Source organism: Urocitellus parryii, chromosome 14, assembly GCF_045843805.1.
Source record: "Urocitellus parryii isolate mUroPar1 chromosome 14, mUroPar1.hap1, whole genome shotgun sequence".
Taxonomy (NCBI): domain Eukaryota; kingdom Metazoa; phylum Chordata; class Mammalia; order Rodentia; family Sciuridae; genus Urocitellus; species Urocitellus parryii.
In genome coordinates, this window is record NC_135544.1 from 21,882,369 (window position 1) to 22,170,726 (window position 288,358).

The 288,358-nt window shown below is 33.3% G+C and overlaps 1 protein-coding gene across 1 annotated transcript; it reads left to right on the plus strand.

Moving 5' to 3' along the window:
• Positions 1 to 10,152: 10,152 nt before the first annotated feature.
• On the plus strand, positions 10,153 to 222,945 carry Tusc3 (tumor suppressor candidate 3). Its single transcript, XM_077792602.1, has 10 exons — positions 10,153 to 10,431; positions 71,951 to 72,120; positions 101,634 to 101,751; positions 110,262 to 110,402; positions 112,685 to 112,825; positions 131,338 to 131,427; positions 184,175 to 184,238; positions 197,321 to 197,395; positions 201,016 to 201,106; positions 222,569 to 222,945. Exons 1-10 carry the CDS (start codon positions 10,294 to 10,296, stop codon positions 222,582 to 222,584), a joined length of 1,044 nt encoding a protein of 347 aa, XP_077648728.1. The 5' UTR covers positions 10,153 to 10,293; the 3' UTR covers positions 222,585 to 222,945.
• Positions 222,946 to 288,358: the final 65,413 nt, after the last annotated feature.

A 288,358-nucleotide genomic window follows, 5' to 3' on the forward strand; every position in this document is an offset into this window, starting at 1 on the left:
ATTCAAGATACAGGACTGTAAAATAGTAATGAGAAACAAATCATTTTGTGCGACTCTGGTTTCGCCCTTTTATTGATATCTCTAGGCAAGAGGAAGCTTCTTTCCTCTAGCAAGGGGATTTTCTCTATCAACCTCAAGCATTTCAGTGACTTAAGATTTTCAAGCTTGTACACATAATGCCCAGTTTCAGGGATGAAATGCAGGTTGTTTAAATGAGAAGAAAAGAGGGGCAATGATAAAAAAATGGAAATAGCAATTCAAAGATATACAATCACCAAAGGAGACTGATGCAATATGACATTTTGAGAAGTTTTGTGAAAGGCTTAGAAATATCTGATAGTGCAAAGACATTGGGAAGCATCTATCCACCGGCTCTCATATCCCAGTGGTCAGGAGTTGCTCCACAGTGTGAGTTCTTCAATACTGATGGGTGTCCCTGAGGTAGGAGGTAAAAAGAATGTGAGACAGTCTTAGTTGAAGTACTGCCCCTTGTATCTTTGTAAAGCCTGGACAAAGTGGTGATCTTCAGCATGGCTTAGATAAGAAATTGGTGGGGAAGGGGACAGCAAGAGAAGATTTGAAAAAGGCACACATAGAATTTTAAGGATGCTATACTAGATGTAGTACAGTTTACACTATATATTTTTTCTTTATCCTTTACAGCTTATATACTCTTTAAGAGTACTTTTTCCCCAAAAACATGTCAGCTCTTTGAAGACCAAATCTATTTATTATTTACTAATTACATATTTTTATTTGTGCATTATAAATATATGTAATAGTAGCATTCTTTGCTATATACTTGTTCATGTATACATTTATACATTATAATTTTGTCAATATTGTTTCCCCATATTTCCCCTTTTTCTTCCTTCCTCCCTCTCTCAATCCCTTATCTCTATTCAACTGGTCTCTTTTGAGTACCATATCTATTTATATTACTTATTTCTAAAATATTTTTTCAGTTGTAGATGGATACAATACTTTTGTTTTATTTGTTTATTTTTATGTGGTGGTGGGGATTGAACCCAGTGCATCACACATGCTAAGCAAGTGCTCTACCACTGAGCTACAACCCCATCCCCTATATTACTTATTTTAAATTCTAAGATGATCCATCAATGTATGGTGTTCCATGATAATAGCATGTTAAATGATTGATTAAATAATAAATTTATTTTCAGCTTCCCAAATATCTGACTTTCTAAATAACTGGCTTAAATAAAATAATAAGTATAGTTACTAGTAGAGGAGATAAGATAAAGTCAAAATAGTGATGAGAGTTTATTTTACATTTTATTAAGGTACATATATTTTAAATTTTAAACTAGCCTGCAATCCTAATGTTTTAATGGAATATACTTTTCTTTCCTTACATGAACTGCTATGATTACATTATATGTTTAATTTTGTATTCCTTGAAGTAAAGATATTAAAAAGGAGTTAATTAGCACTTTTAAAAAAATAGTAAGCCTATGTAGTCAAATAGTATCCTTCAATAATTCTACCATCATCAAGACATAAGAATATGGGAGAATTAACAGACTTAATTCTCAGTTATCACATCTAAAGAGAAGAAGTTGTGACCTAAATAATCTTAAGACTATTTACCTTTGAGTTTAGAATTGTAGGGATTTATAACAATAGTAATTTCTTAAACTCACCTAAAAACCAGGGCTTTGCTTGAGGTGATATTAAGACCTACATATTTTGTTCTTAGACAGGATAGACTGAGTGGAAATGATACCCAATATTAGTATTGGGAAGGAGTTACTTAGGTTGAAAATCTTAAATAAGGTAATCTACACTTGAATATTTGTGAACCCATGTGATTTCCTTATTCCTTCTATATTTTGCAAGTAGATAGAGGAGTAGAGTACTGATAGACTAATTTTTAAATATTCAAACGTGTCTCTCACAAGGATATATTGTGGAGGATATATTGTGATGTATACTTAAATAGGAGAATTCAGCTGTCTTTTATTAAGTTAGAAATTAAGAATATTGGTAAAAAAATTGCAACAATCAGACCATTCTGATTTTTTGATAAAAATATGCTATTTATGTCAACAAGGATTAGGCTTACTATTATTTTTAAATAGTTTATTTTTGTTTTATTTTATAATATGGCAAATAGCAACAACTATAGGCAACAAAAATTAAAGTCTTTGGATCCTCAATATTTTTCGGGAGTGCAAAGAGGTCTCCTTATATTGAGATTCGCTGCAATATATCACTAATTGTCCAGTGACAGGACTAGGCAAAGAATTCAGAAATAGAGCCAATGGTGACTGGAAGATTCTGTGAAGACTTCTTGGAGAAATAGAAATTTGCATGGGGTCTTAAGTGACAAGCGGGATTTAAGTATTGTAGAATGGAAAGGATTTCTATGCAATGAAGCTGGTGAGGGCAAAAACACAGGTACAAAACACTGAATGTAGGGGTAGGGAGACCGGATCAGTTTGGCTGCAATGGGAAATAAAGTAGTAGCAAAACACATAGAAAACAAATGAATGGTGGGAAAGACAAAGGCTGGAACACAGGACTAGAGATTTAAATTTGATCATATTAGCTATTGGAAATCATTGTACATTTTCAAGGTGTTGGGGGGAGTGACATGAATATAAGTGGATTCAACTTTATAGAGAGGGAAACTAGTAGAAATCTTATCACATTAGTACATATGTAAATCTATAAGAACCAATGTTGAGGGTTTATGGTTTGAAGCATGAATGATGTGGGAGAATAGAACATGAAGGGAAACAGTACTCAGTAGGGATTTGAAGAAAGGATAAACTATTTACAATAATGCTAAATCACTATTTGGTGTTAAAGATGCTCCTGAATCATAAATGCAAAATGATATTTGATACAACTTAAGTATTTTTTTATTTTTATATTATTAGGATTTTAAATTATGTGAATATATAAACAAAGTATATGAAAGATTTAAAAATTAATTTGAATAACTGGTTAATTAGAATCCCTTATATTTTTTAACCATGCCAGGTTTACTATAATTTGCACATGGACACACATTATCGAACTGTCTCATTTATTATGAATAAAGTATAGTTCTTGTTGATTTAAAATAGTCACTTCATATATAATTAACCCCTTTCAATGTGAAGCTTGAATGCTTCTGAAACTTACTTTATTCTCAGTTGGAAAAGCACTATATGCAAGAACTAAACCACTACTGAAAAACAGTTTCTAAGACTTTGGAATAAATAGATTCCTTGCTTAAAATAATGTGGTTGGTTTGCTTGTTGCACTCCAACATTGTGCACACATTCTCCTTTTCTGTCCTACACACACACACACACACACACACACACACACATATCCATTAAAAAAATGAGCAAATTATTTTTTGGAATACAGCCAATATAGATTAAGCCCATTAACTAATAAATTGGTACCCTTAAAATTAGAGCTTCCTGGTCAGTCCTGATTTTAGTACAAAGAAATATATTTAACATATTTCTTCATAACCAATCTAGCCCCTGAAACAGATGATGATGAAATCTTGCAGGAAACCAAATGGATTTGTCATAATATTCTACCAATAAAACTTAATGACTGGTTATAATTTCAATTAAATATTTCATTTTGTTAATATGAAAAAAAACCCTCATCCACAGCTCAGCATTTGTGGTGTTAAGGAAAAAACCTATTCATCATTTCTTTCCTTGAAAATGACAAGGTTAAAATGAACATTTATTCGGTGAAATAGAATTATTGGCATGTAAGTTATTACCTTATTTGATGAGTGTAGAAAATAAATTGAGAAGAAAGCCATGTACTTGGAGATTCAGCATATGTTTTACTCATTAATTTTAAAAGTTCAATTCAAACTTTTATATATAATTCAAAAGAAAGGGATAATTGAAAGGAAGTCAGAATATGTTGAATTGGTCATTTGTACACAAACAAATTACAGCATTTTAAATCCAGGAGAACCACAAATCAAAGTACTCTGTTAAGTATTCTGTAGCAAACTCACATCTATCCGAGCCCAGACAATTTGTTTGGCATAATAAGGATAGCAAAATTATCTCTGTTGCTCACCTGGCTTCATAGTTTCCTTTCCAATGTTTCCCTGGCTCTGTAGAACCCTTTTTCAATTATTTCCAGAATCTTAGAGATACTCTCTAAATACTCCTGTGACCCTCTTGGATTCTTTTCTCTTTTTAAAAAATTTCTACAGATGGCTTAAATTAACGAGCTTCAATCATTTGTCCATATTCCTACCCTCTCTCTGTATAATTTCATTAAGATAAAGTGAATCTTCCTAGTAAGTCTTGGAAAGCTCTGAATGCACAAAAAAAGTAGCCACCATTGGACTTTGACCTAAGAATATCTGATATACTAGAATTTAAGAAAATAATTCCTTCCCTTTTTTCCCCTTATTATTCTTCCCTCCTTCGAGTTACTAACCAATTTACAGTTCTTTGGAATTATATTTCTTGGCCCTTATGTATACTCTACGGGCCTCTTTAGATACATGGAACAGGCTTGAACAAATAAGTGAGATACTGTTTGAGATAACCAAATGCTCAACATAACTACTGCATGCTGGGGGTTGTTTCTGAAAACATGTCAACCACAAATACTGGTTAAAATCCAATTGCACAGGTGCTTGCTCTTTGTATGATCATCTCAGTTAGAAAATACTTTATTGGACTATTCCTTAATACAATGTTTTAAAGATAAATTTATATTGGCCTTGGCAGAAATCCTAGGGCAGAAATCAAACTATATAAAAAAATCAAAGCATTTTATAAATGTTACTATTATATAAAAATGAGAATATTTTAATTTAATAGTATGGAACGTGGCATTAGGTTGAAAATAATTTAATTGCTGTTTATTGTATGAACATATTACTTTGAAATTTCAGTTACACAGTTTAAAAATAATTGAATGAATTCATCATAATGTACAAAATCACTTTTATGTTAGAATATTTGTAGAAAAACAGTATGGAAACTTAATCAACTGTTTGAAAACCACTATTATTACTAACCTATTATTATGTTTAGGGAAATGAAAAAAGGCAGGTAAGTTTAAATATGAATGATTGATATTTCCAATTGTTGGTTTTTAAGCTATATTTTTTTTGGAGTTAAGAGGTTTTTCCTTTAAAAATGCATTCGTATGTACATGTTGACATCTGTGTGATAGTTCTGGAGACAAAAAGGTGTCTGCTCTGCTATGGTGTCACAGACAGTATCAGGAACTTGGAGCTGAATTCCACTTCCATCTTTGTTCCTGGTATTTGATTGTTTACCCATCAGTTAAAGAGACACTTTGACAGCACTGTTCTGCTTGTTTCTCTAATGGGAACATGCTGAAACTTCTGTGTATGCTTTTCAGAGATGGACATTTCGTTTTTGCCCCTTCTCTTGTATTCACCCAGTATCTCACATAATGGAGGAATTATTGTCTGGAATTCAGTCAAATATTTATTGAGTACCTACTACCATAATGGAAATTAATACATAGCATTTACCAGGTTTTAGATGCTGTTCTAAATACTTTGCATGTATAGACTGATTCCGTCTTCATGGTACATTATTATCGTCATTTTACAAGAAAATAAATGATACAGAGATGGGAAGAAATCTGTCTAAAGTCATACAACTAGAAAGAGTTAGAACATGGACTTTAGCAAACACTCTACTGTGATTGGCGCGGGGAGAACAAAGATGAACACAACACAGTCCTGGTACTCAAAGTATTTACTATTCAGCAAGAGGGAAACTAACATACTTTTAATGTAACTGTAAATCTAGTAATAATAACCTAGCAAATACTTATGAATTTTATATCTCTTCTGAACCCTGTAATCATCCTTTTTTGGGGGGTATTGTTTCACTCTCACAAGAATCTTATGATTTTCTTTTTTTAGGAAATAAAGATAATTTTGCCCCATGTGGGAAAGAACAAACCACTCTTTGATTGTCAGTTTGAAGCTGGTCTGGCTCTGAAAACAGTCCCCTGAAAAACCAGAACACTGAAGAGTTCTTTTGGATATCAAATATCTCACAGAATGTTATTTTCATGGTGACTGTGACAGAGCAAGATAAAATTGAGTACTCTCCACCATCTTGTCAGAGCATAGATAAAAACAACACTGACCAAACAACAAAAATGACCCATCATCCACCTTTCTTGGATAATATAATGTGACTGCTCCCCTTTGATCAATTGTAGCTTTAGATCTACTTTGTTCTTTCCATTTTCTAGACAAGAATCAGTAATATACCCTACATAAAATCTTTCATTTCTGCCAGATTCAAATCAAGCAAAATCACACTCTTTGAATCCTCTTGAAAGCATACAAAGAAAGTCTATATGAAGCCCCATCTAACATCCTCTTTTGGGACTTCTCACAGTTCCTGTAGGGTTGCCTTCCTTGCTGCAATGAACCAATAAATCCAAATCCAAATTGGTTTGATCCCAAGTGTGTTCCTATGGTCTTTTGCTTGAGGGTATTAACAGAAATGAAGGTATTTCAGCAAGGATGTGCTGTTGGAGCAAGACCCTAGACATAGTTTACAATGTGTGTATTGGAGGCCCCTGGAGAGCTTCTCATGTTCAGGTATTCCAGTTGACTCTGGCATATGTTCTCATGGGACTTTTCTGGCTTTAGGATCAGAATTTTATTGTTCCTCATTGAGATTGTTCTCTGGCCTTGAAGTTCTACTTCTATGGTCTACTGTTTAGTGTTTTGTCTACATAAGGAAACACCATAAGGAGAAAATGGATATAGACCTGCATTGTCTATTTTTGAGACAATGCCAGGGAAGGAGGAGTTAAGAAAATATCATTAGATTGGTGTTCTTCAGATAAAAGTTGCCAGGGTCACCATTTTAGAATCTTAAAAGGACTTTTCTCTTAGTTTTATGAGAAATGATTTATTTAATTTCATCTCTCCAGAGTCCAGGGTTTATTTTATCATGTCTCTGATCACTATACATTAGCTTTTGCCCAAATTCCAGATACACATAATTACACAATTATCAACCTTATGGACCCCTTGAGTTCCCATGTGGTCCTCTTAATCTAAAATTGCACCTTTTAAACCAAACACTTGTTTCTTCTCTGTTTTCTGAATATAAGCAATACTTAGGCTCTGACTGGTAAAATTTCCCAGAGCAATTCAGAATTGTAGTGACAACTGGGGGAACTCTGACATCAGCAAAACATAAAGTATTTACAGAGTGTGCATAAAATATCCCTGTCTCATGGCATTTGTATACTAAAGTAATGTGTTAGGCTAGAAACAAAATGAATATAAATGGTATGATGTCAAGCAGTGAAAGGCCAGTACTATAAAAAGTTTGGGTGTGTGTAAAGAGAAAGGTGTTTATTTTTTAGACACGGTCATTTGAGGGTCTATAGAGAGATATAATTTTAAGAGAGGTAGACCTTGGCCTGAATAAAGTGATGAAGTACACCAGGTGAACATCTATCTAGGTGAAAAGGGTTACAACAAAGAGAAAAGCAGTGCAAAACATAGAATAGAGTGTGCATGGCATTTTTTTTTAGGGAAAACAAAACAGCTGGTCTGGCTGGAATACTTTGAAAAAGCAGAAGAAAAATAGAAGATGAATTTGGAAAGGTAGCTGGGAACAAGGTAATGTGAGATTCTGAGGGCATGGGAGATTTTGTTATTTCTAGTGTAGACAGAGAAGATACTTTGCACTGATTTATGTATTGAAGGAGTCACCCTGGCTGCTCTACTAACAATAGAAATCAGGAAGGCATCATTAAGGACTCTTGGATTATGCTGGTCGAGGTTGTAGTTAAGATTGTAAGAAAAGGAGGATCAACAAATAAAGCTGTCTGGTGTGGTTCTAAAGAATGCTAGAGTTACAAAATGGGAAAAGGAAGGTAAATTCCTAAGACATTGTAGAGGTAGGGTAAATTGGAAAGTGAATGTGGATGGCAGCAAGATTAGAGGGAATAAAAAAAAGGAACACAGATGTGAGGCTCTGAAAATCCACAATTGGGACAGTGGTACCAATAATTACACAAAGGGATTTAAAACAAGTTTGGGAAAAGGGGAGATAATGGATTTTATGTTCACTATATTTAGAAGTAGGGGTAGAAATGATAAAATCATAAGTTCATTCAAATACCAAAAGTTGAGGCTAGTTTCACAGGTCTCAAGGAAAGAACAAGGGGCTATACTTTGGGAGTGTTTTAGCAAAATAGGCAGGAGGCTATTAGCCAGGAGTTGTTTCTATACCAGAACTCTAATGTAAGCATATTCTGAGTTGCCTTGAAAACATTTCTTGTAACCAATTAGGGAAACAACTACTATAAACGAAACCTCAGCCAATCACAAGCACCCAACAAGATGACTGGATACAATCATCCACCCCAAAACATATCTATCTAGGGGGAATGCCTAGCTGTGGATAATCAGGCAATTTCCTCACTTTGCTATTATAATAAGCCTTGCAAGTTGTCTGCTAATATTGCTGGAGCTGAGCTCTCTGAACCTCTTCTGGTTTTGAGTGCTGCCAGATTTATGAATTGTTCTTTGTTCAAATAAACTGTTCAGTTTAACTTTTTCTTTTAACAGAGTGATAGCTAATACAAGCAAAATGTTCACATAATAATGGGAAATGAAAAACCTGGGAAATAGGAAAGAGGGATTTATTTGTAAACGCCTTTTAAAAACGTGATGTAGCATAAACATGACTGTAGAGCTAGACTGCCAAAGTTCAAATTTCTGCATCAACCTTTTCTAGCTGTACTACATAACCTTGGATAAGATCATCTGGGCCTTAGTTTTTGCATTGGAAAATTATTATACTAGAACTTCCCTGATAAAAGTGTTGTGGTGCAAACATTCTTCATCTGGAGGCTTTGAAATTTCATAACATCTGCAAACATTGTAATGGAAAAAATTATGATCCTATTTCTATTAACCATTCACAAAATTTGATTCCTTCCTTTACAAAAACCCTATATAGTGTTAGTATCTATGACTTTGTTTCCTATAGAAAGTATAGATATTTTCATATTGCAACACAGTGGTTGCAGACATCATGAAATATTGTGATCACTGTTACTTCAAAATTACCAAATTTATTGCAACCGTCTGTTAGATCGCATGTGATGACTGAACTTATCTATATCCTCATAACATTTAGTTGGCCAAATCTCCTGTAATTTTATGCCTCTTGGTCAAACACAATCATTTTGGGTTGCCTGAATGTTTATAGAGTCACACATCTATATTGCTGTCCAATATCCACAAAATACAAATATTTGTTCATCAATATGAGGAAGTAGGAGAATAGTTTTAATTGGATATTTCCATTGTGATGGATTCTTTGGAAATCTTATATATATATAATTTCATACATTTAAAATATTATTTTCAGATTAGGTCCATAGGGTCAATCCCATTATCAGACATGTTCATGGTACAAGAAATCTTGAGGTAGAAGGATAAAATGAGTACACATGACAACACCTGGCCCTTATCAAAAGTTCAATAAAATGTCTGCTACTATTGTTCTTAAAATTTTAGAGAACAGAAATCGAGTTAAGTTCTATTCATTCTTGCATTCAAATCAGCTAGAACACTGCTGTGTCCATTGGCAGTCAATAAACACTGAAAGAATGAAGCCAAGTCTATGTTGGCTTCTCAGGATCTTCAGTTGGGGTTGGAAAACAGGTGTCAAGTTGTGGGGCCACTTCTTATGCATCCAGAAAACCCCAGAGTATGTTAGAGAGCTTGAGAGTTTAGACGGAGACACATATGTGTCCCTAAACTTATCCCAATAAGAATATGAATACCAGTAGCTTAGAGGGGCCAGATCCTTAATTCTTCAAAGCTCTCCATCACCCAAGAAGGCAACCAGGTAAAGTATTGGACTGAGAGGTCCCTTGCTTATTCCTGGGACCTAGTTTCAAAAGGACAGTTTCTGATTGAGCAAGATAGACAACAGCTTCTCTTCCCTAGGTGGGGCTCAGGGTACAGTCGTGGTGAGAACTCCGCGCCGCGCGCACCGAGCCCTCTCTTCCTCGCCACGCCCACTTCCTGCCCCATCCAGCGCCTTTCCAGGTCTCTCTCCCGGTGAACCGGATGCGCTGTCAGTCTCCTCCTCTGTGTGTCCTCGGCCTCCACCCAGCTCCTTCGCTGAGCCGTTGCCACCCCGAGGCCCCAGCCAGGAGGCTCCTGGCGGCTGGCCTGGCAGGTGTGGGGCGCAGTAGGAGCTGGGCGCTCACGGTTACCGCGCGTGGAGGAGACACTGCCCTGCGGCGATGGGTGCCCGGGCCTCTCCTTCACGCCGGAGACAGGCGGGGCGGCGGCTGCGGTACCTGCCCACCGGGAGCTTTCCCTTTCTCCTGCTGCTGCTGCTTCTCTGCATCCAGCTCGGGGGAGGACAGAAGAAAAAAGAGGTAGAATGAATCCTGTTGGCTTTCTCGAGTGGGCCTGGGCGGGCTGGGGCGGGACACGTTGCCAGGAAGCCCCGCATCGTTGCTAGGCAGCAGGGCCGCGGGGCGTGGGCGGTGGCGGCCGCGTGGGTGGAGGCCTAGGGGCGGGTGCTTTGCGGTCCGCCGCCTTTTAGCCCAGTACTGTCCCCTGAAGGGGAAAGGACGCGTCCGCTTGGCTGCCCTGGGCTGCTCCTGGGAATGTCACTTAGGACCACTGAGAGTCCCTGTGTGTGCAGGCCGAGCTTTGGTCGCTGGTGTCGCTGAAAGGGGTGTGGTGGATGTGAAAATACCCTTGAGAAGTATTTATAAAGCTCCAGGAACTCTTTAACTCTTTATTTTCCTCCTTTTCTGGATTAAACAGAATATTGAGAGTGTTTTAAGTTTTTCTCTATTCTGAATTATACCTTCTAAAAGTGTACGTTTATTTTTATTTTAAACTCAATGTGTAATTGTGAAATAACCTCACATTATTTACGTTATGCACATTTTTTGGGTGAAGTTCAGGTCACCCGATTTTAATCTTAGTCTTTAACTTTGGCCAGCGTGAGATTTGAAACGACTGTGTTTAAAGTAATTGCAGAGTTATTTGTAAATTCGGTGATGCATCATTACTATGGATGATTGATCTAGAAGTTTCAGAAGAAAAATTCAGTGTTTCTAATTGTGGATCATTTTGGTTAATATACTGTTTATATAATCCAAGATGGTTTTTCTTTGGTGGAATTACACAACTACACGTGTCTCATAATTTGAATCAAGGTATTGACAGAAATTCCTTAATAGCTGGATAGAGAGTGATAAAATAGATAACTTTCGAAGTAATCATTTTGTCTTTTCTCATTAATCATTGCAGAAAAAACTGTGGTCAATATTAACTGTTTTTTTTTTTTTTTTCCTTTTGGGTCCTGGGGATTAAACTCAGTGGCACTTAACCACTGAGCCACATCCTCAGCCCTATTTGGTATTTTATTTAGGGACAGAGGCTCACACTGAATTGCTTAGGGCTGCTTTTGCTGAGGCTGGCTTTGAACTTGAGATCCTCCTGCTTCAGCCTTCTTAGCCACTGGGAATACAAGCGTGCACCACCTTACCTGGCAATATTAATGACTGTTAGTTTTTTGTTTTGAATTTTAGCATGAAATTAGGCCATACAAAATTCCTTGTGGAGTTTTGACAACAACATTTAGAGAATCACTAGTTTTGTTACAGTTGTATTTAGAAATATAAATTGAAGATATATTTTTAATATTTGGTATTTATATGCTATATTTCGAGAGTTTTAGGTTTTATAGTTGTTGATGAGAAAAGTAGAAGATTGAGTAGTAGACTTTTTTTTCTTTTTCTTTTATTTTTCTTTTTTTTGTGAGTTACCAAAGCAGAGAGCAATAAAATATGATGAGGAATTCCATGGAAATTCTGATGTTTTACCTCCTGGGATTGTCACTTAGGACTACTCTTTAAACTGCAGAGGGAAAAAATGCAAAAAGGGTACATGTTCATGGCATCTTAGTGTCTCCATTTGTAATATTACTTGAATATGTAAAGATGATACCAGTGTAATTAATTAAATCTAAAAGTCAGTAGTATATTTCCATTAAGATATATTTTATAGAAGGTATTTTTAAAATGAAAAACTGGGGAGAACAATGCTGAAGATTGAAAATGAGCATCTTCCAAAATTATTCTTTTTCTCATAAAAAGTAGAAGCTAATACTAATATATGGTGGTGTTACAGTAACCATGTATTTTTCTTTATGGAAAAAAAAGGCATATTAAAAAACATTTGAAGTTTTGATACTTAGGTCTCTGAAGTATTGTAGGCCAGTTCTGTATATCGTACTCTTTTAGCAAACTGTGATATCTTCCATTATTGGAATAAAAACATTATACATTGGAAATAATGAGAAATGATTGTTCACCAGTATGATGCTTTTTCAGGGGTACCTCTTTTTTTTTTTTTTCCTGTATGTGGTTTCTTTCTTTGCTGACATTAGAATCTGATGCCCAGAGTAAGATTTGCCATTGAACCAGAAAGTATAGCAGCTGAAATGTAGTTTACTGCAATGAATATGACTACCATTATATATCAGAATAGTTGACATGGCATGAAGAGCTTTTCTTTCTTGTGAATCCAAATTGAACCCTAAAATTGAGTCTGGAGTCAAGAATGTATATTATTTGCTTTTAAGGAAGTAATAATTGTGGTGGTAATATTTACAACATGTTTTCTTGAGTCAGACAAATGATACAGTTATAACTCAGTCCTTGATTGTATGACACCAGGCAAACCATTTAATGTTGCTGAATTCTGGTTCCTTTTTTTTAAAAAAAAATACAGACATAATACCTATATCTTGGGATCATTGTTGGGATTAAATAAGTTTATGTAGTATCTAGTGTGATGAGTAGAACATAACTGATGATCAATAAGTGGTAAGTATCTATTATGTGTTTCTTATTTAAATAAACATGTTAGTATGGTGAAATTCTAAAATGTAAGATTTTTTAAAAATTATTTTTAAGCTTTATGATGATAATAAATTATATGGCTTCTAAAATAGGTTATCTATTACTTATGATGAAACACTGAGAATTCTAGACTTTTATGTTGAGAATTTTGCACATAGAGATTTTGCGTCAGAATTAGTGATACTCCATGCATTTGTGTATATGTATGTGCATGTACACGTGTATGTATTATGTATATGTTTATATACACGTTTCTTCATGATGACATTTTCATTCCTTAAAAATAGTTTTGTTATGTATTCTCTTTAAGAATATATGTAGGAATAGTTAAGTGGATAGAAAAAAGTGAGGATTCTTAAGCCACATCTCTTAATTATATTAAATACAGTCATTAAAAAGTAATTTTTAATTCTCAAATTAAAATGATGTGATGTGAGTGTGGAAGACTTTGGCCTCTTAGTAGTTTTCATTTGTATATTAATGCATTTTGCTTTTCTTTTGATAGTTTTTCTATTTCATAGATTATTATATCAGTTAATCAGCTTCATTTGGAATTGTTGTAATTTATAATGACCTCTTCTGATTATGTAAATAGAGCTCAAATTGTATAATAAATTACAGTAGAAGTATTGATTTGTTAGTCATCAAAAACAGCCTTTATAATAATTTATTATATTTGCAAGGGATGTAATTAGTTAATAGGCTAGGATATGTAGGTATAATGAATATGCAATATGAAAAATTGATTTGCTCATAAATGCTTTCTGGGAGATTAGTAAAATATTTGCTTAAAATTGTTCAGCTGCCTTTGACATAATTCTGTATGCCATTAATGTTTTTAAACATGTTTTACACTGGATGCATGATATCTAATTTCTAGTGTCCCAACTGTGAAATAGAAATTTTACTTAGAAAATGATAACAAGGGAGAAGATGGAGGTAAGCAATAGAAGTTCCCTTTAAGCAAAGAGCTTAAGTGGAAGAAGTATGCAAACAGTACAACTTTTAGAAATGCATAACAATTTTACATTGATCTGCATACATATAAAAAACAGATGATGCTGATGTCAGGCAGTTGTTTCATTTAGGTTAGATTATGTGTGTGATAATCTTTGAAGAATGATTGAAAATGACAGGTCTTACTCAGAATAGCCAAATGTACCTGTCCAAGAGCTCCAGTTTCTTGGATGATGGCAGAAGGTATGGTATTCCTGTATCACGGCATTCCATGAGGAATGTGTCACAGAATTCCATAACTTTTAGGTACATGAATATATTACAGCACTAGAGTTGCCAGAGTATCAACATATGCATTGGTTCCTTGAGCTTTAATTGGTTCAGGGCAGTGTAAGAGGGCCAGGTGATCCTCAGGTATGTAGTAGTTGAATTACAGGAGAGCAACCTTGACTGCAGGGAACCCACATATTTTAAAATGCACAAGCTTTTTATTATTTTTCTTTTTTTGGTACCAGTGATTGAACCCAGGGGCCCTTTACCCCTGTATCACATCCCCACCCCTTTTTATTTTTTCTTTTGAGAGAAGGTCTTGCTAAGTTGCTTAGTGCCTTGCTAAATTGCAGAGGCTGGCTTTGAACTTGTGATCCTCTTGCCTCTTCCTCCTTAGCCACTAGGATTACAGATGTGCACTACTGAGCCCACTTTTTTTTTTTTTTTTAAATAGAGAACTCTGTCTCGACTAAGACAGTTATATATAATTTTCACATGATGGCTTTATGCTACACAACATCCTTAAAAAGATAATCCAAAACCAAGTTAAGTCTGTAGCTCCACTCACAAGTTGTGTAGAAACCCATGAAGAATTATCTCTTTGAGAAATTTCATCAAAAGGGAACATTTTTAGGGTATTTTCTTAGAGGTAATTATACCACTGGCAAGTATAGTCCCATATATGTACTTAATTGTATGTGTATGTCATAGAGAAGGATGGAATGAAAATATGTAACACAAAGCAGACAATATTAACACTTAACCTTTTGTTACATTTACTTTTTCATTCTTTCTCTTTTGCCCTAAATATTTAGTAATTTGAACGCCAGTGCAGTCTGTTATGCCCGTGACTGATGTTGGTTTCTTCACTGTATTAGACTATCGTGATTAGCTTATCTGCATAAGAATTCCTCTTGGAGCATCATGGTAATTCTACCAAAATAGAAAATTTATCTTTGGTTAAGTGTAGGAGTAATGTGTTCCCTGCTAGAAAATGGGTAGATGAAAAAAATGACTATTTGTTGCATAACAGTAGTGTGAGTGTGTGTGTGTGTGTGTGTGTGTGTGTAAGTGTGTAACAAATGGATAATACTTCTGCTGATCTCTATGTAGTTTTTATTTCTGTTGTTAGGACAAGATTTCTGCAGTTCCTCTAATTGAGCATATCTATTGAGCATATTATCCTTTCCTCTCTCCATCTGGTCCATCTGATTTCTCATTGCTATTAACAGTGTTGTTTTATGGGAAACAAACTTTTAATGTTGAAGAGCTTCATTTTTTTTTAATCTAACCACCTGCCAGTATAATACATCTTTGCAGTTTTTTTTAACATTTATTTAGTTGTAGATGGATACAATCTATTTATTTATTTATTTATTTATTTATTTAATGTGGTGCTGAGGCTTAAACTCAGTGCCTCACATGTGCTACGTGAGCACTCTACCACTGAGCCACAACCTCAGCTCTCTTTGTAGTTCTTAAATTGTATTTTGCAGATAGTATGTAGAGTCTGTGATTACATGATTTCTTGTGGAATTATACATGGATTTAAGGAGAGAATTTTAAAAATAGGGTTCCTGTTATTATACATAAATATGTAAAACATTTAAGTATTTAGGCTGAATATTAAAGCTTCAACATTGTTATTTAGAAGAATAGATAATACTTTTTTTCATAGTAATTAGTTTCTCTCTGCCTATCTATATTTCTCTTTAACTCTGGAAAAAAAAGATCATGAGCTAGCTTATTGAGTGTTTTGGAATCTGTAACTTAATAAACATTTTAGTTCAGATAGCATCCTGAAGAAATTCATGAGCTAAAGACAGTTTTGAATAAAAGTAAGTCTTTACTGACATATTTATTAAAGTTTTTGTTGATCATCAAAAATACCTATTGAGTTTTATACTTGAAGATGTCAGAAATTTTCCTTTTCCTTCATGTTACCTTGAGAAATCAAGTAACTATGATGGAAAGGGGCAGTTCTGTATAAGTTAAATAAATGTGGTATTGATTGTATTTAATGCAAATATTTTATAAGTATATCTTTTAGAGATGGTTTATTTAGATGTTAATATTATGTGACTTAAGTTTTGGAAATATTTTGATATTTTTGGCTCTGCTTGAAGACACAGAAAGCTATTGGCAAGTTAGTTCACATAAGTGGTAAAACTTATTTTTTGTAATTATTTATAAATTGTGTAATCTGTTTAAATTTTAAATAGAGTGTAATACCTTAGTATAAATTCCTGAATTTGGTAAATTGGGAGTTGAAAATAAGTCTTAAATTGTATCAGGAAAAGATAAAGAGAGTAGCAATACAGTAGACAGGATGCTAGGCCTTTCACTTAATTAGATTATTGAAATGCATTGCATGTTTGTGCCCTTCCAAAATTTATAATTTGAATTCCTAACCCTAATGTGATGGTATTAGAGGCATTGTGATGGTATTGGAGAGCCTTTGGAAAGTGATTAGATCCTGTGGGTAGAATTCTTATAAAAGGCACCTGATCGTTCTTGTTTTTCTGCTCGGTGAAGATATAGTGACAAGTCAGCATTCTGAAGAGAGCCCTTATCAGAACCTGACCATGCTGGCACTCTGATGTTGAACTTTCAGACTCTAGAAAGGTGGAAATAAATCTGGTTTTTAAGCTCCCCAGTCTATGGTAATTTGTTGTAGCAGCCTAAATTGACTAAGACAGTTATATATAATTTTCACATGATGATTGTGGCAGATAGTCTTGTTTGCCTGACTTTTGGTTTGGTTTAGCTGGGATGATTGCAAGCTCCAAGTAGTAATTTTTATTAGTCAAAGATCATCATGATTTTTCCAGCATCTTTCAAATTGTTGTTTTAAAAGTGAGCAGATGATACAATTTGGGGCAAGTTTCTTTGTTCTTAAAGGATGCAAGAAGGTAAATTTTCTCTTTCTGTCTTTGAGTATGTGTATGACAGTGGGATGCTTGAGTTGCTGATCTCAACTTGTAATTATGATGGTACAAGCTTGAAGCAAAACCTGTGGAGGAAAATAAGAATGTGAGGTCTTGATTATGTAACTTAGCTAACCTTGTTATTGTTCTAACTCTGGACTCTTGTGTTCTGAAGTTAATAAGTGTTTTAGTCAGCTTTTCTCGCTGCTGTGACTGAAAGGACCCAACCAGAGGGGAGGAAAAGTTTATTAGAGGGCTCACAGTTTCAAGATCTTAGTCCATAGAAGGCTGGTTCTATTCCTTGGGGCTCTAGGTAAGGCAGAATATCAAGGTGGAAGAGTGGCTGAGAGAACCAGCTCACATGATGATCAGGAAGCACAGAGAGAGGTCTCCACTTGTCAGATACAACTGTATACCCCAAAGCCACACCCCCAATTCCCACCTCCTCCAGCCACCCCGACCACTTCAGTTACCACTCAGTTATCAGGGGATTAATTCACTGATTGGGTTAAGACTCTTACAACCCAATTGTTTCTCCTCTAAACCTTCTTGCATTGTCTCACATGTGAGCTTTTTGGGGACACCACATTTAAACTATAACAATAACCTTCCTTATTGTTTAGGAAATTTCAAATTGGATTTATAGTTGTATCATAAAGCATTCTGCTAAAGAAGAAATTACTGAAGTTTTTTTTTTTTTTTTTTTTTTGTATCAGTGATTAAGCCTAGGTGCTTTACCTCACCCTTTTTATTTTAAGACAGGGTCTCCCTCAGCTGCTTAGGGCCTTGCTAAATTATTGAGGCTGGCTTTGAACTTGTGATCCTCAGCCTCCCAAGCTGCTGGGATTACAGGTGTGTACTATTGTACCCAGACGCATAGAGGGTTTTGACCCTGTTTTTACAATTTGTACACTTACCGTTTTACTCCAAAGTTCTCCTTTTACTCTATGTTTTAATAACTAGCTTCATAACCCTATTTATGAATTAGTAGAGGATTATTTAAATATTAGTAGATGATTATGCAAGTGTGCATAACCCTTTCTGATCCTTGAATCTCAGTTTATGATCCTTGAATCTCATTTGTGCAGAAGTGAATTTTCCATGTGTTTCTTCTATTGATAGAATTTTGTTTCATTGTATGTTTGAAATTCTATTTAAATATTGTATGAACCAAAAGCTTTTAATAAAAATACTGTAAGCTTAATATGTGTCTTAAAAGTTGCCAGCCCAAGAAAAGAGTGGAAGAGTAGTATATGCCTCAGATATATTTTCTGTATATGATTCATTTTACATGTGAATGCTTTTAAAAATATTTTGTGTGTATAATAGATGAGCAGGTGGTTTCATTTTAAAGGCACACAAAATAAAATACAGGGAAATACCTTTATTTTGAAAAAAGAAATCATATTTTAGTAACATTCTTTTGATTAACATTTGAGTTAGTATTAGGCAAAACTAAAACGGATTTCTTAAGAAGGTATGCTGATTGGGAGCTGGAGTTTTCAAGGGGAATAAAGGGACTTTTCATCCTGATGAAACAGGAGTGATTGTGCTCTGTCTTGCCATTGTTTCCAATACTTTTTTTTTTGGAGTCTTTATGGGAAGGAAGGGTGGCTGAATCAACGTTTAGCACTGTGATAATGGCATTCTAATTCAACTTTGCTTCCAACTGACAGCCACAGGAGTTGCATGCTTTCATCCTGGAGCACAGTGCACATCAAAATAGTAACTATAGAATTTTTTTTAATACTACATTATACAATGTAGTGAATGGGAAATGTCAGATTTTGGGCTAAATAAGGAAGCTGGGACTAGAAATAAGGTTTGCTGACGCCAGAGTTTTTGTTTCTATATTTCTATGATCTGTTTTAAGAGAATTTATGCTGTCATAGTATTTCCTCCTTTAACATTTTCATATTATTTTATTACTGTCATTATTCCTTCTTTTATCTTTACATGGTTTATCATTTATGGAATTCCTGTCCCAGGGAACTTGTTTAAATGTTTTTTTTTAATTCCAATTTAATTTGTTTCAAATGGATCTGTATATGAGTTGGATATCACATAGGATGCCTTGTGATGATTCAAAATATGTATACATTGTGTAATGTTTGAATCAGATTAGATATTTCCCTGAACATTTTTTATTTATAGTAAAAGCATTCAACATTCTTCTAGCTTTTTAAAATACACAATACATTGTTGTCATCTATAGTCACCTTACTGTGCAGTAGCACACCGTTACTCCTAGCTAATATAACTTAGTGTACCCATTGATCAACCATTCCCCATGCTCCCTCCTGCCTCCTTTCCCCAGCTGCTAGCCACCAGAATCAATGTTTTAAAATTATATTCTGCATATGAATGAGATCTTGTAGTACTTATCTTTCTGTGCCTGACTTAATAGTTCCATCCTCATTGGCAAAAATGACAGGATTTCATTCTTTTTTTATGGCTGGATAGTATTGTATTGTGTATATGTACTTCATTTTCAGTATTCATTTAGCAGTTGATAAACACTTGTGTTGTTTCCATTTCTTATCTACTGTGAATACCCGTGCAATAACCAAGAGAGTACAGAAGTCTCTTTGACATATTGATTGAACTTCCTTTGTGTATATAAACCCAGTAGTAGGATTGATGGATCACATGGTTTTTGAGGAACATCTATTCAGTTTTCCATAATAGCTATATTAATTTATATCCCCACAAATGTGTACAAGAGTTCCCTTTTTGCCACATACTCATCATCACTTGTTATCTTTTTGAGAATGATCATTCTTATTAGGATGAGGTGATATTTCGTTGTGTTTTTTAAAAAATTTTTTTTTTAATGATTAGTGACACTGAGCAACTTTTCATATACTTGTTGCCAGGTTGTATGTGTCCTGAGAGATGGCTATGTAGTTCTGTTGCTCATTTTTAAATTGGGTTACTTTTATACTGTTGAAATTTGGAGTGCTTTATATATTCTGAATATTAACCCCTTGTGAAATGTATAGTTTGCAACTATTTTCTCTCATTCTCTAGGTTGTTTCTTTGTTCTGGTGGTTATTTCCTTTGCTATTTAAATGCATTTTAGTTTTGTGTTATCTCATTTGTCTCTTTATGCTTTTGTCTCCTGTACTTTTGGGATCTTACTGAAAACATCCTTGCCCATTCCAGTGTTTGAAAGTGTTTCCCCTGTTTTCTTCTAACAGTTTCAGGTCTTACATTTAACTCTATCCATTTTGAATTGATTTTTGTACCGTGTTAGAGATAGGTTTCTAGTTTCATTCTTGTACATGTTTTTTTTGAACCCAAAGAGTGACTAAAGATGTGGCAGACAAGTCTTTTAAAACTGCTGAAACTTAACCACTGTAAGAGTATAATTTATAAAATTAGACCATTTGTTTCTTTGGGAAGTTATTTAAATAAATGAAGTTAGACTCAGGTAACCTTAGATCACACCTAACATCTAAAGGATTTAATCTATATGGTTAATAATGTATGAGGGGTAAGGTTCTGTTCTGACTTTCTTGCCCAAACTGTTATAATTCTATCACAGATAAAACACTCTCACACATCTATTTGCCAAATGCAGATATCTGGACACATTTCTCTGAATCTCAAACTTTTTTTAAAATCGCCTCTGTCCCACCTCAGCCAAAGATATCTGCTGGGACTTCTCAGGAGAATTCAATCTTTGAGGAGTGCAGTTTAAATACCAGTGGCCTTGTAGGACACAGTCTAAGATTCTTTGCATGTTCTTTAGTGCTTTTTCCTGAATGAGCATTGGTCTACCTTTCTGTTCTGTACCTCACCACTCTTAAATGCTTCCTACCAGTATTAATTTAGGTGAGTGACCCTTCTTCTCCATTTTGGATGAAGTGCTTTTTGATGCTTGCCTAGGTGAATCTCTGTTTTGTTATAACCTCATGTGCAGTGTTGTCTGTTGTCATTCTATGTATTAGATATACCCTTTGAGGAGAAATTGTTTTTTCCCCCCATAGCATATTCAATCATAATGCCTTACGTTTGGTAAATGATTAGTAAAGTTGTTTTGGTCCAATTATTTTATCTAAGCCTCAATTTCCTTATCTGTGAAGTGGAGATAGTCTGATGGATCCTACTATAGAGTTGTGAGTCATAAATGAGATGATAGTGTAAGTAGTAAAATCTGGTGCATAGTGAGTGCTTAATGCATGTTAGCTTTGGTACTGAGATTGGTGAATGAATTCTGGGTGTGTAGTATGGATTTTTGTCATACTGTTGATTTAATCATTGTGTTTTTTGTTTTTGTTTTTGTTTTTATGGGTACCAGGGATTGAACTCGGGGGGCACTTGGCCACTGAGCCACATCCCCATCCCTACTTTGTATTTTATTTACTCACAGGGTCTCACTGAGTTTCTTAGGGCCTTGCTTTTGCTGAGGCAGGCTTTGAATTTACAATCCTCCTGTCTCAGCCTACTGAGTCACTGGGATTATAGGTGTGCGCAATGGCACCCAACCTAATTATTGTTTACTTGGGCATCCAGGTCAGACCTGTGATACTTTATATAACTTGCTTTGGTGTTTCTCCCTTTCTCTGTTAGGTTCTTATTTTATTGATTGATTGATTGATTGATTGGCACTGGGGATTGAACCCAGGGTGCTTAACCACTGAGTCACATTCCTAGTCCCCCTCCCTGCTTTAATTTTGAGAGAGGATCTCATTAAATTGCTTAGGGCCTTGCTAAATTGCTGAGACTGGCCTTAAACTTGTGATACTCCTACTTTAACCTCCCAGGTCTCTGAGATTACAGGTTTGCCCCCACCATCCTGGCTTTGTTTGGCATTGTTATGGATGAAATTAAAGTGAGAAAAGCAGATAACGTGAAGTCTAGCCCTATTGCTTATCTTTGCAAATTATTAGTTTAGATTATAGTTTCTTTTTTTAGAAAAGAAAAAGAAAGCCTGGTTGTTTTGAAGATGATCATGATGGAGATTGTGCATCTTTAATTATTTTAATTACTGATGTTTGGAGCTGTTAGTGCATGCATTATAACCTAAACTATTTTAATTGTTTCTTAGATTCTTGACATCCTTCACTTTTTAATACAGTTTTAAATATTATTGTGAGACAATGTAATTTGACTCAGAAAATAATGAAGTATTATTAAGTTATTGGAGGGACTACTCAAATTTGGAGTTCTAGAAAAGAGATTTGAAATATACACATTAGTTGTGATTTTGACAATTCTCAGTAGGATTTTTCCCTTGGTTAGATGACTGTAAGTATTTATTAAAAGAGAAATTGTTGGTCTGGGGTTGTGGCTCAGTGGTAGAGCGCTTGCCTAGCATGTGTGAGGTATTGGGTTCAATTCTCAGCACCATAAATAAATAAATAAATAAATAAATAAATAAATAAATAAATATCCATCAATAGCTAATAAAAATATTTTTAAAAAGAAATGTTGTTAGGCAATATTAACAGTAACCTTCATTCTTTTGTATCTTCCAAGGTCTCAAACCAGTTTCCTAATGATAGGACAGTTTCATGAATCAGATAGACCTTTTAATATTTATATTATTTCCTAGCTGTATGAAATATTACTTCTGTTTAAATGATCTTGTAGAAATAGACAACATTTGATCATTTACTCTAAGCAAGTGTTTGTATAGAAGTATTAGTTTTAGCTAAATTTGTTATAGATTGAGACCCTTTTAGTTGTGGGCCTTTTGTGAGATGTATAGACAATATGAATTCATAATAGTTTATAGTTTCATGATAAAAATATACCAGTAATGTATGATTTTTGAATGTAGGTTATCAAAACTATTAACAAGTAGAGAATATAATTCATTTTAAAGTAAACTTTCAGGCCTTAGATAAAAGTGGAAAAACAGCAACATTGATACCAATTATACAGGAGTCTGGCTTCATGGATTTTTGAGATTAAAAACTTCTCAGTATTGTTTTATAAATGGGATATCACTGTACAAATACTGCATGAGGTTAAGTACAGCAATGATTTACTGACTACTTTTATCTCATGGTTTTCTTCTGAGATGTTATCATTTGTGGATTGTACATAAAATGCCCTGTTCTAAAATAATCTTATCTCTTAGAAGATGTGGTATAACTAAATAAAACAGCTTTGCAGTATTTCTTTCTATGACTCTCATATTCCCCTCTTAAGCTGAATAATCTATGAACATTAAGAAATAGGACATGAGTACATGGGTGGTTTGTGAGTATGTTAATTTAAAACAAACACATAATAAATTGCAACAAATGGCTTAAAGTTACACCCAGGTCTTGTCTTATAGTTTCTCTATAAGTCTGGGTATAGCATAGCTAAATTCTCTGTTCAGGGTGTTAGGAGGCTGAAATTCAGTGTTGTTTGGTTCTATTCTATTCTAGATCTCCAGGTCTTCTTTTTTTTTTTTTCCTCATTCAAGTTATTGACAGAAGTCGGTTCCTTATTTGTTGGACTAAGTTTCATGTTTTTTTGCTGTCTGTGCTCTCTGTTCTTTGCAGCCAGCCTCAGATTTTCTCTCTCTTTATATGCAATTCACAACATGGCTTTTCACTTTTTTTCTGGGCCATTAGGGTGACTCTTCTGATACTACCTTTTAGGATGCTCATCTGATTAGGTCAGGCCCACCCAGGACAATCTCCCTTTTAAATAACTGATAGATCATTGACTGAACTTTGTATCTGGAAATATTTACTGTAAAGATCAACAAAATTTCAGAAATGATATTCCATTGCATCTCAGATTTTGTCTGTATTCTAGGGGAGAAAATTATGTAAGAATATGGGTCATTAGGGATTATTTTAGAACTCTTTCTACCAAAAGTGAACAAATTAGCTCTTTTAAATATTTATGTACTTTTAAATGGTGGCATAAATATGGGTATTAGTGTATAGCATGGGAGTATTTAATAGGAGACATTTATTAATGACTGTAAAATAAACATATTAAAAATATGTGCATTAATCAGGGTTCAGTCAAAGACACACAAGGCCACAAAGAGTTGAATATATGTATCTATCTATCTGGATTTGTTCCAATGTCTTTACCTTTCACAAAAGTAGGAACTGGTTCAGGAGTCTCTGCAAGGCTCTTGTGTACATGTTGGTGCTGGAGCTTGTGGTCCTTGACCAGGTAACTGGGAAGGGTACATAACTGTAAGGTGGGGAAGAATAACAAGCTGGAACCTATGAGGATGGACCAAATTATCCTTAGAATGATTTCAAAGCTCAGAGTACTGAGAAAATAGTTATTCACAAAAATAGTTGTAAATGATAGTTATTAATTTAAACAGCTCACTTATCTTACCATCTCAGCATACCCATTAAACTAATCCAAAAGTTTGAAAGAATGATAGTTTTTTCCCCCTTAGGGGAATGAAAAATTAAAACTCACAATTAAGATGAACACTGTTTCAGTGTGTAAAGCAATTGTTTGGTGGAATATGATTTTAAAGTGTATTTTCTTACATTAAAAACTTTATAGAAATGTTCTCCTCCACCTCATTATAGGATAAACAGTTATATTTCTTGGAGATATTTATTTGAAGCTTTACAAGTAGAAATAAGTGTATTTATTTTAAATATCAGGTGTAGTTTTTTATTTCTATGACATTTTATATATCTGTGTAAGCCTAATAAAATAAATGCTCTTTTCAAACTGAGCTTATTAATAATATTATAGACAATATTAGATACCTAAGATGGACTACTCATTGCTTTTGAGTTAACAATCAGCTAAAATAAAAAATAAATGATCTCTTATCTTATTTGATGTATTTGTATATGTGTCTTACCTTCACTGAGTTGCCAACACACTGATATTATTAAAAAAAATTATGGTATTTTTTCTCATTACTAAGCCTGAATAGTATAGAATTGAAAGCTAATACTTGAATAGAATTAACAGTTTATATGTATGCTCTACTGTTTTGAAAGTTACATATATCTTTTTAATAATCAGGTTTCTTTGTGCATATCAGTGACTATTTGTAATATTTGTTAGCAGCTTTGAGAGAACTACTTCTCATGTTGTTTTCCTGCTGTGCTTTCATACTTTAACCAGATTGAATTATATATTTTTTTTCTAAAGTGTTTTGCTGGTTTACCAGAGATATGTAACATTATCAGTTTTCTCTTCTTTAAGTGTAAGCTGGATGGCATTTGCTCATGTCCCATGTTTAAATAGGGCCACCTGACAAAGATCTGTGTCATCTCTAATGTGACCTGTGGAGATTCCTGGGTGCTTGAACTGGATTGTCCATTATCACCCTGCTTTAAAGCTCCTCCACTTGGACTTACAAGTGTCTCTTTGAGGTTCTGAGATAGTGTGCCACTGAGACATAGAAGATATAAGGCAAGGAGAGAGGCTCTTGTTCTTCACAAATAATTGAGACAGACTCATGGCCAGATATAAGTTTTTCCCCCAGTATTGTTCAGGAAGGCCAGGATGACCATTGTATTAGTTTCCTATTGTTGCTATAACAAATGAAAAATTTTGTGACTTAAAACCACAAGATTAATTATATTAGTGGTCTGAAAGTACAGTGTTGTCTCACTGGGCTAGCATCTAGGTGTCTGTAGGGCTAGCTTCCTCAGGAAGCACTTAAGGGAAAAATCTGTTTTCTTACTAAGAGAGATGGTTTACTGAAAATTAAATATTAAAACAATCGGATCTTTTTCTGTATTTTAAAACATTTAATTTAGAGTAGTACATTTTCCTTACATTTGCATTTGTGAATGTATTGTATAAGGAAATTGTGTCCATCATGTATTAAAAAATTATTCTCTCAGCCTTCAGTCTAATGTAGAGATGTGCATTTGTAGCATCTTTTCTGGACTGTGGTATTAGAACATGGTATTGCTTGAACTGTGGAATCAGAATATGGTATTGTTTACATATTTAGAGTAATGGCCTCATACAATATACTTTTTGCAATGTTCAGACTACAGCAAGAAATTCAGTACCTATTCTTTAATAGTATTCTACTCTTCCTGAGGTCCAGCAGTTTTATTGCCAGTATATTTTCCCCAAAACATTTAAAATGTTTCTGGAGTTCAGAAGTAAATTTCAATGACTAGTTTTTTGGGGAACACAGCTTTTAGCATCATCTTATTTATTCCTCATGGCTTTTTTTTTCTTTTTTGGAATAGGTGGTATTGTTACTATTTTAAGATGAGGGAGCCTAACTCAGTTCAAAGATTTTTATCCCAAGGTAACATAGTTGATAAGGGAAAGAGCAGGGCCTCAAACAGATGTAAGTTGTTGATCATCTACCTCTAAAGTCACTACTTTATTCTTGATATATGTACTTCAGAGTGGGCTTGTATACCTTGCTTCACAGAAGATGTATACTCTTAGCATGAATCATATTTTAACCTTTTAATTGATATTGTATATGTTGAATATATTCTTGGCTAAGAAAATGTTGCAGCAAACTGGGAATCTGCAACAAAGGTTTTAGTCAGATAGTCTTTAAATTATCAGCTTTGGATCTTCATTAAGCCACCATATTTTTCTGGGTCTCAGTAAAACTAGAGTTGAACCAGATGTCTTTGATTTCCCATATGTTACCATTTCTTTTAATGAAAGAACTGAAATATACTTCAGAGAAGTAGAGAAAGTTTTATTTTAAATACTTTAAAATTTATTTTATTTTCAAGGGAGCACTGAAATTGATGTTTTTTTCAGTTAAATAAGTATGTCTCCTAGCAGTGTTTCTTTACTTAGCTACCAAGTATTAATCATTCTCTCAGTGCTCTCATAGTACTCTGAGTCATGGTCTTTGTCAAATGTTATTAGTTTAAGGTTCTTTATGTTGTTTATCTTCTAATCTTCTAAATAACCTGGCCCATTATCATGCTCAGAGTTAGTTCCTTGCTTAAGTATTTGTTTAGTATTTAAAGCACTAGCAATTATTTCTCCAAACAAGATTCACCTTTAATTAAATAGTACTTGGGAGGAGTCCAGTTTATGAAATAAACTTTAAGTGATGTGTAATATTTCAAAATAGTGAAAAAGGATTTGCAGTTCTTTCTTTAAAATTAAACCAAACTTACAAAAAAATTAAATGTGATAGATTCTGGTGTGATTTTTGTTAATAAACTATATGATAATTTAAATTATCAAAAATTATATGATAGTATAGGACATTTTCAGTTAATGTTTAACTTTTTTAGCATGATTCTAGAGGTCCTTTCTGTGGAAATATTTTTGGTTTTAGTAATTTTCTCAGGTGCTGCTTTGAATTCTTTGACATTCATGTCATTCTTTATTGAAGTATGTAATATGGTTATTTTTGATGACTTTCTTTTTTCACATGTTATAATTTTTTTTCTTTTTTGAACCTGGGGGGTTTGAACCCAGCCCTTTCTGCATGTGAGACAGGTGCTTTACCTGGGAGCTACATCTCAGCTCACACCTTATAATTTTGACAGGTCTTTTCTTTACTTTGCATATAATTTGAGCAGTTCTCTTGTATCAGTTTGTAAAAATCAACTTGATGAAATTCTTTGCATTTATAATGTTGTAGTCAAGTATGGGAGTGACCAAAAAAGTAGTATGGTATGACGAACTGGGATAGAAGCTGCAGGAGAAATTTGGATGAATGTCTGTGATTGGTCCATTTGAACTAATAATATAATTATCTTTTTATTGTCTATATCACTTTGTGTGTGTATGTGTGTGTGAATGTATTGAATTAACTGTGGCATATGCAAGACTAAAAACCATTGTATGTTGAGATGAACGATTTATTTATGTTGCTGGTAACGAAGGACATGTTAATGTTGATATCTATGTTTTTATCCTCTGTAGACCTCCCTTTCCCTTCTTTTTTTTCATCATAAGAAGCTGCTCCTTTATGGCCACATATTATTAGGCCAGGCTCAGATCTTTGTCAACTCTCTTGTGTCTTGCATAGGATTGGCATAAGATTGGGTAGTGGCTAGAGCACTCCCTGGAGTTTTTCTAAATGGAATTGGCAGGAAGATTGCCTTGCTGGTTGGTTTATGAAGTTGGAAGAATGTGCTTTTTTAGATTATCACTTTTGGCACAGAAAACACTCATGTTTAGTAGTTAAGCTGAAACAAAGAGGGGATATTATTCAATAAATATTTAAGTACTAACTGTGCCAGTTTCTATGCCACTAATATAGAAATAAAGCATACAAAAATTTGTTGTCATCACTGAGCTTTTATAACTAGAGGGAGTATTGACACCATCAAATTCTTGGGTTTAGTCCTTCCTAAAACCAGATTTTTCTCTATTTTTTGTCATATGATGTTATCAAGTCTTTTTTTTTCTAAACTGAATTAAATTAGGCTTATGTCATTGTTAATTCCAGGATTTTTGAAAAATATAAAAGAATATTTTATTTTTTTCCTATTTTTATTAAGAATGTAACCTAGAATTTATGTGAATTCTGACTGATGAATTTGAGTAAAATCCTAATATTGTCACATTTCTTTCAGTTTTTGGTATATGGATATTATCCTATTTTTTTCTCTCATTTTCATTTCAAGCTTTACCACATTGTTTTCTTTTTTAGTCACTCAGGAAAATATATTTGTTTAGTAAGCTTTTAAGTGACTGTACATTATCTAATACTTTTTTATTGATTGGTAAAATATAGCAATCTTAATTGAAAATTTATCTGTATTCAAGTAGAATAGAGAAAAAAAGATTTATAAATAATAAATTTTGGGTTGTATATACAAAGCATTGCTTTTAATGTTTGTTCAGAAAGAGACTACAGATTTCAAGAAGTTACTCATATTATCACTACTTATGTGTTGTTTATAGCTTTTCCATAACATTGAAAATTCTTGGTTACTTCTTAGTATAGTTGAAATGATGTGTACATGAATCATGTCTTCTCTGAATAGTAATTTTTTTCACAGAACACCTTAGCACATATTTTAGTCTTTTTCTAGTGTTAAAACAATATTTTTTATAACGTGTTCTATGTGTACTCATATAAAAACATATGTAATTGAATGTTGACTGATTTTCTTAATTATACTTGATGGAAATTTGTTGAAAGATTGTATTATTATTTAGTTTGAGTATGCTGCAATTATATTTATAGCATCTGAAATTGTGTATATTCAAATAGGAACCTATGTTTCCCCCCATCCCCTTTGTTTATCTAAAGAGCTTAGGAGAGGAAATTTGGAAATGATTTTTAAAATCATGTAATTGTTTAGATGTAATTAAAGCAGACACTAATAATAAATATTATTTTTATTTCTTAATTAAGTTGAACTAGTGATAATTACCATTTATTACATGCCTATAATGTAAGGTATTCTAAGTATTTTGTATGTACCCTATTATTTAATCACAACCTTAGTATGATTTTAATTTATAGATGAGGTTAAGAGATGAAAATGTTTTATAAATTAGGATAATTTGCTCTGAATCATACAACTAGCAACTCTGCCAATATTCACGTATGGATTTGACTTCAAAGTTGTTCTGAATCAACTCCTTTTCTTTCTTTGCTTCTCATACTGAAGGGAGAAGAGAATGAATGTGTACCTTTCGGGATCTTGAGGTGTAGCATGAAAGCCACCTGATTGTTTAGAATATCATTATGATCTTATATTTTATATTGGAACTGTTTTGCAAACATTGCTTTGTATTTCACTGTCAGTTTAGTCCTTTTTTTTTTTTTGGTATTGGGGATTGAATTCAGGGGCACTCAACCACTGAGGTACATCCCAGCCCTGTTTTGTATTTTATTTAGAGACAAGGTCTCACTGAGTTGCTTAGTGCCTCACTTTTGCTGAGGCTGGTTTGAACTGGAGATCCTTCTGTCTCACCCTCCTAAGCTGCTGGGATTACAGGCATGCACCATTGCATCCAGCTACTACTAGTTAAAAAAAAAAAAAAACTTTTAAAATAATATTCTCAGTTGAATATAAGGATGGCATCAGGATGGTGTACTACATTTTTCTTGGCATACTATCAAGTCATACTCTAGGGACAATTCCACAAAGCCATATGTTCATATCTGGTCATATCTACGTCTGGAGTAATTACCAGCTTCAACCATAAAGGAGTTGTGTATGTCAGTTAACATCTCCTAAACAAGTGTGATGGGATCTGCTAGGTTGGCTTGCTGTACTTCCAATACATTCTGCTGCTCAGGAGTCCAGTGGATTTAGGTAGTGTGTTTGTTATTCAGGGCACAGCAGGCGTCTGAACCAGAGCCTGACATTGAATCAGTGGGTCTGTATCATAACTGAGAAAACCCGGAGTTTAGGGACCCTAAGATATTAAAGGAGCTGCTTTAAATCTCTCCAATTTTTGCCTTGCAGAAGATATAGCTTTATTATTCTGGTCTAGGAAACAGATTCTGTCCTCTGCCTCAGAGGGAAATTATGCTTCCATGCCATTTATTACGCAGATGTTCTTGAGAGAGATTTTGGAAGAAAAGCTGCCGAGACATGCAGAAAGGTCATGGAGTATTATTTTCCCAGGACATGTTATCATGAAACTTCCCTGATTGTTCCAAAATGTAAGGGGGGAAAAGCACTTATATTCATATTAGCAGAAGGTAGAGAATGAAGAAGGTGGGTAAGCCATTTCTTTTTATAGGTAACTTTAGGTGCATCCTTGCCATTTTGAGGTCATCATTTGTTCCTGGAAATTATTTCAGACAATTTTGTTTGAAAGTTTATCTATCTTATGTGAACTTAGGGCAATTTAAGAGACATTAACAATTGATGTGTATTCAATTGTTAACCTGCTTAAGTCACCTGTTAGTTTTTTGTCCATTAATGTACAATAAATCCCTCCTTCTCCCTCTTTTACTGCCCAGAGATTTGACCTATTACATTGTTCATTACTGTCTCAAAGTGTGCAATTACAGATATAAATAAATGAGTAATAGAAAATTTAATAGTTTGTAGAATTGTTAGGAGGCATCATTCTTTAGTGCTTGACTTTTTATCTTTGTTTTATTGTCATCCTGCTCTCAATTATTCATTCATCAGACTCTCTGTCTTGCATAGGCTCTTTCCTATAAATGAAATGTTATTTTTTACTGTAAGACATTAGGTTATGGTGGGTCTGGATAATATGTATGATGTAGTAAAGCATTCAGCCACTTTTAACTCCATCAGAGTGGTTTTTTAAAATTGGTAATTCTGGTTACACTGCCTCACCAAGCTTATTTTTAGGGTTTTGACCCATGGCTCTTTCTCATTTTGTAGCTGGCATTGTCTTATTCCACTTGAGAATTTGAGTCAGTTTATACTATATTAGAAAAATAGATCAAACATTTTAGGTTACATTTACACTTTGTGTCCAAATGGGTTTTTATATGGGTGCAAATCACTTGGAAAACATTTAGAAAAATTAGCCAATTAGAACCTAAATAAACATGTTCAGCTTTATGCTTTCAATTATAAGGAATGTCTCCTGCTGTTAGACTGCTCTCTTTTTATTATATTTTAAGGTTATTTTGAAGGAGAAATATATATATATATACTAACTTTGGGATGGTTATTTTCCTGCAGAGTTTTCACTTTTATTTAATTTTTTTCTTGAAGTCATTGTTTGGAAAATTTTTAAATTTTATTGTAAGGTTACTCATCAAAAACTATTTTTTAAAATACAATGCATTGTAATTTAAAGGGAACATTTAGTGGGACATATTCAGTTAAATAAATTTCTGTGTATATATGGCATGTAAATATTTTTATATTTGGAATTAACAGGAAATTTGTGAAATGCAAGGGGCTGGCGTCATGGCTCAGTGGTAGTGTGCTCGCCTAGCAAGCACGAGGCCCTGGGTTCGATCCTCAGCACCACATAAAAACAAATAAAGGTATTGTGTCCAACTACAACTAAAAAATAAATATTAAAAAAATTTTGTGAAGTGAAAAAATACATTTCATGTCTTCTATTATGTTTTTTGAGGTTAGGGATTAAACACAGGGTCTCATGCATACAGGCAAGTGCTCTACTGCTGAACTACATCCCCAGCCATGTGTTCTCTTCTTAAGAATTTGTGGTTTTAGGAAAGACTAAGTCTGCCTTATAAAGTTACCAATGTTGTATTGAAAGATTTCTAAACTGGAATTATTTGAATTTATTTTGCAGTGATTATCCAAATTTGTTATTTTTCAAGTCAAATGGAATATTTTCACAGCAGCTAGTTTAAATATTAAAGAAGTTAAATATCTAATATGTGTGTTTATATAGTTTCATTGTAAGAGAATAATTCATTTTTTTATTTCAAACATTCTTTTGAGGTGTATAGTAGTTCCCACTTAGTTTTGTTATCATTTTCCATGGTTTCAAGTTTTGTTATCATTTTCCATGGTTTCAGTTACTTCTGGTCAATCATACTCCAAAACCATTAAGTGCAATATTTCAGAAATAAATAATTCATGTTTTAAGTTAAAAATTTGAATGATGGGTCTCACTAAATTTTATATTTTGAGATGGGGTCTCACTACATTTAAATAATTCATAAGTTTTATGCATTCTGCTGAGCACCATGATGAAATCTTGCAACATCCCACCTCTTCCCTTCTACAATGTGAATTATCCATCATATCCATGGTGAATATGCCATTGAGCAATTAGTCATGTAATAACCCTCTTGGTTTCAGGTGAGAGAGAGAGAGAGAGAGAGAGAGAGAGAGAGAGAGAGAGAGAGAGAGAGAGAGAGAGAGAGGGAGGGAGGGAGGGAGGGAGGGAGGGAGGGAGGGACAGGGAGAGGGAGAGGGAGGGAGGGAAGAAGGAAAGGGGGAGAGTGAGAGGGAAGGAGGGAAGAACAGACCTCTGGGGGTCTTAAAACCTAACCCCAGTAGATTAGGGAGGATTACTGTTATTTCTTTTCTAAATATATAGTGCATATCATTTTTTGGTAGTATTATATGTTTAGACTTTTAAGAGATACATTTATGTCCAATATTGAAATTAATTTTGAATTGAAAGGGTTATAAAAGTGAATCAGACACTTATAATTTATATAACATAAATAAATTTTATAAATCTATATTAATAGCACATTGATATAATAGCAATTGAATAAGATACTGATTTCAGATTTTGAGACTGATGTTAGTTTTTTTAAAAAATATAAATGATGCCAGATATGGCTGTGTACGCCTCCAAACTACTGAGAAGGCTGAGGCAGAAGGATTGCAAGTTTGAGAACAGCCTCAGCAACTTAGTGAGACCTGTCTCAATATAGAAAGTAAAAACATGTGGGGATGTAGCTCAGTTGTGAAGCACCCCTGGTTCAACCCTAGTACCATAATTAATTAATTAATTAAAATATGATTAACTGGTTTATTTGAACCTCTTATCACTAAAGTTTCCATTTAATTTTTTCTAAATATTTTTTTTCTAAATAAATTAAAGCAACGAACCAGAGGTTTTGAATGATTTCTGAAGAATTCTTTCTCACTTAGATGTTGGAGTCTGGCTTATAAATTTGTTAGCTGATGGTCTATCTTGCTTAGCTAGCTAATTAGGCATCTAATGCTTTTTATGTAGGTATGAAATTTGGGCAAAGTTAAATACATTGTTTTTTGTGAGGAATGAGACAAACCTGTTTTAATAAATTCTTTTTTTGTTCCAATACCTTTTTATTTTGAGATGGGGTCTCACTACATTGCTCATGCTGACCCTGAACTCCTGGTTTTAAGTTATCCTCTTGCCTCAGCCTCCTGAAGAGCTGGGATTGCACCATACTACTTGGGAGTTAATGCTTTCTTACTTCTTGTTTGGAAATGGATTGAGGATGCTTTAATGCTGTAATGAAGAACATTTTGACTACTTTAAATATGAGCAACTGCATCTTAAGTTTCTGAAAATGTGTGTTAACATTTTAAATGACAATTAAAGAGACAAAAAATTAAAAATGCTATTAATAACATATAGCTGGATGACTATATAATTGATAAGTAAAAGTGAAGCACATTTGGGAAGGAAGGGAGATGCTAGTAATAATTACCCCATAGCAATAAGAATAAACTAGAAATATTCGAAGCAAATCTAATACAGTGTAAAGACAAAAGTTAATAATATATTTTGTTGTGGATATATTTTAAAAGCACACTTGTGTTTTACACAGAACATACTAGCATTAAAAATCAAAATCATACTTTGTTTTAATATAGTCATGTCAGGGCAGTTTCATTCTTTTTAGAATTTTTGAGGTAGAAAGCATCTTTTAAATTTGTGCTTTTTATTTGGTTATTGTCTTATTCCATTTTTTCCTGTTACAACAGAATACCACAGACTGGAGCAATGTGTAAATGATATTAGTTTATTTAGATCACGGTTCTGGAGTATGGGAAATCCAAAGAGCATGGTGCCGGCTTTTTTTTTTTTTTTATTGTTGGTCGTTCAAAACATTACATAGTTCTTAATACATCATATTTCACAGTTTGATTCAAGTGGGTTATGAACTCCCAATTTTACCCCGTATACAGATTGCTGTATCACATCAGTTACCCTTCCATTGATTGACATATTGCCTTTCTAGTGTCTGATGTATTCTGCTGTCTGTCCTATTCTCTACTATCCCCCCTCCCCTCCCCTCCCCTCCCCTTTTCTCTCTCTACCCCTTCTACTGTAAATCATTTCTTCCATTTGTATTATCTTGTCTTACCCTTCCTTTCCTCTTATATGTCATTTTGTATAACCCTGAGGATCGCCTTCCATTTCCATGCGATTTCCCTTCTCCCTCCCTTTCCCTCCCACCCCTCATCCCTGTTTAATGTAAATCTTCTTCTCAAGCTCTTCGTCCCTACCCTGTCCTTGTTTACTCCCCTTATATCAAAGGAGTCATTTGGTATTTGTTTTTTAAAGATTGACTAGCTTCACTTAGCATAATCTGCTCTAATGCCATCCATTTCCCTCCAAATTCTATGATTTTGTCATTTTTTAATGCAGAGTAATACTCCATTGTGTATAAATGCCACATTTTTTTATCCATTCATCTATTGAAGGGCATCTAGGCTGATTCCACAATCTTGCTATTGTGAATTGTGCTGCTATGAACATCGATGTAGCAGTGTCCCTGTAGCATGCTCTTATTAGGTCTTTAGGGAATAGACCGAGAAGGGGGATAGCTGGGTCAAATGGTGGTTCCATTCCCAGCTTTCCAAGAAATCTCCATACTGCTTTCCAAATTGGCTGCACCAATTTGCAGTCCCACCAGCAATGAACAAGAGTGCCCTTTTCCCCGCATCCTCTCCAGCACTTATTGTTGTTTGACTTCCTAATGGCTGCCAATCTTACTGGAGTGAGATGGTATCTTAGGGTAGTTTTGATTTGCATTTCTCTGACTGCTAGAGATGGTGAGCATTTTTTCATGTACTTATTGATGAGTGCCTTTCTACTGTGACACTACATCTTAGAAGGACAGGCAAGTATATGTAAAACAGAGTCATATGGAACTCATTGTTTTTATCAGGAACCCACTCCCATTATAACTAATCTACTTCCACAGTAATGACATTAATTCATTTATGAGGACAGAGCCCTCATGGTCTAATAACTTTTTAATATTACCAGCTCTTTTTTTTGGTACTGAGGATTGAACACAGGGATTCTCAAACACTAAGCCACATCCCTAGCCCTTTTTTTATATTTTGTTTTGAGACAGGGTCTTGATAAATTGCTTAGGGCCTCTCTAAGTTGCTGAAGCTGGCTTTGAACTCTCCATCCTCCTTCCTCAGCCTCCTGAGCTGCTCAGATTATAGGTATGCATCACCATGCCTGGCTAGCATTACCACCACTTAATACTTTTTTAATGACAACTAAATTACAACATGAGTTTTAGAGATAACATTCAAACCATAACATTTATGTTTTATAATTTTCTGTTTATCTATATTCTGTGTTTGATGAGTCATTGCTATTATACTTTAATTTTTCAAGAAACTTTTGTTTTTCAAGAACAGTTTCCTTTAGTTCTTTGAATATAATAGCTAATTTGAAGTTTTTCTGTTGCTTATATTTTTTTCCTTTAACCTGTATCTGCTTAAGATTTTTCAATTTGTGTACTTATTTTAGTTATTTTTGTGCATGCTGTTTTGAAAACTGGACATTTTAGATCAGAAATTTTTGTAACTGTAGATTCTTATTAATCCCCTTTCCCTCTGGAATACTGTTTATTTTATTTTTTATGTTTATTTGGATTACACATAGTTCTGGATGAATTTTTGTGGAGTTTGGCTGCAGTATATAACTTCTGATTTTAATGGTGAGCTTCCCACACCCACTTGTTTTTATTTTTAAGCCTTGCTTCCTAGAAGCTGCCAATGACTGGTCAGAAGTGTGTACCCTAGAGGCAGTAAGTTTTCCATCTTTTGCCAGTTTCTTGGTGTGTGGTTTGAGGAATGCTTTGAAAGTTCAGGGACTTTTAGCCAAGCTTACCAACTGTCAGTTATCTTTTCCAGAGGTTACTGAGCAGGTTCATTCTGTGGCCTTCCAGACTAGTAGGCATAACTGCAGTCTTAGAAGGATTCCTTTTGGCTATGTTTTTCCCTAAATGTTTTTTGTTATATTTATGACTGATATGCTGTTGTTTTCACTGTTATGAGTATCTAATTGTTGCTGTAATTGCTCAATACTTTAATCTTTGTTTTTTTTTGGATAATTGCAGAAACAGTACTATAGATGCTTTTCCTGGAGATCCTCTTGTTTTTTCCTGGAGCTGAGGAGGAGAAAATGGTAACCCTTTCATCCAGCAGGAGGAGTTAGAACAGGATGGTAGCCCATGGTCTTCTTAGCTTGTCCCTCTTGGGAAAAACTAGATCTAGTAGATGGATATGACATAGGTGGATATATATATACTCAATATAAGGAAGAATTTTGAAATGTCATTGTTTTGAAATGGAGTTGGCTGCTTAAGTGAGAGAGCAAGCTAAGTTTTACCAGAAGTATTCATCTTTGCTGATCAACCTGCATGATGAGGAATGTAAACTTTTTCCCCTCAACACAGATGAGAGAGAGAGAGAGAGAGAGAGAGAGAGAGAGAGAGAGAGAGAGAGATACACACACTTCCTGCCAAGGAAATAAGTATACAAATAAATGTATGAATATTATTATAGTAAGTGCTCTGAAGAAAAAGCATTCCCTAATAACAACCTATTCTTTCTCTTCAGAATACTTACTATAAACAATAATATTTAATAATAATAACAGTAATAATAATAATAATAATAGAGAAAACATAGGAGTTTACATTTCAGTGGAGACCTGAAGTTAAAAGTTAAAAATCTTCCAGTTAGCAAAAGATATGTCTAGAGGAGAAACATTTTAGTCATACAGTGAGCTAAGGGGAGAGCACTTATAATGATATTGGAGTTGTAGACAGAGATCAGAACAAAGAAGTACTTCCTGGGTCATGTTAAAAGGTAGGCACCAAGACTAGATGATAAAGTATTTAAACAAAGGGGTGACATGATCTCTTTTAATGTTTCAAAATAATCACCCTTGGAATAATTTGGAGAAAGAATTGGTGAAAACAAGAGCAATGCTGGAGAAAACTTCTAGGAGGCAGCTTTAATAGTTTAGGTAATAGAGATTAATGGTTGATTAGACAGTTAATAGCAACCAGGGAAGTCAAATCAAAACTACCCTAACATTTTAGCTCCAGTTAGAATGGCAATCATGAAGAATACAAAGAACAGTAATTGCTGGCAAGGATGTGTGTATATGTGGGGGAGTACATTTATACATTTCTGTTGGGAATGCAAGTTAGTGCAGCCACTTTGAAAAGCAATATGGAGATTTCTCAAAAGCCTAGTAGTGGAACCACCATATGACCCAACTGTCCCACTCTTTGTCCAAAAGACTTAAAATCAGCATACTATAGTGATACTATAGTGATATATGCATACCAACGTTTATAGCAGTGCAGTTCATAATAGGCAAGTTGTGGAACCAGCCTATGTGTCCCATCAGATGAATTGATAAAGAAAATGTGGTAAATATATGCAATGGAGTTTTTTTCCTTTTTTTAAAAAAATTAATTCTAATTAGGTATATATGACAGCAGAAAGCATTTTGACTCATTGTACACAATTGTGGCACAACTTTTCATTTCTCTAGTGGTATGTGATATAGCATTGCACCATGTATGCAGTAATACACATACCTAGGGTAATAATGTCCATCTCATTCCACCATCTTTCCTGCTGCTAGGTCCTCTCCCCTCCCTTCCTCTTTACCTAATCATAGTTTCTCCATTTTCAACGCCCCCGCCCCCCCCCCCCCAAATATTGGATCAGTATCTACTTATCAAAGAGAACATTTGGCCTTTGGTTTTTTTGAGATTGGCTTACTTCTCCAACTCCATCCATATACCTGCAAATGCCATAATTTTATTCTTTTTTATTGCTGAGTAATATTCTATTGTTATATATACCAGTTTCTTTATCAGTTCAGCTATTGAAGGGCATCTAGGTTGGTTCCACAGTTTAGCTATTGTGAACTGAGCTGCTGTAAAAATTGATGTGGCTGCGTTACCCTAGTATGCTGATTTTAAGTCCTTTGGTTATAGAAGCAGGAGTGGGATAGCTGGGTCAAATGGTGGTTCTATTCCTAGTTTTCCAGGGAATCTCCATACTGCTTTCCAGATTGTTTGCACCAATTTACAGTCCCACCAGCATTGTATGAGTGTGCCTTTCCCCCCATATCCTTGCCAACGCTTATTGTTGTTTGTATTCTTGATAAACTGCCTTTCTGACTGGTGTAAGATGAAATCTCAGAGTAGTTTTGATTTGCATTTCTCTAATTACTAGAGATGTTGAACATTTTTTCCTGTATTTGCTGGTCAGTTGTATATCTTCTTCTGAGAAGTATCTGTTCAGCTCCTTAGCCCATTTATTGACTGGGTTGTTTGTTTTTTTTTGTTGTTGTTGTTAAGTTTTTTTTGAGTTTGTTATATATCCTGGAGATAAGTGCTCTCTCTGCTGTGCGTGTGGCAAAAGTTTGCTCCCAAAATGTAGGCTCTTTTTTCACCTATTGATAGGTTTTTTTTTTTTTTTTTTTTTTTTTTTTTTTGCCGAGAAGAAGCTTTTTAGCTTCCCATTTATTGTTTTTCTTGATTTTATTTTTTGTGCTTTAGGGATCTTGTTAAGAAAATCAGGGCCTAATCTGGTGTGGTGAAGATTTGGACCTAGTTTTTTGCAGTGTAGGTTTAACTTGGACATAATGAAGAATGAAATTTTGTCATTTGCTAGTAAATTGTTGTAACTGGAGAACATCATGCCATATGAAGTAGACCAGAAAGTCAGGGTCAAATGTTTTATATCATATACAGAAGCTAGAGGGGGCTGGGGAAGGAATATATTTTAAAAAGAGAGGGGGGAATTCTCACCAAAATAGAAGACCAATAGAGTAGAGATAGGGAGGAAGGAGGCATAAAGAAATAATAGGAAATGAAATCTACCAAAATGTGTTATGTGAGTATATAACACAATGAATCTACACACACACACACACAACACATATATATGTGTGTTGTGTGTGTGTGTGTGTGTGTGTATCACATATATAATTATAATGCACTAATTAAAATAACAAGGTTTAAGAGGGTAAAGGAGGATAGAGAAAGGGAAGGTATTAGGGAATGAGACTGATTAAATTATATGCATATATGAAGATGCCATAATGAATAATACACTATTATGTATAATTATAATGTACTAATAAAAATTTTAAAAAGTTGGAGATGGAAAGAAGTGGAGAAAAGTAGAATTCATTCAACATGATGATGTGGGAATTGAGGAAGGGAGGTACTGATAAATGTTTCTTAAATTTCTGACTTGGTTAGCTTTGCTTTATTTACTAAAACAAGAAAAAGTTTTGAAAAAAATCATAATTCATTTTGAATCTGGTAGTTTTTATTTTCATGTCTTTATTATATAATCACATGTGGTTTAATGATAGAGATATGATCTGAGATAAGTATCAGATGACTTGGTCATGGTCTGAACATCATAGAATTTACTTATTGAAACCTACAGGTATAGCCATTTATACATTTGTGTATGGGTTGTGTGTGAATGTTTGTATAGAGTCAGGGATACTGGTGTGGAGAGAGAGAATAATCTGCTGCTCTTGGAGTGGTAATGATCAAGCACAAGAGGAAATGATGCAATAAGAAGATGTAATAAATACAGGATATTTGATGCTGCTGCCATGTAACAGGGCATACTCTTTTATAGTAAACTTTTTTTTTTTTTTAAATAAACCAGAAATAAAAAACTTGAAAGTAGTGATAATAATTTTTCAGCTCCATTATGGGGATCACCATTGTATGAGATCTGTTTTTGACCAAAATATCCTTATGCAGCACAGTTTACACAACCATCAGTTTAATAATATAGTTGTGGTGATAACTAGGAGTACAGAATCCTAGGATTAATCACAAGCTATTCACTAGGTAGGTAGAGTCTTTATGGTAAAAGCCTCACTTGTACTGCAACTAAGGGACTTTAGAAAGCAGTGGCCTTGGATTTTATAACTCAGGCCAATACCATTGTGTGTCAAAGCAATAAAGGAAAAATCCTTTTTCTAGGGGGGGACTACAGCGAGCTTAGATTGTTCTGACCAGTTCTTCTCTATCTGCAGGACCTCACACTCCTGAACTGTTGTAGTTATTCTTGGAACTATAATTGAGAAAGAGGGGAGATCTGGGTTGTCTGGGGACACTTGGAGAATTGTCCTGTAGTTCTCATATACTGTAGGATAGATCTCTTTCCTGGCTTCAGGTAATTTTCTTACAGGATATGATCATCCAGATCTCTAGATTTTCAGTTTTCTCTTTGCATAATTATTTCATCTCTAGCACTTTGCCCTGTGACTCTAGCTGTGTTGGTTACCTTGCCTTTACATGTGTTCACCTCTTCTATCCCTCATCCTTGAATGTTTATCAAGGCAGTGGAGTGGAGTAGTCATAGGGCTCACCTTACTTGTTTCTTGTCTCTTAAACATGTGTGCCTTTTATTTCCTGATGGCCAGTATCCTGAAAATTATTTCTTTTTGTTTGTTTGTTTCTGTTAGGTGGGTAAATCCAGTCCCTGTTGCTGCTCTGTCTTTGCCCAAAATGGAAGATAGATAGATATATATTTTAAGCAGTATGATATTGACAAGAAAAATTCTTGAGGGATAAATGTAGTGATCAGGTTACCCTTATATTTCTATGAAGTTGTCTCAAAAATTAAGTAAAGTTTTTTAGTATATGTGTGGAAGCCAAAATGGACTTAACCATTTTTTTTCCTAGTCTTAGAAAATGCACTTCATCTCTCTTTGTTGTTGAAATTAAAATGAAGGTTTTTGTAAATTCAGTGTATACTATAAGGAGTTAATAGTTTTAATGGATGACAAATTTGACCAATTGAATAATAAAGGTCCCATGAATATCTTTAACATACTCTAAAATTAAGGTTATGCATAAAATAGCTCCATGATGAGAGCTAGCATTTCCCAGGTGTAGTTTGGAAATTTTCTAACTTTTACCTAATATTTGTTTTCTCAAAATGTTTCGAAGAAATATAGAAAATTAAGTACTCTTTCCTACTTTAAAGTCACATATTCTAATTGAATACATTATTTGTAATAATGAAATATCTAAATTGGATGTCTTTTTAAAAGGTTGATTTTATTTGTATAATCTCCCACAGAAAGAATGAAATGTTTTAGTTGCGTTTTGATAAAAAATATTTGGAACTTGAACTTGAATTAATACATTGTATACTAATAGTAATGATAATTATAGGTCATACTATAAATTGTAACCTTAATTTTTCACACTGTTATTATGCTTTTGCCATCATTTATCAATTGTAGTCATATTTCCCCCATAAAATCCCCAAATTAACTGGATTACAAATAAGTGTTCAAAGTATGATACTTGGTTTAAGTATTTGGAGATTTTACATTGCTTAAGTGAGTGGATATAGTGTTTTTAGAGGATTGACTGTAATTTTATTTATAATTCTTTTTACCCTTTCCCTGATTGTTTCAGAAATGAAATGTTCTGATTATACTCAATTATCATGTCAAGTATGAGAAAGTCTTTAGTAATTTAATTGTAAACTGGTCTGTGGGTTGTGATAGAGACTACATGATAAGTAATAGGATTCACAGTCCAACGTAAAGTTTGGTCAGTAGCGGCAGTTGAAAGAAAATAATTAGTGTGGAAGGCCAGGAGAAATTGGGTGAGTTCAGAAGAAATAGTAAGACTTCTGGGAATATCATAAACTAGTGCATTGTAGGTTAGAGATATCAGAGATAAGCAAAATATGCAAATGAGAGAGTACTTGGACAAGATCAGGACTGGAACAGTGGGAAGGGGCTAACTTTAATAATAGAGATTTGCTACAAATTTTTATGGAGGTAATTTAAATCTCTTATAGACCAACCCAAGAAATGTCTACAGCCCTTGGCCCTTTGAGCCAAAGGGCTCTGAACCAGTATCATTTGGCTTATTATATAAATTTTGGAAACTGCTGCTTTGAAGGTAAATTTTGTATTCTTCTTAGGCCAATTGGGTGCTTGTTTATGAAGTATTACTTTCTAGTTTCAGTTTGTCTCTTATACTTAGGTAATTTATTGAGTAATGAATGCTTCTTTTTCTCCTTTGTTCTCCTTTAGTCCCTTTGGAATGGTGAACTTTGTGTTAAATACATTTTTTTGAAAATCATTTTTACGTGGTCAGATCTATAGCATTTTATTAACCTAACCTCCCAGAATATTGGTTGCATAAGCCTAGAACATAGGATATGTATAATATGCTAAATATACATCAAAATCAGATTTATGCTGTTTAGAAAAACTTTCATGAATTTGTTTTTAGAAAATGACCATATATGTAACATTGGAATTAAGGACATGTACTAAAAGCATATGGCCGAATCTTAGCATCTTGAGCTCTAACTAGTTTATACATTGTCATTTGTCGAAAATAAATATAGCCTAGATTTTTAAGTCAATTGGAATTCTAAATTGGTAATTAGGGATTAAAAAAAACTACAGTTAATACTATGCATTGTTTTTATGTATTAACATGTAGTAATGTAAGGGTCCCACTCTCTTATGCAACAGCAGAAGGGTGGGTTTATTTGGAGACCAGCATGCTAGGGCTCTCTCTATAGCAAAGAGAGATAGAGCCCTGAGAACAGCTTGAGCAGAGCTTATATACTTTTCTTGGAGAGGGCAGGGAGGGAAGTTCATTGACAGGTCAAGGCGAGTGGGCAGCTTGCCTGCAACCGAGTGAGGGAGTGCATTCTGCAGCTTGGCAGTTGGGGACAGCACATTCTGGGAACAAGATTAGCAAAAACAATTCTCAGGAATTAGCAAAAATAGTTCTCAGGATTTTAACAGTGTTTTGTTAAGCATATAGAAAAACGGAGTGACAAGTACCTATTTTATTAACCTTTCATTCTGTATTTATCTCTCAGCATTTATATATTTGTATGTATTTGCACACACTTTCCGTGGTCTGGCATTGATACTTTCAAGGTATCTTGAAACTAACTTTTCACATAAGTTGGTTTTTTCTAGCTTCAATATAAATAACATCAGATTACCTATAAATTTCAAGAGCTTCTGGTTAAATAAATCTGACTGAAAGTAGAATTTGGAGGGTATTATGTAATTGGTATTTTATGTGATTATCTAGAACTTCATCTCTTCCTTATCTTCCTACTCCAATCAAATGTTTATTAATTGATATGTTAAAAGTCTTCTCTCTAGGATTTTATTTTTCTGTACATACTTTGGTTTCACAATAATATCTCATTTAAAAATACTTCATTTTGGGGGGAGCATATTTAGATTCATAGCCAAATCAGGGGAAGGTACAGATATTTTACCTATATCTCCTGTCCCAAACATTTATATCCTCTTCATTATCAACATCCCTACCAGAGGGTACATTTGTTATAATTGATGAACCTAGAATGACATAATAATCACATAAAGTCTAGTTGGCTTTAGTGTTCACTCATGGTGGTGTACTTCTATGAGTTTGGACAAATGTCTAATGTGTCCATCATTTACAGTGTTATATAGAATAGTTTCACTGCCCTCAAAATCCTGTTTTCTTCATATTCATCTCTCCCTCTCTCGCTATCCTGGAAACCATTTGTCTTTTTACTGTCTTCATAGTTTTGCCTTTTCTAGAATGTTGAATAGTTGGACTTGTACAATATATAAGCTTTTCAGATTGACTTCTTTTACTTATATGCACTTAAATTTCCTCCATGTTTTTTCTTGGTTTGAATAGATCGTTTCTTAGCACTGAAAGATACTGCATTGTCTAGAAATATCATAGTTTATCCATTCACCTGTTGAGGGGCATTTTGCTTGATTGTGAGGTTTGGCAATGAAGCTTCTAAAATAAATTTGTACAGTTTTAAAAAAAATTTTATTATTTTTTGATTGTGTGTGTGTGTGTGTGTGTGTGTGTGTGTGTGTGTGTATGTTTGTAGACACAAGTTTTCACCTTCCTTGGATATATACCAAGGCAAGAGATTGCCAAATCTTGCCTTTAAGAGTATGTTAATTTATAAGTAACTGTCCGATTGTCTTCCAAAGTGACTGTGCCATTTTATATTGCTGTCAGCAGTAAATGAGTGTTCTTGTTGCTCCTAATCCTACTTAGTAGTTGATATTATGAGTGTGCTAGATTTGTCCATCTGGTACATGTGTAGTGCTATTCCATTATTTTCATTTGCATTTCTCTGTTGATACATGGTGTATATCACCTTTTTATTTACTTAATTGTCATTCATATATCTCCTTTAATATTTATTTTTCAGTTGTAGGTTAACCCAGTATCTTTATTTCATTTTTATGTGGTGCTGAAGATTGAACCCCATGCCTCACGTGTGCTAGGCTAGCACTCTACCACTGAGCCACACCCCAGCCCCTGATGTATCTTCTTGATGGGAGCTTTGATAAGATCTTTGGCCCTTTAAATAAAAAATCAAGTTGTTTGCTTTCTTGTTAATGAATTTTATGGAGTTTTTTGTATATCGTGGATAACAATCCTTTATCAGATACATCTTTTGCAAATATTTTCTCCCAGTTGCTTGCTTGTCTTCCCATTTCTGTGACATTAATGATGTCTTGCTTATCAATCATTTCTTTTATGAATCCTGTCTTTGGTGTATGTAAAAAGTCATCACCATGCACAAGGTCATCTGGATTTCTTCTTCTGTTATCTTCTTTTAGGAGTTTTATATTTTACATTTAGATCTGTCACACATTTTGAATCACATTTGTGAAGCATATAAGGTTGTATCTAGATTCATTTTACTTGCGTGGAAAAGTTCAAGTGTTCCTGTATCAATATGAAAAGAATGTATTTGCTCACTGTATTTCCTTTGCTCTTTTGCCACAGATCATTTGACTATGTTTATGTTAATCTATTTCTTGACTCTGTATTCTGTTCCATTGAATCTGTTCTTTTGCTAATACCATGCTGTCTTGATTGTGGTAACTATGGTAAATCTTGAGGTTGAAGGTGGGGTAGTGTTCCCCAATTTTGTTTTTTACCTTGAAAGTTATATTGACTATTCTGGATCTTTTATCTCTCCAAATAAACTTTAGAATAAGTTTGTCCAGATCCATAAAATAATTTGCTGCGATTTGGTTTGATATTACATTGAATCAGTAGATCAAATTGTGAAGAACTGCCATCTTGACAGTGTTACATCTTACTATTCATGAATATGAAGTAACTCTCCCTTTATTTAGTTTCCACTTTCATCAGAGTTTTATAGTTGGCTTCATACAAATTTTGTGAATATATTGTTAGATATTTTTCTAAATATCTCATTTTTTGATTTTGCTCATGTAAGTATTGTGTTTTTTAATTTCAAATTCCACTTGTTCATTGCTGATATTTGGGAAAACATTTGAGGTTTGTCCTTTACCCTGTGTCCCACCTTTTACTATTATGACTTATTAGTTTGAGGAGTTTTAATTGCTCTTATTGATTCATTTGGATTTTCTATATAAATGATCCATGTGATCTGAGAGCAAAGACAGTTTTATTTACTTTTTCCAGCATACTTTTAATTTCTTTTTATTGCATTAGCTTGAGCTTGAGAGTGGATGGTCAGAGGGGACATCTTTGCTTTTTATTTAGTGGGAAAGTATTTATTTCCTTATCATTAGATATTTTGCTAGCTTTTGGTTTTGTTTGTTTTTTGATGTTCTTTATCAAAAGTTGTAAAAGGTCCCCAATTTTCCTAGTTTCCTGAGAGTTTTATGTTTATCATAAATAGGTTTTGAATTTTGTCAAATGCTTTTACTGCATCTATTGATATGATTATTTGCTTTTTAATCTGAGCCAGTTTTTATGATGGGTTACATTAATTACATTAATTGATTTTCAAATGTTGAATCTGGTTTGCATACCTGGAATAAATATCACTTGGTTGTGTTGTGTTATTCTTTTTTTACATTGTTGAGTTGGGTTTTCTAACATTTTGTTGAGGATATTTGAATCAGTGTTCATTAAAGATAATATAGTCTGTAGTGTTCTTGTAATGTGTGTTATGACTTGGATATGAGGTATCACCCAAAAGCTCCTGTATTAATGTGGAAATGTTTGTACGTGAAATAATGAGGTTATAAGAGCTGTACTAATTAGTCTATCCTAGTTTGAGTGAATTGAGTGTTAACTATGGGCAGGTGGGGCATGGCCGGAGGAGATGGGTCACTGAGGCTATGTCCTAGAAGTATGCATCTGTCCTGCGGCCCCTTCCCCTGCTCTTTTTCTCCATATCACTCTTTCCTGTTTCTGCCATGAGCTGATAGATTTCCTCTGCTGGGTTCCTCTCTCAAGAAGTGCTGCTTCCTGATGCCTTAGCCATCTATGGACTTAGACCTCTAAAACTATGAGCTCCAAATAATTTTCTCTCCTCTATGTTGTTCTTATTAGGTATTTTGATCATAGCAATGCCAAAGCTGACTAAAACAATGTCTTCATCTGGTTTTGGTATTAGGGCAGTGTTGGTGGCATCAAGTGAGTTATGAAGTGTTCCCTTTGTCCTTTGAAAGAAAATACAGAATTGGTATAATTCCTTCCATAAATGTTAGTAGAATTCCTCTCTAAGCCTATTTGGGCCCAATGCTTTCTCTTTTGGAAGTCTATTAATTATTGATTTAATTTCTATCATCAATGTAGGCCTGTTTAGATTGAGGATATTTGCCTATCTGTTCATAAGAAATATTAATCTGCAGTTTTCTTGTACTCTCTACTACGGTTTAGATATGAGGCATCTCCCCAAATCTCTCTTTGGATGTGTTTTTGCAGATTGTGTTTTCCAAGGGGTTGGTCCGTTTTTATGTAGTTTATTAAATTTGCAACCGTACAGTTATTTTTAGTACTACTTTTAATCCTTTTACTGTCCTTGGAATTTTTAGTGTTATCATCTTTTTTTTTTAAATTTCAGCTCCACTTTTTTCTTCTTTGATAATCTCCCTTTCTTTGTATAGAGTGAGTTTATAAGTTATATTACTTTCTTTCTCTCCAAAGAACTTCTTTTAGCATTTCTTGGAAGACAGATTTATTGGCAACAGATTTTCCTAACTTCTTTGGCAGGTAAAGTCTTTATTTCTCCTTCTCCTTTGAAGCATGTATTTTCGGGCATGCAATTCTGGAGGTTTTTTTCTTCTTTCAGCACTTTGTTTCACTCCTTGCCATCTTTTTTTGTATGGTGAGAAATCAGATATAGTTCTATCATATCTTTGTTCCTCTAATAGGTAAATAGGAAGGAAGGCAGAAAGGTTGGGAGACAGGGAAGGGAGGAGAATGGGAGAGATAGTGAGAGCAGGTTGTTATTCAGTACTTTATCTTTGATTTTTCTATAGTTTGAAAATAATATTCCTGGTGATTTTTTTATTGTTGTTTTTTAATGGCACTTATCCCTTGGTGTTTTTAGAGCTTTTAAGTGTATTGTTTTTTCTCTGACATTAATTTAGGGAAATTCTCAGTTATTCTTGTTTCAGAGATTTCTTCTACTATCCCTCCTCTTTCTTTGCCTTTTGGTTTTCTGATTAATATATGTTAATTTTTTTTGTAATTGTCAATAGTACTTGCATTTTCTGTTCTGTTTTTTAATTTATTTTAGTCTTTGTTCTCTTTGCCCTCCATTTTAGAGGTTTCTTTTGATAGCTCCACAGGTTAGAGATTTTTTCCTCAGCTGTGTTCTCTTCACTGATAAACCCATCAAAAGCATTTTTCCTTTTTGTTACAGTGCTTTTGATCTCTATCATTTGGTTTTGGTCCTTAGGATTTCCATCTCTCTTTTTACATTGCATATCTGTTCTTGCATGCTGTCTACTTTATCCATTGGCGCCCTTGGCATATTTATTGTAGTTGTTTTAAATGCCTAGTCTCAGTTCCAACATCCCCTGTTATGTGTTTCTTATGCTTGTTTTAGCTCCTTAAACTGTGTTTTTCTTCTTTTAATTATGTCTTTTAATTTTTTTTCTTTTGAAATCCAGAAATCATGTACCAGGTTAAAGGAACTTTAGTAAATAGGCTTTAAATAATGTGGTAGCAATGCATTCTGTCCTCCTTTAATTAGGTTTCAGTCTTTCAGTGAGCCTGTGTTCCTGGACTATGGACTATGAAAGTAAGTGTTCTTCAGGTTTTTCTTCTCCTTTTAAAGGTGGGGCAGAATACGTAAAGTTGAGGTACAATTGGGAATTTTCTTTTTCTCCTGGATCAGTTAACCTCTGATAAAACCCGTATATGTTAAACTCCGGATAACTAGTTTGTTCTGAGAATAGGTCTTGTGTCAGAACATAGTGCTCTGACATATTTCAAAATGGCTCCTTTTCTTTTCCCTTGCTATTTATGGTGAAAAACTGGTGAGTTCCTACAGACAGAACTCAAAAATGTGTGAGTCTTCCCCCATGACTGAGGCCTCATAAAGTTTTGAACTCTGGGTTGTCCAGTTTGGATCTCTAGCAGTTTGTTAATTACAGCTCAGGTTTTCCTGTCCCTGCAGTGGTTCCCACTGCAATTTCTACTGTTGAGACTGCACTAATGAGCTGACTCCCTTTGCTCACTAGTTGTTCCAGTCTTGAAGGCAGTGACTTTTTGTATGGATCCAAGAAGTGTTGATTTTTTAGTTGGTTCACTTATCTTTAGGATGTAGTGGCTACTTAGAATTTTCTCATGTGTGGAACTGGAAACTAGAAATATGCTATGCCTTTTTATTGAAATTTTTCATTTGCTTAAGTGACCTTTTAAATTTGTTTCAATCGAGACATACAGTATTTTGTTACGAGATTTTCCTACTTTGGAATTAATCGAAACCAATATGTTATGTTTTGTTCCATTGCACATTGGACCATAAGAATCGATGTTAAAGTACATTTCATCAGGTTAAATTTCTATGCTTTGGATTGGTAGTGGGTTTTTCAAAGTCAGTTCATTTACAATAAGATGCCTTTTTTCACACACACACACACACACACACACACACACATATATATATATTTGAAAATTTTACTGTGGTTGTATTATTTAGAGAAACTTCTTGATGGGATAGTCTTTTACATCTTAAATATTAATATCTTCTTAAAGATTTATAGTTTGGTATGGTAGAATAAAATTTATATAATTTATAAAATTTATATGATTTTATATAAATGTTACAGTGCTTTTGTTTTAAGATTATTTTGTAACGCATTTGTGTGACCTCACTTGTTGTCTTAATACATTTTTTTATTAAATTGTCATTAATTCATGAGAGACCATCAAATTGACAGTAGGGAGAAAAATGATCTTTTTAATGAAAGCAAAAGTAAATGTTATTGGTGGGAGTAAGATTAATTAAGAAAGATGTTGATTCAGCAAATATCACCAAAGATATAGCCAGGAAGAGATTATGCATACTTTTGCAGTCACACTGAGTGCTTTGAATTGCTTGTGTGCTATTTTATTGTCATTTCACTTGTCAAACTTTGCAAAGAGAGAAATTAAGTATTTGTTTTTTTCTCTTAAGTAAATTGCTTATATTAACTTTAAAGTACCTTCACATAATTGCTTTATTTTGATCTTTGATTCCAAATCCTCAGGCTTCCTGTGCCTTATTTGCAAAATAATGATAATAATTGTGTTATTATTTTATAATAAAAATATTATCATTGTTATAAAAAGTAAGATGTTGAATTATTGAATTAGAATAAAATCAGAAATGCATTTATTGAAGGATAGATGGGTTAGAATAGGATGTTGGTAGGCTTAGGAAATATGAAAAGAATGTTAATTCACTGGAAAGATGAAAGACGAGTAGTGATTCTTACAGTTTATTGTATAAATTTCTTTGGTAAAAGCTTAGCATTATTGTGACCAATAAATTTGTTAGGGATATAAAATGTTTTATTATTTTTTGTTTTTTCTTTATGGATTACAGGTTAACATAAACTGGATGAGAGATGGGGAGGTGGGATAAACATACATAATAAACATTGTAGGAGGTGATTCAATATAGTGACTCTAAGGGTATGAGGTATGAGAAGATGTTATTTTGCCATGTAGTTCAGAACTGAAATCACTCTTTTTCTGTACCCTCTGAACAAATAGTTCAGTTCAGTTACCCACTATGAACTTTTTTGGTGTTAATATCACTATTGATCATGCTTATAAAGAAAATGATCATGGTAGATGGGTTTAATGGAATATTAGTGTCAATAGAAATAACTGTTCTGAATTACTTAATAATTATACATGTTGAAAGATAATGTATACATGTTGAGAGGTACTGTATTGAAATGCTTTTTGTTTAATAGTTTAATAGAAAGAATCCCCCCCCCCTCCCATGGACATTGAATTCAGGCTCACTGGATTTAAAAGAAGTAATTCGAAGTGCAAATCCATAACACTACAGAACTTTAAGCTATGAGTTTATTTTATAAAAAGTGGATTTATTCTCACAGTATCCATGGTTTTCAAGCCCAACTAGGTCTGTTAACTAAATGCTTCTTAAGAGATGAGATCTGAACTTCCAAAGGATGACCGTTATTTTAATTAGCAGTGTTTATATTCATTTGTTATGAGGCTGTCTATATTTGTATTTGGCAGTATATAAAATTCATTACTTGCTCCCCCTCAACAGAAATGTTTCCCAAAACTATTCTGTGACCAGTGCACTTGAGGAGGGATGAAAGGACTAAGGTTTATGGTTTGTGAGGATCTCAGGAGAGATCCTAGCCCAGTGAAAATGAGAGTAGTGTCAATTTCCACCTAGAGTCAGATACTGGCAGCGGAAACATAGTAAGACTGAGGTCCCATTCTATGGAGAATTTTTGTTTTTTTTTTTTCTCTTTTTTTTTTTTTTTAGAGAATTTTTGTTTGTGTAAAAAAATAAGTTACAGGCCATACAACTGTTGAGGAGTAGGTCCTGGGTTAATATCATAATTATTTAGATTTATAGTTGATATTTTAGATTATTATCCATTTATAAAAACTATGGTCTCTGGCAATAGAGGATTTTTAAATATTAGATGCAAGCTAAATCTTAGGCTTATGAATAAAGTAGAGAAATGTACAGTGGTATATTGAAGTGGTATAAATATGAATGCTGAATCTAAAAGAGAGACACAGAAAGAGTGAAAGCAAGCAATTGATTAATAAGAGATTTCCTGAGTTTCTAAGGAATGATGGGATTTCAGATCTTGAGAATGATGATTTTTCTAGCTTTGAGAATAAAAACATAGTATAATAAATGTTTTGTATTTCTACTATTTGTATAGTTATACCAGTCACTAAAATAGAATTTCTAATAGAATTACTTTATCTTTCCAAGGGTATCATATAGAAAGTGAAATAATTGCTTCTACTACATGTGTGTACATAATGCTGGAATACCTTTATTATATTGCTATATGCATAGAGCCATTTTTTCCCTCTGAAATATTTGTTTTTTTCATGTGTGTGAAAATTACTCAGATGTTATATATTAATTGCTACATATTTATTGCATTTTACAACTTGTTTTGTGCCAGTTCTTATGGATATATTTGCATTGTCTATACTGTATAAAAACTTATTCATGAAATTGATAGTTTTTTTAATATCATAGTTTTTCAGTTTCCACAATTAGCTACAATGGAGAACCAGCATTCACTTTTACATTACAATTTGTAAAGTATATAGGATTTCATGTACTAGTAAGTTTATTGTGTTTTATTTCCTGCTGTTCATTTGGAATTATTTATATTTGTGGCATACACAATAAATGATTATAATATGGTTTGTCTGGGTTATACCTACATTAAATGAGTTTTAATATACATGATGAAAAATATAGGTTTTATTTCCACATAATTTATCAAGTGGACTATAGTTTTTACATCTCACATTTTACATATAGTTATAAACAGTATTTTGAGCTTACTTACAGATGATTTCTTCTGGCGATAGAAAAAAGAAACTCAGTGGTTTGAGATACGTAGTATAGTGTTAGCAGTTGGACAGGTACAAGTAACTATCTTTGTGACCTTGTGCAAGTAGCCCAATCTTTATAAAGGTGCCTGTGATAGTTGCTGTTTTACTGGATTATTGTGAAGATTAATTTTTTTATATGTGAACATATATATATATATATTATGTGTGTATCCTTATCATTTATTATTTACTATATTTGTTTTATTTGAATAAAAACAGGCACTAGAAATTGCCCATGGAAAAATAGGATTAGCATAAATTAAAAAGACAAAAACAAAAATAAGGGTAAAAGAAACTTTAAAATTATTAGAGTGGGAGACTATCCTATGATGTCATGGTAGAGAAGTGCTTTTTTTAAAAAAATTTATTAAGTACTGGGGATTGCACGCAGGAGCACTCAACCATTGAGCGACATTCCCCAGTCCTTTTTATATTTTATTTAGAGACAGGGTCTTGCTAGTTGCTGAGGCTAGCATAGGTTTCTGAAACAGAAATTTTAAATTAAAAGTTTCAGTATGATATTTTAGAAGTTTGTTATATAAATTAAAACGTCAAATTAAAAACAAATCTTATTATGTTTTTATATATAAAGACAGATTTGAAAACAATAGTATTTGTTCCTGACTGGGAGATAGGAAAATAAGATGGGATAAAGAAGATCAAAGGTAATTGTACTATTTTAATTCTCCATGTTTAAACAGATCATAACAAAACAAAAAAGCCAGGCATATCGCAAATAAAGAAACCTGAGTGGTGGATGCTTGGGGGTTTATTTTTATTTTTTTTGTAGTTTTTAATTAAAACAGCTCAAAGTTTCTAAAATAATGATTATAATCTGAAATTTTTATAGTAAGAAATAAATATTGCAATGAAAAAGAAGTACCATCAAGATAAAGATTTCTGTCACATTGCTTCATGTATGGGTTGCTCAAGTACATAATTACAGAATTGATATTTTTAAATTAATGTTAAGTTTTATTTGCTTTTTACCTTTTAAAATTTGGAATATAAAAGAAAGCCTTGAATAGTCTTTGATTATGGTAGCTGAATGTGGTTAGGTACTCCCAACAACTTAATAGCTCTAAATATATCCATTTTTGGAATCTTTATCATCAAAAACAACAAACAAAAAAAAAGGCAAAACAAAAACAACAAAAAACAAAGCTCAAAACTTTTATCTTACTACATGCAGGAAAACTGTTATATTTGTTGGACTTATATTGGTTTCTTGTATCTCTTTTTTCTAATGGTTCACTAAATTAGATTTGAAATATCTGGAATTGCTTTCTTCAGTTTCTTAGCAAAGAGATACATGAAATTCTTGTTATTGAAGAACTTCTAATTTATACTCCAGGTCATTTTTTTGAAATAAACTAAAATGTTAGTCAATAAATATGAATGTAGTAGTAACTGTGCAAGTTAGAATACAAAGAAACATCCTCACTTTTTCAAATAGCATTCTGATCCCAATAAGAATTAGATTGAACTGAAGTGAGCATAGCTTCCAAAACAGTGCAATCAGTCAATATATTGGAAGATGAGTATAGGAGCAGCACAAAGACATACAGTTCCTGATGCCAATTCCTAGATGAATCAAAATTTCTTGACTTTTCACTACTATCTTTTGGATATTTCTTGCACTGTCCCTCTCTAATTGACAATTCTGCTGCTATATGGTTCATAGGTGATATAGGTAAAACTTTTTCAATAAAATAGACATTTATAAAGTAGAAATATACATAGCTCTATAATCTTCTATGGAAATAAACTATTATCAATTATCAATGTATCCTTTCAAATTTTAGCTTATATATAAAAATGTTAGTGAATAAGCACATATGTGTATTTTTAAAATACTAATTGGTATGTTAGTGTCCTTAAAAATAGTTTTTAGCTGATAAATAACATTTATTGAATTACTTAAATTTTGGATACCCTGTTAAATAAGAGGTATTGTTAAATAAATATATTAATATTTTATGTACTGTATTATGTTCTAACCAAACTCTTATTTTTTAGGCACAAATATTATTTCCTAATATTTGCAATTATGAACAGTGCTGCAGTGAATATCCTTTTACATAAACATTTGCATATTGCTTTATTTCTTTAGATTTCATAGATATAATACTAAAGGATGCACATCTTTAAATTTTATATGTCTTAATGTGCATTATTTTTATGTGTATTGATTTCATCAGTGTATGTACATATTGTGTCCCATGATTCGTTTTTAAACATTTTCACTGGTATTTAGGATAGAGCATATTTATTTATTAAATAATGTATGATTTTATAATATTTTACCTACTGAATATTACCACTAAATATTGTATTGTATGTAAAGACTACTTCCAAGATTTAATGATCTGCTTTCATCCTGGCTCCTGTCCCTGATCACAATACCAAGTGTTTTGCCACAAGGGATTAGGGGAGGTTGTCCGATCCAAAGAAATATGCATTGTTAGTAAATTGTTGAATTACTTAGTTAGTTCAGGAACTATCTGGTCATTAGAGATTCAGTGAAGAACAAAGTCATAGTTCTGAGCTTTCAGGAATTTATAATTTAGTGATAGAAACTACTAAATATCTTAAAATAGTCAACTTTTTAAAAAACTACTGTTATAGAATAACTATTAATGCCCTAGTTTCCATCTCCACCTCTAAATATTTTATAAATTGCTATAAATTTGGAAACTAATGTATCATATCCAAAGTGACCGTATAACTTACTCAAACTAGAATATTTTTGAGAGAGTAAGAGGAGATGCTTTTATTAATAGCTAGGAGGGATTCCAAGTGCAGTTTGTAGTTTGGGGCTTCCAAGACAAACCAAGATTGTCTATAATATTAATTACTAGAGTTGGTGGTTTTATATTTTAATGTATTTGTATTCAAGAAGCATTATACTTACTTAACATTTAGTATTCCACTCCAGAGCTTATTTTGTGAGTTCTTTATTTTGATTCACCTCTTCATGGAATTCCATCCATAGTTTTTCCTTTCCTGAATATATTTATTTCTTGGTTAGATTTTAACCTCAAGTAGTTTTTCTCTCCATAATGGTCCAGTGTGTACAGAATTTATTAACTTTTGCCTTACATTAGTTTTGTACTTGTTATAAATAATACATTCCAAGATGAAATGGTTATTTATGCTGAAGTGATATATGGAATGGTAGTCAGGTATTTGAGTCTGTCCTGGGCCATGTGATTAGAATATTGTCTCTAATATGATATATTCCACACTAAGTACCATATAAGACATTCCTTTGGACATTTTATTGCTTTTGGGAGCAGTACAGATGGCAATTAGTAGGTAGTTTGATACTTTTTGGTTGTATATCTTTTGTACAAAATATCCAAAGCAAATCTTTTGGTCTACTGAAAAAACTAGACTTGCTCCCTTGCCATTTTGAAATAATTTTGGTAGATAAAGGTCTATTCAAGTTGATGAAAAAAGCATTGGGAAACTTTTTAAGTATGTTTAAAGCTTTGCTTTTGCCTTGTTTCGTATTGGATTCTATTTAATTTTCTTGCTCTTAATAACTTAACCATTATAGACTTTATCGACTATGTGCCAAGAATAAGCTCACTGAAAAAGTATCTCTCAGTTTCTGAATTTATGAATCATTATTATTTTTGTTTTTCCATGTTCTTGTAGTAAAGCTTTTTTTAGCTGTAGCATGTATGTTGCCATTTACAATGCAGAGTTGCATACTTTGACTTTTGGAGCAGCACAGATCATTTTATGATACAATATATTATTATAATATGTTACATGCTGTACTCATTTACACTAGTGATGGTCATCATGTCTGGATCTGGCTTCCCAAGAGAGTAAGACCAGATGGCTGTATACAGCTGCAAGTAAAATTTCTTCATTGCTCTTAACAGCTGCTGTGTTTTTTTTGTATTTGGTACCTGCTTTTTTAATGGGATATTTATTTATACAATGATGACTGTTCAACAGAAGGGTTAAGAAAAAAAAAGTGACAGAAGCTAAAGCTGTAGTAGATTAAAAATAAGCTTCTCATTTATCCCATTTTATGACTATCCCTGATAGAAATGACTTCATATTTTGAACCTTCAGAGAAAATATGGTCTTCAACAATGATGCAGGAGGGTATTGTACTTCAGCATTTTGAGAGAGAAGAATAGTCACAGGACAACCCACATATTTTTTTAAAGACCTTTTTACTTTGTAGTAAAAATAAAATAGAATAGCTCCCAATACTTAGGAGCCTATTTCAACTATGACTTTATGAACTATCTTTACTACGAATATATATATATATTAGATGTAATTAGTATAAACATATTACCTTCTGTATTTCCACTTCCTGATAGAATTTTTATTAGCCACAGACCACATGTGTCATCATAGTCTGTAATATTTCACTGTACTAATATAATCTCTTCACTATTTATATATATATATATATATATATATATATATTTGGGGGGGTGGGTACCAGGGATTGAACCCCTGGGTGCTTAACCACTGAGCCACATCCCACCCTTTTTAGAGATAGGGTTTCATTAAGTTGCTTAGAGCCTCACTAAATTGCTGAGGCTGGCCTTGAACTTGTGATTCTCCTGCCTCAGCCTCTTGAGATGATGGGATTATAGGTATGGTTCACTGTGCCTGGCCTAATGTAGCCTTTATTTCCTATTATTTGTATTTTTTGACATTTTTCTTTTAACTATATTTAGATTTTTTTCTCTTGAATTATATTATTTGGGAATGTTAAGAAAGGTATATTTAGTAAATCAACAATTATCAATTTAATGTATTTGTATCATTTTTGTGTGGGGACTTGCATTTTGGGTATGAAAGGTATACTTAAATTCATGTAATTCTGTGTATTCATTAGTCTAATCTTGTTATTACCACTAGTGTAAAATACAAAACATTAATGAAATTCATTTGGAAAAATAAGAGGCCCAGAATAGCCAAAGTAAATTCTAATGAGAGAAGTGGAGGTGGGGACATCATAATCTCAGACCTTAAGTTATCCTACAGAGCTTCAGTAACAAAAACAGCAAGGCCTTGGCTCAAAAAAAAGACATAAAGACCAATGGACTAGAATAGAAAACAGAGACAAACCCACATAAATTTATATGTGTCATACTAGTGAAAGGTGCCATACATTGGAGAAAAGATAACCTTTTTAACAAATGGTGTTGGGAAACTGGAAGCCATATGTAGAAGAATGAAATTTTATCTCTGTTGCTCACCCTGAATAAAACTCTACTGTCATGTATGACTAAAAAGAGAAAATTAAAAAAAAAATTAAAAACAGTCAATTCAAAGTGGATCAAAGACCACTTAATTAGGCCAGAAACCCTGCAGTTACTATAAGAAATGTAGAGGCAACATTCCAACATTCATCACAGGAACCACTTCTTTAATAACACTCCTAAAGTACAATAAAAAAATCAAGACTTAATAAATGGGATGGCATCAAATTAAAAAGCTTCTTCATAGCAGAAGAAACAATTGAGCTTGAAGAGAGAGTTTACAGAATGGAAGAAAATCTTTGCCACCTGCACCTTGGGCTTTCATATTCAGGTTATACAAAGAACTCAGAAAACACTAAAAAACCCAAATAACCCAGTCAATAAATGGGCAACGGAACTAAACAGACACTTCTCAAAAAAAGAAATAGTCAATGGATACTAGCAATTAGAGGAATGGAAATGAAGACTACAGTGAGATTTCATCTCATCCCAGTCTGAAAATTATCAGGAATATAAGTAATTATAAATGTTGGCAAGGATGTTGGGAAAAAAGGGTAACTCATACACTGTTGGTGGGACTTCAAACTTGTGCAACCTCTCTGGAAAGCAGTATGGAGATTCCTCAGAAAACTTGCAATGGAACCACCATTTGACCCAGTAATCCCACTCCTCAGTGTATATCCACAGAATTTAAAATCAGCATACTACAGTGATGCAGCCATATCATGGTTTATAGCAGTTCAATTCACAATAGACAAGCTTTGGAGTCAGCCTAGCTGCCCTTCAACAGATGAATGGATAAAGAAAATGTGGTTTATATACACAGTGGAGTATTATTCAGCCATAAACAAGAATGACCTTATGACATTTCCCAGTAAATGTATGGATCTGGAGACTATCATGCTAAATGAAATAAGCCAATCCAAAAAAGACAAAGGTTGAATATTTTCTCTGATATGTAGAAGATAACCCACAATGGGGGTGGGGGGAAGAATAAAAGTTTAGTAGGAAGGGATAAAGGGTAATGAAGGAAAGGGAGGAAGGATAGAAGAAGGAAAGACAGTTGAATGAATCTGACATAACTTTCCTAAATACATATATTAATATACCAGAGTGAATCTTATCATTGTGTCTATCCACAAGAAATCAATTAAAGAAACTATGGGTAAATGGCAGAAAGATTATTACAGGAAAGGGAGCAGGATACAGGGAGAGGGAAGGGGAAGGGGAGGAAAGGTACAGGGTTTGAATTAGAACAAGGTATATTCCATGTTTGTACAATTATGTCAGAATGAATTCTGTCATGTGTAACTTAAAAGAACCAATAAAAATTTGGTCAGTTATATTGATAAATGCAATATGTATGCAAATTTGGAAATTTTTTTTAAAGACAGAGACCATGACAAATTGAAGTAGAAATCCATTTAAAAATTATATTTGATTAGAATATTAAGTTCATTTTTTCTAGATTATAGCTTAAAACTTTTAGAAGTTACTTATTTTTTGGCATATATATAGAAAAGTTTGAGGGCTTGTTAGGAGCTACCTATGTTCAGGATTCTTTGAAGTTTACAATGATAGCCAACATGTGGATCTTCCCCAAGGGAAGATTTCTGAAGGGAGTTCAGGTTGATAAAGCTACAATTGAACATATTACTAGAAATATCCTTACTGGGTATCTAGAAAAATTTTGTTCAATTGAATATTATCAATTATCAATTGAAAGTTTTTCTAAAAAGAAAAAAAATCACTGTCTGAATACATATTTTTTCAAATAATTTTTTCTTTTCTCATTTAGATCCCAATTTAGTTATCGTCTTTCTTAGTTTGACTTGAAAACATATATATTAAAGACTATGCTGTCATATAAACTTGTGGATACTACTGTGCCCTAGCCAAACTCCTTTTTTACCTATTTAGACAGACAGAAGATCTTTAGGATTTTTAGAATAATCTGTGAGGTGGAATTGGTCTGGCATTTTCCAGGATTTTTTAAAATTTTGAAATATTACCCTCTTTTAGATATTAAATACATTAAAGAACTTCCCATATGATTTATTTAATGTATTTTGAATTTCTTTTTACTTTTGAATGTATTGATGGTTGTGATTTTTAAGCAATTTTTTTGTTGTATTTGCGAATGGGCAGAATGCCTTTATTTTATTTATTATGTGGTGCTAAGGATCAAACTCAGTGCTTGTGAACATGGTAAGCAAGAGTTCTGCCTCTGAGCCATGCCCCAGCCACCATAGTTGTGATTTTGATGGAGTGTAGATTGCATTTCCTATAGGGATACCATGGTTTGCTCTTTGCAACTTTGGTGTGTCTTATTATTAAAAGATACCTAGGTTTAACATGGTGCAGTCAGTGAAACATAATGTAAAAATATGAGGATTACTGAGATCTTTTCCTATTTAAGCTTCACTTTGAAATGAGCCATTTTATTTCACGTTATTTGATGTACAATTTATTGTACGTTTGGTGTGAGTGGATTTCATTACTAAAGAACAAATTGAGAAACAGATGGAGTGATGTCATATGTTGGAGACTTAAGCTGAAATGCTCTAAGGGTCTATTTTCATTAAAAGTTTTAAGAAAAAAATATAAGAGATTCGAAAGAGGAGTGGGCATCTGGTATTGCTTAAATATTAGGTGTACTCCAAAAGGTCATGTGTGAGACAATGCAAGAAGGTTTAGAGTTGGAATGATTGGGTTATGACGGGCTTAACCTAATCAGTGCATTAATCCTGGATAGAGATTTAAATGGATGCTAACTGTAGGCAGCTGTGGGGTCTGGCTGTAGGAGGTGGGTCATTGAAGTTGTGCCTTTGTGGGTATATATTTTGCCCTTGGTGAGTAGAGTCTCTCTTTCTGCTTTTTGGTGCTGTGTTCCCTTTTGCTTTCCTCTGCCACACACTTGTGCCATGTTGTCCTGCCTCATATCAGACCTTGTTTATGGACTGAGACCACTGAAACCATGAGCTACCAAATGAACTTTTCCTTCTCAAATTGTTCTTTTCAGGTCTTTTTGGTCATAGACATGAAAAAGATGACTAAAATAGCATCTGTAGTTAATATGACTGATTCTATTAACTTTGCTTGTATATGGGACCTGCTAGTTTTTCCTCCTTATGAGGTAACAAGCATGGGGTTTCTTCTTCTTCCTTGAAGATTCTAAGTTACATACTTCTTTATTTATTTCTGATATGATAGCTTTATATCACTTGTTTGCCTGTTTTTCCTCCTGTGCCAGTAGTGGACAAAGCCAATTTTTTACACACTCTTCACTGACAGATCAGAGTGGATTTCAAAATTTTACTTTGAATTAAAAGTGGCTATTATCAATCAATTATCATTCACAGAAATAACATCTTTACCATCCTTTCCTGAGTTAGTGCTAATCCATTTACTTAAGAGCAAGGCTATAGCTATCACCCAGTTAATATAAGCAGTATATCTTCTTTTAGTGCTAGAACTTATTTGCAGTAATACCTTGTGAGTAGCAACTATCTTACGATCACTCATTTTCCAAAAATTTAGCACAGTGCTTCTTGTTACATAACAGGTATTTCACAATTTTGTTAATAAATTCAGTACAATGTTTGAATTGTGGTTAGTAGTTAGATAATATTTGGTAATTCTGAGACTGAAGTATTAATACGATATTAAAAAAAAAACAAAAAAACTTCCCACTGTAAATGTTCCCTTAACACTTTCCTTATTAAGTGTGTTGCTAGCAAAGTTTGATCTGAAGAGAAAGGGACGAAAATTTGGTTGTTTTATCATTTCTAAGATGCTATGTTAAGAGTTCTCCATATATTAACTCATTAGTACTAACCAGTATCTTTGTGGTAAATTATTTGGATTTTAAATAGTTGAGAAAAACATTCAGAAAGATAATTTGGTTAAGTCACATTGTATATAAATGTAATCATTATTTTGGACTTGCCATCAAATCTTTTGTCCTTTTTTTTTTTTTTTTAATTTGTGCATGTGACATTTACGCTGTTTTTTAACATCCATCTCATGGATGGTTCTATGTTCCCTTAACTACACAAGCTTTCCTTTGGCATGATTTTTTCTTCACTTGTTTCATTCTTCACTTGGAATAGGGGGGTGAAATTCATCATTATTCTCTCCAGTATGCCACAAGGGACACCCCAAAGAGAATTTTATATTACACCTTTAGGACCTACTGTAAAGATAAACTCATTCCTCTGAGTTGTTTTGCTCTAATGTATACATGTTTTTAAATTTGTTTGTTTTTCTGCTATTATTTTGTTGCATGGAGTCCCAGATAAGAATTGTGAAGGGTAAAGAGAAGATTATTTTTCCAACCCATAAGATTTTGAAAATCCTCAGATTACATAGTAAGAAAATTATGTTTTCTGGGGGAACTAATCATTTACTGTTTATTCTCTCACAACACATTTTCATTAAGATTTGTATGTTTTTATCACTTCATGGAAACACTCTGTGAGGACAAGCATAGAACAACTAATCTAGATTGAGATGTGGATGCTTAGCATTGGATTGGGCTCACTTATGCCCCCTAGCCTCTCTGCTCTCTGACATTTCAATATTTTTAAAACAACTTTTTTTTTTGTTTTTACTTTACATATAATCATTTTAATACAATGGGTACTCAATACATATTGGTGGAATGAACACTTTTTAAAAAATCTTATTTATTTATTTTTGCATTACAATTCTTAATACACCTTTTAAAGCTGTATTTTTTATAAAATAAAACTCACCCATTTAAGTGTACAAAACTCAGTGATTTTTTCAGTAACAGTGAGTGGTGCAAGCATTACCAGAAAATAACTTTGTAACATTTTATAGCTTTAAGAAGATACTCATACCCATTTACAGTTAATCCCTATCCCTCATTTCCCCAGGCCCAACCAATAACTTTATTTTTTGTCTATAAATTTGCCTTTCTAGAGAATTCCTATGAATGGAATTATATAGTCTGTGGTCTCTTGTATCTGGCTTCTTTCAGTGAGCATAATTTGTTTAAAGTTTATCCATGTTGCATAGAATTTATCTGAATTTTGTTTTTGTTTTTTAAATTCCCAACAGTCTTCCATTGTGTAGTATACAATATTTTGTCTACCCATTCAACAGATGTTTAGGTTTTTATCAGATTTTATTACAATCATGCTTTTACAAATTTGTAAATTGCTTGGGTCATGGGAAAATAATTTGTGAATTAATATGTGGTATGTAACAGTTTATACATGAAACAAGTTCCTTGGATTAGAATTGCCACTTTCAGGTTGGTCCTCATGTGCATTGAAAATATAGAATTGTCATTGTCTATCAGTAACAATATGTTGACATTAGTGAAGTAGTAAGGGAAAAATTTTAATTTGACTTAGGTAGGTTTTATTTGTCCCTTTGTTTAAAAAGGACATTTATGTAGTTAACATAGTTGTACTCCTACTATTTCATTGTATATTTCTAGTATGAACCATTTGAGATAATTCAAAAGTGTTTAGTCAAAGATACATCAGACTAATGGACTGCAGCTTTAAAACAGGGAAAAGATCTTGAGGCAAGATGTATAGAAACTGATTATTATTCTCTTTCTAGGTAGAAAGTGAAATAAAAATAATCTATAGTATAGGAATAAATGAATACTCCAAAAAAGTACAGGTCTTATTCTTTTTCAGTTATTTACTAGTGACTAATTTATATTTCAGAAGTTTATAAATAGTGATATATATTTTTATATAGTATTTACTCCTAGAAATTTTCATATTATATATATTTAGAATATCAATTTTACTTAATAAATAAAAAAATCTCGTGTCTTAAAACTGCTAACCTCAATTAAAGAAATGTTTTACCCTCCTCTATGTTTATATTGTTGTTGTAGGTAGGATTTAGAAATACTCCTGGAACTTGTACTTCTAAGATTTCATTCTTTCTCTTTCTTTTGTTGGTTGTGCTGGGAATCAAACCCAGGACCTTGCTGCATGCTAAGCACACACTCTATTACTGAGCTACATTCCCAGACCCTAGTTTCTAAGAAATTTTTAGGAGAGTGGAACTCCTAATTTAGTAACACACTACTTTGGTATCCATTATGTCCTATGGACTTAAAAAAAATCTAGAGCTACAAAGAAGACAAAAGGTGACTCTTGCAGCCATACAGTTAAATTATGACACAGTGTGGTAGGTGGCCCAATGGAGATTTCTGTAGAGGAGGGAATGACAGCCTGTCTGTAAGGCATTTTATGAAAGGATCTTTGAATGTATGATATTTCAGTTTGAGTCATTTAGGCCAACAATAAATTTACATTGGGAATAGTATTAGTAGAGAAGTGAGGTGGACATTTTCTTTGTGTAGGTAAGCTCGGTCAGTAAAAATAATGCCATTTTTTTTTTTTGAGATCCATTTAAGCTATAGCTTCTCAACTCTAACTTTATGATAGTTATTCAAGGGACTGATTAAGAAAAATTCTGATTTCAACTCCCAATCCATTACACACTACGAGAAGTGGTATAGGTGGAGGATGAGGGAACAGAGGTTAGAACCAGGTGGTGATCTTGATTTTTATATGTCAGGTAGCTTTTATTGTATCAGCTGGAAGCTATTAAAAGTTTTCAAACAAGGCAGGCTCTAATTGTTCTCTTGGTCTTCAGGCTGTCCGGTATCTTTTTTCTTCGTTTTTGTATTCTGTTTCCTCAACCTTTTATACCTTTTAGGGAAGTAGGGGCTTTAAAATCAGTGTACCTTCTAAAGAGGTGTATCTCTTAAAATTTGAGAACTTAATCACTATTAAATTTTGAGAAATATAAAATCATTGAGGGTAGGGACTAAGCCATATTTACTCTTGGACTTAGGTTCTCATTCTATGACTGGTACACAGTAATTATTATTTTTTAAGTTAGGTAATGCTCATTACTTCTCATGTAAATACACACACTCTTGGAACTGTGCTTCCATTATTTCAGAGCATGCATTAAGAATCATTCTGATGATTTCCCAAAAAGTCTATCAAGATCTGTTGAAGTAAGAATTTTGCCTGATGGATTTCTTTTTTTTCTAATCTTCATACTATTTGGGAAACTTCAAAGTAATTCTATAGTTTTAAAATTTTCTATTTTAAAGCAACACTAAACTATAATATTCAATCTGAATTTGTAGCACAGAAGTTTTCATCCCAACACAGAAAAACCAGTAGTCAAGTTTTTGCATATTAAAGTTTATGCAAATAATGTGGTTTTATATTGCATGCCTTCTTTTTACATTATGAAATAATTTTAGACTCAGAAAAGTGTTACAGAGCACCTAGCTGCCTTTTATTAAACTTTTCCCAAGCTTAACAATATGCATAGTAGTTAAAAATAAGTATTGTGTATATGTACTAATATGTAACAGTAAATCTCACCATTGTATAAAATATAATGCATCAATAAAATTTTTGGAGAAAATAAAGTAAAAAAAATAAGAATCAACATTAGTTCATTATTAACTAACATTTAGTCCACATTTCAGTTTTACTAGTTTTCCACTAATATAATTCTCCTGTTCAAGGACCCAAGCGAGGGTACCACATTGCAATAGTTGCCATGTAATCTTAGTCTTCTCTAATCTATGACAGTTCTTCAGTGTTTACTTTCTCCTTTTCCAGGAATTTGGCTCCTTCAAAGAAGATTCATCAGTTATTTTATATAATGTCACTGCTTTTGGGTTTCTTTAATATTTTCTTGTGATTAGATTGAAGTTATACATTTTGGGAAAGAACTCTACCCAGGTAATCTGTTCTTACTAGTAGATCATGTGGAGAGTGCATGAAGTTGATAGGTCTTACTACTGGTATTGTTAAGACTGATTATTTGGATAAGGTAGTGTTTACTGCGTTTCTCCACCATTACAGTACTACTTAAAACTTCATTATTAATGAACATCTTGGGGAAAATAGTTGGGAACTATGTAAGTATTCATTTTCTCCTCAAAATTTTACCTAAACTTAAAATCTTTTGGTAGGTATTATTGTGGAGTTATGATATTCTGCTTTCTTTGTTGCTTCTACATTGACTGTTTGTAATTCTTTTGTAAGAGTTATACCTTATTCCCAGTTTTGTACTCATGTAGTTATTTAGCAATGTAGGTTAGACTTGTGGATACTTATTTTATTCTATGGTTTAGAATTTAATGCTTTTTGTCATTTCTCTTGTTCTCAAAATTTTCCTGCTTTAGTTATTGGGATTTTTCGCCCTGTCTGAGGACTTTCTTTCTTTTAATTTATTTGTTTGTTTGTTTATTTATTTATTTCTTACATACATGACAATAGTGGAATGCATTACAATCATAATTATTCATTCACAACACCATTTTTTCGTAACTCTGTATGTAAAGTATGTTCACTCCAAATTATACCATTATACATGAGTTCTATTATTATTATTATTATTATTATTATTATTATTGCATTACAATTCTTAATACACCTTATTCCTCTTCTTGGACTATACCCAAGGACCTAAAAACAGCATACTGTAGGGACACAGCCACATCAATGTTTATAGCAGCACAATTCACAATAGCTAAACTCTGGAGCCAACCTAGATGTCCTTCAGTGGATGAATGGATAAAAAAATATGTCATTTATACACAATGGAATATTACTCAGCAATAAAAAAGAATAAGATCATGGCATTTTCAAGGAAATGGATAGCTTTAGAGAAGATTATGCTAAGTGAAGTTAGCCAGTCCCCAAAAAAAGAAATGCCAGATGTCTTCTCTGATATAAAGGGGGTGACTCAAAATGGGGTTGGGAGGGAGACCAAGGGAGGAAGATTACCTTAATGGGATTTTTTAATGCTGGTTTTTAGGCCCTTTGACTTGCCTTTTTTGAACACTTATTTAGTTTCTGTTATCATAAGAAACTACCATAAATTCTAATCTTCTGTCAATTTTCTCTGCTTCAGCCTTTTAATCAACCATGTCTTCAGAGAAAACCCAAATTCCTTTTTAAAAATTTGCTCTTTTTAGTTATAAATGACAGTAGAGTATATCTTGACATATTTATACAAATATGGAGTACATCTTTCATTCTAATTAGGATCCCAGTCTTGTGGTTGTACATGATGTGGAGATTTACTGTGGTGCACTCATATATATATATGAAACTTATGTCAGATTCATTCCACTGGCTTTCCTATTCCTTTCCCCCTCCATTCCCTTTATTCCATTTTGTCTAATCCACTTGGTTCCTTTTAATGAAGAATGGTGTTTAGAAACCAAGGTCTTAATGTTAGGTGTGCTGTCCGTGTGCCAGTGCTCCTCAGCTCTGTCAGCAAAATGAGCTAGGAAATAGATGTATACAAATTTGTTTACCCATGCAAGTTGATACTTATTTCTGTATTTGTTTGTAAAATATAGATGTTCATATTTCTATTTTAAAAGCCACAATTGATATAGATTCTTCCAACACCTATCCAAAATGCAGGATTTATCTTCACCTTCTTTATTTGTAAATTCTTTTCTGATAGTGATGAATCTGGCACTCCTTATCTGGCATTTACTTATTTGTTCAACTCTGTACTCATGGAATAATAGATATGTAAATCCATACCCCTGCAAGGAACAAAATAGCTTTAAGTATGTTTTTGTGTATAGTTCTTTTAATTAATTATTATTTTTTTAGTTGTGGATGGACACAATACCTTTATTTTATTTATTTTTTTAAGTTGTGCTGAGGATAGGCAAGTGCTCTGTCACTGAGCTACAATACCAGCCTCTGTACAATACAGTCAGAATCATTTGTGAATGCTTATATTTCATCTTGGTAAACCCCACTCCAGTTCTGGTTAATCTTTTTTTTTTTTTTAAAAAGATCCTATGTACAATAAAATTTATTTTCGTCTTGTATACTTCTGAGTTTGAACAATTGCATAGTCATGGTTATACCTCCAAGTTCATGAGACAGAATACTTCATTTCCAGAGATGCTATGTTTTGGAAGATACTTAAAATTCACAGGAAATTTTTGTGTGAATTTCTGTGATATTCTCATCTGGTGTATATATAGTGAGATTAAGAGAAAAACTTGTTTGGATAGGCAACGAGAATAATAAGAGAGATTTGGAATGAGATTTTACTTCCTAATGTACAATTATTTGATATTCATTGTGGTGCTAGAACATAGATTTTTTTTTTTTATGTTTTAAAGAACTGAAATTTTCTTTTTAAACAGAAATAATTCAAATCATATAATTATATGTATTTTAAATCTATTTATTTATTTTGACTATTTTTCCTGGCTATTCTAATAGGTATATATTGATATCTCATTGTAGTTATAATTTGCCATATATATTTTTATATTTATAAACATTGCTTATATGTATAAACATTATACACACACACACACACACACACACACACAGTTTTCTCATGTATTTTACTCTGTGTTTTTCCTTGTTTCACCTATAAGCAAAAAGAAGAAGATTTAGAAGAGAAAAAAATTTATCCTGTTATTGTTTTCTTTCTGGTTAATCTGGAAAGGTTTTCATGTATTTTTATCATTTCTCTTGAACAAGTTGATTTTAATTATATTTGTAAGTAATTAATGATAAAAGACATGGGATAATGGAGACTACATGAAGAAATTTGGAAAATGTTCAGTTTTGCCAGAAAATACTGCTAATTAAAACATTGAGATACCATTTTCACTTATTAAGATTGAGGTGTATACATGCATGTACGCAAGAAAGAAAAAAATGGGAATGAATAAGGGGCATTGTAATATATTAATACATTACAGATAGCATTGGAATCTCACACTAATAATGTTTTTTGGCAGCACTGAGTATTCAAAATGTTAATATTGGATCTGTTGGACAGTGCATGATGATGGACCTTTTTTTTCAGAGAGAGAATTTTTTTGATATTTATTTTTCAGTTTTTGGTGGACACAACATGTTTATTTCGATGTGGTGCTGAGGATTGAACCCAGTGCCCTGCGAATGCCAGGCGAGCACTTTCCTGCTTGAGCCACATCCCCAGCCCAGATGGACATTTAAAAAAAAATATATATTTTCTAGATTATCTGTAATAGGAAAACAATATAATTGGACTTCTTTTCAAGACATAATTCTTTTCAAGACATTCTTTTATTTTCAAGACATAATTGTGTAAAAGTTACATTTTACACAGATTTTTGATATTAAACATGATTACGTACCCTAAAGTTAGAGCACAGTGCTTGCAATCTTTTCTTAAACAAATACAGTGTTGTCTTAGAAGCCAATTATGAAAGGCAAAATTATTTACTTACCTCTACCACTTAGTTGTTTTTGAAAAATTTTGTGTATATTTCCATATTATTATTAAGCATACATAGCAGAACAACCTATACTTAGTGTTTGACTTAGTTTTTTTTTTAAGGTTATGTTTTCAAATTATGTGTTCTAAAGAAATCCTCTTCAATACTGTTGGGAGACAATTCTTCATGGATCTCTCCTGTTTCTGCAGATTCTCTTGAGTACAAGCATTTACATGTTTTTTGTTGGACTATTGTTTTACAAACCCTTGATAGATGGAGATAATGTCTTTCTTAGCTAGAGGGTGGATTTGCTTCCTGCCCAGGAAAATGGAGATAATTTTTTCCTTCAAGGTGGTCTGGCATGTTTACTAGCAGTCCTTTTAAAGGATTTGGGTTTCCTAATTATTAAGTTCTTCCGCTAGGACATAAAATCATTACTGTTGCATCTTTCACCCAGGCTGCTTCATACCATCCCTTGGAATGTAATTGACAACATGAAGCTCATGTTGAGTATTGTGCCATAAGAGATAGCTCTAATTCAGGATATTGTTTCTTCTAGCCCCCAAGAAATTGTGGTTGGCTTCTTTGATAACTTGTGAGTAAAATCTTTGAGCCAGTATAGTTATTTTATGTTTTGATAGACACATATTGGTGAAATTATGTATTTTTTAAACATATTATTGTAGGAATTCAGAGTGGTATGTGTAGATTATTGTAGGAATTCGGAATGGTGTAAGTGTGTTAGATTATTATGGGAGTTCAGAGTGATGTGTGTGTGAGTATGTTTAATGAGAAAACTATACTAAAATAGTTTAGGAACTAGATTATTTCTTAACATCAGTTCCCTCTGCCTCTATTAATGGATGACCCTGCTCAATTTCTAGTCTGGAGCGTCTGTCTTTGCATCAGTGGTCACAATTCCTATATATTTAAAATATGAAATTTGGGCTGGGGATGGGGCTCAGTAGTTAAGTGCTCCAGGGTTTACTCCCTGGTACCAAAAAAAAAAAAAAAAAAAAAACTAAAATATGAAGTTACCTAATGATATTGGCTTGCTGAATTATAGTAAAGAACAGTGATATAATACTTATATTTTTAATAGCAAATCCTATTAAATATATACCTGTTTTCTGTAAATTATCCTTAATATGGAAATTACCCTTGAATTTTTCCTCAGATATAAAACTAAGAACAGTTAGTAAAAATTCTTTTATGTAGTTCTCATTTTGGGGTATATTAATGAGAAAGAACAATGTCTTCTAAAATAATCTTTATTTTACTTTATTAAGAGGATTATTTTACTTTGAAAATATAGTATGTTCACAGGCAGAATTAACACTCTTTGACAGTTAAATATAACTAAATCTAAGTAATTAGTTTGTTTTGACTTTAGGATCAATTTCTCTTCTTGCTTTTAAAAAACTATGTCATTTTAAAAACTTAATAATCACCCTAGTAATTAGCCATAATTTTTCTTTTTCATGCAGTTAGTATTCCATTGTATGCTTATCTGAATGTTCCATTTCTACAAAATTACTAATTTGAGTACTCTGCTCTTTGGCCAGATTATTTTTCCTCCTCTTTGCCCTCCTATTCCTTTTGATTTGTCTTTTTCCTTTGCTTGGGTGGGTACATAGCACTAAGATGTCTGTCTTTTCTTTTCTTTCCTTATATTCATGCCCAATTTCTAAATGATTCATGAGGGAACCATCCTCACTGAGAGGGGAAGAGAAAGAGATTGTATTTTTTCCTGAATTCTGTAGTAGAGCATGCTTAAACAGTGCAATTTAAGCCTGATCACTAGTATTTGCATGGTTTTGCAAGGGCAGAGAATTTTTCTTATACAGATACAATACTGTAGAATTCTTTCTTAGACTTTTTCAGGTAAAATGAATGATCAAAAGACAAGAGCCTTCTCTATAGAAGCTAGAGTGCTACCTCCTCCTCCCTTTGACTCCATCTGAACAGGATGTGATTAGTACCCCAACCTACAGAATTATATTACTCCCAGCCTCTCTGCCAGGACCATGTTATTCAGTATTCTGACTTTTATCACAGTAGATTAATTTTTCTTGTTTTTGACCATATATAATCAGTACTGTATTTTGTGCAGTTTTAGCTTTGTGTTTATTGAGATTTTTCCTATGCAATTGTATGCAAATATTTTGAAGAGAAATTTATAGTCAAATGGAGGCTTCCCTTTTAGACTTTGCTAGTGAGGGTGGTAAAGAGACCACAATTGTTATTAATTTATTTTTTTGTGTTGTTTGGCTGGATTACAGGAGTTATTATTTTTATCTTCCTAGGCTGCTCTTTTCCTTGTCTTTGGGTAGAGAGAGCAGAGCAAGCTTTACGTGAGGATTTTTTTTTTTTTGTGTGTGTGTGTGTGTGTGTGTGTGTGTGTGTGTTTTGGTCTGTATCCATCCACATTTTACTATTGTTGACTTCTCTAACATCTGGTCTGGGAAATATGAGACCAAAAGAACCTAAGGAACTCCTCATTCTTCAGGCCAAGCTGCCTTCTCTCTACCTTTCACAATCTTCTTATGTTTGTTTTATACATAATTAACAGGATTTTTAGCTCTGTTTAGTAGGGAATTAGGAAAATGTATATCTATGGCATCTTTATGGAAGCAGAAATTGAATTGTTTTACTTTTAGTATCTTTTTAAAATAGTCTTTTGAAGTCATTAGGAAAAGTAAAATGAAATATTTTATGCAATCTGGTCAGTTAACAGTATATTCACTAAGAGAAGGACTCTGAACAGAAAGTAATTTATGATAAAAGATATTCTCAGTGTAATCTGTTTATATTCTAAACTGAAGAATTGTAACCCTGTGTAAATTTAAATTCCTGTGTTTAATTACAGAATCTTTTGGCTGAAAAAGTAGAACAGCTGATGGAATGGAGTTCTAGGCGTTCAATCTTCCGAATGAATGGTGATAAATTCCGAAAATTTATAAAGGCACCACCTCGAAACTATTCTATGATTGTTATGTTCACTGCTCTACAGCCTCAGCGGCAGTGTTCTGTTTGCAGGTAATTTACATATTTAAAATTCTTAAAACTACTAACTCAGGTTTAGAATTGTATTTTATTAGTAATATGTATAAGAGAATTAAAGAATTGTTCATCATTGTGAAATGTAGCAGTGTGCATTCTAGTATATTCTAGAAAATGACTTTGATAGGCTAATATTTCTTTATTATGGGCATATAAAATATTTATTGCATAGTTATGTATACAGTCACTAAAATTGATACGTTATCGTTAATTCCTGCATGTTGTCTTGTAGATTGCCTCATTATATCTGTGGTCAATGAAGTAGCTCCCTTAAATATACTCTATTTTAACAATTTTATAGAGAATACTCTTTTTTTTTTTTTCCTGAGGGAAATCCATTTACTTTTTGATTTCTCTGGTGATCAGCATTTTTTCCCTAGACTGTAGAAATATATAAATTGAAATTAATGAAATACTTTTTCAGTATGTATACACTGAAGAAAATTTTGGGCAAGTATAAATATGATATATATGCAACAAATACTTTTTGAATTAAACTTATTTTGAGATAATTGTAGGATCACATGTACTAGTAAGAAATAATACAGAGATATTCTATATATCTTTTCTAGTTTTCTCCAATGATAGCTTCTTATAAATCTGTGGTGTACCATCACAAGCAGGTATTAGCATTGATAAGTCAAGTATAGAACACTTATAACATCATAAGAATAACTTTCTTGCTCTTTTTTTAAGTCTTAATAACTTTTATGATTTTATTTTATGTTATCTTTTTATATTATTTTTTTTATTGGTTGTTCAAAACATTACAAAGCTCTTGACATACCATATTTCATACATTAGATTCAAGTGGGTTATGAACTCCCAATTTTACCCCAAATACAGATTGCAGAATCACATCTGTTACACATCCACATTTTTACATAATGCCCTATTAATAACTGTGTATTCTGCTACCTTTCTTATCCTCTACTATCCCCCCTCCCCTCCCCTCCCATCTTCTCTCTCTACCCCATCTACTGTAATTCATTTCTCTCCTTGTTTATTTTCCCATTCCCCTCACAACCTCTTTTATGTAGTTTTTTATAACAATGAGGGCCTCCCTCCATTACCATGCAATTTCCCTTTTCACTCCCTTTCCCTCCCACCTAATGTATCTGTTTAATGTTGATCTTTTCTTCCTGCTCTTCCTCCCTGCTCTGTTCTTAGTTGCTCTCATTATATCAAAGAAGACATTTGGTATTTGTATTTTAGGGATTGGCTAGCTTCAGTAAGCATAATCTGCTCTAGTGCCATCCATTTACCTGCAAATTCCATGATTTTGTTATTTTTTAGTGCTGCATAATACTCCATGGTGTATAAATGCCACATTTTTTTTATCCATTCATCTATTGAAGGGCTTCTGGGTTGGTTCCACAGTCTAGCAATTGTGAATTGTGCTGCTATGAATATTGATGTGGCAGTATCCCTGTAGTACGCTCTTTTAAGGTCTTCAGGGAATAGTCCGAGAAGGGCAATAGCTGGGTCGAATGGTGGTTCCATTCCCAGCTTTCCCAGGAATCTCCATACTGCTTTCCAAATTGGCCGCATCAGTTTGCAGTCCCACCAGCAATGTACAAGAGTACCCTTTTTCTCACACCCTCGCCAGCACTTGTTGTTGTTTGACTTCATAATGGCTGCCAGTCTTACTGGAGTGAGATGGTATCTTAGGGTGGTTTTGATTTGCATTTCTCTGACTGCTTATAGACAAATGCACTTCCTCCTGTTCCATTCTCTCCTTTGAATTTCAGCCTAACAATCATCCATTTTCCATTTCTTTAATTTTATTTCAAGAATGTTATGAAAATGGAATCATATATTGTTTGACCTTTTGGGTTTAACTTTTTTACTTGTATAATTACCTCAAAATCTCTCCAAATTGTGGCATTTATCAACATTGGTTCATTTAAGTATTCAGTAGTAGTTAATGGTGTGAATATTCTTTAGTTCATTTAACTATCCATCTGTTGAAGGACATTTGGGTTTTTTGCACTTTTGGGCTTCAGACTATGTATATAAGGTTTACATGAAATGTAAATGAGTTTCATAGTTAGGCTTTAGTCCTGTCCCTATATATCTCAATATATGTTCATGCAAAAATTTCAAAACCTGAAACCCAGTACACTACCAAAGCAACTTTGGATACTATGTCCTAAGCATTTTGGGTAAAAAATACACAAACTATAAAACCACTATGAAAATTCACTTCATAGCTAATAGTGTTGAGTCTTTTCCTATGTTTATTAATCTTGTTGAACATGTTTTTGTGTGCTTATTTGTCATTTGTGAATCCTCTTTGTTGAAATATCTGTTCATGTGTTTTGTCTATTTCTATTTGTATTCCTACCCCTATCTTTGTCTGCTGAGTTTGAGTTCTTTATATATTTAGTTACTATTCCTTTGTCAGAAATGTGGTTTTCAAATATTTTCCCCCATGCTGTTACTCCTGTTTTTATTTTCAGCACAAGGTTTTATTTGTTTTTTGTTTTTGTTTTTGTAGTATTAATTTTGATGAAGTTCAGTTTATCAGATTATATTCTTGCTTTAGTTACCAAATTGCAGAAGTCTTTGCCTTATCCTAGGTACCAGATATTTTCTGGTATGTTTTTTCCTAAAAGCCTTATAGTTTTTTATTTTAAGTTTTGATGCAATCTTTGGGAGGAAGCATTTAGTCTTTTATCATTAAGTTACTAGCTACAGACATTTTTTTTCTGGATGGTCTTTATCAAGTAAATTCTTCTTTATACCTATTTTGCTGAGAATTTTTATCAAAAATTGATGTTTTATTTTCTTATCATTCTTTTTGATGTCAGTTAATATAACTTTGTTCATTAGCATTGTTGGGGTAGTAGATTATGTTGATTGACTTTCAAATGTTGAACCAGTTTTTTATACAGAAGTTTGTGGAATATTATTCTTTTATGCATTGCTAGATTCTGTTTGCTAGTATTTTGTTGAAGACTTTTGTATCTTAGGTTAGAATAAAGATGGATCTGTAATTTTCACTTTTTTATGTTGTTATTTAGTTTTGGTATCAGGATAATTCTGACCTCATAAAGTGAACTGAGGAATGTTCCCTTCTCTTTACTTTTTGGAAGATATTATGTGAAATTAGTGTTATTTTCTTCGATTGCTTGATAGAATCCTCCAGAGAAATCATTTGGGCCCAAATATATATTTTTAAAAAGCTTTTGAACTACATATTCCTTCTTATTAATGTTTAAGGACAGTGTAGGTTGCCTTTCTTCTTGTCTGAACACTTTTTCTTTTTAGGAACAAACACTTTTTAAATTTTTCTTCTTCAGGAACAAACTCGTTTTTATGTTGTGCCACGACTCTCTACACTGTATGTTTACTGTAGACCTTTAAATCATTTGGGGGCTTTTAAGTCATTTTGAACTCCAGTGGAGACTAAAGTTATTAGTAACTGGTAATTGAAAATAGTCAGTTTTACACAAACTAACTTGCAGAAGGGAAATTTCAGTGTTCTGAAATTTTCAAGAAGGACATTATAACAAGCTAATAATGTATATTATAGCATGACTAGAAGTCAGTAGATAAGATAGTGAAGAAAAATATTTTGAAAAACAGAACTTCAGATGATACTAAGTATCAAATTTGAGGAACAGTGCCTAAATGGATATATAGCACTGTTGTTAGAATTGGACTAGCACATATAGATAGGGCTTATATGCCTTAGGGATGCTGTAAGGTTCCTACTCAGACAAAAATACCATTGTAATAGGTATTTTATTATAACAGTTTAGTTTTCATTAAAAAAAAAGGTGTTTGTGTGTCTGTGTATGTATTTTGAAAAAAATCATTTATTTGCTTCCAAAATTAAATGTTAATGTGGAAAAAATAAATTTAACCAAGGTTTAAAAAATAAATATATTTTTTCCTGTTGTTAGTACTATTATGAAGAAATATTTGATTATATTTTCGTTACTGTAATCTAGAAAGATTTTATTATTCAAATACTTATTTCACAGTGACATATAATTGTATGTATTGTGAAAACATAGTTCATAACATAGTGTTAAATTGTACATGTTTTGGGTATTATTTTACTAGATTATTCTGTTGCTAAATTTGTTTTTCAATATAGACCCTGAATTTTTTAATAATAGCTAGCTTATAAAACCTTTATTTTATTTCCATTTACTATAGCCTTTATAGTAATATACATTTAAATGTTAAATGTTTTAGAATTAGAAGAGAAAAAGATATTATTAAAAAAATTTAATTAATGGATCAAGGAAGGAGCTGGGTTATTAGCAAAGAAAGCACAGGTGAAGATTTAGAGGCAGATAAAAAGCATGCAGCAGATTTATGGGCCCCATACCCATGCTTTCTGATTATATGGGGGTAGGCCAAGGAATTATTATTCTAAAACGTATAATCTTGACAAACCTAGTGTATGTAGCATTATGGAGAATGGGAAAGAAGCAGGTTCATGACTCATAGCTTTTATTTATTTTATTTCATTGACAAGCAATGGGAATGGAAAAGCTTATGTAATGGGATTCAATGTAACATTGAAAATCTTTATTGAAACTAGAATACATAACTTCTTAATGACAAATCTGCAAAATTAAATTGTTTTCTTCATCTGTACTGAGCAATTTAGGAGCAAGAACCACTCTGCTTGGAAATCATTATGTTTGCTTTATGGTGTGAAGTAAATTAGGAAAATGATCAGTATATATTGGAAATTGTGATTCTAGTTTCAAAGTTGTATTGGGGTTAAAAGGAAGCTGGAAAAAATAGAGCAACTAGTTGTGTTACAATTAAGTTAGATTTTCAACAGGGTAGTGAAGAGGTTTTCTGTAGTAGTAAAGTAGGGTTGAAAATTAGAAAGTTCATATAAATGGTTTATGTAATAAATGAGAAATTGCTAAATATGATGATGGTATAGAGAAGCATGAGTTACTATGAGATTTTGGTAATGTCTACATTTTAAATTTGTATGTTGAAATTACTATGATGATATCAGAAATGGAGAAGAATAAAATTGAGCTATCTAGAGTATGGCTTTGGAGTATGTTAGATTAAGCTAATAAATTTATTTTATAGGGTGATATAAATTATAAAGGAGAATATTAAGTAATCATTATTGAGCAATGGTCTTGAGTTCTAGGTGGGACCCATATGATACTGGGCAGAGTGATCCAAAGAGACCTTGAGGTAACATCTGAGATGAAAAACTAAAAAGGAGCTTTAGGAAAAATTCTTCAAGAAAATTATTTAAATTATGTGTCTGAATTATTAATTAAACATTAATAATTTTTAATTATTAAACAACCATCTTTCCAACAACCATCTTCCTCCCACCACATGAACTAAGTTTTTCTGGGTCCTTCTGTGTCAGTGGAGTTTGGACTATTTCTATAATACTGTTGTAATCTTTTATAATTATATAGAGTGTTTGAAAAGCTATAATTTCAAAATATATGCTTTCCTTTGTGAGACTTTTCTGATTTTTTCTTTTCTTTGAGAAATTTGCTTCTGTTCTCAAATTACACTTAAGATTCTGCAGTTGCTTTTCTTTGTTGAAAGGCTGGTGAATGCCTTGCCTTCCGTTTAAGTTCTTTTAGCAAATCATTCTGCTCTTCCTTCACACAGTCAGTTTATTCACAAATTTCAGAATTCAATTCTCACCTCTCTCAGTGCTAAAATCAAACTCCTTGGCCAAATAAAGTTGTTAATTATGACTACTCAGTACAATTCTCACCTCCCTTAAGTGTTAACTCCAAACTTCCTTTATCAAATTATACTGTAGGGAATATTCCCAATAATTGCTAAATCTTTTAAATTAAATTATTTTCCCATTAAGTAACTCATCTCCTCCAGAGTTTCTTACAGATAGGCTCTTTTAAGAATATTAATATTAATTAAGAAAAAAATTCAGATGAGGGAAAATCAAAAGCTGTTTGTAGAATCAAGCAAAGAACATGCAAAACCAAAATTTTGGTGATGAATTCTAGAAATTATTATATTTTCAGACTCCAAATAAATGAAAAAAAATAGTAAATTACAAAGATATTTTAAAAGAATTGTGAAGAATGTATTACATTGACATATTAGATGTTAACTGGATAACACTCCTCACCCAGTTGAATAAAGTTTTTTCTATTTGTAAACTTTTGGGGGACTTACGTTAAGTCAGAAACCTACACACACAGAATCTCTCTCTCACGTAACTTGTTACTCTGAAAGATAGATCCATTTTATAGATGAAAACATTATAATTGAGGGGTTATGTAATTTATGTGAAGTCACAAGCTTACACTTGTCAGTATTGGGAGTTGTGATTCTAAGGCTATTAGATATTAATACTTTCCTTACATACATATATATTCATCATCATCTGTGAACCATAATTTATATCTTGGTCTCTGTTCTCCACTTATCAGTCTTAGATCAGGGCTCCATCAGCCAGCATTTCTTAAACTCCTAAGATTCATGAAAGCTTTTGTTCAAGGAAGTATCTCTTAAATGGGACTAAGACATTGACTGTAACTAAAAAAAACCATGTGGAAAAGAGTTCATTAACCTTTGGTTTCATTACAGTGAGGTCACATCTCTTATAGTATTAGATTCTAAAATTAACAGATAAGGTAAAAATCATGTATGGATAAAATTATCCTTTCTGTTACTTGAAGCACATATTAGTACATTATTTTATAAGTGGAAACATTCCTTATTGCTTGCTTAATCCTTAGAAAAGGAATAATGATCATTACATTTTTTCTCATTTACTTGGCTACCTGAGTAAGCTTTTTCACTTCTTTTTCAAAGACTAGAAAATACCTGTGTCATTCTCATTTTTTCCCCCCTGTTTGATACATGAGAATTGTTTCAGGCTTCAGTGAAACATGTAATATATAATACTTTATATAATGAAGCTAAGGTTATTGCTGAATCTCTATTTTTTATATTAAAGGCATATAATTTGTTTTGTATTAATGTTCTTCTTAGGTATTTCTTTTTTTAGATTGTATCATCCTCTTTGGCTGTTTTCAGGGAACTTCCCTGATATTGTAGCATTCCTGAATTATTTTCTGTTTTTCAATTTAAAGTTTAACTTTAATCTTTCTACCTACCTCTGTAATTTCAAACCTACAGAAAATTGAAAGAGTAATATATAGTAGACATTTTATTTTATTCTTTATCAATCAAGGTTTACTAATTATTAACATTCTACCACTTTTGATTTTGTTCTCTTCATACCTATGTCAAATATCAGCAAAGTTACCCATGAGTTGTAGACATCATGGAATATTGCCCTAAAGAATTTTTAGTAATACATTTTAAGAACTGTAGCCATTCTTACACAATCAGAATACTGTTACAACTTTAAGCAAATTATCATTAATTCAGTGGTGTAATTTGTTGTATACCCCTATTTAAAATTTGGATTTGTCTCCAAATATCTTTTATAGCATCCTTCCTCCAGTTTGGGACCTTATAAAGGCTTATCTATTACCTTTGGTTGCTGTGCTTCTTTAGTTTCTTTTAATCATCAACATTTTGTGCATTTAAAAAGATGTGTTTTTGCTTTAATGACATTGAATGCTTCTTTAAAAATATTTATTTAGACATTAAGTGTTCCAAGCTCTTAGATTTGTCTGATTGTTTTCTCAACATTAGTTTCAGGTATTTATTTTGGGGAAAAAGTACTATGGGAGTCACTGGTATATTTCATATTCTTTCATGTCAGGAGGCATATAATTTAGGTTGTTCAGATACCAGTGTTGAGATTGATCACTTGAATTATGTGATGGTCACCAGATCTCTTTGTTGTGTAAGTGTATTTTTCCTTGTTATAAATATTTGGGAGAGGCTGGTTGGCTGGGAGGGGCAGTTCTTAGTTATCATGTGAATATCCTGTTTCCTAGTAGATTTTTTTAAATTAGTGATTGTAACATCCATCAATAATTCTTGCTTGAATTTGATATTTGTGAAATGGGGATTGTTAAGTTGTCATTCCTTCTATGTTAATTAGTTGCCATGCACCTGTAAAGGAGAGCTTTTTGTATCTCAGCTTCTCTTTTGAGTATCCCAATTCAAGGATTCTTCTTTGTTCACCAATCCATTACTATGATTATTCTTCTTATGTTCAAATTGTCCTAAATTTGGCCAGTGGGCATCAACATCTGTATCATGGCATTTTTGTACAAGAAAATCTAAGTAATTTATACTTTCTTTACAATGAAACTATGATCAATACCTTTTCTCAAGGAGTTGTGATTCCTCTTGGTTAGGAAGCATTATTTAAAGAAAGTAAGTTATGTGCTAGGTATGCTCATTACTGGTGGGGTAGTGTCATTGTGGTCAGGCTACCATGGTATCCCCAGAAGAACGTCAAAGGCCCAGTATCATGCAATTGCTAGAAGTGGTTAGGTACAATGATGTTACCATTATGGCCTCTTTCTTCACAAAGTAAACACATCTAGGAAGCATTGTAACTTCTGTTTGAAGTTAGGATAGTGGAGCCAGCTGGCAGTGGTGGTAATCGGGGCATTGTAGGTTCAATCAGCAGCTTCATAGCACTTGGTCTTATCAAATAACTGGTTCTTACTCTGAGCATCTTTGGTAGTGATTCATTAGTGATCATTGGGCAGGTGCAATGTTTTTCCAGAAACAGAGATGTTTTCAAGGAGAGGCAGAAGATTATATGCATAGGTCATTTTGTAAGAGGGGTCCGGCGGAGCGTCGGAGGGAGAGACCATACACAAGAGACTTACTCCATGCAATTGGCAAAAGGGGATTTATTGGGGATCCATTCCAGCGCGCTGGGACTCTGTGCCCACTCAAGAAGGGAGCGCAGCTCAGAGCCCAGAGCAAAGGTCAAGCAGAGCTTAAGTACACTTTTTGGGGAGGGCGGGAGTCTTTGCATACATCAGAACAAATCATCATGAGGCACGGGAAATTGAACAACAACTCTGAAACGTGATTGGCACATTCATTGGTGGGAACAGATTGGGCGGGGGTTGATTGGTCATTCGTAAGCGGGTTACACATTCAAACTGATTGGTCCAGGCCCTGTGACGAACTGCACAGGGCCCTAGGCTAAATGGCCAGTAGGGTGTTGTCTTAACTATCTCAGGAATCTGGGTGTAACAGAGGAACTTAATAATACCTAATCTTTTATATTCAAGCTTTCCAGCTTAGAAACTTTACCCTTTCAATTTGCATTAGTTAATAATAAAGTAGAATAGTTTTTCAAAGTCAGCCTTGGTTAGGACTGAGATCTGTTTGGAGTTCTGCCCACTATACAGAACAGCTATATCACTTTGGATATTGCATAAGTATTTCTAAATCTGAACAGCCTTAGTAGCCCTTCAAATGCTAGTGTATTTCAAATTAGAGTCATTAGTAAACCAGGAGTACACATTTTGGGGAACCTCTGAATTAGGCCCCACTGGGCTTTGTTTTAAGTGGCAGAGTTGGGGTTCCCCCAAGGTATAGCTGCTGCTATTGTATATAAAACTGAAAGACTTCTGTGGCCAGGTCAACTGTAATTTTTTTTTATTTTTGTTTTGGCACTGAGGATTGAATCGAGGAACACTTAACCACTGAGCCACAGCCCTTTTTATGTTTTATTTTTAGACAAGGTCTTGCTATGTTGCTGAGATTAGCCTTGAATTTGCAATCCTCCTTCCTGCCTCAGCCCCGACTCGGTGAGATTACAGGCATGTACCACCACTCTTGGCTAATTGTATTCTTAACTTTACCATTTCTACAAGCAAATTCTGTTTGATCCTTCACACTTAATGAGTTGTGCTGAGGGCCATTGCCAAGTAGGAATGACGCATCGATATTTCCTTGCCAGCGTACCCCATGTTAAATGGACTTGCCTTGGAAATTTGCTGTGACCTTGCATGTGTGTTTGAGAAAGGTGACCCTGCTCAAAGACCAGGGCGGATCCGGGTTTAGAGCTGATCAGGTTTGAGGAAGTTTCCCACTCCTTGAGTTTAAGGCATTCCCAGTTTAAGACAAGTTTAGGGTGTTCCCAGTCTGAGACAATAGGGGTTTTAGGGAAGTTGGAGGTTGAAGATTATTGCTGCTGGGATTAGGGTGTTCCTGCTGCTTGTTCCCGTTGAGTTCTTGTGAGATTCAAATGGGATTTGGAAAAAAGCCTCTTGGAGTAGGTGATTTGGGGCGGCGGCTTATTGGAGATTTCACCAGAACGTGTTTGTAGAGGCCGGTGTGAGTTCGGGAATAAAGGATTACTGTTTGAATCTACAAGGTGTGTGGTGGCTCGTGATTCTGTGCCAAGCCGAGACCTTGGCAGAGTTGACCTGTCCCAAAATTGGGATATTAGGCATTTCTATTTGGGGTTTATGTCAGGTGGATAGAAAATTCAGAAATCAAATGGGCACTGGTAGGTACAAGACAACTTATGTTGCCATAAGCTTGAGTCAGAAGATCTTTAGTTACAGAGACCTGTGGTTTAAAGAGGTTGTTGGTTTTGTGTGGCCCCAAAGACATTCCCAGTGCAACCTATTGGATTAGGACCCTGATTTATGGGTTATTAAAATAAGTGATCATGAACAATATTCAAATGAAACGTATACTCTTTTTTCAGTAGTTAAAAGAATACAGTCAGGGGTTGGGCATCCTTTTGGTGATCAAGTCTGAAGTAAGCAGTTTTTCTTTAACTTCGGAAGAAATGAAATGTTCTTTGCTGACATAATCCCAAGAATTTTTATTTGGCATGGTCATGAAATTGGTGCCAATTTAATTCTCTTAATGTGATTATGATTCTTTTTTTTTTGCCCTAAGAGCCAAAGTATGCTTACAGTTTTTCACTGACAGCTAATAATTTTGTTATGCTATGTTTCACAGTTGACAATGCTTGGTCACTTTTTGCAGGTATACAGTAGGCTCTTTCAATGTGTAGATAAAGGTTTCCATTTATTTCCAGGAAATTTAATTATATTACAGCTTAAAATATCAGTTCTGTTTCATTATTTTTTTTCCACCTCAGGGATTCAAATTCTCTGTTTAAACTTTTTTTTTTTTTTTTTGGTGGGGGGGGAGTCCCATCTTTTATACTTAGCATGGACTTTTAAACTTTCATTTTGTTTTTTGACTCTTACCTGCTTCTAATTCCTATTCTTAATATACTTTTATTTTTTTTTTGAGTCTATTCTTTGGGGCCTTGTAATATAGCTTTAATTTCTTCATCATACAGTTTTCTTTTTGCCCCTTTTTATTGGTATCCTGAATCTGATTAACATTTTTTTCTATTTCAAGTTTTTGAATTTGAATTTCTGATTAGAGTTTTTTTATGTCTTCAAATGCTTTTGTAATGACATTTACTTTAGATTATTTATGTTTCAGTTTTCTTTCTGGTTTCTAAAATTTTTTAAAGGGGAAATGTTTTATCAACTGAAGAATTTTGATCCCCTCCACCTGTGATAGTTTTTTTATAGATACTGTTGATTATTTGCTGCTCCTTAAAAATATCTTAGACTAGAATAACAGTTTATATTTAAGGAGTGATGGGGGCTTACTGATCTCATAATTCAAATGCCCATTTTGTTTATAAGTGAAATAGTTTGAATGTAGCAAGACTTTTTTTCCTTCTAGTAATTTTTCCTGTTAGATGTCCACTTTGTTTGCAGTGATATGTTCTGAGATAAATTTTGTTTTTCATAGGTCCCTTAATTTCCAAGACTTCGTTTTCTGTTTTGTCTATCACTAATCCTTCAGTGCATGTGTGCCTCTTATTAAGCTGCCTCTTGTTCCCCCCCCCCCTCTCTCTCTCTCTCTCTCTCTCTCTCTCTCATATATATATATATATATATATAATTTCCATGTGCTTACAGATTTATGTTGAGAACCTTTGGATCAATCTATTCTAGGTCTTTATAAAATATAATTATTGTAAATTCTAGTCACCCTACAGTGTTGTAGAACCTTATAACTTATCCCTCCTGTGTAACTTTTATTTTGTTATCTGCTATTCAGCCTGCCTCTAAGTCCCCTCTTCTCAGTCTTCCTTAACTCTGGTACACACTATTCTGCACTCTACTTTTGTGAAATCAAACTTTTAGCTTCCACATGAGTGAGAACATAACAATATTTGTCTTTCTGTGCCTGTCCCATTTCATTTGACATAATGTCCTCCTATTCAATTCATGTTGCTGCAAATGACAGGATTTCATTCTCTTATAAAAGCTACAAATATTACACTGTGTATGTATTTTACATTTTCTTTATTCATTCGTGTACCAGTGGATACTATACTTACTGTTGATTTTGTATTTACTGTGAATATTGCTTTAATAAAGATGGGAATATAGGTACCTCTTTTATACACTGCTTTTATTTTTTATTGGCTATATACTCAGTAGTGGATTTTGTGAGTGTTCTATTTTTAAATTTTTGAGGAATCTCCATACTATTTTCCATCATGTCATATTAATTTATATTCCCATCAGCATCATATAAGAGCACCCCCTATTCTGCATTCTCATCAGCATTTACTATTTTGTATCTTTTTAATTATAGTCTTTTCTAATTGGAGTGAGGTGATGTCTCACTGTGGTTTGTATTTGCATTTCCCTGATGATAAGTGATGTAGAAAATTTTTCATTTACATGGTCATTAGTATATCTTATTTGAAAAAATCTTTTCAAATCATTTTTTCAATTGTAAAATCTGATTATTTGAATTTTTGCTGTTGATTTTTTGAATTCTTTATATATTCTGAGTATTAATTAACTTGTTACATAAATATCAGCATATATAAATATTGGCATATGTCTTTCTTCCAACTTGTAGATCACTCACTCTATTTTCTTTGTTCTGCAGAAGCTTCTTAGTTTGACATAATGCCATTTATCTATATTTGCTTTTGTTGCCTTTGCTTTGGGGGCTTATCCAAAATAATCATTGGTGATAGTAGTGTTTTGATGTGTTTCCCTTAGGTTTTCTTCTAGTATTTTCATGTTTATATTTGGATGCATTTAGACTTGTTTTGTGTATGATGAGAAATATAGGGATCTAGTTTCATTCCTCTGCTTTTGGACACAATTCTTACAGCACTTTCTAGGGTATGCTTTTGGCACTTTTGATGTAGAGTTGACTGTAGGTGCATAGATTTGTTTTTCTGGCTTCTGTGTTCTTTTGATCTGTGGGCCAGTTTTTATGGCAATGCCATGCTGTTTAGTTACTGTAGCATTGTAGTATATTTTGAGGTCAGATAGTGTGATGCCTGTAGCTTTTTTCCTTTTGCTCAAGATTGTTTTGGCCATTTGCGGTCTTGTGTGGTACCATATGAATTTTAGGATTGCTTTTTCTATTTCTGTGAAGAATGCCATTGGTATTTTTATGGGATTTCACTGAATCTGTAGATTACTTTAGGTAGTTTAGAAATTTTAACAGTATCAATTCTTTCAGCCCATGAACATGAGATATCTTTTCTTTTTGTTTTCAATTTTTTTTCAGTATTTTTAAGTTTTCATTGTAGAAATCTTCTACTTTCTTGGTTAAATTTATTCCTAGACATTTTTTTGAGCTATTGTATTTGTGTTTATTTACAAGATCCTTTCTTTACATTGTCTAATAGCCACTGTTATTTATCCATCCAGTATTAAACCTTTTTTCCATATTTTCCAATTTAGACAAGTTTTTTTTTTCTCATCATCTCGTCTCTTTCACCTCACACCACATTCCACCTCTGTTAGGCTCCTTCTTTTCCTTTTTGTTTTTCTATCATCTCTCCATCTTATTTCCTGTTCTGGGGTTGGTTTCTAAAGTTGCAGGTGTGAATTTGTGAATTTCCAAACTCTTGTGTACCTTTATATTCTGTATGATTCTCTTTATCCTCATTACATTATCAGCATGAATACTTTTGTTCGTTCTTGTGGAAAACTAAGTGGTTTGTAGAAGTTGTTGGTTGTCATTATCCTACAGGAACTCAGTAATTTCCTAGGCATAGTATTAATCTTAGTAGGTAAATTTGGAATCTAACCACAAGTAAGGTAGTTCTTTTAGCAAAAATTATTATACTGATGATGATGAAGAAGATAATGTATTTATGCTAGAACACATGAAGTTTAGGGTTTTCTACTTCTGGTGGGCTTAGTAGAATTTTATTAAGTGAAGTGAAAAAGAATGCTTTCATATTGGCATATAAAATTCATTGAAGAGTTTTTTATTCTACAAAATAGTGTTTTATTTCTCTAAAATGCTGCATTTATGAAAGTTATGACAGAAATGATATAGTTACTTTGAGAAGTATCATCTTGATAGCTACTCAAACATTTAAAATAAAGATAGGTGACGCAGCTACATCAATGTTTATAGCAGCACAATTCATAATAGCTAAGCTATGTTGCAAACCTAGGTGCCCTTCAACATATGAATGGATATAGAAAATGTGGTGTAAACACATGGCGTATTTGTCATAAAGAAGAATGAATGACTTTATAACATTTGCCAGTAAATAGATGGGTATAGAGACTATTTGAAATAAGCCAGGCCCCCAAAACCATAAGTTCAGTATTTTCTCTCATATATGGAAGCTCACCCACAGCAAGGTGAGGGGTATAAGAATAGAAGTTCAATGAAGCAGACAAAGGGAAATGAAGGGAAGGCCAGGATGGGATGAGATGGGAAAAGGAAAGAGGGATTGGACAGGGAATACAGTGGAATGAATCTGACATAAATTTCCTATGTTCATTTATGAATATACTACTGTGAATCTCACCATTGTGTATATCAACAAAATTAACTTAAAAATAACTATGGATAAATGGCAGAAAGATAAATAGAGGAAAGGGAGCAGGGTGGGGATAGGGTAGGGAAAGGAGAGATACTGGGGTCTGATTAGAACAAGATATATTCCATGTTTGTATAATTGTCAAACTGGATTCTATTGTCATGTATAACTAAAAAGAATCAATAAAATGTCTAAGTATTTTACATTTTTATCCCTAAAGCTAGAAATGTTATGTACTAAATTCATGTTAATAAATTATACTTAATATTCATGTTATTTTGAGGCTTTTGTTCTCTTTTCAGTTTCAGAATGTTAGTCCTTTAACATATTAAGTAAGATTAAATATTTTTTATGATTTCAGACCTTAGTTCTGAAATATTTTCTCTTAGATACACAGACTTTTGCTCCCACAGGGATAACTTTACAAAATATAATACTTTTTCAAGTAAAATTTCTTCAGATATATTCTTTGTCTGTGGTAGATTGGTATTTTTGTGAACAAAATACAATGAAGAAATTACTTGCTCGTTTTATGTCAGAAGATATTTGTGCAGAAAAGAGTTAACATAGCAAGCCTGAAATTTCTGTCTTTAGACAAGCAGCTCTTAAGGTTTGCATTCGGATTATATATTGGAACTTGGAAATTATAAACTATAACCACTGTTTCTTAACTGATAGTGGAAGCTCTCTGTTCCTAAACTGTTGTTTAAACAATGAAGTTAATGCTGAACACCTGCTTTCCTTATGGGAGTCTGGAATTTTGTTATGTACTCGTAGAATGTGTCTGTATGACCAGCCTTCTTGGGCACTGAATCTTTAATGAGCCCCCTAGGTAGAATGTGTTTTACATATGTCATAACTCTTTGCTAAAGGAATTAAGTAAGTCCTGTGTGACTTGGCAGGGAGTCACTCTGGGAAGCTTTCATCTAGTTCCCCTTAGACTTTGCTTTAGGCAACTTTTTTTCTTCGATGTTTTTGCTTTATATCATTTTGCTGTAGTAATCTTAACCATGAATATGACTATATGCTGATTTTGTGAGTTCACCCACCAAGCATGTGGATGTTATTGGGGATCCTTAACGTAAATTTAATAATTCTGAAATGTTTCTTAATGCTCTTGTCAAGAGGTTAAATATTTAATATTCATTTTAGTTCTATTTTAATTTTAATGTGTAAGATCTATTGAATAAAGTGGTTTTTACCTTCCACTTAGGCATCTTAAAAGGTATTAGGGGAAAAGAAATCAAACTATTTCATATAATCAGAGATTAGGCACTATTGCAGTGATATAGTTTTGTATCAATATTGATATTTATTTTTTGCACCAGTAGTTAGTTACTGAGCAGTCACTATGTATGTAAAGATATTATTATGGTTACTAGGGAGATAATGGGAACAAAATGATCTGACTGCAGCTTTCGTTAATCTCAGAATCTAGTTGAAGTTTTGAACACTATTCACATTACATAGTTATTAACTTATAATAATCTAACTTATAAACACCATTAAGGAAAAAACATGGAGATTTATGAGAAGTCCCTTGTCATATCTCTTAACTTAAATGTATTATGATCTAACCAGAGGATCGCAGAAATGACTTTCTCCCAAATTACCAAGTGAAGTACAACTCCAAATAGAACACTTGGAATGTAGCCTTTCAATCACCATTTAAAAGCCCCCTGTTCCAGGGATACTGCCACATCGATGTTCATAGCAGCACAATTCACAATAGCTAGACTGTGGAACCAACCCAGATGCCCTTCAATAGATGAATGGATTAAAAAAATGTGGCATTTATACACTATGGAGTATTACGCAGCACTAAAAAATGACAAAATCATGGAATTTGCAGGGAAATGGATGGCACTAGAGCAGATTATGCTTAGTGAAGCTAGCCAATCCCTAAAAAACAAATACCAAATGTCTTCTTTGATATAATGAGAGCAACTAAGAATAGAGCAGGGAGGAAGAGCAGGAAGAAAAGATTGACATTAAACAGAGGCACGAGATGGGAGGGAAAGAGAGAGAAAAGGGGAATTGCATGGAAATGGAAAGAGACCCTCATTGTTATAAAAAACTACATAAAAGAGGTTGTGAGGGGAATTGGAAGAAAAATAAGGAGAGAAATGAATTACAGTAGATGGGATAGAAAGAGAAGATGGGGGGGAGGGGGATAGTAGAGGATAGGAAAGGTAGCAGAATACAACAGTCACTAGTATGGCATTATGTAAAAATGTGAATGTGTAACCGATGTGATTCTGCAATCTGTATTTGGGGTAAAAATGGGAGTTCATAACTCACTTGAAACTAATGTTTGAAATATGATATGTCAAGAGCTTTGTAAGGTTTTGAACAACCAATAAAAAAAAAGAGAAAAAAAATAAATAAAATAAAATAAAATACCAAATACCAAAAAAAAATAAAAAATAAAAAAAAAATAAAAGCCCCCTGTTCCTACTGATGGGGAGAATCAGAAATCCCCTGTGTTTCTCTTTTGCTAGCAAATCTGTAAAACCTCTTTTTCCTTTTTCTAAAAAACAATAAAAAATGTATTACGATCTAGAGGATGTATAGAAATTGATGAGACATATTAATCTGCTGCCATGCACTGAAAATGGCTGTGTGACTTATGTTCTGTATGTGTTATGGATGTGTTATATGTGCTCTGTAGCAATAGTAAGTTAGTTTAGGAGAAGGGATAAAGAGCACATTAAAAAATTCTTTACTGAGAATAAGTCACTTTATTGGGGAAATTGAAAACTTTGAGGTCTGGTGCAGAGACTGAGGGAGAAAGTTTTAACTGGCTACAAAATTTTAAAATTCCAAATATATGGTAAATGGATTTTAAGGTAGATGATGAATACACCAAGATTTGCATAATCTTTGTCATTTTCTAAAGAATTTGATTTGTCTCATGCTTTGTTATTCTTGGCACTCCTCTTAATTATTAGTATTATATGCTAAAAAGAGAAAAATAAACAAATTTATATAACTTATCCAAGTTTATACATTATGAAGTGCAAAGCCTACTTACTATACAAGTCCATATTTTCAGAATTCAAATGCTAGTTCTCTGTCCTTACTGTTTGACTTAGTGTTAATAATGGATTTGTATTACATTGCTTACAAGTCATGATAGTATTATGGTGGTAAGTTTTAAGTTTGTTTAATTTTATGCTAAATTTTTGTAATATTGCACATTATTTTTCATTTGAACATAGACTGATATATTTAACTGAAGAATAAAACCTACAATCTAATCAGATGTATTACGTTATGAAAAGAAAACTTTCCATTTTTTTCCTCCAGCATTCTTTTATACCAGCTATCCTCTCTTCTGTATGCTTAAATGGTATTTTGAAAGCTGGCTAAAATATATATTACTGAAACCCATTCTTAGATCTAATATAATATATGTGTTCAAGGATTTGCATTAAAAATAATTTCACATTATTTCTGGTTTATGTGGACTGGAAACAACACTGTGAATTAAATGTATAATCTCTATCTATAGCAACAGGTATACTCAACGTTGTCTTTCTGAATTTGAGTCTTTTTTACACCACTAATTCTTGGCCACGAGACATAGACAAACTGCTTTACATTCCTCATAGGAAATGAGGGTAAAACTAGTACCTGTATCATAAAACCGCAAAAGCAACCCCCCGCCACAGTGACACAAAGTGATACAAGAAAACTTTTGAAAGTCATAGAAATGCTTATTTATTGCCTCGACTGTGGTGATGGTAACACAAGTATACATATATATGAACTCACCAAATTGTATAGACTATGGATATTAATTAGGTGCAGTATTTTTTTTTGGCAGGGGGAATAGTACTGGGGACTGAACTCAGGGGCACTCGACCACTGAACCACATTCCCAGCCCTGTTTTGTATTTTATTTAGAGATAGGGTCTCACTGAGTTGCTTTGCACCTCGATTTTGCTGAGGCTGGCTTTGAATTCGCTGACCTCCTGTCTCAGCCTCCCAAGCCAGTAGGATTACAGGGGTGTGCCAACATGCCCGGCTAGGTGCAGTATTTTTTGAAGACAGTTATACCTCAGTATAACTGAGGGAAGAGAAAGTAAGAATATTCCTTCAGTGTTTAGCGTTAAGACATTCCTATGGGTACTCTAGTATTCAGAATCTAGGTAGAGCAATAGTACTGGATAAAAAAAAAAGTTGCTCGTAATATATACATTATATAGTAAACAAGATCAGTTTACTATATAACATATATAATACATATAATCAAATGGTTAATTGGTACACCAGTAGTCCCAGAATTGTTTTAAAATAATATGTGAATCCCTGTACCTTTTAGTTAGTTTTTCTATGAACCTCTAACTGCTCTAAAAAATAAAACATCTAATTTGAGGTGATGGAAATCTTAATTTGATTTAGTTATTCTATATTGTATTAAAAATCATAGCATTGCTTTGTACTCCGTAAATAAACACTCTATAATTTACCAACATATATGATACAGTGGTCTACCAAAAACAAAATACATTTGATGAGGAAAGCTTAAAAAAGAATGAAGATTAAATTATATATGTATAAAACATAAACGGATTCCTGGCATATACTACAATGAATATTGCTGATGATTTTGATACTTTCAGTCAGGTAGACAGCATATGATCTCCATCTCTTGGGACACGGTTTCTATAATTTTTTTGTCTGCTTTTTTGATTCATTTCTGTGAAGTTGTTTAAAGTCTGCCTATATTCTGTTCTTTAGCACATGAATCTAAAACAGATTTGTTGGGTAATTCTAGAGGATTTAAGGTGTAAGTTAATGCTTTCCTAAATTTTACTTTTCAGGTTTTACAATAAATGCATTAATTCATTTATTCAATAGATACATTATAAATACCATGAGTGTGTCTACACACATTATCATAATAAGATTATAAATACCATGAGTGTGTCTACATACATTATCATAATAAGATTTATTACATTGTTTTGAACTCATTTTTTTGTATTCATTATTTCATATTTTAAAGTGTTTGTATAAAGTATTGAAGTATATTGAAGCAAGTGCCTGTGTCTACCCCATTCCCATATGAATTAACTCATGTTGATTAGCCATTATTAATCTTTATTATTAGTTATGCAAATATTTATCAAATACATAATATAATTCTTCTGTCTATAGTATGCATATATAATAGGTTATATACACTTGTTGAATGAGTTGGGTAAATCACTTTTTATCTGTTTAGGTCTGATAATGGAAAAAAATGGATACACAAGAAACAAAGTTGTAATAGACACAACTCTTTATTTACTAACCAACCAGTAAATTATGTGGTCAGTTGCAAAATGGCAGTGAGCTGTTGATTCCTCAGCTCTTTAGTGGCATTGGGTTTGTTTAATATATTTGAGTATATTCAACTGCTTACCCTAAGTACGTATAGCACAGAGTATTGCATAGGATACTGTTAATCCCCCATTTCTGTTTTTCCCCCCCTACTCAAGAGCACCAGAACCTTAAATATTAGGTAAGTCTTCTCACTTCAGATCTATGTATGTCACTATCAATAGAAATTATTAATTCGGAGTTTTATGAAGTCTTACTTTTGTATAACTAACCTATATTTATGTCTGTATATAATTTGTAAATCTATAACTAAAAAGGCTTATTATTCTAGGAGTTTAATATGAATCTGTTCCCTGATATTCCTAATTTTATTAATATTATTTTTGATAGTTTGATTAATATTAAAAAGAGAAACCATACTTACCATACTTTTAAAAATATTCCTTCAAGAGCTTTAAAGATAAAAATTACATTCATCATGAGAAATATTAAATGTATACTACCATAAATGAGTTAATAATCCTTTCTAGTTTTACATAACCTTTTAAAAAGAATTATAATAGAAAAATTATAGCATTTGAGTTCACTGATGTTTTGTCTTGTTCCCATAATAAAAAATGGAGAAGATTCAATATAACAAATTTAACTTAACAGTACCCAGCAGTTACTTAAGCACTCCTTGATCCTTGTGATGCAGCATGACTGCCCTCTTCAGGCTGTATGCAAATATATTAGAAAACCCTAAATTCATCGGATTTGGCCATGAATGTTCCTGTGAGCATTAACATGAAATATTTTTCAGTTAGCCTTGTTGGAAATGTAGTTATTTTGACTTAAGTGTGTGGAATGCTTGTAGTTTTTCACTTTTCAATTTAAAATGACAATGAGGTCTGAAATGTGCTGAAAAGCACTAGTAATGCCTTACTTTGTATTATTAGTTTAGTCTGACATAAACATAGAATCCATATTCGAGAATTCACTGAATTAAGATTCTTAAGCCGGGCTGGAGATGTGGCTCAGCGGTAGCGCGCTCGCCTGGCATGCGTGCGGCCCGGGTTCGATCCTCAGCACCACATACCAACAAAGATGTTGTGTCCGCCGAGAACTAAAAAATAAATACTAAAAATTCTCTCTCTCTCTCCTCTCTCACTCTCTCTTAAAAAAAAAAAAAAAAAGATTCTTAAGCCATCTCTTGTTAGGTTTCCTTTATCCCCCATTAAACATTAAGACATTGGAAGTGGGGAGTATAAGGGATAATGGGGTAAGGATGAATAGAGGATAGGGTCTTCACTGGGGCACATATTTTCTGCTAAATCTTTTGTACTCTGAACATATGTCATTAATATTAAATTACATTTCTCGGGCTCATCAAATCATTTTTAATGACCCAGATTTGCTTGCTGCTCTTATTGCTAATAAATTACACACATTGGAAGAAAGTCCTCATTTACTTTGTTGGTATTAAATTTTCACTAAGTATTTTATTTTAGTTGGAAAGAATGTTTTTTACTTTGCTTCCTATAAAATTCTTTATTTATTATGGTAGAGATATTCCTAGAAGATTTTACTGGATGTTTTGGCCTTCTAGATACCAAAGGAGAGTATGTACAAAATAGATCACATGTTTATATATTATTTTAATAACCTATGTTTTCCCCACTAGGCCATTATAATGATATTTAGTTGAATTCCAAACATTTATTTACTTTTCCCTCAATATATTACATGCATGGTTGCAAGGAAGAGTGTTTTTAAAAATAGTATTTTGTATAATTCACTTCTTTCAGAAACAATATGAAATTGTTCACTATTTATGGAATTAAAGTCTTGGTCTTATTTTAACATTTACAGTCTTACTTTCTAACATGAAGTTTATCCTGTTATTTGAACACATCAAGAAACATTTCAGAGGGCTGGGGCTGTGGCTCAGCGGTAGAGCACTTGTCTCACATGTGTGAGGTCTTGAGTTGGATCCTCAGCACCATGTAAATAAAATAAAAAGGTATTGTGTCCACCTACAACTAAAAAAAAAAATAAAAAGAAAAGAAACATTTCAGAGTGAGTAATTTTTATTAATACTGTTTCTGTTACTTAATACTATCTATACTACTCATTCCCTGTTCTTTCTTTCTTCTTATACTTTTACACTTTTAAAAAAACATTATTTTTCAGATTTTTTTACATTAACTCTTAGCTACATTGTACTATTATCCCATCTTCCTTTTTATGATAAATAGCTCCTACAAATCTTCTTTCTTTTTTGCATATATATGTCTTATTTATATATTACAGTATATGTCTTTTCCTTCCTTGAACAACCTTCTTAAAGGTAGAGGCTTTGACTAGGGAATTATTCTTTCCCGGCAAGAACCTAAATAGAGTAACATAAATCTAACTTGGGCTTTTAGTCAGACTTCTTATATTTGAGAGTTTTTAATGTTTTAAATTTAGTTTTAAGGTATTTATGATACAGTGGTAAGGAAAGTACATTATTTACCATCACTATCAGCAAAACTTCATTGATGTCTGTTTTATACAAGGTGCTAGCCATTGGACAGTCACTATGTACAAAACAGATCTGTGCAAAAAATAAATAGTAGTATGCAGTAACTGTGAGAATTTTTGTTTCAATCAGTCACATCAGCAAGTAGGTAGAGATAATTTGAAGTGACTTTTGAGGAAGAGACAGTTTTTGAATGAGCCTTGAAGGAAGACAGCACATTCTAAGCAAAATTTTTAATACATGGGATAAGAATGGACCTGGTATGTTCATGAAACAGACTTCTTGAGTGTGGTATGTACAGATAGATTATCCAAAGTTGTTTCTGGAATATAGAAGATCTTCACTTCTGCCAATTGTCTTCTATATTATATAGGTAGTAGGAAAGTTTTTCAGGATTTAGGAATAGAGAAACAGCTACAATTTGGTTATTGAGCACTTAAATCTGAAAAAAATGGAATCATACAAAATATAGAGTTTGAAGGCAAAATTCATCTTCTTTGCTCATTACTCTACCATGTTTCTTTTTTTTTTTTTTAATTAGGAGTACACATGAGTGGCTGAGGCTATAGCTCAGTGGTAGAGTGCTTGCCTCACACATGTGAAGCACTGGGTTCGATCCTCAGTACCACATAAAAATAAATAAGAAAAGATATTGTGTAAATAAAAAAGACTGATATTATTTTAAAAAGGTACATATGAGGCTGGGGTTATGGCTCAGTAGTAGAGTGCTCAACTAGCCTACATGAGGCAATGGGCTTGATCCTCAAAACCACATAAAAATAAAATAAAGACTAAAAAAATAGGTATATATGATTATCTGATACTTGGTGTTTATTTGCATGCAGACTCTTACAAGAATGTAAGCTCCTTGAGATCGATCAGGGACTTTGCATTTATTATTCACTCCAGCATTATTACCAGGCAAATCACTTGTGCTAATATGGATTTGTGGATTAATAAATGCATGAATGTATACTTACTAGATTTTTGTAGGTCTATCCTAGGTTATCCCTGTCTCAGGTTATAACATAAGATGTTATACACAGATGTTGAAAAATCTAAACTAGGGTTATTTTCATCCTGGTAATTTGTTGAAATTAAAACATTTTTATTTTGTTGTATATTATTACAAGGATGCTAGTTTTTGCCGATTTTCTATTTTCCTAGGTTTTATTTTAAAAGTTAAAATGTTTTTAATGAAATACCCTAATAAAGCAATTTTGTTTATATACTGTTTTCTTAATTAAAATGCTATCCTTGTAGTATTGTTTAATAGTAGTATTGGTATCTCTTAAGGTTTATTAGTATGTCAGATGTTGTCCATGCTAATTCACTGTGTGAAATTATATATTTTTCCTTTAATAATCAGTGATGAATTCTTATCAGTAATATTGTATTTCATTGGACAAAAATAAACACAAACTAGGACTTATGTTGGTTTTGATTCAGTTTTTATTGTAGGATTGTAAGAGGAACAGTAGCACTTAGAGAGGGCCTAAGCTATTCATTCTGCATGTATTCCACTGAGAAACAGCACATTTTCATTCATATGTCAGCTTCATTGTACCAGCATTTTAAGTTCTTTCCCTCTTTGGACCTTTATGCTTGCTATTCTTGATATCTGAAATGTTTACTTTCCAGCTGTTTTCAGTGATGACTCTTTCTCATTCTTAGGATTTCACCTTTAGTGGCATCATCTAAACAGCCTTTTAAGACTACACTATCAGTTTCTCTGTCATACTGCTTATTTTTTGTCAGCATATATCTTACCTTTTAATTATCTTTATTTATTCATTTAGATATTTATTATGTGTCTTCCTTCTAAAACATCAACTCTGTAAGAGCAGAGACCTTGGAGACTAACTTACACCTTTCTTTTTCATGCTCAGTAAATATTTTTTCAGGGAATTAGCAGTGATTTAAATCTTATTAAACTATCAATATTTTCAAAATTTGTGACCATTTTCATAGAAAATATTACAAAATCTATCCTTTGTATATTTCTATGTACTAAGCAAAATGCAGTTTTACAGTATTCTTTACAGTGATCAGTTTTTGTACTATGCTTTGAGAAAATGATGTCCTTAAAATATTTACTTTATGCTAAGTAATCTCAGATTATAGTACTGCTCATATTCAGTTTTCTTAAAATCATCTTTAATCATCAGCTATACTGCATGCTCCTTTTTAATTAATAAAAGAAGAAAAGAAAAAGGAACTAAAATGAAGAACTGCAGTCTTTGACCGTTGCAACTCACCTGTTTGTAAGATCTGCAGAGATTATTACTCTTGTTTTTTTTGTGTGTGTGTGTGTGTGTGTGTGTTTTCTTTTTGTTTTTCTCCTCATGTCTCTAAATCTTGTTCCTTTTTTTGATACCAGGGGTGTTTAACCACTGAGCCATCTCCTTAGCACTTTTTATATTTTATTTTGAGACAGGATCTAAATTGCTTAGGGCCTCTCTAAGTTGCTGAGGCTGGCTTTGAACTCGTGATCCTCCTGCCTTAGCCTCCTGAGCACTGGGATTATAGTCTAAATCTTATTCTTATATTTAATATAGTGAACTTATGTTTACATTTCTTGCTGTGATAGGTTACGATTTAAATCCTCTCACCTCTTCTGATTTTTATTACATTTTATTTCTGCTTTTGATTAACATTGTAACAGTAAATAGCATTCTTGTTATGTCTTGTCCATTAACTGTAGCTGACACTTCTTGGTTTTCTGATTTTGACATAAAGATCAGTAAGCACAACCTTCCCGATCATTTCTTCTCTTTTTCTTTTACCTGCCAAATTTTGTCAGCAATACTTCTATATTGTCATAGTTAATACATTTTCATTCTGGAGTTTAAGCATATTATATCTGTTCCCTGTCTATAGAGAGAATTAACAAATGTGAAAAAATATAAACAGCACTTACATTATGTATTTCCACATAATAGCATTCCTTCAAAAATAGGAGGTTATATTTATGTCCTACTTTTCTGTAGGACAGTTGTGTATGACACCTGCCCCAAACAAAAGACAGCATTCAGAATAACTAATTTCTTCACCGATTGATGGAAATTATGCTGCATTTTAATTTGCCTCTTTTCTTGACCTTGCCTCTTAATGTTCATTGTTTGCTTCTTTTCCTTTTGTGGTAGCAAATATGTCTTCCTTAATATAGTAAATATTACAGCAATTTCTGATTTTAATTATTGTCTAGCATCTATTCTCTTCATCTACATGTACAGTTAAATTCCTATTCTAATTTGTAGTGACAACTTCATAGCTTCAGAATTAGATTACAGCTTTTTTACACATCTTCTACCTTTCCTATCTCATCACATTTTTACTTGCTTTTTCATCCCCTCTGATAATGTTTCTCTCATTGTCTCATGTTTTCTCACTTTTTCATTATGCTGTCTTTTCTCTTGATTATGTCTTATTGTAATTTCCTAAAGAAATGTGCAGGAGGTAAACTTTAGATCCCTTACATTTCAACATGTTTATTTCAAATTTGATTGTCTCATTGTAGAATTTAAAATGGAAAATATTCCCTCAGAACTCTGAAGGACTTGTTTTATCTGTCAGAGTCTAATATTGTAAGTGACCAAACATCCAATTTTACTGTTTGCCAGTTATGAACTTTTTTTCTGTGAAAACCTTTAAAATCTTCTGTTAATCCAGTGTTTTGAAATATCACAGTGTTTCTTGATGTTGGTCTTTTTTTCATTCCTCTTATTCAAAACCTGGGAAATCATTCTAATTTAAAGGTGTAGTCTCTTTTAATTATATCTAAAATCTTCATCTGTTTCTTTTTTCCTCCCAAAGAATGTCTTAAAAAGCTTTTTTTGTTGATTAGTAAAAATGCTTGTATATTTTGTGATGTACAAGAGGGTATTTTGTTATATTTTTTCGTATAGTTTATGATACTTAGATTGCCTATCTTCTCAAACATTTATCATTCTTTCATGATAAAATTCAAAATTCTTTCCTCTAGCTATTTAGGACTATGTGATACATTACTATTAGCTATAATCATAATGCAAAATAGAAAACCAACATTCATATCTCTTATTTAGCTATAAATGAAAATTATTAAGCAGTTTCTCCAGAAACCCCAGTCTCACCCTCTGCCCTCTGATAATAATTGTTCTGCTAACAGTTTATGTCAGTTTACCTTTTTTATATTCTTCATATGAGTGAAATCATATTTGGTCCTTGTTTCTGTGTGCTTGCCTAATGCTCAACATTACTAACCTCCAGTTGTATTCATACGTAAATGACAGGACTGTGTCCTTTTGATGACTGACTAGTACTCCATTGTGTGTATCTACTGTATTTTCTTTACTCATTAATGAATGGTTGATTTTATATCCTGGCTATTTTGAATAGTGCTATAATACATATGGGAGAGCAGGCATCTATTTGATATTTCATTGCCTTTGAATAAAAATTCATGAATGGGATAGCTGCATCACACAATAGCTGTGTTTCTTTTCTTTCTTTCTTTTTTGTTTTAAGGCATCACCATACCATTTTTCATAGTGGCTTTACTAATTTATATTTCTACCAACAATGTCTAAGGGTACCTTTTTCCCTATGTCCTCGAGAGAACTTCTTTTATCTTTTTTATTATAGCCATATCTTGGGTGAGATATCTCAGAATGTGGTTTGGATTTCATTCCTATATCTCTGCTGATGTGGAGGACTTTTGTCTGCATCTTTTGAGATACTCTACTCAATTTATTTGCCCATTTTTAAGTTGGACTATTTGATTTTTTTATTGCTGTTGAGTTCCTTATATAGTCTAGATATTAATGCTTTGTCAGATAGTTTCCAGATATTTTTTCCCATTCTGTAGGTTGTGTCTTCACTGTGTCGATTATTTCCTGTACTGCCTAGAAGCTTTTTAGTTCTGCATAACCTCATTTATCTATTTTTGTTTTTGTTGTTGTTGTTATTTATGCATTTAGACTTGTTTTGAGGTGGTTTATTGGATTATAGTTCCAGGTTACTTTCTTCCCTCTTCCACTTACATTCTACCTCTGTCTTTTTTGTTCTATGAATTTTTAAAAACTATCTTCTAATGTTCATATTTAATTTGAGCTATCTTTTACTTTGTTTCTTATATTCCTTTATTCCTTTTCTTCCTTCATTTTTTTTACATCTTTTTTTCTTTTTGGGGTGAATACTGTTGGTTGGACAAATATGTGTACCATGTACCCTGAGCATCCTGCACATTTTTCCTGGGTAGGCCACGAAAGGCCTGGCTGCTCTTTTGCCTGTGCAGTTTCTCAGGGTTTTGTGTATAGCAATAAGCTTTAAGGTGTTAGATGTCTCAGACAACTAAAGCACAGAGCACAGGCTTGTTAACAGTCCTCCCAAACTCAGTGTTTCTCTCCTGTAACACAGGCGACTGTAAGTGTAGGCATCCATGAAGGGCCTTTGTGTTACTCTATGAGATTGGGGGCAGTGAGAACTAATGCAAACAAAAATGAAGTAATAAACTCTTTTTTCTTTTCTCTCTCTCTCTCTCTCTCTCTCTCTCTCTCTCTCTCTCTCTCTCTCATCTGTCTCCGACTCAAGAGTATTATTTCACAAGAATTTATATTTGTCTTTTACTTTTTCTAAGTCTATTAGCATTTTCTTTTTAGTGTTTTGACCTATGAAATCTGCTTTTGTTTGGAGAATTTGTTTTAAAATTATGTGAGGTTTTCCTCTCATATCGGATGATTTTTTTTTTTTATAGTCTGGTCATTAAACAATAGAAAGGCTGACACTGGGATTGGGGAGGGCAAACTTTGTGTGTACTATTTATACAAATAGTAGAAGTTTAATTATAAGACACTTATTTTCAGATCATTTTTTTTTTATCTCTAGACTCTGCTGCTTATGAATCTACTATTTTTTCCTCATTTCTTACTGTCCTGTAGTTGCCTCTTAGATTGTAGCTTTCTCTATCAAATCTGTTCCACTAGTTGTTTTCCAAATATTTCTTTAAATTTCTTATCTGCTGCTAGTTTCAGTCTGTTTGGGACTTTACCTTTGTATTTCTTACATTTTGGGGGAAGAGGACGAGAGAAACACTTGAGAATAGTTAACTATATAGAAGAAGCATTCTTTTAAAAAAAAAACAAAAAACAAAAAACTTCTTGCTTCTGGTTTCTATTATGTTCTTTCTGCAATGCCATTTCTCTGTTTCTCCTCCCCCTAGATCTAGTAGGAAATATCATCATCTGGAAAATTGGTAAATGTTCAGTAAAAATGGGTTCAATACAGGAATAAATATTATCTTAGAAAAAGGTTTGTGGTAGCTGGTTTAGGTACTCAGAGAAATTGGTGCTTAATTTAGGTTTATTAAAAGCATTTTTACATAAATACATAAAGGTGAAGTATATTTGTATTTATAGGTTTAAAACTTTACATTTTCTTAGGATTTTTGTTGTTCTGTTAAACTCAATTAAAAATATTTTTAAAAATTGCTCTGTGTTTTTACTGAAAATTATTGAAAAATTTCATATATATGTATAGCAAATGCCACAGAATGTTTTTATTCCCTTGAACAAATGTTGGTAAATTTTAAAGGAGCATGTCAAACTTTTGGCCTAGCAGTTTTTGTTACAACTATTCACCTTTACCTTACAGTGTAGCCTTAAGAAATATTTAAATCAGTCAGTATGACTGCACTGCAATATAACTATTAATGGGCAGCAAAATTTGAGTTGTATGTAATTTCATATCATAAAATATTTTCTTTTTTGTATTTACTTATTTATTTTTACAAACATTATCTTGTAGACCATACTTGTATTATTAGCTTGCAGTTCATACAGAATTTGTCAGTTCTTGCCCTAGATTACTTGTCCTATTAGAGACTTTTTGATTTGAATATTGATATGTTTTCTATTTGCTCCATTACCTTTTTAGGCAAGCTAATGAAGAATACCAAATATTGGCTAACTCCTGGCGTTATTCATCTGCTTTTTGTAACAAACTGTTTTTCAGTATGGTGGACTATGATGAAGGAACAGATGTTTTTCAACAGGTAAAAAAAAGTTGTATTTCATTTTGGTACTACACAGTATAGTTGGTTATAGTTGATACATTTTTGCTTGCCAGATAAAACTATATTTCATTAAGTTAATAAATATAATAAGTAGTTAAAATAAAATACATGATTTGGTTAAAGTTATAGTTAATATTATCTCTATAATTTTAGTTTCAGCCATTGTGAGTAAACACATTTTGAAGTTTGTATTGTAGAGCAAATGTGTTTTTATCAGCATACAGTGGCAATTTACATGCATTAATATTATTTTTCTATTTAATTATATGTGGTCTAGGTAATATTTTGCACAAATTTATGATATTTTGTATAAAACCTAATAGAAGTTTTACTTAACCTAATTAAATATAAATATTTTTAATATAAGTTATTGTTTATTTAAAAGTGTTTTCTCTCTGTTATGGACTGAATTTTATCCCACTCCAAATTCATATGGTAAAGCCATAAATCACAACATGACTATATTTGGAGGTAAGGTGATTAAGGAGGTAATTGAGGTTAAAGGAAATCATTAGGGTAAGTTGCTAATCCAGTAGAACTGATGTTCTCATAACAGAGGAGGATACATCAGGAGTGCATGTTCACAGACAAAAGGCCACGTCATAGCAATAAGGTTGCTTTCTAGCAAAGCTAGCAAAGGAAGTTTCATCAGAAACCAAACCTCGTCAGCACATTGATTTTGTATTTCCAGTCTCCATAAATGTAAGAAAACAAACTTCTATTTTTTTTAAGCCTCTTAATCTGTTGTGGCAGCAAAGTAGAAGAATGTAACTTTCTTTACAGTCTTCTCTATAAACAAAATATTGGATTTGGTATACAGATGCTAGTTGCCATTGATGTTGTCAAGTTGTGTTGTTGTCCTTGCTAATGCCGAGTGCTTCGGATTATGGCTTTTGTTCAGGCAGCTTAAGCACTTAGACCTTTTATTCACCCAGGGACATTACTTGCAGGTTGCTCACAACCAAAACACTCAGGGGTCACTCCAGGGGAACTGGGCTAATTGGGTTGCTAGAAATACCACACAAGAGACAGAAATATTTTTATCTTTGGCGGTGCTGTGACAACTCCTCTGACCTTAAGGGTCCCTGGGCACAGAGAGAGAGAAGAGACCATGTGCTGACCCCTTTTATAGAGGAGAAGCTATTTAAATGAGGCAAGGGGTCAGGTTTCAAGGGGCTGAGTCTAGCTTCATGATGTCTGCTGTCAGCAGGTTGACTGACATATAGGCAGGCCACACCCAAGGGCAGTGTAAGAGAAGGGGACACACAAAAGGTGATTCCATGGAACATTCTATCCGAAACAGGGCAAGGAGTAATATTACAAAGGAACAGGTGAGCGTAGCTTGACCCATGGGGCTGTAAGAAGGCACACCCATGCAGGAGACATAGTGGCTGGAACCCTAGAAGATCCAGGCTATCTAGCAGCATGACCACACCACTCAGCTGGGGAGATGGACCCAGTCACATGCTAGTCTGCCTCCCACATCAGATATATTCTTTTCATTTGGCTTCACAGTGACCAATGAGAGAGAGATTATGTCTTCATTTCACAGATGAGGAAATTAATGTATAAAGAGATAGTTACTTTTTCAAAGTTAGAATGTGAGTGTAATGTGTACCTAGAATTTGAATTCATCTGCTAGCACTCAGGTCTCTAGCTCATAATCAGCTATTTTTCTGCAGTTAATAATTTGTATCCAATCTGACTACTAGAGCCAAGGCTTCCAGTCCAAATGTCTACTTGTTTTAGGCTATTCTTGTCCCTTGTTTTTCCAGAGGAATTTTATGACTGCTTTTTCTATTTATATGAAGAATGTCATTGGAATTTTGATTGGAATTGCATTAAATTGGTGTAGAGCTTTTGGTAGTATGGTTATTTTGACAATATTAATTCTGCCTATCCAAGAACAAGGGAGATTTTTCTCTCTTCTAAGGTCTTTTTAAATTTCTTTCTTTAGTGTTCTATAGTTTTCATCGTAGGGGTCTCTCACCTCTTTCATTAAGTTGATTCTCAAGTGTTTTATTTGATATTTTGAGGCTACTGTAAATGGGTTAGTTTTACTAGTTTCTCTTTCAGAGGATTTGTCACTGATGTACAGAAATATTTTTGATTTATAGGTGTTGATTTTATATCCTGCTACTTTGCCAAATGCACTTATTAGTTCTAGAAGTTTTCTGGTGGAATTTTTTGGATCCTCTAGATATTGAATCCTGTCATTGGCAAATAGTGATAGTTTGAGTTCTTCTTTTCCTATCCACATCTCTTTAATTTCTATTGTCTGTCTAATTGCTCTGGCTAGAGTTTTCAAGAATTATGTTAAATGGAAGAGGTGAAAGAGGGCATCCCTGTCTTGTTCCAGTTTTTAGAGGGAATGCTTTCAATTTTTCTTCATTTAGAGTGATATTACCCTTGGACATAGCATAGATAGCTTTTATAATGTTGTGATATTTTCCTATTATCCCTAGCTTTTCTAGTGTTTTGAACATGAAGGGGTGTTGTATTTTGTTGTGCATTTTCTGTATCTATTGAGATGATCATATGATTCTTTTGTGTCTATTGATACAATCAATTACATTTATTGAGTTCCTTATGTTGAACCATCCTTGCACCCTTGGGATGAATGCCACTTGATTATAGTGCACCATCTTTTATATGTTTTTTTATTTGATTTCCTAGAATTTTATTGAGAATTTTTGCATCTGTGTTCATTAGAGGTATTGGTCTGAAGTTTTCTTTCTTTGATATGTTCTCTTTCTGGTTTTGGAGTCAGGGTGATATTGGCCTCATAGAATGAGTTTGGAAGTATTCCCTCATTTTCTGTTTCATGAAATAATTTGAGAAGTATTGGTATTAATTCTTTGAATGTCTTGTAGAACTAATCTGTGTATTCATCTGGTCCTATGCTTTTCTTGGTTGGTAGGATTCTGATGACATCTTCTATTTTATTGCTTGAAATTGATCTGTTTAACTTGTGCATATCATCCTGATTCAATTTGGGAAAATCATATGACTCTAGAGATTTTTCAATGCCTTCGATAGTTTCTATTTTATTGGAGTACAAATTTTCAAAATAATTTCTAATTATCTTCTGTATTTCTGTAGTGTCCATCGTGATATTTCCTTTCTCATCATGGATGTTAGTAATTTAAATTTTCTCTTTCCTTCTCTTTGTTAGTATAGCTAAGGGTTTATCAATTTTATTTATTTTTTTATCATGCACATGGTCAACATTCTTTTTAAGTTATATTATATATTTTGTCTTCATTGTCCGAGGTCCTGTCTTCCAAGTGACCTAATATGTTGGTGGTGTTTTCGAAATATTGAGTTTCTAATGTGGTTTATTGTTTCTTTCATGTTAAGGATTTCTTTTTTTTTTTTTTTCAGAACCTCTATCTCCTTATTGAAGTAAACTTTTGCTTCCTGTATTTATGTAGCTCTTTATCAAAATGATCTTTTGCCTCCTGTATTTGCTCTCTTATATCACCCTATAATTCACAGGACATTTTAATTATGTACATGCGGAACTCCTTTTTTGTCATTTCTTCTGCTGTGTTGGCCATGGATTCTAGTAATGTAGTATCTTGGTTTGTTTGGGGCACTTTCTTCCCTTGTTTCTTCGTGTGGTTTGTATGTCTTCCCTTCTAGCACTGAGGTTCCAAGGCATTAACAGTTTTCACCCTATAGGCTTATAGTGTCCCTGCAGGGTTCCAATACCTCTCCTTTAAGGGGGAGAACAATATTAACATCCCAATACAAACAATAAACCAAATAGCCTTAAACCAAATAGCTGCTATTACGACATATACGGTTTTGTCACAATTTACAGACATGGTGAGTGCAGTTATTATCTATAATATAAACAGTAGGTTTGCAAAAAAGTCTACAGTTTCTGATTATATACAAAGAACCAGGGGTGAGGTGTAGCATGAGATGTTGAATAGGTAGGAGGTAAGGATATAGAGTTATTATATATTAGGAAGCATGAAAGAGGAATCCAAACAAGTTGGTTAGTAGCAGGAGAAGAGAGAGAAAGTTATTTGGGGTTGACAAGTAAGTGGGAAGACACTAGAGTACAACAAACATTAAGTATTACGAAAAATTATATATATATATATATATATATATATATATATATATATGAGATAAAAGAATATACAATACAACTGTAATATACTATTCAGACATCCCAGTCCTTAGTAGCCTAATTCATGAAAAGTACTTGGTTTTACAGATTTGGGGAATGTGAGGGTGGGAGGAGAGACAGAGAAAAAAAATAGAGAAAAAAAATCTGGAGGGAATATAAAAGATTGTTTTTGTTGCAAGCCAGTATCTTTCTTGCTTCTCTTCTCATCCAATAGGTTGGGTTGTCCATTGTTTGCTGGTATCTCCATCCTCAGGATGGTGAAGATTACTAGGGTGGGAGGGTTGGTCTTTCTTGCAGGGTAGAACTCCTGTAGGTGGGGTTTAGCTGACTCCTTTGGGGTCCTCTTATGTGATGTGGGCACCTGGTCTTATCTCCTTATATTGCCTGTAGACCTCACAATTCCTTGTCTCTAATTTGGTCTCTAAATTGTATCTCACTCACCCCCCTCCCTTTCTACTTCCCAATTAGGAAACTCACTCTCCTGAGGTCTATGGGCTGTGCTCTGGGAGCTGCACATCTGTCACAGAGAGCTGTTTTGTATTGTGTAGTTCTGGACCAGGTTTTGCAGCTATGGACGGCCATGTAGCTGTAAGCACTGTGCTGGGTTAGCAGCTGCAGGAGACAGTGGGGAGTTGTGGATTATAGGTACCTTGATTTTGTTTCTAAGCCCCAGCGGGTGTCTTGTGCTGGGAGTTATCCCAACTAAAGATGGTGACAAAGCTGTCCCAAGATGGAGGCAGCTGCTTTTGGTGATGGGGTGTTGGGTCTGGTGGGGCCTGGTGATAGTGTTGAGCAGCATGTTCAGAGATGTTGCTCTGCGGCTTACAGTGTTGTGGCTGGCAGCTGACTGCAGACTCTGTGTAATATTCTCAGGTACAGGCTACTGCATGTGGGGGACTCCCACAGTGGTTACAGTATCCCAAGATGGAGGCAACCTGGGCAAGCCCCACGTTAGTAGGTGGGGGTCCACAAAGGCATGGTGGCCAGAGGTCCAATACATGGGTAGCTGTCGAGAGTCCTCTAATATCTTGGAGAGGAACAGTCTTCCCACTACTTGAATCCCAGGTCACGGAGCAACACAGAATGCAGCCTCCCTCTGGCCCATCATCTTGGATCCTCCCAGAATTCTTAATAGAGTTCTGCATTGTCTTTTCCAAAACTTAGCCCCTGGCAGAGCAATAAGGGTTTTCATTTTAAATGTGGAAATCCACAAAACTTTTAGAAGTTAATGATTTTTATGAGGAATTTTATTCTGCAAAAGTGGGGAAAATATGTACTTTGTTCCACTTGAGAACTACTAAGGGAAAATATAATGCTTATATTTTCTTTCCCAGTGAGTCATGTTTTGTTTTGTTGTTCCTTTAAATCAGTGTTTTAAAGTACTGTCAGCAATAATTTGTTATCTCAAGATAAAACTAATAAGTACAGAAATTTTTAATTCCTAGCTTATTGGGGAGACCTTCTCAGAGTTATTACTTCAATTACGTGTAATTTACATGGGAATGGCTGAGGCTAAGTATTGAATGACAGGCCAGTGGATTAATGAATATAGTGTGTTAGAAGCAGCTATTAAACAGATATATGTTGTGCTTTGTTTAGTGTGCCCTTGAAGAATTTCTTTTAATTACATGACTAAAAAATCTAAAATGTTAACCTCTAGTATGGATTTTTCTGATTGTTATAAGAGAAGGAGTATGAGGGACTTCCTCCCTTTTAATATTATACTTAGATGTTGACTGTAGCTCTCTCTCTGTATTCACTGAAAAAAATGCAAGTGAACAACTTCTAGAGTGGGAGAAATACAGGAAAGAAAGGAACCAGTAACTCCATGCTTTTTTCAGTTTAAGCAAAGTTACTAAATGTCCATATGTGCAAAGTTCACTGCAGGAAAATGGACTAAGATATACTCTAGATGTAGAGTAGACACATATATTTGTGTATATGTGTGTATGACACTTCTCATATATATGTGATGTGTCTGTTATATGATGTTATCTTTTATAATCTGTCTCATGTTTGCAGCATATTGTAGGGACTTTTATAATTTACTGATACAATCAACTAGCTTAAAATTTTTATAAAAAGTTATTTTGAAAAAAAGTTGAAAGTCAGCCTCAGCAACTTCGTGTGGCCCTAAGCAACTCCTCAGTGAGACCCAGTCTCTAAATAAAAATATAAAATAGGGCTTGGAATGTGGGTCAGTGGTCGAGTGTCCCTGTGCTCAATCTGATACCAAAGAGAGAGAGAGAGAGAGAGAGAGAGAGAGAGCGCTAGTTAGAAAACCTGAGTCTGCATCAAAGTGAACCTCTTTATAGCCGGCTGTGTGACCTTTGTAAATTGTGTGATCCTTTCTTTAAGCCCCTCTCTTCTAATCTTTAAGAGGTAAAATAATAGTGCCTTTCTCTTAGGACTTTTGGGAAGATTAAAATTAAATGCTAATATATGTAGATGTTTAATTCTCTGCCTGGTGTATAAATGTGTATTCAATCATACTGGCATGGCAGTCTTCCTTCTCCCCAAAATACATTATTGTTATTATTATTATTATTTTGCAGAAGTTAGTTAAATCTAAATTCTGTAGAATAAATGAAAAATTGTATGGTACAGGAATGAAGAGCAAGAAGAGAAACCATTCCAAGAAAAAAAAAACTAAACTGTGTATCCATTTGGAAAAAAATAATTCCTTAAATGTTTTCTTATTCTGTGCTACAGTAACAGAATATTATGAGACTAGATAGTTTATAATGAACAGAAATGTATATAAATGTTTTATGTAAAGGTGCCAGAATCTCTCAAGGGCCTTCTTATTATGTCATCACATGGTGAAAGACAGATAAGACAAGAGGAGTCAGCTTTTCCTTTTATAATACCTCTAATCTGACTCAGAAAGGTAGAGTTTCGTGACCTAGTCATCTCTCAAAGATCCCACCTCTTACTACAATAGTAGCATTTTATTTTGGTACTGGGGAATTAATTAAACCCAGGGTCTTTTTACTACTTAGCTACATCCCCAGTACTTTTGATATTTTATTTTGACACAGGGTCTTGCTAAGTTGCTGAGGTTCGCATCAAATTTGCAATCATCCTCCTCAGTTCCCTGGAGTTTCTGGAATTACAGGTGTGTGCCACATACCTGGCCCAAATATTATTATTTACTGGTAGGAATTTTAAAGTACTAATGCAGATAACATGGAGGTGAATAATGAAAATTTGATTGAATTTGTAATACTAAAAATGAGAAATATTTGGAATAGATTTCTGTCAAGTATTCAACTCTTTTGTAGTGAGCTGAATAAAGCTGTATAAATTGGAAGTTATTGTAAATATGACAGCTACAGTCAGAGTTCATTTATAGGGCACAAGCTGTTTTAGTCCTGACTGTAAACTTTGTTGCTCTTGGTAGCTATACTTTTACTGTATCTTTACCTTGATGTCAATTCTTAATTTAATGTCTAATGGGTGTAAACTGATTTGATTTTGATTTCATTCCGATTATTAGGAAATGATGAACTATATTTAACTGTTGGCCTTCCATTTTAAGAGTTTTTAAAAATAATTGCTGGGCAACAGAATGTTAATCTGTGTATACTTTTGTAGTTTGCTCCTCAATATAAATTAATCTAATACATTATTTTAGACTTAATATCATTAAAAAGTATTATAATTACTATAGGATAGTGTTCTGCTTAGTATGCTTTTCAAATGGAAATTACCCATGGAAAACATTCCAGTGATATAACCATTTTAGACATTTGAATTAATAGACATATTGAACGGAAAAAAGACTATATTGTGGGTTTCTTTTGTAATCTCTAGTAATTTTAATTATTCAGACAAAAGATGTCAGTTTCTATTGCTTAATAATCATTACTACAAAAAAAGATTTTCAATTTTATAGGAAATTAAATCTACTTATAATGTGTTTGAAATTAATTTCATGTTATGTATATTTTTGCCAAATTTCAATAGTTGGTTAAGATGCAAAATAATCTCTATATGTTGTAAAATCACAATATTTCTGTCACTTCAGTATCTTTTTCTTTACCTTAATTACAAAATTCCAGAAAGATGAAGAATGAAATGACTGTAAAAATGTAGAGGATGCAGTTGAGGATATTAATAATGTATATTAAATGTGAGAGTTCAGAGATGTTAGTCAAATTCACCATTTTTTTCATTCAGCAGTGCATTGGGATGCATAAAAGCAAAAACTAAGCTCTCAAAAGCCATTTGGATTTTTAAATAAAGTCTGTTTCCAAAATTCAGGCAAAAAGAGTATAAAATGTTAGATCTACAATAGATAATGTTGGGATGATATTTAGTGTTTTTTTATCATGTTTTACAGCTCAACATGAACTCTGCTCCTACATTTATGCATTTTCCTCCAAAAGGCAGACCCAAGAGAGCTGATACTTTTGACCTTCAAAGAATTGGATTTGCAGCTGAACAGCTAGCAAAGTGGATTGCTGACAGAACAGACGTTCATGTATGCATTTATTCCTCACATTGTAATAATAGACTGATGAGATTGTTTTATTAGAGTATTTTAATAAGTCTATAGGATTTTTAAATTTGCATATGGATATTTGTTCTAGCATAGAGAAAACTATGTTTGATATCTAATGAATGATAAGCTTAACTTTGATTAGGTGAATTCAGATGGTTTTTAGAACAATGGTTGGTTGATATTTTGAAACCCATTAAAAAGTTCGAGAGTTAGACCCAAGCTAATTGGGGGGGGGGCAATGAAAATGCATTGACAATGGTTTAATAATATTAGCAATTAAAGAAATTTAATTAAAAACCAAGTGATAAAATTTTTTATCTTTTGTGCAAATAGGAATAAAATTTAGAACCATATGGAAAAAATACCTACTTATGTGTACTGCTGTTACAACTGTAAATTGATGTAACTATTTTAACAGTATATGTTATAAATCTGTCTTTTGTAATTTAACTTAATTCTACTTCTAGGAATTTAACTTAAGGATGTAATTAGGGATGATTTCAGATTGTTAGTCATAGAAGAAAATTTTTAAAAGCTTTCATTTTAATGGAAAAAATGGAAATAAATCAAATGTCTATAAAATAAGAGACTCAATAAATGTGCTATGGCATAGCCAAAAAATGATTTGCAAGAATATTTCTTATAGGATCAAACTCGTGGTCTGCCAAGTGAGAAAATAGTTTTGAAAGTATTTATAGTATGATCTAGAATTTTTTAAGAGCATAAATGTAAATATAGGTTGAAATAGACTGATTATTGTGGAAGGAGATGATGTTAATGATAACATCTAGGACTTAAAGCTATTTTTTCCCTAATAATTTCATTATTTTCTGCATTGAACAAATATAACCAGTTACTTTAAAAGTGTATTCATACTCAAAGTAATACAGAAGCATTCATTTTTACCAGTAGGTCTGTATACATTTAATCTAAGAGAGTTGTCTCTCATATGGACCAATTGGACAAATTGTATTTACAGTGTATAATAATTTTATTTGAGCTGCTACTGTCCATATTAGAATTATTGGATCCTATTATGTAGTTCCAGTTAGAATGTTATACCCTTTATAACATTTTCCCATCTTTCAAGATCTATTCTAGAATAAGTCATTTCATTTAGTTGTTATCTTTCTTATCTTGCTTTAATCTGGAATATTTCTATAGCCTGCTGGCTGTAGAAATATTTTGACCTTCAAAGAATTGGATTTTCAGCTGAACAGCTAGCAAAGATAATTTTTTAAAAAATGACCTACATAGTATGGTGGCTAATGTTTAGTCATATAGGATTCTGCTTATGCTTTCTTAGCCACCATACTATGTAGGTCATGTTTTTTTTTTTTTTAATTATCTCCTGTATTTATCCTATGAATCATGAGGGGATATTATTTTCATGCCATAGTCACTCCAACGTCAGGTACTCAGCAATTGGAGACCTCCTGCAGCGCAAAGCCTTTGGAAGTTATCCAAATCATATCACTTCTGGTATCTTTTTCATGTGGTGTGTGATGCCTCTTGTTTCTTGAACTTGAGAGTACAATCAATTTGTTTTTATCTTGAACTTTTCTACCTTCATCTGACTAATCATATCACAAAAGAATACAATACATATTATTTCCCCCTGTGGTTTGTAATTTATTGCTATTCTTAATTAATTTGGTTCTAAGTTATATCAGAGTTCACTAGTGGGAGTCCTTCAAGGTGAGTCCTGTGTTCTGTGACATGCCTCATCATTTTAAATACTTTCTTATTTTCTGACCTAACAGTTAATTCCAGACTCTTCTTGTATCTACCCATTTACTCAACCTAACATCAAAAGCCATCTCTTCAAAGATCCTTGGTTCTTTTTAGGAAGGAAAAGTTACTATAATAAAGTACTTTACAAATTATGAGTTCCTATCAGTTGTATCTATTTCTATTAAATAGCCTTTACACTTTAAAAGACAACATCAAGAGTGAGTAGACAGCCCACAGAATAGGGGAAATATTTTGCAAATCATTTTTCTGATTTATATTTAGTAATATGTAATAAGGTTCTAAAAAGCAATAAGGAAAAGACAAAACCCATTTAAAAGTGAGCCAAGGATCTGAATAAACATTTCCATATGGAGATTGTACAAAAGGACAATAAGCCTATGGAAAGATGCTGAACTTTGTCATTCCTTAGGGAAACCAATCAAAAATCCAATGAGAAGGGCTAGTAACTGGGAAAAAAAAATTATTATTTCTCTTTCACTTTTAAAATTTTCATTTCATTTTTGCAGATTCGTGTTTTCAGACCACCGAACTACTCTGGTACCATTGCTTTGGCCCTGTTAGTGTCACTTGTTGGTGGTTTGCTCTATTTAAGAAGGAACAACTTGGAGTTCATCTATAATAAAACTGGTTGGGCCATGGTATCTTTGGTATGTTATCACACTGTCTCTTTTTCATCTATTTCTTTGTATAATAGTTAAGTTTTATAATATTAGCAAAATGAGCCAGATTATTAATACAATGGATTCAAATATGAATGAGAAGAATTCATTTTTTATGACTGTGATGATATAGTATAAGTTCATTGTCAGTTTAATCTATACTATCTTCCTTCCACTTTTCACTATTAAAATGTAATGTTCCTAAGCACTTGGCACATTTCAAGCGCTAAATAACACATATTCAACATATTTAGAAAACCAGTAAGAATTGATAATGTTAGCTTGAAGTAATTTGCAAACTGAAGCAATTTGCAAATGTATTCATTTTTTTCCAACTACTGTTTCTACTGTTTGCCTGATGTTTCTTAGGTAGTAAGGTTAATAGATAAAACACAGACTCTGCCTATAATGAATTTGTTGTGAGGATACAAACAAATCAATAGACAAATACAGCATAAGGTTATTCGTGCTCTAATGGAGGGTAAACAGGTAGAACTATAGGAATACAGAGAAAGAGTACTTTCTCTAGAGCAAAGGGTATCCCTGAGTGTGAGAGGAGCTAAATTTTAAAAAGTAAATGAAATTCTGAAATTCTTAAGGTCAAGTAATCAATTATGTGGATTATGGACTATTCAGAGGACTATATTTCTGTGTGGCTAGAGCAATGATGACAAAGCAAGAAAAGGAGTAAGAGATGATGCTGGGGAAAAAAAGAAGACAGTTCTTGATCACAATGCTAAGATGTATGGGTTTTATCCCACAGGCAATGGGAATCCATTAAAATACTCCTGAGACAGATATCATGATTAAGTTTGTTAGAGTGATCACTGTAGTACATTTCATTTAAAGCAGTGGATTGATTTGGCAGATGGAATACTAGTTAAGATAATATTGGAAGAACCATAGGAACATGCTCCTTTCTGAGTTTCTACAGAAGTACTTTTCTTTCTGATTCTTATAATCATGCTAAATTTCTTTAAATAATTAGCTAATAAAATAAAACATAAATATTATATTAGTAAAATAGATTCAGATACTGATAGGTCTGCTGCTTACTAGTTATATTAATTAAGACGTTGGTGTTGAAACATAAATATCACAAAATTCATATTATACATATGGGCTTAAACTATTCCTGGAAATAAATAAAACGATTTCCTGATGTAGAGGGGATTATTATTATTATTATCATTATTATTATTATTAATGTAACTATTTTCAAAGACATGAGAGTAAAGCAAAAAATAGTAACATTAATAAATTGATGGGTTTGTGTGTGTGTGTGTTTGTGTGTGTTTGTTTTACATTAAGTGGTATAGTATGAAATTTAAATTAGTTGGGGTGAGTTTAAGATACATACATATTGTAATCTCCAGGTGACCAACTGTAAATTAGCAAAGAGATATAGCTAGCAGGTAATAGAAGGATTAAAATATAAAACAAACACCTATAATTACAGAAGAAAAGAGGAAAAACACAGGAATAAAAAACAAATGAAGCAAGCTGAGTGTAGTGAACATGTCTGTAATCCCAGCTACTTTATTCCATTTACTGGGAAGGCTGAGGAAGGAGGATCACAAATTTGAGTCCAACCTATGCAAATTAGAAAGACTTGCCTCAAAAAAATAAAAATAGGTTGTGGCTGGCGAGGTAGCTTAGTGGTAGAGCGTTTGCCTAGCATGTGTAAGGCCCTGGGTTCAATCCCTAATACTACAAGAAACAAACTCCTCATGAAACAATATAAATTAACAAATGGGAGAAAACTATAATCATATCAATGTGTTTACATGCATTGTGTAAACAAACATAATACTCTAATAAAATGCAGTTTTCCCACTGGATAAAAGTCAGTGACAAACTGGGTGCAAGAGAAATACTTTAAAGGCAAAGGTACTAAAAACAAAAGAATAGAAAACTACAATACCCCAAACAGGCCTAAATAAATGAAGAGATACCCTATATTCAAGATCACAAAATTTTATATTGTCATGTTATATTTCCTTCAGATATATCTATGGTTTTTGATTCCTGGCTAGAACTCCTAAGATGGTGATTAGGCACAAACATTAATGGGAGCAGTTTCTGGCACTGCTTTGGCTTCTGTATGAATAGGAATATAGCATTTGGGAAGTTGCAGCCAAGCAGCTCAGATGCCTTCCCCATGCCCGATGCTGTTTGGTACAGTGGCAGAGTTTGTGGATGCATCCTGGTTGCCACCCTTGTGCCACTTTTTTTATGCTGGTATATATTTGAGGCAGAAAGTTATAAACTCTACCTGAGTAGCCACTATCACAACTTCTCGAAGCCACCTGAATCCAGCACAGACATGTCTAGCATTCAGATTACATGGAAATGATGGTGTCATTGCTGCTGCTACTCCTGATTGTGCTCTGCTATCTTGATGCTATCTCCGGGGGGGGGGGGGGAACTGGAGTAACTCACTCTGCATGGCATCACTAAGTTGGACAAAATTATCTCCTTTATCTTGAAAGAGAACTAATCAAATTTCTAAGGTTTCTTGAGGCCTTTGCAGAGGAACAACTGAAGGTGCATATATATTTCCTCCATTGAAGTTGTAGTCGATACTTACTCAAAATTAATAGTTATTGGTACGAATCAGCTTTCAGGTACTCCAACTGTCTTTGGTCCCTTTGTCATAGGGCTATGAAAAGTGGCTAGGAAACTATGTCTCAGCATTTTTAGAGTTTCTTTACTGGATTTTTTATTTGATCCAACAGCAAGTTTGGCTGGGGATTAGGAGCTTAAGAGAAAGACAGACCAGTGGTTTCATCTCAAACCCAAAAGTTTCTATAACAATCTGTAAGCACTTCCCAAGCATTGCTGGTGAGTGCCCCTTGGAATCTATTTCCCATGAACATTTGATGAAATGTCCTATGAGACCCTTAGGCTCTTGGAAAACGCAGAAGTCGTTTCATGAGTGCCCTGAGAGACCTTCAGGCTTTTTTATTCTTCTAGAACAGCCATTTTGTTTAATTGCCCAGTCTCCGCACTATGTCAATTTGCTGAGCTTTCAGATGTCAAGGCGGTAATTTAAAACAAGTAGCAGAAATGAAAGTAACAATCAATATTTATTTACTTACTAGGTCAGTTTATAAGCAAGAGACTAAGAAGAACTGATTAATTTTTCCCCCAGGAATAGTACTGGGCAAGTATCAAATGATACTCATTGCAGAGAGGGAAATCCTCTTACTATGAGTCCACTAAAGGTATCTGCCTTTATTAGACCTGATGAGGTAAAGGAATTCTGAGTCAACAGGGTTCTCAAAAAGTTGTCAATGTATCACCTAAGGCTCCTGGATAGTCTAGGAAAATATATATATACATGACTGGCCTAGGAAGGGGAGCATTAGTATCTGACTACAATCAGAAAATGAATGTACTGGCTGGGCACCAAGTCTGGTATGAAAAGGGCAGCCTTCTCTGCCCCACCATCATGAGGCCTTTTGGTTGCCTATTACAACACTTGAAAGATGAACACTTACGCTTGTGTCTTGTATATAGACTTATCACATTTTAACCAAGAAAAAGTTAATGTGGCCATAAGGCAAATAGGATTTCAAACAGATATAAATAGTTACAATGTAAGGATTAAGAATAGAGTCTGCCATTTTCGCTTTAAGGACACAAATATAACCTGAAAGAAAAGATGTCCTATGTAAATTGCCAACAGAAAGACAGGAGGGGTGGCAGCATTTACTTTAGACAAAATAGACTTTAAGTCAAAAACAAGACAAAGAAATTTATTGTATAATAACAGAAGAGTCAGTTTATCAGATGTGTTTAATAATAGCATAAATATATGCACTCACAACATTGGAATACATTGTATATATAAAGCAAATATTAATAGAGTCAAAAGGAAAAATCCACAGTAATACATAGGGAACTTCAGTGCCTCATTTTTTTTTTTTTTTTTGGTACTGGGGATTGAACCCAGGACCTTGTGCATGTGAGGCAACCACTCTACCAACTGAGCTATATCCCCATCCCCAGTGCCTCATTTTTAACAGTGAAGAAATCATCCAGTAAACCAATGAGGACATAGATGACTTGAGCAGCACCTTAAAACTAACAAGAATATATAGAAATTCCATTGCAACAGCAACAGAATACACATTCTTCTCAAGGACACATGATACATTCTTTAGGATAGATTATATGTTGGGAAATAAAACAAGTATTAAAAAATTTAATAAGATTGAAATAATCTCAAGTATGTTTTCTGACTAGTGATGTGAAACTATAAATTATCAAGACACAAATTAGAAAATTTACAAGTATATGAAGAAGATTAAAAAAGAAATCAAATGGAAATAAATAAAAATATAAACACAGCATGTTAAAATTTGTGACATTTAGTGAAAGAATTCAAGAGAGAAGCTTATAGAAATAAACAACTTATGTGAAGAAAATAATAGATCTCAAATAAACAGGTGACTTTTTACTCTAAGGATGAAAAAAAGAACAAACTAAGCCCAAAGTTAGCAGAGGAAGGGCGGGGGAAGAACAGTAAGATATATAAAACAAAGACAATAATAATAGAAGGATCAATGAAACAAAGAGTTGTTTTTTTTAAAATATAAAATAAACAAATCTTTACTAGCCTAACTATGAAGAAAGAAGATTCAGAAGGAGAAATGAAAGAAGAGACGTTATAATTTATACCACAGTAGTACAGATAATCATAAGAAAATACTCTAAACAATTATATGACAACAAATTGGATGGCCTAGGTAAAAGGTAAATTCCTAGAAACATGCTACCTATCAAGACTTATTAAGGAAGAAATACAAAATCTCAGCACACCAGTAATGAATAAGGAGATTGTACCAGTAATCAAAAGCCTCCAAGAAAATGAAACCTAAGATCAAATGGCTTCATTGGTGAATTCTACCAAACATTTGAAGAAAAATCAATACCTGTCTTCCCAATATTTTCCAAAAATTGAAAATAAGATGTTTTCAAGGTCATTTTATAAGGCTAACATTACCCTGAAACCAAAGACTCTAAAAGAATACTACATGCCAATATCCCTGATGAATATGAATGCAAAAATCTTCTACAAACTAATAGCAAACCAAATACACCAGTACATTAAAAGGATTGTACATTGGGCTGGGGCTGTAGTTCAGTGGTTGAGTGCTTGCCTAGTACATCTGAGGCCCTGGGTTTGATCCTCAGCATCACATAAAAATAAATAAATAAAGACATTTAAAAAAAATGAGGATCATACACCATGATCAATTGGGATTTGTTACTGAATGCAATGATGGCTCAACATGTGAACCTAAACACATGTGGAAAATAAAAGGAACACCAATCATCCTGAAATTTTTTAACATACTATTAGCAATTGATAGATTCCAAGACCCCCCCCAAAAGATCTTTTTGAACTTAAACATGTTATATGCCATAGGTGACATGAAAACATGATTTAAATGCTATATTCAATAAGTAAATGTTGTGTGTTGTTTAAGCATATACAGTGCATTCAAAAACTTTGATCATGAAATTCATCATGAAGGATGAGTTCACAGATTTCAAAAACCAATATAATGTTTTGTGACACTAGTGTAGTGAATTTAGAATTAATATAATATATAATTGAAAAAAAACATGCTTGGAAACTATCAGTGCACTAGGATTTGAATGTATAATAAATGAAATGTAAACCAAGGTCCAGAGAGAAGAAATGAGTTGATCCTTATTGTAGCTAACAGCATAGTATTTCTGCTTAGTGGACAAAAAAGAGTCTGGGTCCCCATTTAATTCCTTATAGTATCTAGATAATAAAACAAACCTCCTCATACAACTAGTGGTTTCCCAGCCCATTCTCTGAGATTTTTTTGGCGAAGATACAAGTTTCCTATAGTTTTAGAAAAATATGCACCATGCTGGATTCCCTTCACTGAGAGGCTTCTAGGCTGCCACCGCCTTGATATATGGCTAGGTAGACATTGAGAAAGAACTCTGACTTCTCCCACTGAATTCTGATTGCTGAAGACACTTCTTTTTTTTAAAATTGTAAAATTATTATACTTCTTATTAAAAGTGAAAATAAGTTAAAATATAAAATGAGATTAAAGAAGCAAGTATTAGAATAATTACTCAAATAGGAAGAGGGTGCTTAAAAAAAGCTGGCTCTATGAAAGCATCAATGAAATGGATATACTTAGTAAGACTGATCAAGGTGAAAACGCAGAACAAATAAGATGGGTAAAATAGTACCTAACTCTAAAACAGTTCTTTAAAATTTAATACTATATATCACTATACACACACGTGTAGAGAAGGAAAAGTTTTTTATTGAAAACAAAATTATTTTATGAATATATATATATATAAAATAAAGATAGTAACCCTTAATAAATTTTATCAGCATCTGCAAGTTATCCTTGAAAAAGTCGCTTGTCCAGTACTTGTTAGGTCATTTTAAAAGAAATATTCATGAAGAGATTATCTAAACATGAAAGCCTTTTTAGAGACTAGTTAAAATGAAAATTCGCACATTTTTAAAAAATAATTTTTAGTATAATTATTCAATCATGAATTCCACACATTAATGGGTTTCACTGTGACATTTCTTTATATGAATATATTGTTCTCTTACTCCTCCCTTCTCTTCCTCCTAAATCTGGTGTCCTTTCCCTTCCCTAATAGTCTTCTATGTTGTTCTAGACATCTTATTTTTTTAATGCTTTCCACATATGAGAGAAAACATGGGTCACTTGTCTTTATTTATCTGACTTATTTTGCTGAACCTATAAAATGATGATTTCCTGTTCTTTCCATTTTCTTGCAGATGACATGATTTCATTCTTCATTATAAGCCCCAACTTCTTTTCCTCATAAAAGTTTTCTTTGGAATATGGTTCTACTTTAGGTCTGAGCATTCCCATTTTCCTCTTGAAAACTAAGTACATAATGAAGAACAAAATAAAACCTCTGAAAATCCATTTCCAAATGGCTGGAAGAGAGAAAAAACCTTCAGACTCCAAGTTACCCATAATTTTGGCATTGACATAGGAGAATAGCAGAGACAGTGTAAGGTGCCCCTTTTAATGACCTTTTATCATAATGAACAGGAAGTTCTGAAGTATGGGTGACAGATCTCAAAAACTATAAGGAAATATAGATTCCCAGAAAATGAAGATGCTCTTCTAAGAAGTAATAGCTATGATTTCAAACTTCTATTTGGACAGATTCACTAGGAAATGATAAAATGAGAGCTTAGCCAATACTGAGGAACCCAAAGGTTAAAAAAAAAAAAATTCAGAAAATATCCCATCTAAACTCACTACTAAGGTAGTGAGTCAGTAGCCATGGCTCTTAATGGAGTAAAAAGTTGGTTGCATTTTAAGGAATAGCCAGTTTTCTTAATAACAAAAATCAACTACTGAGCTTCAAAATCTTTTCTTATCCCAGAGTAGCCTTTTGCTTCTAGCCAGTTCATAAAAAATAAACTTATTTATAATTTAAATATGAGCAAAAGAACAATATTAAAAGGAGATAGCAGTGTCTGCACACATTTACTACAAAATTATTTATAAATGGCAGAAATACTTCCCCACACATAAAGAAAAGTTAACAGAAAAGTTTGCCACAAACTTTATGGAAATTAAAAAAATCAGTCTAATATGGATAATGAAATGTTATAAAAAAGACCATAAAACCAAATGTGAGAATTTAGAGAAGAGGTGGCCAAAGTACAGTAATAAGTAAAATAGCACATGGCAAACCTTACTTATGAATATAGAAGCAAAAATTCTTAAAAAAAAAAAAAGAAAAATAGTGCTAACCAAATTCTTAAGTTATTCAAATAGCAAAAGAGTTTAGGAAAGGATAAGAATTTAGGAAAGTATGAAGTAATTATAAGCCCTCACATTAATTGTTTCAAAAGGAAATATGATTTATGATTATAAATAGGATTAGATGCCATAAAATTACTTTAATTCATAGTCATGCTTTTAAGGTTAATAAACTATAAATTACTATAAATTCTTAATTTACCTGATTCTTAACCAGGTAAAGTGTATCTATTAAAATATATCTTAGTGAAAATTGAAAAATGATGTCTATAGTTTCCTACTATTTTTTTGTTTTACTAAGGGGATTAGTCAATGTATAAGATCAGAGAAAGAAATATTGGAAATAACAATTGTAAAGGAGGTAGCATATCACTATTTACCTATAGTAAGATTTGCCTATGATATAATTGTCCACAGGAAAATTCAGGAGAATTGATGGAGTTCCAACATTTTTCTGAATTCATGTCCAATATCCAAAAATCATGAGGGTTCTTATATACCAAATCATTTAGACATATTATTAAAAATGAAATATCTTTTACAATAGGAATAAAAAATATGTGGTACTCAAAAGTAAATCTAACAAAACATGCACAAAATTTTTATTTATATCTATCCATCCGTCTTTCTGTCTATCTATCTATCTACCTATTGGTACCAGAGATTAAACCCTTTTATATTTTATTTAGGGACAGAGTCCGCCTCACTAAGTTGCTGATGCTGGCTTTGAACTCCAATCCTGCTACCTCAGCTCTCTGAGCTTCTGGGATTATAGGCATGTGCCACTGCGCCGGGCTTGTAGGAAATATTTATAAATAGGTCCTTGAAATGGATATATACATGTATAATACCTTATCTTTAGCAAATTAATATATTGTTACAGCTAATAATCAGTTTCTTTTGCCTTCTTGGAATAGTCATTCATCCTTCCTATTTTATTTTTATCAAAGAAATAGGAGTCATTTAAGATTGAGAATTACAGTAAATTCTATTCCATGCTTTTATAAGTATACAAAATGAATACTAATGTTACGTATAACTAAAAAGAATTGCCTCATAATAAAAAAGAATACAACTATACTACAACAAACAGGATTGAATTGGAAATGACAGAATAGAATGAAAACTATCCCATGCAGTAGGCACAGTAAAGCAGTTCTCGCTTCTGCAATAATAGTTCAAGATTATATATTCAAGCAGAGCCTCTTTGGCCTTCTAATAGATAAAGAAAATATAAATTTAAAGTTTGTATTTTTGAGAGCAACCAAGATCTATTAATTATATAAATTCTTAATATTTTCTTAAATGATTTAAAATTAATTAATTTTCCTCTAGTGAAAATAAATGGACACTATTCGTGACATTAATCATCTCAGTTGTTAATTTCAACAGTATTTTCGGGTTTCTCAGGCTTTTTTTCAAGTTGCCTCTTTTAGTAAAGGTACCCAGCTACAGTATCTCTTTTAAAGTGTTGTTGAGATGTTAAATTTTTTTTATATTTAAACATTAATATCATGCTTATCTCCTTTTCAGTCTATCAAAAAACCGGTATTATCTCCACTCTGAATTCTTACTCTTTGAGAGATACTCTTTAATTATATTTTAAATTAGTAATTATTGACATTACTATTTTGAATATCTTCCATTTTTTGGATATGCCTTACGTTTATCCTTTACAATATTTGCAAAGAAACTTATGTTATTTTCATTTTGCAAACAAGGAAACAAAGATTAGGTTAAAGGCAACTTGTAGGAAAGTGACTCAATTCTGAAATTTGATTCCACATATCTGATGAAGTTCTATATTATTTTCACAAAGCTGAACTTCTCTAAGCCTGAGCCCATATTTTATATGTTGGATATTAAGTAACTGGATATATTGAGCCATTATGATTGCAAATAAATGGATAAACACCGTATGATTTATGTGTTAAATACTTGAAGAGACCAGTTTTCTTGCATTCTGTCACACAGATGTTGTGTTTTACTGTAAATCCTTGAAAGCTAATTAATTTGGTGAAGCGGAAGGTATTATAACATTCACAGACACATTCTTCAGGAGACAATTATCTTGGCATGTATGCCTGCTCCCCAGTGGCAGCCTTTTAGAACTCAATAACTGCAGAAAGCCAGACATATTTTTAAACAGTAACTCTGTACTGATAATAAAATGTTGAATTAAAAAAAAATTTTGCATCTCTCCCTGCTTTTCTTATTAATATGGAGATAAGTTTGTTTATCTGTTGATTCACAATGTAAACAATTTAAATCATCTGAGGAGTAAAATTAGATATATAATTTTTTTTTCATTTTCTACCTTCTTCCACCAGCATCACCATTACCACCAAACTTAATTCTTCATTTATATGGTGGAAAATTGGATTTATTCATTTACTATCTCTCTTAATCTATTTTTTGATGTTTCCTTAGAAATTTAAGACATAATCTAAAGTGTGTCCCATTTATTTAGATTCTCAAATATTTGTCTACTTAAAATAAACAATATCTCATTCTTATTTGGAAGTGTGAATGTATTTCTAAAAAAATGGTAAAAATACTCTCAGTGAACATTTAGCAATTCTGATGAAAGTCTTGGATTGCACATTTAAAGCAAAACTCTTAAAAACAGTGATGAGTTATATGAAATGAGATCACTTTAAAATTTTCAAAAAATATACAGAATGGAGAATAATTAGAAAAATATTGTAGTACAAACTATCTCCTTAATACTTCTTAATAAAGAACAGGACTAGCTACAAATAGCTGTTGCATTTTTTACTAGTGAACTTATGCAAAAGTACTTCCTGGTGGTATTTCCTAGTGATAATGAGCTCTCAGTTTGGTGTAGACTATATTCTAAGACTTTATTTTCATTGTTGTATTCACTTTATTTTGTATGACTCACAAGAAGAATAAGAATGATATGTATATTGGGGAAAGGTATGACTCATAGGATAAGAATGAAATATGTATATTGAGGATAGGAAGTTATTGCTTTAGTGTATAGGACAAACAGAAACCCTGTAACTTCCTGATAAAGAGGAATTAAAACATACATATATTAAAACATAGATCTATTAGGGCTTCTGGGTGTTGAATTTTAAAACACATACTAGAAATGTACTTGTGAATAGATCCTTCTGGTTTCATGCTTCCTAGAACAGGGTGGAGGGAACAGAAATACTTGTTCAGTACTGTTTGTAGAAGCTTATGATTGTTTCTGATTAAAATATGCATCATTGATTGGTTATGGTTTCACTCCCTTCTCCCTTTTGCTACCCCCAAACATGAAGGTAATGGACAGTGAGTGAACATACTACCTGCTTTTTGATATGTTTAATGTAGAATGGTTCAATAAAGTATTGAACTATGGGTGTACATGATATTATAATTCATATATACACAATAAAATGTATAGTGTTTAAAATGCTACTTACTTGGAGCCTATAATGCAGATCTTCATGGCAGCTTAAAGCTCTTCATAGACTTTTGTCATTTCAAACCAGATATTAGTGTGATGAGTAATAACACTCATTTTCAAACACAAAGAAAAGCATCCTAAGAATCTATAGTTAAAAGCATGTAAAATAAAATATAATTAAAAATATCTACTTTATTATCATAGTAAGTCACAGTAGGTTAGAAGCTATTTTCTGCCTGTTAGCTCAGATTATCTGTATTAGTATGATGATTCAAATACCCAACATTTCTTCTGCACCAGAAGAAATTATATCAGTTTCATTACTTAAATTTTCTGAAAAGCTTAAGAGCTGAAGATTGTATAAATTTCTTAATTTTCACACTTATGGAAGGTTCTTTGGCATATATGCTTTGTGATTTATTAGAATAATTATATTTCTTATTTCTTTCAAAGCTACAGGATGGCTGTGACCTAAGAGATGTTGGAAGAGGATTTTTATTCTTCCAAACTTATTTGAAAAGAATTGTATGCTTTTAAAGTTAATGGTTACTATCTTTGTGATTTATTGTTTTGTTCACTATGAGGAGTGAATAATTGGTCATTGTTGTTTGTGGATGACCCTTAATGGTTTTGGCTATCAGGCAATAGAGTCCTTTGGCCATTTGAAGATAGGAATGTCTATTTGCAAATAGGTAATTTCTATGTACCGGCAAATGAATATTTGTATAAATACTTATGACTATAATATAATGAAATGAGTTTATATTTTTCTTAATAAATCTAGTTACTAATTTTCTGTAATGAAGAGAAGCAATGGCCTCAATAACAGAATTTAAAATTATCCATATTATGGACAGAAATTTGTAGAAATTTTTTTAGCGTTTGAATGTGGTTGCCTGAATCTTTTGCTTCTAACAGTGACAATTACTTAGCCTGTGAAGTTCCTCAACACTCCATGCTACTGCTAATCTTAATTGAACTCATTGGTGATTATAAATAATATTTACTGAACAGTTATCCTCAGTGTATCCTTTAGTTAGCCTTTCTATCAAATTATATACCTTATCTTATGAAGCCTTTCTTAGTAACTGAATCATAAAACATTTCCTACTTTTTTTTTCTTACAAATGTAGTCTATAGAATGAGTACAGTACAATAATGATAACATTTTTACTGAACATTTTTATAAAATTGAATAAGTTAACCACGTTTTTTAAAACAGTACAAATAATTCACTTGTGAATAGTAAAAATTGAGTAGTATATGAATTCCCTGACAAGCTTTTCTGCTATTACTCTGGTCATTTATGCCACTTGTTAGTTAAGTGATGAAATGTCATTAAATTACTCAAAATTTAATAATATTATATTTTAAAGATAAGGAATATAAAATAATTGCATAAAATCTATATAGAATATTAAATCTTGTTTTATAAAATTATGTCCTTTGATATCTATAGGGAATGGGTTTACAGATTCCACATGAGTATCAAAATCTATAGATGCTTAAGTCCCGTATATAAGAAATAGTTTTTGTATATAACCTATACACATGCTCTTGTGTATGTTAAAATCATCTTTAGATTACTCAAATACCTAGTACAGGGTAAATAGTTGTAATGTTATATCTTTAAGAATAAGTGACAAGGAAAAAATTCTGTGTGTGTTTTTAGTCAAAATTTATTTATTTTGAAGTGTTTTGATCTATAGTTGAATTTGCAGATGTGGAACACAGATATTGAAGGCCAATTGCATTTAATTTTCCACATGTGTGAACAGTTTACTGAACATTTGATTAATTAGGATAACTTCAAATTAACTCATGATCTTATTTATATTTTATGCTTTGCAAGAAAACAAAAATTTTTGATTTTCAAGTTTATATCAATTTCATAGTGGAAATCCAAAACATATAAACCCAAAGTGTTAAAAGCATGTTATGATTTTTTCTTTTTTCTTTTTCTTAAAGATACAATAAGAAACATTTTCCCCAAATTAAATCTCTCCTCAAGTTCTGTTTTCTAGGATAGTTAAAAGCACAGTTACTGTAGTGGAAATGGGCATGAAGCACATTGTCCCTCTTTGGTCAGTGTAGGAACTGAGGAGCTCATTTTGAAAAACAAGGAAAATAGATACATAGAGGGAAACACTTCAGGCCACTGGTGTTCTTAATTTAGGGTTACGGAAACCTGCATTTGAGAATGATACCAAGTTATGTTGTGTTCAGTTTAAGGTTCATTGAATACTTACCTATTATAAATACTAGAAATTAACTATTCTCTTGCTACATTGAGGTTAAGATTTCTGTCAATTTTTTGTGTAATTCTAATGTTTAGATTGTGCATGGCATGAAGAAAGTGCTCAGTACATATTTTATGTGAAAGTTAAATGGATAAATACATTTCCTTAGGTTTAAGGAAAATTTAATATATGGTTGTTACTTTCATTGGTATTTATACCATTGTTTTTTATGGCTTAGACTAGGACATGTTTTTATTTTTCTCCTTAGAAATACTAACTTATGTTATTTACATTTTTAAAAATATATTTCTAGTTGTAGATGGACAGAATACATTTATTTTATTTATTTATTATTTATGTGGTGCTGAGAATTGAACCCAGTTCATCCCGTGTGCTAGGTAAGCACTCTAGCACTGAGCCACAACCACAGCCTATGTTATTTACATTTTGATTAGTTTTAAAATAGCAATTATGGGTTTCAGTGCATTAACCTTTATTTATTCATGTTTATTTATTGACTAACTAGAATTTGAAAGCCTACTCCGTGTACTCAGAACTACGAAGAACAACATGTAGATACAAAGATAGAACAAGGTGAAAAACACTAGGACATGATCCCTGGGGATCTGTTCTCAGGGACTTTACTTCCATAGTGAGGAAGACAAATCAGACAAGTGCATCAATATGCACAAATTCTATGAAATAGCATATAATAACATGCATATATATATATACATATATATATGCTATTGTATATATAGTATACATATGATATATACATCAATTATTGTTTTTCTAAGATGGACCTATTTTTATAATTCTAAAGGAAAATAAAAATCTAGAAAACAAAATACTTTCCAAAGAGACAGCCTTTAAAAGTGTTCTTTGAAATGACCAAGTGTACCCTTGACTACAGCATATAATCTGAGTGCTGTTTTTAACATTTCTATTTAGTCATTTGGTCTGAAGCCAGTGTTCCAAAAGAACAATTATATGAAACTTTAAACCCTGAATTGTCTGATTCTATGAAGAAGCAGAAAAATAAACATAATTTTTGACAAAAACTTCACAAGTCTTGAGATTTAGGAATTTGCTGAGGGATAATAGCTAAAAATCGTAAGTGAAAAGCTTCTGAAAAGCAGATTATTTGTAATTTTGTGAACCAAAAATTAAATTTACGCTCACTTACAGGATCTGACTTGAAAACTCTTAAAGGCTAGATTCAGTCATACAGACTGAGTCTTATCAGAGCCATAATTTAATCATGACTTAGTACATTACCATATTGGATTAAAAGGTCATATCACCAATGAAGTTGATAGTATCAAGGAAGTTGAGCATCTTTAATAAATGAAGCTAACACAAGCAGAAAGAGAATGTCTGCCTAGTGCACTATTAATTAAATTAATTGAATCCATTGCTAACACCTTCACATAAAGAGGCTAATATTTCTAAACATTTAAAAAATAATGCCAGTGTTATTTAATTTTTTTTATAATGAAAAAAGAGGATATGCCTCTCAACTTATTTTTAAAATGTTTTAAAATCTGATGGGGACATTTTAAAAACATAAATGATAGGTTGATCTTTCTCATGAATTTAGGGATATAATTATTTTAAACAAAGTACTAGCATTTAGTGATTAAAAATAGTAATATGTCATCAAATGTTTTTCAGTAATATAAAATAGTTTCATATGTGAGAAATTATCAATATAATTCTCTACACTAACAACTATAGAGAAACAATATCTTGGTCATCTTGATATATGCATATAAGCATTTAATGGAATCACTGCCCAATGTGAATAAAAGAAAAGGATGGAACCTAAAGTCAATATCATAATTGATAACTTGAAGCTCCAGAGATAAAGAATGAGATGGCTTGTATGGAATATTGTATTAAGGCCCAGAGTGATGCATGAAGACAAAAATAAAATATATATGTATTCTACAAAGACTAAAAATAAAAATGCCCTATTAGCAGAATATTTTGTTGTGGACAAGGAAGAATTATTAGACCTAATAAGTAAATTAACCAAGGTTGAGATAATCAATGTATATCGAATCAAATGTATTTGTATGTACCTGCAAAAAAATAAATAGAAATTAAAAAGAAATCATCTGTTGTCATAGTATTAAAACAGTCATGTATCAATCTAATTAAAAGTATGTGACACCTGTACACTGAAAACTACCAATTATTATTTGAAGAAATTCTTTAAAATATTTATATTAATGGTGGGTATAACATGTTCTTAGATAGTTGTCTCAATATTTTAAATATATCCATTTTTACCTTGAAAAAAATCTCTGCCAATTTCATTTGTGAAAATTGGCAGATATTCTAAATTTTTAATGACATGCCAAAAATAAAGAATAGAATAAATTAAGATCATATCAAAAGGAGGAACAATGCTACATGGTTTATACTTACAGATAATCAAAATTTATTATGGTCTTCTATAATTATGATTTTGTAGTATTTGTTTCACAAAAAAATCATTTAGAACAGAATTGATAAGCCATACACAGGGTCATATTTATATGGTCACTTGATTTATGACAAAAGTGGCTTTTCCATAGAGTGGCTAAGTATGTTGTTTTTAATAAGTATTGATGTACCAACTGGATATCCAATATGGGGGAACAGTGAATTTCAATTTCTGTTTCCCTTCATATATAAGAAATCAATTCAAGCTGCATCATGAATCTAAATGTTATAAGTAGTAACATTTTTGGAAGAAAGCATAGGTACCTATCTTTATGACAGGCAAGGAACTTAGAATGTAAAAGAATTAGCTACTATAATAGAATAAATACTTGATAAATGGAACTTCAATATGATTAAGAACTTTTGGGTTGAGGGTATTTCTTAGTGTTAGACTGCTTGCCAAGCAAACATGAGCCATAGGTTTCATCCCCCATACACCCCACCCAAATGAGAGCTTTTTGTTAAAATACATTATTTTGAAAGTGAAAAGAATGGAAAGTTACAGTTTTGATAAAGATTATTTGCTTTGTATATATTGAAAAAAGAATTGCATCCAGAAATATAAATAACTTTATCAAAAAATAACAGATAGGCAGGTAACCAAATATTAAGAGGTCTTTTGATGGGAAGTTCATAGAACTATGCAGATTTCAATCAGAATTTGAAAAAGTATTCAACTGTATTAATCAGCATAAAAGTGCAAAATAAAACTGCAGTTTGACCCTACCACACCTCAGTCACATTAAACATGAATTGCTTGTGAAGATTTTTATCCACCAAAACTCCTATTTGGAAGATACAATTTAGGCTCCTGAGAAATGTTTCATGGTATCTACTAAAAGTGAGTAAACATACTCTATAATGTTGCATTTTCAAGAAAATGTTAGTAATGTTTAGGAAGAGACACAAGAGGGCTCCTGTCTTTCTGACAATGTACCATTTCTTGAATTCAGCTGATTAAAAGAGTGTGCTAATTTTCTAAAAATATATTTATCTGTTTACCCTTATGGGTCAGGCCCTTTATTATATAAATATTTTAGTCAAATAAAAATATGAAATTCTATTAAAATTAATTGCAAAAATTAAAATTTCCATTATTAATGAAAGTAATGAAATGGTGATATTCATTTGTTAAATCAAAAAAGGAAGCATCATTTACACTTATTTATTTAAAGAGTATCTAAATGTGGGCTATTTTACATTGCAGAAGTTTATGTTTATTCAGTTTATGTTTAAGTTTATGTTCATTTATGTTTATGTTTTGTCTTATGAGAAAAGCACTACAGTTATATGAGTAATTGTAAGTAGTGTAAATGCATCTGTTAATACTTAAATGATCCAGCAGAGTATTTTATATTTAAGCCTGCTTTTATTAAACTGGTTCCTGGAATCTTGAATAAATCATGTATTAAAGTGCATATTAAGGAGCATACCATAATAGCATTTATATCTAATTTTAACATCACAGTCTTTTTAGAGAATTTAAGCATCTCAAGTACTAGAAAAACTGGTGATATCTGTTTCCTTATTTGATGTATTAAGTCACGAGACCCAATGTGGATCTAAAAACTACCATAAATTTAGGTAATTATGAGTATAGATAATATTTTGAGATATCAGCTATAACTTATAATTTGGGTCTCTTATAATCTGAAATATATTACTCTCATTGGCAAAACTACAAGCCCTAATAAAATTATTGTGATCTGCTACTTATTTTCATAGTTGAAGGAAATTACATATGTTAGTTATAAGATAAAGTGAATATTTGTTTTTATCCCATTGAAGAGCAAAGGTGTTCAGGGTCATGAATTTAAAGATTTTATGTGGTTTAAACAAATCACCCTTACACATGTGTTGTAGTGGTTGATCTGTGACTTCTGGCTTATATATTCTCCGCCCCCCCTCTCTTTTAATGCCTAGGATCTTTGAGATTAGTTTTTCAAATATACTTTTTGTTTTTGTCTCATAGGCCCAGCCCGCATAAATATGATCTCTCAGCTATCCCTGGCTGTATTTTTTCATGATTTCTTCCATCTCTAAACATCTGCTGAAGTTACTGTTATACAGTGTGCTTCAAGCAGTTAAATACTTATGGGGATATAAGTGCTTTAAACTAAAAATGTAGGCTTTTGGTGATATAAACTAATAAAGGAATGAGTTTTAGGAAATCTAGATCATTATAGATCCTTATCAGGTCTCACTGAAACATCAAAAATCTCATCTGTGCTTTTGACTAGCTCAGGTTGGCACTTATCAGATTGTCTGTCACGATGCCAGATACTTTACGTATGTTATCCGATTTAACCATTAGTGTATCTCTTTAGTAGAGTTGGTATCTCAGTTCTATGGACATGGAGTCTGACAGGAAAATAAGTAATTTACCCAAAGTTCCATGGTTATATGTTTAGTAAATTTGAAAACTTTTAAAGTGGATGACCATTATTTTTTTAAAAAAAATACATCATTTTAGTATTCTCTGATTTATATATTGAAACATCATAACCTTTTTTTCAGTGTATAGTCTTTGCTATGACATCTGGCCAAATGTGGAATCATATTCGTGGACCTCCATATGCTCATAAGAACCCACACAATGGACAAGTGGTAAGCGTGTTTTCTAACCATTGGTATTCTAAACTTAATTCCTACTTAATGATAGGAATCAGAAATTAGGTTTACCATTTATAATAGAGGATTCTATTCATAACTATATATTTTGTTTATTCTCACTACCCCTGTCACATGTTTACATGTGCGTGTGCACACACATGACCACACACATGCTCACACACTCATACACTATATAACTTTTTTTTAGGATGAAGACTGCTCTCATGTTGATTTTTAAGATCAATATATCTATCACATCAATATATGTGATGCATATTCTACTTTTTTAACTTCATAAATTGCTATGGTGATAACATGTAATGCCACAAAAGAAAATGCAAACACCTTGTAGCCAGTGTACCATCAATGGTAAATTTAACGTACTTCAGAAAAGGTTAATTAAACCATCATTAAGATTCCTAGCTGTCATTATGGTAGAATGTTAAGAATCCTGTGCCAGAAAATGAAAAGTGGAATTGATATGTTTTTAAATTACTGGCAGATTTCACATTAGTCATCACTCACTGCTCCTGGATTCACTTGATATGTTTATTGCCTTCCCTTTTCTTTTGATGGGTAGGAAATATTGTAATAGATCAGTATAGCCTAGTACTTTCCATGAAGCTTAGTATTAGGATGGTGAAGGTTCAAAATACTTTTAAAATACAGATTTTTCTCTAACTTAAAAAAAAACAACTTATTTTATCTGTTCTCTCAGTTTGTTCTTTTCTCTTGCTGCTGGAGTTTTTGGAAATGAGTGCTTACATTACATTTCATATATAAATGTTTCAGTAGATATCCCTTGATGGGAGATAGCTTAATCAGGTTTTAGGAACTAATTGCATATTACCAGAATAGCAGTCATTTATACTGTATAATAAGCAATTTGGTCTTAACCTTTTTGCAACATTTTCAGATTTCTCCTGTAGATGGTAAAGTTACAGTCAGCATTAGACTATATGGATAATCATCTGCCATAAGTTAATCACACATGACTTTTATATTGTTGATGGTTTTGAAATGTCATTATATAAAGAGAAGAATGATTTCAAAATGCCGTCAACATTCAAAATCAAGTTATTACAAAGAAAATTGGATAGTTATGGAGCAACAAATCATTCCCTTATCTTTAAATCTTCACATAAATTCAATCTCATCAGTGATACTATTCCCTACCACCCTGTTTGAAAAGTCCTTTCTTCTCTTTCACCCTAGTCCTTATACTCACTTTCTCCTTTTCCTGTTTTATTTTTCCTTAATAGCATTGATCACCTTATAATATGATGTAATTTACATATTTTGTGTCATTTCTGTTGTCTTTCACCTTGACTCCAATATTATATATAAGCTTCTGACAGCACATATTTTTGTCTGTTCTGGGCACTGATATATTCCTATCATATAAAAATGGGACCAAAGCAAAGATTTGGTCACTGTTATGTTAATGGTATTTTTAAATGTGTATGTTTAGGAAATCTCATAAATTTATCATTACTGATTTTTTAAATATTTTTAGTTGTAGTTGGACATAATACCTTTGTTTTATTTTATTTACTTTTATCTGGTGCTGAGGATCGAACCCAGGGCCTCGCACATGCTAGGCAAGCGCTCTACCACTGAGCCACAACCCCAGTCCCATCATTACTGCTTTTTTTTTTTTTAAATAAAAAAAGCTTTTTACTCTTGACTTTTATTAGTTAGTAAAACTATCTTTAAGGGAATTAGGATTTATATAGTTTTGGTTAAGCAATAAGTTTTATTTTAAAGTTTTACATTACATTCCAAATTTCAATTTTTTTAAAAAAAGCTGAACTTAGATAATATAAAAACAACAATGTAACTATGATAATTATTACTCACTTGGTATATATTAATTGTATCTTTATCTATCCAGTGTAAAAGTCTTTAAACTAAGATTTCTTTAAAAAATTTTTAAATTGTTCTTATTAGTTATACATGACAGTATTTTGACACATTGTACATAAGTGAAACACAACCTCTTATTCCTGTGGCTGTACATGGTGTAGAGTCACACCGGTAGTGTAATCATACAAGGATACAGGGTAATAATGTCTGTCTCATTCTACCATCCTTCCCATCCCCACAATCTTTATTATTTTTTAATATTATTCTAGAACAGCATGTCTTAGGCTAAAAAACTCTTTTTATTAATGTTTCTATTTCATTAAAGTATATAAAATTGATCGACTTTCTTATGTAATATTTTAATATGTCTACATGATCTCTGTCCTTGTTTTCTTTACCGTTTTGTTCTGCCGGTCTGTCCTCTTACAATGGTTTACTGAAGTATGCTTTAATGATGAAACTTGCACTGATAATGACAACAAAAGCTACCTATTGATTACTGAATGTCAGGCACTAGGCTATGTAAATGAATATTTTAGGCTATCACATGAATATTCCTAAACCATACTTTTGTGGTAATTATAATAGTGATATATGTGCATTTCAGTTACCACTTAAGTTGGAAATCCTAAATGGCTCCTGATTTCCTGCTCATTATAATTTTTCTTTTCAACCTGATACTCTGCTACTTTGTAGAGAAACTCAGTGTTAGCCTATTTGTACTGTTCATTTTTCTCCAAAGACATGATTCATTTTTCTGCTTCCATTTCTGGAGTATTCATTACTTTTAAAAAATCATGCCCACCATTCAAATATCATCTAATCTACCATTCCTCTGAGGTTCATTCCTTCTTTCTGTGTTGTCTCTCTTATATATATTTATGAATATATTGTTAATCTATTTAGATATTATAAGCTTTCTTTTAGTAGAATAATTTTTAATATTGCTAACAACGCTTATTAGTCAAATCCTTAAACATACAGTTTCTCTTAAGCTGTTTTTCATCTGTAAAACATGCATATAGCTGACCCTCAATAAATATTTTAGTATATAATGGATCCATGTGGGAAATTTTTGTTTCTTATATTGTATTATGTTAATTCTCTTTTAAAATATTTTTTACTCACTAGTCAGGTGAATGATAAGATCAACGTGTCAGTGTGAATTCAACATGAATTGGTTAGTAACCTTAATGTGCCAGGAACATTTATTTTTAAGGAACATTTACAGATTAAGAAAATTATTTTATCCCTGTCACATTTTTATGTTACCATTTGAAAGATTGGCACGGCTCTTGAGAAAAGGTACTCTGAAGGTACACAGAGAAGCATAATAATAAAATTAAAATTTTCTGTAAAAACCATTTTCCTCATGTATAAATCTAATTTTCAAATATATTTATTTATCTTGTTAACACTTTAATAAAGAATTTAAAGAAGCTGAGCTTATAGAAGTAGAGTAAAATAGTGGTTACCAGAAGCTAGGGAGGGGAACCAAAACAGGGAAGGAGTTAAGAAGAGATTGGTAAAAGTGTATAAATTATAGTTAGATAGGAATAAGTTCTGGTGTTCTACTGCACCATAGGGTTACTATAGTTAACAATATTGTATGTTCCAAAATAACTATAAGAGGATTTGGAGTATTCTTACACAATGATGAATGCTTGAGTCAATAAATATGCCAAATAACCTGATTTGATCATTACACAGGGAGTACATGTATCAAGACATCATTGTGTCTCATAAATATGTACAATTATTATGTGTCAAAAATAAAACTTATAGTGTCCTTGTACTAAATTTTGCAAACTTATTCATAGGAAACTATTATACCCCAAAAGCAGCAATAGGATTCTAATTTTTTTTTCAGATTTGCTAAATGATTGATGTCAACTATATTTTGATTTATGTTCAATGGATTGAGAAGTTTATGCTAAAACTATTAATGAAGAATTATGTCCTTTACTACTGAACTTTTTAAATGCTTTAGATTTTCACTATCAGATTCTCTATAGTTTCATGAAATATTTTCTCACTTTCTCTGAAGACATAGTTTCTAAAAACAATTCTGAGTAGGGATGAGTTATTTTGTGTCATGTTTTTCCTGTATTTGTGAAGTGTTTTTTTTTCCCAATTATAGCAAGAACATTTAACATTAGATCTACTCTCTTTAAATTTTAAGTGTACAACATTTTAACAATAAGCAAGATTTCCTGGATTTATCTTGTGAGAGTTTTTCCTTTTTGAGTATTAATATTTCCCCATTTCACAAGTACTAGGTGCTTAGCCATCACTATTGTACTCTCTACTTCTGAGTTTTGACTGTTAGATACCCTAAAAAAGTGGAACCCTGCATTTTTTTTGTCCTTTGGTATCTAGGCTATTTCACTTAGCATTTTGTCTTCAGGTTTCATCCATGTGTCATGTATGATAAGATTTCCTTCTTTTTAATTCCCGAATAACACACAATTATATGTATATGCCACATTTTTATTTATTAACCTGTTAGTGGATATTTAGTTTGTCCCATTTCTTGGTTATTGTGAATAATACTGCAGTGAGTATAAGAGTGCAGATTTCTCTTTGAAATTCTAATTTAATATTTGGGACAAATACATAGAAGTGGGATTCTTGGATCATATAGTATTTCTGCTTTTACTTTTTTGAGACATTTCTATACTGTTTCCCATTAGATGTACCATTTTACTCTTCCACTAACAGTGTATTATGCTTTTCTTTTATCCACAACCTTGCCAACGCATATGTATATGTTTATTTCATAATAGCCTTCCAAATGTATATGCGAAGATATCTCATTGTGACTTTCATTAGCATTTACTTGGTGATTAGTAATGTGGAACAAACAGTTTTTTATGTATATATGGGCCATTTGTATGCATTTGTTGGAAAAGTATCTATTCAGGTTCTATGTTCCTATTTTAAATGTAGTAGTTTGTTTTTTTGCTGTTGAGTTTTAGGAATTCCATATATATTTTGGATAGCAGCCCATTATTTGATGTGTGATTTGCAAATATTTCCTTTCATTCTGTAGATCACCTTTTCTCTTTATTCTTTGTTTCCTTTGTCATGGAGTTTGATGTGGTCCTACTTATCTATTTTTTACTTTTGTGTTCATATCCAAAAAGATTATTGCCAGGACCAGTGTTGTGAAACTTTTCTTCTTTCTTATCACAGTTTCAGGTATTATATTTAAGTCTATCATAGATTTTGAATGTAGTTTTATATGTCATGTGAAATAAAGGTTCAGTATTTATTTGTTTTTGGTATTGGAAATTGAACCCTGGGCACTTAACCACTGAGCCACATCTGCAGCCACCCCCATCCCCCTAGCAACTACGAGATGCTAAGCAACTCAATGAGACCCTATCTCTAAATAAAATACCAAATAGGGCTGAGGATGTTGCTCAGTGGTCAAGTGCCCCTGAGCTTAATCCCAGGTACCCCCGCCCCCCAAAACGACAACAACAATAAAACAGCAGGATAGATTCCAGTGTGTTCAGACATTGGAACATATATAATAATAACTGGTATTTTCACAAAATCATAAGGATGAATCTCTATAATGCCAAATGAGAAAAGCCAGAAACAAAAATGTATCTATTCTCAAATTTCATTTATTTAAGCTCAGAAACCAAACAAAATAATCTGTGTTTCAGAGTCAAAAAAGGTGCTTACTTTTGAGCTGGTTGGTTAAGTAATTACAGTGTGACATCAATGGTTTTCTAGATAACTTATTGTTTGATCTAGGTGATAGGTACAAACATGAGATCAGTTAAAATTCACCCAACTTTATATTCTTAAAATATGAACATTTTTCTATGTCATATTTTCCTATTATTTTTTCTAAAACAAAAGCTTTAAATAGAAGCTTTAAAAAATATTTGATCTTAATGAACCTAATTCAGCTCTTTCAAATAATATTTTTATAGATATTTAATAATAAAACCTACTCAATTGATGGTTTACAATGGTTAAGAGAGATTGTGTTCTAATTTTTTTTCTTTATTGGGCATTTACTAAATCCCCAAATCCAATATTATTCACTTGGAAATGTATAGTACATATTCAGAGATAAAGGAACCTATGTTTAACTCAGTGCCTCTCACACTTATTTATGTCCTCTGTTCACTTTTTATAGGCACTAGACATATTCTTGGTAGTGCTCATAATTAATGTATAAAGAACTTTGACATATATTATCTTACAAGCAAAAGTACTATGAATTTAGAGAATGGGTATTTTATAAATGAGAAAAAGTATTATTCTGTGAGAATGCAGTAGATTCAGAATTAGAATCATGAAACTTATAATGTGATTAAGAATTACTCAAGATTAAATTGATGATATCAAATTATTTCAAAATATAAATCTAAAATTAAATTTATTAAATATATTACTAAATATATATAAATTTAAACATATTAAATATATTATTAACAGAAGTGATTAATGTTTGAATCTTTATGCTTATGTCTATTTTAAATTTTGATTGAAGTTCAAAAAAAAACTAAAGATTCTGAACAACTTGTGAATCCAGTAATACCTTCTGTTTTCTTTATGGATACTAGTTAAATATGGTGAGAGAGGGCTGGAGGTATAGCTCTGTGGTAGAGCACGAGGTAGCATGTGGGAGGCCCTAGGTTTGATCTTCAGCACACCTAGAAAACAAAAACAAAAAACATCCATGTCGTAATACCTGTACAACTTAACTAACAGGATCCTTTAAAAACACATAGGTGGGGACTACTTACACCCTTGAGGTGGCTTAAAGGTAGGTCAGGAATAAGTTCTTAAATCTGTCATCATGTTCTAGGCTCTTTTTTTCCCTCTAATTATCTGATTCTTTCAAGTTTTTCTCTCTGATATATTTTTATTGTTTCTATTTCAACCTTTGTTTTTTAAATATTATTTTCTGATCATAGAAGGAATATGTACTTATTACCATGGAAATTTAGAAAATTCTAAAAAAAGCACCAGTATAGAACTATAGTTTCTTGTAAGGGAAAGAATATGTTAATGTGGTTAAGTAAACTACCTGTACATAGATAATAGGTTAAAGAGAATGTTACTGGTAATAAAGCATTGAGAAATATAAAGGCAGAATATTAATATCCCAGCTAGTCATAAGCAGAGTACATAAAAAGCCATTGAGGATTGAATTTCTTTCTTACATCAAGCAAATATCATTCATATTTATATATATAAAAGTATATATATATGAATGAATCAGCCTTGTAAATATATGTATTAAATAAAGGAATGATTCTGTATAAATTCCCAAGGCAATGTTATAAAACAATTAAAGACAAAGAAAGATTTTCAGGCTTAAGATTTTCGTTAACCTCTGCATTTCTTCTTATAACACGGATAACACAATTACAAAATAAAGCTAAGCTTAAATCCCCAATTGCAGTAGAATTTCCATTAACATTCAAATCTATTAAAATGAACATAGGTACGGTTTCTTTATGCTTATAAACTTCTTTAAAATTCATATGAAATTTTGCAGTAGCGTACTTTTCATCTGTCTTATTCTCCAGAAATACTGCTGCATGTCGTGTATCCTGTCTTCTTTATCTTACCAGAGAGTTTTGTGTTCTTCTTTGTGCTGTTATGAACTGTTACACCAGAAATGGAACAATAAACTTGCTCTATATAAACTGACAGTAGATTCCACTTTTTAATCAAAACATGAAAAACCATGACTCTATGTAGTACTATTAATTTATGTTTCAGAATCGTAAGTTTCCCACTCATGGTTATTTTTCTATTCTTGGTATTTTTGGAATCCTGAAACACTAGATAAATGCTATTAGAACTTAAATTTTTCTCATTTATAAAAATTTCAAGGTAGATATAAATAGTTGTGTTCCACAGCCACATTAAACTTTACTGCCCTTATCAACTGGCTGTATTTTGTGAAATGTAGAAAGGGTGTTTTATATACTAATGTCATATGACCTGGCATGATTTTGTTCCCTGCCCCTACCACAGAGAATTTGATAGTGGCTGTATACATTTTAGGTTGTCATAACTGCAAGGACAGATACCTACAACTTATAGTTAGTAGTAGAGGACAAGATGCTGTTAAATATCCCACAGTACAAACAGCAGCCACATGCATATATCAGAAAAATCATCCAGAATGCCTGATTGTTGAAAGTCCAAAGCTCTGTTTTAGATCTTTGGAGAGCCTTAGATGTAAGTTAGTTTTAGATATAATTTTGTTTTATATATTTTGTGGCCAAAATCAGATCACATTTAGCATATATTCCCAAAGGGCATGACTTTGTTTTCTCTTAAAAAAAATGAGTGAAATAACCCATTCTTGGGATCTTGCTGACCTGTAATTTAATATTTAGGAAGACTGTATACATTGAATGTCATCACAAAATATGACTTATTTTTAAATGGACTTGTTAAAGTAACCGTAAACATGATTTAAGCTGTGACATTTTTGAAAGACTGACTTAAAAAGACATTTCTATTCCTTTGTCTTGAAGTCTATAGGCAAGGAGAAACAGTTGGAAGGAAAGTAGGACTGAGCTCTTCTCCAACCTCTGCCTCTTACCAAATGTGTTGCTTTGGGGAAGTTACTTAGTCTTTCTGTTCTTCTGTAAAATTAGTCTAATATTCTTTTTCTTACTTTCTCATTTTTTTCCTGAGATAAAACCTAGTAGTGAGTTTGTTTGGTTCAGTGGGGAAAATGTTTATTTCTATGCCCATGCCAGCACAGACCTGGTGGAGACTAGTGCCATAGGATAAGGAGGGAAGCCTATGTCTGAAAAAACCAGACTGTGCCAGATTTGCTGTCAGGCCAGGACAGCCAGAAGCTTAATCCTGGGGAAAGACAGAGTTGATAGAGTAAGACTGAAGCTATAGGTAGTGAGGATGAGTGGCCCGGGGTGGAGCGGCAGAGAAGGGGTGGGTTGTATGAGTGCTTTTTTAATAGTTTAAAATATTTCTGTTTTTTTTTTTATTGTTGGTTGTTCAAAACATTACATAGTTCTTGATATATCATATTTCACATTTTGAGTCAAGCGGGTTATGAACTCCCATTTTACCCCGTATACAGCTTGCAGAATCACATCAGTTACACTTCCATTGATTTACATATTGATATACTCATGTCTGTTGTATTCTGTTGCCTTTCCTATCCTCTACTATCCCCCCTCCCCTCCCCTCCCCTCCCCTCTTCTCTCTCTACCCCCACTACTGAAATTCATTCCTCCCCCTTGTATTGTTTTTCCCTTTCCCCTCACTTCCTCTTGTATGTAATTTTGTATAACCCTGAGGGTCTCCTTCCATTTCCATGCAATTTCCCTTCTCTCTCCCTTTCCCTCCCACCTCTCATCCTTGTTTAATGTTGGTCTTCTTCTCGTGCTCTTCTTCCCTAGTCTGTTCTTAGTTACTCTCCTTATATCAAAGAAGACATTTGGCATTTGTTTTTTAGGGCTTGGCTAGCTTTGCTTAGCATAATCTGCTCTAATGCCATCCATTTCCCACCGAATTCTATGATTTTGTCATTTTTTAATGCAGAGTAATACTCCATTGTGTATAAATGCCACATTTTTTTTTATCCATTCGTCTATTGAAGGGCATCTAGGTTGGTTCCACAGTCTTGCTATTGTGAATTGTGCTGCTATGAACATCGATGTAGCAGTGTCCCTGTAGCATGCTCTTTTTAGGTCTTTAGGGAATAGACCGAGAAGGGGAATAGCTGTGTCAAATGGTGGTTCCATTCCCAGCTTTCCAAGAAATCTCCATACTGCTTTCCAAATTGGCTGCACCAATTTGCAGTCCCACCAACAATGTACAAGTGTACCCTTTTCCCCACATCCTCGCCAGCACTTATTGTTGTTTGACTTCATAATGGCTGCCAATCTTACTGGAGTGAGATGATATCTTAGGGTAGTTTTGATTTGCATTTCTCTGACTGCTAGAGATGGTGAGCATTTTTTCATGTACTTGTTGATTGATTGTATGTCCTCCTGAGAAGTGTCTGTTCAAGTCCTTGGCCCATTTGTTGATTGGGTTATTTGTTATCTTATTGTCTAATTTTCTGAGTTCTTAATATTTCTGTCTTCATTTATCTGTTCCTTCCAAATAAATACAAAGATAGTGATTCAAGTGAATGTGGTTTATATTGAAGGTAAAAGAAATATGGGAGAGGAAGGAGAAACTGAGTCTCAGAAGAGAGGGGGGCCAAAAGTAGTGTGTTACCCATTCAGTTAGTATTGTGAGTCACTGAAACTTACTTCTTCTAGGAGTGCTCTTGAAGCCAGTGTAGAACATACACTAGCTTTCCCACTCAAATAGTGATAGAACTGAGGTTTTTATCTACCAGCTCTCATCAGTCATTTTTGAGTGCTAGTTGTCTGGTGAAGGCATTACTTTCCTGGCACTGGTGAACTTCAGCTGTCAAAAAAAGTCAACCAAGTAAAGAAATGATGAAGGTCCTAGAGTTAAAGTCAGGCTGGAGTACATGGAGGTACAAAGGGAAAGGAGAAAACAGGCAGTGCAGTCAGAGACAATGTTTACTGCAGCTTTCAGTAATGTGCTAGTTTGATTTTTTTATTTAGTATATTACAAAACAGTGGAAAATACATATAAAACCATATTTTCATACTGTTATTTTTAAAGATAGCATAGTCTGAAAAAAACAGCAACAAATAATAAATACTAAAATATTTCACCAACTATAGTTTTACTTCTTAAAGATAATGTATGTCTGGTAAACAATCATTCATAGGAGTTTAATTTCATTTTGTTGCATATGGATTTCCAGTTTTCCCAGCACCATTTGTTGAAAAGGCTATCTTTACTCCAATGCATGTTTTTGGCGCCTTTGTCTAATAAAATTGTAATTTTGTGGGTTAGTTTTTGTGTCCTCTATTCTGTACCATTGGTCTACCAGTCTGTTTTGGTGCCAGTACCATGCTGTTTTTCTTACTGTTGCTGTGTGGTATTGTTTAAGGTCTGGTATAGTGATGTCACCTGCTTCACTCTTCCTGCTAAGGATTGCTTTAGCTATTCTGGATCTCTTATTTTTTCCAGATGAATTTCATGATTGCTTTTTCTATTTCTGTGAGGAATGCCATTGGGATTTTGATCAGAATTGCATTAACTCTATATAGTGCTTTTGGTAGTATAGTATGGTCATTTTGATAATATTAATTCTGCCTATCCAAGAGCAAGATAGATCTTTCCATCTTCTAAAGTCATCTTTGATTTCTTTCTTTAGGGCTCTGTAGTTTTCATTGTATAGACCTTTCACCTCTTTTGTTAAGTTTATTCCCAAGTATTTTATTTTATTTTTTAAGCTATTGGAAATGAGGTAGTTTTCCTCATTTCCCTTTCTGAGGATTTGTCACTGATACACAGAAATGCCTTTGATTTATGAGTGTAATGGGCCAAGGACATGAACAGACACTTCAAAGAAGAGGATATACAGTCAATTAACAAATATATGAAAAAATGTTCATCATCTTTTGCAATTAGAGAAATGCAAATTAAAATTACTCTAAGATATCATCTCACTCCAGTCAGAATGGCAGCTATTATGAAGATAAACAACAATAAGTGTTGGTGAGGATATGGGGAAAAGGCACACTCATAATTTCTGGTGGGACTGCAATTTGGTGCAGCCAATATGGAAAGCAGTATGGAAATTCCTTGGAAAACTTGGAATGGAAACACCATTTGGCCCAGCTATTCCTCTCCTCAGTCTATGCCCAAAGGAACAGCTAAAGCAATTCTTAGCAGGAAGAGTGAAGCATACTACAGGGACACAGCCACATCAATGTTTATTGCAGCACAATTCACAATAGCTAAACTGTGGAACCAACCTAGATGCCCCTCAATAGATGAATGGATTAAAAAATGTGGCATATATACCCAATGGAATATTACTCAGCAATAAAAGAGAATAAAATCATGGCATTTGCAGGTAAATGGATGGTGCTGGAAAAAATAATGCCAAGTGAAGTTAGCCAATCTCAAAAAAACAAATGCCGAATATTTTCTCTGATATAAGGTGACTGACCCATAATGGGGTAGGGAGGGGGAGCATGGGAGAATTGATGAACTCTAGATAGGGCAGAGGGGTGGGAGGGGAAGGGAGGGGGCAAGGGGTTAGCAATGATGGTGGAATGTGATAGACATCATTATCCAAAGTACATGTATGAAGACATGAATTGGTGTGAACATACTTTATATACCAACAGAGATATGAAAAATTGTGCTCTATATGTGTAATAAGAATTGTAATGCATTCCACTGTCATGTATTTAAAAAAGAAAATCAATTAAATATTTAAAAAAAACATAGTGTTAAAATGCATACATATATAAGATCTATATCAGAAATAATTTATCCTTATTACACATTTTAACAATTCTTTATATAGACAGATCATTTGTTCCCTTACTGAAGGTTTGTTATTGATGCTTTGTCAGTAGCATCTGTATTTTGAATTGTTTTTTCAGAAGTACTATCCTTTTCAGTTCTCTGAGCTTTAACTTTATGATCAATTTTTCAACAATGCATCCTTGAGAAATAATGATCAGAATAGCACAGAGTTTGTAGTCACATCTGTGGGTGGAATATATATTTTCTATAAATATGTATATATACAGGAACATATATACTCACACACATATGTATATTATATATATTTTATATAATCAATATAGACCTGTGTCATCTCTGAACTTCTTATTCTCTTTCATAAAGATAGAATAATGTTTCCCTTATTGTTTAATAATAATTTTTAAAATAATTTTCTAACTGGATTGAGCTTTTTATACCAGACAAATATACTAAAACACTGTGGATTATGTTTTTGGGTCTTCATTTAGTTATTAGTTTTATAAAAATTAAATGTATTTTAAAGTTTGGTGACTCTTTACATTATCACATATCGATTATTAAATAAAACCTGACTCGAAAAAACTGAAAATATTGTTTCACTTCATTGAACTTAAATGTAAATGAATAAAAGAATGTAAAGAAAATTAATAGTGCATGCAGTATGATGCTGTGCTGATTTGCAAGTTTATTTGTTTGTTGCTATTAAGATGCTATGTAATGGCACAAGCCAAGTACTAATGGTCCACTTAACAGCATGAAAGTCATCACAAAACTAGGCATTACTATGTAGCTGAAGGTAACTATACAACTGTATAGTTACATGAAACATAAAAACATTTTCCGCTGTTAAAAAGATCATCTTAAAGAAAAATGCACTCAATGCAATGAAGCTTATACGTACATTATAACTTCCACTGTAAACAAATTTATTGTTCTTTTTGGTTTTGTTTTCTGAAATTTGTAGTTTAGATGCTGGCTGAGGATTGTTAGGGGTTTACCATACATTACCCAAAAATTTTCACTTATGATTAAGACTGAGTGTTGTGTTCTACATACAAAGGCAGAAGCATTTATTGTGAAATGTCATGCTGCTTATTTAATCTAGAATTCATCATTAGTAAGCACCAAAGTCTTACACTTTTTCCAGTGTGCTACACTTTCATGCCTCAGGAATTTTGCACATCCTAGATCTCAGGGATGTATTACGGGTACTATAATTCCATGTCTAGTTTTAAATTGAAAATGTATAGACTTAAACTGGATATTATTGTTATATTCTGAATGGAAATATTTATAAAGGCTCTTCAGTAGTTTTAACATTTTTGCCACCCACAAAAAGAATGTTATTTACATTATCCTGGTTTTTTAATGAAAAACTGACAAGATGATAGTAATTGACACACTAAAGATATGCAGAAAACTTCGAATTTGGAATGGAGATTCTGTCCTCTCTTTTATTCATTCCTTATTTTTTCGTACAAAAAAATTGTGGAGAGCCTATTAAATGTTAGGTACTATATTTTTCCTAGAATTAAAGCTATATCATGAAGTTCACACACTAGTGGGAAGACGGAATGATATGGATGGGCACAAAGTCGCAGTCTTTCAAATCTCACTTATTATATCATGTAGTATGAGAAACTGGAATTGTTTTAGAATTCTACTTCAACACCATGGTTACTTGATGTGACCCTGCATTTGATCTCTTGGAAAGTTTACCATATCATATATTCCCTTTTATTTTTTCTATTTTTCCCTGCCTAATTGGGTTTGATGAAATTCCTTGCCTTAATATCTAGCATCTGTTGCTTGGCTGTATGCCTGCCTTCCACCTGGTTTTGACTTTCTTTGTCACCATTAATTTTAGGGACTCTTGATCCTAAACTCTGGTTTTATCTTGATTGCCAACTTATGTTGCTACCACAAACTGTTTCCTTTCAACTGTTGCTACATATGACCTGATTAATAAATTAAAAAGAAGGCCATGTGGTTTATATCCTTACCTCTTCATAAAGAAGTTCACACATGAGAGAGATTAAATAAATAATAGTTGAATAGGTATTTGCAAACAAGAAGACAAGTTATATTTCAGCCTTTTAGGAATTTTAATTATACATAAGAATTTCCCTGTTAAGATTTGTTTGTACTTTTTAGTTAAAACCTCAGAATCTCATACACACAGGCGTTATCAAACTTCAAAATGAGAATGCATTTTAATATGCCAAATTTCATCTAATGCAGTTAAATATTCTCTGAAAATCTAGAAGAAATGTGAGTTCAGAAGAGAAAGTATAAGAAAAACAACAGCAAAAAATGAAGAATTAGCCCTCCCACAGAGAAGGGATAAGTTTCTTATTAACCTTTTCATGTCATTTAATTTTTTTTTCAATCAGAAAATTATTTAATAATTGGAAAGAGAAATGTGCTAAATACAATCCTGTGGTCTTTAAGAACAAGGATATTTTTAAGCCTATCAATAAAATCAACTATATCGAAGATAATTCATAAAAAGCATATATATGGAGTTTTGAAAAAAGCACTTTTAAGTTATATCTTTGAAATTAAAAAAGCAAGACTCTGAAATTTCAGTAACTCAGACTATTTCTTACTCTATATATGTTTATCAAGCATTTTGATTCTATAGAGTGAATTTTATATAAACTTAGATAAATAAATATTCAAAACTATTTCCATATTTATATTACCCCTGTCTAGGTAAAAAAAGAGAAACTTTTGTGTAAAATTTAAGTATCAGGTTACATTAAAATATTTTTTAGTGTTTTTATATGGCTAAGGAGTCTTTTCACTTTTTCCCCCATAAAATCATATGTTATATATAATTATCAAAACAGAGAGTCAATATATAATGTCCCTCTTCTATTTAAAAAAGCCATAAAAATAGTATGATTTGATTATGTTGTAGACAAAATTAAGCTTTAGCTCAAAAAGAAGCCCTAAAATTTTAGAATAATTATTAATACTAACGGGATGGACGAAGTAATAGATATACATTGGGGAAATGTCTCATTCTTGCAAGATTCATACTGAATATTTAAAAGTTTAGCAATAGATTTGTCTTAAATTTTGTTTCTCATTCATTTCATCCCTCCAAGTATTATAAACTGTTAGTGTCATTTTTAATTATTTGATAAAGTAGTATAAAGCATAAAGTAGAATTGGATATAGGTAAAAGACTGAATGAAGCATATTTTAATTTTAATTTTGGTTTCTAATGAACAAATAACCCATTTTTGCTTAGTATAAATATTATAATCTTGGAATGGGAATCCTCCTCTCTTTGTACTTTTTAAATCCCCTTCCTCTGTCATTGTTCAATTGTCTTTGTCTTGACATGGTTATTCTTTAGCTCCTTGGCTAAATATAAAGTTCTGTTCTGAGTGGCCATGGTATGGGCCAAGGATGTAGCTTATTGGTGGAACACTTACACAGCATGTGTGAGACCCTACTTTTATCTTTAGCAATTAGGGTGGGGCTAAATGTCCATGGTAGTTGTTTGTCATAGTTATTTAATCTTATCTTCTTTTTGCATAATCATATCTACTAATAAAATGAAAACATTTTGACCACAGAAGTAGAATGCTTACTCATCTTTATAATCCTCTTCATGAGGATTCATTGTGGAATAAGTGAAGATTCCAAAGAATGTTCACCCAAGATAACTAGGACTAGTGGATTATGTATATTTTATTTTTTACTTAGGTATGTAATATTGTCTGTTTTGCCCTACATGTTTATAACATGATTGAGGTTTTCTTTTGCTTCCTTTGTTTGGGGAATAATTTGAGAAAATAAGTTCTTTAAATTTATTTTGTTTTACTAACTAGACATTGATTACATAGAATATAGAGTTTATTTACAAAATTATTTCTATCTCTATAACAGTATTTATATTTAGTCTGCTTAAAAATTTACCCAATTCAGGTTGTAATTGTTTATTTTTTACATATGCTAAATCTATCTGTTTAAAAAGTTTATCCAAAAGTAACTTAATTTAGACATACCTGAAACTATATTTATTTAAGATACTTTTGATACTGTGTGTCAAAATAATTAATATATATCAAATAATATTAAAAGTTTAAAATTTGTTTGCCTTTACTATAACTTATAACCTTTGATCTCTGAAAGTATAACTTAAAAACAACCTTGAAATTTGTAATATTCAAAGTAAGCCTCATTCCCCAAATGAATTTTATAATAGATGTAGTAGCAGAGCTGCTATGTTAATGTGCAAAAATGTTTTAATTCTCTACCCAAAAGCAATTACTGTGAAAAGCAATATTTTATTTCTTCCCAAAATAAAATTATTATATTCTACATCAAGTCTTGCAAGAATCTTTCAAAAGTTATGAATGTTGGGTAACATTATAGTCTTTTTTCACCAAGAGATGGAAAACAATCATATTTAAAATAAAGAAAAATTATGAAATATGTAGTAACTATGTATTATGTCTGAGTTTGATATGCAATTTATATAGTTGGTAAATTTTTCAGTTATGATTTCAAGTTCAAATTATAATCTGTAAATCTTTAGGAATGCTTCTGTCATCCTATAAGATTTTTTCTTATCTATGCTCTCTCAGGGATGATGCATATCAATTCAGTTGGATAGGCAGTCTAATTCCTACAATTCCATCTCACATGTTCAAAATTACATTTGACAAAATATGTTACATACTTTATAACAAATTTAATAGTAACTACAAATAGATCAGATTGTACCTACAGTGCCATACCACTTTCTTTTATTCTTTAAAATTGTCCAGTAAATTTTCCTTTCATACAGCCTATCTCTAACCTCACTAAAGCAATGCCACTAAGGAAGAAGAAATGCCTGCATTATTATCAAGTAATTTCTGTGGCACCTAAATTGGGTGAAACTGTTATATCTCAGTAATATTTGTTGTTGGGCAACTTTAGTATGTGACATTATATTTATTTATGATACTTTTTCTATGTTGTACCCTCATTAATTATTATGTGCAAATTAAATGCTTTTCATGCCTTTGCACTGCATCTTCATTATGTTCTTACATTGCTTATAGTTTAAATTTTGATAACTAGAAACCATTATTGTTCTACAGTTTGCTAATTGTTTAATGATTTAAGTTTTTAAAACATGGATCATCTTCAACATATTTAAATAACTATGTATTTATTAAAATATTTTGTATATATAATGAGCAATAATTTAACTTAGTAACTCCTGGATGAGTTGTTGTTTATATTTCATTACTTATTATGAAGTTATACTAAAAGCATGTTCATTTCAGAGTAATGAGTGCTACTTGGTCCAGGAAGAAGCTTAAATGCACAATGAAACTTACTTCCTTATTTATTTATGACTGGATTTATCAATCAATTTTAGATCCCAGTAGCACATGACATTTTCCATCTTACATAAGACTATGGAGGATGAGCCAATTGTGTAAGAGTTAGAAGCCATTGGAATACTTTGTGGCTTTTTTACAAAAATTAATGAAGTTTACAAAGAGTATAGACTTCCACCTTCCACTAGGCAGTAACTAAACACTGAAAAATCAAGTTCAGTGTTTTAGAAAGCACTTAGAGGTAAAACAGATTCTTAAAGTTTTTTTTTTTTTGAACATGTGGTTATCCTTTTAACAAATCCTATATAAACAAGAATTATACAAGCAGCAACTAAAACCTATGTATAATATCCTGCTAACTCATTTTTGTAAGCAGGATTTGGGTCAGAATAAAGGGCATTTTATTTTATTTATATATTTTTTAAATTTTCTGAATCTTTTTTTTTTACTTTATTTATTTATTTATTTGTTTGTTTTTTATGTGGTGCTGAGGATCGAACCCAGGGTCTCGCACGTGCGAGGCTAGTGTTCTGCTGAGCCATAACCCCAACTCCAATAAAGGGCATTTTAATATTGCAATCTGTTTATAGTATACACTTGAAAATAATTCATTGTTAATTGTAGAACTTGCATACCTTGTCCTTTGCATGTTCCATAGATTAAAAATAAAGGTGGAGACAGCAGGATTTCAGTCATAGCAGAAGTTTAGAGGATGAAATTATGAGTCTAAATACTCTTCAACTCCACATGACCTTGAATCTAATAAACTGACTGTGAATTTCAGAATGTATTCCCACTGTAAATATTCATACTTGATTTCATTTCCTTCTGTTCACTTTATGTTATCTCTCTTTACCTTTCATGTTGTGTTGAGTATATCTTCTGGGCTCAATTCTTGGATTCAAGAAGTTCATAATTGAGTCAAGGATGCAGATGAATGCCTGGTTATTTCTTATAGAATTTGACATGAGTCATAATCATACATACAAATGAAGGGCTATACGAGTGAAAGACCCTGTCTCTTAGGCTTGGTTGGTAAAGTAAAATTTTCTCAGTGGACAAGTGGAAAGCAGATTCAATATATGACAAAGAGCAAAGTCCACAAAGAATAATTGGATGTGATTAGTGCCTGGGAATGATGAGAAAGGAAGCTAGAAAGATAACTTGGTGCTAGATTATGAAGGACCTTGGCAAAGGTGATAATTTGCTCTTAATCATATGAACTTTAGGAAATCATGAAATACTTTAAAGTAAGAGTAGAGTGGGTTGGAGATACCTAGGAGAATATGTTCCTAAAAGAGACAAGTATCTTTTACAGTATTTGTCTAAAGTTTTGTGAGGATACCCCTTTTCTGGAACTTTAGCTGCAGAGATTAGGGTCAATGGCAGTCTACCTCCCTTTATCTATGTCCATTTGTGTTTCTGTGTTGCTGGCTTCTTTAATAATATTATCCAATCCAAGATGTATGAAAAGAAAAGCCAAGGAGCTCCTAATGTTATTGCTGGGTCCTGAGGTCACGACCTGTATGTGTTTTTTCTGTCTACATGTCAGAATCTTCCAGGGGTTTAGACAGTATTTAACCAGATGAGGGGGGAAGTAGAACTAGAACTAGAAATCTTAAAATGACTTGTACAAATTTTTATGGAAGGAGAATGTTAAAACAATGTAATACATGGATGTTATATATACATTTAAATAAATGTGTATATCCCTATAATAATCCAGATACCAACCATTTTATTTCCCCCCAGTTTCCTAAGACCTTCTTCTATTTACAACTCCTCTTATTCAAAGGAAGTCACTGTTGTGATTTCTGTCACAATAATTTGCTGTGCTTGAACTTTCCATCAAATTTAATTCTATCAAAAGAATTACATACCATATTTCTGAACATTGTAATTAACATCATGTTTTAGAAATTAAAGATTATTTTTAAATATTTATGCTACAGTTTGTTTCCCCTAAAGTTCATATATTGCAAATTTAATCCCCCATGCAACATTGTTGAAAAGTTGGAACTTAAAGAGGTGATTTGGTCAAGAGGATTCTGACCTGATGCATGGATTAATGTAGGTTCATTGTTGTGAGAGTGAATTTGTTATAAAAATAAATTTGGCCTTCTTTTTCTCTTTCTTGCACTTCTACACTCCTTCATGGGATGATATAGCATAAAGGCCCTCACTAGATGTCAGCCTATTGAACTTGGATTTCCCAGCCTCCAAACTATAAGAAATAAATCTCTGTTCTTTTAAAATTACCCAGTCTTGTGTATTCTTTTATGCCCAAAATGGACTATGATGCTTTGTGAGTATATATATATTTTTAGTATTAAAATTTAAGTCAAGGGCTGGGGCTGTAGCTCAGTGGTAGAGTGCTTGACTCACATGTGTGAGGGGCTGGGTTTGCTCCTCAGCACCACACATAAATAAGTAAAAAAATAAAATAAAAGTCCATTGACAACTAAAAAAAATTTTTTTTAATTAAATCAGCTGGCCACAGTGTTGCACACCTGTAATCACAGAGGCTCAGGAGGCTGAGGCAGGAGGAGTACAAGTTCAAAGCCAGTTTCACCAATGGCGAGGAGCTAATCAACTCAGTGGAGACCCTGTCTCTAAATAAAATGCAAAATATGGCTGGGGATGTATCTCAGTGGTTGAGTGTAAATCTCTGATAACCCCCTTCACCCATGAAAAAAAAATGTCAAGACATAGGATAATGTATTAAAAGTGGAGTTTTAGGAAGAGAGTTAGTTTTATAGCAGGTATAATAGGTGTTTGGGGGCAGGAGAAAGTTGATTCTGGAAAGCAGCAGGTACTGGAGATGTTTAACTCCCCAAGATATCAACAGAAAACTTTGTTAATAAAGCAAAGCTAAATTGTAATAGAACTCACTAAGAATTTTTTTTTTCCTTCAGTATCTCAAAAGTAAGAAGTAGAAGTAGGAACTTTAGATATCTGTGAGAACTGGGACTGAATTGTTTAAGGTGGGCTTTTCAAGGCAGGCAACTGATATGGATTAGGGAAATTTTGTGGTAGAATAGTTTAGGTTTGCTGAACTGTAAGGTGAGGATATTAAAGTAAGCAGTTTATCTAGGTATGTGGACTATTGTCTATGATAAATTGATGTGTACAAATTTCCTGAAGCATACAGTGAGGTTATTTCTTTGGTTTATAGTCTTATCTTTGCCAGGCAAAGATTTCCTTGAACAAACCACTAAGTCATGTTGACACAGATGGTCTCAGTTCTCAGAGATAAGTTAAGAGGTTGTTGATGAATTTCAGGTTATTAAGGCTGCAAACAAGATAATGGCATTGTGATGAGAAATGGAAGAGCCATTATATAAGGAATGAACAGAGTGTTTATGGAGTAAAAATAAAGAGATTTGCTTTTCAAGGGCAGATGGAGCTTATTTTTGTATCTTTTACTTTAGCATTTATCTTCAAGATTTTTCATAGATCTTAATAGATGGAAAAGACTCTGTAAGTACAAAGAAAGAAGCCTCTACTTGTAAGAAAGCCTTTTGCAGCATCCACATTAAACAATAGTTGTTGAGCCTCCTAAACAATTTAAGTGACAGGAAACTTGCTTTCTCATGAGACACCACTTTTAGCTTTAGGAAGCTTTAGTTTTGGGGAAAATATTTCTTACGTTAAGGTGAAAACTTGCCTTGAAATCCTTTATAATTCTTTCTTCCCCTTTTCTGGAAATTTGTAGGATAAATGCCTTCTAAGTTTCTCATTTCAGCTAAGCAAATGTTTTAGTTTAGTTTATCATGCTGAACTCTAGTTTTCTATATGTCTGTTTCTATTTTCTTAAGTTGTTATGTTGATTTCTAAAGCTTCTCCATCCTGGGTTTCTTTTATCCATTTTACTCTTTGGTTTGTCAGTGCCACTTTTAATAACTGCAGTGTTCCAGATGAATTATATTTCTAGATGTGTTCTGATCAGGGAGGAAAGGAAATAACCATCTTTCTTTCTGGGTATTAGAACTTATATTAACAAAGCTAACTTCCTTTAGCTTTTCTAATAGCTACATCAGACTGTAAACTCATGGTTCATGTGGTTTCAGCATTACTAGGTAGATCAGAGATGGTAGCAACAGAGGTCCAGAGAGATCAGTTGAAACTGTTCAGGTGGGTGATGCTGAGAAGTGTATCTTCCCTGTTTACTAATAGAGAATAGAACAGTTGCTGTTTTCTTTCTGTCTGTACTCTCTAAAAGTGTTATAAGAAAGTGTTTGAAGAAGATCACCATTAAACAGGGACGAGAGGGGGGAGGAGGGAAAGAAAGAGAGAAGGGAAATTGCATGGTAAAGGAAGGAGACCCTCATTGTTATACAAAATTACATATAAGAGAAAATGAGGGGAAAGGGGGAAAAAACAAGAGAGAGAAATGAATTACAGTAGATGGGGTAGAGAGAGAAGATGGGAGGAGAGGGGAGGGGAGGGGAGGGGGGATAGTGGAGGATAGGAAGGGCAGCAGAATACAACAGACACTAGTATGGCAGTATGTAAAAAAGTAGATGTGTAACCGATGTGAATCTGCAATATGTATACGGGGTAAAAATGGGAGTTCATAATCTGCTTGAATCATATGTATGAAACATGATATGTCAAGAGCTTTGTAATGTTTTGAACAACTAATAATAAAAAAAATTAAAAAAAGAAAGTGTTTGTAATGATTTTGTGTGAGTAAAAATTAGACTGCTACAAGTTACAAGAGAAAAAAAAGAATTGCATTCCTGAAATAATTTCCAACAGTGAGTTAGCAGTTTCAATAAAGATACTACAAAGTATTGTCAGCAGAATTCCACATGCATATAGATTTGTGATATATTATTAAAAGAATCCTTTGTCCTTTGGTAAGGGTGAGGTACTCCACCTTTTAACTCCACAAGTCTTTCTCTTCTTGAAATAGAAAATAACTGTAAAGAGGCAGTATTGAAACTGTCTTCTTATTATTTATTTTTGACCCTAGTAGAGGGAAAACTGCTGCAATTCTTGCATGTTGATTCCCCAAATGATTGCAGAATCTCATTTTAGTTGCATCACTTGCTATTATTAGAGAAGAAAGTGTCTTCTGAACTCTTTAGAATTCAAGGTTGTTGCAGAAGAAATAACAGGGCACAGTAGTACAAACATTAAAGAGATATGTGACTTGAACCTAATTAGATATAGAACAGAATATTGTGGACATAAAATTAAAACAACAGTATTCCAACAATACTGTGCTTCTCCTTTTCTGAACTATTCTGCATGGGATTTTCTTTTTTCAAAATTAATGTACTATGTACTAAAATTGAGTTGGAAAATTTGAAGTTTTAGTCTTGTTCTTAACATGTGTATTTTATATTTTTAAGCCATGCTGAAAATGGCACTTTGGGCAACCTCATATTCATTTGTTTATTCATTTATTCCTTCCACAGAAGTTTAAAGAGTACCTGCTGTGTGCCACATATTTTTCTAGTCAAGCTGCTAAGCATTCTAGGCTAGGCACTGCCAATTAGGTGATGAACAAAATAGATAAAGTTCTAATCCTCTAAACATTTTTTATTTTAGCTAGGGGATACAGACAGTAGAAAAGCAAATGTGGCAGATGGTAGTAAGTACTTTGTGAAGAAAGCAGAGTGATAGGAAATTTGGGAAAGTATTCTTGTTGTTTTGTTTTGTTTTTAAATAGTGTTCTGAGAAGGCCTATCTTAAAAGGAGTCAGTTAAGCTGAGATTTGAAGGAAATGAGAGTGTGATTTGTATTGGTATCTTGAAGAAAAGGATTCACTAAGTGCAAAGGTCCTGAGGTAAACATATTCTTAACTATGTTTTTGGACTTGCAAGGAAGGTAATACAGTTGTAGTGAAGAGAGTAAAGGAGAGAGTGATACATGAGGTTATAGTAAGGTGCCATGGTTTGGGCAGGAGTGTGGGTTGGCATATATACTATAGACTGGGGCCTTGTGAACTCTGATAAATTTGGTGATGGCATGTGGATCACATTCAGACAGTTCTATTTTTTTAGATATTATGAAAATAGCTTTTCTGCTGTAATCTATGTTCTTAGTCTTATTTCATCTAAGTCTTATTTCATATCAGGTCAATCTGTATTCCTCTTCCTGCTTGTAAACCTTGAGAAATTTCTGTCCTGTGACATAAAAGAGGTTATATTTCATTCATCCACTTTCTACTTATTATTGTCTTAAATATAAGCACTTTGGATTCTGGTTTCCAGTTAAATATTTAAAGATATTCATACTGTAGTTGGTTGAATCTCTTAAATTTTAGTAGTAAGTCTACAGAAATAGTTATCTTTTGCACCTAATTGTTCCAGAGTGTAATCTAGAGGCAGGAGCATTTTGCCTGTTGTTTTAGTCCTATATAGTATAATATTGTATAGTGCTTTCCTGAATTTTCATTGAATAAAAATGATTATTAAGGTGTATATTCTATATATGGTATATATCGATGGATGGATGTTTATATATCTGTTGCCTATTTTCATTTCATAGCCTAGTAGTAGTATTCTTTGTATTTATTGTAATCAGTAATCCAGTTAAAGAAGCAAAAGGAAAAAATGTCATTTCTCATAAGTAACATTCCATTTTAAGGTGTTTTCCCAAGGAAATTAAACAAAACTTTCTCATAATATGCAATCTAACAAGAATATGCAATTACATATTAAAATATTGGTTCTAGGCCAGGTGCTGTAGCACATATCTGTAATCCTAACAGATCAGGAGGCTGATGCAGGAGGATCACAGGCTCAAAGCCAGACTTAGCAACTTAGCAAAGCTATAAGCAACCTAGTGAGACCGTGTCTTAAAATAAAAAAAAAAAAAAAGAAGAAGAAGAAGAAGACCTGGGGTTAGCTTAGTGGTTAAGTGCTCCTGGGTTCAATCCCTGGTACTATAATAAATATTTTAAAAAATAAAATACTGGTTCTAAGTAAGCTAGTTAGGAAAGTACTCTTCAACCTTTATGACTGTGCTTTTATCATTCAAAGATATTGGTGTCATAATGTTGATGCTTAAATGGGTTTTGAAATGTCAATATAAAAAGTACCATTCTGAAATTATGTTTTCAAGAGTGGGAAAAAAGTAACAGTATTATCAATGTTTTTAGAAGATAGCCAGTTTCCTTATGATCATACAGAAATGTGGATTGTGATGTAATGTGAATACAATGATAAATATTGTGTAACTGGAAAGTAAAATCATAAGTATGCCTTCTATATGGATGAAACATGAACTACATTGAACTCCCAATTGTGCAAGAACAAGATATAATAATGAACATCTTCTTAACAGATTTCCATTTTTACAACAGTTTCAACATTTTAGGAAGTAAATTCCTTCTCAATAAACGTGTACTGAGTTATCAATGTTATTCTTTTTTGTACATTTTATGCTTTTAAATTTGGGAAATCACCTTGTAGGGAAATATACAAAATTAATTCAGCCATTCAGAATAGATGAAAACAATAATAATGGGAAGAGTATTGGTTTTGCTTATTTTATTGTATGAAGTATCAATCACTTATTGTCAAAAGAGTGTGTGTTGTGTATTGTAGGCTCCATATTTTTTCATAAATACTGGCTTCATTTTTTTTTGAGTTACTATGTCACTTATAGCTTAATACCATTGTTCAGTAGTATATTGAAAGTTTATCAAACTAACCTAATTTTGTATCACATGGCATTTTTAAGATTTGCCTTCTTTCATAAAGTAATTAAATTAGATAACAGGTTAATGTGAACACATATGTGTCTGAAAAATGTTATTCCAAGTGATTTTCAATGAGCTTTAAAATGTATATTTAAAAAATCTGGGACCCTGTAATCTCACATACTCAAAAAGGCTAACAACATAGGATCTTGAGTTTCAGACCAATCTGGGAAACTCCTTTAAAAATGAATAAATGAAATAAAACAGGATGGAAATATAACTCAACTGTAAGTCACTTGTCTGGTAGGTTTGAAGCCCTGGGTTCAATTTCTAACACCACAAGGAAAAATAAAATCTGCTATTAGGTTAAGGTTGTTAGACTTCTGTTTTCTCTCTTGATCTTTTGTGATAAATATTGTAATGATAATTTCTTCCTATTGTCTGTCTTTTCAGTGATTCAATACAGTATAAGAATTGATAAGGAACCTATACTTTATTATATTTCAATAAGTAATTTATGATGCTCTATTATCTCAAGCATCACTAAATAATGGAACAGTGAGTCATTTTTCTAGACATAGCTATAGAGGAAGTGACATATGAACAGAAAACCACCATGCAATTCAGTAACAGTTGCAAATATAAAGTTGAATATATTTCTGTGGGAGCAAATATGGAACAATAGCTTACTGCCTGGATCAATCTGCAGGAAACAAAAAGGAAATGGAAAATCACAGATCTTTAAATTTAAGTATGAATTTAGAAAGTGGATAACAGAATATATTAATGTCCTAGAACTGTCACATCAGAGTACCTTAAAACAACAGAAATTTGTTTTCACAGTTCAGAAGACTAGAAGTGTATAATCAAGATATTGGTGGTGTTGGTTCTTTCTGTAGTTTCTGAGGAAGAAACCATCCCATGCATCTCTCCTACTTTCTGATTATTGCTTACAGTTCTTGGCATTTCCTAGCTTGTTGATGCATCAATCCAGTGTCTGCCTCCATGTTCACAAAACAGCTCTGTGTTTCTCTGAGTGTCCCTACAAGTCTGATGACTGAAAGATTAATTTGGATACTGAAGCAGCAGATGATGGAATCATGAACAAAAAGTGTTGTAGTGATGCTACAGCAGCAATTATGGAACTCCATAGATAGTTAAATGATCAAAGTTAAGAAAATATTGTAATGATTTGGGGATACAAGTAGATAATGTTTGCTGTAATTAAAAATTTTTGTGGGGAGGAAAAGCATAGCACTGATTTTTTTAGATAGAGAATTTGGATGAACAGTCAGTTCAATCTAAACTTATTTAGTTATATTTTCTCTCTAGCATTATCCAAAATATTTTAGAGATCATAATCATAGATCCTATTTCAGGAATGTTTTGAAACATTTATAATCATGAAACTAATAAAAATGAAACAAATAATTCAAATCAGCATATAAGTAAGTATGCACCTAGTGATTCTGACTTGTAAATATAACAGGGAGTTTCAAATTAGGAAAAAATCTATATGGAGTGTAGTGCTATAAACAGCTTAATTGAGAAGAGGTACTTAACTTAAATTTGATAAGTCATTTGAATTGGTTATAAAAGGAGTAGAAAGTACTCTACTTGATAGGTGATCATTAAGATTGGAATACATAAATAAAAATGTCTACTACTCAGGAAAGATAATGTGACTTGAAAAGAGAGGGCAGCCAAATACAGGTTGCATTAAGTTTAAGAAGGGATAAGGCAGACAACATACTCTAACTTGGGAGGTCAGATAGCAAATTTGTACTCATTGAATAGCTAAATGAGCCAGTGGTGGTGGTGGTGGTAGGGTGTTTATTTTTAGTATATTGGCTCAACAGCAATATATAAAGCTGTAATTTTATTAGAAAATAAAAAGATTGGAAGAAGGCTAAAAATCTGAAAGTATGAGATGATAACAAATATTACTAGAGAAGAAGGATTTTATGTGTTGGCTTTTTCACATATTTCCTCTTTCTGCTTTGACTTATTAAACCGGATCTAGTTAATCCGTCTTCTTGGATGTATTTTACATCTTCTCCAATTGTTGTTCTTCCTCACTCTTTACTTTTCCCATCAGAATTTAGCTCCTGACAAAATTCTTGTGTGAGCCATCTAAATATATCTTCTACAAAATTATAACCTAGCTGAGAATGTGAATGGTGATGATGACAAACCCCCTATAATATTAAAAGCTTCATGTTATCTTTTTCAGTCTTTACCCTTTTATGAAATACTCACTATTATCCCCCACTTAGAAGTGAAGGAACTCTTTTTCAGAGAGCTTAAATAGCTTAAGCAACCTAGATCTGCCTAATTGCAGAGCCCAGATTCACAGTCACTTTATCTTTTTTTTTCTTCTTTTTTATTAGTTGCTCAAGACAATACAATGATATTGACATATCATACATTTGATTCAAATAGGGTATGAATTCTCATTTTTCCACGTGTACAGATTGCAGGATCACATTGGTTATACATCCATGTATATACATACAGCAATCCTAGTGTCAGTTGTATTCTGCTGTCCTCCCTATCCTCCCCTCCCATCACCTCTCTCTACCCATTCTACTATGACACTTATCTATCTCTCTTTTTTTTCTCCCCTTCCCCCTCACACCATTGTATATGTATTTTGTGAAACCATGAGGGTCTCCTTCCATCTTTGGTGCAATTCCCCGTCTCCCTCCCATTCCCTCCCACCTCTTTTCCTTGTTTTGTGGTAATTTTCTTCTCATGCTCTTCCCTACTCTATTTTGAGTCACCTCCCTTATATCAGAGAAGACATTCGGCATTTGTTTTTTAGGGATTGGCTAACTTCGCTTAGCATAATCTGCTCTAGTGCCATCCATTTCCCTGAAAACGCCTTGATTTTGTTATTTTTTAGTGCTGAGTAATATTCCATTGTGTATAAATGCCACATTTTTTTTTATCCATTCATCTGATCTGTTGAAGGGCACCTAGGTTGGTTCCACAATCTAGCTATTGTGAATTGTGCTGCTATGAACTTTGATGTAGCTGTGTCCCTGTAGTATGCTCTTTTTAAGTCTTTTGGGTATAGTCTGAGAAGGGGAATACCTGGGTCAATGGTGGTTCCATTCCCAGCTTTCCAAGGAATCTCCGTACGGCCCTCCAAATTGGCTGCACCAGTTTGCAGTCCCACCGGCAATGTACAAGTGTACATTTTTCCCCTCATTCTCGCCAGCACTTGGTTTTTTTTTTTTTAATTGATTGTTCAAAACATTACAGAGCTCATGATATATCATCTTTCCTACATTTGTCGCCAGCACTTGTTATTGTTTGACTTCATAATGGCTGCCATTCTTACTGGAGTGAGATGGTATTTGACAAAGGTGCTAAAAGCATGCAATGGAGAAAGGATAGCATCTTCAACAAATGGTGCTGGGAGAACTGGAAATCCATATGCAACAAAATGAAATTGAATCCCTTTCCCTCACCATGCACAAAAGTTAACTCAAACTGGATCAGCAAGCTAGGAATCAAACCAGAGACTCGGCATCTAATAGAAGAAAAAGTTGGCCCTAATCTCCATCTTGTGGGGTCGGGCTCCAAATTCCTTAATACACATATAGCACAAGAGTTAAAATCAAGAATCAACAAATGGGACATATTCAAACTAAAAAGTTTTTTTCTCAGCAAGAGAAATAATAAGTGAGGCAAATAGGGAGCCTGCATCCTGGGAACAAATTTTTACCCCTCACACTTCAGATAGAGCACTAATTTCCAGAGTATATAAAGAACTCAAAAAGTTAAACAACAAAAAAAACAAATAACCCAATCAACAAATGGTCCAAGGATCTAAACAGACACTTCACAGAGGAGGATATATAATCAATCAACAAGTACACAGAAAAAATGCTCACCATCTCTAGCAATCAGAGAAATGCAAATTAAAACCATAGTCACTTTATCTTAATCATCTTATGATGATGTCTTACAAGAAGGCTCCTTCCTCTCTCCACTTTTCTTAATTTTTTACTGCATTGTTACCACTTAGCTCTTACTTTTACTTTAAATAATATATATTTACTTAAACAAGATTATAAACTTATTGAAGGCAGAATTATGATTTTTTTCAGTTTTGTTATCCAGTGTTGATCTTTGACCTAGAAAAAAATAAAAAGTTAAAGTTGATATGAGCACTGACCTAAAAAGAGTCCTTATTACATATTGAGTGATGAGCCTGCTTGCTGGACAAGTTGGAAGAAAGATTTAAAATAAGCAGATTCCTTGAATGGTACCGAAATGCCTGTGTCAGGGAAAAAAACATTGCTGAAAATTGATAAATCATTTTTTAACCTCTCAACTGTATTTTTTCAGTTACGTTTTTCAGCTTGACTACATAACTCCATAAGTACTTAATAAAATGTAGATTCCAGGAAATGAGATCCATAGAACTTCAAGTAGATTCCCAGGTTACTTGCTTATCCTCACATAATTTCTATAAATACATTAAAGCAGGGAATATACAAATGCCGAATTTAGTTAATTTTCATGAAGTGTGACCAGCACCAGATCAAGTAATGGAATATTATCTCCATTTAGAAGCCACTTCATACTCCTCTATCACCCAGTTTTCCATCCAAGCTATCCCACAAGAGTTTCCTGTCCCTAAAAATTTCTTCTCCAAATCCAGGCTTGCTCCTGGTAATGAAATAACAAACATTATTTCCCAAACCATTACCACCATTTTTATTCTCCTCCCCTTTTTAGCATTTTCCCTCACTCCAAGCATTTTCCTTGGTTAAAAAAAAAAAAGAAAGAAAGAAAAATTTTTTCTTCAGAAAAATTCCTGTAGGTTTCTCCTCAGCATTAAACTCATTTGAGACTAAAGTTATAATTGAAGAGCTCTTTCCTTTGTTTGGTAGGATTCAGAATTACTCCATTCGTTCTTAGAAGATTCTGTTTTTTTTTTTTTTTTGCCAAATGTTATTAGAAAGATTGAAAAGGATAAACATAATTTTAAAAAGTTATGTACCACTGATAATTTATTTTACTGCTTCTAAACCAAAAGAACAAATATTTTGGAATGTATCCAATCAAAACAAAAGAGGTTACTAGGTATTAGTGAGAAAAACAAAGGAACATAAACATTTTTAAATTCTATTAAGCATCAAGTAAGACTCTTAGTTTTAGAATTAATGATAGTTTAGCATCAGCATTAGATAAGTTTACCATTGAACTGTTCAGGTATACTTTACTAAGCACGTTAAGTGTATGAACCCGTTTGTTGGAATTATAATCAGTTTGCTCAAGAAAATATCCGTTAGAGAACAGAACTAACTTTATTGTTTATGTCAGTAAGGATAATTCTAATTGTGAATGTATTGAATATTGCATATTGAATCAGATTTTCATTTGAGATTTTTCATAGAGCATTATAATTATGCATGATGGTAAGTTTCATTATGATATTCATATATGCCTATAACATAAGTTCCTCAGACTTTTCCCTCTTTCCCTTCCCCTGATTTCCTTCCTCTATTCTGTTGGTCTCCTTCTATTTATTTTTTGATTTGGTGCACTATAGTTGTACTTATTGTGATATATTCTTATATGATTAGCATAATTAGGGCAGTTTCATTCTACAGTTTCTCTTCTTTTTCCTCCCTTCCTCCCTCTCCCAGATCCCCGTCCTGTATTCTACTGTTTTCCATTCTGTTCTTGTAACATCTGCTTTTTTTTTTTCAATTTCTTATTTCTCTCTAGTTTTCCCATGAGAGAAAATATACAGCCTTTGGTTTTCTGAGTCTGGCACTTAATTTAGCATAATGTTTCATCCTTGATGTAATTTCAGTCTTCTTAATGGCTAAATAGAACTCCATTGTGTATATATACCACATTTGCTTTATCCATTCATCTATGAGGGATACCTCCTCTGGTTCTATAACTTGATTATTGTAGATTATGCTGCTGTGAACATCATGGTGCTGATAACACTGTAATATGTTGGTTTCACTTATTTTGGATAAGTACTGAGGAGTGGAATAATTGGCTCATATGCTGATTACATTCCTAGTCTTTTGAGAATTGTTTTTGGCAATTTTACTACTTGAGAATATAAATGTATACATTCCTCTTCCCCACAGTTTGATATAATCAGGTTTTTACTCTAATATTAGAAACCAAAATGGAATCATAAACAAGAAACCTTTTTGAATAATATTACATTTATCAAAGAAAAATACTTAAGAACTAAATAGATGACATACTAATTCTAGTTGTGTAGGATGATTTATAATTGTTCAGCCCTTTTTTCATCTTTTCAACAGAAAAACATAAAATTGATTTATAATTTCTTTACATGATATAATTTTATATTTTTTAAGATTAAAATAATACATATTTATACTCAGAAAGTGGGATTAATCTATTTATAATAGATCAACTATTAATCTATTATAAATATTTACAGTATTCAAATTAATCATGTAATAACTTACTCAAAAAATACAATGTAGGGGTCTTAAAGGACTTTTAAAGGTTATCTGTTTCTTCTATTATTCCTGCTTATTTTGATTTTAATTTCTTATCTTTTTTCTTAGATCTCTTACTTTCCTATCTCATCTCTTTTAAGGGATTTACTCCTATCTATAGGACACTAAGATTTCTTTTTCCAGAATCTCCATCCTCTTTCTATTCAACCATATCTTCTTCATCCATCTGGAATCCTATTAAGCCCTAGCCTTTATTCACTGCCACTTGTAAAATATTGTAGAAAGTCAGAAATAGAGTTTTGATTGGATGTATTTGAAAATATTTGTTCCTAAGCATTAGCATATTTCTACCTTAATCTTTACACCTTGTATACAAATAAATTTAGAAGACCTTATTTTCTGTATGAATTACTGTAATTGTTGTCTATACCAACAAGCTGCCCATTTGCTCTTTCCATTTTGTTAAATTAATGGGCATTTTAAAATTTGATTTGTCCATAGCATTTGCAAGCAATTCTTACTTTGATGAAATATTATAAACTCCTTAATGACAACAGTAAATATTTTTACATTTCCTTACAAGAGCACTTTGGGCTGAAGATCTAACTCAGGGTAGAATGCCCTAAGTTTAAGCTGCCGCACTGCAAAAAGAAGAAAAAAAACAACAAGAACAACAAATGGTGGGTAGGGAATGGAAAAAAGAACATTTCAATCCCCATAAAATCCACATATTCTTTTTAATAACTGTTTCTAAAAATTCAGATAATACTCTCTATAAAAAAGGCTCCCTGTCATTATTCTTCCTCTAGTTCATCAATTTGTTCCACAGATAATTATGGCAAAAAATTGCTTACTGACCTTCTATACCAACAGAGATATGAAAAATTTTGGTATAAAAGTGTATTAAGAATTGTAATGCAAAAAAAAATAAGAGAGCTCATGTATAATGGCATGATTTGGCGTGAACATACTCTATATACAGAGTTATGAAAAATTGTGCTGTGAATGGATAATTATGAATGTAATGCACTCCACTATAGTCATGTATGTAAGAAAAAAAATTGCTTACTGAAATAGAAAATCATTTAATGAGTCAGCATGAATCTAAGGAGTAAACTGTGGTTTTATCCACCAGTATTTATAACTAGTTAAATCTTTACTTTTTTCTCTAGGATTTATATAATTTTCTGAAATTATTTTCTTCATATTATTCTGAGAAAATTTAATATAAATTTCATTTGATAAATTAAAAAATAAAAAGGAATTATAAGTAGATTTGAATTATATGAAAAGATTTTTATTTTCTCTAAATATATAAATTTTACAATCATTTCATATTTTACTTTAGGTTTTAAATTTCTTTTATATTGAAATTGTTTTGAAATATATTGAGATAAGTATTTTAAATCTTTTTTTTTTTAAGTAGCAGAAATATTTTTCTCATTCTATAAATTTTTCCCTATTTCTGAAATGGTCATCAGTTCTGGACTTAAGATTCATATAAATAACACTGGACATTACAAATCCATATATGATTAATACATAGATTATTATAGAAAGTAGATATTAAGATAGTTTAGCAGCAGTATGTATTATCTTCAGCAAATTTTTTTTACTAAACTAGGTAAAATTTCAGTGACCTTCAAGTCAAGGGGAATTTTGTTTAATTGGTAAGAAGAAAGATCATTGGTTGATATGAGTGAGGAAAGAAGATGAAATAGCCTTAAGAACCTATATAAAGGTCAAAATAGGGATAGGAAATTTGGGAGACATGAAGATACAGTTTTTACTAAAACATGTAATTGTGTTAATAGAAATAATGTGAGAGAAATTGTTTTTAATCTTGCATACCAATTATGTCTGCCTCCTATCACTTGCCACTTAGATCAGATAAACAATTTTATTTTCCATTGTCTATTAATTTCCTTGTTCCATCATACCTGTTTGAAGTTCTTTTCTAATATCCTTTACTTATATCACTATAATTCTACTTTGAAATAACGATTTTAGTTAGCAGTCTCTGGAGTCTTTTCTTTGCCTTTCACATTTTTCTAAAAATTATTTGAGTATATAGCTAAATTGATAGCCAAATTTATACTCTTTGATAAAGACTGTGCAACTTAGTTTAGCTACTTTTATTAATTTATGATCTATTTAATCCTATAGCAGCTCTCAATGAGCAAGATAACTATATTATCTCCATTTATAACCGTGGCAACTCAAGCATAGGTTCAGATCTGAGTCTTCTAAATTTTAAAATGTTAAAGCACACTATTTAAAATATAATGAGGATTCAATTTTGCTTCATATAATTAGGTAGCTTTGTATGTTTTCTTTTATTTAAAGGTGTTATGTTTTATATTGTTTTCTCATTTTATGAAGCACAGTCTTTCTTTTAAATATATATTTGTTGGTTGTATGATAGATTCAGAAGTATTGACAGGGCTTTAAATGACCTCTATGCGGTTTCAAACTTTCTAAGGTTTGTGCGTTATAGACTTATGAAAGTAGTGATTTTGAGAGGTTGGAAAGTAAAGATCAGAGAACCCATAATCTAAGCATGATGTGGTGAGCATTTAGGCAGTCAGTTGTGTCAAAGTAGTAGAAAAGTGGCAGATATAAATCTGGAAGTACACACTGGCTTCATGGTTGGTTGTAGGCAGAGATGTCCAATTTGAAACTCAGGTCATTAGAAGAATGGTTATATTGTTGACAGCAGTGTCAAAGATAAACTAGTTTATATGGAGAATATTTACATTTATTTCTGAAGTTTTGACTTTAGAGAAGATGTGAAAGTTGACTTGGCTGGAAAAGGTTCTGTCACATATAAAAGCTGTCAATTCTTTTCTTCTTAACTTTTTTATTATGGAAAATTTTAAACGTACACAAAGCAACACAAAATAATACAGTGAGATCCTACATATTTGCTTCCAATCTTCAACAGATGTTAAGTTATCCACTATCTTACTTTTGTTTTGTTTTGTTTTTTTGTTACCAGTATCAGGTACCAGTGATTAAAAGCAGGGAACTCAGGGCTGCTTAACCACTGAGTCACATCCCTGGCCTTTTTTTTTTTTTTTTTTTTGGAGACAGTCTCACTAAGTGGCTTAGAACCTGGCTAAATTACTGAGGCTGGTGATCCTTCTGTTTCAGCCTTCTGAGTCACTAGAATTACAGGAATGTGCTACCGCACCCATTAACTATCTTCCCATAAATACTCTTAACCACTCCAGTCCTTCCCTCCAGGTAATTGTGAAGCAAATCTCAGACATTATATAGTTCATCACTAATATGTTTTATTTGTTCTTCTTAGTTATACATGACAAGTAGACTGTATTTTAAAGCATTACACATACAGGGAGTGTAATCTAATTAGCATCCCATTCTTGTGGTTGTACATGATGTTTTGTTTCACTATGGCATATTCATACATGAACATAGGAAAGTTACGTGCAATTCATTCTACTGTCTTTCTTGTTCCTATCCCTCCTCTCTTCTCTTTTCATCACCAGTATTTCAGTACATGTGACTCTTAAACACAACCACAATACTATTATTACACACAATAATTAATAATAGTTCTTTGGTATCACTGAGTCCAAATCTCCCTTATTCTTTTTTTTTGTCTAGTTTTTGTTTGTATTTTTGTATCAATCAAGTTCCAAATAAAGTGCTGTGTCTGAAGTCCCAAAGACTACTCAATGGTTTTATGATTCATTAGGAGAGCTCATAGGGCTTAGCATCTGATCATCTACATGGCTTGGTTTATGACAAAAACAGGACATAAAGCAAAAGCTCAGCAAAGAGGAAAGTCCAATGGAAGTCCAAAGGCACAATGCGATGTAGTCCAGACACAAGCTTCTGAGAGTTTTCTGTCCAGTGGTGTCATGCAGGACTCAATTCTTGTAACCTCAAATTGTGAGGAGTGTGAAGTGTTGTCTCCTGAGAAAGCTCATTGGGAACATGGTGCCCAGGGTTTTTTATTGGAGGCTGGTCCTGTAGGCATCCTCTGCCTAGTAGGTACCAGAGTTCTGGACTATGGAAAGGAAAGCAGGCATTTGCCATAAACCATTTTGTGGAACAGTTTAGGCACAGTGAGCCTCTTCATCTCTGAGGGAATGATGGTAGCATTCCTGAAATCCAGGTTTCTAGATGCAGCCAAGAACCAACCTTTTAAGAAGGGCTTTTTGAGGATAGCAGTCGCACGTCTGTTTTCTTCACAGGTGAATACATTGTGACTGTTGGTATATCTTTAATCTCTCTTTTTAAATGTTTTTATTAGTACATTATAGTTATACATAACATTGGAGTTTACTTTGACATAACCATACATGCATAGAATGTAATTTGCTTCACTTTAGTCCCCAGTTCATCCCCTTCCTTTTCTTTCTTCTTCCCCTTGTTTCCCTTCCTCAACTCTACTATTTTCCACCTATACGTCTTCCAAAGAAAAAAAATATAAAGAGACTAGAACTTCATGGACAAATTTTTTTTTAAGAGAGAGAGAATTTTAATATGTATTTTTTAGTTTTTGGCGGACACAACATCTTTGTATGTGGTGCTGAAGGTCGAACCCGATCCGCACGCATGCCAGGCGAGTGCGCTACCGCTTGAGCCACGTCCCCAGCCCGTCCCTTTTATAATTACTGTACAATTTAGCATTTTAGTAGTCTCTACAGCTTTAATGAACTTATATGTCTAACTAAATATATATATTTTTAGTTCATGTATCCTAAACTGAATATATAAATATTCTACATTTATGTTACTATAAATATTATAATATAGATTTACTATGTGTTTGGACTTAATAACTAAATGTGAGGGATTTTTATGAGTCTAATACATACATATAACATAATTTGTTCCATTTCATTCTCCAATAACTAAATTCTTACTGCACATTTTAGCAGTTATAAAATTGTCTCCTTTCCCATAAAAATACACCAGGAACAAGAAATCCATTTGTTGTTCCTTCAAATATATGTCTTCCTTCAAAATATATGCAGGGTCAGATGACTTTTCACAACTACCATCAACCTGCTTTAAGCCACCAGCATCTTTTGTCTATATCGCTGCAGTAACCTTTCTCTATTCTCCTTCTTCCTTGCTCCATAGATCATGTTACTCTTCTGCTCAAAACATATGGTATATGTATGTATAATCTAAGTCCTCAAACAGTGTATTGGCCCTCTTATCCTTTTGTGAGCATGTTTCTGTCTTAAGACCTTTGTATCGGCCATCACTCCATCTGCCTCTCTAGTGCTTTCCCAGTATGGCTGACAACCTTAATTGATTGAAGTCTGCTCAAATGCCAGATACATTCTCTGTGGTGTTTTTGCTGACTCTTCTCTCATTTAAATTGCATCCTCTTCCCCACTCAGAACATCCACAATCCCCCTACTTTGATTTACCTTTTTTTTTGTATAGAATTTTGAACTGATACAGTATATAATTCATATTACATTATAAACACACATGTGTGCAACTTTTATGTATTAATTGTTGTTTGTCTCACTTCTTCCAACCCAGCATACAAATACAAACATACACTATGTCTAACCTCATGAAGCCAGTCATATTGTTTTGTTCAGTATTTTATCTCAAGTGCCTGGAGATATGGCTATCACATGTTACACAATCAATAAATATTTGTGGAATGAATAAATATAGCAACATTAATAACTAACACTTCCTGAGGGGTTCCTTAATGTCACACTTTTCTAAAAACTTTATTATAACAACATAGCAACTTTGTGAAGAAGATACTTTATCCTCATTTTACAAATGAGACAACTAAGCTATAGGTCGGCTATGTAATACACCCAGTTTTACACAACTAGAATTTAAACCTAGCAGCCTAGTTTAAAATCACAGTTCCTTACTATTGGAGTATGGGACTTCTATCAAAGATGATTCTCATGCTTAGTGCTATAAATTTTGTAGTAGAACCCGAAGTTGTGTAACATATTGTTATATATGTTATATATAGAAAGTTTCTCATAAAGCTGGATTCACAGTGATACTATACTGATTGAATATAAAGATAAATGTTGGTAATTTGTAAATTTTCAAATAGTAAGCTTTACACAATAGAAATTTGCATAAAAAATGAAGTTCTGATTTGACAGATTAGCAGGCTTAACCAGTAGTATCCATTAGTGGTTAAACCAAATCCAACACACTTCAAAGTCAAGGAACTGTCAACTAAGTTGTACTGTTCTAATATCTGAATCATTATCAGTGCCATTTTCATTTCTTAGGAAGGTTTCATTTATCATATTTCACAAGAAATTTTGTGCTATATTTCACAAGCAATGTCAAGATAAAGGCTGTGATGTCAAAAATTTAGAGGCAGTGACTTCCCAGATTTGTTCATCAGACTGCAGTGGTCCTGGTCATATAAAGGAAATGATGGGACTGGACTTCTAAACCTGTTGGCATTACGTGAACTTGAGGGAAAGTATCATTCTTGAGACCATAAAAGAAAAGTTTCATGAGTGTGAACTAAAGCTATGTGTAGTACTAGAATATAAGACTTTCTGTAGCAAATAGGCATGATAACAGGGCTTAGACTCAGCAGTATTTTGATTGTATTACACTCAGTGAAACGTCTAACAAATACTGTAAAAAGTTTATTATTAAAGAACAAACACCTGGCCACCCCAAATTCATTATCCATGAATATGCTTAAATATAGAGAGAGAGGAGGAGGGAGAGAGAAAAAGAGAATCATGAAAACATTAGCATGAGTACTAGAGTATTGTGGACATCCATATTCATAGGTACATTAAAAAAAACAAAAAAGAGAAAATATGGTAGATCATCCATCTAAGAGAACATGATCATTTTTAAAAAACATTTGATAGCCATCTTTTTTATTTCTTAATATTCCAATGAGTGTCAAAATATGATCTGTAGCAGAAAATTAATCACAGAGACGTTAAATAGCTTTTCTGGAGTGAGGGAAATCATTCTATTTACTGATAACTCTAGATGAGAGTTCCTTAGGCTTATCACAAATAAAAAATATTTGGTAGTATGAAATGAGTAACTTTATTTTTTAACATAGAATGATGCAAATTTAAACTACATAAATTTCCTTGCATTTTAGATTTATATTTATAATAATCTTATGAAAATATTAATCTTCCCTGATACTTACTCTTTTTCCAGGATAAAAACTTTTAAAAAGCACACATTTTTATTATATTTTTCATATATACCTTATGTGACAGATCTACAAAAGCATTTGAGCTATAGGTTTACATATAGACTATATCTTGCATTAAAAGCTGTTCAATTGGATTTTACAAATGCTGAAGAATATAACAAATAATTTTCCACTTTGGACTTTTTATTAAATTAGTTACAAAAGAAAATTATATGAAAGTAATTACAATATGCATTTCAAATTTTGCTACTGAATAAAATGAAACCCAATGTCTAGAAATATATTAGCAACAAAATATTAATTACTGAAATTACTTAGAAGCTTAATCATAGGACAACCTTTTACACTTCTACTTTATGCTCAAGGGAAGCTTTCTTAGTCTTGTTATGTTGTCATATTTTTGTTCTTTGAACATTTATTTTGAAAGCACAGAGAACAAGGTGTTCTAATTGCTTATATAATCAGCTTTGTTCATAAGCTAAAAAAGTGCTTCTCTCTATAGAGTTTATTCCCAACCGCTGTCTCATCTAGTGTCTGGGGCCTAAGGTTGTTTGTGTTATCCTAGGAGTTTTCCAACCATGCCATCTATGTCTTTACAGGCCGACTTTTAAGGAAGGGCAGTTAATTATGAACTATTTCAACATATTCTGCTTAAAGTATCTTCAGTATTGGTTGATTTTCTTCTCTTTTCTTTTTTCTTCCACTTAAAATACATAGATTAACAGTCTTACTGATACTGTAATTAGGGAAAGCTCATAAGGATAGAGGCTTCTACACTTTACCATCTAAACATACAACTTAGAGAACAGTCTGAATGACACCAAGCATTCCCTTCCTAGTCTTGGGCTGCAATTACAGAAAAACTGAATTTCTCGAAGTCCCTGGTTAGGAGCTACTAGCCCTCTATTGGTTCTTCCATTTCCAGTTGGTTCAGTTTCTATAATTTTTACCATGTGTTTTATAGTATCCTAGAGATTCTCAGAAAACTAGATAGGATAAATAAAATAGAAGTTCCGATTTACTGATTCACCCTGATGTTATTTGTAGGTTACAAGCCTAATGTACTTCATGTAGGTTTTTTTTTCCCCCATGTTGTTAGGGGTCAATTTACTGTCAGCACTCTTATATTAAATCTAAATTACTGCAGTTCCACTAGGAATCCTTTTATTGTTTAAACACAAACAAACAAAAAATACTAGGAAATTGTTTCACCTGAATATATGCCTTTCTTAAAGGATTTGATAAGATTACAACATTGCCTCTTCCTGCACAGCTTTCTGCTAAATGTAGTTACATAGATATGGCCTGCAACTCATCCACAATGCAAAGTTCTAGTCCTATCACAGACCCTACTGTATTAGAATATTCATATATCGAATCTGAGAATCTGTTTTATAAACAAGTATATCAGGGAAGTTTCATGCATAAATAATTTTCAGAATTCTTTTGAGATCTACCAACATAGTTTTAGTGATCAACCTTTTTAACCCTCAGTAGGATAACAAAATTTAAAGAAAACTTCTTGGAGCATAGCTGGGAATTTAACATGCCTCCACAGGTCATGTGATAAGTACAGCTGGAAAAGGGCTATCTTAGACAGCTTTTTTGTTACTGTAACAAAATATCTGACAAGAACAACTTAGGAAAAGATTTATTTTGGCCTACAATTTCAATTCATAATCACTTGGTCCAATCATTTGGGCTTGTGGTAAAGCAGAACATAATAGCAGGGAGGGTATGGAAGAACAAAGCTGCTGACCTCAGGGCAGCCAGGGAGAAGAGGGAGAGGGAAGAAGGGAGGGAGAGAGGGAAGGAAGAGAGAGAAGAGAGTGTGCCTGACTGACTAGAGCTCTCATGAAACTGTCAATTTTCAACATCTTACCTCTGTATATCACTGCATTGAGGAAGTATTTAGAGGAATGTACATCGTAACAAGGGCTAAAAGATGTCTCCAAAATTTCAAGTAACAAGAAAACAGTGGCCTACTGCTACCAGATAACAAAATCAAAATATATTGGCCAATAAAGAAGCTTATCTCTGTTTTATGACAAACTGTTTTATTTTGTGTCGATTATCATCATCATCATCATCATTATTTTAGTTAAACCAATTATTAAATGAAGTGCTAAGAAATTTCTAGTAGAACACATGTATAGCTTTTGGGGAAATCAAACATAGATGGGCTCTTTGTCAACTGGATATAGGTAATAATCTATTTATCTCTCTTTCTTCAAGCAAAATCCAGAAGGACTTACCCTAGCTATTTTATTATCTGTATTACATCTGCCATTTGCTGTAACATTCTACTTATAATTAATCCTGCCTCAGAGAAGTTGATGTAGCTTGATGAATGCAAAGTCCCAAAGGACAGAATGAGAAACTTGCAAATATCAAGAAATAGAGAAATCTTTTATTGGAATGTAAGTGAGGGATTTTGGCTTATTTTGTACAGTGACAGTGGTGATCCAGGACACTTGATTTCACTACAGCTTTAGCAGAAGCCTACCTACTGTCTTGTAGGTGGGCTTTCCTAATTCCCTTTCCTAATTCCCTTTCTCCTTTCTTCTCACTTCCTTCTCTCATACTGTTTTCATCATTTTTCGTATTTTTTACTAAAGACTCAATTAGTTGGTTCTACCTTAAGCAAGATTATATTATGATACAATGAGAAGTTCCTAGGGTGTCTTTAGAGTATTTTATTAAGGCACAAACAAATTAAGATAGTCTGTATTATACTAATAATTTCTAAAGTATACTTTCCTGAATATTAGTATTCAAAGAAAGAAATTGAAAAGGAAATAAGAAAGATTATTTCATTTTAGTATTTTGGGTACCTTGGCACTGAAAAGAGACTCAGGACTAGAATGCTGTGACTACATTTCTACTAGATGATGTATGAAAATTTTATCTTATTTACTTAGAATTAACCTGTGATTTGGGTTAATTGCCCCCAGATTCATATGTTGAAGCTTAATGCCCAAAATGATTTTGTTGGAGATAGGGTCTTTAGGAAATGGAATTAAATAAATTCATATGGAAAAGGCTTTTGTTGGAAAGGATTGGTGACTTTATAAGCAGAGCATCCTCCTACCCCAACTCCTGTGTTTACAAAGAAAACACCACTGAGCACATATTGAGAAGGTGACTATCTATCTTCAGCCCAATGGGAGCCCTCTCCAGACTCCAGTCCTGGGGAAACCTTGACCTTGGACTTTTCAGTCTCCAGAACTGTGAGGAAGAAAATTACTATCCTCACTTCCTTTTTTTCTTCCTCTCCTTCCTTCCTTCCTTCTTTCCCCTCTTTTCTTTCTCCTTTTCTTTCTTTCTTCTCCCCTTCTACCATTGAACCCGGAAACTACATCCCCATTGCTTTCAGTTTTTTTAATTTGAGATACCTTCTTGCCACTTAGCTGAGATATTTACTAAGTTGTTGAGGCTGGCCTCAAACTTGCAATCCTCTGACCTCAGCCACTTTAGTTACTGGCATTACAGGTGTGCCACCATGCCCAGCTAAATTTACACTCTTTAAGACACACAGTACTGGTATCTTGTTTGGGCTACCCAAGCAGATTAAGATACTTGATAAACACAGTTGATTCTGTAGTACTCAGAAAAGTAGTACTTTCATTTTGTGTAGTCCTTTGAGCAAGGAAGCTAGGGTGCTTTTACTGGAAAATCTTAAACATCGAAGATGAATTTCAAAGACCTTTAAGTTTATTTGAAAGCAGTAAGGCAAGCAACCCTTGAAATTCTTTTCTTTTTTTTTTCACTTGCTATTGGAATAATTTCTATATTTGCAAAGATACAAAATCATATATTAGATAACTGAGATATTATTACTTAGAGGATTTTCTTAGGTTTCAAGAATATACTACCCTCATACTGGCAGTAGTGAAACAGTGACTAAAACAGGCTAAAGGGATAAACACTAGTATTTTTTATGATGTTTTCAAGGAGGGGTAAAAGAAATGGAAAGAAAGAATTTACAAATTATTTTATACTGATTGAATAAAACTACATGAAAAGATTGGACACAAAGAATTCATGTAGATAGTGTGAAAGATAATCAAAGTAGTGTTTCTGATAAAAGCTATTGCTTCTTTTTATAGTCATATTTTAACATAAAAGAAGATACCAAGTGTGTTTTGTGGATTTGACCTTGAAATGAAACAAACTGTCATTTGAGTAATACCCAAGAATGTTAAATTTTAGTTTCTTTCATGTGCATTTTCTTGATGTTATAAACAGTTCTTTTTTTAATAATTACATTTTTTAAATGACCAGAATTAAAAAATTACATCCCCTGGGTTTGGTTTAAGTATATTTTTTATTCTTTGTTGTTAAGTAACTTGTGCCAAAGCAAATAGATGCCAAAGTGTATTTTATCAATGAATTAGGGAGAAATAGCAGTTAATTTGAGCTCTACATATGTACTTTGTCTTCAGAAGAGCTGTTTTCTGAGATATATATCTAAATAGATAGATAGATTGATTGATTGATTTTGTATTAACTAATGGATATTGATTTTACCATCTATGAGTTCTATGATTAAGATAGAATAAATTTTTTAAACTCATTTGATAGTCTCCAGATCCATCCATTTACTGGTAGAATGTCATAAAGTCATTCTTCTTTGTGGCTGAGTAATACTGTATTGTGTATGTATACTAATAAAATTGACTCCATAGCTTAACTATTGTGAATTGTGCTGCTATAAACATTGATGTGGCTGTGTCATTGTAGTATGCTGATTTTAAATACTTTGAATATATACCGAGCACCATTTGTTAAAAAGATTATCTTTTCACCAATGTTATATTTTGTGTCTCTGATAGTATGATAGAACTGTATTTATGTGGGGTTATCTCTGTATCTTCATTCAGTATGATTGATCTACATGCTATTTTGGTGCCAATACTATGCCATTTATGTTACTATAGCTTTGTAGTGTAGTTGAAGGTCTGGTATTGTAATGCCTCCTGCTTCACTCTTCTTGCTAAGGATTACTTTGGCTATTTTGGGTATCTAATTTTTCCAAATGAGTTTCATGATTGCTTTTCTATTTCTATGAGGAATCATATTGGGATTTTAATTGGAATTGCATTGAATCTATATAGCACCTTGGATAGTATGGCCATTGACAATATTTAGTATGTCTATCCCCGAGCATGGGAGAACTTTCCATCTTCTAAGGTCTTCTTCAATTTCTTTCTTTAGTGTTCTATAGTTTTAATTACATTTATGACTGCTTACTGTGTTTTAGGCCAATGCAAAGGGTTTTGAGTTTGTTATATGATTCACTTTTCATATGTTTTTTATTTCTATCAAGCAGCCTAACAGTTTGAATCCTAGAATAATTTTTTGAAGGTTTCACTTATTGCAGATATAAGACAAGAATACCACTTAAGGTATTTTTAAATGGTCTATTAGTGCATTATAGTTACACATAATACTTGGGTTCTTTTTGACATAATCTATATGCATGCAATATAATTTGTTCCATTTCAGCCCCAGTGTTTGCTTTTTCACTTTCCTCATTCTTACCCTTATTCCCCTTCTTCTGTGTTCTTGTCTTCTATTTAGTTATTATTTTAATTAGTGTTTTATAGATATAAATAAAGGTGAAATTCACTGTGGTATATTCATATATGTGTAGCATATTTTTTTAGTTTAATTTCATAGTTTCTCCTTTCTCTATCCCTCCTTCTTCCCTCTCTATCCTGTCCCTATACTAAGCTGATCCCCCTTCTATATTTGTGGGTCTCTCGCCCTGTCTTTTCTACCCTCCTTATTTTGCTCTAGCTTGCATGTATGAGAGAAAATATTCAGCCCTTCATTTTCCTAGACTGGCTTATTTCTGCTATAACTTCATTCTTTTTTATGGCTGAGTAAAACTCCATTGTGTGTGTGTGTGTGTGTGTGTGTGTGTGTAGATGTGTATATGTATGTGTGTGTGTGTGTGTGTGTATATATATATATATATATATACACATACACACATATATATACACATATATCCCTATATGTATATATGTGTATGTGTATATATGTATCACATTTTCTTTATCCATTCATCTGTTTTGGAGTACATAGGCTTGTTCCATAACTTGGCTATTATGAATTTCATTGCTATAAATGTATATGTGCCTGTATCCCTATAGGATAGAAATTGGATAGCTATGTCTTATTGTAGTTCCATTGCTAGTCTTTTGAGAATTCTCTGTACTGCTTTCCAAAGCATTATGCTAATTCAAAGTTCCAACAACAGTGTATGAGTGTATCTTTTTTCTTATTATCCTTGCCTGCATTTACTAGTATTTGTATTCTTTATAATAGACATTCTGACTGGAGTGAGATGAAATCTCAATATAGTTTTGATTTGCACTCTTCCAGTTGCTAGAGATGTTGACAATTTTTTTAATGTATTTGTTGGCTATTTGCATTTGTTCTTTTAAGAAATGTCTTTTACCCATTTATTGATAGGGTTATTTGGGGTTTTGGTGTAATTTTTTTTTAGTTCTTTATATACCTGGATATTAATCCGCTGTCAGAGAAGTAGCTGGCAAAGATTTTCTCCCATTCTGTGGGCTCTGTCTTCATGCTTTTGTTTTCTTTCCTGTAAAGAAGCTTTTTAATATGGTGTCATCCCTCTTATTGATTTCTTCATTTTAGTTCTTAAGTATTAGGGGGTCTTAGTAAAGAATTGGGGCTTGCCACAACTTGTTCATCCTCTATTCGTCTAGCAGTTGCAAAGTTTGTGGTCTAATTCCTAGGTTTTGATCCACTTTGAGTTGACTTTTATGCAGGGTGAAAGACAGGAATCTAGTTTCATTCTTACACATATGAATATCCAGTCTCCCCAGTACCATTTGGTTAAAAGGCTGGGGGGTTTTTTTCCAACATGTTTTTGACACCTTTGTCAAATATGGGATGACTATCTGTTATCTACGTGGGTTTATTTTTGTGTCCTCTATTCTATTGGTCTTCAGGTCTGTTTTGATGGCAGTACCATGCTTTTTGTGTTACATAGCTCTGTAGTATAATTTGTGGTCCTATATTATAATGCCTTCAGCATAACTCTTCTTGCTCACAATTGCTTTGGGTATTTTAGGTCTTTTGTTCTTCCAAATGAATTTTAGAACTTTTTTTTCTGCTTCTGTGAAGAGTGTAATTGATATTTTGATGGTTATTTCACTGATTCTTTATAATGCTTTTGGTAATATGGCTATATTTATGATATTAATTCTGCCTGTCCAAAACCATGGGAAGTTATTTCCATCTTCTAAGGCTTTCTTCAGTTTCTTTCTTCAATAGTTTTCATTGTTAGAGGTCTTTCTCCTACTTGGTAGGATTTATTCCCAAGTTTGTTTTTTTTCTTTCTTTTTTCATAAATTTTTGAGGTTATTGGGAACAGGACAGTTTTCTTCATTTCTCAATAGATTCATTATTGATGTCTAGGAAAGCTATTACATATGAGATCTTGTATCCTGCTACTTTACTGAAATTGTTTCTGGTGTAGAAATCTGTCAAAGTGTTTTGGGATCATCTAGGTATACAATGATGTCATCAGCAAGCAAATATAATTTGACTTCTTCTTTTCCTTTTTGTTTCCCTATAATTTCCTTCTCTTGTTTGATTGCTCTGGCTAGAGTTTCAAGAACCATGTTGAAATACGAATGGTGAGAATGGACATTCTTTTCTTACTCCTGATTTTTGAGGAAATGTTTTCATTTTTTCTCTGTTTAGTATGATGCTGTCCTTGGATTTGTCATATGTATAGCCTTTATAATGTTGGTAAGTTCCTTCTATCTCTAATTTTTCCAGCATTTTAAATATGAATGGGTCCTGTATTTTGTTGAAGGCTTTTTCTATAGCCATTGAGAAAATCATAGGGTTTTTGTCATTCATTATATCTATGTAGTGAATACATTTTTGATTTGTACATGTTGAACCAACCTTGCATCTCTGAGATGAAACCCAATTGATCATGGTATATAGTTTTCTTAATGTATTTTTGAATGCAGTTTACCAATATTTTATAGAGGATTTTTGCATCCCTACTCATCAAGGATACCAGCCTGTGATTTTCATTCCTTGATATTTTCTGGTTTTTAGTATCAGGTATTTTGATTAAAATCCACTTATCAAACCACTATGCTATTCTGTTTCCTTCATTTAATCAGTATCTCTGTCTGATTAGAGATTAGAAACTCTAATTCAAATTATTGAACTGACCAAGTAAATAACTAGATTCTCAAATTGAATGGTTGTTATCAACACTAAAACCCAAAACTGGTAAATTCATTTCATTACAGTTGCTCCCTATTCTGACAACAAACTATTTAATCACAATGGCATTATTATTTTCACAACAATAAGTGTTTAAGGTAAATTAAGAATATTTACTAAAAGCACAATTTTCAGATATTATCAGAAAAGCAAAACATGTTGACAGATAACATCTTCCCAAGAATTTAGGAATGAATTAAGTGGAGTGAAATTCCTTTCATCTATTGATATATGGTATACTTAGTTTAATTTTTTTTCATCTTGATTCATTCTTAGCACTGCTACTACGAGGTATTAGAAACACTATATTAAACAAAATATACTGTTTTTATTTTCAAATATGTTACTTGAAGTTAAGAAAATATTATTATCTATACATACACTTTCATGTCATGCTGTGTAAAACTTTATTTAATTTTCATTGTAAGTAAAATTAGGCTTTTAAGTTAGCAGTCTTATAAAATGATTTAGGAGCCATTTTAAAATTTTATTTTGGCTTATGTATGCTGTGAACTATTCAATAGACTGGACAAGTAAAGAACATTGTTATACATGTTCTGTTAGAATATTTGTCTCTATGAAAAAATTTATGTCCATCAAATGTCAAAGACTGCTGACATTTTCATAACTATTTATTTGATCTGCAATTGCCATTGAAAATACAAATTAAATATATTTTCTTGAGTAAGTCACCAATAGCCACTGATATTTCCTCATTCATAAGATTTAGTAAAAGACAGGAAAAGAATGTAAATGAATGTTATGCTTTAACTATAAGGGAATTCCCTTCCTCAATATTCCTTTTTCAAATAAATTTGAAGGAACATGCATTTGTTAAATACAAATTTTTTAAACTATTTTAAAATTATAGAGCTTAGTTTAATCCTGTGTGAATTAGACGATTGCTTTAGGTGTCCTCATAAACAACAATGATGCATGGTAAGGAAGACATCTAAAATGCTTATTTGTCTTTACTGCTCTTATGGTTGCTTTCATGACTTTTAGTATTCGCAGTGTCTTTGCTGCATTTTACTGTACAACAGTAGTTTGAGTGTGTAAGCTCCTTGAAAACATAGTTGTTGTTATTTTTCTTTTCTCTAAGTGCTGGATGCCCATTGCCTAAATTGGTGCCTGATACATACTAATTACTCAGTAAAGGTTATCAAATGAATTCTGGTTTATTAAATCTGAGAGTCTTGGGATATCTGGTCTTCATGAGATTTTGAAGACTAAAAAAGATGAATTAGTCCTTTGGGTATAGACCAAGGAGTGGGATAGCTGGGTCAAATGGTGGTTCCCAAATGATTTAAAAACAGCATACTACAGGGACACAGCCATATCAATGTTTATAGAGCACAATTCACAATAGCTAAACTGTGGAGCCAACCTAGATGCCCATCAGTAGATGAATGGATAAAGGAAACATGGTATATATACACAATGGAATATTATTCAACATTAAAAGAGAATAAAATCATGGCATTTGCAAGTGAATGGATGAAGCTGGAGAATATAATACTAAGTGAAATTAGCCAATCCCAAAACATCAAATGCTGAATGGTTTCTCTGATTTAAGGATGCTGATCCATAATATGCTGGGAGGCCAGTGGGGGGAAGATTAAATGAACTCTAGATAGGGGAAAGGGGAAAAGGGAAAGGAGGGGCATAGGGGTAGGAAAGATGGTGGAATGCAATGGTCATCATTACCCTAAGTACATGTAAGAAGACAAGAAGGATGTGACTCTACTGTGCATACGGAAATATGAAAAATTGTGCTCTATATGTGTAATATGGATTGTAATGCATTCTGTTGTCATTTATAATAAATTAAAAACATTTTAAAAAGGATAAAAAACCTCGAATCTCAAAAAAGATGAATGAAAGTCAAGTATTAGTACTTGTTTATGAATATCATCTTTTAAAAATATCAACTTAGTACACATTTCATCTGTGACAATGTATTTCCAAATGTATTTGAGCTTGCTTATCTAATGTTTAGAAAATGGAGTTTATTTAAGTGTTACATGCTTAATTACTTTTGATTATTTACTATGGGGAGTGCCAGGTACTATACTAATAACATGATAAGACATCTTATTTAATTTTTAGTACTTTGAGAAATATTCTCTTATCTTTTTAAAGATGAGATAATTAAAAAATAAAATCAATCAAAAAATAAAGAAGATGAGATAATTGAGGTTAAATTATTTGTGCTAGGTGACACATGTAGTAAATGGCAAATTGAGGATTCTCCAAAGCTGCTCCTTGCTACAGTCTTATACATAAAAGAAATAAGCTACAAGAGTAATAGATGAGTTTTGGTGAAATAATAAATCCTTAGTGAGATAAGCCTCTGAGGACCAAGTATGATTTTTTTTTTAACCTAGCTAACCTTTTCAGTTGGAAAAAAAAGTTTGTAAGTTCTGCTTTATTGTGCATTACATGATAAAGTGGTATTCTCACATGTGAAAAAAAGCATTCAAGGGTTTTGAGCAAAGTAATGATAGAATTTGCTTTCTTTTAAACTGCTAATTTGGCAGACAAAATATAGGGTAGAGACAGAATAACAAAGAAGGCTTTGCAATAGTTGAAGCAAGAGATGATGATAGTTTGGGCTTTATTCCATAGGCTTCTTTGACACTTTTTCCTAGAAATGGCAAGAAGTGTTGAATTTGGAATGAATTGTGAAAGTGGGGGCAACACTATTTTCTGAATGATTGGATTATGGGGAGGGAGGAAAGAAGAAAGGGAAGAGATGGGAGACAAGGATAATTCCAAGGTTTTGACCTAAACAACTGGAAAAATCACATTGATGTTTCCTGAAATAGCAGAGAGAACCCGTTCTGGGATAGATATGAAGACAGACCAAAGTTTATGTGGCCATTTTAAGGTTTAGACTTCAAGGTAAAGACCATGAAACTAACAAATAAAAATGGGTGTATATCACCCTGGATATAAATGTGAGAATCATCCATATAGACTTGATAAATTACAGCCATGAGATTGGGTGAGAATATGAGGGAAGAGTGATTATAGAGAAAAGCCTTAAGTGGAATTCTGAGACTCCAGAGAATTAGGAAGGGAATAGCCACAGGGACTGAGGAAGAGGAGCCAGTGAAGTGGGAGAAGCAAGAGTGGTATCCATTGAAGACATGTGAAGGTATGAACAAAAAGGAGGAAGTAGTCAGATGTGACCAACTTTTCAGATAGAGTATGTCAAATAAAATTGAGAAATGGCTATAGAATTAGGCAATGGGGAAATCCATTGATAACCTTGACAAAAGCATGATCAGAGAATATCTGCTTTCTTAAAACAAGAAAGTGTGAAACCATTCACTTAAAAAAGTCTCAGTTCTTCTCTAAATTTTTAATTCTAAGATAAGTGAAGTATCTTGCAGTTTTAATAAAAATGTAAGCATATTATCCTGTACTATTAAATCTAGATATTTTAATTATATAAATAATTTTAACTCCTTTATTTGTCAACATTTTATTATCTGAATGCCAGGAAAGCTTTAATATTATTCTTCTTCATGTTTGTTGTGTCCTTGGTTTTCAGAGGGCAAAAAGGGCCTGTGTAGACAGACCCAGGTTTCAGGCCAAACTTCACTAATTATTAGTTGTACCATTGTTTGCAAGGAGTTGTATTTCTTCTAATCTATTTCCTTGTTGGAACAGGTAATAACTATTTTAAAACATAGTAGATACAATGAGAACATATGTGAAGTTTCTAATGAAATATTTAGCAAATAATAAAATAATATAGTAAATATGAGCTGAGATTATGAGTCACAAAGACCTAAGTTCCACCCCAGAGCTTACATATACTATATGTGAAAATCAGGGGAACCTTCTTGACTCTCTTAAACCTTTGTTAGCTTATCTCTAAAATTGATGTGATCAAATTACCTACCCTATATGGTAACTAGAATTAAATTAGATATTTCATGCAAAGTTCTTAGACAAAATGAGTGCTCCATAAATGGTAGCTGCTATTATTATTTATACTTATGGGTCTATTCATTATCCTTGCTATTATAGTTATTCCAAGAATAAAACCTTAGTCTTAGTTCTTAAACTCTGAGCTTCTAATCATACTTGATATCAAGTATAATTTATAGTGTTTGTATTTCTTTTGTTGCATGTTTGTTTTTCTTAATAATTTTATTGTTGTCTTCCATTAGTAATATTAAAAATCTTACATGGTTAGTTAGCAGCTAGTTTGTCTTTTTTAAGTTACATTGGTCATCACTTGGAAAATCTAAATGGATAGAGTCAGAAGAAGAAATATGTATGATAGGATTCTTTAGAAGTTACATGAGTGAATCAGAAATGGCTCTTAGCCTTTTTGCCTAAAACTGTGCTTAAAAATATCTGAACACATCTACAAAGGAGGAAACTGATTTAATTGTTGGAAAAATTAAAAATGAAAACCAAGGATGGTTTCAATCAATAAACAAACAATAGATTTTACATAAAAATAATGAGATAGCTTTGGTGACAAAACTCAGACTTTTTCCTTCAAAAGACCACAGGAATCATCTCAGTTCTTGATTTAATTGATGAAAGAATACAGAATTTATGAGTGATTTGTTGTCTTGTCCAGGGTTAAGTGCTGGAAGAATAATCTTCTGACTCCAGTTTAAATACTCTTCTCATTAAAACACACTTAGTTCCAGTCAGTTATTGTTATAAATAAAATGAAGGAAAATATTGAGTAAAAGAAATGTTGAAATGACACAGTGAGGCAGTGCAAGTGATGTAAAACTTGAGGATATTGATTTATGTTGTAAGGTGTTCTATTTTTCTCCAGTAATGTTTTATAAGTTGAAAACCTAGAAAAGGACTTTTGTTTTAAAATAATTTTGTTTAAAACTATAATTAAAGCAACTAATTATCATTGGAAAAATTTAATGGCAGAAATATTTGGGGAATTAGTTTAAAAGCAAAAAATTCTAAATGGAGATTTCTGTGTGTCAGATTTTCTGTAATTAAGTTGTATTAAATACATATATGTAAAATTCTTCCTAAGTGTAGAACTAAATTATGTATTTTGAAATAGGAAAAATTCAGTTTCAATAATTGTACTTTGAAAAAAATGAAATGCTATCTTGAAATATGTGCATTTTATGAAGCTAACTCCTTATTGTAAAAACTTTAGTAAACTGGAAAAGAGTAATTTGACAATTTTTGAAACTTATTTAAATGATGAAAAATCAGCAGTTTTATTTACTATAACTTGTAATCTTATGTCATCAAGTAAATTTGTGTCTGTGTTTGTGATAAATCTTTTAACAACTTTACATTTATATATAAGTTTACTCTTTGTTAAATTTCTGTCTACGGTTTTTAGTAATATCATCAAGCAACATTTTCATCTATTTCAAGTTAACTAAGAATTATTTTATTCAAAAGAATTATAAATAAGAACTTCATTAGTGGGTGTTTATATTGTTTATCTTCATGACATGAAACTCTAAAGTAATTATGTCTTTTTCCCAGATTGTTAATTTTGTTTCTTTTTCTTGTTTCATAGAGCTACATTCATGGGAGCAGCCAGGCTCAATTCGTGGCGGAGTCACACATTATTCTGGTACTGAGTATCCTTTAATACAACTGATGAATTAAGTTGGTTTTATTTCTGGCAGTAAATATCAAGACTTTTAAAAGATATTAAATTTTAAACTTTATGATTAGCTTTCTAATTCCTTTGCTAATTTCCTATTACAGTGTAATTTTATTGTTATGCTGAATCATTAAAAAACTAATTTTCTTTTTTCTTCTTCTTTTTTCAACTGACTTGAATCAAAAGTATTGCTTTTATTCTGCCTTGAATACTACTGGCTAGATATTTAGTTTGTTGATGTGGTTTTCACTGCAGGATCCCTGTGACATAAATAGCATAAAAAATAAGCAGTTATCTTCTATGTTCTGTATGCATTAAGTGAAATAGCACACATAAAACATTTAGTACTCATAAAAGACTATTTGGTTTAATTTCCTTTTTTTCTTTCATCTTTTTCATTCAGAATTTTACTAGGTTGCAGATAGTATGCATAAATACATATTTGTTGTTTTTTTCTTTAGCATCAAACAAGGTATAGATGACCAGAAGAATATTCCATATATTTGTAAGAAATGTAGCCTGAAATATCAATCAGTGTTACTTTTTAAAAAAATTTTTTAGTTGTTGATGGACTTTTATTTATTTGTTTATATGCAGTGCTGAGAAATGAACCCAGTGCCTCACACATGCTAGGCAAGTGCTCTACCACTGAGCCACAAACCTAGCCCAATCGCAGTATTACTGAAGTATTCGAAATGTTTAAGTTTTTCCAGAGGAAGATTTATTGAACCCTTCTAATCATGTACTTTACAGGATAATGAAAAAATACTGTTTTAAGACTGAACTTTAGAAATTAAGTTTGAGGAGATTCTAAATGTCCAGTTTATCCTCTGGAAGCTAAATGTTGTGTTTCTGAAATTCATCTAGAAAACATTATCATCTTTTTCCTCTTTGTAATTTCTCAAAATTTTAATTTTTCCCATCTTAATTTCCATACTTGGATGCACACAGAGAATTAGGTATATCTACAGCTAATGCCTTGTTTGAATTACCTGTGCACATAGGATATCAAAATTGAGAAACTTCCATGATGAAACTAAAAAGAACAAACCTAAAATTCATATGAAAGCAGAGGAGACAATGAATAGCCAGCCAAAACAATCCTGATCAAAAGGAGTGAGGCTAGAGGCATCATAATACCTGATTTCAAACAGTACTTAAAACAGAATAGTAATGGCATAAAAACAGAAGTTTATTCCAATGGAATAGAGAGCATAGAAATAAACCTCATACAGCTATGGGTATATTATTCTTAACAGAGGTACCAAAAACATACACTGGCAAAAAGTCAGCTGTATATAGGGAATTGAAACTAGATCCCTCTCACAAAAACAACTCCAAATGGATCAAACACCTAAAATGTAAGTCCCAGAACTTTGAAACTGCTCAAAGAAAACAGGAAAAATCCTTAAAGACATAAGCAAGACAACAGCTTTCTGAATATGACTTTAATAGCTAACTAAGTGTAGTGGCTAATGCCTCTAATCCCAGCAACTCAGGAGGCTGAAGCAGGACGATCACAAATTTAGGATCAGCCTCAGGAAATTAGCAAGGACATAAGGAACACCAAAAAAAGTAATAATCCTATCAATAATTGAGCAAATGAACTGAACAGACACTCTCAAAAGAAAAAAGTACAAATGACCTTTAAATATATGGAAAAAAATACTTGATTTATTTAGCTATCAGGAAAATACAAAACTATATTGAGATTCTTGCTATCATCAAGAATATACAAAATAATAAGACTGGTGAGAATAAAGGGGAAAAGAAACCCCTGTGCATGGTGTGAATGTAAATTAGTATAGTCACTATGTAAATCAACATGGTGGTTCCAAAAATAACTAGAACTACCATATGATCTAGCTATTCTACTACTGGCTATCTGCCCAAAAGAATTAAAGTCAGAATACTCTATAGAGATAACTGTATAAATCAAAATGTCAAGTCATGGACTCACCCTAGGTGCCTGTCAGTATATGCACAATAGAGTAATATTCAGAACGAAATGGCGTGTGTTCCCTCATTTGGAATCTAAGGGAAAGAAAAAGTCAACATGAAATAACAGGGAGAAGAGAAGGGCATTAGGAGGATCACAGTTAGGGGAGTAGATATGATATTTGCATATACTAATATTTGTATTATATTTCATTAGTATATTTGCATATACTAATGAAATACATTGTTCTGTGTAATTAAAAGGCATTGATTTAAGAGAAAAAAAAGAGAGAGAGAATTGTTCCACGGTAGAGGAGGCTAAAGACACATGACAACTTAATGGAATATGTTATTCTGGTCTAGATTCTATAATAGAAATTTAAAATAAAAATAAAGTCACAGGGGCTACGGCTGTGGCTCAGCAGTAGAGCACTCACTTAGCACATGCCAGGCACTGGGTTAAATCCTCAGCACCACATAAATATAAATTTTAAAAAAGGTATATAAAAAAAGCTTTAAAATATAAAGTCGCAGAGGATACTATTGGATAAACTGACAAAAATTGAATGTGTATGAAATATTAGTAAAAGGTTTTATGCGAATGTTAAATTTACTGAACATGATAAATAAGTACATAAAGTAATTTTCCCAATATACAATGGAATGTTCTCTAAAAAAAGAGAAAAAAACTGTGATGATGAGTATTTTTTTGCTTTAGTTTTTCCGTAAATTAGAATTGGAAATATCTACATTTGAATAGATATTTCTCATATTTTGTAATCTTGTTTAAACAGTACTATATTTCTAGACTCCAACTTTAATATGGTAAAAGTTGGTGTTTTTTGTGTATAAGAGGAGCCTTAAGTGAGAAAATGAAATATATATGAACATGTCAGTTTTCCTCTTTATTAAATAATAAAGGCATAGCCTTATTTAGCCTTTATTTTTTTTTAAATTTTGTCTATGAAAATACATTTGTGCTAAAACAAATGGTAAGAAATACCAAGTATTTGTTGCAGGTAAATTGATTTATGCTAAAACAAATGGTAAGAAACACCAAGTATTTGTTGAGGTTAAATTGTTTTAAACTCTTATTTATGTATATATTATTGTTTCATTTTTTCATGTTCCCTAATTTGTTTCAGTCCATGGACTATATTTTATCCAAAGTAGCGAGTCTACTAAAACACATCAGGAATACCTAGCAATGAAAAGCTGTGTTGAGACTATTATTCCATTGTGTGGCAGGAATTCGCCAAGGTTTCATTTCACAGATCATTGACATCAAGCTGAGATTTAGGATGCAAAGACATTTCACAAGCAGTATGAAGTGTTCAATATATATATTTAGCAGGAATACAGAAAAGAATTAAAAGTCCCAGTTTTCTATATGCCAGCGGTAATTATTTGCTTTATTTCTCCTGTGTATTTTTATTTTAGAGAGATAATAGATATATAAAGAGAAAGAAAAAAATGTTTAAAAAACGCCATTTTATGGTAATTTTTTATTTTAATTTCACTTGAGAAAGTCTACAGGTATTTTTGAACTTAGCACATTTTAAAAATTTTACATGTATATTTTATCTGTTAGTGCAAAAAAAGTAAATACCAGATGGTTAGTTTGTGTTTATCTGTACAGAATGTTTCTGCCTTTTGGTTTCCTCCTTCTAATTTGGTAAGTCAGATCATTAGATGCAGTTGCTGTATACAAAGTTTTGTTGTAAAAACCCAAGGGAAAAGAGATGAAGTTTTTTGGTGTCATTGGTTAGAAATTCTTATTTAATCTCAGTAAGATTTTTCTTTTTATCAGTAGTGTTTTTTTCTTATTGTGTTGTTTTTATCCTTTTTAAATAAGAATTCTAAGTATTGTATAAAAGAAAATTATGACAAAAGAATAATGAAGTATTGCAGGAGGCAGCTATAAAAGAGCAGCTTGCTGCCTAGAGAAGTTTGACAAACTTTTCAGCTCTGTTTTGAAGTGCAAAAAGGAGACTCACAAAGGAGTGCAATCAGTGCAGAAGTACATATTGAAATTTAGGTGCCTTATTTATTCATTCATTCATTTATGGTACTGGGGATTGAACCCAAGGGTGCTGAAACCACTGAGTCACATCCCCAGCTCTTTTTAGTGTTTTCTTTAGAGAAAGGGTCTCACTGAGTTGCATAGTGGCTTTGAACTCGAGATCCTTCTGTCTCAGCCTCCTGAGCTGCTGGGATCACAGGTGTGCACAACCAAGCCCAGCCCCTTATTAATTCTATAGAATGTATTGTAAGATTGTAACCAGAGTGCCCTGTTAAATTTTGATGTGGAAAGGTAAATAGTGTCACATCTTTTTTCTGTTCAAGCAGTCAATCACGAAGGTTTGTTCTAGTAATAAATTGAGGAGACAGTTCAAAAAAGAGAGCAGAGAAATTGGGAGGTACTAACAATTGACTGTAGAGGAGAAACTTAAATAATGATGAGTGACTCAATTACTCATTGAAAGGAAGAAACATCAAAACTTGATGGTATGTGTTACAAGTGAGGTTCATAAATAGGAATAACATGACTCAGGAATTCAGAAACGTATTGGATGATAGCTTTACATTAACAATCTTAAGAAATACAGGAGGAAAATAAGGCATGAAGAGAAATAAGCCTAACAAATTCTTAAGTTTAATAGGCTTCATATCTGATGGATGAAAAGGGTTTACTTTGTTTAGAGTGCTTAATATCATAACGTCAATCAGTTGCATAGTGAAGAACTTAAATTTTTCAACCCATTTTTTGTACTCATATTTTCCCAGTAGGTCAAAATTTTTGTGGTGAACAGGCCAGTGGTAGTCTTTCAAGATTACAGTGTAAGTACATTTGTTAGGCGTTTCTAAAAGATTGTTTCCCTAAAGATATAGTGGATATGTTTGTATTTGTTTAGTTGGTCTGTCATATTACTGTGCAAAGTACTATACCTTTTTGCATTACAAAATGAACAGTTTTTTTTTTGTAGAGCATAAGTATGTAAATATAAATACCTACATGTGAGCACCTGCTAGCCACTGAGGTATAAAAGTTGCCAAAATTTATTGACAATGTCCCTGATGTGTGTGTAAACGAAGAGATAGTTTTACAACAAATAATGATGCAAATTATTTATTTCAATTTATGTTCTTAAAAAAGCTTTCAAATGCCCCAGATGTGATAAATCTCAGGGTTAAGATAATGGGTCTCAACTAGAATTATTAAATTACAGTCATATGATTTTTGAAACTATAATTTCTTGAATTAATATGTATATGAAATACATTAGCATATAACATTATCTATAAAACATTTTATATAATTTCACAAAGTAGGAATTTTGAGCTATAGTGATCACATGGGAAAGCAGGATATGCTTTAGGTTGTAGAATCTTCTCAATACAAAACTTCATATATGACTTTTAATGAGATAACTTGTTTTTTTACTAAATGTACTTACAAGCATGGCACAGTAGAATAAACAAAATTGCAAGTAGTGACTTGTTTTTATTATAGAGCAACTTGTTTTCACAATTAGAGGAATATTTTCAGAAATGCATTATTTTATTATCTTAAGTATCTGCAGTTGTTTCTACCAGTGGATAAGAAGGGCAGTGGTGGGTAGGAGAAAATTGTCATTTAAAACTTTATTTAAAATTCCAAATTATAGTGAATGTTCATTGGTCATAGTTTTTCCCACTGAATAAAGATATGGTTTATGTCTGCCAGTGTGTATAGTACATATGAGTTCTAGGATCAACTTTGTTGTTAACTGTATAAGCTTTGACCTGATAATACTGTACTTTAATTCTTCACATTCTTAATGTTATGGAATCACAAGAAGATCACATGAAATCAGTATCAGTTGGAAATAAGAGTATTGATACAAAAAAACAAAAGTTTTACTAATAATAATTTTTAAATATTTTAATATTTACTGTTGCAAAAATCACATTGCATTTCCTATAAGATATATATTTGTTTTCCATTTATTATTAAAGAATTTCATTCTGCATTTGTTTCCAATTTGTGCTAAAGAGCATTTTTTTATTTTAATGAGTATATCTAAGGAGAAGTATACTATAGAAGAAAATTAATGATGAATGCAAGTTAAAGATAATTTTAGATTTAGATTCTTAAGTATTTTATAATGTGCTCACATTTTTTTCAACATCTGTTCTCATTTATCTTTAAATTGACAAATCTCAATTTTCTTCCTAAAAGCAACAGTAAATTTACCATAATATGCAATTGAGAATGAATTACAATTAAATGTAGATATATTTGTTACTAGTTCTATAGGATGTATAATGCTTCTGTGTGTTGTATGTAATTCACACAATACCAGTTTATTTTATGTGAATATCAGTATTTTGACTTTTAAGCAGTAGGACAATGATCAACAGGATCAGCAAAGGAAATGTGGAGTCTACATACTAGTTTAAAGTCTATATTGTCATAATATTAGTAGAAATGTGCAAACCAGGTCATAAACTGGATCAGTGGGGGGTGTGGGGGTTGGAAGGTTGAAGTCCTTTCTCATATTCTCTTTTAATGTTGGGGCACTTTAGTTAGGTAAAGTTAGATAGCTATACCCATCAGTCTAATGGCAGAAAAGAATCTGTTACTCCTCAGTTTTCAGATATGAAGAGGCTTTCATTAGTCATTCAGCCTCTCACCCATCCTATAAAAAATTCTACCTACATATTAACCCTGACAGATGATGATTATTTAGCTGTTTTTATCTAAAAATACACATTTTTATTTTTTTCTTAATTAATTATTTTATTTTATTAATGCAGTATTTTTCCAAAATAAGTATTGTATGCCAGTTTGGCCAAAAATATTTTAGTTGATACAGTAGAACTAAGCTAAATTAGATTCTCAACTCTCAACAGCCTTAAGTTAAAAAGATATCTGTAAATAAAAGAGAATGAGGTTTAGCAAGTTTAAGGCCGCTGTATTTTAATTTATATATATATATTAATTACAGCCAGCAGGTTTAAAATAGGCTGGCTGTTCTTTTCTCATTATGGGCTAGAAAACTTACTTTTGCAAGAAACTTCAGGAAGAAACAGTGCCTGTTTGCTGATCCTACAGCTAAAAGCATATTTCACTTTGGGGTTGTACACAGCCTGTAACTCCTGTAGTTTAAAATTCCTACTTCAGGACTGGGGTTATAGCTCTGGTAGCACTTGCTTCACATGGATGAGGCACTGGGTTTAAGCCTCAGCACCTCATAAAGGTGAATAAGTGAAATAAGGGATTTTGTCCACCTACAACTAAAAAAATATTTTTTAAAATTCCAACTTCAGAGTTGTACACACAAAGATTTTCTAAATTCTTGCATTTTTTTCAAGGAAGAATAAAGCTAAACTTCTGTCATATATAATAGCAGATAGTTTTTGTGGCACCAGAGTAGATTCTCTGTAGCATGGGTTTGCACACTAGGACCACATCTAGTCTACTATTCTTGTACATAAAGTTTTATTGGAACACAGTCACATTCTGTGCATTGTCTGTGACCACTTTTGCAATGAACACCAGATTTGAGTAAGAGCAACAGACAGCATACAGCTTGCAGTGGTTGAAAATATTTACTTTCTGTCTCTTATAAAAAGTTTGCAAACTCCTGCTCTGTAGAATGTGGTCAATAAAGAAAAGTGAGGTCCATGACTTTATCACTTTAAGAACAGTTCCTGTTAACTTTTTGATATCTTTCTTTCTTCCCACTGTGATTTTTTTTGTTTTGAAAGAGATGAAGCTATATTTTATATGCTTTTCATTTTCATTTGGCATGGTGATAATTGTCTTACTTCATGATTAAGAACTTTTTATCAGCTTCATTTTATATGACTACTTAGTCTACCACCTATAAGTACCATACACTATAGTTGACATTTGTGTTTTTAATATTTCACTAGTATAAATGACCCTTAAGTAAACATTTTCATATTGTCAATTTTAAAGGCAGGTTGAGGTGCACCAAATGTGAAAACAAAGAATTTTTGAGGCAAAGTGCAGATGGCTACCCTGAAAACACATATACTAATGTCCAGAATACATTCTTCAAAATGGTACCTGAGGGGTCTGGTTTTTATAAATAAAAAGAGAACACATTGGTTGAGATAGTTACATTAAGTGGCAGGAATAGCACAGATTGTTGATTAGACATGGCTCACTTGTTGTGCATTTCAGGAAAAGAACTGCATAGCAGGAAAGGCTTTTACTGGGGTATTTATTATCTTTATAACATTGGGGAGTTGGCAGAAACCTGCTTTGCTAGGTCAGAGTGACCTAGGTGACTGCAGTCTCACGCCTGATGCTTGATGTATTCCCTGGGTCACAAAATTCTTTTGGTATTTTATAGTTTGCTTTGTTTACTTAGAATGGCTTTATATGAGTGGAGTTCCTAGGCATATTCTTGGAATATGCATCTATTCCTGACACATAGTGAATTATCATTGAGATCTGCTGAGTTTTTTGACATGCTGCAACCTCAAATATTTAAGACTTGACAATTCCTTTCCCTTCCTACCTTATTTATTTTGTATAATAGGGATTTTGCTTATATATACACTTATATAATTTAAAACTACTGTATCATTACTGCATGTGCTTCCAACACAAATAGTACATTATGAGAGTTTGATTTAAAAGCAACATGTAAAGAAATGATATAAAGGTAAACCATAATCTAGACAGATGTGTTTGAGAAAACAGTTTTGTGAATAATTTGCAAACATATTTGGAAAATCTATAAAATGAAACTGATCTTGGAGTAGTAAAAGAGGTTTTTAATGCTCTATACTTTATGAAAAAAAGATTTTTATGTTTAGCATAAAAATGTTTTATGCTGAAAATCAAGCTAGCTACTTTTACTCCTTTAACCCACTCTCATCATCATTTTCATCTAACCTGATTCATTTGTTGTCATTTATTTTATCCTTTTTTTTTTTTTTGCACCTTTTGCTCTCTGTAACTTTGAAAAGGTTATGTAGACTTCTCTGGACTTGAATTTCCTTTTGTATAAACTGGTAATAATATAAACATCAAAGTGTGTTAGGTAAGATGGTAAACAAAACAATATTTCTGCTCTGTAGGGGCTAAAATTGTCATGGTAAGAGAATAACAATAAAGTAAAGAAGAAAAGATGCAGTCTGAAAGGTTTTTTTTCAAAACAATGTTATAATAATAAGTAAAAGGAATTAGGGCAAAGAAGGCTTCTCTGATAAGATCATTTGAGCAGAGAACTGATAGAGGTAAGGGAGGGAGTTAGAAGGACATCTGGGAGAAAACCATTTCAAGCAGTGGAAATAATAAGTTCAAAGATCCTAAGGGAGAGGAATGTCAGTCTTGTTAGAATACAGTAAAGATCAGAGTAAGACCAAAAAAGGACAGAAGAGTGTGGGCAGTGATTTGAGGTACAAATCATGTATGAACTCAAGGTTATTTTGAGGTCTTTAGATTTTATTCAAAGTGAGATAAAAAGCTATTAGAGTAAGAATAACATTATCTGACTTAACTTAAAGGTACATGAAAAGGCCATAGATGTTTTTAAGACATAGGTTAGCAATTAATTTCATAAGCAAGAAACAACTAAATTCATAAAGAAAAATGTTACTGAATTTGGCTGTGTTAAAATTAGTCTTCTGCTTGATAAAATCATTAAAAAGAAAAGCCATAATGCAGTAGAATCTGCATGTAGCACTTCAGTCAATTTGTGTTCAGAAAAAGTGAAAGACATTCTACAAATTAATGAGAAAATAAGATTTGCTAAAGTTGGCAAAAGAAAACAAACAAGCATGTACAAATGATTGAACACAAAAATAAGAATGAGCATATCAAAAGATGCTCAGACTCAAGTGGGGAATATTAATGCAGCTCCCCACTTACCTGTTTGATAAAATGAATAGTACAAAGGTACTGTGTTCATTGAATATAAGAAAAATGGAAATTCTTACATTGCCAATTTTTTTTAAAAAATATGATTATGCCTAACAAATTTGAAAATACATAAACCTGACCTCAAAAATTCTGTGTCCAGGTGTACACCCTTCACAAAAAATAATGTGCATTAGGAGAACTATAAAAATATATCTTTGTAAGAATATTTGTAATAGCAAACATTGGGAACAAATTGAATGTCATCAATAAGAGAAAGCAGTAAAATATATTGCACTCTTATGAAAAAAATGTTTAAATTTTTATGAAATTAAAAAGTATTTTAAATAAGAAGCCATTGCTCACAATTCAGAGGAAGAATAGTAAAAATTGAATGAAGATATATCCAGTTACTATCCATTAAAATATACTTTTGAGTAATATAATTTTCACTGAGATAGTGTCTGTATGTTTATGTGTATAAAAATTTAACCTTGAGGATATCTTAATATATGGTTTTTGCTTTTAAAATTGTCAAACATTTAATTTTGTAAATTTTATTTTCCCTAGTAATAGAATTAATGCCACCACCCCCCCCAATTTTATTAATGGAATTGGGGAAAGTACCTAGAGTCATTAAATGAATATGTCTTATTTTTATTGCCATTTATGTTTTAAATATTTACCAAGATGTTTGTTATGGCTAAAATGTTCTAGAATTCTAGATGAATTATCAGTAGATCAAATATGTATAATGTGTGTATTCAAATTTATATAAGAATATAAAAGAGAAAAAGAAGATTAAAGGCGAATTGTAATAGGATCCACATTGGTCCCATCTTTCTGCACCAAACATCTGCATTAAGCAGTAGACATTCTCTACATATGAACATTTTTAGTGATACAGATCTTTAGTTCTTTTTTTCTGTCATTATTTACAATGTGCTATGATTAGGAAAATTTATACAGGTAGATCGTCCAAAACACTATAAAATAATGAGTCCTGAAGGTCTACAGACTTGTACTGGTACTACAAAACAGTCATTCCCTCATTGTTATACAAAATTACATATAAGAGGATGTGAGGGGAAAGGAAAAAAAACAAAACAAAACAAGGGAGAGAAATGAATTACAGTAGATGGGGTAGAGAGAGAAGATGGGAGGGGAGGGGAGGGAAGGGGGATAGTAAAGGATAGGAAAGGTAGCAGAATACAACAGTCACTAGTATGGCAATATGTAAAAACATGTGAATGTGTAACTGATGTAACACTGCAATCTGTATACGGGGTAAAAAAAGGGAGTTCATAACCCACTTGAATCAAATGTATGAAATATGATATGTCAAGAGCTATGTAATGTTTTGAACAACCAATAAGAAAAAAAACAGTCATTCTCTCAACCATATCCTTTGCAACATGATTGAAATTCAGTAATATCTAAATGGTAGCATTTGAGGGGTGTGGGGTGGGGGACAGGGCAGAACTTCATAGGGCTGATCAGGTGTTTTTCTCTGGTATACCTAAGCTTCCAAACAAGTTTTGCTTGTTTTTTTTTTTTGTTTGTTTGTTTTGTTTTGTTTTTTCCCAGAAAGGGTTCCAATACTATAAATAGAATAGTTTGAAAACCTTCTGTATAGAGAGCTCTTTGTAAGCAAAAATGCGTAACTTGTGGAGTCAGGTATTTATTATGCAGAAGTTGGTTAACACAGTCATGAAAACAGAGTCAAATACAAATAATTTATTAATAATCAAATTCAATAATGTGGTTATAAAAATTGACTCAGTGTAGAAACATTTACCTGTAGAATTTTCTCTGACCTCTAATTAATTGTATAGATATAAACCAGTGATATCCTTCCAGGTTTTGCTATTGGGAAAGAGGTATCCTGCCTCTATTACTGTGTGTCTTAGACTTATTGATACTATTTGTACACATATAACTAGAAATAAGAAGAAAATCAAAGCAAATGGAGGAATTTCTGGGCTAGAATTACTTTATTTTTTCCTTCATTTTTTTAACCATTTAGTCTTTGAGCAGAATACATTATAAATACATTTCCAGAATTGGTGGGTTCTAAATCTTAACAGTAGACAATGTTTAAAATGTTGTAATAACATGAAGAAGGATGTTCGTAGTTGAAATGCTCCCATGATTTTCTTAATACCTGATATCTTTCAACATGGCATGAATAAACCCATGATTTGAAAGTAGACAAAAAGTAAAGAAGATATTTTGTGTTCTCAGTCTCAGTTTTAAAATGGCAATTAACTGACTAGCTATAGGACCTGCTAAATTTGTTAAATTGTTTTTTACTGGATCCTCAAATTTTCTAAGTGAAATGATATCTGACTTAAGTATTTATCTAACTAAACAAAATCTATGAAACAACACATTTAAAATTCAAGCATAAAAAAGCAATTTAACACAGAGACACACACTGTGAAAAGGAAAAAAGCCAACTTTAATACATTCTCATTTTCTAGGAATTCAATGAATTTTGTCACTGTCTACAAGTGGTATGGTTTAGATGTGAGGTATCCCCCAAAAGCTCAAGTGAGAGACAATGCAAAGAGGAGAAATGATTGGGTTATAACAGTCTTAATCCAATCAGTGAATTAATTTCCTGGTAGGGATTAACTGAATAGTAGGGTGTGGATGGAGGAGGTGGGAATTGGGGCATTCTTTGGGATATGTATTTGTATCTGGCAAGTGGAGAACTCTGCCTCCTGGTCACCACAGTGTGAGCTGCTTTCCTCTACCACCCTATCCTGCCATGTTGGGCCCTAAGGAATGGAGCCTGCCTTCTGTGGACTAAGACCTCTGAAACCATGAACCCTCAAATAAATTTTTCTTACTCTATAGTTGTTCTGGTTAGAACCTTTAGTCAGAGCTGTGAAAAAAAGCTGACTAGAACAGAAAGTAACACAATTTTATGTATAGCAACATGAAATGTTAGAACTGGTTTTGAAATTTCTTAAAGTGTTATGAAAGTTCTGAATTTAAAGAGTATTTAGAATTAAACTCTCAAAATCTAGCATATTAAAGAACTCTAGTTATAAATATTAAAACTTAAGATATAAATAAATAATGGTCATTTTATGTAATGTAAATATGAGTTGCATTTACCTGTGTTTGCATTTGTAATTTAACCATTCTGGAACACTGTATTCAGTTCCAGAAAAAATTATAGATTTTATTGGCATGTATTTCTACTGTCTCCTTGACAACTACTACAGATGCTGCTATCACCATGGGAATGGTTCTTCTAAATGAAGCAGCAACTTCCAAAGGAGATGTTGGAAAAAGACGGAGTAAGTCTCTATTGGTACTATTTTAATTTTGTTTTTAGCTTGAAGATTTTTTTAAAGCCAATGGGAAGTATAGAAAACTTTCTTTATAAACATAAACTTCTAAAGAAGTAGTATAATTTGAAGAAGGTTAAGATTTTTCTGTTTCTTGGATGTTTGTGTGAATATACTTGAAAATGTTATTTCTTCCAAAATGGGATTTGGGTGATACTCTATGGAATTATATATAAAAAAGAGATGCCATCACCCTTGTCAGGGATGCCTTGATCCATTTCTGCTGAACCATTGTCTTTGTAATAACATCCAGACTACAGAGATAGAAAAAGAATTTCTGAGTAGCATCTTCAGAGATTTTATTGGCACATAATATGTTCCTTATGTTGGGATAATCAAGGAGCATTAGAAACCTGACTTGGATTGAGGGGTGCTTCTGCATAGGTTTTATACTTAAATATCATTCTTTCCTTCCAATTTCCTTCAGACCTTCTTTTATCAACCTTTTTAAAAGGAGGTCATCTTCTGATACTATCTTTTTCTGGGGCTTTGCTTTTCCATTGATATACCAAGATATACAGCTCTATCAAGTTCCAGCTTTATGATTTTAAATAAATTAACTGTTTTATCCTTTGATTAAATGATTCTTCTCAGAGGGTTTTAGAAAAACAAATAGTTTTATAAGGTAACAAATTTTGGTAGGTAAAAAACAATGCACAAGAAATATATTTTTTCCTGGAAAAACATAGATTAGCAAAGAAAAGAGGCCTTAGAGTCAATGTTTTCTCCCATAAGCCTTTTTATAATTAAGTCCATACATGATTTTATGATTATACCTCCACAAAACTATAATTAAATTTTTTCCAATACATTTTGTATTTCTGAACACTTTTTAAGACTCAGAGTTTCTGTTTAAAAGCATAGGTATCTGAAAAATACTACTAATTTTTTAAGATATTTAAAATAAAAATCTAGGTATTTTCTTTGAGATTTTTAACACATATAAATGTATATAAAGGAATCAGCGATTTTTTTAATACTTGAAAGTGTTAAGTATTGAAATGTTTGGATGTGTAATGTACAGTCAAAATTCACCTCTGTTTTCCCTTGATACATTCTACACACTGTTGTAAAGAAACTACAGGAGAAATGAGGGAATTACTTTGCTTCTTTAAACATTGTTGAGGATCGTAAAATGATGTATCTTTTGAATAAACAAGGTCGTGTTCTTGGGATTGATCAATCACGCTTATGAGGACATACTCTTAATGTGATGATATATTTATCTTATGTCCTGTCATATCAAGGTAAGTAATAGTAATAAGAAATATATAAAGTTTTTAATCTCACAATATGCATGATACAGTAGAGTTTATAAAACCACTACTTCCAAATTCCCTCTTGATAGATGTTTCTATCATGACTCGTCCCAATTACCTCCAAGTTTTGTATTCTTGTGTGCACATGGATACATGTGTGTGAGAGTGCATTGTGCACATGAATGAATTGGAAAGTATATTTTTAAATTACTACTTTTGGATTCAGATGTGATTTCTTCCTTTGATATTGCATAACTGCTATGATTATTAATATTGCCCAGTTCAAAATGCTTCCATGTCATCATGGCATTTTCTTCTTACAGGTGTGTTTTCTCATGATCTGTCATGGTTCATTTATTATTCTGCACTATGCTCAGTTCTTCTGACTTCCCCATGCACAAACACTTGAGTCGCCTTATTTTGTTCCACTGCCTAATATTAAGTAAATAAACTGTTTTACTTGATCACATATTTTGAGCCTCATCACTCATTTGAGCACAACCTAGGAGGCTAGCTAACAACAGTGAGGGCATAACAAAGAATGCTTTATCCCTCTTCTGAAAAAATTAAAAAGGGGACATAAAGGAAAAGAAGTGTTTGGTAAAATATCTTAATTTGGAAAAGTATAAAGTAAAGCATTGTGTAATTCTAAGATTAGTAATATTGATGTAAGTGGTTTTTCATATGTTATGTCTTAGGGTCTGGTGTCTGTCTTACTTGGCTATTGTACGATTTTTTGAAAGCACGTTTTTCATTTGTGGTATTTGGGAACCTTTTTTTTTACTTTATTTTCTGCTAATATTCATTTCAAGTTCAATTGCATCAGTGTTGTCTAAAATGAGAGGTCACTGAGGCTACAATTGGATACAATTAAATGCTTATGTTTTATAGTTTGTACTCTAAACTTAGATATTCATGCAGAGTTGAATGAAAATTGGCATAGTAGACCATATTTTGGCAGTGCTGTACCTTATCTACTCACTGATTTCCAGGATTGAGATTAAACCTGGATTCATTTATATGCCAGGAAAAAATTTAAAAATCATATTTCATTGTTATAGAAGCATATATGTCCATTTAATTTTCCTTTCTTCTTCTTCCTTGGTGTTTTTAATCTCTTTTCTCCTGTCTTCCTTTCTTTGACAGTTATTTGGGATATTTTATAAAACCAGATTTAAGAATTCCCTGAAACTAATGAAAGGATATAAGTATTGTAAAAATTTTTTAAATATGTCTAGATACTTCTTATTGAGTATTAAAAAACACATTAGTTTCTGATTTTATAGAAATTCTATAATTCTAATTTTAAGAAAAAACAATTTCTCATTGTGTAAAACAGATTTAGATAGAGTTTAATTTACTTATATTTGTTTTGTTTCATTCTAAACATACCTACATTTAATTGGCTTAGACTTTTAAGCATTTAAATTTGATAAGCATGTTTAGATATATTTTACTAGTAACAATGAATCTTCTTTAATTAAATATCAAAAATGTACATGCAAAAGAAACATAATAGATTTTATCAGTCATTTACTTTTGAGTAAAATCTTCCCAACCATAATAGAAAGGAAATGAAAAAAAAAAAAGAAAGTATTGTCAGCTTTTCTGGTACAGAGTAATATAGAAAACATGGACCACAGCACATAGTACCATAACATATGCCTTTTGTTTCTCTGTAAAACATACTGAAATACCCAGACATTATTACCTGCTTTGGGAAGGAGGGTGGTTCTCCCTTTTGCTCTGAGACCTTATTTTCTTACTCTCCCAACTTTTATTTCTAGCTTTATATAGGCTAAAATGAACTATTTTTTAGTAACATGCTTTTATACTGAGGCAAAAATCTAACCAGTAACTTAAAATTATATTTCTTTGTGAATACTGCATGGCATCTGAGAAGAATAAAATTTAGCATTTCTAATAATGCAAATGTTCCTGCTGTTACAACCAATACTTCAAAATGCAGGGGCTGATAATCTTGTTTATGGTTTGTTATATTTTGTTTTGTTTTGATCCCTTTGGGGCATTTTAGTACTTGTAGGAACTCTGTTAAAAGAAGAAAACTACCAGAAGACTTAGATAAGTCCATTTTGTTGTTTTCATACCCCAAATAGTAGATTTTCATTGAGAAGAATGTGGAAAATAATGAATACATTGTATTGTGGATTATCTGGTTTGTTGTACCTGTGTGTGCCATGAACTATTAAATGTAAGTATTCTGTAAATTGGATGCATTTTAAAAATATGAACATTTGGGTTGTCATTGCATGTGTTTAGACTCTAATGGCATTTTCTCTCTTTTTCTAGTAATTTGCCTAGTGGGATTAGGCCTGGTGGTCTTCTTCTTCAGTTTTCTACTTTCAATATTTCGTTCCAAGTACCACGGCTATCCTTATAGGTAATATCTTTATATTATCATGAATGGTTTTATATTTAACTCAGAATAAACAGAATTTCAGTAGTTGGTATATAATTAAGGATTAGTATAAGGTAGCTAATTAATTTGCTGTGTGGTCTTAAATTCAATTAAGCAAATAAATTTTTGAGCACCTACCATGTGTTCAGCATAGTAGACTATACAAAGGAGATATAAGGCATATTCCTGTTCCTAAGGTACAGTTTCACTTTAGGGATATATCACTGTATATTTATATGCACATATAGTGAAATGAGTTTTAAGCTCTATGGATTTCATCAAAATTTCTTCTTTCTTTGGTTTGCATATTTATCATGATTTTGACTTCATTTGCAAGATTATTTTTTCATATAATTTCCCAGTGTCAAATAAACATTCATCATCTTTTGAATTCAGCAAATTTATGACTTTTCCAAATAAGAAAAGCCAACTTGAAAGAGAAAAAAATAAATGATAAACTAATCTCTGGTCACTAAAATTCATCATAATGAATATCTTGTAAGGTTTTCACCAACATGTTGTCCAAATTGGAAGATGATGAAAATTCAATCTGAGATCATATTACTATTACCAAATCACACTGACTAAAGCACACTGCAGTAAATGTGTCAGATTACACCTATTGAGTTTATGAATTAGGCATGTTTGTCTTTTGGGCATATTCCTGCATTAGCTTTTTTTTTTTTTTTAAGAAATAACTTTTACTTTCTCTAGAGAATTCTTCTTATAGATTAACCTATGTTTCTCTCTTATAAAGAAATAAAAGCCATATACTTCCTTCCTCAGAGACTTTAAAGACCCTATCTGCTGAGGTGATAGAACCAGTGAAATGTGGTTAGAAAAAAAAAAGTTCATTATACCTTAAATATACCTTCCTCACATGAACAGTGGACATTTTTTTAAAAAATTTATTAGTGCATTATAGTTATGCATAATATTGGAATTTAACATAATTATCCAAAGCATGGAATTTAATTTTCTCCAGTTCAGTCTCAAGGATTTCACATTTCCTGTCCCTTCTCCCTCCCTCTGATGCCTTTCTTCAGTGAGTCCTTCTTCTATTTATTTATAGTTTTATTTTTAATTTAGTGTTTTATAGACATAAAGTGAAATTAACTGTGTTATATTTATAAATACAGTGTGATTTTGTCACATTCAATCTACATTTCCTCCCCCTTTCATGTCCCTCCCTCCTTTCTCCTCATCAGTCTCTCTTCTACTTCATTGACTTTCCATGTATCTTTATATCTGACCGCCGCCTCCTTGCTTTTTCATCTCCTTTATTTTGCTGTAGCTTCTTCATATGAGAGAAAACATTTGACCCTTGACTTTCTGGGTCTGACTTATTTCACTTAGCATGATATTCTCTAGTTCCATTCATTTACCAGCAAATGCCATAGTTTCATTCTTCTGTATGGCTGAGTAAAACTCCTTTGTGTATTTATACATTTATTTATGTATTTGTCTGTTGACATGTGTCCAAGCTGTTTCCATAACTTGGCTATTGTGAATTATGCTGCTATGAACATTGGTGTGGCAATATCCGTATAGCATGCTGATTTTAGATCTTTTAGACATATACCAAGGAGTAGGATAGCTGGGTCAAATGATGCTTCTATTTCTAGTTATTTGAGGAATCTCCATATTGCTTTCCAGAGTGGTACTGATTTGCAGTCCCACCAATAATGTACGAGTGTACCTTTTTCCCTACATCCTTGCCAACATTATTGTTTTCTTGATAATTGCCATTCTGACTGGAGTGAGATGAAATTTCAGTATAGTTTTGATTTGCATTTTGCTGATTGCTAGAGATGTTGAATGTTTTTCCATATATTTGTTGTTCATTTGTATTTCTTTTTTTGAGAAGCATTAGTTACTTTGCCCATTTACTATGTCTTTTTTTTTTTATTTGACTGTTCATGTTTAGTTTTTGGTGGTTTTTTCAGTTCTTTATATATTCTTGATATTAATCCTCTGAGGAGCAGATAACAAGCATCTTTCATTCTGTAGATCCTAAGTGTTTACTGTATAGAAGCTTTTTAATGTGATGTCATCCCAATTATTGATTCTTGGTTTTATTTCTCATACTTTTGAAGTCTTGTTAAGGAAGTCAGTGACTTTGCAAATGTGTTGAAGTTTCTGGCCTACATTTTCTTCTAGCAGTTGCAGGGTTTCTACTCTAATTCCTAAATCTTTGATCTACTTTGAGGTGACTTTTGTGCAGTGTGAGAGAGGGGAGTCAAATTTCCTTCTACATTTGTTTTCTTGAATTGTTCCTGTTTTTAGAGGAAATGCTTTCAGTTATTCTACATTCAGTATGATGTTGGCCTTGGCTTTGTTGTATATTGCCTTTAGAATACCAAAGTAAGTTTCTTGTATCCCTAGTTGCTCTAGTGTCTTAAACATGAATGGGTGCTGGACTTTGACAAATGCTTTTTCTGCATCTATAATCATGTGATTTCTAGCCTTAACTCTATGTGGTGAATTTCGTTTATTGATTTGCATATGTTGAACTAACCTTGTTTCCCTGGGATAAAACCCACTTGATCATGGTATACTGTCTTAATGTATTTTTGAATGGTTTGCCATTATTTTATTAAGGATTTTTGCATCTTTGTACATTAGGGATATTGGTCTGAGTTTTCTTTCTTCCCTGAATTGTCTTTGTCTGGTTTTGGTATCAGAGTGAGGCTGGCCTCATAGAAGGAATTTTAATGTTTGTACATGCATGATGGTAATGGTATTTAGCTTTATATTTAGTATTATCTGGAAGACAAATAATCCCATAAAAGGGATATCTAATTATGGAATTATATAATCCAAGTGTAAGTCTTCAATGCTACCTGTTTTCTCACATGGATGAAGGTACAGTTCTAATTCTCTTCTTCCCACATCCATTAAAAATAAATGTATTGTGGGAATAGAGGCAACGTGGGTATCAGATCTGAGTTGTGGGATCATCTACTTTAAACTTTGTCAATGATATAAACTTTTTAAAACATTATTTCTGGGGGCAACAACAGACAAAGTGTCCAGTTTCTTTCATTTTATCCTTAATGTTAGCCAGCCAGCCAGTTTTTTCTCTGAAAATGTGAAAGTATTAAATTAATCAAATTCAGGACAACTAGTACTTTAAGAAAGATGAAGTTACTTTTTCCCCCCATTCCTCCTATCTTGGGATTGGGAATTCTGGTGCTGTATGAATTTTCTTAGTTTGACATATACTAGTTCTATAACAGAATCTGTAAATAAAGAGAAATACTCTGTATTTTTAAGTCTTTTATCTAGAATACCAAGAGCATTTAAATATCAATTCATTTTGATCTATAGCACTTAAAATATGTCAAAGGTAAAGATTGTATCTCTATATTCATTAAAATATAAACTACAGTAACATCTGCTGTGAGATCTTAAACCACATTAGTTGACAGGAAGAAAAGTAAATAGCAAATTCTAGCTTTCCTTGAATTTCAGATCACATTATCATACTAGAATATCATTTACTATGTAGATTATTTTGACTAGCAATATGAGTAGGAAAAGTAGAGAAAAAAATTGAGATTTACCAGTTCCTTATATTGTTATTTTTGATGGCAGTATTTTTTGGAATTATATGAATAGTTTTCAAGTTTGTGCTTTCTTTCAAGTCATGACAGTCATTTACTACAATAACTCTCTACTACTCTGGGTTGTTTTTACTTTTTTTTTTTTTTGCTTGTTTTTTTATTAACCAGGTTAAACATGTAAACCACCTGAGAAGCTTTTCCAAATTCATATTGTAGGCTTACCCAGATACACATAGTAAGCATATGTAAAATAGGATATACCTATTGATTTAATTGTAACTTTCTTACGTGTAACTGGTCCCATGCTCTTGCCAAGATTCTACCATCCTAACAAGATAGGAAGCCAGCTGAAGGCAAGCCTAAGACTTGAAATGTATATCAGATCCTCTTAAAAAAAAAAAAAAAGGAAAGGAAATCATGGCCACTAATGGCTTATGAATATGAAATTTTACATAGTTTGATGTAAATCCATAAATAAACGAGGAGCTACCAAGTAAAGAATCACAACAGAGACTCAGTGTGCCAAACTGAGGTGTGGTATAGAGAAGTGAAAGGGAGACTTCTGGGTGCTGCAGTGGCCCTGCAGTGTTGTCTTTGATGTGCTGTTGTGTGGGTTTACCAGGTTGGTTTAAATATTCTAAATAGCATTTGGCTGATCTGTGGGGCAATTTTAGATTTAAATGGCATACAGATAATTAAGCCATTTTAGAAAATGGGAGGTTTATGATAAAGGCATGGAAAGAAGTAAAGACAACTAAAAGCCTACTTGCCACACAACTAGATATCAGAGAAAAAAGGGTTTAGAAAACAGGTCATAAGGATAAATTTGCTGCCCCTATTTTATGCTGCAGAGGTGACAGAATTACTTGGAGGTACAAACCTCTAATTTTTCTACCACGGTAGTTGAGTAATTTCTTTTCACCTCTCCCACCCTTGCTACCATGAATAATTTGTGAACTTTTCTGAGAAGGGCCTGATTTCTTAAGTTTGTTACTCCCCAGTATGTGGCATGAAAGTTAAAGAGAACTTTCATTATTCCTCCTGATCGTAGGCCCTGGTCCTCCCTCTGAACTCCTTAAAGGTATCTCCATCACCACAATTTCTTTCCATATTCATTAGTGTTATCTGTATATGTCAGGTGTCTGACTTTATTGGTGCCATTCAAAGCTGAATGTAAATTAGGCATCTATTTCCATTGAAGGGAAGTCAAATAAAATGACAGATGCCTACAAAAGCATTAAGTGAACTGAGCAGTATTCAATTCAGCTAATTTGTGTATGTAATATAGCTTTTGAAGATACATCGTTCACTTTCCTTAGAGGTAGTTCTCAAAACTGACTTCACAAATACATGTAATGACCTCCATGAAATGGCAAAAATAATTGAATTTTTAAATGACATGAGTTAGCATCTATATGAAGATTGGTCAGAAGACAAACTGTTTTGAAATGTGATTTGTACAGTATTTCAGCTAGCATCCATTGTAGTTCAAATTATAAAAGTTCAAGAATAATTTGTGATGTCCTGTGCAGCAAATTAATAAATTTACTCAATGTTGGATCAAACAGTTACTGTGTTCCAGGTATTAGGGATATGACCATTAATAGGATAATCAAAATCTCTGCCCTCACAGCTTACATTCAAGTGGTGTGGGTGATGAGACAGAAAAACAAGTAAAAAGTATATTTCACTAATGATAATAAGGAGAAAGGGAATAGAGATGTGGTTTAAATCTGGATGATATTCCAAGGATGTCATCATTGAGAAGGGACATTTTATTAATGACATAAAGGAAATGACTAGAATAAGCCTTATAGATACCTGGAAGAAGAATGTTCTAGGCACAGAGAACAGCAGGTTTAAGGACTCTTACAAAGGCATGAGACCCTGAGAAACAGACAATTGTCTGGAGTATAGATCAAGCAAGGGGTAGAGTATGGGAAGTGAGGCTGCTGAGGTCAGAGGAGAGGCCAGGCTGTAGATCATACAGGTTTTCATAGGACTTTCTAAGAACTTTTTTCTGAATGATAGGGGGTCATTGGAGGATTTTAGAGAGCATTGACATATCTGTCTTATTTCTATGCATTATGAAATTTCAGGATGCTTTATAAACATCCTATATCTGACTGCTAATAGATCAATCCTCAGAATTGTTGTACAGATTGAGAAATTTTTTTTGATCCATTACTGGTAGGATTGAAAAAGTGCTTTATGCATTTTAAGATCTTGAAGACATTTTTCTTCCACTTATTTTGATTTTTAAAAGAATCTCTGAAAACAATGTTATTTTTCACCTTATGAAAGAAGCACTATTTTGATAAGGCAGCAAATTCAATTTATTACACTTTAAAAAATAAAGTTCCTTTGAAAAAAATGAATAAAATTTTAAAGGGACAAATATGCATTTGGGGCAGCATTTTATCATATTTATATAATTATTTAATGTTTGTTTCTTCCATTATACAAAAGCTCTCTATGGACAAGAGTAAGCTTTGTCTTATTTGCTACTTTTCACTAGATTCTGGGACAAAGCTTATCACAGTGTGTAGTATTTAACAAATAAGTGCAATTTAATTTGTAATTACAGTATAGAACAAGAATTTTGGTGATAAAAATCTACTTCATGAATTGAAAAATGTATACAGACTGAAGTCAAAACATGACCTAGAGTCTAATGAGGTTGAAGGGATGGCCTTTAATTTCTTTTGAATTGTTTTCCTCAGGCTTGCATGAAAATATTATGTACATGCACTTGTTTTGCCCATATGCTTTCTTGAAGAGCAAAATTCTGTTATGTTGAGGGGAAAAGTAAGAAGACTGATATGACAGACATTAAAACGTTAGGGGTTGTTTAGAACTTTTACCTTACATAGACCAGGCAGGTTATCTGAAGTGATATGAAAAAGATTAACTATTGTGTGTAAAAACTTGAACTTTACATTTTATATTCTTACAGTAAGAAATGTATCTGTACAGGCTGGGGCTCAGTGGTAGAGCACCTGCCTTACAAATGTGAGGCACTGGGTTCAATCCTCAGCACCACATAAAAATAAAGATATTATGTCCATCTACAACTAAAAATATATATTTAAAAGTGTAGCTATAGATATAATATGGATTATCAGAACATTTTTCTTATGGTTCTTGTTACAAGTTTTTAGTTTTTGTTTTAGTATGTAATAGTTCTAATACTGTTACATGTACTATCCAGGTTTTGGGGTTTTTTTATTTTTTTTTAATGACAGTGGAATACATTACAGTTCTTATTACACATATACAGCACAATTTTTTACATCTCTGGTTGTATATAAAGTATGTTCACACCAATTCATGTCTTCATACATGTACTTTGGATAATGATGTCTATTACGTTCCACCAACCTTGCTAACCCCCTGTCCCCTCCATTTCCCTCCCACTCCTCTGACCTATCTAGAGTTCATCTATTCCTCCCATGCTCCCTCTCCCTACCCCACTACGAATGGGCCTCTTTATATCAGAGAAAACATTCGGCATTTTTTGGGGAGGATTGGCTAACTTCACTTAGCCTTGGAGAAGATAATGCTATCTATTTACCTGCAAATGCCATGATTTTAAACTTTTTTCCTGAGTAAAATTCCATTGTGTATATATGCCACTTTTTTTTATCCATTCTTCTACTGAAGGGCATCTAGGTTGGCTCCACAGTTTAGCTATTGTGAATTGTGCTGCTATAAACATTGATGTGGCTGTGTCCCTGTCGTGTGCTGTCTTTTTTAAGTCCTTTGGTTATAGACCAAGGAGAGGGATAGCTCGATCAAATGGTGGTTCCATTCCCAATTTTCCAAGAAGTCTCCATACTGCTTTCCAGATTGTCTGCACCAATTTGCAGTCCTACCAGCGGTGTGTGAGTGTATCTTTTTTCTCACATCCTCGACAACACTTATTGTTTGTCTTCATAGTAGCTGCCATTCTGACTGGAGATGATATCTTAAGAGAAATGCAAATCAAAACTACTCTAATTGCTAGAGATGATGAACATTTTTTCATATATTTGTTGATTGATAGTACATCTTCTTCTGTGAAGTGTCAGTTCAGGTCCTTGGCCTATTTGTTGATTGGGTTATTTGTGTTTTTTGGTGCTTAGCTTTATATACTCTAGAGATTAGTGCTCTGATGAGTGAGGGGTAAAAACTTGCTCCCAGGATGTAGACTTTGTCTTCACCTCACAGATTGTTTCTTTTGGCACCAAAACAGACTGATAGACCACTGGTACAGAATAGAGGACACCAAGACTAACTGTCAAAATTACATTTATATTAGACAAAGGTGCCAAAAACATGCATTGGAGAAAAGATAGCCTCTTCAACAAATGGTGCTGGAAAAACTGGAAGTCAGTATGCAACAGAATGAAATTAAATCCTTATCTCTCACAGTGCACACAAAACTCAACTCAAAGTGGATCAAGGACCTAGGAATTAAATCAGAGACTGTCTACTAAAAGAAAACGTAGGCCCTAATATGACTCCTTTAGTGAAAGAATTAAAAATAAAGAATAAATGGGATGGATTCAAACTAATAAGTTTCTTCTCAGCGAATTCTGTTTTTTGACTGGTAAATCTTTCAATGACAATATCCTTTAATGGAATTTTCTAAATTTCACAGTGTGATCAGAGGAATCCTTATTATCCTTACATTGTATTTGTCTGGTAGTCATACCGGCATCAATTGTAGAATTTTTCTCCCAAGAAGATTGTAATTACACATTAATTTCAGTTAGGATGATTTATCCAAATAGACTTTGGAATCAGGAATACTCTTCAAAGCTCTCATCAGTGATGCCATGTTGAAATATCTTCTGTTACTAGTGCTAATTAGCAAGAAATTGGAATTTTGCAAGGGTAGTCTATAAAAAAGTAGCTTATATCCTTTATTACTCACACTTAAATCCTTTATTATATGATTGAGCAATTGAAATTGATCAAATGAAAGTTTACCTGTGCAGTCTTCATTCCAAGTTCTCTAAACTGTAGTGGTCCCTAGGTAATCCAGACCTTATGTTTTCGCACAAAACATTCTGTTTGGAATAGGTTTTCCTTTCCCCTCAAAGCAAACACCTTTTCAGAACTAACTCCAGTTGCTTCTTCTGAAAAGCCTTTTTAAAACTCCAGTAGGGAGTTCTCTCCACACTTGACACCTCAATTACCCTTACAGTACTTTGGTATGTATCTTATGTGTACTACTTAGAACTCAATTTTTGTATTGTCTGTTCTTCATTGAGTTCCTTTGGGTTTAGGAATTTAATGATTTGCCTTGCACAGAAAAATTATAAATATTTGGCTAAAAGATTTGAAAGACTGAGGGATAAGGGAAGTTGCCCTAGTTCTATCTCTGATTAACAGGATATTGGCCAAATTTTCTACTTTGCCTTAAAAACTAATAGCTTTAAGTTAAATACCGATAACAAATTCTGCGATAGAATTTTCAAATTGAATCCATAGAATTTTGATTTTAACATTACCTGATACTAAGATCATTTTTTAAGTCTTGAACCAAAGCAACTATTGAAAAGTATGTTTATAAAGAGATGTTTCCAAATGTCCTTGCCTACTTTGTGTTAAACTAGTTGTTTTCAGTATTTTGGACATAATCTACCCTCAAAATGATACACAAATAACATTAATAGTTACATGGAGATAGATACAGTAGAGTTGTCTTGGTAATAAAGTTTCAGACATCTGTGATTGCATCCTCTCAACTTCATGCTTTGGTAATTCACTTCCCTGGGGTTTAATTTTCCACATAAAATGAGGTAATAAGGTTGGATAAATCAGATTTCTTCCCTGGTTCATGTGGTAGTCAGCTTTATGTCGCTGTGACCAGTATACCTGGCAAGACCAACTCAGAGAAGGAAGAGTTTATTTTCACTCATGGTTTTACAGATTCAGTTTGTGGTCAGCCAACTCCATTTCTTTGGGTCTAAGGTGAGGCAGGATCTCATGGTAGAGGAGAGCTGTTTAGTTCATGGCAGCCAGGAAGTAGAGAAGGAGTGATGAACAAGGTACCAGGGACAAAATATGAACCCCAAAGGCACACCCCCACCCCCACAGTTACACTCCATGTGCCTACAGTTACCACCCAGTTAATCCATTTAAGTGAATTAATTAATTCCCTGATCTAATTAATGCAAGCATATTCAGATATAAAATTATATTATCTATCTCACCCATATGACTCAGGTAGGCAGTGCCTCCCGAAAGCTTAACATTTGGTCATTTTCAAGGAAATTTTTAAAACATTAAAATTATGTCTAACAATCATGATCTTCAAATGTGGCTCTTAATCAGTTGAATAGTTTCTGTGCATAAAGAATTATGTGCTAAGTTATTTCATATTTACTGTCCAGTTTCAATTTTTGAATTAATAAAATGCTTTATAGACATGTTATGCTTACTATAAATAATTTTGATCTGTTTGGAGAAAGTAATTATGCCCATGAAACTAAGTATCAAAAGCTAATGGCAGTCTGTGTATGGAAATAATCTAGAGGTGGCAAAAATCACTGTGGGTTTGAATGAAAAGGGCTGACTCCAGAACATGGCTCAAATTAGATTAAAATTCCAGCCTTTAGACAAAATAGAGAAGAGTGGCTAACAATATTTCTTAAGCAGAACATTGTAAGATACCAACAGAAATGTGTGACTGGTATCTTGTGAGGTTATGAGTCATTGCTGTGGCTTGATAAACAGTATGGATTGTGCAATGTATTTTTAGCCATAAATGCACTAATTAGTCGAAAGGATACAAAAAGAAATATATAACACATGAAAATATTCTTATCACTTTGGGTGAATTTTAGGATAATTTTGCAATTCAAATTATAAATATTTCCAGAATTAGTTGTTTTTCCAGGTAAGTTTTGAGTCTTCTTCATAGTGATCTGGAATTTAGAACAGGAAAGGACCATGGAAATATTACCCTCAAACTCATATTACCGATGAGCCTGAGAGCATTTATCTTATTTGAGATAGAAGTAGAACTTCTGATGATCAGCTCAGTTTTCTTTCTCCTGTGCCATATTCTTTTTGTACTTCATCTAATTCTTATACACCTGTAAATAAAAAGTTGTTTAATACTCATTCTTTTCTGAGCCATATAGGATATTAATTCCATTCATTACAATATAGAGAAACATTATAATCAAAGAAAAATCAATTTTCCACTTAATTATTTCTCTAGCTGAAAAATTTCTGTGAGGTCTGAATCACAGTGACCTCAATAATCTGGTAGCCAACGAATCTTGACAATTTGATATTGAAGACCATGGTAATAGCTTCCTAATCTGTTCTCTTCTCTTGACTCCTTTGTGAGCTTGAGTAATTCAAGAGGAAGAAGCAACTTTACTTAAGTTAGAATTTATCTTATTTTTTCCTTCATGATAAATTTTACAGATACATTAATTGGAACAATAGGAGATAGGCAGAAGAACTGAGTCACTCACAGCATTAGCTGGTTAATAAAAATTGTTTTTATGTCCTTCAATTTACTAAATCAAAGCCACTATAATTTATATGGTGAAAGATGTGATTCCTTTAATTTTTCTTTAATGTTTTATAATATTGTCCTTCAAATTTCTTCAGATCTTTACTGAGATTTCAACTCTTTTCCTATCCAATTGAAATTATTCCTCTAGCTTAATTGTCACTTCCCATATTAAAGCCTTCATGTAGTTATCTTCAGCTTTTATGAGAATTACATATGATTCTGGCAAATTGCTCATCATGTGTCCATAAATCCTTAATAGTATATATAGATAGCCCTCCTTATGTTTCATACTCATTTTTTTTTGCTTTGTCAGGCCATGTAGGATAGAAATTCCATTCATTACATTATAAAGGAGCATTATGAACAAAGAAAAATATCTATTTTCCACTTACAAAACTTACTTGCTTTTATTAACTATATGTATGCTAATGTTACCTTTATAATGATGTATAAGATGTGTGGATCTACTTTATTCTGTTGAAATTTTGCTTTCAAGTTTTTCCCTTCAGAATTTTTATCAATTCTTAAATTATTATGTTAATATGTAAATTTTAAAAGTAGTATTATAAAGGATTACAGAGATGTATATACCAGAATTCTGGACAAATCCTGAGCTAAATTCTAAAAACCTGGCAGAACAAGTTAAAAATATATGTATCTGTACAATTAATTAATTGGAGAAAGCAAAAACGATGGTAAAAGCAAGAGTGAAAAAGAAAAATAATTCTGAGACAAGTAGATAGGCGAGATGATAAAGGAAGAGACCTTTTCCGTTGACTTTTCCTGTGAAAGTAGCTCGTTCAACTATGAACATAGCACCACATAGTTAAGAGACAGTCCGTATTCCCAGAAGTGTTCATCTATACTTTTAAAAAAGCAAATAAGCCTTCAAATTAGGTAAAGGCAGGTTGTGAATGAAATGCAAGAAGCCATTATGTAAAAGGAATGTCCTAGAGTTATTTCTGAAAAGGCATTGGTAGATGCTATTTTCAAAGAGCACCAATCCTTATAATCTTTAACCATAGACCTTGGGATCCAAGAACTAAACCAATTCAGGCATTCTATGTCAGAAATACAGTGCGCTATGTTTATAGCAGGAAAGAAAGCTTTTATTGACTAAAACCAAATACTTGACTTTCTCAATTTTAACACGCATACCTAATTAAATAAGAGGTGAACTGCAAAGATAGTTACATATTCTCCTTCACAGTAGCTCTTAGAAAAACCTCTCATTTCTACACACTTTACAAAAATGATTTGCTGTATGCTTAAAATGATGGAGGTTGTCCAACATCTTCCAAGTACAAGGAAGAGGATGTAATGGACAGTATGGGGCAGTTTCAGAGATTTAGAAAGTAACAGGTTAATGTGAGTATCTTTATAGACAGGCATTTTGGAGGAAATAAATGTACTTTGGGGAAAGTGGAAAGGTGACTTACTCACATTGGGTCAAGTGAAAGAAGCATAAAATTATATCTCAGAAGGGCTGGGTGGTAGCTCTGTGATAGAGTACATGAAAGCTTGAGACTCTTTTATACCTAGCATTCCCCCCACAAAAAAAAAAAATGCTTTGTAATAGTTAGTTCAGTATAGATTGGTTGGAAAGCTTATGAGTGAAAATGAAATGGGGAATAATTTCAGTGGAAATTATATTGATATTTCTTAGCACTTTCAGATGGGCTGGGATGAACTATTCTTGGTTTTTATGACTGGACAAATGATTCCAGTATATACTACTTGACTGGTGGTGTAATCCAAGCTGAAAATGTCAACCTAATGCTACATGATTCTACTTCAGAATAAAACAGTACCTGGACCAAAAAAAAAAAAAAAAAAAAAAAAAAAACAAAAAAGTCTATGCTTGGGATAAGACCCTTGAGGTACCTATTAGTAAAAATGTACATTAAAAATCGCTTGTAGCAATGGATTATTAGGCTTTAAGCCTAATATCAGATTACTTTCTTGAGTATTATGTCATTGTTCTCTGCTATTTATATCCTTCAGAATATTCCTTCTGAATTGCTATAAATTACAGCTTTTGTACCAGTCTGATAGATTTATATGGATAATTATCATTATACATAGCACCATGTCCATGATCATCTTTAAACCCATTTTTTTTATTCTTACAATTTTGAATTCTATTTAATTTGAAACCCATAATTACTTCTACCTGGAGTGATCCTTTTCTGATTTTCATTATTTTAATCTTATTTTTATAAATTCTTGAACATTTATGCCCCCATCATATTTTCTCAGTATTTCACACTACAGAATTTGTTTCATCTTGATATATGTACACCACTAAAGGCATAAAAAGCTATTTTAAATATATATATTTACATCCTATTTCTGTAAATCTTCCCTAAGTTTTAGTATTAATGGTGTATTCTACAGCAGCATTATGTTTTATACCATTACTAAAATCTCCCAGATTCCTTTGTTTCAATAAACAAACTTTCCTTGCTTGTGTGTCTCCTTGAACAAATTGTGTGAGTTTTCTAACCTTACATTTTCTTGTTTGTAAACTGAAGATGACTTCACTACCTCATTCTGTGTACCTGAGAGAATGCATATAGATCACTGTTGCTTGCTACATAGTATTAATTAATGTTTGATGTTAATTATCATTAATTTTGATATAATTATTTCAGATGTATTTAATCTACTTTTTTCTAAACAGGGCTTTAAAAAAAACACTAAACATTAAGTAGCTTTGTTTCATATTTGCATAATTCAGTTGAGTGAAGCAGTTTTTCCCTGAACCTTTTGATGAACTTAATTGGACTCCAGAGGCCCTTGATATTACCAATGAAATATAAGGTTTCTTATGAATTGTATCTAATTACCATCTGAGTTATATTGAGAAATTTTGCATGTTGAATAAAAATTGTCTTTAGTTCTTGTCCTATTTTCTAAGAGCAAAGTGCTAATAAGGATACCTGATAGTCTTTACTTACTAGTAATTACCTTCTCTGTATTTCCCCCTGGCACCCTTACAAATTTTCTTCAGAAGACTTCTATGACACATATCTCTACTAACTGTCCTTTTGATGCCTAATCACCTCAAGATTATTTAACTGTTTTACATAGTGTGGTATAAGGCAGGAATAATAATAATTGAGTTCAAGTTTGTTTAATTTGGTATATTAGTAGCTAAAAGCTCTGGTTCTTCAGTTAGACAAATCTTAGTGTGCATCTTGGATCTTAACTTTAGGACTTCTGAGTTTTGTTTTTCCTCCGTTCTAAAATAGTGTTTTTCTGGTGTTAGAGACAGTTTCACTTGTTAGAGTAGTCTGTTATTTCTCTCTCTTTTGCAATATATTTAACTTTCTTGAGCCTCTTTCTTCATCCGTAAACTTCATATAATATTTACCTCAGAATTTTAAGGGGATAAATTTATAGCCACTGAAATACAGTGGGTTCTCAATACAAATTAATTATGTCATCCACATCTCTCCCTGTACCAGCCATTTTAGCACTAATTATTCATAGCACTTTACCAATTTACATTTTTTTTATTGTTTTCATACACAACTGCTTCATGTGTTTAATTTCTTTCTAGAACACTGTAAGGCCTTTGGGAAAGATTCCTTGACAAATAAACCTTTTTTATATCTACAAAGTGCTATGCACATAGTAGGTGCTCATCCTATACTTGTTAATTCATTGTTTACTTAAAGATGTTAATTCTTATCAACTTCCAATAAGTGCACAGTATCTATTAAATAGAGTGAAGAGCGCTGGTTTGCCAAATTGCATGACTTCAGGACATGCAATCCATATTGAATGGCACCCACTAGAGTTGTGAGGTGGTCCACACAACTAAAGGCATGTGTGGAAAGATAGTTATTCCAGAAACCTGATTGAGCTATCTTACAAGTAAAAAAGCAGAATGCAGTTTAATTAAATGTACAGTAGACACAGACTCTCCTCTTATCTTATCATGAACTATAAGTATCTTTATTAAACCTTTGGTTATTTTGCAAGGTAATTGATAATAGAAATGAAAGGCATTCTTAAAAAATTCCGGGTAAAATACAATAGTGAAGGAACAAGCATAGCAAGGCCAAAAATTCTCAGGATGTACAGTGTATAGCAAGGTAACATTTATCTGTACATCTTGTATGTACCTTTCATCTATAGAGAAATAAAATAGAAAAATATAGAAATAAATGTGGTGATCAGACCACAACACAATGTATGTCATTGACAAGAATTTTGCCATATTGCCTTTCTCATGCCGAGTCCATAAAAGGTCCAAAGATGTAGATGTGGTTTAGAAAAAGTGGGAGTGCTATAAAGGCACCATCTTGTATCTTATCTAGATAAAGAATACAGTGCTAAATCTTGTGATAATATTGTACAAATGGAAATTGAATCTTAAGGATTATTTTTTCCATATTGTTGTATTTCATTGTGGTGTATTGGAAAGTGATCTGGACTTTGAGTGAGAAGATCTGATTTGGACCATGGCACTTAAAAACTATAATCCCAGGCAAGTCTTTTAATCTTCTCTGAGCCTCAGTTTTCCTCATCTTTTAAATAAAGACCATATTTTATCTCATAAGTAAGACAAGTTATAGTAAATTACTGTTTTACAAATGTAAGATAATTGTGAGACTCCTATAATTACAGTCTTATACTGTTATACTTTGTTGCTACAGGGATAAATCTTCAGTATAAATTACTACCAGTAGACTTTGACCCCTGGAATTAACCATTTTTGTAAATATCCAAACATATCCCCTCCACCTCAAAATGTACTTCTCTTTGTTATCAATTTGGAGAAGAAATGAAAACCTAGATCAATGAAAATGTGCTTAATTCTGCATAGGTAAAATAATCAAATCCCTTTTCCCCTTAACAATATAAATAATATATACAAGATTAATAAAGCAAAACAAGTCCTCCACACAGTTAACTTAATTACTCTTTTGTAAAACCAACATTTGATCATTTCAGATATAGATAATAGGAAGTTCTACATTAACTTAAGTTTTGTAGAAAGTTGAAACCAGTTTGATTCGACACCGCATATCCTAATTCCAGCATAAGAAACAGTCTGAGTTAACATGTACACAGAGGTGCTCTAGGGGACTGTTTCTGTTTGGGAAATTTAGCTCATTTACTCTGGCAGAAACAGCAACATTCTGCATCCTACTGGAAGCAGGGAAGGAATAGAAAGTTCCTGTCATGCAAATGTGTTGTTTTTCATCTATCCCTTGCCCCACATGCTAGCTTTATTGTCCCCCACCCCACCCAAACCTAGTGTCCATGTTTCTTGCCATTCTTAACTATTAATAGTCATGTAATCACAACTCCAGTGTGCCTCTCTTCAGGCTGCATGGAGAACTGGCCTTAGCAATAGGCTTGACGGCTATTACCCCATATTACTTGTAGAAAGGTTTCCGTTTTCAAAAATCTCTTTTCTTGCTAATAAAGGTCTGAATTTCTGTAGGCCTTTTCAAAAGACCGTTTATTTCAGACTTGAAGACTTTTCTGGGTTCAGGAATCTTCTATTATAGAGAAAAGAGCCCCAGGACTTTTGACTAAAGAGATCTACCTAACAGCTCTAATGTACTGCTCCCTAGCATTCCCATTTAACACTTATAAATATGAAGATTAAAAAAAAAATTACAAGTTGAGTTGCACTAATCATTGGCCAATGAAACAGGAGTGAAAATTCAACCAGTGACCTGTGAAGAAATGAGGCCTTTCTTTCTGCACCCCCCTTTTTGAACACAAAATCTGAACAGCTGTTCCTTTCACCACCTAAGTGATTTCTGGACAGAGTGCCTTTATGTAACCACTAGATCTCCCTGATTCCTTCCCCCAGTTTGAGACAGAAGGTAAGAGCAGTGTACAAGAAAATTCTGGGTAGCTGAAAATTCAGCTATTTCCCAATTGGACAGAATGCATTCCTTCAGGAACATTGTGTACATGTTGGTTTTTCAAGACACCAGGAACAGAGTAATTAATTCAAGGAAAAAGAAAAAAAAGCAAACCACACATTCCCAGTTCATATATTTCACCAGAAGGGAAGAGGACATGTTTTTATTATATCCTCCAATGACCACCCAGTGACCCAAGAAAAGCCAGAGTTCTCTTCATGCGACCTTTCTAACAATTTAGGTGAACAGCCTTCCCCATCCCCTTTGAAACTTTTTACCCTGGATTTTCTAACGTGACACTCTTATCCTTTCCTTTTTTCTTTTAGGTTGCTTTTCAGTCCCAAATGTGTGTCAAATCTTGATCTTTCACTTGAGATCTAGATGTGAATACTACATTAACAGCTCACCTTGTGTCCAAAATCAATGTCATGTCTGCCTCCAAAACTGTTGTATTGCCACTTCTTATTTTTCCTAAGACATTCTCGGTCATATGGGATACAGACCTTGGAATCATTTTGTACTGATCCCATACCCTTGTCCTGTATTATGTCATTTGATTTGGTTTTCGTCACTTTTCTATTCCCACTTATGCCATCTTAATTTATAGTTTACAGCTAGCTTCCTAATATATATCTTGATATTTAGTCATTATCCTTGGTATTATCCTAGTATAATTCCAGAGTTATCATTTTAAGATATGTACCAACCATGTAGCAACTTTCTTCAAACCCATTGGTAGCTGATGAGGAAGAATGGTGGCTGGGGGGGGGGGGCGATCAATGTATTACAGATAAGCAAAATGGGAAGAAAATAAAATTAATCAATAATCCCCACACCCAGAACCCAGATTATTAAATAACAGTTTAGCTTGCATATGCTTTAAATCTAGGGAAGGATTCTGTTACACACATCTTGTAAATCACATGTCTTTCATGTATCATGAGCATATTTCAGTGACACTAACCATTTCCAAAGTATGATTTTACTAGCTATACAATAATATTGGATGATAAAACATGACTTTAAATTTGGGCCCGTCTACACTTATAGTACAGTACAGCTTTCAGTGTAACCTATGGTTTAGTTCAGGAATCAGCAACTAATTCTTGCTTTGGTTTGCCCCACATTACTAATAATGGATTTTAGTTTAAATCATTGACAAAATATTCTATGATAGGTGAAAATTATATGAAATTTAAATTTCAGTGTCTTAATAAATTTTATTTGAAGTACATCCAGATTCACGTAGTATTCATGGCTGCTTTTATTCTACACCAGTTAATTTGAGTAGTTTTAAAAGGATCAATAGTCCAGAAAATTTTAAATATTTTCTTTCTGGACTTTTACAGAAAGTATACCAACTCCTTGTAACTCCTTGTTTAGCCATACAAAACATAGCACTTAATGAATTTTTGTGCTGTGATACCTTTGTGTATTCAGCTTCTTTAGACTAGACTATCCCATCATTTTACTTATTCCAATGTCAGCTTTGTTTCATTTGTTTTTAAATTCTGTAGCCCTATGACTCAACAACACATTAACTAATTTGAGCAGGTTTATCCCCTTTAGATAAAAACATAAGAACTATGTCTTTCAGTCCTTCCATTTTCTGCATACCTTCTGTGTATAATACTCAACATTAATGATAAGCATTTAACAAAGAACTATTGATTATTTAAATTTTATCCAGATTGTAAAGTCAATTTCATCAAGTTTCCTAGAAAAACTTATTTTGAGTTTCAAATAACAAACGTGCTAATGAATTATTAGAACATCATTCCTCAGCAAGTCAAGGCAGCATTTTTATCTAAATCCTGGATATTTGAGGGAGTCATGAGGAGAGCGCCATTCTTAAAGAGAATTGTTTAAGATCATCATCTCATTATCTTTTTGTATACAGGTATTCGTCTGCAGCCCTCACATACTTTAAGAAAGTTATGCAGACTGGAAAGGGGATAGTTGAAAACCTTCATGCTGAGGGAAGGGAGCATGTGAGAATTTGTGCTAGTTCTGCCCTGCTATCAAAGCTCAGTGTGTACAGTTTACTACCCATGCTTCTTATTTTATATTGCTACCCCAGTTAAAGTTGCCCATGCATGTTTTCACTCCAGTATAAGGTGGCCACAGTCATTAATGATTATAGATATGCAGACTTATATACTTTTTAGTATTTGTGACATTTTTTTTAAAGTACAGTGTAAAAGCACTTATACATTTTTGTGATAAACATTAAGAAAAATATCCAAGCACTGTTGGGAGTATAAATCAATAAAAACTGTTATGCTTTTGGATTATACATCAAAATTATTAGACAAGTAAATGTGAAAAGAGAAAAAATTTAGCTAGATAGAAATTAGAGATTAATCCCTTGAGTGATGATATCAGTATAAAACATTCATATTGAGCATTATCTTTGACATTTAATATTTATATATTGAAAATAAAAACATGAAATCCTGAATGATCAATTACCTTAAAAAGTATGAACTCTTATTCGTTAACATTTTAACAAAATTGACACTTTTGTGCTCATGTCTTTACATGTATTTATTCAAGATATTGGAAAGATTTTTATACCTCATTTTTATGAAAAGAAACCTACTTAATAGATTTATCCTTTGTTGTAGGACAATAAATAGAATGAACAGTTGGAGATTGAACATACTCGTCATTTCATAATAAGATATAAACCAGCAATTATTGCAGCAAGTTTTAGAAGTAATCACTGAGCATTTCAGTTTGGAAGAACTAGAATGAGAAAATAGCATAATAAGGATTTTAGTCTATTTCCATATAAAATGTAGTCATAAAGATCCTTTTACTCTGTAAATATATCTGCATCTATCACATAACTTTGACCTTTTTAGCTCTAAAAATTCAGGCATTATAAAATTATAAAGGGTCATATTATTTTTGCTTTTATGCAGGTATATTTTTAACAATAATCAAAGGTTAACTTTATTGGTGTACATTTTGAAACTTTCAGATTTTTTTTTTAAGAACTAATCAAAAACCCCACAGGTCCTCCATTTCTAGTTCCAGTTTTTCCAACTCTATGGTTTAAAATACTTTATGGTTTCTTTTTTCATTAGCCATCATCCTTCCATTAACTTTATCTTCAGGGTGAGCTTATAATTGAGGAAAGGAAATGCCAACAAGTTTATCTGTAAGTGACATACCTATCTTTTTTGCCATCAGTATTGTGAAAGGTGGCATGAATTAAGCAGCTACCAAAGCTTGGTGTTCTAATGAGGTTTATTGCTGGCATTCTTCATGGAGATGGTTACCCTTTCAGCACTTTAGTTATAACTTATCTTGAAAAATAAAAGAAGTATCCTGATAATCAGCATGATTTGATAATTTCTTAAATACAGGTATACTAATTATTCTTCTTGTGTTGTATAACTTTATAAATAACACTACAATGTAAATAATTATGTAATTACTAATATTGATGTAACTATTTTTGTACTTTAAAAATAATGTATAAATATATTTTATGCCTTATAATAAAATGCATATTTTAAAATATGTTTAGTTTTAGCACAATACAAGAATCATAAAATACTAGCACTGGAAAGAACTTTGGAAATCATTCAAAACAAGCATACCCTTCACTAATGAGGAAACCGAGGTTCAGAAAGACAATACAATATGCCTAGGATATAATAAATTTAAACAGTTTGAACAGTTTTCCACAGTATGGTTTTCAGCTGCAGTAATCACTAGTTTCTTTTGTGCTTCAATAATTAGTTAACAATTATTTGTGTCTTATTCATTTGTGAAAACTCAAAAATGTACCACATCTTGGCAGACAGGTACAAATATAAAATTTAAACTTAATAAATTATTTAAGATATCTTACAAAGTTAAATTCTTGTTTACAAAATAAAACTTTGCTTAGGGATATTAAAAGAATATTTCCATTTTCCTTTTAGTTGTATATGTACTAGCATCTGTTTGTAATATTGTTTTATCAAAATCTATTGACAATTTTAATTACATGTACATTGTTTTTGACCGTCCAATATAATGAAGTTGCAAACCACAGTAACAAAAGATCAAATGTGTAAATAGCTATGGTTTATGTAAGGAATTATAAATAAGAAAAACAATATTTTCTTTAGGACATTCAAATATTTCAGTCCATTTCCTTTATTCCCCTACATTATCATTCTAAATGTTTAACTATTGTTCTAGCCAGCCCAATGATGAGAGATGCTTTTATAAACACAATTCAAATCATCACATCTTTTCTCACCTCTGACCCTATTCTCACTATAATCCTGACCCCATTACAGAAACTAGTTTCAAAAAAATAGCCCTGTTAGCAAAGTTACAATTAGATGGATTTATAAAATCATGACATTTGTTGCTTTTACATGTACTAATTTAGAATGGATTAAAAAGCATATCATGTTTTTCTTATGTTCAGTACATAATAATTTTCTTTCTTTTTCAGCTTTTTAATTAAATGAAGCCAAGTGGGAGTTGCATAAAGTGAATGTTTACCACGAAGATAAACTGTTCCTGACATTAAAATATTTGTACTTCTTGAGTTCATTTCTTTGTCAATTGTGATAAGCTAGCTTATTCTTGTATACTTTTTTAAAACTGTGGGTTTTCCTAGTAAATTTAATTTATAGAATTAGATGGTAGCATTTAGTAATCTACAAGAGAAACAGTGTTTTTCAAGCATATTCAGTGTATTCCACAGGATTGAAATAAGTGACAATGTAACTATAAACTGTTTTAGAACTGTTCACTCATTTGTAAGGGAAACCACAATGTTAGTTAAGGAAACCTATGGAATGTATGTTAAAGAATTATTAGTGTTGTACAGGGATAAAGCATATGCATGAAAACATGTCATGTATGGAAAATTATACTACTGCAGTTTCAGTTATAAAGGACGTGCCCTGTTGCAAATAGTGTTTTGTTCTTATTAATCATAACTAGTTCAAAGTGTATAGGATGAATGATACCAGCAATTTGGATAACTAGCCTAGGAAAAAGAGTTTCTTCATGGATTCTCAATCTAAAGCAAATATGCACTAAATCAACATGTCTCAAAGCCATCATACAATGGAAGCAAAATAAAACTACAAATTAATATTTATTCATCTTTACAAGGATCATCCAGGAATCCAAATTTATAAGAGCAAACCTAACCCAATATGGCCATTTTCCTTTTGTTTTATGGAAGCAACTTTCATCAAAGCCCCATGCCCTAAATCCTTATGAAAGGTTAGTTTTCTGGTATGAGTGAATAACACAATGAAGCTTTTTTGAAAACCAAACACAGGAATGTAATATTGTGTTTGTATCCTGGTTTAGTTTATAAAGTACATTCACATACATTATGATATCTGTTCTTCACAACAACCTTGAAATTTAGACAGGAATGCAAATTTTGTCAGAGTTATAGGAATAATGGAAGCAGAAAGCCAAAAATAAAACGTTGAACTCATAATTAGGATTTTCAAACTCTCAAACCTCTACTTCTTACTCTGTAGTGCAACTCAAAGATAGATATAGGAAAATAATTCTTTATTCAGTAAGTCAAAACTGATTAATTTTCATTAAGAGCTGAATAATTAACCACAGAGCATTTTGTCTATTGGAAGTTCTAGCTATATAATCTCAGATAGGAATTGGGTATGTTCCACTGAGTTTACTTCTTTTGTACCTGTGAATTTCAGGGAAGAATGGGGGATATAAAAATCTACTGATGCATGTTCATCAAGCCATATCCCAGGGCAATATGTGTGCTAGCAGGGTGAAAGGTATCTTTTCAAAACATAATATTTAGTGAAAATAATTCAGAACTATATTAACCTCATCATATATTCCCCAAGTTTATTATTAAAAACACTAATTTCCCTAGTTCCTAATCACAGATTGATAATAATAAATTCATGGAAATTATGGAAATGGTACTTATGGAAAAGTATATATGAGAATAATTATTTGTTTCAAGCTTATCTCTAGGTAGTAACTGACTTGTAATTCTTAACTGCTTATAATTTTAAGCCACTTAATATTTTTATGGTCCTAAAAGTTCACTTGGGACTTCAGACAGAGTTTGAGACCAAATTTTTTACTTTAGTTGGTCCCCTTAAATCTCAAAATTATCTTCTAGTTAGCATGCATTTGATTAAATGATGATATTGACAAAGCACATTAATTTCTCTACATAGCTTTTTTTGTTTTAAATCATGACCAATCAGATCATTCTCAGACAGACCCTATGACCAAGGTAAGAAATACTTCCTAATCCCATATAAGTTTTCCACCTTCTATTTTATAATTGCCTATGAACATTAGAAGTAATTTCATCAATAAAAAATTCTTTCTAAAGTGCATAGTTTAGCTTCACTATAGATAATTGTTGCATTGGTGATATTTCTCTAGAGGGAAATAAACTGTCTCAACAAATCATTTCTAGTAAGTGCTGTAAGCAAAACTGCCAAGAGTGACTCAATATATAGTGTGCTTACAGAATGCTGTATGTGCAAAATCACATACCTAATATGTTCATTACCTTTGCTGGACAATTAGAATTTATTTGTATCTGGTACGTTACATCCTGCAGTATCACTTTACAGGCAGATTCATTGTATTAAACTCATAAAATTGATTATATATTTATCCAACTCCAGTTAGAATTTTTAAAAAACACACACTTTTCTGCCTGAATAAAAAAAATCCTAATACAAAATTTCATCCAAAGGAGTTTCATTTAATAACATATGATGAATAACTTGTTGCATTTTGTTTGGCATACGGTTCTTTGCATTAGATATTTGCATGAGTAAGCCCAATAGTGTTTCACGCTTACCATAATTTTCTTTTACGTATAAAGAATATTCCTTGTCAATTACAATTCAGTGGGCATGGCAATTTGGGGAAATTAGATCTTGCTTTAACCACATAGCTTGACAAGTGTTCCTTTTCTATTACAAGAACCTTCCTAAGGGTACTTAAAGAGAATAGTTATTCTTAATAAGGCATCATGTTATTTTTTTAAAAAATAATTATATTTTAGTTGTAGGTGGACACACAATATCCTTTTTTTTTAACGTGGTGCTGAGGCTCGAACCCAGTGCCTCACGCGTGCTAGGCGAGCACTCCACCACTGAGCCACAACCCCAGCCCGTGACATTATTTTTATATCAGTGACATTAACATATGGTGTTTTAGGAAGGTCTATAATGAGCAAACACATCATCTAAAGAATTAGGGACAAAATATTTGAAAGGATTTTAGGAGCCTTAATGTACTGCAGAGTTCACACAGCTTATAACGTTTTAAATATTGAAACATGGTTAATTTTCATACACCAGGAAAATTTGTACTGCATCAGACTAATCATGTAACTAGTGATTTTTTCTGATAGTATGGAAAAGGGTGAGTGTTATTGCTAGTCATACTTAAAAATGTTATAAGTATGCCTCCAAAAGTTACAAATTTCTCATAATTCATAAAGATCTGTTATTAGTTTTTCCATATTCCTTACATATATTTATATATTGAGAATACATACATTTATATCATGTGTATAAACATTTATATGATGAGAATATAAGTAGTTACATAGTGTTTTTAAAAAGCCATGGGAGGGATAGATGAATTCTAGATGGGGCAGAGGGGAGGGAGGTAAAGGGAAGGGGCAGGAGATTAGCAAAGATGGTGGAATTTGATAGACATCATTATCGAAAGTACATGTCTGAAGACATACTTTATATACAACCAGAGATATGGAAAATTGTGCTGTATAAGTGTAAGAAGAATTGTAATGCATTCCACTGTCATTTAAAAAAATTTTTAAAGTATTTCACATTCAGAGTGTAATAGGAAAATCATGTCACAATCACTTAGATGTGAGTATATTAAAAATTAAAAATTAAGCATATCAGTAAAAATTAAGCATATCAGTAAAAATTACATTGTCAGGAAGGGACACGCTCCTCCATGGAAACACTGGCCAAAAAAACTATCAATTTTATTACAAGTCTGTAAAAACAGAGGTTTATAGCATCCAAGCAAATGTTTAAATCAAGTTCTAGGGTAACTGAGAGGCAGTAGTTTATCTTAATGGGTTTTATCTTACTCTACCTCCTTTTTCCTCCCCAGTCAGTCACTTCTTTCAACATGGTGTCCAGCATTTCTGGTATAGGTTTCTATTTCTTTAGGAAGCAGAATTGGTCTTGTTCCCAAGACAGAGATGATACAAGGGCAAATTACTAGACTAACAAATGAGTCTGTGGCTAGACTAAGAAACAAGTCTGCAGGGAAAAAAAAGGGGGGGGGGGCTGTAGTGAGAAATAATTCTTAAAAGTATTGAAAGGTAAATGAATAAACCACTGTTGCTTGGGGCAAAAGATTGTGTTGGGACAAACAATAGACAGTTGAAAGGCTGGGAGGAAAAGCTACAGAATGAAATACTTTGGAGAATAATCTCTCTCAATGTTCCCACATATGCCAGGGACTCTAGAGCACCATATAGATTGCCAGGGCAGGGTGTTTTGCTAAGGCAAAACCCTGAGAAGATGCTGAACTTTGACCTCTTGCTGCTCTGACAACTCGCCCAAGTAGGAGGTGAAGTCTAAATCAGCATTGCTGGGTACATATTGAAAGAATGCACTATACAGTCATTCTGCAAAGATTGGGAGAATATCTTTCATTTTTTTTTTGTTTGCACACATTTTAAGGAAAGCTCTGTCAAATGTGAAACCACTAGACAACTACTAAGCTAATGAAGTAGAAACTCCACTGGACAGACATAAAAAATCATTTTTACAAAATTAGTTTTTAAAAGTCAGCGGGCTGGGGCTGTAGCTCAGTGGTAAAGCGCTTGCCTCACTTGTGTGAGGCACTGGGTTCAATCCTCAGCACCACATAAAGATATTCTGTGTTCATCTACAACTAAATATATATATTTTTAAATAAAATTTAAAAAATATAAAAGTCACTAAGCAAACAGTTCCACTCCACAACATGCAACAGTGACAAAACTTGAGAGCATATTCCGATTCACAGGTGTCATAATATTAATAATATCCAGTTTATTAAAAACAATGCATAAGATATATACACAAAGTGACAAAGTATAGCTCATTCATAAATAAAAACTTAACAGAAACCCTGTGAAATATTATATTGAACTTATTAGACAAGGTCTTTAGTATTAAAGTTATAGGAAACTATGAACTACGAGCTAAAGCAAGTAGGGAGAATGTCGGATCAAATTAAAATATACCAATAAAATTATAAAAAGGTGTCAAGTAGAAATTCTAATGTTGATGATTACAATAATTAGTAACTTATTAACAACCAAAATAGTAGAATTAACAATAATAAAAAATTCAGTATAAAATAGAAAAAGTTACTATAAAAGGTTCAGCAGCAGAACAGATGGAGAAAAGAACAAACTTGAAATTAGGTGAGTTGAAGTGATACTGTTCACTTTTCTAATTATATTAGACTGTAAGTAAGAGATGGGTCCATTAGACCATCACACATACCAATATACATATTGCATGAGTTCCAGAAGGAGAAAAAAGAATATTTGAAGAAATCTGAAAAATATACCAAATATGAAGAAAGACACAAATTCCTATTAGCGAGTTCAAGAAATTCTCACTAATAGAAATTCAAGGAGATCCAGAGTTGAAGCACATTTTAAGTCAAACTCTATACAAAGAATTTTGAAAGCAGGAAAAGTAATTCAATATGCAAAGATTGTTTAATAAGATTAACATCCAATTGCTTATTACAGACAATCAAGGAAGAAGGCATTTTAAAGTGCTGAAAGAAATTGTCAACAGAATTCTTTTTCTGGCAAAGTAGCCTTCAAAGGGAATGATAAATTAATACTTCCCTGATAAGGAGTCTGTTGTTTATAGGTCTGTGCTATGAAACACAAAGGGAGTACTTCAATCTACAGTGGAACACAGTAAAAGCCTCGGGAAAAAAATAATGGACATTGGTAAAGAAATAATTAAAGATGAAACATTTTAAAAACATGTATAATATAATTATAAATCTATTTTAAAAGATAATATGTTCGTGTAATTTGTGACAACAAAAGAATGTATGTGATTGTATAGGAAACTAAGTTGGCATAATTTATGTATTAAATTCATGCAGAAGAGGAAATAAGGGAATTAAATTGTATGTTAAAGAAAATAACTAAGAGCAGTAATTGAATAATTGAGGAACACCAAAGATGTTTAACATATAGAAGACGATTTGCAGAATAGCAGAAGTCTTCCTATCAATAATCACTCTGAATGTAATTGCATTTAAAGCCTCAATAAAAAGCAAAGATTGGCACAACAGATTTTTAAAATAGGACCAACCTTCATGCTGATTGTAAGAGACTCCCTTTAGATCCAGGCACGAATAGGTTGAAAGTGAATGGACAGGAAAAGATATTCCATGTAAATAACCACCAAAGGAAGATAAGTAAATAGAAGCCAATGCAGTGTACAGGCCAATAAGTTCAAGCAACATACATAACATTCCTCTAAAAAGAGCAGAATATGTATTTTTCAAAGTTCACATGAAATATTCTTCAATATAGACCAAAGTTGAGACAATTCTCCAGTTTAAAAAAACTGAAATCATGCAAATTATCTTCTCCAAACCACAAGAGAATGAAACTTCAAAAAGCTGAAAAACTATGGATTAGCCAAAACATGTTGATCATAGAAGAAATAAGGGAAATTAGTAAATACTTTGAGACAAGTGTTAACAAAAATGTTACATATGAAAACTTTTGAGATCTAATGCAAACAATGTTCAAAGAGTTATTTGTAACTGCAAATGTTCAGATTAAAAACAGTTTCAGATTAGCATCCTAAATTTTTTCTAATTTTTATGAATATACACTAAACTGAGACCAAAACAAGCAGATGGGTAGAAATAATCAAAAGTAGAATAGAGCATTTATGTAGAACCTGCATCCAACATTCAGAATGAAAGGTGTAAAGATCTCCATTCAAAAATCTGGATAAGGATGCACAGTTGTACTGCTTCTGTTCAACATTGTGCTGCATGTTTTAGACATGATAGTTAGGGAGGAAAATATGAATTGGAAAGGAAGACAAAATTACATCTATTCACAGATCACATGATCTTTATTTACATAAATCCTAAAGAGTCTTTTAAACTATTAAAAATAAGGCACAAATTTGCAGAATGCAAAAATCAACATGTAAAAATTGTGTTTTATATACTAATGTTTTATAATCTGAAAATGGATATTATAAGTCAGTTCCTTTAATAGTAGAATCTAAATAGATAAAGTAATTTGAGATTAACAGAGGAACAAAAAAAAAATGAAAGAAATAAGACCTAAACAAATGAAAAGACATCCTGTATTCATACATTGAGATATTGTTAAGAGGATAATCTCCTCTAAGTGGTCTATATATTCAATTACCTATTAAAATCCAATGGTTCTTTAAAGGAGGAAGGAGAACTAGTTCTAAGGTTCATATAAAGAACATGCATCCCTAAATAAGCAGTGCAATATTGAAAAAGAGCCTAGTTGGAAAACTCAGATTTGTGACTTCAAAACTTATAATCCTTCATTCATAGGAATATTGGTACTGACAAAATACCAAACATAGTGACAAACTTACAGATTAATGGAATAAAATTGAGGATCCAAAAAACACCTATAATCTCATCTACTGCTTTCCAACAAGGGCACATTCAATGGGGACATACTGTCTTCAACAAGTGGTACTGGTACAACTGAATTTTCACTTGGAGAGAATGAAGTGGGTCCCTTCCTCTTGTCATATATGTGCTAGCCTATAAAACTCTTAGAAGGAATGGTAGCTGTCAATCTTTATGACCTTGGATCTGACAGTGGTTTCTTAGATGTTACACCAGAAGAACAAGCAACAAAATAGATATATTGGACTTGTTGAAATTTAAAAAACAAATGTGCAAATGGTACTACATTGAAAGTGAAAAGACAACTTGGAGAAATAGAGAATATTTGCAAGTCACTTGTCTGATGAGGACCTAGTACCTAGAATATATAAAAAATTGTAACTTACAAGTCATTCATGAAAAGACAGAATTCCAATTTAAAAATGTAGTGTGAGTCAAATTATGTCTCCCCAAACAAAAATATGGTAAATCCTAACACCAGTACTTCAGAATGTGACCTTGTTTGAAGAGTTGATGCAGGTGTAATCAGTTACAATGAGGTTCATCATGACTAAAAAAGTAGATTTACAGGTGTATATAGTGTCCATAGTGGTGAAAAATCCAACATGTAATTATTTTAAACAAAAGAGGCATTGCTCCTGAATTTGGTTTTCTATTTTCCTGTGCTTTTGTATAGATTAGTGTGAGATAAAAATGGGCAGAAAACAATACAATCAAGTTTGATAAAGGGGAATTAAATGATGAGGATAAGAATAATAGTTTTTCTATTCTTAAATTTCAAATGAATAGTTTCTATATGATGAAACCCTTTTTGTGATCACTATGGAAAAGGGGAGTAAGCCAGAAGAATGTTTTAACTGGTGATTGATTTTATATCTTCAGCTGATTATGAACAAAATTCAAACTAATGTTAAAGCCTTAAAAACAAACCAAAAAAAAAAAAAAAGGATTCTCAGTATGTCCGTTTCATCAGTAATCATGTAACTATACTTTTGTTCTGATCCCTCATGTAACTACACTTTTGTTCTGTGATCCCTAAAAGGCATTTCTACCTTTGATGTATATTTTAGTTTCCTTTATGAAAGGGTAAGTATACTAGGGAAAAAAAATAAAAGTGGGCACATGGCTTCCATTTCTTTGGGAGAGGGGACTGTTGCTTGATACCTCTGGAATACTATTTTTGAGCCATCTTTGCAGTACTTAGTATATCAGTGTACTATTTTTAAATTTTGGTGCTGTGGTATTTAAAATGCATGATTTAAATTTCTCTTCATGAATACTTATTCATATATGTAAGTTTTGATACAGCTAACTTTAAAATCTTCATCATCTTATTGTGTACTTTTTAACACCTGGCATTACTTTGCTATATGTTCAAATCAAGTAACTTTTTTGTGGGGGGGGGGAGGATTTACTGTAATATTTTTGCTTCATCTGTAATTGACAATAAGCTATATTCTCACTTAAAACAAGTACTTTTATCATCAACCATCCTACATTCTACAATTACAAAATACAATATCCAAAAAGGGCTTTAAAGTGGGTAATTTTAGATATCTTCCAAAAATTCGTGTGTGTGTGTGTGTGTGTGTGTGTGTGTGTGTGTGTGTGTGAGAGAGAGAGAGAGAGAGAGAGAGAGAACAGGAAAAACAAATTTTAGTTCACCGTCACTTACCTTCTTACCTTCTGTGTTGCTTTTTCTGCCTTTATTTCAATAAAGTGGTGGTACTATGCTAATGCAGGCAGGTATGCAACCCAGAATACACTTTACATGTTTCTTTGTATATCCCGCCACCCCACCACCACCACCAAATCAGATTCTCACAAGGTTCTTTTCCAGCTAGAGTTTTCTTTTGAAGAGTAGAAGACATAAAGAGAGAGGACTTTTTCCCGACTTAATTTTAAACTGTGGAATAGGTTAACTAAAGAACAAGTCAACTGCTGCTTAAAGTCTCCATCTTCTAAGATATCAAGAATAACACTCCAAAGGAAATACACCAATGCTCCAGAAAATTCAAGGTACAATGATTACCTTTACCCCTTTCGGGGGAGGAGTGGGGTTTGAATTGGGAGGGGTTTCCAAGCTATTCCCAAAAGTGAAGAAGGAAAAAAAAGCATAATTTGCCTCAGTGGTTTTTCTGTACTACGCATTTCCCTAACTTCAGTCATTGTTACTCATAAAGGGAGACTTTTGCCATATATTGGTGCTATTGCACAAAAATTACTAAGTAAAAGGCACCTCCTTATATGCTGCTTAAACATAAAACCTGAACAAACATGTTATTCATGTTTGTACTATGCTAGATGTTATCAGGTAAAAGAGAAAATAGTCCCTGTGTTCAAGCAGATATAAAGTATACAAACAATAGTATTTCCTCTAGTTTTGTAAACTTTTTGCAGGTGAATCATCATTTGATCCCTACAAATATGATATTTCAAGTGTTCAAGTGTAACTATACTTTATAGATGTCTAAAGCTCAGAAAAGTAATAAGAAATGCCTAAAACTTAAAAGATTGTGATAATTCCTGAATCATTTTAAAGTTTTATCTTAGAATATCACATAAACTCATTTAAAAGTATAAGTTCATGAAAGTTCTTAACTAAGACCATTAATGAATGTTCTCTTAGTCTGTTGGCTGACATAGGAGAACTTCAGTTTAGATGGACCAGATTAAATATACATGAAGAATCTATGCCTGTACCTTTGAAAAAATTTCCTAAAAAACATCTTTTTACTCTCCTTGCCAACCCCACCCCCACCTCTCTGAGTGTGCCCTCCCATTAGACACTCAGAGGCTTTGCTATGAGGCAGTTAAACTGGCTACCACCACCTATGCTTTCATCTAATTAGAAACCATTTAAGTTAATTGCTTGAAAAGAAGAGGAAGAATAAAAGTGTGCCATATTCCTAGCATTCGATGAAATTGTATCAGAAACTAATCTTATTTTTAATTCCATACTTTGAAAAAGATAATTCAACTTTTTTTAAAAAGGTAGAAAAGTCATGTTTTAACGGTCTGGATTTAACAATCCAAATCACTAGAGAGAAATCAACATCCACTTCAGATTAAGACTCTTACTGAACTTGGCAGAAAGGAACTTCCTAAGGCTGATGAAGGGCAACCATGGAAATCCTACATCAAATGTCATACTAAATAGGGTAAGCCCTAATGCTTTCCTGAAAAGATCAGAAACAAGAATGATCTTATTTATAGTCAACAGTATACTGAGGTTCTAGCCAGTGCAGTTTGAGAATTAAAAGTGTCTCATATGAAAAGACTGAAGTAAAACTATTTCTATTCACAGATAATAGAGTTCTGATATAATCAACAAAAAAATTACTATGACTAGGTAGGTTTAGCAAGTTTGCAGGATATTAATACACAAAAATCAACTGTACTCCTGTTTATTAGCAATTTAAAAAATTAAAAGTTGAGATAAAAAGAACATTTTATACTATTAATGGAAACAGTTGAAATACTTAGGAATAAGTGTGATGAAAGAAGTAAGTTCTATATACAAAATAACCAACTTAAAAAGGATAAGGGATTAATTGATTTTGTAACAATATAAAGTGGGGATGGGTGCAGTAATGCATCCCTATAACCTTGGCTGGGCAACTGTCTCAGAATTAAAAAAAAAAATGAAAAGGGTTTGCAGTAAGGCTCAGTAGTGAAGCGCCCCTGGGTTCAATGCCCCATACCAACACAAAAAACCACCACCTACAGAAACTCCAGTAGTCAAAACTGACATGTGTTTAAGGATAGATATATAGAGCAATAGAACAGAGTAGATGATTGGGCCCATCAGTACAGGCAACAGATTTTGTACAAAAGTGTAAAGGCACTGAGGTGGATTGAAGATCCTCTCAGTAAATGTTGCTGGAACAAATGGACATTCATGTGCATAAAAATTAACTTGGAGCCACAACTCACATCATGTGAAAACTTTAACTTAAAAATGAATAACATAAATGTGAAATTTTTACAAACCTCTTAGAAGAAAACCAAAAAAGTCTGTAATTTTGAGTCAGCAACGATTTCTTAAATATAACACTAAAAGATATTAGCCTTAAAAAACAAATTGATAAGTTCTTTATAAAAATTTAAAATATCTATTCTCAAAAGGATGCAGTTTAAAAAACCTCTGGCTTGGAGGGAATCTTTGAAGCATATATTTTATGAAAGGATGAGTATCAAAAATACATAAATCTGAAAACTTGATAGAAATAAAACCAACTCAATTTAAAAATAAAGATTTGAATAGATGCTTTGCCAAAGGAGACATTATAATAATGATTACATGAAAAGATATCACCAGGGAAATTCCCAAGATAGGATTACATACTTGTTGAAATGGCTAAAATAAGAAAGACTGCCTTTACCCAATTATTGGTGACAATATGGGGGAATTGATGTACTCATTCTCTTCTGGTGGGTATGGTATTAAGTCACTTAAGTTTGACATAGGTCTGCCATATGCTCCTGCCCTTCCAGTCCTAGGTATTTACACACAAGACATGAAAGTGTATGTGTATATAAACAAACATTACTACTAGTTTTATCTATAATAGCAAAAACTGCAAATAATTTCAATCTCATCACCAGGTAAATGGATAAAGAAATTGTGGATTCGCTATACATTGAAATGCTACTAAATTCTCTATACATTGAAATGCTACTAAGCAGTATGTATATGCAAAACATGGACAATTGTGGTGATAACCACAAAAGAATGTGGTACATTTATATAGACTGCTAGGAAATGTAAGGTCATCTATAATAACAGGTCACAGGATGTTCGAGGAGTAGCAGAGGGGCAGACTTTACAAAGGGAACAAAGAAACTGGGGGGTAATGAAATACACCAAGTTATGCCAAAACATCAAGTTGAAATCTTAAATATGGGCAGTTCATTTTATGTCAGTGAGGCATTTATAAAGCTTTACAAAATGAAATTCACTTCTAATGGGACAAAAGACTAAATGTAAAGTTAAATAATAGGCAAAATTTCAACAAGAAAACATAAAAGTGAAGTATGGATAGCAACATATCTGATACTCTGTATATTTTATTTGGCACATTGACAACTTATAAATAAAAGAAGAAACTACCAAAAATAAAAATCTCAGTGGGAGATTTTAATACCTCTACCAACTTTGACAGGCTAACTGGACAAAACAAAACAAAAACAACAACAAAAAAGAACATTTCTTTTTCTCAAATAAAGAACTTATTTTGAAACCATCCACAAAACAATACTATATATGAAATTACAAACAAAAGCTGCAATACCCTAAAGCAAAAGATGCATGAAATAATTATTTAAAATTGATACTTTCACATCCTCACTCCACAAACTACTACATAAGTTCAATGAAAGTTACAAAAAAAAGATTACAATTAAGATTTATACGAATATTTTTGGGATTATACATATGGTAATTTTAGAATACAAAGTTAAATGTACTCTTTAAATGTTTATTTTTTTAAAAAAGATGAAATAGATAATGCAATTGAAGAAATTGATATAGAGGATGCATAAGGAAGACAGGAAGAATATAAGCATAGAGACCTAACTCAAAAAATAATTGAAGATTTTTTTTGAGGATAAAACAGAAGTAGCATGAATTTTGAAGATAACAGATTGTGGCTTGTAAAAATAACCATTTTGCAAAAAGTATAAATGATAATAGCACCACAAAATTTTAGATTTAAGAATATGAAATAGTTTATTCATATTAATTCAAGTGACAAGGAAATAAGTCATTTTTTCTTACATATACAAAAGACATTTTCAAGTTGTCTTCATGATGGTTTTCTCCTGAAAGTTAATATCATACATAGCTATTACTAAGTATCAGTACGCACAGGGGTGTGTTACAGGTGCTTAAAGTACCCTACAATCAATTGAAGAACCTGGAATACCTTAAAGACCAAATTTATATGGTGTCTGGCTGGTTTTCATTTTTGAAAAGCCTTTGCTGTCATTCTCAAACAAAACTCATTACCATTCATTGACCATAGTGAATATTTAAACAAGTTACATTGTCAAAAATAGACTATTAATGCTTATAACTGATCCTAAGCAGAATCATGTATGTCTCTTATAATAGAAATTTTAGAATAAATGGAAGAAGCTTATTTCTGGATCAGAAGATTGAACAGTTGAGAAGTCCATTATTTCTAAAGTAATTACAACTGGATTTTTTTTGATGTAACCTGCCACAGTCTGGCTGGGCACAATCAGGAGCCACTTGCCAAAAGAAACTATTTTTAGAACCACACACGCCAAACAAAACAGCTCCTCAAGAAAAACCCTCAGAGCCCAACTGCCACCACAGGCTTCCCACAAGCCTCTCCACCTCCCACAATCCTCCTGCTCTTGAGGCAGATTGGCTGGGTCGCGTGGGCAGAGCCAAAAAAAGTCCCCCAATGAGCAGCTCTGTAGTCTGAAAGGGCAGGGAAACAGCCCAATGAGCATCACCGCAGAGGAGCCAATCAGCTAGAAGTTGCTGGGGCCACTGTGAGCCAATCATCAGCTGGCAGTCTGAAAGTTTGCTGGGGCCCCTTCGGCTGTGCCTCTCAACATCTCCCCCTCTCTGTTTAAACAACAAGCATGTGGCTTAGGGACCGTGCCTGCCTTAGGTTGGATCTTACCCTTATCGGATGAGCTAACCACAAGGCGTCAGCCTCCTGTCTTAGGTTGGTACAATTGCAATTGGATCTTACATGTCACTGACTATCGGTCCATTATACAGTCACACCTGTGGATAGGTCTTTGTACCAGCAGCGGGGTGAGGTTCTTTGCCTCACCTCTGTTGGCCCCCCAATTTTACCTGAACAACCATGACAAGCAGAAGGGAGGAAGATTCACCAAGCCAATTGATAGCTCCTTTTGGAAAAATTGTACCACCGATGACATCATCAGCAAAAATACCCCAGCACTACCACAAGTCGCTGCACCAACAGATAGTTCACAATGCATACAAGTGATACATAGTCCAGGCAAGTTCTGCAAGCAGTTCAGTGATGGCTATTGCAGAAGCTGTAGATTGGTTTTATCTTTGTCTTCACCAGCACTGGGATAAAGATGGGAATTCTGGCAATAATGGCTAAAGAAAAAATTATGTAACATTCCAGAAGGCACTAAAAGAAAACAATTTTCTTAACAATTTACATTATCTTGAAGAGAATTATTAAATATAATGAAAAGGAAAAGTGAAAGTAAACAAACAGATCTGTTAACCTCCTTTTTTGTTCACATATTAAAACAATCCTCAACAGTTGCTTATCCAATTTAAATTAAACCATTTAAATCACGTGAATAAAAAAAAAATATTTGGATCCATTTTTTCATGAGCGCTCATCATATATGATATATGGACATTCAAACATAACACAAAACACAAGTGTGCACACATAAAATAATACATACAACACATAACATAATAGTAAAGGCCTTATAACTTTTTACAGGTGAAATCTCCATTGCAATGTTTAAAAACTCTATAGTCAAAAAATAGAACTGATCAGCAAAACATTAACCTAGGTCTGTATGAGCTCAAAAAACAAAATAGAACTTCATGATATGGGAAAGGGCAATAATAAAATAGATATTGAAAGAAAGCATCCTGGTTCTGTCACAGATGTAAGGATAGCCAAACTGGAGTTTTGGATATCAGCTCTTATGGTTTTGAACCAAATCATCTTCTTTTTGGTCTGTAGAAATCGCTTTAGTTAATCTCTCTGGAATCCAAATCAGCTGCTGTTCTCCCTGTGGAGAGAACATAATCAAATCCATGTTAGATTATTCAATTTGATGAGTTGTTAAGAATTTCTTTAATTTTATATAACAAAAGATCAGTACACTTGTAAAAATAGAAAAGAAGTAGTGCAGATGTTAAAATTATATAATTGTCACAGTAGTGGAATTAGTGTGAGTTGTTTTCTTTGACAATAGGTTTATTTTAAGATGCTCAAGGTCATAGTGCTAGTTAATGATATAATATATGATTACTTTAATCCTACTCCAAATAGCAGTTTTTAGAGGGCTGCACTTGGGGCCATGGTATCTTAAAAATCAATACTTAAATTGTTCTGCCTCACATAGATTTGGGATTGAAAAAGTAAAGTATCAAAAGAATAGATGCCAAGAGCCACAAACGGCAGTGCCCTGTGGCGAGAACCCAGTGGCGAGAACCCAGTGGCACCACAATGCCGAAAGGATGCTTTTCTGCAGACAGTCCACAGACCTCTCTTGTGATCTGGGAAGGACAGCACACCAAAGGGCTGTCATCTGTATGTCGAGTGCGCCTCAGAGAGGCAAGTAGAATAAATTAAGGGCTACAGTGGTGGTAGATGTAATATATCTGGAAAGAAAAACAAGTATGAAGAATCAGAAAGGAAGAGACTCACATTCAAACATACTATGGAAAGTCTTTGAATCTAGTCATGTTATAAGTTCCTGATCTGTAAAGTAGTGATTCCTGTTTAAAAGTGATACAGTAGACTCAGTGGATAACTCTCTGTAAAAGGAACCTAAATTATGGGCTTCCAAATTAGTATATGGCAGAAATGCAGTATAAAAATTAAAAATATCTTTGGAGTAAGAAAAAAGTAAGTATCCTGACACAGTTTAGGATCATTCTCTTCTAAATAAAAGAATGTGTTATGTGTAAATATATAAATACAGCACTTATTCAAATATTTAAAAGGACACCCAATGTTTTTGAGCTCTTGTGATTTTATCTCACCAAATATCACCAGCCAGTTTCTAGGTGTATAGGCAGATGAGACTGCTACAAACAACTGATCAAACAGCTCTTCACATTTATTTCCCTGCACTTCAATTATATTGTGGCTGCCACACACCTTTTGCAATCTGGCCTTAAGTTGTCTTTCCGGTTTTACAACTCAACATCATTACTCTTATCCAGTCAGCTCACTGAAAATATCCCAGCCAACCAAACTGTTTGATAACCTTGAATAGACCATGCTTGCTCACTTTTTGGCCCTTTATTTCTAATTGAAAGACCACTTCTTAGTTCAACTCTTACTATTCCCAAATACAATTAAAAGACAGTTCAAACACTACTTTCTGTGGGGTTTTCCTGTCCCTCAAATTTTCACTGTGTAGTACATATCTCCATAACCTTCTATAGTTGCAATACTTTCTATTCTTATAGTATTAGGTCTCATATATTTAACATGTAGTAAACCAAACACTTAATAGACTGATTACATAGTAAATAATAAATATTGGTTAAATATAGTTGAAGACAAAATAACAGAAAAAAATGATCTATTTTATCAATAGCTCATGCAAGGTCATAGTCATCTGCTGCCTGAATTTTTGTGGTTAACTTCCTGTTCTAAACAGCTCACAATACCATTTCCATTCTTCATTCTATCACTCATTAATCCATTCTACTCTTTGCAGCAAAAATTAATTTTAAATAGAGTATGTTACTCCCTGGTTTAAAGCATTCATCCCAATGCATTCAAAATTAGACTCCTTTCCCATAGTCTATATGGAAAGTCTGATATGGTACCTTCCTCTACCTCCAGAATTTGTCTTACCATTGTTGTATACCCAGTAGATGTCATTACACCTGGTATGTAGTAGATACTCAATGAATATTAACCAGTAAATTAGTTAATAGTTCTAGAATTTAGGTAGCTTGGTTTTGTTCAGCATCTTTTGGCTTTCCAGTGTTAGAATAAAAAAAGGTGAAAAATTGACACTAAAATATAATTATGTAAATTTTTGTTTGGGAATCTTTTTTTTAAATCAAATGCAAAATTTTGCACACAACTTTTTAAAATTCTAATCATTTTTACTATAAACTTCAATCATTCCTCAACCACAAATATGACTCGAGCAGATGAGGTTAGTTAAAAAAATATGCTTATGGAATCTTCTTTTAATGATATATTTAATGGTAAGATAAAAGTATTTTCAAATAACAGAATACTGATCGATAAACATGTGGGTTCTCTTCCATAGAGAATACAAAATGGTATATTTCAATTTTTCTTCTAATTAGAAAATAGAAGCTGTAATTATTAAAGAGAATATGAAATATCTAGGGAAAATTATTATGTTAAACCTGAATTTGCAACTGGATGTAGTAGTGCATGCCTTAATATCTGTGGCTTAGAAGGCCTAGGCAGGAGGATTGAAGTTCAAGGCCAGCCTTAGCAATTTAGCAAGGACCTGAGCAACATAGAGAGGCCCTGTCTCAAAATACAAATTACAAAGGGTGGTTGAGTTATAGAGCAACCCTGTGTTTAATCACCAGTTCCAGGAAAAAGAAAAAAGCTGAATTTGCTAAAAATTTATCTTTAATCTAAACACTACATAAATGGTTTTCTTCATCCTTCTACCTCACACCAAATTAGCAATATCTTATGCCTTTCAGAAAAATAATGTGGTGATGACAACATGTGATCAATAGGAGATCTGACACTCTCTCCATCTCAGTAAACCAAATAAACATCTGTTAATGGATCAGCTCCCTCTGAGACTACGTCAGAAATGAGTTGAGAAACTCCTGTGCACTAGGAAACTGAGAAAATATTCGTATCCCATGGTTATGAGAAACTGAGGCAGAGCGCCCTGGGTGCACACATACACCACCAGGCACTGTGACAAGGAATTAGGGAAGAATCTCTTAACAACCAGTTTCTCCAGAGAGAAGAGTTTGGACCAGACATCTACTACACTAACAAAAATTCAACAATTTAGCTCTTAATTCAACTCTGAGAGCAGACAATTATAGGCATAGGCCTTTCTAGACCACAACAGGGTAAGTGGTAGTTTTAGATAGGTGTACAAGCACTGTCAGGGTAACAGGGACTAACAAAAAGTTCCAATTTCTCCCCGCAAGGGACTTGCAAGCATATTCTGCCAACAATCGCTACTGACAGTTGAACCTCTAACCTGCATCAGGGAGATGACAGGAACAATAACTGTAGATCACTGACAGTCTGAGCAAGACCTTAGCACTTCTCAATCCTTCCCTGGCTTGTGCCAGCAAGAACCCTTGTCTAGCAATTCTTCCTGAGAGGAGTTTTCTTATTTATCAACAGTATACATACTCTAGCCTGAGCAGGAGTCTAGCACTTCCTGAATCTTCTCTGCTGACCTGCCCCAGTGATAAGTTGTGGTCCATCTATTCTTCCTGGAAGAAGCTTGTCCATGCACAAGTGCCACAACTTCTATGCCTCTCCCTGGAGGCACTGCCCCTTTAACCACCCAGCTGATGGGGATCTACAGTTCTAAGACTTCCTACACCATAGAAACAAAAAGGTGGGCAATAAAATGGGGCGACTTTCAGTGCCTACCTCTACAGAATTTGAGGGCACATTCTGAATGTGACTGCAGGCATTTGCTGTAGGTCACCTCCCTGAGGAGAATGGGGAGTAAACATCCACTCTGGGCTTTACTGTGGGGATTAAAGAAACTTAAATGCATTTAACATCCCAACCATTACAGCTACATCTAAAAGATCAGGCTTCTACCTTACCTGTCTAATGGTACTGACAGGGTGTGGTACATTCTAATCTGGTGGGCCATCAAGAACAGAGGCAGGCAGTTTCAATAAACACAGAGATCCAGATCCAAGAGGCATGTTAGACTCTCTGGTTGGCTAGATTGCCATCTCTGTATGAGGCAAGTCTGACAAGGCTAGAAGAGGCAGTTGTCTTAATACACAGAAACCATCATAGAGAGTTAAGGAAGAGAAATATATTACGATTAAAAGAACAAGATAAATTCCCAGAAACTGATTCCAGTGAAGTGGAGATATTTGACTTGACCAAGAGGGAATTCAAAATATTTGTCAAAATGATGCTCACTGAGCTCTGAAGCCAAATTAAAGTTTCAACGAGTATTTTTAAAGTACTAAACAGAAATTATAGATTTGAAGACTGTAATTGAAGTGAAAATTCAATGTAATTTATGCACAACCATGCATTAAAAAAAATTCTAGAAGAGCAGATACTGAAAGAGACAAAAAGCATTTAAAAAAATTAATGGCAGAAAAGTTTCCAAACTTGGTAGAGGTTATAGAATTCCTAGCCCAGGTAGCTTAAAATACATCAAATAAAATTAGAGACTTCCAGAGACAAAAAAAAAAAAAAATCATACTCAAAATGTTCAAAAATCAAAGTCAAATAGAAATTTGAAAGCAAGAACAAGACAATGTGTTACATAAAAAGGAGTCTCCATAAGACTCAGTGGGTTTTCGTTTGTTTAACAAAAACTGCAGTCCATTAGGGAGTGGGATGATACAGTGAAAGTTCTGTAAAAACAAAACAGACTATCCTGATAACAATCCTATACCAGTAATCTTATTTTTCAAAAATGGATAGAAGGCAGACTTTCTCAGACAAACAAAAACTCAAGATGTTTATCACCTCTAAAGGGAGTTCTCTCATCTATGGAAAGACACCAATTAGTCACAGTGAATATACTTTCATGTACTTTTATGTTAACAGTAAGTACATTATCACATTCAAAACACTAATACTTGGGGCTGGAGTAGTGGCTTCGCGGAATAGTGCTCACCTAGAATATGCAAGGCCCTGGGTTCGATCCTCAGCACCACATAAATGTAAAATAAATATATTGTGTCCACCTAAAAATAAATATTTTTTTAAAAACCCAAAACACTAATACTGTATCGGAAGGGGCAGTTATCTCTGATAACTATAAAACTATTAAAAGTAAAAGCTACAATAATTTGTTAAGGGATACATTTTTTTTAAATTACTAATATCAAATTGTATATATATGACATCAAAAACAAAATATGGGAGTAAAAGTGTAGAGTTTCTTATTTAATTAAGTTGATTATCAACTTAAAACAGTCTGTAATGTTTTACATAAGAAAGCTTAGAGTGACAAAAAAGCAAATGCCTATAATGGATATGCAAAAGATAAAAAGATTTGGAATGTAGCACCCATAGAAAACCATTAAACCACAAAGGAAGAAAGCAAGGGAGGGAGAAAAGAACAAAGGATTTTCAAAAGAACCCAAAGACAGTTAAGAAAATGGCACCAGTAAGTTAATAATTACTTTGAATATAAATGGATTTAACTCTCCAATCAAAAGGCATAGTGTCAAGGGATAAAACAATTTCTTAAAAGACCCAACTAGACACTGCTTATAAAAGGTAAAAGATATTCCATGCTAATGAAAACCAAAGAAAGGTATAACTATAATTTTATGAGACAAATAGACTTTAGGTTGAAACTGTAAGAAAAAAATCATGTTGGGGCAAAGGGACAAATCAACAAGAATTTACATACAATTATAAATATGTATGAGCCCAAAATCAGAGCACATAAATACATAAAGCAAATATTAAAGATCTGAAGCAAAACATATACTGCAATGCTAGTTATAGTAAGGGATTTCAGTACTCAACTTTCAATAATAGATCAATCATCCAGATGAAAAGTCAATATGGAAACATTGGACTTGAATACTTGTAAGCCAAAGGACCTAACATATACAGAAAGTGCCATCCAATGGCCGAGAATACAGATTCTTCTCTAGTGCCCATGGAGCATTCTTGAAGGTAGAGCATACATAAGGCCACAAAAGTCACCTTAACAAATTAAAGATTAAAGTCATATAGGGGAGCTTTTCTAACTGCTCTGATGAACTATTAGAGTTCAATGACGAGGAATCAAAAAAATTGAGTGGAAATTAAACAATAGCTCTCAAACACCAATTGTGTGAAGAAATAGGAAAATTTTAAAATACCTTGAGACAAAAATGGAAACAATATACAAAAGTTGGGGAATGCAGCAAAATCTTTTCTAAGAGGTGACTTATAGCATTAACTGCCTACATCCAAAAGAAAGATCTTAACAACTGTCAGTCATTGTAATCCAAAAGTTAATGTAGGAAGGAAATAAACAGCAGGGAAATAAATATAATAGAGACTAGAAAAATAGTAGAAATAAGAATTCTGTTGTAGAAAACCTAGATTAAGAGAGAAAACTCAAATGAAAGAGGAGACATTACAACTGAATGTAAAAGAACAAAAGTTATAAGTATACTAGAAAATATTATATACTAATGACTTGGATAACCTAGAAGAAATTAATAAATTCTTATAACCTACTGAGTTTGAGTCATTAAATAAATTGGAAATATTGACAAAAATAATGACTAAGGAGATTAATGGGAGACTACTTCGTAGTGTTTCAAAGTCCAGCATTAGATGGGCTCACTGCTGAATTCTACCAAGCACTTAATGGAGAAACAGTACCATTTCTTCTCACATTCTGGGAAAAAGCTGAAGAGAAAGGAACACTTCCAAACTCATAAGGCTAGCATCACCCAAATATCAAAACTAGGCAAGGAGTATTTTTAAAAAGAATTACAGGTCAATATTTTTGGTGAACACAATGTAAAAGTTGCCAAGAAAATGCTAGCAAGACAAATTTACCAGTACAGTAGTAATTATTCACTATAATAACATGGGATTTATTCCTGGGATATAATGATGGTTCAAAATACACAAATCAATAAGTATAATTTACCATATTAACAGAATGAAGGGAAATGCATTTGTTCATCTCAAAGGAAAGACAAGGAATCCCACTCTTGCCTCCTAAATTCAATGTAGTACTAGAAGTTTTAGCCAGATGAATTATGCAAGAAACACAAAAGGCATCCAAAACAGGAAATGAAGTGTAAATCTCTCTCCTTTTGGGGGATAACCTGATTTTACATATTAAAAAACCTAGTCGCCACCAAAAAAAAAAAAAAAAAAAAAAAAACCTCTTAACAACTGATATATGAATTCAGTGAGATAGCAGGATACAAAATCAACACAGAAAAATGTTTTGCATTTCTAAAGAACAACAAGGAACTATCTAAAAAAGAAATTAAGAAAACAATCCCACTTATAATAGCATCAAAAAATACTTAGGAGTAAACTTAAGAAGATGAAAAAACTATATACTGAAAACTATAAAACTCTGAAGAAAGAAATTGAAGATGACAAATAAATGGAAGGATACCCTATGTTCGTGGATTAGAAAAATATTGTTAAAATGTCCATACTAGCCAAAAGTATTATGCAGGGTCAGTGCAATCCCTGTCAAATTTCCACAGGATTTTTCATTAGAGATAGGAAAAACAACTGTAGAATTTGTCTGGAACCACAGAAATCTTGAATAGCCAAAACAATCATGAACAAAAGAACAAAGCTGGGGACACCACACTACCCAATTTCAAAATTTATTACAAAGTTATAATCAAAACAAATTTGTTCTGACATAAAAGTAGATAGAGTGACAAAAGAAAAAGGATAGAGAGAACCAAAATAATCCCACACAAATGTGATCAATTGATTTTTAACAAAAGGTACCAAGAATACACAATTGGGAAAAGGACAGTCTTTTTAATAAATGATACTGGGGAAATAGTCTATCCATATGCAGGGTAATGGAAGTGCCCCTTTAATCTCATCCCTTATACAAGATTCCACTCAAAGTAGTTAAAGACTTAAGCATAAAAGCAGAAACTGTGAAAGTACTAGAAGAAAACAAGGGAAAAAACTCCATGACATTGATTTGGGCAGCAGGGATTTCTTGGCTAGGACTCCAAAAGCACAGGCAATTAAAGCAACAATAGTCAAATAACAGTTTGTGGGCGCAGGGTAGGGGTGGGGGGTCAGTGTGGAGGAAACAGGCAAACCACAATTCGGGAGAAATGTTTGCAAATCATATTAGAAAAGGGTTATTATCCATAGTTAGTTTCTTTTAAAAAAATATGAACATTCATTAAAAAAATGATTAATAGCAATCCACTAAAATTTAGAAATCCTACTTCTGGATATATATCATCAAAAGAAAATGAAATTAGTATCTTGAGAAATCAGAACTTCCATATTCTTTGCAGCAGTATAGTAACGGAAACAAGGAAGAAGCTCATTGATGAATTAATGGATAAAAATCTGGTATTCACATACAATGCAATACTATTCAGTCTTTGAAAGGAAATTCTGTCATCTGCCACAACATGGATGGATATAGAGGGTATTATGCTAGATGAAATAAGCCAGGCAAAGAAAGACATACTACATGATCTCTTACATGTGAAATCTGGGGGGGAAAAAAAATCACAGTATGGTGGTTACCAGAAACTAAGGCACAGGAGATGATAGTGCAGGGGAAAAGGAGAGATGAATGATAGCCAAAATTAAGAATTTTAAGTGAGGAAGAACAACTTCTGGTTTTCTACTAGCACAGAATAGGAACTATAGCTAATAATAATTCATTTTTTTAAAATTTGCTGAAAGAATGGATTTTAAATGTTCTCTTCATGAATAAATGAGTACACAAGGCAATGTCTACATTAATTAGATTTGATATTTGATCATTTTACAACGTATACATGTGTAAAATATTCACATTGTACCCCATAAATATATGTAATTATTAATCTGTCGATAAAAAGTGAATTTTAAATGACAAAAGAATATTGTGGTATTACTCTATTAAGAATTCCCAATGCTATTAGCTCAAATATTTAAATGTACCATATGAAATTCAATTTCAATAGAAATTGACTTAATTCTTTGCACATTATTGAGATGCTTTAAAAATTATATGTATTAACTAATTTCAATAGTTACACTGGCCACCAAAGCTAATACATTTTGTATATAATAGAATGAGTACATTTAAAACATTTTTAAAATAAACTTTGAATCAGTATTATACTCCACTTCAAGGTGGTCAACTGAGCACACATGTTTTCTTTAAACCCTCACATGAGCACTGCAGCTCCATTACATGCAAGATAGGCCCTGATAGAGGTGGAAAACAAATGAAAATTTGTTCAGGTTATGAGATACCATCTCAATGAAGCAGTCCATTATTATGCATTAATAAGAAAATTTTTACGAAATTGGAAACATTCATCTTAAAAGCTATATAAGGAGAAATATACCTTTAGAGGTGAAGTATCTTAATATATCTTTAAAATAATATGGAAGCTTAAAATAACAGAATTGTTTCTCCTAGGGATTCGCAACCATAATAGTTTCTTACCATTGGAAGCAGGAAAAAAAAGTACAGAATGTGTTTCTAATTCCTTTAGTCTTCACACACACACACACACACACACACACACACACACACACACACAGGTGTACCTGAAACCTAGTATACACCAGATAAACTATGGTGTATGGTCGAATAAAATGGGGTCTGAAAGTTGAAAAGGAATCATGAAGCTTCTTGGCTATTTTATTTGATATTCTGCTATGCTTTTTATATTTTTTAAAATTCATCCATCCACCACATCTCAAAATACAGAACTTTACATTCAAAAAAAATTTTAAACACTTATAAATTTATTTTCATTTAATCCTTCTGAATTGATTTATACTTCTATTACTAAAATTAGGTACTAATTAGTCTATTTCCAAAAAAATCTTAGAAATTAAATATTGCATTTTTAGTGTTAAATTGAGATTTTTTCAGCTCGATTTCAAATATAATTCTTAAAACCAGGCTATTTTTATAATCAGCATCATACACACTAATTATAGAACAATGACAGTATCAATGCACCAGTGAATAATGAATCAAAATCAATCTTTTATGATGAAGTGAGGCATAGAATATGAAATGAAACAATATAAAATATAAATGGAATATGAAATGGGAAAATCAAAATGATGATTATTTGGTCAGTGTGAAGTGGTAAGCAGATATTTATCATCAATTGCATTTTCTGGAGTGTTTGGGTCAGTCTTATTAAAAAGAAAGAAAAAGGTCCAGAAAATATATTATTTGAAGGATTTTATGATGTTCCTTAAAGTCTTCAAAGAGTATTGAAGCTAGTACCAGTAATTACTATATATTTCCTCACTACAACCTATTATTTCTTACTCCCGTGTTGCGTTTCAAAAAAAAACTAGAATTTGATGCTTTTACCTCTTAAGAGCCGTTTTGCATATTGAATCATAACTCAGAACCACCACCACCTTGGTCACAATGTTGGACTGCTTATTCCCCTTTAGTACACTCTTCCCAGTTCATACTACAAATAACAATCATGTTTATTTCAAAAATCTAGAAGAAAGGTTTTTGGAAGTTTTCACCATAAAGAAAGATAAATCAAGAGATGAATAAGCTTAACCCTATTTAAACATTATGCAATGTTTGCATATATCAAACATTATTTGGTACAGCTAATATGTACAATTTTTACCTTTTATGTATCTGCTAAAAATATATTTTTTAAAAATTAACAGAATAAAAAATAATCAGTTCACATAATCCTTCTCATTCTTCAAAGAATTATTATAAGTCAGTCAGGCTGAACTTTAGTCATAAGCGCTAGTTGTTAGGGAATGTCATTCTTTACAATTTGGAAAGATGGAGTTATAGTCATAATAGATATATTACTGCTCCCAAGTGTTCCTTTTCTTTCTTAAACAGTTTTAAAAATGATTCAGAAGGAGCATGTAACTTTCAGGAGATAGTTTCCAAACTTCCTGAACTCTGGCCTTCCCCCTCTGCCCTCTGTTTTGCTTACCTCCATGGGAGAAGCAAGCTTTTAACAGAGCATGGCTCTGAGGACCTTTGAAATCCAGCTAAGAATGTGTGGGAGGACATTCTGAGTTGAAAGCCATTTTTAGGACTTGGTTACTAACACTTCTCGATCCCCGATAAGTTTGACATTAGAATACAGGGATTCTTCCAAATGTGTGGTGGGTGGGGGGTGGAGCAAGTACTCAGGAGTCAAGTTTTAAAGCTGTCTTCATCTAGACTGCCTCTCTGGGAACTGATCAGAATGTCAAGGGCGAGTACCATCAGGTGAAAGGTGTATTTCTCCTAAAGGTCTGTCTTTTAATCAGCCTCTTTACTTCAAACACAGTGTTTCAAGAATGCTGTGGGCTCTGAGGAAGCCTGACTTAATGCCAGTGATGTCACTGTCATTGTTTTAGAGTAAATAGGCACATTGGAAAGCCACTCCTCTAGAATGAGGGTGAGGGGCTCTAGAGAAGTTATTGTTGGTGTTTCCACAATCCTCAGCCATTTGGGGATAAAAGAAAAGTCTCACTTGCAGGTTTTAGATTATCAGGAAAATTAAGCAAATGGCTTTGACTAACAATGCCTCCCCTTTCCTCCATTGCCAAGAATTCCTACCCTCAGGCGGAGCTTCACATAGTCTCCTTTAAAAGCTCCTGCCGGTTTCAAGGAAACAGAATTGATGGCATCTTTCAAGCATGTCCAGAACTATGTAAAAGTAGCATCATCCACATTTTCCCAGAGTATTAGGTGAGAACCTTTTGCTTTTTTTTGTCACTCATAACCTGCCAGGATGGATTCTACGGAGGAGCTCACATCACTACTGATACAGGAGGTAAGTTGGTGCGATGCATCCCAGGGATCCATCGTTTGCAGCGTGCAGCATGATATAAAATGAACCTGACAGACCCTCCAAGTCACCACACAAGCAAGGGCAGCCAAGCCTCATGTCTTGGCACAAAGACGACAATAAAATAACAGCATTTCATGTTGTCTAAACCTGGCCACTTTGGTAACATTGTCATTGCAGCGTAGGTTCATTTGATTTATTAACCAGTCTTAAGAGACAACTCCCAAGTTTGACAGAGGATCTCATACGAATGCTTAATTAAAGCCATTAACACAATGAAGCCATGAATTGTGAATTAAAAATATTCTGAACATTTAAATTATCCTAACAAAAATTAAAATAACCTATGACTGTATGTGTCAATTATATTTGCATGTGTAGGTATATATAATCAAAATGAAAGATATATATATATATATATATATATATATATATATATATATATATAGTCAAAATGCAATTTTAAATTTATCACAATGAGCAAAATGTTATTTATTCAACAAAACTATATAAATCCTTTACCATGAGTCTAGCACTATGAAATGCATTAGGGGTACAATAAGGACGAAAGAAGACCACAGTTCCTGTTCTGAGCAAGGAAAAAGAAAAGCTATTCATTGTCAGCCAATCTCCAGAAGGTTGAGGTAATGGGGAAAAGGCCTTGTGATACCAGAAGGGTGGTAGCAGTAGGCCAAGCAAAGCACACAAATGACAGAACTTCTGGCAGAAGCCCAAACCTGAGGGAAAGCAAGGTATGCTCAAGAATGTAAAATTACTTCACCATGGCTAAGTATCGTGGTTGTAAAGAGAAGGGGGCCAGAGATATGACTGGAGACATCTTGGATAGTTACTGTAGTCAAAGATCCTAAGAGTTGATATTGAGCCCTTCAGCAAGCACCCTGAGGTTTTTCCAGCAGGAAGTGACCTGGGTAGATCTGCATTTTCAAGACAGCACTCTGACCATCCTATAGAGAATGGATTGGACTGAGGCAGGAGTGAAGGAAGTTGTAATACTCTGGCCAAAAAGTGATGAATTAAAACTGGGACAATGAAAGTGGAGATGAGATGAAAAGAACTTTATCTTAGAGAAAAATTCACAACCTTCCTCTAACAACATTTTAGGAGAATTAACAGCTAAATAACTCCTGCCAATTTGTCCTATTCTTTGCCTGTTTGCTACTATAAATGCTAATGTAATTTTTATAAAAAGCTGCATCAAAAAACAAAAATAACATGCAAACAATAATCAGCATCTTCTCATCCCACTGAGTGTGGTTATACATGCATGCACACACACATCCTATCATCTATGCACAAAAACAATAGTAGAAAATGCTTCAAGTTGTCTTTAGAATGTTATATATATATATATATATATATATATATATATATATATATATATATATATATATATACACACACACACACACACATAGTCCTGCCCACCATTTCCTAATGGGGAGATAGGACCAGGCGGGCAACTATTGTAAGTAATACTTTTCCATCATTGGCCAGCTCTTATAAAATTTTTCTTTCTTATATTAAACCCAATACCTTTCACAATGTGGTTAATGCTGAAATGCAAAAAATAATTTCCTTTTGCATCTTACACATAGAAAAAACAACTGAATATGAAAAATAAAAAGCTCATTTAAGCTCTTGCCTTTCCCATTAAAAAAAAATACTAGTTTGACCTCTTCATGAGGTCAGGGGTCTTCTGTTAACAATGACTTTTTCTCTTTGTGACAGGACAGGTATCTGCCTTGCTATCACTCTAGCTTGTAAGCTCTGCTTCACACAACAGATTGTGTGGCCAACCTTCATCCCTTCCTTTCTTTGCCAGTGTGAAAATTCACCTGTTAAGGAAGGAATTAAACACTGGCTCCAATACAGTCCTCTTGCTTTCCAGGACACAAAAGGCTACAATGTGCAGGCAAGCATTGTGGTTCACAGGCTGGGTGTCTATATGCTGTCTTGGAAGTATGATTAGAGAATAGTTGGAACTACTGTTAGGCACACACGCACACACATACCTACCTACCTACTAGTTAACACCTAATACATACCAAATGATGTTTTAAAACATTTCAGTTGAGTGAGGTAGAAACAAATCTTGCTCTCATATTTCCATTCAAGAAACTGTAAACACCTGTACAAACAAGGAGATAACAAAAATACATATTTGTTACATGCTATGCAGAGAATTAAAATAGGCTATTAGGGAAGAGAGTTCCCTAAATATATAAAAATACTGATGTTGAGATATGAGGGCTAGTTTTCATCTTACCTCTACTGACAGCTAAATTGAATGTGGAACAACATGCACAACCATGATGAGAAGTTTCATCTGAAATTCATGATCTCGGACCTCCAAAGGACTCAACACCGCTAGCTCTCACACTACATTTCTCTAGTCCATTTCATACCTGCAGTTTCTTTAGAACACCACTATCTTATTTTGTCACCATCTGCTGAGGACCTTGCTTCCTATTTCACTGAGAAGTAGAGGCAATGAAAAATATCTTTGGCTCTTAACACCAAATCTACCCATTTTGCTGCCTTGTCCCCTGTTGCCAGGGAGGATGAACTTGGCATCCCCTTCTACTTCTGTGCTAAATCCCTCTCCCTCTGACTTGGTCCAGTGTAGGACTTCTACTTTCCCCTCTCACATCTCCCATCTTTCCTACTTCCCTTGGTGGATCCAATCAGTGTTATTCCATTCTGCTGGAATATAGAAACCGAGTCCCTTCCCCTACAGCCACAGCCACCTACAAGGATTAGATGGCTTAACACAATGCAACCTCAGTAGTTTTATGACTTTGGCTCCTTCCTCCCCCTTTGTTAGACTCCAGCAAAATTGGGTTCTTTGCTGGTCCTTGAATATGGCATAGCACATTTCCACATCAGGGCCTTTGTACTTCTGATTCCATCTTCCCTAGGCCTAGCTTCCTCCAGATAGCTGCACCACCTCCGCCCCCTCACTTACTGTGTTCTCAGTTCACATGTTAACTTGTGAAATAGCCCCCACATCCTACTTAACAGCCCCCTTACTCTCACTCTTTAGACATCTCGTTTTTCTCCATAGCATTTGTCATCATTTTAAACATGATTTGTTTCATTTTTTTTTATATGACATATAGCCGATGTCCCCATACTTCACCAGAATATAAATGCCAAGAGGGCAGGAATTTTGTTTTTATTAACTCAGTTTATTTTTTTAACTTTATATTCAGAATGTAGAACAAAATCCTGGCACACACATAGAGGCACTTATTAAATGTTGAGTGGAGTGAACTTATCAAAAATGAACAATTCTTGCAAAAATCATGGGAAGGAACATTCCAGGCAGAAGGAATGGCCAATAAAATGTCCTTGTAAAGGGAAAAAATTCACATGCTTGAGGAAAACAAAGCTAGTATGGCTGGAGCAGAGGGGAAAAGGGGAACTCAATCCAGGATGTTTCCTCCTAAAGACAAAAGGATCTGCCAGCTGCCTTTCCCACTCCCTGCATATTGCTTGAGCTATGCCAATGTTTCCTCCTGCCACTAGCTGGGGACTCAGGCTATTACTGAATGAACTGTACATCTCAATTGTAGCACCTTCACTTCATAATGGCCCTTACTGAATCTCAGCAGGACCTCAAATGACCATAACCCTTGAGAATCACTTTCTCCTTGGTCCTTGTTGTTCTCATATCCCACTTTTCTGAGAATCCAGTCATTTTTAGAGTAAATATTTACACAAAATACAGTCTACAAACATCCCCCCACAATAAACTGTTTAGTAAAGGAGACCATTGGGGTCTTCATTTCCCCCTCTAACTGGAAAGTCAGATTATATTTTTATCATATAAAAACAATGATTCCTCCAAAAGAGAAGGATAAGTCTAACATGTAATTTGAATGCACCAGAACTTATTATCAAGTACTGTAAATGATTTCAGATTATTATCCTACTTGCACACTAACCAGGAAACCTGCCACAGCTTCATGGATAAAGGTAGAAGACATCGGATTACTCTTAGCCCACAGTTTATGACTTTAAGTGACTTAAAGCAATAGAAATAACCAGAATAACTGCCTTTCCTTCTGGTTTCCCCAGTGTCAATTCTCAGCAACAGAAAGAGGGCCAAATGACACTCGCATGTGAATAGGTTACATTACAGTAGAGGAACCTCAAGCTTTGAGAGCCCCAAGATTTTACAATGGGAAAAGCTTGGTTGCTTTTTGCTGAAGAGAACATTGCCTTTATTAATCTAGACAGTATGTTCTTTGCTCCAGATTAACAAATTATATCTTTCATACCCATTTTCTATATAAAGGAAAGTCCAAGCCCTGCTCAGAAGATGTGCAGTAATAGAATCCCGTGAAGAGGACAGCACTTTTCACTTCTATACTTTTCTGGCCTCTGATGAATCTTCCACTCCAATTGGCCACTCCAGTAGCCACTCTGCTTAATGTGGCTGACACAGGGTGGGACACATTCTTTCCATTCATCTTATGTAGCCTTTAATTGAGTCCATTACCCAAAAAAACTCCACACAGCAGTCGTGACCTCAATCATAGCCCTTCAAATCCCAGTCCTAACCAGCTAAACAAATCCCATAACCATCAGTTTCTGCATTGACCTTTTCACTTGGCCCAAGGCATTAATCCAAGTACAGAAGGGTATATTAGCATTTGCAGACTCTTCATTGTCCTGTGAGCAGAAAATATAAGGCAATTCTGTCATCCAAAAAAAACTCTGCCCATTGAACTGAAACTGATCTGATAATCTTCCAAGTTGGTACCATTGATCACTTCAGCTAACATTAGGGGCCAATTTTATACTAACATTTTTATTTGGAAGACTCCCAAAGTATAGATAACTATCTGCAGATTACACGTAAGTATTGTATCCATTACCCCTCCAAGAAACTCTTTTGAAAACTAAGTATAGCCTCATTTTGGAGAGATCTCTGAGATCTGAGAGCTCTCTGAAGACCAACCTAAAGACATGAGTCACTACATTTTCAAGTAGAAGGTAAGAGATGCTTAGCATGTTTCCTGGAGAGATATGGTGCCTCTGGAAAGAAGCTATTGCTTATATTTGTTGGTATATCCCAAGTAGTACCTAAATCAGTTTTTGTGCAAAGACTCCCAGAGCTTCCAATGTGACCTCCCATTTGGCTGCTAAGTTCTAGAACTTCCAGTTCAGTTTGAAAAACGTATTTCATCCTTGTTTTAAAGGGGTTGCATGAAGTCCATCAGTCCAATTTGCCCTTTCTTTTCATGTCACCAGCTGAGTGGCATTTGTCTGCCCCACAGCATGATTTAGTGTCAGATGACCACACTGGGACAACAATGCAATCTTAAAACATATCCAGAGTGGGTAAGTACCACAAACAGCTCTGAAAGGGGATCTGAAAATTCAGTATAGTCAATCTTCCAGCAACAGGTTAAGGCAACATCTCAAACAACATGAGCTCCCTTACCCTAAGACAAACACATCAGTCTCTAGCAGAAGTCATAAATTGGGCTTGTGGTTATGGTCTCTGTATCAGAAATACTTGGTCCTTTTCTGTGTACTCAATATATGTTGCTGGATATGTTACCATGCCTGGTATAATGATGGATTCTGACAGCAAGAACAGCAATTTGGGTAGTGTAGGCCCAGTCAGATGCCTAATTCCTATTGGTCTCAGAGAATGGGGTCTCATTGTGTATTTTACACTAGTGACTCAGATGTTTTGATAATCAGCTGCAAATTATCTTTCCAGTTCTTAGTTCCGAAGAGGGCTATCTTTAATCTGTCGGTCTGTATTGTTCTAAATGATATACTAAACATCCAGTCCATTGAAAACAGTGTAAGAATCAGTGAAAAATGTAACAAAGTTCACCAAAGTTGGTACCTTCCAGAGTTAGGAGAATGGCCATGATGGGAGTGAACCACACCCGTTTTCTGTAGAGCCACACCACTGAGATTAAACATCCCCAGAAGCCTAGTTGATACTATTTGGATTCAGCTCAGCCAAATCTTTAGTTAACCAGGCCTAAGCACTGGGCACTCAGTCTTCACTTAAGGAGCAACTTGTTCTCAGGTGGCAGAAAGGGGAGGTAAAGTTTGTACCTAAGGCTTGGCTACCTTTAGTAAAGTTGCTGCCATGATGCTCAGGCTTTTTGGGCTCTTATTCTATTAGTCATCGATTCCGAGTTGATCCCCACCCAAATGGGAATATGAAAACAAAGTCACAAGGTTCCTTTTGTAGACAAGTAGCTGCTTTGTGAAGAGGTTATACTTGATAGACTTGTCAGGGAGATGACAAGACCAAAACCAAAGGGGAGTCTCTGGATGGAGTCAAGTTCTCTTTGCTAGAATTCAAAATAGAAAAAAACATTGGTCACTTGAAGTTATTAATATCATGGGACCCCAAAATAGAGAGCATGTGTTTGCCGGAGAGCTTCCAATGGAGACTGTGATTTAGGCCCTATTCAAAATATGTTTTGTGCCAAGTGCTGAGGCAGGAGGATTGCAAGTTCAAAGCCAGCCTCAGCAATTTAGCAAGATCCTATGCAACTTAGTGAGACCCTGTAGCCAAGTGCCCCTAGGATCAATCCCTGGTACTAAAGAAGAAAAACAAACAAAAATAAGTGGTATGTGGATTAGCTGCAAAAGGACCAAGTAGAAATTCTAAAGGTACACCTGTCTCCAATTCCTGAAGGGACCAATGAGGTTTTAGGCCTTATTTTGGTTCTGGGGTTTTGAAAAGAGCATTTTTTCTTCAAGTGCCAGAGTGATTGAACTTTGTGAATTCACCCACATAGTTCTTGAAACTGTACTTAGTAAGCTAGTCCTCTGCCATTTTTCAGGGTCCATAATTTACTCTGGAGGAAATGTGTGCTAATACAACAGTGAGGGCATTGAGGATGAGTATTCTGACTTGATAACATTATGCATAGAGTGAAAAGTTTGGAAATTAGAGGATGAATACAATTTTGATAATCCCCAATGACTCACTAATGGCAAAGGGCAGGAAAGTTTAGGTAAATGCTGGGGGACAACTACCACCACACTTTGAAGCCCTTAGCATGGGAGCAAGAACCGATTGCAAATCCTTCCTTGCAGTAGTAATGGTAAAACAGGAGTTGGCAGTAAGACCACACACCAAGTGCTATCAATCTGTGTAATGGAGTCAATTACTCTTACAATGTCTGCCACTGCTGAGGCCATGAGAACAGCAACTGAACTCAATTGGTAATTGAATTCACTGTGAGCCTCTAGGTCCTGTTAGTTTTTAAACCAGCTGTAGAAGACTGTTGTATTGAGTGATTGCATCTCTCACTACCTTTCCTACCTTCAAATCCTTCATCAAAATGGTGATTTTTCCTTCCTCCAAGATATTGCACTATTTCTGTTAGGTCACCTAGGGGAGGACAGGGATGAAAGATGGGAGGAATTTCCAAGTTCTACTAATGGTTCTCCACTAGTGGCTCTTCTCAGTCAACAATGACCTGCCCCTAGCATTATGGGACCCTGTCACACAACACATCCATATCTACTGTACATTCAGACTTAGAAGCGCCACCAGGAGAACATGGAACAGAACTGCAAGGTCATATTAGCTTCCTTTCCCACCGTGAATCCCTTCCAAAGTCTGATTAGTGAAATCTGAGTACACCTTTCATTGGCCAGCAGAGAATAATGTCGGAGGTGCCCATATCCAAAAATCTAAAAGTTTTGGAGTTCCTCCTCTTTTCAGTGTTTTCCCAAACATAGTGTAGTGGGTGGATATCTCCTTCAATTTTTTGTGGGAACCCACAAAAAGAGGCCCTTTAACTCTACCTATAATTTTCTTCATTGTTAAACTTTTGGAGGGTAGAGAAAGAGTGAAGGATTAGAGGCACAGAGAAAGCAGGAGGTGAGAGAGCAGCCCCCTGCTGTTAGTTAAAGAAGACATCACATTGACCTTCAGTACTGAGCAGGGCCACTGCAGCTGCTTTGGTTGAACTTGAGGCATTTTGTTCCACCCTGTTCCTCACATTAGTGACATCCTCTTGCTTCTACCATGGAACCCCTTGACTCAGCACCACAACCAAACTGCTTTCCAGCCAGGACTATGCCTGCACCCCTAGCCAAGGCATGCTTGGCTGGCACAGGGGCAGCTTTTCTAACAGTTCACTTTAATGTGAGACACCTGCAGCCCTACTGCCTGCTGATGTCTCTAAAGCTCTCGCCTGTTTCTACATAAAGGTTAGGGACGTTTGCCATAGAGATGGGGCTGACTGTGGAATTGATGTACATTTTGTTGGGTTACTTTCTCATTCTCCAACTGGTCCCTTTTATCAGCACTATAAATCAAATGACAGCAATAACAGAATTCAAGTCAGTGTCTCCTCCATGTTTTCCCTACGAGTAAAACTGTCTCGGAGTAATCTCCCTAAAAGGGAATCTACTCACTGATGGCCACCAGGACCCACAGCAAAAGACAAAACAAAACAAAAGCTAAAAATCAAAAAAACAAGCACCTCTGGGTCCTTGTACCATTGTCTTCAAACAGCCAGCATGATTGACTACAGGAGGGGGAGGCAGAGCTTCCCCACAGCTGCTGATTGTCTTTCTTATCATGCTGTACCCCTGATTTCTAAGGGAACCAAACAACGTTCCAACACTCAGCCTAGTTCTGCTAACAGTGGTCCCAGATTTCCTTGCTTTCATACTCAGTGTAGACCTTTCTCTTTATAATTGTTGACAGAAAAGGGTGAAAACCTTTGCTAGCCCAGAACTATGCTCAGTACTAGTTGCTACAATGCAGTGCATCTGAGCTGACCATCAGAATCTCAAGGAAGTTCCTCTGCCCAGAGGACAGTTAACAACTTACCATTTATTACTTAAATTTTTTTTTTGTACCAGGGATTGAACCCATTTAGTACATATTTTGATATTTTTGAGTCTGCTTCCTGGTACTGTCAGCCTACATCCACCTCCTCAGTTTCTTCTCATCAATATACAATGGTGAGAGACCATTTATTGTCCCATTAATCCTACAATCTGAACAACATGTTCACTACCAATTCCCATGGACTTCCCTCAAACCCTGTTTATTAAACCACAAGGTCCTTACTCTTGATCTTCTAGAAAGACATGTCTTTGTCACCAGTATCCTCTCATTGCCAAAATTGCCAAGGACTGTGAAGGGTCTGAAATCTTTCTGTCCTGGGCAGCTAACAAATTGTCCTGTTCATTGATGTTGACAGATGGCATGAGACTCTAGGTTAGAGACAAATGACATTTTTTTTTACTTCAAACAGTAGCAGAAGCCAGAGTATCTGCATATTTGGTGGTACTTTCCTGAGTTCAACATCCCACAGGACAACACAAAGAAGGCCAGGTGACACCTGTGTGTATAGCAGGTTGCAAAGAAAGAAAGAACCTGGAGTTTGAAAATGCAAATTTGGGGGGACATCCTCCCCTGTCTTCCAAGGCTGTAAGCAGACTTGCCCTTTATTATAAAGGGAAATGGTCCCATTTTTCCAAGGTCGCTTCTTGAATAGATAGGCCAAGATAAAGGGCAATCAGAACCTTGATCAGAGACATATGGAAACACAAGGGACTCATGGCAAATTAGCTTCTCATAGTTTCCCCTGACAACACTAGCTGGAAAGCGCATAGATAATGCTTTCTCCTGGGATGAGCCTACATCACAGCAATGCTGGTTTTATGACTCCTTTTCCCCCCACTATATGACCTGCCAACTTGCTAACCTGAACTACAGATGTAAAAGCTTGACAGATACTTTCTCAATAGTTTCTGCAAACTTAGAAATACACAGCACAGCTGTAATAAAATCATTCTTTTCTAAACACAAGACACATGTAAAGTGTTGTTCTAAATCTAATGCAGTTTTCATTGCCTCCCATTTGTTTCAATCCTAAGATTCTAAGATGCTGGATCTAAAAACTCCACACAATTGTGGCTAGAGACTACTCTAGTCATATATCTTTGAGCTCTTCTTATCTGTCTGGTACTGTTCTAGCCACTGAGGACAAAACGGTAAAATCCAGAAAAATTCTTACCCTCATAGGTTAATATATTCTATGTGAGGAGGGAGAGATTGAAATAAACAAGTACATACAGGACTATGTGTGATAAATAAAAATAAAGCAAATTTAGGAAGATAGGGGTGCTAAATGGGGCCATGGTGCTACTTTAAAAAGTGGCTACAGAAGCCATCCATGATAGGGAGGTTTTTTTTTTTATTTTCTTCTCTATTTTGTATTTTATTTAGAGACAGGGTCTCACTGAGTTGCTTAGCAGCCTTGCTTTTGCTGAGGTTGGCTTTGAACTCAAAATACTCCTGCCTCAGCCTCCCAAGCCACTGGAATTACAGGCATGCCCCACCATGCCCGGCTCATGTTAGGGAGATATTTGAAGGCAGGTCTAAGGTATCTGAGGTTGAGCAATGTTACTGGTTGAGCCAGGCAAAGAGAGAACAGCAAGTGAAAGGCCACAGACTCATATCTTCCTTGGTGTTTTTGAGCCAAAATGTACTATTGTATTCAGAGCAGAATGAGGACTTGGTCAATTTGTAAGAAATACAATCAGGGAGGTAGCCAGAGGTGAAACAAGAGACAACTTTTGGAGGTCCCCCTAAGCCAATATAATAACTTTCAGGTTTTATTCTGTGTGAAATATCAGAAGTAGGTTTGGGGCAGAGACATATCATCCATCTAATATGTTTAAATAGTAATTCTGGCTGTTATGAGATGATGGGCCAGGGGCATGTGATGAGGAGGAAGGAACAGAAGAGAGAACAGGAAGCAGGTGAGAGTGGCTTACATGGAGGAGACAGACTGGGTGTAAAGGTGGACCATTTGCTGATGCTTTAGGTATGTGGGAAAGAAATCATGGATGACTGGAAGGTCATATTTTTCTGAGTAACTACATAAGTAAGTATAGGAGTTGTCCTATACTTGTTCTGATCTCAGGGTGATTGCCAGAATGGGTGGGTTGGGATGAGGAACCATTTTTGAGGAGTCTAGTTGATATTTAAGAAGGGCAGTGGGTATGTGAGTATGAAGATCAAAGGAGCTTTCCAGGCCAGAGACAGACATTTTGGAGCTGTCCATTTACATATGTATTGAAAGCTGTGAAAATTGAAGAGATTGCCTAGGAGAATGGTGGAAATGCAAATATTTGCCATGAGAGCTCTGAACCTCCAGCACTGGAGACGCAGAGTGAAGATCTACGTAAAGCAAGAGAACCAAAAGACAATGGCATTCTGGAAGCCAGGTGAAAAAAGTTTTGAAAAGGAGAAAACCATCGTCAAAATCAAATGCTGCTGAAAGATTCAATACAGTGAGGACCACGTGCTGCTCATTACGTTTGGCCACATGAAGAATCTTGGTCAACTCGCCCAGAGCAAGTGCAGCAAGGGGCTTATGCAGAAACTTGACTGGAGTTAGTTCAAGAAAATGCAAGAGTGTTGGAAAGCAGTGGACTGAGACAATTCCTTTGAAAATGTTCTTCATTAAAAACACAAAGAAATGTGGTACTTATTAGAAAAATTGCAGGGAGTTGAAGACAATTCGTGTAAAGAGGTAGAATTTCTAGAGCCATGTCCTGAGTGAGAGAGAATGATATCCAGGGATCTGTGGAGCTGGTAGCCTAGAAGAACAGAGAGGAAGAGCCATTCCATGGGGACAGGTAGTGACAATGAGACAAACAGCATTATTGGTGGGAACTTGTGGTAAAGCTCTTTTAAGGCAATGCCCTGTATGAACTAGAAAGCAAGGTTTATTAGGACAGAATGAGAAGGGAGGCCAGGTGTTAGAGGTTAGAGTCAAAGGCAGAAGACAGAACACAATCATAGAGGGGAATGGAAGAATAGAAGTGGGAAAGGTTACCATGGTTGCCAGTTGAGAATTTCAAAAAGTAGCCTTGAGAGTAGGTTATGAATTTGAACTGATGTCAATCTGACTGCCATTGTATATGTTTCCTCAGGCAACTTTAGCTGATAGGTTGCAGGAATAGAGCAGGTTGAGAATTGTTTTAGGGCTTTGAGTTGGTCTTTTATTTTATTGTTTTGAACTGGGGATTTAACCCAGGAGTGTTCTAACACTGAGCTACATCTCCAGCCATTTTCTAAATTTTGCTTTGATACAGGTCTTGCTAATTTGCCCAGGCTGGTCTTAAACTTGTGATTCTCTGACTTCAGCCTCACTAGTTGCTGGTATCATTGGTGTGTGCCACTGTGAACCTGCATTGCTTGGTCCTTTTTAAAGGACAGGGAATCTTAAGATGTTAAGGGTAAGGAAGGCCAGAGGGAGAATGTTAAGGGGAAGGAAGGCCAGGGGGAGCCCTGTAGGACCTTGGGCTGAGTTCAGGGAACTGAGTTTAGAGAATATGCCCATACACTGCAGGCTTCAATTTATGAAGTTTCTTTTGAGCTATGCAATAAATACTCCCCACTCTCTGGCCCCACTGGAATGGTCCTGAGCCTTCCAGACTTCATTCAGATTCTCCAGGAGTGAGAGCTCACCCTGCTGCCTTCTCCTGGGTCACAGGAAATATTTTATATTGCAAGCCTGTGCTAAGCACTCTGCATACTTCATCAGCTTTAATTCTTGTAAAAGCCTTGTGATATATTTATTGCAAATTCATTTAATAGAAAAACAAAAACAAGTGGGATTGAAAAAGGGGGAAACACTCACTCAATGTCAGACATGTTACAGCATCTGGATTCAAATCCAGATCTCTCCAAATTCAAAGTCTGTGGACTTATTAAACACTTCAGTCTTTCCCACATACCAATATGAATAACAAATCAGGCCAAGCCTTATTTTGTGGAAATATCTTAATATTTCTCAGTGGTCTACTACATAACCAGTGTGATTTTGATACAGATTGAGGGTTGATCTGTCCTGATAGTGAAGAGTAGCATTTATATGATGCAGAAGAGATATAGTTCGCTTCTGCTCTGCCAGGAAAACTTACCCTACTTAAAAAAAAAAAAAGACTTCCACTCCTACATCAGGCTTTGATGGTATTTATTTATTTATTTTTAGTGCCAAGTTTGAACTCAGGGGGTCCTTTATCATTGAGCCTCGTCCCAAAGCCCTTTTTAATATTTTGTTTTGAGACAAAGCCTCACTAATTTACTGAGGCTGGATTTGAACTCATGATCCTCCTGCCTCAGCCTCCCAACCTGCTGGGATTACTGGCATGCACCATCAACCAGGATTTGATGACTTTTAAAAATCCAGTGCTTAGCTGATGAGCAGGGTCTGTCACTCAAGTGTTCACAATCTAACCTGAAGGGCCCCAGGATGGATGGAGAACACCAGATGAGGGAAGTTTGTAGCATCAGAGACACACTTGCCAAATTCATGTCTGAAATGCACAATTCTGCAAGCATTTATTTAAAATAAGTGTTTCTATATTTCCAAATTTTGTTCCCTGTATGAGGGAAATTTAAAAAAAAACTTAAAAAAATATAAACGTATTGAAGACTGTGACTAGAAATATCCTCTTGAGTCTAGGTGGTGAGATTCTGAAAGCATGGAATGGGTCTCATGCATTTCATGTAAATAATGTCTAGCAGACTGGTTGTCCTCATTAACGCACCATGGCTAGGATGTGCTCTGAGCTCATTTTCTGAATTAAGATGTGGAAAACACCATGGCAAAGTTGCCTACCAATGAAGATGGCAGAAAATGTAACTATATCCCCAAAGACTAATATAATTGTAACTATAGTTATTCCCCACAGTTCACAAGACAGTCACCAACTCCCAGGTTACCACAAAGAGACATTTAGTGAGGAGATTGAATCAGTCTCGCTGCCTCTTAAACACTTTAGTGAGTCTAATGCCTGCTGTGTTTCTCAGATTTTGACAGATAAATGTTGTTGTCCTGTTTAGGCCTCTAAAACCTGCAAGCATATTGCGAGGTTGGTGGTATAGGGTGAAGGGGCAGCAGGAGGGACAGATGGAAGAAGGGTGCCACCATGCACATGGTGGCTGGGAGCATGTTTATTGAAGAAGTCCTGTTTCTGGGATGGACCAGTTTCACAAATTAGATTAAAATCATTGTGCTCTTGTTGCTATTTTCCATAAATCATTTTAATTAATATTCATGACAAAATAAATAAGATGATCTGTCCATTTGGGTACCTTGCATTTTTCAGTGAATATGACATTTTGCTGTAGAAGACAGGGTACGTTGGAAATGACAGGGCAGATAATTTGACTACAAAGCCCAGAGATGGGCTGGGGTTGTAGCTCAGTGGTAGAGTGCTCGTTGATGCTGGGAGGGGTTTCATGTCACAGAATCTCTTTTAGCAGAAGAATATAAATGGGCATGAGCACCACTCTTAATAGGCTGAATAAATAAGGGCCATGAAGAAGATTAAGGTAAGGATTTTGCAATGGACTGGAAGACTCAGGAGTCCTGCAGAAGGATACTGCCAGATGAAATTAGATCTGCTTTTAATCTCTCAGCTCTTTCTATCTGGCCCCTAAGTCTCACCTCAGATCAATGTTCTCTTTGGAGAAGAATCTTGAGAATATTTGCAAGAGAGAGCACATCAGAGACCAAAGACTACAGCTCTGCTAAATGTCCATGGACTCTTGCACCTTCCATACCTTTTTGAAGACACCACCAAGTGGCATGGGAGATTCCTGAGACCTCAGTCAAGAGACAGAACCTTCATTAAACACACTTTTTAATCCACATTGGAGAGTGAACAGGTACTCAGGAGACACCAGATAAAATTCCACTTTGAGGGCATGAAAAACCCCAGATAATCACCAGGTCATCAACACCTCCCTTCTTTCTTATCAAAATTCATGGGATTAGCTAGGCACAGTAGCAATACTGGAGGCTGAGGAGAAGGATCTCAAATTCAAGGCCAGCCTCCGTAACTAGCCCCCAGAAAACTTGTGACACCCTCTTTCAAAATTAGAAAGGAATGGAGATGAGACTCAGTAATAAAACACCCCTCAGTTCAATCCCCAGTAAGCCAATCCCCAAAAATCCAGAGGTCAAATGTTCTCTCTGATATATAGATTGCTAACCCACAACAAGGGGAAAGGGAAGGAAGAATAGAAATTTAGTGGATTAAACAAAGGGGAATGAAGGAAAGGGAGGAGGTGGCAGGAATAGGAAAGACAGTGGAATGAATCTGACTTAACTTTTCTATGTATGTATATGAATGAATACACCACAGTGAATCTCAGCATGGTGTACATCCACAAGATTGGGATCCTAATTAGAATAAAATATATTTCATGCTTCTATAAATACATCAAAATCAATTCTGCTGTCATGTATAACTAAAGAAAACAAATAGATTTTTTTTAAAAAAAGTAAGTTAGCAAGAAAGTAGAAAACAAAATTCCCTGTACCAAAATAAGACAAAAACAAATGAATAACTTCGTGGGATTAATAAATGGCTGGTTGTCTGTGGTTCTTAAGTAAATTCCACTAAGATTCAGGTACCCTTCTCAAAGATCATCTGTATATACCATAATATGGGAAGAAATGAATGTTTGCAAAATCTCTGTAAAAGATTTTTTCTTCACCTAGAAACTAAGCATGTTTAACTTTCAGTATCTCTGTTAGATTATAGAGAAGAACCCAGCCCTTTGTTCTTCAAATGAAGTGAAATCTGTGTGTGTGCTTATGTGCAGTCACACACACATACACAAACATGTTCAAATTGTTAAGAGTCTTGTGAAGTGCTGGGGGGAGATGAGGCTTTCTGGTCTTTCTTCTTATCAGGGCATTAATCCCATTATAAGAGCTCTACTCTTGAGACCTCATCTAAATCTAATGACCTCCCCGAAGCTCCACCTCTAAATAGCAACATATTGGGATTTAGGGCTCCAACATGTGAATTTTAGGGAATGTGTTCACAGCATTTGACATTTAGGGCCCATGATTTCTTCTGAAAGGAAATTAATAAAAAGTCTCCAGAAGACCTCTTCTTCTTTGAAGAAGACTTCAAAGCAGTTGGCAAGTGTGTGTCACCACTCCAAAGACCACTTCGAATGCCAAGTAAACCAGTACAGCTTCTGGTAGGTGACATGGTGGTCCCCTAAAAATTTCCATATTCCTTATCCCCAGAATCTTTTTCTTATGTGGCAAGTGGGACTTTGCATATGTGATTAGATTAAGGATTTTGAGTTGGGTCCTTATAATCGAGAGGGTCTGAGTCAGAGAAGATGTGATGATGGAAACAGGTCACAGTGATGTAGAGACTTGAGTCAAAGAACTCAGGTCATTTAGAAGCTAGAAAGAACAAAAAGATGAATTCTTCCAATAAGGTCTGGAAGAACATAACTCTGCTAACCCTGACTGTAACCCACCCAAGCTGATTTTGAACTTCTCACTTCCAAACAGTAAGATAAATAAATTTGTGTTGTTTTAAGCCACGAATTGTGTGGTATTTGTTACAACATTACTAAGAAACCAATTCAAATTTTGATAACTGGAAGGGTGGTCTTGATGTCACAAATACCTAAAATCCCAGAAATGGTTTTGGAATTAGCCAGTGAGCAGAGGCTGGAAGCATTTGAAGGATAGTGGGGCAAATCCACAGCCTCCCACTAGGCTGAGCAAACAGCACAAGCAAGGACGGGAAATTCTAAGCTGTGCTTGACATGTTTGAAGGAATGGTGACATTTGCAGAGCAGGAGCCTTAAGTAGACAAATGGTAGGTCTAGAGACACCAGATGGGGGAAGGGCAGATAATGCTGCAGAGCAGGAAACATGCTGATTCTGCTGCAGCCTGGGGGACTGAAATTTGTGAAGCTCCCACGATTAGAGGAATGATAGGATATCTTTGTAAATGGTGTTTCCTCTGTTTGTAGACTCACATTGAAAATCCAGTTTTTTTTTTTTTTCCACACAGGGTATGTCTATAATCGCATCTATTGAAAAAGGGTAAATGACTTTTTTTTTTTTAAATCCCTGCTATTCATATAATTCACCCTCGGTCAGTCTGAGGAACATTAGTCAGAAAACAGAATCCTTAGGTAACGCAAATGAAGCATATCTTCTTAAAGGAAAGGCCATTTGTGTAATCAAGTACCCCAGATTTGGCTAAATGTAGCAGAAAATCACTAATTGCAGTCATGCTCAGTGGTCATTCCAGCTGTAAAATTAAAAAATAATAATAATAAGTATATGCAATTATTATGTGTGCACTATGTAACTTGTGGATAATTGCTGGCTAAAACCAGTATTCACTCTATCTGTAGGTAAATCTGTGGTTCTTACAAAGAACTTATGGAAATATTGTCTTGGAGAAAGTGGAAAAATTAAATATAAGAACAAGGTCAATGCTGATGTTTGCTCTTCTCTTTTGAAAGTTTACCCCCTTATATCATCATAATCAATACAGCAAGTGAACGATGAAGAAGGAGTCATTTTCAGATGACTCAAAATGTGCTTCATTTTTTGAAAATAGGATTTCTCTTTCAAGAAATAGACTCTTCAGCCATTCTGGATCATTTTCTTCCCAGGAAAGGAAAGCCTAATAAGAAATATTATATTGCTTATATCTTAGTAAATTTAGTATTATCATCCTATTTAGACACATATAAGACAGTTTAAACAACTATAAAATGTGTTATTATTAGGATATAAAATAACCTTGTAATCTCACATACAACTGTAAAAATCTGTACCTTCTTTCAAACTTCATTATGCTTTCTAAAATTAAAACATGCCTAATTAAATATAAGAAAGCCCACAGTAAGCAAAGAGAACTAAACTTTTTACTATAACATTTTTTTTTTCTTATCCAAGTTGAAATAAAAATAAGCAGGACATTTCAGTCACATAAAAGATTGGATTTTTTAAATGTTTACATTAGTATAATTTTAAAGTGTCTTACATATACTAGCATTTTGGGGGGGGGGGTACCAGAGATTGAATTCAGTGGCACTCAACCACTGAGCCACATCCCCAGGATTTTTTTTTTTTTTTGTATTTTATTTAGAGACAGGGTCTCACTGATTTGCTGAAGCAGGCTTTGAACTTGATATCCTCCTTCCTTAGTCTCCTGAGCTGTGGGATTACAGGAGTGCACTACCGCAGCTGGCCACATACTAGCTTTTGAACATGTTTTAAAATACGAGTTCTTATCTTTTTATTTTAGAAATTAGGGTGGCTTTGTTTTCTGTTCTGCACTGGAAACGATTTAATTGCATACCAATTAAACAGGTCTTTAATACAAACTTCCTTCACCTGGTAAAACATGTTACCTATGGAGCTTAACATTTGTTCAGAATTTTTAATTTATTCTAATTACTTATACATGACAGCAGACTGTATTTTAATTCATTGTACACAAATGGAGCACAACTTTTCATTTCTGTGGTTGTACATGATGTAGAGTCACAACATTCTTGCAATCATACATGTACCTAGGATAATGATGTCCATCTCTTTCTACCATCTTTCCCATTCCCATGCCCCCTCCCTTCCCCTCTTTCCCCTTTTTCAAAAATATTTTTTTCAGTTGTAGATGGACACAATATCTTTATTTTTATTTATTTATTTTTATGTGGCGGGGCAGAAGCTCTACCACTAAGATACAACACCAGTCCCCTTCCCTCCCCTTTGCCCAATCCAAAGTTCCTCCATTCTTCCCATGCCCTGCCCCCATTGTAGATCAGGATTCACTGATCAGAGAAAACATTTGGCCTTTGGTTTGTTCACATTTTGTTACAAATTTGGCAAATAATTATTTCAAAATATTAAACATAAAAAGTACATAATCTTTTTAAAAATGTTATTTCCTGAGCAGTAGGGAATAAAATGAGTATATTTAATTGATATTTAAGTCTTCTTGATACTCCTTCGAATTTCCTTAATATCAGTTAGCGTTTCTTTATATTGGACAAAGAAAAATTAAGAGGATAAGAAAATTCCTTCCTTTATATGCCTTCCTTTAGTCACTTCTGTCCCCAGACTTAGAGTTAATCATATGGTCTAGAATTATTCTATAACTTAGTACCTTTTCCTCCTCTCAGATCTGCCATTGTTAAAGTCTTCCCTGAAGATAAGAATATAGATAACAGAAGCAATTCATGTATGAGTCTTTTATATTCCTCAAGGTTTAGAGCACCAGAAATTTGGAAATGTCTTTGATGGCTTTTCCATCCCGGACAATTTCTCTGCTCAGGTGTGGGTGAGCATTAGCAGAGACCAACTTCTGTTTAAGTGACTCTCTCCTTCCTGAGTTCTCTCTCACTCAGATTGCTAGTTGTGCTTTCTGGGACTCTAAGCTCCTTAGTCTGCAACAAATTATATTTTTAAAGGATAAACTTTTCATAACTATGAAGAAATTATATACATATAATTCTACATAAATATATCGTTATATATTTTATTTAATATGAATTTATATTATTTAACAGTACTCAACATTCTTTACACTAGGAAATGCAGGACTTTGCTTAAGCCTCAGGAGACAATTTTACCCTACACACCTTCTATAGTTTAGAATTCTAATAATTTTCAAACTAATATGCAAAGAATCACCTGGAGAATGCACCTTATTAAGCATGCACATTCTAATTAAATAGCTTTGGGATAAAGGCTGAGATTCTGAATTTCTTACATGCTTCCAGCTGATGATGCTGATACCACTGGACTAAGAATCACACTTTTAGTACCAAGCTTTAAACAGTAGTTCTCAAAGTATGATCCTTGGACAAAGGGCAGCAGGATATCACCTAGAAACCTGAAAAATCACTTTCTGAGATTTTATCCTAAGCCAACTAAATCAGAAATTCTGGGGATGAGAGGCAGTGTTTTAATAGATCTTCCAGGTGACTCTCATGTACACTGTAGTTTGAACACCTCTAGCTAAGAGTATTGAAGGTTAAACTATTTCTTCCACACCAATTTATCATATGTAAGATGTTGAATATTCTGGTAAAAATCACTGTGTATACTGTGAAACCAAAATATGTCCCATATTCAATCAGTAAGCTATGATGTGAAGTAATTACAAATCATTTGTAATCTTCATTTTTCCTATAGAAATTTGATATGTGAATAATGACGTCATGAAAATAGATCAGGGTATTCTGGAATATTTCTATTTGTGATACAACTAGATTATATCAGATATAGAATAAAATGTAGTGTCCAGAGAACTTAAATAGTTCTTAAAAATTTTTTCCACTGTATCACTAGAGTATAGTGATAAAACAGATAAAAATACTTAACCTCATGACCAACATATTCCAAGAGGTGTAGGTACAAAACAAAATTTAAAAACAGCATAGCAGAAGGCAAGAGTGTCAGGAAAAAAAATCAGAAAGGAAATAGATAGTGAATAATATTTTAAATGTTGGAGTGGGTAAAGGATATTTAGGAAGATCTCATTGAGAAAGTGACTTTTGAGCAGAGATTTGAAGGAAGGGAGGAATGAACCATATAGAGAGGGGAGTAGAAGGAACATTCTAGGCCAAACCAAAAGCCAGTGTAAGACCCAAAGGCTGGATCATGCCCTGTATGGACCAAGGGAGATCCTGCAGTGAGTGCCATGGGAGAGGAGAGAGCATTAGGAGAGGCATTGGAACTGAGGTCAGTATATTAACCTAACATTTGACAAGCATGGGTCTGGAGGGTCATAAGTTTTTGAGGGTCTTACTTTCATAAAAATAAACAAATGCCACCCCCAACTAACAACAAGCAGAGGCTATAGATTCATGGGAGTAGGCCACTGTCACTTACAGATTCAAAGGCAGACAGGTGAGTGGGAAAGGTTTTTGTTGGAGAAAACAAAGAAGCTTTAGTGATGTTCTGTTTGGAATATGTTGGCCTGGGGAGGCCTGAGGTCGGCCATCTAGGACAGGGACACATTTGGTTCTCTAAGGCAGGTTCACAATTGGAAGCAAGGTTAAAATAATAGGGGAACTCTCAGTTTTTGTTCAAGTCGTGAACATTCTGGGCCAATTGCTGCAGAATTTGTGGTTTGACATCCCCAGCCAGATGTCTCCCTCTCCCTCTCCATCTCCCTCTCCTTCTTCCTCTTTTTTCCCTAGTACTGGGGATTGAACCCAGTGTCTCCCTCATGACAGACAAAAGCTCTATCACTGAGCTACATCCCCAAACCCCTAGTCAGTTTCTGCAGGTTGCATGTCAGAGTTCTATTGTCATATTGTAACAGCTGCTCCTTTAAAATTAGGGAAATATAGTAAAAGGTAAAAGATTTATATAATTTGAAGAGATTCTAGAGTGTATTAAATTTGGAAAGTTAAAAAAAAAAAAGCCATTGTTCTGCTAACCTGTTCTGGAAGTTATTTCTCCATCCCAGCCTTCTGCAGGCAATCATCTCAATCTTTTCATCCTGGGAGCAGGAATTGTCCCCCTCCCCCAGTCCTGGCACCAATAGAACCCAGTTTACAACATACTTCTCTGTTCACAGGCCCACATGCCTGATATTTTATATATACAATTTTATATATTATATATATATTTTATATATATAAAATATACTTTTTATATAACATATACTTTTTATATAATATATAATTTTCAATTTTGTTCTACAGGAATGATCTCTCCTATAAATTGTAACACTGCTCTGGGGGTTGGGGAAAGCAGAGTAAAAATTGCTGCCTTCCTGGTTTTCGCCAAACTACCATAAATTCATCTCTTATCCTGCCATTGTTTCTTTCTTTTGTTACATAGACTTCCTACACAGGCAGCCATCTGAATTCAGTCTTCTGGGACCTCCAGTGTCCCCAGTTACAATATATGTCAGAGAAGTTGTCCTTTTACATATTCAGTTTGTCACTCTGAGGAAAATAGGACATCATCCTAGGGCGTTGAACAAAGGGATGTGATAATTTGATTCATGCATTCACATGATCACTCTGGCTGTTATCTGGAGATGAGATAGTAGGGAATCAAGGAAGGATGCAAGGAGTCTTGTTCTGGGACTAATCATAATCTGGGATTATTCATAAGAATAATCCATTCAAGATGTGATCTGACTGGGATGAGGGTGCTATTGCTGGAGGTTTGAGTAGTGCTCTGATTCACAGAAAGTCAACCAACAGAGTTTCCTGACAGATTGAATGTGAAGTATAAGAGAAAAAAAGAGTCAGAGGTTGACCACAAAGAATTTGGCTTGAAAGAGTATACAAAAGATTGAAGTGTCATCAACTGAGGGGAAGGGTGTATGGGAGGTCAGTGGTAGGGAAGAATGTTCAGTTTCAGGTGTCACAAAATCAGATAAACATGTCATAGAGAGAGCTGAATAAAAATTGCTCAGGAGAGAAACCTGGATGGCAAGTAAATTTGGAATGTGCCAATATATGGATTATATTTAAAGCTTTGAGACTGTATTGGACCCTCAACGGTGTGAGTGTAGGCACAGGGAAAAAAAACAAAAACAAGGCCTGAGTTCTTGAGTGACCTACTACAAGAGATCAGGGTGACAAGGCAGAGCCAGGAAGGAAGTCTTTGAGGTAGGGAGAAATCCATGAGATTCTAGTGCTCTGGAAGCATTTACCATGTTCCAGGTTAAACTGAGAGAACTGACCATGGGGTTAGCAGTGCAGCAGCGAGAGTGGAAAGGCTGCTATGATAGAGCAGTGGGGGCAAAGATTGGGGTAGTTTTGAGAAAATTTGGAAGAAAGAACTGGAGACAGCAAGCACAGTTACCTACCTATTGGAGCTTACTTAAGACTAGAGAATTGGGAGCATGTCCATTGAGATAACTGGAGAGAGAGATGGATTTTGCAAGAGAGATTGCTGCCAGTGAGAGGGCAGAGTGTCCAGAGGGTAGTCGTGAGGGCACTGGGCACCAAGGGAAACAGGGATATTACTGCAGATGCAGGTGAGGAGGTGGATGCAGCAGCATGAACTTACAGAAGTTCTCCATGATTTAGCACACAGTTTGTTAGACAAACAGGGATGCAAGATGTGGACAGAGTGAGGCAGAGATGTGTTGGAGATTTGAGGAGAGTGGAGATGTGAAAGAATCATTTAGGAGACTAGATGTGTGGATAGGCTTGGAAAATGTGGCCTCCTCGCTCTCTTATAGCAGTCGAGGACCCGTTGTCTGGGGAAATTACATTCGATGGGGTAGGCAGATGACCTTAGCAAACACCTTCCAATCTTTGGGATGTAATAAAAGGCTTTTTGTTTTCTTTGTCCCTGTCATATTCCAAAGTGGTTTAAGGGAAGAGGAATGTGCTGCACACACACTTTCCATCAAGGGTCTCCCACAGTATCCCTGCACTTCCCACTCCTCAGCTTCAACACTCTCCACTGACATTTCTTCACAGATTCATCAAAAAAAAAAAAAAAAAAAGAAGAGGAGATGGACACTTTTACAAATTTTTCAGGAGTCAGGCTGTAGGTGCCATAGATCACTTTTGCCCTCATTTCACTGACCAGATTCCGGTCCCACCAGGGGCTTTGGCCAGGTGTGAAGGAGAATAAGAAATCTAGCCAGGCTTGTGTTGGCTGAGTTGGATCTGACCTGCACTAGGGGTTTGTTCGAAGAATGAGTACAAGGGACCACGTTGGGGGCAAGGAAGTAGAGAGGGAGAACAACCAGAAGAATATCATAAAAGACCTTTGAATACCATTAAAGAAAGCAGGCAAATGAGGAGGAGGTATAGGAAGTAAAGAGGTGACAGGATCAATGGATTATTATTATTATTATTATTATTATTATTAAGCATACAGTTCTTTGATAATGTGATAAAGGTTAAAAGAACCCTGTGGGATAAATTATGTCTTCAAGTTTCCTTAAAGGCTGTCACACTTGTCTAAGGAGCAAATGCTTGCCTAAAATGGCCAAGCCAAGTCTCTAGTAACTGATTTCTGCCAGATTAAAAATAGAAAGGAAAAAAAAAGTAACAGGTATTTGAGGAACAGAGAGTTTTATGTTCTCTTTGATGATGATCCATTAAAATATTTTGCCTATGGTTTCTCATTGACTTAATTTGCATTCCTTTTATTCTCCAAAGAAATAGGACACAGGATGCAAGACTACTTTTATTGGTTTTCTTGTCAAGGTTTTGGGGACATCCAACTTAGATGAGAAGTTTTAATTTTATTGTCAGCAGGCATTAAAGTGCATCTTAAGTTGAAATGTATTTGCTGCCATGAATATAAAGCTTATAAACAAATAAGTACTCGATGTAAAACTCTTGTGTTTCTTCAGCTGGACGATTGAAGATGGAAAGTTTTAAAAGAATCAAACAGAAAACATTAGAGTGTTGCAGAAAAAAAATAGAAGACTTCCTATATATGTTCTAACAACTTCTTTGGGAACCATAATCTGAAGGAAATGAGAGTGTGCATATTGAAACAACTAAGAATGACACAATTTTGAAAATCTGTTTGTAATTCCAATGTATCTATTTTCTTATTGAAGAAATACTTCCAGAAAACAATAGGTTGACATAGACTTGTGGTTGCCATAAAAATATGGCATAGTGGCAATCAATTAGATCATAGGCTACATCTGCCTCAATTGCAGATGTCAAAAATGTGCACCTGGCCATCTGCATTTCATGGCCACCAGTGGTCCACAAAAGGGCAACTTATTGGGGTTGGGAGGACAATGGGTGTTCCAACAACCCCCAATAATAGAAAATCAGTAGAAACCTACTGACAATAGTATGAAGGTGGTAATAGCTTAAAGCACATTGTGCCTTATTCCACTGATTCCAGCATTTCTTGGGATGTAAGATGGTACGATGATTTTAAATGTTGTCCTGAAAGAGGACAGGATGCTCTTGTGTCACAGGAAATTTGCATTTCAAAATTGCTACAAAAGCTCACTTAGGTTTAGTTATTCTATAATCAACCAAAAGAAAACGTAACAGAATTACAGTGTTTAAAATGTTCCTGAAAATTCTTCCAATTTGGAATTTGACTCATCCAAAATAGCTTTACAAGATATCCGAGTCTTTGGTGCCACCACTAATATAGGTGATATTGTATTTCTTACCAAACAAAGCAAAAAAAAAAAAAAAAAAAAAAAAAAACCAAACAAACAACGATAACAAAAACATGCAACACTGGTTTCCCGGTTTTCTTTTAAGCTTTTGAACTTACCAGAAAGAATAAGAAAGTGTCAAGTGATAAAAATTGTCTCACAACTGCCCTCTTTTGGGCAGTCATGGGAAGATGCTATAAACTTAGGGACATTTTAATTTTAGAGTAAAATGAATACAAAATTTAAGAATGTAAATGATTCTAAGGAACGTGTCATATTTATTTCTATGAAATATAATGTAGGGGAAAATGGAATTATTTTAACTCAACAAATTTGTATTGAGCCTACTATGTATACACTCTTAGAACAATCAAGGTAACTTAGTACCCCTGATGTGAGAGTTTTCCTTTAGCTATTAAGTATTGTTTATCAATCATTTGCTATTTGTGCTATCAAAGTATTAAGTTGACTTTGCACAATGAGGTAGTGAAGAGTACTATCTCTGGGGAGAATCTCCTTGTATCTAAAACTTAGCTCTGCCGTTGCTAGTTTTGTGACATTGAAACAAATAATTGACCTATGAGTCTCAGTTTCCTCATAATAATAGAGTCTTCTACTGGATGACTGTGAGGACGAAGTGAACTAATACACATCAAATATTTAGAACAGTGCTTGAACATTTCAGGCTTTTGTATTATAGGAGTCCTATGTTAGACACTACACATTTATCTGTACCTTTGGGACTTCATTTAAAGAATTTAAACATTGTTGTTGTTTAGCCTAATACAGAATAAACCAGTTTTCCTGCCAAAATTAAGAAATTAAGAACTCAATTTAATGTTATATGCATATATGAAAATGCCACAATGAAACACACCATCCTGTATCATTAATAAGCACCTATTTTAAAAAGGTATAAAAAGCTATACTGATATTACAGCACTAATGCTTTCTTATTAAAAATCTGAAATTTTATTTCCTAAAAACAAAATGAACTCAACTTAAGAGCTGGGGGTATGTCTCAGTGGTAGGAGTGCTTGCCTAGCATCCAGAAGGTCCTGTGTTTGATCCCCAGCATCAAAAAAGCAAACCAAAAACCTGAATTTAATTTTTTACTTACTTGTATTGATGGTTATTCTTTCTGTAACAGTGGTATTCCTATTAAGTTCTATGATAAAAAACAGTAACATTTTTCTTCTAGAATAATAAAGATGCAAACCAAACAAAATAAATTACTACTTTAATATTACCTTACCCCTTGAAAGAAAAAGAACTATATTTGAAATTGAGTATCAAGTAGGAGAAATTAAAAAGTACACTTTTCAATAAGATTTAAATATAGATGCCTTATAATTTAACCTCTCTCAAACAATACATTGTTGATAAATATACATTTAATTAAAAAGATTTCTGAAGAAGAGAGTTTTATTCTGGGGATTTGTGTGCTGGTGGACTTAAAGCAATTCAATTTGTTCAAGTCCATAAATGCTCATTTGCTCAGGAGTTGAATAAAAAAACTCATGTTCAACACAAATGCCCATGTAATATCAGTCCTTTTGTTTTTCTATATTAATTATTTAAAAAGTTACCTTATCCAAAATTTTTCCCTTGAGCAAACAAAGATTCCATCCAACCTGTGGACTCAGATATTTACCAGCATTAAAGATTTGAAAAGTGGGTTTCTTCTCACATAATTAATGTGCAAAGAAAATTGGGAATGGACCACAATTAAATTATGTACCTAATGCTTACTGAATTCTTAATAGTAAAGTTAAGTCTATGCTAAATGGTACTGAGTTTGAGACAAATACAGTACCTATTGGTTATAAAAAATTGTGTATTGGTAGGTGGAGAAATATATCATGAAACAAATAAGTATACACATAGTCACATACAAATTAATACTACTATGAAGGACTATTGATAAAGAAACTGTGATATATCAAAAATATTAATTTAATGATAAACTGTTAGTAAGTGCCTAGTTCATAAAATCTCTGCTGTCTTCAAAGAAAGTATTACACAAGAGGAAAAGCTGAAGGATGCATAGTATATTAATTAGATGATAGAAGGGAATTCTAACTGGGGAATTCTTCAAGGGCAAATTCAGAGATGTGATCACAGAATGTCTTGAGGTATAGCCTAGGGAGGGAGAACCAGGAAGGCAGTATTCTGAATCTGAGGGGGTTTGTGAGTAAAATAATAAGTGATATTTAATATTAAAGATTGAGTTGGATTTTAGAGAACCTTAAGAGAAGTAGACACTATTGTATTTAATACCGTAGACTATAATAGGCTATTGTAAATTCTTGAATGAGCCAGTAATTTGAGAAAGCTCAAACCAACAGAAATACGTACCGAGAAATTCAAGCAAGAAAAGGAAGGGCACAGGAAGATCAATGAGAACTGGGCATGGAAGTGTCTGCAGTGATATTTGCAGGGTACTCTTTACCTATTTCCCAGGGCAAACATTAGACAGATCTGTGCATTTGTAATATTCAGTAAATCCCTTCTCTGCCATTCTGCTTCTCTTTTTCTTGTCCTTTGAACATTAAGTTCAAATCTCTTGATTCAGATAAATTACATCTGGGTCCCTTATTAAAGAACTTACAAGACAGCATCACTAAATGTTTTCTAAAGGTGAGTGCTACAAATTATAGAATAGCAAACTTGGCATTGTTTCCAGGGAAAATTCCAGAATAAATTATCTGGTAGAATACTTAATATGGAAAAAGTGTTCTTTAAGTGCCAACATGGGCCCATAAATAGTAAGTCATGGGGCAAACCTAATTGCCTTTTCTGGCAGGGTTGTCAAAAAAAGGAAGAAGAGGTACTAGATATATTGAATCCAAATTTCAGTGAGGCAATTTACCCAGTGAATATGGCGAGCTTTCAGCATGAATGGCAGCTAAGATAAATGACTGTATTTCCCCATATAGCTGCTGTCTTTGAACAAATGTAACCTAGAAGGAGGTCTAGGAACATCTATAAGCCTCTATCTTTAGCTATGCCATGGTTAGTGAGTCAGATTCTTAAATTATCTCAACAAAGAGTTAGATGATGAAGAGGATTAAAAGTGAATTTTAAAATGGATAATGGAAAATCTTGTTCCTCCATTTGGGTCACCCATTGTACAACTATAGACTGAGAATACTGGAAAATTGAGGAAATTATGAAAGGGGTAGCAATATACATATATATAGATAGATAGATATAGATATAGATATATAGATGTATTCTCCTGAGAACAAATGCTCAACTCTGGTCATCTAATATATTAATAATCCTATTCGTAAAAATTCAGGCTATAATTAGGAAAGGAGATATTATGGGACAAGAAAACTCTTCCAAGCACCCCTAGGTAACTATCACTGGTTAGTAGTGGAAGGGGTGCCCCTGTGTCCCAGAGATTTGTGCGGTGTGCTGATTACAGCTATTGGGAGAACTTAATTCATATGACAGTTCCCTCCAAATAGCAGTTCATTCATATAAACTTTTAGGGTAAGGCTTTTATCCACATTTTTATCTCTAGCATCTGGAACATAATACACTCACACTTTCCCCACTTAGAGCTTCCCCACTAAAATCTGTCACAGAGTCGCTGAATCTTTCAACATTCAGCATGTAATTCAGTGTCATTCAAATGATAGTATGTAAGTAACTTACACCCAGAGTTTAGACTGAGCCTGTGTTTATAGCACACTGAGGATTTACGGTGCCCCCCAGCACTAGCTCTCTGATGTTAAACATGAAAGCTAAAAAGTAAATTCTTTATTTCTGTTTTTGCTGCCCTAAAATGTCCTTTTCTTTTATTTTGCTGGAAAATGAAATATAAGATAGAAAGGTCAGGAACTGAAATTTTTGATTAGTAATTTGGAACTTACTGTAGTAAATCCAGTGGCAATTCACATATAATCTTACCATTATTTGAAGAGGGCCTTGGGTCACTATTGATAATGAGGACACTTGTGGTGTTTCTTTTTAAAAAATGCCCGTGGCTTTTGTCTGTTTGTAATTTGGAAGTGTCAGATGATAAAATAAACACAACTATGAAACTATCAATCAGTATTTTGGTTAGTTACGGTATTTAGTGGTGGTCCAGCCTGCTCTCCTAAATAGTAATATTTTGTTTTTGTACAACCAGAGAATAAAGAAACTAAGATTTGAAAGTACATCTTAAAAGAGTAACAATAGCATACTTAATTAAATTAAGCAAAAATAAAGTGAGCCACGAGATAATATAAGCAGAAATTATACTCATTTTATGTTTACAATGTCTTATAGGTAACAAATTAGCATTCACTGTACATAGTAAAACATTAAGCACAACTGAATACAAATGCATACAAAACATAAATATGAACTAAGCCATGAAATACATTAAAAAGCCCATGTATATGCATATGCTGTCAAATGATGTACTTTACTTTTTAACCTGTGAACTTAATGTTAATATTCTGGTGGTAAATGGTTCTGTTTACTTCATTTCAATGTGATTTTATGTATTTTGAGACATTGCTTAAGATGATGAGTCCATTTGCCATACTCACCAAACAATCTTTGAAACTTTTATAAGTACTGTTTGTTAATAACAATTATAGCAATTGTTTTTCTAATGTTTTCAATAGCCTAGATACTGGCTAAGTACTTTACATACCATACTTCATTCATTCCTTACATGACTCTTTATCTTCTAAATGAAGAAGTGGAAGCTTAGAATTGATCACACTAATGTGTGTGTGTCTGTGGGTGTGTGTGCATGTGCACACACATGTATGCTGGAGATTGTTTTATGTTCATTCTATAATAGTAGTCCAAATTTTATGTGCATTCTATAATAATAGTCCAAATTGCATGTGGACCCCAAGGAAAAAAATTAGGAACAGATACCATGTAAATAATGTTCATTTTCTTTCAATACTGTGTATTATAATGTGTAAAGTTATGAATATTTTAAAAATATAGCAACATTTTATTAATATTATGACAAGAAACGATTCATTCATTTGAAAGTATTCACCATAATAAGTGGGTAAAGTCAATCCCTTCCCTCAAAGAGCACAATATACAACAAATAAGAAAAAGAGCAAACTCTCAAGTAGTTGAAGAAGTAGAGGCTACAAAAAGAGGATCCTAAAAAAAGAGAGATGGAGATTTTTAATATAGGAGAGCAATGGTCTTTCTTGAAAATACATTCTGCTTCTGTCATTTTGATTTTGGCATTTTCCACAAATTTCTATGCACTTCAAAAATAAAAAATTTGGTCCTCTATCCAGATTTCTCATTTCTTAGGTCAGTGGTTCTTAAAAGGTGGTGTGTTTAGTGTGTAGCAGCTACAGTTTCAATTGAGACAAAAGACATGTAAATCTTCAGACCCTAACCCAGATCTACTGAATCATAAATTTTTATGTAAATCCCAACAATATGAATTTTATCAAGACTTCCTACTGATTCTAAAACTTGCCAGAGTTTGAGAACCTCTGTCTTATATGATCAGCAAAGGCTAGCATTTAAGGAAACTGCAAAATATACAATTTTAAATTATGCTAATTCCCAACAACACACACTGAAAATTTTAGTATAAATGCATTGCTAATAGAATGAACAAAATAAAATTTATCACATTATTATTAAAACATTGGGAAAATAGTCTCATATAAGTAACTGTACAAATAGTAATGGGATATACTAAAAGCCCAGTGGCTTAGTGCCTACTATATATTCAATGTTAATAAAGTTACCAAACTTCCCCTAACATAAGAGAAACATGAGAAATATTGACTTACTTAAAATATTTGGAATCTAGTTTATGGTCAAAATACATATATCAAACATCATGTTCTTATATGTAGATGCATTAAACATTACTGTCAATAAGATTGCTGGTATAGACTATATTGTAATAGTGAGGTATACAAAAAGGTATTAATTGCATGATAAATTGCCAATGAATACTTAATATAAAAACACATTCACCAGGACAAACATAAATTAGGCTGAGCAACCAGGGAGATTATCATGTAGGAGAAAAACTGGTGTTCACTCATTGAGGTTTATTATATGCTATAGACTACAAGGACTTATGGAGAACTCTTGACTAGAGGGATATAAGATGAATATTCTGCACTTAAAGTTCAAATAACAGCATTATATTGGAGAGATTCAAACTGAGGAAAATGGGACAAGGAGACAACTATGAGGATCGTTGGCTAGAGTCATATCTGTAATTTTCTTGATCTGGATGTTTCCAGATAGAACATTTTTGGAGAAATAGGTCCAGGAAGTCAGAGAAATTCTTTGTGTTAAGCATAGATATGGACAATGGTCACTAGGTTGGAGATGGGCAAGAACAAAGGTGAATCTGATAAGAATGATGTGAGACTTTACAATGTAACCTGATCCAAGGGAATATGACAACCAGGGTATGCTTATGTTGAGAACTGAGAGTAAAGCAAAATTTAGAAACCAGTATGGCAAATCCACTCTTGTAGGGGACTTGATCAACATGGCTCTAAAAATGTTGGCAGTTGGTTACTGTTAAATAGAACTTGAACAGGGAAGAGATAAAAATGCATAAAAGAGCACAGTGCTTATGCACAATAAGGTCACTAGAAATGAACTGGTCATGGTGCTTGATATAGAAGTGCATCCATGAACATCATTTTGTATCCTAGAAAATGTCTAGTCTTTCAGACAGTGATATATGACAATTAATAACCTGATTTACACTATCCTTACAGAACAAGATACTGGAGAAGTAGAAAATTAATGTATAAAGAATATCTTCTTAATCTTGAGACTCTAGATAAAAGCATAAGACATTTTACCTGAAGCAACACTTGGTATTACTTTCTTTTCCTGTTTCCTTGATGAGGTCATATCTTTTATACATTTTGAAAGACCTTCTGCCCTTTACTGGCATTTAAACTGTTCTTTGGTCATCCTTACTTAATTTTCAAATTGTTTTATCATAAAAGTCAAGTTCTTTAAATTATCAATATTTAACCACTGTCACTCTCCTAGTTAAAGTTTAAAAGAGGGCTGGGGTTGTTGCTCAGTGGTAGAGCACTTGCCTAGCACATGTGAGGCACTGGGTTGGATCCTCAGCACCACATATAAGTAAATAAATTAATTAATTAAATAAAGGTATAAAACAGTTTAAAAGACTGGGGCTTAGGGCTGAGACTTTCTTTCAGAGGGAAAATGGGGTCATATACTTAAACACTAAGGAGATTTTAGGGTGAGCTGAACAACTAAGAAAACTGGGCAATTTATCAAGTTTTTTTTTCAGAGAAGCAAAATTTTCATAATGTGGCTTTATTAGTTTATTTCATGTAAATTTATTAAATATTAGACTTCCTCAGATTCAAACTAAATAAAAAATATTTTAAGCACATTTTTACTGTTTTATACCATAAATTCATTTTTTTTCCTTTCCATTGGCATGAGTTATTGGGATTGCTCACTGAGGGAAGTATGTTGCCATTGACAGAGGCTTATTGATCAAAATTATGAATCCATTTTGGGACAAGTAATACCTGTTAGGTTTAGATGGCACTTTCAATGAGTTGTGCTAATGGTAGTCATGTAAGAACCTTCAGGAAAAAGGCAATTGTTAGAAATTTTAGCTTGAATATAATTGATGATTAGTGTTCTTATATTCATATTAGAGGTTATTGGTTTCCTTTTTTTTGGTGGTATGATAGATACTTCACACATTATTTTCAGTTCTTAATTTATATTTTTTACAAATTTAACTTATAAGAAAGCCAGAATTTGGAAATGTAAGATACTTTCCCAAGGATGCCTTGCTGTTGGAAGGAGGATTCCATGTTGGTATTGTCTGACTCCAAATTCCAGGTCTCCTTACCCTGCCATGCTGCCACCTAAGACAGGGGATACCAAGGAAAAATATGAATTGAAAAAAAGAAAACTATGATGAACATGGGAGAATAAGTGAAAAGGACAACAGAGAGGTTGTGGGAAAACTGGAAAGAACTGAAGTTGTAGGAGACCAGGAAAATACAATATCATGAAACTGATGAGATTGTGACATTTTGACAAAGAGAGACTGGCCCACAGCAATTAATGCATTAAAATAGCCAAGGAGGAAACAAGGTGTTTGCTTAAGTCCTACTTTAGGTCAGCACTATTCTAAGAAGTCTACATTCCTGGTCCCAACAAATCTTCATGAAATCCAAAGAGACATGTGCAGTCCTTTCTTTCTTTCTTTCTTTCTTTCTTTCTTTCTTTCTTTCTTTCTTTCTTTCTTTCTTTCTTTCTTTCTTTCTTTCTCTCTCTCTCTCTCTCTCTCTCTCTCTCTCTCTCTCTCTCTCTCTCCCTTCCTTCCTTCCTTCCTTCCTTCCTTCCTTCCTTCCTTCCTTCCTTCCTTCCTTTCTTCCTTCCTTTCTTTTTTTCTTTCTGTCATGTGAGGAAAAGGAGACTTTGAATAATTAAGCAATTCACCTACAGTAAATTATGTAGTAATAGAAGAATTGGAGATCCAAATATTTATTGTCTTTCTGTTGCTTGCCTGAGATCATGACCTTCTCTCATCTAGGTAGAGTATGACAGTAACACAGGACAAGTGTAGCATTCTCTAGGCAAGCCACTCCAGAGCTTCACTTGATCTTGCGGAGATTTATCAGATCTGCCTCTTAGTCTATTTGCCTTTTTCCTCTCTAATCCTGCTTCCTCCTTCTTCCTTTCACATTTACTTATCTCTAGTAAAGATCTTGTCCCCAAATCTTGCATGGAGGAGAATTTGACCCATGGTGCCATAGTAAATTGGGGAAAGATGAGAAGAAAAATTTACCCAGGAGGCTTCAATGGTCCCAAAGGCAGGTCAGAACCTCTGACTTGTACTGGTGACCACAGGAATAGAAGGGCACAGGCAGCTGAAGGGACTCATGAATGAAAGGATAACAAATAGCTGTCAAGATGTCTATAACACCTAGGTCTAAACTCTAGAACCCTGGAGAAAAGCAGAGACACAATTAGTGAAGACGAATCAGTAGTGAAATACTGAGATTATTATGAGATGCTATCATGGGATGATGTAAAGACAAACTTTTTAATTTTTTTCTTCTTTCCTCAGTACATTTACTAAGAAGAAATTGACATATAATATAATCATTCTTTTCGGTGATGGAGAGCATGTCTCAGGGGCAAACATCATGTAAAGATTTCACATATCATTATATGACTTCAATAGAAACCTTTTTTTTTCCTAGCAGCTTTACAGTTTTTTTCCTTAGAGCTGACTTTCTTGTATAAATTATTGTTGTACTTTCATTTCCTTTTTAAAATATTTCAAATATACTCTATTTTTAATTTTCACAAAATTGGCAAAATTGAATGTTCCTAGATCCGTTGATTGAACAGCTTGAATCTAATCATTTTCCTCATTCTTATCACTCAGCTAATGCATTTGACAGGTGGTTAAAAATGGTTTTCTAATAGAAATCTTTCATTTCTCAAATCCTTTATGATTGACACTGAGGATCAGAAGAGGAAATTTAAGTTTATTGGTACAAATGAGATTACCTCATCTTTTTAGTACAAACATTCGGAAGGCAACCACAGTTATGTCTTACACACTAGGATGTATGTAGGTTCCAATCTACTTATTCTTTAAGAACTAAATACTATCGTTGTCACTTGTGTTAAAAAATATGAACTGAATTGTTGCTTTCTTAACTCAGCACAATTACATACTTGTATTCTGATTTTTGTACTTTGCTAACTTAATTGTGAAGGCTTTATTTAAATATTTGATAGGTCCACCTTGTCTTTTATTTCCTCTGTTTTTAATTGGTGCATTATAGTTTTACATAATGATCTGTTGATTCATATTTATACATGCAAACAATATAACAATATAATGTGGCCAGTATCACTCCCCAACACTTGCCCCTCTGTCCCTACCTCCCTCTCCATGGTACCTTTCCTCTACTGATCTGTTTTTTTATTTTCATTAGATCCTCCTACTGACCTTTATTTATCTTTTTCCTCTCTACCTTCCACATATGAGAGCAAACATACAACCGGTGAGTTGCATTTGGCTCTCTTTGCTTAACACAACGGTCTCAAGTTCCATCCGGGTCCTTTTTAAAAAAAAAAAACAAGCCAGTATGGGCAAAATCTTTCCTTATATCTGCTGAAAACTCACCTAATTCTTGACCCTAGACTTTAGTTTCAACATCTTCCAGCATCAAAATTCCTTGATGCTTCTCTGGAAGTTCATGTCTAAATACAATTGAATGTTCTTCTAGATAGAATGCCAGTAGATTGGATATGGGCCATTTTCTTTGATTCCTCTCTGTCTCCAATCTGTACCCCTTCACATATTTGTCACTTCTTGTTATTCCTTAATCTCACAAAATTAAAATACTAATACTGTCTTAGTCAACATTTTCACTGCTGTGACTAAATGACGTGACCTGCACAAATGTAGAGGAGGAAAAGTTTATTTAAGGGCTCACAATTTCAGAGGCCTCAATTCATAGACAGCAGACTCCATTTCGTGGGGCTCAGGGTGAGGCTGAACATCAGGGAGGAAGAGTGTGGCAGAAGGAAGCAGCTCACATGATGATCAGAAAGCAGAAAGAGAGCGAGACTCCACTCACCAGATACAAATATATATCCCAAACCATACCCCTAATGTCCTACCACCTCCAGCCACAGGCCACCTGCGTTCAGTTACCACTCAGTTAATTCTGTTAGGTGATTAATTCACTAACTGGGTTAAGGTTCTCATGACTCAATCATTTCTTCTCTGAACCTTCTTGCATTTTCTCACATGTGAACTTTTGGGGGACACCTCACATCCACACCACATTACATATACAATAGTGAAATATTTTACTATTTACACTCTATATCCTCTTCTAATTTGGGTTCTAGTAAATTTCCTATATCTGATTTCTTTCCATCACCCCATCTTCTTCTTTCATTCCTTCTGGGAAGATCACTAATTTATATTTACAACTTACTTTTGCTGAGTGTTAGAATTAATTTTTACCCATCATAAGCATATCCACTAGCATAACCCATCAACGTCTTATAATTTGATGACTTCATCAACTCCTTTGTTTCCATGTTAACAAATAATCTCTTTGAAGATGGTGAAATTTCTCATGTTTGTCTTTCAATGCCGTGTGTAGTCAGTGTATGGAATTGGAAGTTAATGAAACTTTGGTTCAGTGACTTTGACTGAATTTGGTGTTGTCTCTGATAACAGTCTAAATGAATATCCATTTTATAAAGATGAAGTCAAATGTTAGAGTAGCTGTGCAATGCTTTTTCCAATTAAAAGTCACAATGTGGGCATTTTAGAGAGGTTGAAATTTTCTAGAATTTGGGCTTATTTATTATAAAGGACAGAGGGATCTGTCTTCTTTCATTGTCATATTATTTTTTAGTTTTTATTACCTTTTACAAATATTTTTTGTTGGTCAACTGGTTTTATCTCAATCATAGCACCTGATTAAAGGCCACTTTCAAAAATCATTTTACTTACTCCAGGCCCAGTATAGCTAAAATGACTAATATTAATGATATTTTTTATCCTTTCTCAGCCTTCTTAGTAGGATTATAAAATGAAAACAGGTATTGCCACAATAGAACATTTCACGTCAGTTTTAATCTGACTTGTTACATTATCCCAAGGACATCACTTTGTCTCAGTTGTTCATTTGCAAATCAAGTGTGGCTCTGTCTACTTCCTTTGACCCCACTTCATTATTGGTGATAATCAAAGTCATTCAGGAGTCTTTTGTCAAAAACATATTCAGTTATCTAGTAACTAGGCAGAAACCTACTCATCCTAAATGAATTATGATTTCTGTCAATTGAGGTATTATGGAAAAGGAGATTGCAGATGTTTATAGAATAAAAAAAAAAAAACCTCACCTGGCTTGGTCATCAGCTATTTGTATGACCTTGGTGACTTTACCTGTCTTTAGTCCTATAGGGTACATTAATTGGACTATATTACTAAATAAGATGAGTTTTTGAAAGTTAAAATGGTTAAAAACATTTACTTGATATGACTATGTCAGTAGAAACCCATTAGGGTCTGTAATCTATTGAGGAATATGGACTGAATTCATAGGTCAGTCAAAATCACACACTCTCTCTGACATTGCATGTTATTCGACCTTCATATACTTCATTTTTCTCATCTGTGATGTGATAAGACAAACATGTATGGGGTTCTTCATAGGGTCAAAACAGAAAAGGCATGGAAAACATTCATAGGATGTTTCACAAAGAATAAGCCTTTAATGAATGTTGCCTATTATCATCAATGTTGGTGCCACCTTTATTACCTCAAATTCAGATGACTAAGATGTTATCTAAAGAAAATGCAATGAAACTAGGATTATAACAGAGGTATAATCTGACCTATTTAGTCAGCTTTTTCACTGCTAAACTGTTTTGCAAAAGGACCCAACAAAAACGATATAGAGGAGTGAAGGCTTTTTTAGGGCTCATAGTTTCAGAAATCTCAGTCCATAGATGACCAACTCCATGGCTGTGGGCCCAAGGTCAGACACCAGGAAAGCAGCTCAGAACATGACCACTAGGGGGAGGGGGGAGAGAAGGAGGAGAAGGAGGAGGAGGAGGAGGAAGAAGAGGAGGAGGAGGTGGAGGAAGAGGAGAAGGAGGGGAAAGGAGAGGAGAGGGGAGGGGAGAAGAGACACTCTACTCTCCAGGAACAAAAAATATAAATCCCCAAAGGACACTCCCCACAAAGACCTACCTACCTTCTCTAGCCCCACCCTACCTGCCTACATTTACCATCAATTTAATCCCTATCAGGGGATTAAAGCACTGATTAGGTTAAGATTCTCATAATCCAGTCATTTCACCTCTAAACTTTCTTGCATTGTCTCATTGTCTCACACATGAACTTCTGGAGGACACCTAATATCTAAACCATAACATTACACATAACAGTTTAAAGGGGAAACAGAATCCAAAAGTGGAGATTCTAAAGAAGCATTAATTATCAATTTGTTTCTCACAGTTTCAGGATACATGATCCTTTGGCTACTTTTTCATGGATATTCATTTATTCAGCAAAGATTATTTTGTACTTTCTATGTGTCAGACACTATTTTAGATTCTGGGAATACAGGAATGTATAAAGTAGACACAATCCCTGAACTCATGAAGTTTATGGTCAAGTAAATTTGCACAGATAATTCACAAAATAAATGTAATAAGGTAACATTTATTTAACGTTCCCCAGATAATTATAGGAAAAAGTAAAATAGGTAGGTGCGATGGACAGTTACTGCAGGGAAGAAGAAAAAAATTGCAATTTTAAATAAGGCAGCTGGAGTAGACGTTACAGAGAAGACTTACAGGTTTCTTTTTTGGTGGAAATTTGTTCAGTTTTTCTTAGGAGTTGAAAGTCTGGGGCATATGGAATTCATGTATAATATTTCACAAAACTGCTAAACTGTTTTGCAAAATGATTTTATCATTTTAAATTCCCACTAGCAATGCAAGATAAATTCCCATTGTTTCACATCCTCATTGACATTAGGTATGAACAATCACTGTGAATTTTGGGGTTTTCTAATGAGCATGTACCTCATTGTGTTTCTAACATATAGAACATATTAGGTATAGTTCATCCTTTTGTGTATCTTATTTTGTGAGTAAACTATTCAAATTAGTTGTCCAATTTTAAATGTATTAGAATTTTATTATTGAGCTACCAGAGATTATTTCATATTCTGGGCAGAAGCCCTTTATCAGACATATGTTTTGTAAATATTTTCTCCCAATTTGTAGTTTGCCTTTTCATTTTCTTAATGGCATCTCTTGTAGAGGACAAGGTTTTAGTGAAAATCAATTTATAGTTATTTTCTCTTCTGTGTGGTGGTGGTATTCTCTCCAGGAAAGCTTTGCTTATCTCAAGTATGGAAATTTTTTCTCCTTTGTTCTTTCACAATTTTTTCTCCTTTGTTCTTTCACAATTTTTCTTTGAGTCCATGATACTTTTAAGCAATTTTTATGTATGGTGTGAGATAAGTGTCACTGTGTGTGTGTGCGTGTGTGTGTTGCTGTTGATTCAACACTTATTGGAAAGACTTTATTCCCACATTGAATTGCTTTTCTGCATTTTTTTCAGACCGACTGACCAAATATTTCTGAGTA

What these genes read in the sequence shown, in the direction of transcription:
- Tusc3 (XM_077792602.1), top strand. Translation starts at nt 10,294, where the DNA reads ATGGGTGCCCGGGCCTCTCCTTCACGCCGGAGACAGGCGGGGCGGCGG. An exon ending in GTTGGGCCATGGTATCTTTG is followed by an intron (nt 112,826 to 131,337) that starts GTATGTTATCAC and finishes CCTTTTTTTCAG; the next exon opens with TGTATAGTCTTTGCTATGAC. An exon ending in ACCCACACAATGGACAAGTG is followed by an intron (nt 131,428 to 184,174) that starts GTAAGCGTGTTT and finishes CTTGTTTCATAG; the next exon opens with AGCTACATTCATGGGAGCAG.